This window comes from Oreochromis niloticus, linkage group LG22 (assembly GCF_001858045.2).
Source record: "Oreochromis niloticus isolate F11D_XX linkage group LG22, O_niloticus_UMD_NMBU, whole genome shotgun sequence".
In the NCBI taxonomy this organism is placed as follows: domain Eukaryota; kingdom Metazoa; phylum Chordata; class Actinopteri; order Cichliformes; family Cichlidae; genus Oreochromis; species Oreochromis niloticus.
The window spans coordinates 2,609,014-2,821,819 of record NC_031985.2 but is presented as its reverse complement, the minus strand read 5'-3'; the positions used below and the strand labels follow the sequence as shown (position 1 = coordinate 2,821,819).

The window sequence follows — 212,806 nt, the reverse complement described above, 5'->3', positions numbered from 1 at the left end:
ATTTTCTTCTTTGCTTTTGTATTGAGTGAATTATGTACAATATGTACAAATGTGTTTATGCTGTCTGGTCAGGCATCATATGATCATATTTGAACTTCACATGTGGTTGGAAGCTGTTTGCAGCTACCACTTAAATATAAATAACTGAGATCTCACACTCATGACGTGGAGCTAAAACTGCACTTCCTGAATATTCTCTGTTTAAAGCTGCCTGACTCTGAGAGACTCAGACAAACAGCTCTGTGTAATATGTTAGCTCAAGATGTGGACAGAAATAAAAATAGTGCACCACATTTCATGATGAAATACAGCAGAGGCGTCCAAGAGGAGGGAAGAGAAAGAGACCAGAGAACAGTCATCTGTTACTTGTGTTTTTGACCTGCTGTCAGTCTGTGACCTGCTTCCTGTCTCCACTCTGATGATTTTTTTTGTCAGTGTATTAATTTATTGTACCATATGAAATTTGCATTAGAATAATTCTAAAGAATTAATAGCACTATAAAAAATAAAATAAAATAATGGTTATGTAAATTTGAAATGCATATATAGTTTCTGGTTGAGCTACAGGAGCTGATATTTATTGAATCTTGGGTACCGTATTTTTACAACCATAAGGTGCACCGGATTATAAGATACATTAAGCGAAACAAAACAGTCCAACACGTTCTCACTCCCAACTCGTCAAATGTGTGACGCATGGTCAGGCTCCCTCTGCTTCACTTATGGACGCGCAGGGTACCCCCCTCGCGTCGAGAATTGACGTGCAGGGTCCTCCTATTGAATACTATGCTGCTCCCTAAACGTTGTTTATTGACGACAAGAGATTGCCGCGGAAGAGCCTGTTGTCCGTATATTTATATATTTCCGAAATCACATTGTAGTGACGTGTACTGAACACAATATATTATATAATGTAAACAACTACCTGAGAAACAGCAGATACAGCAGATAAATTAATTATAGGCCATTACTTTTGTATCGTTTATTGCATTTATGGAGGGAGAGGTGTATGCTGGGTAATGGCACAGCTAGCGACCAGCTGACCCGCTTCGGATGTTCAGTCCATCAGGCGTTATTAGCAGAAATCAGTCCCATAGATATGGGCCATCTCCACCTGCTAGATTGTTCAGAAGGTTGTTATCATCCATCCAGATGGAGGATCACTAACAGGAGCGTGGAAGACTCCAGAATCCACTCTGGCTGGAATCCGGTGGATACAGCAGTGTTACAGGTAAGACCATTTAACTGGCGTTTAGATCAACTGGCGTTGGTCGAACAGATGTGTGGCAGTCTTGCGTTTCAGGAGCTGCTACCGACAAACCAGTAAAAAACAACGCCAAATGTGTCATCTGTGACACTTGTGAGGTTATCTCAAACACACTCCGTCAGTCTTGATGCCGTTAAACAACAAAATGTTTAAAAATGACGCGAGTTTACCTGGTGATATCCTCATGCGCGACGCGATCGCGAAAACAGCAAACAATTAACACCACGCCGATGTTGTTCACAGGACAGGAAGAGTAAACGATCGGGAGACTCTTGTCGTCGTTATCGTTCCCCTCGCACGTTTTATTTCTCCGGTTTCAGCGTTTTTGCTTCACAACTAAAGCGTGCAGTTTACTTTGTGTGCACTAACATGGACTCGAGTCAACCAGCGCCACCTCTGGCCAAGTGCCACAGCCTACAGCCAGATCAACTTGTGACACACATCTGCACCATGTTTGAATTCGTTTCATGCACATTTGTACCTTTCAATTGTGTCTGTTTGTGCGTCATGCAAATAAACCTTTGAAAAGAATGAAATGATATCATATATTTATTATTGGCCTACATTTGTACAAAATGCCAAATTATATACACAAAGTCATAGGAATCACCACTCCAATTGGTCATCATGATTTTAATATTCTCTTTTTCCATAACAATGAAATACGCCTTGGACAAATATGACACATCAATAGTTCATTAGTGTTGTCACATCACATCCTGTAAGCATCTTCTGTCTGTGTCTTTTCTCTGGAAATGAATATTTCCAGCCAATATAGGCAATCCATCAACATGGCTGGAGAGTTGGTAGTTATATACAGTCTGTATAAGTGTGGTTAATCTAATGAACATTTGTAAGGAGATGGCAGTTACTGTGAATTTACAGCAGGTGATTAGTAATAAACAGAGCCAGTGAGACTGAGTGGATTGAAGAAAGTCAGTGACTCAGGTGTGTCGATTGGTTTGTCATCTGTTTTTGAGACTGGAGGAGACGTAGAAATCTTTTGTTTTAAATCTAAGTTAGGAAGATCCCTGTTTAAAAACAAGCACCTTTTGTGAGAAATGCAAGAAGTACATCTGCAGAAAGCACACAGTTACATTCTGTCCATCATGTGGACAAAATTGAAAATGTTGAACATTGAAAAACTGAGAACGTTGGGCAAGTTCAAAAGAAATATGTTTGTAAGAATGAAAAACCTTTACCAAATTGTTCCTAAAATACTTATGGAAAGTCTAACTGTTGTATGTCTGTGTTCTACATGTTTATCTAATGGAAAATAAAGTTGCTATTGTTTTATTGCAGTTTCTTGACAATTCTGAGTGGATTTACACAGTACGGGTCAAAATGACCCACAACAAAATCAATGTCATTTTTTTGTTTTTCAACATAATACAAGGGTTAATTTCCAAAACGTGCATATGATCTTCAATTTGTAGCAGATCCACTATCACATAGCGGCTGGAGCAGTCTCCAATGGAGCTCAGTCCACTGCTGCCACCTGTGGCCAAATACCATAGCCTACTACTAGATTAACTTGTGACACATCTGCACCTGCTGCTATGATCACATTGAGTAGAGGCTGAGTGGCTGCACTTACCCCTGGTACATCCAAATCTACCCACAAACATGTTGAAAGATGCAATCCCAGCAATGTGGATTGTTAACACTAAAAACAATCAGTAAGCAAAGACAACAGAGATCAATTTTTTCTGTTTATTTAGCTCCCACAACATTTGTAGTCGCCTTCTGCACAGGGGAAGTCCACACACACTGTGTGGTACCACTTTCCGCAGAAGGTGCATTAAATCTGCAAGATCGAATGAGATTGTCAGAGTCATTGTCTGACTGTTTATTACTAATCACCTGCTGTACATTCACAGTAACTGCCATCTCCTTACAAATGTTCATTAGATTAACCACACTTATACAGACTGTATATAACTACCAACTCTCCAGCCATGTTGATGGATTGCCTATATTGGCTGGAAATATTCATTTCCAGAGAAAAGACACAGACAGAAGATGCTTACAGGATGTGATGTGACAACACTAATGAACTATTGATGTGTCATATTTGTCCCAGGTGTATTTCATTGTTATGGAAAAAGAGAATATTAAAATCATGATGACCAATTGGAGTGGTGATTTCTATGACTTTGTGTATATAATTTGGAATTTTGTACAAATGTAGGCCACAATAAATATATGATATCATTTCATTCTTTTCAAAGGTTTATTTGCATGACGCACAAACAGACACAATTGAAAGGTACAAATGTGTTGTGCATGAAACGAATTCAAACGTGGTGCAGATGTGTCAGGAGTTTTCCTGTATTGCAACTCAGGTCAGAATAAAAACGCTCAGACAGGTTTAACGTGTACACGGGTGAGACTCAGGGAGACTCGCACCCTGCAGTAAAAAAAAAACCAGTCTTTATTCACAGAGTTACAGGAAGAGATAAAATAGACCCGTGCAGGCTTCCTGTGGAGCACAGAGTAACTTCCCCATTTAGGAGTCTGCACAGAGTGTGACTTCCCCATTTAAGCTGAATACTGAAAGAGCAAACACATCTAGATAATGAAATGTACTTTTAAGCATAACATAATAAAAATCCCAAAATCCTGAAAAATCTCTTAACATTCCCTCCTGCTGTACATATGTATATGTACATAGCAACCACTAACAGTGCATCAGTCTACGGCCACTTGTAAACATTATTAGCCAAGACATCATAAAATAGTGGGTTTTGTGAGTATGTTATATCCAAGTGTCTATCTCATTATCATCTTCATCATTCTGTGATAGGGTGATGTAAGCATGAATTGAAGCAGTTACCATTTTTGATACCATGTTCTTCAAACAAGGTATGACACATGAAGTGAAAAGACACAATAACAGTATTATAACACCAACAAAAACAAGTCCTTTAATCAGCAGGGACTTCCAAGAGCCACTTAAAAGCCATGTAAGCCAGTCTTCTGTGTTTGTGGCATAGTCTCGTTGTTGTGCGTCCCGGAGTTGTCTGAGTGTTTTCAGAGCATCAGTCATGTTCGGTGAGTGCACATTATCTGGAATGTATGTGCAACATGTGTTGTTAAAGAGGACACATAATCCTCCTTTCTCGGCGAGAATCATGTCCAATGCTACCCTGTGTTGCATTACTGCAATGCGCAGAGCGTCAATTTCCTGTTCGTCGTCGATTTTACATGAAGCATTCAGAAAAAGTCCAAAACTGTAGTTCAGAGTCTCTATCCTTAAAGCGTGTTTTCCTACCCCCACCCATGGGAAGAGTGCGTGAGTAACTTTCTGTCTGTCAGTCCAAAGTTTAAATTCCTCTGGGACATCGGAACCCCACACAGAATCATGCTGCTTGAGGTCCGGGGTGCTTCGTCTTTTCCTTGTTGTTGACGTTGATGTTGACGTGGCGTCCATGGTTATCTTGAAAGTGTGGTCAGGTATGAAAATGGGAGCGCACTGACCTGTCCAATTCCCAGGAAGGATATCCCAGGCCATCCCTTGCACCCAGAAGGTGCCATTTGAGATGTTGTTGCTCTTCACGGGCCCTCCAGGAGCGTGTGTCTGTACTGCTTTGCAGTTGGTGGTGGTGTTTCCCATTGGCGTGGATCCGTTCTCTTGGCGGTAGCATAGGCTGTGGCTCAAATTCCCATTGTTTCCAAGAAAGACTGGGAATGATTTAGCCTTACTTCTGTGCTTCACTTTCAGGTCAACCCAGAACCATTCGTCACATGTGCCATTTCGCAGTCCTATCTGGAGAGGTTCCTCATGGTTGACCACGATTCCCTGGAATTGATACCCAAGGCTGGCGTAGCTCGCGGCACACTTAGCTTGAATTATGTCCATTGCCTTCGCGTACAAGGTGGCGTACTGTGTCGTTGGGGGCATATAGGAGCACACATAGCAGTCTTTTCTGGGTGTGCTGTCATGTATATATCGATACCATGCGTTGTTCATCCATGGATGAATGTGGTCTTGTGTCATGTCACGAAGATGTAAGTTGTCATGTGTCCATCTTGTCTGCAGGTGGTGTTGTTCATCTTCTTTCTTTCGGGTGAGTGTTAAGAAACTCACCAGGAGTGCAACATTAGCCACTAGGAGGACGAGTGTCTTCATGATGACCAGACACACCTGTGACCTCTGATGAGTAGACTACTGGCAAGAAGAAGAAGGCGGGGTATACCCGATCAGCCCTCCCTCCACCAATAGATCACCATACAGGAGTTAGGGGTGTCGGCGTCTAAACATTTAGGTTGTCACTCACTTTTTTGCAGTGGCTTTGATGAATCCAGGACGGTCTTTCTGCTATTTTGCAGGCAGTAGGTGTGGTGAGTAGCACTTGATAAGGACCTTCCCACCTTGGTGAACTCCAGTTTTTCCTTTGGAGTACTTTGATCAGGATCCAATCACCTGGTTTCAACCTGCAAGACACTGGAGAGTTGTTTAGAACAATCTCTTTATTTTCAAGTAATTTAGTCATCCATTCAGCTAGTGTAGTTTCTCTTATTGACTTATCTATAGGTTCACTTGTGATTGGTAGTGGAAATGGTCTACCGTGAATGATTTCAAAAGGTGTGAGTTTCTGAGAACTTTGTGTCAGTCTCATCCACATTTTTACCAGGCCTATACACTCAGGCCATGGTCTCCCTGTTTCTTCCATGCATTTTCTCAGTCTCTGTTTTATTGCCGTTAGTTCTTTCCACTAGTACGGCACTTTGTGGTCCACGGGTGTTTGATGCTAAATCCTAGTGCTTCAGAGACCTTACTGATTACTTCATTAATAAAATGTGTCCCATTGTCTGATCAATCTTATCAATCCATCCACCCATGTGGATTGTATGAAAAGGATGAGGTGGTGTGCATTATGCGCATTATGTGCATTATGTTTTTGGCAAATCATGCATGTTCCGACAAATTTCCGAAATTTTATCTACCACTCCTACCCCCCCTCCTGTTGATAATAATGCTGCTGATTTGTGTAGGGACTTTGGTAGTATTGGTTTGCTATTACAAGTCATCAAACCACTTTCTGGCTGTGCTCCACCTTTTAACCACCTCTTTTGTTCTCTAGTTGGTGCGGCTTTCTGTTCATTCATAAGCACATCAAGTGCTATTTGCATTGAGGAGTCAGACATTAATGTGTCTATAGTTTGTTGTGCTGCTGCTTTTGCTGCTTGATCTGCAAAGTTATTGCCTTTAGTGACCTCTGAGTAGCCTTTCTGGTGTGCAGCACATTTACAAAATGCTAACTGTTTTGGCAATATTATCACTTCCAACAGCGCCTTCAAAAGATTTCCATGTTGCACTGGGTTAGGGGAACAGGCACGTATGACAGCTGTGAGTTCTGCACTCTGTGCAGAGTGTGAGGAAGTTAGTGCTTTTGCTTCTAAAAACGTGTCTACTGTGGTTACCGCATAACCTACACAGTTCCGCCCAAGGCTACTTTTGGATGCTGAACCGTCTACAAAGATGTTAACGAAACCAGCCTGTGGGGTGCTGTGAAGGTCAGCGCGTGATACAGCATACAGCAATTCTGATGTGTGACAGTGTGAGCAAAGTGCCTACATAGGAAAGCTGTCTGGCATGTGTCAAACTTCTGAGTTAGGAAAAACCTTGCATTGCTTACAATTCATAGCTCACAGCTCTAAAACTAGGCATCAGCAAATCATATGCCCAAATCATTATGTGTCACTGTGATCCACAAGTATGATCACAAATTTGTTTTCCAAACTTACTAAGCAAACAAACAAAAACAAACAAATTGCCTATGGCATCAAGGCTTTGCGTTCATAGTAATTGAGTGTAAGCTGCTTTCTTCATTGCAAGTGTTTGTTACAATAAGGTTTAATTCATGCATCATATCACTGAGTTCTAAATTCAAATTATCTCCTCTGACCCTTTCCAAAAATAATTTCACATATAACAATTTGAGTATGTGTTGTCTATTAATTAATATAGTTGTCAATTATTTCTGTCATTATTTTGCCTTCTTTTGTTTATGACATGGCGGACATCTCTAAACAATCATGAGTTCAGCCTTCAATTTCAACCCAATTATACCCTGTATTCTCGCACTCGCACTTTCCCAATTAATCTATGCTTTTGTCGCTGTACTCAAGGTTCCAGGTTGAGAGAAATCCACCTGTATTGACACACTAAAGCATACAATTAATATCCTTTTTACTTCTTCTTTTCTTTTTTAAAAGCCTCCATTTGCTACATATGCCTAGAGTTAACTCGTCTCTCTCTGTGTTCTTTCTTTACACACTCAGCCCCTTTTATGGGCATGCATTTCCTGTCACAGACACACACACGGTTTCCTGTTTCTGCAGACTCTGTCTTTCATTGTATTTATAGTCTAAAAACCCTCTTTAATTCTACTAAAAACAATCTAAATCCCTTGATCTAAAAACGATACACCTTTATTTCACACACACTTTTAAATTGAGCTCTTTCAGACATCAGGAATCATCACACACACTGCCTTTTCTCTCAAACTTCCACTTGTTCCCTCACTCTACTATGAACCTTTGTAGTATTATACTTACTAATTCTTTATTAACACTAATAAAAATAACACTCTAAACCGAAAGCAACAATCTCCATGCGCGTCACCGCTCCTCATTAGCTTGGTAGTGTCCACATATTTAATTCAGCTTCTCATTAGTTGTTAGTATAGGTTTGCTCTTCATCCTAACAAAGTCTCATCTAAAATGACAGGTTTACAAGCAGGTCAAGTGTCTCTATGCACCTGATTAGTGTAGTTATTTCCTTATTTTCTTTATCTCCTATATCATTGTACTGAGTTGGAGCAAACCTTAAGCTTGAATCAGACTACTTTTAACAATCTTCCACCTCGCATCATAACTGACTGAGGTGGCTCTTCTTATTAATAGTATGTCATTATTAATGTTATCATTGTATTGTTTTTCCTTTTTTATAACAGCAATAGTATATTACAATACACTACTTTACTACTAATATACAATAGTATATTAGTTTATATTTTATTATGTATCCATCACGGGTCTGTGTGAATCTGCAGCTTTACACCTTCCCAAGCTGGAGACATTTTCCTTGGCTGAACAATGACACAGCCTTAATATACCTTATGCATCTCTCTTTTTATTTGATATATTTTGTGTGAATTATCTGGTTTCATGCATTCTATTCATTCTAGGCACGGTCATCATGCCAACTATGTTTCATTGTTAATACCAGTTTACAGGTTGTTAACCTTCCTATTATCTCCTATTATCATGCTTATCACTAGATAAGCTCTGCTTTAACTTAAGTTAACCTTAATTTAACCTTTTGTTTATTCCACTTCATTCCTCTTTTCATGCTTTAAAATATTACAACTCTTGTGTACTCTTTGTTTTCTTTTTAGCTTCCTTTTCAGTATTTATTTCTGCTTGGAGGGTTTAGTCAATGCGGAGGGGCTACATTTTCCCTCCCATGTGGGGGGTTTAGTTTGTTTAGGATTCCTCCATCTACATGCACTAATTTGTCCGGCACCTGGACATTTCTTTTCTAACCACTGCTCGTCAGCAGTGACTTTTGAAGCTTCATTACCCATTTTAATCCTTCTAATTTTAATACTTTACAACTACACCACTGCGGCACCTTCTCTGGCACGAGAATCGAGAGAGGTAGTTGACACGGCCTTCTACTTTCAAGCTATTCTTGAAAGCGGTGTCAACACGACCTGTTTCTCTCTTTTCACCAGTACTTGGGTGACCAACAGTAAACAAATTAGCGGAATAGTTCAGCCTCCTTATTGTGCTGTAAATTCAACTTATTCCACCAACAAAAATAAAACACAAAAACAAAACAATACCTTTATGTGCGCGCTACCTTTACCCACTACGGGGGAGCTACCAGTCCCAGACGAGCTCTATTTTATTTTAAGATGCTACCAGCCCCTCTGGGCGAGCCGAGCCTAGACGTTTTACGCGAGGTGTCAGAGTGTTAATATTCACCTGGTTGCTGATTCACTGCCGGTCTCTCAGGTCTGCCTCATCGACCCCCACCGCCGTGGACCACTTATAAGAACGCCGGCCAGAACCCGAATTCACGTCTCTGGACTTTATCCTGTACCTGGACAGGAGCTGTCGACAGACTTCAGCGTGGGCTTCTCACGACGTCAGGACTCGATGAGGTTTTCCTGTGGGGTCACACAAAAGTGCTGTGTCCCATCCGGCTCGAAGGACCAAGAAATGTCAGGAGTTTTCCTGTATTGCAACTCAGGTCAGAATAAAAACGCTCAGACAGGTTTAACGTGTACACGGGTGAGACTCAGGGAGACTCGCACCCTGCAGTAAAAAAAAAACAGTCTTTATTCACAGAGATACAGGAAGAGATAAAATAGACCCGTGCAGGCTTCCTGTGGAGCACAGAGTAACTTCCCCATTTAGGAGTCTGCACAGAGTGTGACTTCCCCATTTAAGCTGAATACTGAAAGAGCAAACACATTTAGATAAAGAAACGTACTTTTAAACATAACATAATAAAAATCCCAAAATCCTGAAAAATCTCTTAACAAGATGTGTGTCACAAGTTGATCTGGCTGTAGGCTGTGGCACTTGGCCAGAGGTGGCGCTGGTTGACTCGAGTCCATGTTAGTGCACACAAAGTAAACGGCACGCTTTAGTTGTGAAGCAAAAACGCTGAAACTGGAGAAATAAAACGTGCGAGGGGAACGATAACGAGGACAAGAGTCTCCCGATCGTTTACTCTTGCTGTCCTGTGAACAACACCGGCGTGGTGTTAATTGTTTGCTGTTTTCGCGATCGCGTCGCGCATGAGGATATCACCAGGTAAACTCGCCACATTTTTAAACATTTTGTTGTTCAACAGCATCAAGACTGACGGAGTGTGTTTGAGATAACCTCACAAGTGTCACAGATGACACATTTGGCGTTTTTTTTTTTTGCTGGTTTGTCGGTAGCAGCTCCTGAAATGCAAGACTGCCACACATCTGTTCGACCAACGCCAGTTGATCTAAACGCCAGTTGATCTGGAACACCGGCTGCAGGCTGTGTGTGAGAGAGGCTTTGAAGTCTCTTTTTCCTTTCTCTTCTTTCTGGCCAAAGTGCGCAGTTAAAAAACTTGGGTGCGGTTACTTCTCCTTTTAGGTTCAATGTAACAAGCACGTTGATTAAACGAGGTGTAGTAATTAAAGTTTAATTTTGAGTAAAAGGCATGCTCTTTTCGGGATGGTGCCAAATTGAAATTTCACGTACGGGGGATCTTCTTTATCTTCTGCATATGTCGTGGTGAAACGCCAGAGACCCATTATGGTTTTACAGTGACTGCAGAAATAAGATGGTCAGATCTATATAGCTTTTTGTTTCGTTGTTTCCTCATATTTAGGTGCTTGGTAATGTACAGTGAGAGGCCACGAGAGGACCCCCGGGAGGCTGCTCGTGCATTTTCCGGCTTCTGTGAGCGCGCATTTGATGATTTTGAAATACAGTATCACTGGACAGGGTGACTCTAACACAAGAGTTATTTTAATCAAACCAGAAACAGAGTAATAAATAAAGCTGTGAGCCTCCTTCTGAGTGCAGAGAATTTGTAGAATTTTTTGAGTGAGTTTCTTGTCAAAAAAAAAAAGAAAAAGAGATCCGGCTCTCTTGTTACAGTTGATCCGAGTCAGTTAACTGGCTTTACTTTCACTATTCTGCTGACGCCAGTAATTCATGGAGAGCCAGGAGAGGTGCTAGTGGAGGTGTTGGTTTGTTATGAAACACTGGACAGAGAGTTTAATTTTTCAAGAGCAGAGCTTTTAACTGAGCTAGAGTTTCCCAGTTTTCTGGCTGCTTGTGTAGAACTGTAGGAAGGTTTGGCTCAAGTTTTGGCACAGCACGGTTATTTAGAGGAGTGAGAATTTTTACAGTAAATGATACTGTGTCATATTGTTTTTCTCTCGGCAGACACCGAGAGAATTCACGGGGTAATTCACGTGGTTATTCCTTGGCTTTTTAGGAGCAGATCAGATGATCGGATGAGGCCTAGTTCTCCTGTTGATGAAGAAGTATGGTATATTGTTCGTCTGTAAGATTAGAGTTGATTAATCTCCACAAAGGAATTCATGTGATAGGTCTAGTTCAGGGAGAAACACAGAATAATTATTATATGCTCGTACTCTCGGCAGATATGATTGAGGAGCACCTCCCCGAGTTTCTTGGATATTGTTTAAGGCAGTTTAGAGAGTTGACTGAAATTGCTGAGAGAAGATCTGTTTCTGAAGGAGAGATTTGACTCTGTTGGATGTGATTCTTGTCAGCATTGGCTGGGCTGTGTAGTTAAAATTATTTGGGTTTTTATTAAAGTCGTACCACCAGAGATTGATTCAGCCAAGAGTGAGAGGGTGCGGTCAACTTCCTCTTCTTACTTCCTCTTTTACAAGAAAAGAAATACGCACTGTAGGCCTCTTTAAGAGTAAGAAATAACGTTGTTTGTCTCTCATTTGATTTAAAATAGCACGCCTTGTTGAACGGTGTGATTTTGACTTTAGCAGAAAGAAAAGAGAATTGTTTTTGACATTGTGCATGTCTAAAATATTCAATATTATAGTATTCAGTAGGAGGACCCTTCGCGTCAATTCTCGACACGAGGGGGGTACCCTGCGCGTCGATAAGTGAAGCAGAGGGAGCCTGACCATGCGTCACACATTTGACGAGTTGGGAGTGAGAACGTGTTGAATAGTCTGATAAGTCAAACTTTACTCAACTCATACTTCTTGCTTCCTCCACTTCAGTACCATTGATTCATTAATGTTGAATTCTCTGGCAGCTGCTCTATTCTATGCTAACATAGCTGTGTTGTTGCGATCACGCAGCACATCATTATATACCAGCTAGCCCAACTTCAGTAACCCTACAAATGTCACTGCTGTTTAGTTTTCTGTCTTCATTTATGTTGGAAGTGATAACAGAGCTGTGCGTTTGAATTTTTTAAGACATCTCTCAGTCAGAACATGCTATATCATGCTTAGGTGGAAGCAAGCTAACTTCCTGCTAACTTCTAAGTCCGTTAAATTTAATAACTTCTGTTTTCATGGATCCCTGCATGTTAAACCTGTCATGCGAAGTCTGTCTGCAGGCAGGAAAAGGACCCAAAGTGCAGACTCCGGTGACAAAACGTGAACTTAAAAAACAGCTTTAATGCTGAACTCAAAAAGTAACAAACTTCCAAATAAACTTACACACACAGACAGAACACACAGCAAGATGAGGGTAGATCACGACATGGACACAGAGAAACACAGGGCTTAAATACACAGAGGGAGCATTCAGGGAATGGGAAACAGGAGGGAAATGAGGCCTAACGAGACAAAGGAAGCAAAACCAGATACATTAACATGAGACACAGACTTTCAAAGTAAAACAGGAAACAGACTGAACTTACAGACACGTGCTGTGTACGAATTCAGGGGAAGGATGCTCATAAGGGCTGTAACCCAATTCATGGTCTGCAGCCTTAACGGCCGCATTTTAAGGCCGATTACGTCACCGCGACGCGCCGAAGGCTGTCCCAATTGAAAGGCTGCTCGAAATGCAGCCCTCAAATGTGTCCTTCATTTCCCTGAATTTTAAGGATGTTGTGGTGTAGACTTCATGGCCCAACATATCCCAGACTTCATAGCACGGCGGTGGGTGTGGATAATTATGCCGAAAAAAAAAAGGTGGAAGCGGAGCGGCCAAGGAGTAAACTTTCAAAAGTAAGTACTGAATATTATGTCACTTATTTATGCGCAAATGTTTAATAATGAAGAACATTAAAACATTAATGTTGGCCACATGTCGGCAAAGTTATGTGACATTAGTGACGTTTGTACTTTCAGCGTTTACTTGGTTTTAAAGCCTCTACTTCTAAATATATATATAGTTGAATTTAATCTTACAGAGAATGTGATGATTTTATGGATAATTAAAGTCAGTCATATATCCACAAACACAACAAGCTGAAAGTCAGTGATGCTGCTCGGTTTGCAGTCCTGAATATGAATATGTTATTTCTTTATTTTGTTGGTGTTGAACTTTTTTCAGCGCCACCTTAAGTGCCAGTTTAAAGTGAATCACTTTAAAACTTTTAAAAACTTAAAAAAAAATCATCAACAGAATATGAATAAAACAGCTCTGACGTCATGTTCAACACATTTATATATGAACTGAAGTTAGCGTCCTCTAAGCAGCTAATACCAGCCTGTACTCTCATGTAATACCACTTTGTACCACAAGATGGTACAGTGAGTCAGCATCTAGTCTGCACAGAATTCACATTTGTATAGTTGTTTTTGTGTTAAAGCATTAAGTCATCCGACAACTGTGTTGTTCTTTTACAATAAACAGCAAAAATCAGAAAGTGTGTTTGGATTGACAACAACTGTGATGACACATTATAACCTGTTATTAAAGTTCTGCCCCCGCTTTGATCAAATGTGGGTTACTGCTGGTTAGTTAGTGTGACTTCATACAAACCTGTGTTACACCAGTGGAAGAAGCTTTTTTCCTTCATCAGTCTTCTTGTTTCTTACTATAGGGGTGAACAACTACACTAACACTCTCTGGCTCTATGCTGCCCCCCTGTGGTGACAGTTGTAGTCAGTGTTGGTATGAAATGTTTGAAAGCTTCAGCACAACAGACAGCTACAGGCAGCTCCACTCTCTCTGTACCATGTCTTTCTTAGATGGGAATAACAAAATAGAAACAGTAGAAGAAAATATAAAAGGCCAATTCAAATATAAAATAAACACAGCGGTCTGCAGCATCAGAAGAAGTGACACAAACAGGTGCTGAGATACAGTGAACATAGAGCAGCATCATTATTTTTCAGATTAGTGGATGTGAAATAATAGATACAAATATATATTTAGATATTTATTTTACTGCATGTTGACTGTTTATATGAAGTATATTTATATAAATCACAAAATAAATAACTGGTGTCTAATATGTCTTTTCAGTGCCTAAAGTGGAAACTGGTGAGGAAATACTTCCATGTTAGAACGTTGAATCTTTAGATATTTCAGGGTATTTGAATTGTTTCCCACATTTCTGAACACATTTAGAAAAACAACCACAGGACATCTGACATCATCAGTGACCAATCTGAAGTCTGCAAACACTTTCATGCTCCAGCACATCACAGAGCACTGATCAGATCATCACATCTGTCAGGACAGAAAAACTAGCAGCAGTAAAAGGTACTGCAGAGTCTCAGGTTTGTTTTCACCCCAGGCTCTGTGCTGCAGGTCAGCACCAGCTCATAAGGGGGCCAGTTGGATGGGAAGCTTAAGTGCTTCATGAACCTTCATGGCTGTGTCCCAATTCAGCGACCGCACGGTTTGTAGTGCGCATTTGCAGACCGATTACGTCACAGCGACGCGACGACAGCTGTCCCAATTCGAAGTGTACTCCAAATGCGGTTGACAAATGCGCAGTTCATGTCCCCAATTTGAAGTCTGGGGGCCTGTCTCACTGGCTGCATCCCAATCCAGCGACCGCACACTTCATAGTACGCACTACGAACTACGACAAGTGCGGAAGTGAGAGGCTTGTGAAATGGGACGGTCTGGCCTTCGTCGCGCTGCTCAGGTTGCCTAGCAACCACGATACTAACCGCGAGATACGTTTCATATAGCATTGTTTGACAGAAATGAAGGAGAAAAAATGTTTTTTTGTTCATTCATTTTTTTTATGACATGACTTTGATTAGTTGAGTATCTGAGGCTGAGACCACAGGACTCATGATTGTTGGGCTGCATTTCTGTACTGAACAGTCATTTTAAGATTAGTTAGTAAATAACAATTAGCTCATGTTATTCATGAGACTAAAGTCATCTCACTGTGGTAATGTAAATATAATATGGCCAATATTATATTTCTTATTCTATTAGTATGATATATTACAGCAGTGAACTCTGTGTCAAATGAGCTTCAGTAAAGATTCAAGTTGCAGTTATTTATGGTCGTGTCCAAATTCATGGGCTGCATCCTCCTGAGGACCCGGCCGTCGCGGTCTACGTGGGCCGGGTCCTCAGGAGGTCGGGTAGGCCGGAAGTAAACAGCTGTGAAATTGGACGGTCTAGCCTTCTGATTGACGTCACCGCTGTCTCGGTGGAGTTTAATAAACTCGGCCGTCTGCTCCTTGCTATCTAAAATATAACAGGACACTGGAGTAAACTCTCGACCATCTCACACTTTTGTTTAATTGGTTTTCGGTTTGACGTTTATTCAGCTGTGTGAAAACCAAGGAGGAACCCACCCGGGGGATTAATAAAGTTTTATTTTATCTAATCTAATCTAATAACTTTAATCTCAGCCAAACCGATTTACTCACGAACAAATAAAACACTGAAAAAAGCCAAACAATATCATTTTTAGGTTGTCTAAGTGACTTATATATTACGTTTAACCTGAGTAGCGAAAGTCGGCGGTGATCTGAAAATGACGTGCCGGGAGTTGTGCCGTTCTCGGCGGCTTCAGTGACCCTCGAGCTCTCGGTTACCTATCGGTCAGCTATCGAGCGGGTGGGTAAGAGACGTCTCCGAAAACGTCGAAGCACTTTTGCAAATATGCGATGTCTTGATAAACCAAGCAGATATTTGAAGTTTACACAGCTACATTCTCGCCTGAAAATATGTTAAAAGTTTATTTTGTGACCCAGAAAGATTAATAAGAGTAATTTTAAAACTTTGTAGCGGCCGCCATTGCCGGAAACTGGAGTTTGGCTGGACCGCGCTATGAATTCTGGGATATGGTGGGCCACGAAGGACACACCCGACCCATCCTTCAAATTCGGGGAAAAGGAGGACGCATTTGTCGGCTGCATTCGGAGGAGTCTACGAATTTGGACAGCCTTCGGCGCGTTGCTGTGACGTAATCGGTCTACAAATGCGTCCTCAGGAGGATGCAGCCCATGAATTTGGACACGACCTATATTTCCTATCACCTTAAATCTTCACTCAAAGACAAGTATCTGTGACAGTGTATATACAGATGTATTATACACAAGAGACAAATATTGTTCCTTTAAAATGTTGGCATTATTACATTTGGCTCAATGCTTACATATATGTGTGTAAAAAAGAAAATGTACGAGCTGTGATAACTGTGTCTGATAGAATGAAGATCAGACTGATATATGAAATATTCCTTTATTGGGTGAGAAAATCAGACCATGTCATAACTGCTTTAAGTCATACAGAATAGATATCAGAGCCTTAAACAGGCTGACTTCTGCTAAATGGGTCAAACTGGGCAGAAAGTCTACAAACACATAACATCCTTATAGAATATGATGTAAGACTATAGATCAACTTAGCTCAGAATATATAAAGCATATAAACAATTACATCAATATGATGCAACAAACACAGCAGTGCTACTAATCCAAAATACTCAAAGCTTCATAGAACTGAAACAAACATTTATTTTTAGCTCCATTCTGCTGCTGATACATACTTTAGGTTTCTGAATATTAAACTTGTTTCTGCCTGTTCGGTGGTGTCGAGCTAAACGGACTTTAACGTGTGTTTGAACGAGCTGACGGTTCACTCGTTAAGCTGAAAGAAAGATGCTTTAATCACAGGAGTCACACATGTGTCCACTGTACCATCTGGGAACTCTTCTTGTTTAGCACTCGTAATAACACAAACACTAAATCCTCCTTCTCTTGTGCTGTTTTGTAGCAGTGTGTACACCTGAGACTGTCACCTGTCTGTCTGTCCTGCACTCTCTCTCTTGTCCATGTTTGTTTCAGTTACATAAAGCTTTGAGTATTTTCGATTAGTAGTACTGCTGTGTTTGCTGTATCATATTGCTGTAATTGGTTATATGTTTTATAAGCGTAGTGCGCCTACTACAAAGCGTGCGGTCGCTGGATTGAGACACAGCCAATATACACTCTGGAGGAGATTAGTGCAGAGTGGACACACCTGGGTAACACTGCTGAACAGAATCTGACTGATGACACATGACCATGAAAATAACACTCACAAGATGGGAGACTATCAAAATAAAACAGGAAGTAACAAAAACACACTGAGACTCAGATGACAATACGTGAAATTGACACTTGGACTGTGGCTAAACAGACATGGAGACATGAAAGACTGAGGAGAAAAAAAAGAAAAGAAAATCAGGAATAAGAAAATAATTATCTTTTACTTTCAAGAAATAAATAACAAGTCCAAAAGAAAAACTGAAAAAAATTGGACTGTGACAGCATCAGTCCAAGCACAGTGAACACAGAGCAGTAACTGTTAGTAAAGCACAGCTCTGACTCAGCCATCTGAGCAGAAAGGTGAAGGAAGAGTCATCAGAGTGTAAGAGGTGGACATGCACATCTACGAGAGTGCAGATGATATCAGAAATAATCAAAGAGATTTTCAGTCACAGGAAGAAAATGATGAAAATGTTTCACCCTCGTCTGGTGTTCATATTTTTGTTACTCAGCCAGTGTTGATAGGTCTGGTGGCCCCTCCCCCATTATTGTGATATTAAAATAATACATTCATAAATAATCAAAACGCTCCTTTTACATCCTCACATCATTTGTATAAAAGCAGTTTGATCAAATGTGGGTTACTGCTGGTTAGTTAGTGTGACTTCATATAAAACCTGTGTGTTACCAGTGTTGGTCAAGTTAATTGAAAAGAGTAATCTAATTACAGTAACGCGTTTCTGCCCATCACTGTGTTACACCAGTGGAAGAAGCTTTTTTTTTTCTTTCATCAGTCTTCTTGTTTCTTACTATAGGCGTGCACAGCTACACTAACACTTCCTGACTATGCTGCCCCCCTGTGGTGACATTTCATGATGATATGAAATGCTAATATTAAACGAAAATATTGCACATCCACATATTTAAAAACCTTGTACTACGGAATTTATATTTAAATGCTGAAAGAGGCCTCAACATCTAAAAATGGTTTCATATTATTCTTAGTCACAAAATGTTTCGTCTTCGCTTCTATTTGACATCCAGTCAACACAACTGTCACAAGGAGGTGTGAAAGAGAGGGGAGGGGTCGAATGCAGGACTCAGGGTATTCCAGAAGAAAAAGTCTTTAAAATCCAAACACAAGATATATAAGGAACAAGAGAGAGCTGGAGATCACAGAGGGACACACAGGGGACATAACGGATGTCTCAAAGAGAGAGCACTTTATACACAGATGGCTGATGAGACAACAGGAAACAGTTCTGGGGGGACGCTCCCAATTCCTACTAAAGAGTTTAGTGCATTAGTGATGGATCTATTAAGGTGGGATAAAGTTTTTACTGTTCATTCAAGTGTTTATTCCACAAGAATAATCACTGTGTCATGAACCACAGATCAAGCACACAAGCGGGACCCAACAGCAAACTTAATACGCCAAATGCCAGATAGTAACCTGGGCACACGGAGGCAGAATTAATAACATTAATGATATTGTAATATTAATAATAATGTGCACTTTATTGATCCCCATGGGGGGGAGCAGTGTGTAGGGACGGTACTTTGCTCAGGGGTACCTCAGGGTAGCCGTTCAGTGGATTTGAACCCCCAACCTCCCGATCACAGGGCGACCACGCTACCCTACTGAGCTATCCCTGCCCCTTAACACAGGTCATGCAACACTTGATATACACAAAGCTTTGCGGGGAGCCTAGTTACCACTGAGGGGTGACTAACGGACTGGCGTGGAGCATCCGTCAGCACAGGGTTAAATAGTCCTCCTGGCAATCTCTTGGAATGGGACGCAGGTGTGATGGTGATGGCCCAGCCTGGGGGTGTGGCCACCAGGGCATTAGACACTCCTCAGACACAGAGCCACGGACTATGACACACTGATCCAAGTCAGGGTTGTGTGGGGGGTGGAGTCTGTACCAGCCGTTTACACCCTGAACACAGCAGCTCTCACAAATCTTTCCATCATGGATTCAAATCCAGCGTACATCTATCAGGTCAGTCAAGAGCAGCTTTGTGACTTCCCACAAAATCACAAACAACAAAAACAAAGCCATTCTCTGATGGAGAGGTAATCAAAGAGTGTCATGCTGAAATGCCCTGGGCAAAAAGAAGCCTTTGAGAATGTGCCCTTCACCAGGTGAACTGTAACAAGATGAATCAGGATAATTGAGGGAAATCTGGAACTTATGTGTGTAGTGAGTAAAAGCCACCGAGTAACCGCTAAGGGCCTCTATACTACTCGTGCAAACTTTCAGGCCCAAAGCTCTTGCAGGAACGAGCCCAGAATAAACGGGACAAGAGGGTCAATATCAGCCAGATACATTAAAGTTTATTTTAAAAGAAAACACAAAGGGTTTGCAATAGGCCTAAAACATCACAATAAAAAGGTCGCTAAGGACCACAATATACTCTTACTGGTGCAACCTCCCAGCAATGCAACTATCACCTGATGGCTTGCTCTCCCCTGGCAGCTCCAGATGCTCGTTGCTTTAAAAGAACCAAGTCCACCACAAATAAATGCGAGCCCAACAGAACACTTATCACATCCACTAAGTGTTTTAGTTCAGGCAATAATTGGCAAAGCAATAATCCACATGGAGCACCTCTACGAGGCCTAATCTCCCCTAAGGTAAGAGCCCATCTCAGGGATTGCACATTGCCCGACTAATCTTGCACAGGCCAGTAAAGATAAAAACAAACCCAGAATAAAAACAATCAGTTTTAAAAGGTTGTAACAGCAGTCTGGCGAGGCAGGAGCGGCTAGCAGGTCCAGCGGGCATGTGCTGTGGAGGTTAGTTGAAATACCCGTAGCCAGTCGGTTAAATCCAATAACAGACCTTTATTCGCCGTCAGCAACATTACACTTTATAAGCCGGGTCCCCTCGGCAGTACTCGTCCGAGCATACATGCGCGGGGATTGATATCGCCAACGCCAGCTTGTTACAACAGAAAAGTGTTTTCTTGGAGATCTCCAAAAGTTGAATCTGTTCATCTGGACGTAGCGTTTTGTGGGAGAAACGTTTCGTCACTCATCCAAGTGACTTCTTCAGTCTCAGCTGACTGCAGGTTTCCCCAAACCTTATAAACAGTACATTTGCATAATGACTGAAACCAGCCCACTGAAGGAACAATGGGCTGTGAGGTCAGTTCCTTAATCATAATTATGCAAATTCCCATGACCATTGATCAACAACCACTGACCAAAACCCACTGATCAAAGAACACTGATCAATGGCCATGAGTACCATTCACAGAGAGTTGGGGAATGGTACTCATGGCCATTGATCAGTGTTCTTTGATCAGTGGGTTTTGGTCAGTGGTTGTTGATCAATGGTCATGGGAATTTGCATAATTATGATTAAGGAACTGACCTCACAGCCCATTGTTCCTTCAGTGGGCTGGTTTCAGTTATTACTAGAGATGGCACGATACCACTTTTTTATGACCGATACCGATATCATAAATTTGGATATCTGCCGATACCGATATGAATCCGATATAGTGTGTTTTTTAATCAATAAAACTTTTTAATATCTTGCTGCATTTTGTATAAGTTCATACTCAAGTTTAAATAAACAACAACACTAAAGCTATTCTGTTATACCTGTATGTAAAAAATACACTGCACCCAAAATATTTCATAGTTCAGCAATACTGATCAATCTAATAAACTTAAACCTGCTCCATCCTCCCTATTCTGGTATTCTAAAGAGTACTTAGCAGAAATATTAAGCAACCTAACTAATAGGGTTGCAAACTCCCAGCAAAAAAAAAGGGAACCCCCCCCCACCCTCCACCTCATGATGCTTAATCGACGTAATCAACTTTAATCTGATGCAGGGTGAAAAAAAATGCACAGAAACAAATTATTTTTCAAGAATAATTAAATAGATTCAACATCTTTCTTCAACAGAATTGCAAACTGCACAGATGGTACTTTCCCAAAGGAAAAAGTACTATAGCTTACTAGGGTATATTAGACTTAACAGTTACTATATACAGTAATGGACTTCTATACATTTTACATCAGATTAAAACTTTGGGTGTAAGATTCAGATAATTATTTATTAAAAGCTAGACAAATGAGAATAAGAAAGAAAAGTATGTCTTTGTTCCCCCCTTTTCCCTGTTCATGCCCTATCGGCCCCCCTGGCTAAACTTTGCTAGATCCGCCCCTGCACAGTTACCAGCCGTCAGCTACGTAGAAAAGGATCCTGGTGTAGAAAGTAATATTAAATACATTCTAACAACAGCTTATTAAGGTGAAAGGTGCTGCTGTTGTTCCGCCGCTGGTTTCCTCTTTCTGGTGCCAGTGGGCCAAAAACAAAGAAGAGAGACGGACTCGCGACAGAAAAGCCGATCAGCTGATCATTAAGCAGTTTTACGATTGAAGTAGCAGCAGGAGAGGGAGAGAGAGAGGCCGTCGCTCCATATATCGGTTGTTAAGCTTAACGTGGGAATGCTTTACAAACATTCAGAGATGAACTTACACACTTGCTTTACTTCTCTCTGGGATAACTTCCTCGGAGATGAAATGCTGGATTGCTAGGGAGGCTACAAATACACACAGCCGCTCTATCACATGACGCACACTGCTCCGAGGTGCTACGGTTATGAGGCGAGTTACGCCGTGTCGCAAGTTTTGTGAGGTGTTTTTTTTTTATATTTAATGGATCGGATTACATTTTTTATTTCTCGCCGATATCCGATCCAGTAATTTAGGTCAGTATCGGACCGATACCGATACGTAATATCGGATCGGTCCATCTCTAGTTATTACACAAATGTACTGTTTATAAGGTCTGGGGGAACCTGCAGTCAGCTGAGACTGAAGAAGTCACTTGGATGAGTGACGAAACGTTTCTCCAACAAAACGCTACGTCCAGATGAACAGATTCAACTTTTGGAGATTTACTTTCCTGGATGATTGAGAATGCATCAAGACGTTTTCTTGGAGAATAGAACATGAGCAGCATGGAATGGCTGCCGCCAACAACAGCACACCCACTAGGAGACTCCCACAACTACTACAATAGTAGGGCAACCCCCCCTAGTGGTGCTATAACCCAAAAGGGTTGTTACAAGGTGACCCTACTCTAAAACCAACTTGGGAGAAAAACGCAACTAAAAGGAGGAGGAAAAAACAGTGACCAATTCACATGTGCAGCCTGTCCTGCAGGAGGCAATACATTATAAATTACATTGCAGTGCATAAATATCCTTTTTTTTAATGTCAAATACATTAAATTAACATACCTCCAGCTGACTTCTATGTTTGCTGCACAACTTGCTTGTGGTCTTCTAAAATCACTACTAAAAACATAAAATACAATAAACATCAAATATATTTCAATGAATTAAAAAAAAACCACTATAAGAATAACAGCCTGTACCTTAAATCTCTGCTGTCACAACAGAACCCCAGTATGTGTGAATGGCTACACAATCATCTCAGACTCTTCACCTTCACAGCCGCTCATCAGTGCAAATGAGTGGAGGACCTTCTTCTTCTTCTTTTTATTTAACGGCAGTTGGCAACCAACATAAAGGAGCATTACCGCCTCCTGCTGTTCCAGAGTACGGGTCAGACTGAGCTTAAAGAAGAGCACCTGCTGCTACTTCATCTTTTATACTGTCGGTTGGGTCCCCTGGGTCCTAAAGCCTTCCCCATTACATTAGTGTTGAAAATTTTAATTATTTTATTTATACACGATGCAAATGTACTCATATGAATTGGCACTCTGTCTTTTGAAAGTCGAGAGCTTCGTTCGGCGTCACTGTCCAGATTGATATATTGTAGGAATGACGTAGCGTGCAGAGGGATTTTGCAGCAACGCTTACATAGACATGAAAATGGTTTTCTGTAAGTCTCTGGGTAGGAGAGTCCGAAAAAGATATCCCAAACCAGACCTTAGAAACAGTAGAAGAACAATAAATAACAACATTAGATAACCAAGGCTACGCAGGGTGTGTTTTTTTGTCCATGTCTCTTTGATTCCAGGAAAAGAAGCAGATAGGAGGTCGAGGGAGCAGCAGACGTGGAGTGAATGAGGAGTTGTAGCAGACTGCCACGCCGCTTCTGGAAGAAGATAGTCATAATAATACATGTTCTTCTTGTAGTATAAAACTGTACGGCCCGCTCTGAGGGTCATCCTTGGTGTGAGGCTGACTATGGTATCACATCACGATCCAGTGTTGTAACCTTGTAATTTTAACTGCAAAAGCAAATGAAATCTTTTTAATAGACAGATATTTTCTCCTGAAATTCCTTCTAAAATTGTGAACACGACAAGCTTCAGTTGAAAAACAGAGTGACTGCATCTCTATTTTGGTAGTGTACTAAGACCTGAAGACAGATGCAGTAAGTGGACAAGCTCACTGTGGAGCGGTTGGGAGAAGCTGGAACTAAACCCTATAAAACACATTTCCCTCAGTCGGGCTCAACAGCAGAGCAGCTCAGTCAGAAACATTTCATGTGTGTGCTGGAAAATAAAGTGTGTGACCTGAAGAGGCTGTGGTGGCCAGTCTGTGCTGAGGGAAACACACCAGTGACACAGTGCCCAACCTCATATTTCCTGTGACACTCATGTGCTTCTATGTACTTATGATGTGCACAGAGTCATGAAACCAGGAAGACTCATGAAAAAGGCATTATGTGCAGATTATTGCTGCTGACTTAGATTCTATTTCTGTGTTATAACAGAGATTTTACAACAGTTATATTCATAAATAACTTTTTAGATTCTTTTTTCTATTTTAATGAACTGTCAGTAAAAAAGTTTTCTAACCACACTGCAAAGCAGAAATGAAGTTGGCCCCTCTGTTTGTGGTTTGGTCTGCTGCTACTTCCTGTTTGATGTCTATTAAAAGCTGCCCGACTCAGAAACAAACCAGACAGACACTGAAGCCTCATCAAATACTTTCACCCACCAAGATGTCTGCAGAAGTTCAAGCTGCAGCAGATTTTAGAGTGAAATATAGCAGAAGGACCCACAGTGATGGACGAGAGAGAGAGTACAGCGAGGTGCAGATGATAGATGATGGAGAACAGCATCCTGATGTTGGGTTACAAGAAGCTGGTAAGTAGGAAGCAACAAACATTTCAAATGTTTACAATGAAGGAGGGAAGTGCTGCATGACTCTGATACAAGGGCGCAGATTTGGCATGGATGGAAGGGACATGTCCCCACCAATATCCAGCCATTATTGAATTGTCCCCACCAATAATCTGATCTCTCCGAGTAAAGAAAAACAAACCCGATAGAAAGAGAAAAAAAAAAAACCGATCTGTCAACGTCTCATTCACCCAGCGGTGCAGAAAGAGTTAAATTACGTTCTCTACTGGAGTCCTATGTCATGTGACAAATATGGCCAATGTGATTGGCTGTGCCTTTCAGGGAGCTCTGTTTAGTTTTAGCAGCGGCAAGCCTGCGCTGTGAGGACCTGCAGGGAGGAGGATGGAAGCAAAAAGGAAGAACCTGGATATAAAAAAGTATTTTTCAAAGAAACCTGTAAGTCACTTAAAGCCAAGTTCACTCATAAAATGTGTCATAATAACGTTACAGGCTGTGCTAGGCTTTGGCCCACATCAGTCTAAAATTGTATGTAACCATGAATAACGTGTTTTGGAAACTAACTGCACAACAGGCAGCACTGTTAGTTATCTCAGTCTCAGAGTAGCATTTCTAATTTTAAGTGAAACTGTCAGAGAAAATGGCAGCCTCAAGCAAGCCAGGATATTAGTTTACAGAGGCTGTTAGAATTATGTCTAATGTTAAAATGTTGGTGACACAATAATTTTATCCTAATGGCACTGACATGTTCATAGGGTTAGTTTTTGAGACAAAATATCATGAGGTAGTCATGATTTTGCAAATATTCCACCTTGTAGTGCAGTTTGCACAAATTGTTTTAAAAATGCACTCACCCTACAAACATTACTGACGAGTGACTCATCAGTAATGTTAATATAGTGCGCCTAAAATGTTGCATAATTTTGCTGAGAGATCTTTTACTTTGTGGTAATCTTAGATGAGTAGTTTTATAGACAAAAACCAGCAGGTCATTCAGTGTTCCCTTAGTGCTAATGTATCAGAGATGTTGGTGTACTATAACTGAAGGAATGTTGTTAAGTCCTTAAAGTCATATTTTTTATTGTCATGACTGTGTTTGAAGCTACTTTTATTTTTGTATGATACCTGATGTATATGGAATATGGCTGAAGTAAACTAAAGCCTAAAATACTTAGTCAGTCATTTGTTTAATAGTAATTTAATATTATATCATTCACATATAAAACTATGAATTGTAATTTTAAATGGTTTAAAAGCATGTAGAATAACATATGTAGAAAAGTATATTTCTCCTTTTTTATCAAGAAGCAAAGACAAAAAGGAAAAAGAAAAGAAACAGGGCAGGGTTCGGTGGTTGAATCATCCGTCCCCACCGATGCCAAAACCAAATCTACGCCCTTGCTCTAATGGCTTATCCAGCAGGAGCTCTTCGGTGCTGCAACAGAAATTTAAAAACAAACTCTTGCTAGAAACTGTGTGGAGCACAAATAACCTCAGAAAACAAGTTGAAGTATTGCTTTCAGAGTCAATTATAATATTATGTTTTTTCGAGGCTTCAGTGACCCAGGCCTGGAGACGAGTTAGTCACCCATTGGTGGCCTTCGTACACTATTGCTGGTAGATTGGTCTTGCAATGTTTGTGTGGAAATGATCGAGTGTGTTGCATCGAGTGTGATGCAAACTGGAAACAGAGAACATTTAACATTTACCTTCAGGGTTAAAGTTGCTAAAGCCAGTTTGTTTCAAAAGGTTCAACTTTTATTTTGAAGTTGAATGTTAAAGAAGAATCTTCATACACAAAAGTGAATTATGGAGTTCCACAGGGTTCAGTGTTAGGACCAGTTTTGTTTACATTATACATGCTTTTGTTAGGCAGTATCATCAGAAGGCATAGCAGACATTACCACTGCTGTGCAGATGATACCCACCTTTATCAAGCCACACACCAATGAGTTAAACTGATTCTTCCCTTTGCACAGTATGTCTAAGATTAAAAATCTTCCTGTGTCACAAGGATGGCAAAAACTAGTTAATGCATGTATTAAATCTAGGCCGGACTACTGTGATTATTATTATCAGTATTATTGTATCTACATTATTATCTGGACATCCTAAAAACTAATCAAATTTAAATTCCTGCTCATCACATACAAATTCTTAATCAGGCTCCAGCTCATCTTAAAAACCTCTTAGTGCCATCACCCATTAGAGCAGTTAGGGGTGGATGTAGCTCAGGAGGTAGAGCAGGTCATCTACTAATTGACAGGTTGGTGGTAAAATCCCGGCTGCCCCAGTCTGCATGCTAAATTTCCTTGGACAAGATACTAACTGTGAATGGGTCAATGAAATATGTTGTATAAAGTTGTTTGAGTGCTCAGAGTAGAAAAATGCTAAATTAGAATCAGTCTATTTACCATCTGTCTTCCTCCCATCACCTGACTGCCCCTCCCTGATTCTGCCTGTGATTTCCTGTCAAAAGGGAGTTTTTCCTTCCTGTTGTTGTCAAAGTGATTGCTCACAGAGCGCCGTCTGATTGTTGCAGTTTCTCTGTATTATTGTAGGGTGTGTACCTTACAATGTAAAGTGCCTTGAGGTGACTGTTGTAATGATGTGGCTTTATATAAATAAAACTGAATTCAAATTGAATTGCATTTAATGTTTGCTTTGCACCTTTTTTCAGCTTTGTGAATAGTTGAATAGTTGGTTTCTATTTCTGCCAGGGTCTTCATGCAACTGTTGCAGTACTAGGAAATTTGTGCTGCAGCATAATGTCTTTGCGACATACTCCTTTTTGTGACTGCCAGCAACCGCCCAGAAACTGGCTGAGAAACGCACAGTTTTGCTAGCAAACAGTGGAGATCATTAAGTGGTCTCTATGCCTGCTTGGCTGGGACCTAACATCTCAAAATAAGTCTTCCTGTGAGCAAATTATGAAGATAATAATAATAAGATTATTCATAATTATCATTATTATTTTGTCCTTTTCTTTATAAGAGGTTTGTCAGACACTGATGAAGAATCAATACAAGTGGGAATAAACTAAAGATAGAATTTTGCACCATATTATATCAACCTTGATTTCCTCCAAAGAACATTTTACCTGATTTCCTGTAATTCTCAAATATACAACATGAACTTGTTGGAAATGTCATTATTATTATAAGGCAGATCCATTTAATTAAGGCATGAACCAGAGTTAAAACTCTCAATTAAAAAGAAATCAGTAATATTATTATATAAAAAAAAGTTGATTTTTTTCCCTTTAGGTGATGATACTCAGAAGAAGCTTCCAGCTGGGAAAAGAAGCAGTTTCAGGGGTTTTGAAGTGAACCTGGGAGTGCTGTATCTGCTGATTCTGGCTGCAATCACGACACGCTGTGAGAAATTTTATTACCATGTTGTGTTATCTCCCTAAAACCCCGTGTACTTGGTGGTTAGCCTTGGCTAGCTGCTGTTAGCCATGGTTAGCCTCTGTTTGCTGTTCTTAGACATGGTTAGCCTCTGTTAGCTGCTGTTAGCCATGGTTAGCCTTTGTTAGCTGCTGTTCACTGTTGTTAATCAAGCTTTCTTTGAAGTGGCTGTAACTTTGTTGGGCTTTGACGCTGAGTGAATAAAGCCTCATATTATGTGAGAATGTAATCAAACTATTTACCAAAGTGAAAGTGTGATTTTTAGAACACTTCAGCCTAACATCTGCTGCTATAATAATAGCTCATACCATGCTGCTGTTGTGTTTGCTGTCCATCTCTTGTTCCTTTGCAATGAGAGGGTTGCATGTCTAATCTACTGACAATAAGTAATTGTGACAATATCAAGAAAAAATAATTATGTTTATGCACGTTTCATGTGTTAGACTCCTGACTTCAGCTCAGGAGACGAGGCATGAAGTGAGGATGAAGAGGAGCATTTTATTAAGATTCTGTTCAGGTTTTCACTTCTTCTTCTTTTTCTTTCAGACTTCTTGTTGTCTGTACTCTAGCCAAATACAAAAAGAAAATAAAACAAAACAACTGAACTGCATCAATCAATAGTGCAAAATATGAAAGTAGGCTAAACTACTGGAGGAAAAGATGGCTATAGCCACTGTGACTTCACCTGATGGATGAAATGTGTTTGAAACAGGATGTGGAATGTATCTGAGTAAGCAGCTGAGGAAAGAACAGGCTAACCTAACAATCAGTCACAAGTCATTAGCCACTGAGCAGACCCTTAATAACCTTACTCATAGAACGACCGTATGTTACAAATTGACTTAATATTCTGTTCAATAAGACATGAAGCTGATATGTAGTTTGGGTGTCATTCTCAATATTTTGTTCACAACACTGTGACGTACCGTAGGGAAAACTTTTTGATGTTTAATTATGGACTGAGAAAAACTGAAAAACAATTTAGTAACTTTAGTCACATGAAATCTTAAACAACTTAACGTGTTTTTCTATCAGGCAACAGAAAAAGGTGTTACTGACAAAGAGACATTTCCTGCTTTGTGCACACTGTGAGCATGAGGTATGAATGTGGTTGTGGTTTGTTTCACCACGAGCTCAGCTTATGTTAAACAAAGAAAAATGAAATTATTCTTGTTTCATGCAAAATGTTTTCACAGTTTTTCTGAGTGGCTTTGCAAATATAAATACAATGAAATGTTCTATTTGTGGGTTCCACCACACTGGAGGTTTTTATGCACATTAATTAAATGAAAGTTTGGGTCTGTGTTTCCTTACATGCTGCCACTTCCTCAAAACGTCTTCCTGTCTGAAAGCAGAGAGCAGGCTGGACAAGAACAGAACAGAACAGCTCGATATCTACCAGGGTCAGTACTGCAGGACTGTTAGAGGACAGTTTAAACTCCTGCTCAGCGTCTCAGTCCTCTCAAGATGTCCTCAGATATTTATGCAGAACCAGATCTATCAAAGAAGGTGAGATACAGCAGAAAGGAGCAGGAGGACAGAGCAGAGTGGGAGCAGAGGGAGGTGGATATCTACGAGAATACAGATGAGATCAGAGATAGTTATGATCATTTTAAATCAGAGGAAGGAGGTAAGTCAATTATAAAAGTAAATGTACTGTAGAGTTTGTAGAGCTCTGTGAACGGGAAATTCATTTACGCACTTTAGTCACAGTGTAGATGTAAGATTTCCTTTTTATTGGCTACTGACCCTTTTATGAAGCTAAGCTGATACAACCACAACCACAGGTCTATTAAATACAGAGTGACAGGAAATAAGCACAAACCAACATCCACACTGCTTTCTAACAGGACCACAGACTCAGAGTCCTCCTTCAGTCCAGAAGGGCTCTTTCAGATGTGCTACACTGGCTCTAAGAGTGCTGTGCCTCCTGATGTTAGCTGGGATCATCATCCTGTCCATATGCTGTAAGATAAGATACAACCTCTGAACTTCTCCTGCAAATGAATGTATGACTGATACTGAATCCCAGCAGCCAACAAACATGCAGCTTCACAACCAGGACGTGTCCTTCTGCCACAGCAAATACAGGAAGTACATGAAGCCAAGACAGAAGCACCAAAAACTGCAGTTCCTTTAATGACCACTGGAGGCTGATGCTGAAAGCGAGTCAGTCCCCACAGACTCCCATGTTAAAATGAGCAGCTTTCCAGCATTAAAAACATGTTTGCATTCAGGACTAAATGAGTTTTGGTCTCTAAGGATAGTTTCCCTCTTCATAAAAACTGTACGGTGGCATTTTAAATTCTCTGATCAATAATATGAGCTGCTGTGTGGTACAGCCTGACCAACAAGTTGGTTTTGCTGACTGAGCTTCTAGTATTTCATGAGTCTGTTACTTAGCACTGATTAGCAGGTGTGTGTATGTGTGCATGATTCCTGGCTCATATCTTGTGTGTGTTGTGGAGGTGGAGTGAATGTTCTTGTTGTTCCTTCTAACTCTTCACTCAACACGGTGATTCTGGGATTATATCAACAAAGCAGACAGGCAGCAGCATCTGCTGCAGACTGATGCAGGTGCAGTCACACTATGTTAGACAGTGGCCGTCTATCATTGTGCGACTAGTTAGTTCATTTGGTGTATTAGCAAAGGTAGCTAACAAGTTAATGTTAGTTCCATTTATATGATGGGATATGTCGATAAATCTTTTTTTTTTAATTACATCAAATCACAACAACAGCTGCCTCGAGGTTCTTTATTTTATCAGGTAAAAACTCCACAGTAATAAAAACAACAACACAGAAAACTCCCAGCAGCTGCTGATGGTTGGATTTAAAATATACTTATTTTGCGTTTTAAATCAGTTGATGACCTTCAGCTGACCTTTAGGCCCTTGTGGAGGTGTGACAGGCTTAATGCTGAATCAGGAGAAACATCACACCTGTACACGAACCTGAGCACTCTAAGAAAACAGAGACGCCTGCAAAAGGACATCTGAAAGCAGGAAACACTGTAACAGCAGTGGGCAGGGAGTCACCTTAACCAACAGCTACCTGGAAGCTGCAGGAAGAAACATTTATTAATTATAAATAAGCAGAAAGAGGAAGTGTTGAAGCCTCAGAGCAGCTTTTGACTGAATGTAAAAAGACATATTTTCAGTGAGAACAGGCACATGTCACATGAGTCAGAATCTATTCTTTCACAGCATATAGAGAACATCTCTGACTACAGGTGTAAAAATGCTGTTTGATTCTTCAGCTTCTTCCTCCACACTGAAGCACAATTATTTTGAATCTTGTCAGTGGTTTTTGTTCACAGTTGATACGTATTTAGCTCATAAGATTTCCTGTAGTTCTAACAGCTCCACCCACAGGACATGTTAAAGAACAATGGCTGCACAAGTTTCTGACTCTTATTGATATATTTGACAAAGCAGAGGAAGAAGATTATTTCTGTTCAATGTTTCACTCATTTTATTTTATTTTATTTTATTTTGGTTTCACTAAAATATTTCAGATGCTTTGAACAAGAGTCAACTCCAGGATGAACTTCAAGGTAATTGAATCCTTGATTCTAACATCACACCTAATGTTCAGAATATTTTAACTGAATTTTAATCTGTTTTTCTCTAAAGACACAAAAACCAACCTGACTCAGTTACAGAGCAGTTATGATAAACTGAGTAAAAACCACAGTCAGCTACAGGAAGAAGTGAAGAAGCTGAAGGAGAAGATAGAAGGTAATAAAGTTTGAATAACTAATAGAAAACATCAGTGTTACACAGTGATAACCTGATTGTGTCTTTATTTTGAATCCTAAATGTTTGATGCTGTGTAACAGTTTTTCTGTATAAATGTAAGTTTCAGTTAATTATGAATAAGAGAGAAAACCTGAGTTTAAATGAAGGATTTACAGGGAAAATGACAGGAACCAAAGATTTTTGACTACAGACTGAAATCAGAGATCTTATTAATGTGATACAACATGACACAAAGTCTGTCTTTAAAACATGTGTTTGACTTTAAGGAAAGTGGTGTCCTGAAGAATGGACGAGATTTGGAAGCAAGTTTTATTTTAAATCCACTGAGAGGAAAACTTGGTCTAACAGCCAAAAACACTGTAAGACCAGAGGAGCTGATCTGGTGATGATAAACAGCAAAGAGGAACAGGTGGGTGTGTTTGTTCATGTCTGTGTGATCTTTGATGGAACTGACAGTGAGTTACAAAGTGCTTCATAGGTTGAATAAAGCCACACATTGATGATAAGTATACATGTGCAAACATACAGACACATAAACAAAGCAGCAGACATTCATTCCATCAGAAACACAATAGTTAGAAACTCTGGAGGAAAATAAAGGAAAAAGAAAGCTAACCTGTAAAAATGAGTTTCAGCCGTTAACAGTCAGCTGAGCTGATAGTCTGAGGAAGGCTGTTCCACAGTTTGGCTGCAACAAGCTCAAAAGCACGATGGCCTCTGGTTTAAAATCAGAGCGAGGGACAGTTGGGAGACGCTGATTAGATGATCAGAGAGGCCGGCTGCAGTGAGAAGGTCCAAGAAGCTCTGCTATATAAGCAGGGGCCTGTTCATGCACAGCTTTATATGGTAATAACAGGATTTAAAAGAGGATTCTGAATTTGACTGTAAGCCAGTGAAGAGAAGCAAGAATAGGTGAGATATGAGACTGCAGGCCAGGGTTTGTTTGCAGCCTTGCTGCTGAGTTCTGCACTAACTGCAGACCAACTATGGAGGACTGAGAAATGCAGGTGAAAAGTGAATTCCAATAATCAGGCAGGAGAAAATGAAAGTATGAACTCAGAGTTCCAGATGATTGAATCACAGTAAAGATTTGATTTTTGCAACATTTCTGAGGTAAAGGAAACAAGACTGGGTGACCTTTGACATGTGAGGCTCAAATTCAGCTGTTGGTTCAAAATGATCCCAAAGTCTTTAACAGGTGATTTGATGTTACTGGTGAGGGGGACGATGTACTGACTGACCTCCTCAGAGAAACTGAGCCAAACAGCAGAACTTCAGTTTGAGATGAAGGAAGTTTAAATCCATGAAATGATGACAGAGAAGCATTCACTGAGGCCGGAGAGGCTCGACAGAAAAGTATTAGTGTGGGTGTCATCTGCATAGCAGTGCTAGGAGATCCCATTAAAACCATTAAGCAGATGTCACTGGGGCAGCATTTATAAAGAGAACAGAATTGGTCCAAGGATTGAGGCATGTGGGACTCAGATGAGGACACACATTGATTAATATGAATTGTGAAGCATCTGTTTGATAATATGAAGAAAACCATGTGAGAGCAGCACCAGTGATGCCAGTTTGTAGTGTGTTAATAAGAGGAGCACCATCAACAGCATGAAGGCTGCAGAGAAGTCAAGCAGGACTCAGATGGAGTGTTCATCTTTATCCCAGCAGAAGAATCTGGTTAGTAATGTTCATGAAAGCTGTTTCAGTGCTGTGGTTTGTCTGTAAGCAGGTTGGAACTGATCAAAGATCTGAAGCAGCTGACGAGCAACTGGATTTAAAACAGTGGGATGTAAGGAGGGTTGATTCCACTCAGAAAGACTCTGGCTGTTTGAAAGTCAGCTGAAATGACAGGGACTGATTTCTAATAGAGAGAAGTCAGGGGGAGATGGCAGCAGGAAGGAGTCTGAACTCCAACAACAGAACTGGATGAGAGACTTGGGGCGGTTGAAGAGGTACAGACTTGAACTCTGACCTGATACTGTTGATGTTGCCAGTGAAGAAATCTAAAAATGTCCACAGTCATTAGAAGACATGGGAGTGACAGCAGTTTGTCTCTGGGAAGACAACACTGACTGTAAGACTGTCAAAGATGATACATCTGTGATTGGATAGTAGGTCAGACATGTGGAAGCTCAGCGTTATGTGTGGGGCCGCTAACATGATGCACTCGATGAAATGATGCTGCAGTGCTCATCAGTTGTGTGGCAGTGTTGTTAGAGGGATCATCAATAAGTAAATTAGAGTCATCGACTAAAATGACTTTATCAATATGAACAAGAACAGATGAGAGAAGATTAGAGAATTCATTCAGGAAATGATTGCAGGATTTGGGAGGTGGATAGATTACAATACAGCAAACTGGATGTTCACATTGAATTATGAAGGAGAGAAATTCAAAGCAGTTAAAGAACCAGGATTAAACTGGAACCAGGATTAAACTGGAACCAGTTTAGATGATCCTTAGAAACTAAGTCAACACAAAACCTTGAAATAACAGAAATGTTATAAAATGAGAGTAATCCTCATAATCCAGATTGTTTTTCTGATTCAATCCAACTGAATCAAATGATTTGTTAACACTGATTCCACTGCAACACTGACTGAGCTACAGGAGGAGCTGATATTCATTGATTCTTTGGCTCTTTCTGATTTCTGCACAATGGAAGAAAAGTTTCATCACATTTATTCTTCCTTCAGACAGATTCACAAGATGATGTTACGACAACAGAAGTGCTGAATTATGACTGGAGACAATATTTGTGTCTCTTCTCAAACAGGAATTTATCAGGAACATGAGAGGAGGGTCCTGGATTGGTCTGACAGGATGGAATTATGAATGGGAATGGGTGGACGGATCAGCGCTGACACAAACGTGAGACATTAGTTTGTTTCTATTCCAGAGTTATTATTTAGAAGTGAAACATTGATGTTTTGGAAGATAGATCAGCAATACATGAGCTGAGCTATTTTCCAACAGGAAAGGATTTCTGCTTTTCTTTACATTCAGTTTGTGGGGCACAAACTGAATGTAAAGAAAAGCAGAAATCCTTCTTTGAATGAACAGCTGTGCTTGAACTCTCTTCATCTGCAGTCTGTGATGACGTTCAGTTACAACAAGTCAGTTTGAAGAAATCAGGATTGAAAAATGTTCAAAGCAGCGACCGACACATTTCACTTTGTTCAATTTGTCTTCATGTTTTTTGTGCTGTAATGTTTCTTTTCTCACAGAACAAAAACTGTTTCAGAGAATTCCTGTCTCTTCTTCTTTGGTGTTTGTAAAACTTCAGAACATATGAAGGAAGAAGCTTCAGTAAATATGACCTGATAGACACACATTTCAAAGTGATGTCTGTAAACAGCTGACAAAACCGTTTCAAACAGCAGAAAGTCGGCTCTGACTTCTTTTTATTCTCCATTTTTACAGCAGGAAGATTTCATATTCATCAAAGCTTGAAAGCTGTTTTAGTGTGCATGATGATTCTCAGAGAAAAGTCTAAAGGAGGGAAAGTGGGCGAGAAACCTGGGAAAGAAATACAGCAAATATTTATACTCATATTTATATGAATGTGACAATAGTTATGAGTTTAGTCCAGTTTCATATCAGATTTGATCTCTCTGACAGGTTCTGGGCAGAAGGACATGGGAATCCCAGTTCTGGTTCCCGTGGAGTCTGCTGTGATGATTCTGGGAGATGGACAGGGTCACATTATTCTGAATCAAAGACCTTCATCTGTGAGAAATGAGTTTGGTGCTTTGATGTAAATGTTTGAATAATCCAACCAAAGACACCTCACTATGAAATGTCCTGCATGAGCCTCAGACTCAGCTCACAGTTGTTACTTGTTCATTCTGCATCATATATTGATTACATATATTGTCCCTCTGTGCTCTGTGCTGTACAGTAAGGTTGGAAGTCATCCACACAAAAACTTGAAGTACTTCATTACTCTGTAGTTCCAGCAAATTGTTCTAATAAAAGTCAAAGTGCAGCTTGTCTTTACTTTGGTTTACTTGGTTTATTCATCAGTCTGTTGGTCCTAAAACTACAGTTCTGGTTTTTAACCCTTTACATTTAAATTCCAGTTTAATGCTTTTTTATTATTTTTACAAAGAAAATAACAATAACTATTTTTTCTCCCAGTGTAATGAATATTTGAAGATAAGACTCTAATCACCACCAGTGACCTCTGTCAAAGTTCAGCAACAAATTTGATTTGTTTGCATTAATATTTTAATGTAGTGTCAGATTTAAAATGTTTCAGTCTTCAGACAAAATGAACAAAATCTGTAATTGTCTGCAGCGTCCCAAACGTGTCAGCTCTAAACTGAAGATGTTTTGTGCATTTTAACATCGTTGTGTAACGTGTTGCTACATCTCTGGTCACAGGCTGCCATGTAGGTCACAGCACGGGGTACAGCTCAGTGTAGATTTAACATAAACATATAAAGGAAGGATGAGTGTGAACAAGTGTGACCTCCATGAAGAGGAAAACAAGACTCACCTCAACCATGAATGTGACGTCAGGATCCCACCTTGAGCTTTGTGTTAACAGGACTGTGGGCCCTCTGCCAGTAGGAGGCGCTACAAACTGACTGGTGCATTGTTGAAGAGGGAGGAGTCAGAGGTGGGGAAGGGTGGAGTCTGATCATTGGATCCCAGAATTGGTGTTATGGACATTTATGGGTCCTAAATGAACATTTGTCAGATCACATCTGCATATGTTCATGATCACCACAAGTTTTTCTTTCATTTAATGTAAATTGTCCCTTAAATATATTAAATATCATCTGGTGGGTAACAAATATAATGTGTGTGTAATTTTAAACTTCGACTCACCTGAAAGTTTCGAGTCAGCCTCCTGCTGCTGCAGCTCCAACAGGCTTCCTGCTCACTTCAAGTTTAATTAGACTTCACAGTTCAGTCACAAGACCAGCAACACATTTACAACCAACACACACACACAGGCAGCACTGATGGTTGGACTTCAGTTTTATTGTTCTCAGAAATCAATACCAGTGAAAAATAAATTAATTCCTTGATTTTATTTTTTTAAACATTCTGGTCAGAGGTGTAGAGGGAACTGCTCTCCTCACAGACCTGAAGGCTTCAAAACACTAAAGTCAGAAGGAAAGTTCAAAGTTCAAATTCTGGCCAAACTCACATCAAACACAAGGTTGAATAAAAGCACAGTCCTCCACATAACTGGGATTTTTTTCAGACAATGAGACTAAAGGGATTAAAGTCTGAATATAAAGACAAGAAAAGAAATGAAGTGATAACTAAATAAAAACACCAAGTAAGAAACAGAGAGCGTTGTGAAAAATAACAGTTTTGTTAAATTTGCTTCTCTGAGTAAAACTGTGGGTTGACAGACTGAACCAAAATACATTTACACAGAAATAATCTCGGTTTTTACAACTTATATTTTCATCAGCCTCCCCAAACACAGAGACCAGTTTGAGCTTAATACTGTGACAGTACCTGCACTCAAACACTACAAAATAATATGAATATGTAACAATAAAATGTTTGTATGGCTCTATGATTAGAAACTGATACACTGCATGGTGACTGACATAAACAAAAACATGCAAAACTTTACATAAATATTAGTTCTGAAGTTGGAAACTGGCGGCAAAGTTTGAGAGGCTTTAAAACAAAGACACTGGAGGTAATAATCAGACTGATGCAGGACAGGACCAACACACTAACAGATTACATCATTTTCATCAAATACTTTGCAATTTAAATCAAAACCTTTTAGATATTTTTATTTTATTTTTCTGTCAGAGAAGCAATAGTCTTAAAAGATTTTATTTTACTCTAACAGGCTTTAAAGAAATAATAATGAAGGAGACAGTTTGAAAATAAGTTGTGGCTGGACCGTTTGGAGGCACTTAACCAAGCAGGTTAAAAATATAAATGACAGACGAGTCTCTGATTAACGACCACAGGGACAGTTACAGACTGTATATAAAAGAAGGATGTAGCTTCTACGTCTGATTAGCCTTGAACCCTAAATTCTCTCTGATGACCAGAAGGTGGCAGCGTTTGACAAACAGACGTCTGTGGGGAAACTGCCTCAGTCTATCTGTGACCTCAGTAAACAGTTAAAGTTGAAACTTTTAGGGTCAAAATCAGTCGTTTCAAGTCTTATTTAAAACCACTGGATTTTTTATTTAATCAACTGACCAACAAAGAATAAAAATGATAAAGTGGGACGTGATTTAAGGCTCCATTTGTTTAGATCATCTGTTGTGTAGATGCAGAGTTCAGAGCAGTTCAGCTGCTGTTGTGAGGACTGAGGGAGCGAGCAGTGTATGATTTAGCAAACTGTAATCAGTAAAGCTGAGCGACCGTTTATCATCAGAGGGACTGAAGGTAAGCAGTGGTACATTTAGATATTTGTCAGGTTTTTATTTATTTTGTTCAACAGTCTGTTTCAAGCTGTGTTTACTTTGTAAATAACAGAGTTTAATGTTGCAGATATTAAGGTAGATGGAGTATCTGGAGTCGTAGATTTCTTGATGTGTTTAATTCAAAGCAGTGAAGTTAAGCCTGGGATAATCCAGCAGCTGTGTGCTGATGACTGCAGAGATTCTCTATCAAACTCTGCTTCAAAGAGATTTACATTCTGAGGCTCATTTAGATCGTTTACATCTTGGTCAGTACATGTTAAACCATAACTGTTAATGACTGAATAATGAGAAGTTCATCAGTGTTCCTAGTGTTCATTTTCCAATTTAATCTTTTTTGTCATATCTACATGTGGATCTATACAAGTGCTTATGACTCTTGTTGTATTGGTTTCCCTTCTTGTGGATATGATTAAATATTCCTCTGGTTGAAGCAAACAGCCGACAGCCCTGTGATAAACCACTCACTGTGTGTTAACTAGCAGAGACTCTGTTCCTCCCCATGATCCTTATTGAAGCAGTTAAAAATAATGGACGGCTGTATTTTTGCCCAGTTTTGACTCAGCACTGTACTTTAATGTGTTGCTGTCTATGAACTGAGAGGTCACGACCCCTTTGACCATTTCCATTGGTTTCTCAGACTGAACCATTGCTTCTTTAAACAGTATCAGGAAACCAAACAGGATTCCAAATGAAACGTTAGAAACCAGCGGGGAACATCATTGGTGGCTACATGAACCTTTGTTATACCGTCTGTGAGAACAGTTCACCTGTGAAACATGAACCCTCTTTGAGATCCGACGATTTCCAAACAATATTGTTGACAAATGAAAAACAAACAAAATGTAAATTGTTTTGAAACAGTTTTCTTAACGTAGCATAGATGAGTTACAATAGTCCCGACTGGTATCCCTTCCCGTCCCTCTACAATGTCCATAAGAAATCCTTTACATCAGGCACTTGTTGATTAGTCCATAGCAGCTCCGAGCCGCCCAATCAGAATCAACTCCTCTCAGTTAGTCCACGCGGCGCCTCTCTTTAGTCGTCTCTTCGACCCGACTTTCTCTTCCTCCTCCTTCACACTCCGAGAGGTGCGGTAGACACCAGGAGACCTCAGCTCAATGTCACCCAGGGCCAGTGCGGGATCATCGGGCGCCACTGGTCGAGGGGCCGGGTAGTTGGGCTGGTAGTAGCGGTACGGATCGTCTTCCTCGACCTCGCCGTAGTTCTGGAAGACGCTGGGTGGTAGTTGGACTGCGGGGACAGCGCCGCCGTCAGTGACATCCTCGCCTTCTGTGATGCCGACCAACCAGGCAATGAACCAACCAGCAGCCCGGCAGATAGGCAGTGAAAAGCCCAAAACAAAGATGGCCGACCCCGCCACCACAGGAAGCAGTGTTTTGGAGCAATTTGTAGGGTTTTGATTGGGTTAGCAAGAAAAAAGGGGGTGGGTAAGAAGGAAGGAGCAAGAGACACAGAGACAAGGGTTACCAAAGGTTACCAGGTCAAAGGTTATGTTGTCAAGGTTACCAAGTCAGGATTATGAGTCAATTAACAAAGTGAGGATTTTGAAGTTAGAGTTACCCAGTCAGGATTTGTGAGTCAGGGTTAGAAAGTCATTTGACAATGTTGAGGGTCGTTAGGATAAAAAGCTTTAAATAAGTCAGATTGAGCTTTGATGTTTGCGTTTTGTGAGACAGTTTGGACAAATGTCTAAGTATTACCAGCAAGTATCAGATCAGTTTTGTATTAGCTGACATTCAAACTGTCATATTTTAAGTAACTGAATGTGTTCAAATATTTTCTTTAAAATGATAAGCATCTGGATACTTAGCGTGCAAAAATATTCAAAGTTGTCGTGCAGATGAGTGTTTAGGACGAGTTACAGGAGTTTGTATTAAGTCAGTGGAGTCTGGGAATTAAAAAAGAGGAATTGGATGATCATAATCTAGAAGAAAAGGTAAGGAGAGGACGACCGTGTCAATGTAAGTTCACAGTATGTCGTTTTCATCCTGCTGATAATTCAATGTTTTTTCTTGCTCCTAAAAAATGCAACAAAAACTTAAAACAAGCAACAAATGCATCACATAAAGTAGTGCTGTTTGTATACGGCACCTCAGTGAGCCACTCTGGATTTATGTGGACCAAATCTACGTATGACTTTTAGGGATCTACAACTATAGGAAGTAATAATAATAATAATAATAATAATAATGAGATTAAGATTACATCTGCTGATAATCAGATCAGATGATGGTATATAATTGCATGTTGTTCTCCAAGTAATTCATATCTGTGTAATACTGGGAGCAATATATCTCTTACAAAATGTTATGATTATGGTCAACGGCCTCTGAGTCGATCACCACAGACAGATCAGGAATGTCTGCCTGGAAACCAACAAATTTAAATGATCTCTCCCAATTCTTCCTGGATGATTGGTCCATCATCAGGTCAGAAATATGCCAGAAACTTGTTGATGGGTAACAAAAGCATCTGGTCGAGGTGCAGCTTGCCTGAAGGTATATTTAACCAAATATTAGTTTGGGTGTTTGAATACTTTTGACCCAAATTCAAAAGTCATTAAAGATTTAAGCTTTACAATCATTCCAGCCTGGAAAAAGAACAGTTCACAGAAATCCTAAAAAGCTCCAAATTACTACGACATTCCCGCCCATCATGAGTCTATGCAAACTTAACTGAAGCCACATCACGGTTGAAGCTCCCGTCACATGTGGTCTAACATGTGGGGTTGTTTGGATCATAGCAATAATTCTGATCGTGCTACATTAAACCTGCCATGACTGTCAGGGATGAAAGTTTAAGGTTTTAGAGAGGGGTGAAAGTGGACACTGGGAAGGAAAAAGGGTGCGTTGGATTTATAGCACGAGACAAAACACATGAATTGCACAGCCCTGTTTGATTATAAGTGAACGTCTCAGTAATATTCTGTTGTGGGTTATTATGGGGGATAAAAGAAGGTGAAGACAGAGATGTGGAGACACAAACACAGAGACAGAAGAGTGATTACAACATGCAGACATTACTCACATGACCACCCTGCAGACTGCAAGCTGCACAGCTCCGTTTAGGCCACTGTGTGACCTTTAACCTCAAACACATCAGTGATGTAGCACCAACATGCACAGAACATGCTGAAGACGACTCCTGCAGGGTTTTCTTTAGCCTCTCAAAAACATGTTTGCTGACTGAGTGTGGATGCTGGAAGGTAACATCTGCCTGCAGTGCTGCTTCATCACCTGCAACTTTCATGTGGATTTTGTCATTTGTTGAATGTTTGTATGGTGACATATTTAGTAACTAATGCATGCATAAGAAAACCCTGCATGGAGCATCTTTCCAGTGACAGATTAAACCCACACTCACTGCACAGAGTGATTCAGCACCAACTGAGACGTTAAGATGCAGAGTTTATGACCACGTGTGGAATAAAACATGTTGTTTTTGAAAACATGTAATTGAGGTTTGTTTCCTTCTACTTTAACACAATAGAAGTCGTTCCAGAGCTGATGTTCAAAGATCTGTCAGATTTAAATGAGTTTTAATCCCAATAAAATATTCGTTTCTTTTATTTTTCACTTTGAAGTTAAATAATCAGCATCTTTACTCAACATCTGGTCTCAGTTCAAGAAACTGCTGCAAAATCAAAGTTGTGTTTTTTGGTTGACTGAAGAAATTTTGAGAAGTAAAGTTTGAACTTTTTCATCCTCATAAGAAAAAAAGTCTAAAATCTCAGGTCACAGTTATTTACTCAGTGACTGCTTTTACATACATGAACCTCATTTTGATCATCTTTAGCATCAACTGAAAAATCTACCACTGTAAAAGTCTATGAATGATTTTAAAAAATAAGAAGCAGCAGAATAAATAAACTTTAACAACTCAGCTGTTTTGTCTCAAAACAAACTGTCTCACCAAATTCTGCTTAGAGTTGATTATTTTGGGTGAAATGAGCCTTTAAAGGCCACTTTGAGGCTAAATTGTTAAAGACATCATCTCTGTCTCTGTCGTTCCATCGAGTCTTTGGATGTTTAAAATCACGTCCAAAAGAAATCCCAGTGCGCTGCATGATATTTGAAATTGTACAGAATGTAAAAATCTCACACTGAAGATGAATTTCTGTGTTTTTTAACTTCAACACACCGACTGCTGTTTGTGAAACTGAATCCTGCATCTTAGCTGTGAGTGTATCTGAACGTGTTTCACCTTCAGACACACTGAGTGTGGGTGGATGACTTTATGTGAACATGAAGCACTAAATGTATAAAGGCTCATTTACACCATGAAGGCTGCTCTCAAAGACTGGCACAGACTTAATGCTGTTTGTTAAGGTGGAATTAAGGAATAAGTGTCTGAAGTTGTTAGAACATGTTTAGCGCCACCTTGTGGCCGGACGTCACTTTTTTCTTAAATTCAGCTTCACGAGGTTTTAAATTTCTGTCAGTTTTTGAAAGCAGGGCTCCAGAGTGTAAATGAACCTTTATACATGTAGTGTTTCATGCCCACTTCTGTGACATGCACTCTGTGTAACTCAGTGGCAGCTTTTCAGTGTGAAAATGAACCACAAGAACTGAACATCTCTCTTCATGACTTCAGTCCAAATACAATCAGCTGTGAAATGTTTTCATGCTCAGTTAAAAAGTTTCTTCTGTTCACATATTTGAACAAACATGCAGGTTTTCTGTAAGTCTCATTACAGCCTCTTCAGTCTGTGGCTGTAATTACACAACAGTCACGGTGGAGGCTGCTGCTTGAATCATGTGGCTGACAATAATAATAATTAATAATAATAACAATTAAAAACCTCAACAATTAGAGTCTTGATAACACTGGTGGATCATAGTTTCCTCATATTTCTGAGACTACGTACCTCCAACATTGTAGCCCACACAGGAGTTCTGATCACAGTAACCCGGAGGCCCCTGGGGGCCGATGGGACCGGGGGCTCCGGGCCGACCGGGTACTCCGGGATTTCCAGGTCGTCCTGAGGGTCCAGAGCTACCTGGTCTGCCCTGTCCCTGGGGACCTGGGAGGAAGAGGATGAAGAGTTACAGATTCACTCTGTGAGGTCAAACTCATCATCAGCCATAAGAACCCCGACTGTGAGCCCAAAGTTATCACAACATGTGTTTGTGTTTACTTTTCTCCTGCGTTTTGTCAGTCAGACAGAAAAATACTTTGCCAACTATCAAAGTGATGTTTTTAATGGTTTTATGGTCAGAGTCATGTAGCCAAAGTACTTCTAGACCTTTCCAGGTAATAAATGTTTAAGACATTTTTAAATGAGACTCAGAATTAACTTAATAACACCTCAACAACTAAAACTATAGAAAAAAATTATATCAACTATTCAAAGTTAGAGACACAATTTGTTTACTTTTTTGGTTCAGTTCAGAAAAACAACAACAACAACAAAACTACTACTAATAATAAAAATAATAATCTAGCTCACCATGTCACTTATCTTAAGACGTTTAATAAAAATTTCATATTTTCTGTTGAATTCTGTGGATTTTACAACATCTTAATGATCCATGTGAAACATGTGAAACATGTTTTCTTTTACTAATCAGGTGATCATGTTCAGGACTTTCTTCACCGCATCACTGGGATGGTTCAGAAAGGCTTGTGGTGGATGTTTGTATGATATGTATAACTATGTAACTATATACACTATATATCTATGTGCACCGAACATATATATTTTAACTTTCATGTAGAGTCTTAAGCACAAGACATTTTGCTTCATCGAGGTTAATTAAGGTGGTACAGTAGCAGTTAATACTGTTGAGAGTTCTCCTGTATAACTTACTCTCCGGTAACTAACCTTCCCTAATACACACTCAACGTCTTTCATGCAGCACAACCAAAACAGTAACATCGTAACAGAGATACGATATAGTCACACACACACAAACACACACACACAAACACACACGCACACACATACTTTGAACTACACTGAAGTATTTTAAGAACCTATGTAGTTATAAGATATATAGTGAAGATTTAATAATTAGGATTAATGTCTGACCTTTGACCGTGTCATGACCTATTGTGATAAGCCAGAGCAAGGGGTAGTCAGAGTCCTGACTGGCCTTTGGCCAAGACCTTGGCCGCTACCTGACCCCTGCAGCTGTGTTTGGGCGCGTGGGAAAGTTACCCAGCAGCAGGGGGCGGGGATACTGGTCCCTATATTAGGGGACCAGAGGACACCCCCAGCTCTTTTTCCCCTCTGCTGTTACTCTCTGTCCGTCTCTGTGTTGCTCTGCTGTCTGTGCTTAAGGCTGTACACCCCGGGGTTTTGCTCTTGCTAAATGTCTGTATGTAGTTTTCTTGCTGTTCATATGATTCAGTGTATTAAACTCTGTTCTAAGAATTCTGCTCTTTTACAGAGCATCTTTTTGAGTGTCTTGATTTAAATTGGATCTAAAAGGGTTGGATCTCCACATCGTTGGTGGGAGAAGGTTTGAAGGATTGTGACCACAGGCTTAGTCGGAAAATAAATTACCAGGTGGTCCTGGAGGTCCTCTGGGTCCTTGAACACCAACACCTGGAGATCCCTTATCACCCTTCTCTCCTGGTTGCCCTGGAAACACAACAGAAAGAAAAACTGTTTTCATTCTTTATTTAGTGTCATTTCTGACAGATACACTGTAACATGGAGAAAGTCTGTAAGGTCGACCTTTCCTGCACATTTCTGACTTTTTATTTATGTATTTGCTGTTAGACTGAACCACTGCAGCTTTGCATCGTTTGCAGTTCAAAATCATTTTGTATTTATTTTACACTGGGCCGTGTGGCAGCCCCTCAGTTCACACTCTGTTTTAAACAGTAACAGAGTTTTACTATTTGGTTAAACTTACCTCTTTCTCCTGGTTGCCCATTCTGTCCATTCTGTCCTGGGAAGCCTGGTCTGCCTGGGGGTCCCTGTTCTCCCTGTGGTCCTGGGGGTCCTTCTCGACCAGGCTCTCCTGGTGGTCCGGGAACTGTGCGGATTGACACCGGAGGACTCGGCACGTGGTTCAGGATGCTGTTGTAGCGCGCCATGTGGCCTGAAACCAGTTCAGTTCAAACATTATTATTATTATCATTATTATTATTATTATTATTATTAACAAATAACAAAGTTTCTTTTAAACTCACTTTGGATCAGCTGCTCACAGACCTGTCTGGCAATGGCCTGAACTGATGCTGTCGACTGGAGATCTCCCTGAAAAACCGCACGATGTTCATATAAAATACATTCAGTTATGTGGGAGTGTTTTTAAATGATTCATATTCTGTGTTTTATGAAGGCGCTGCAGACTCAAATATAATTATTAGCACTGAAATTTACACATAAATCTGCAGACTTGTTTCATTTCTTTTCAGCAGTTTTGCAGCAGCTGCTTGTGTCAAATATTAAGTTACAGCAAATTTAAAGTAAATTTATTTTATGAAACTCAAATATATGAAGCCTGTGATGAGCTTTCAGCATGAAGAATGAAAATGATGAGATTTTGGGCTTTTTTTTTAGATTAATTCACAGTCAATATGCAAAATTTACATTTCTATGCTTTACACAGATTATATTTACTTATTGGATGATGCTGATATTTCATTAATACTTTGATGGATGTCTGCTGTTTATGAACTTCTTTTTTCCTTAAAGCGTATCCTTGAGTTTCACATTGCTGAAGCAACACAACAATATATCTCAATATGCAGGTTAGCAGACAGGACGTTTGTGACTGAGTGAAAGTAACAACATGAAGACAGAGAGCTCACCCGTTCACCTTTCTCTCCCTTAGTTCCAGGAGGTCCCTGCAAGAGAAATGAATTCATGAAAAACGAGGAAAAAACACAAACTTGTGAAGCATTGAACACAAGATGAAGCAGGTGATTCTCTCGTCAGGACAGCAGGTTGATCATCTTACTGTCCTGATTAAACTCCAGCCTGCTTGTTTGTGTCAATAATTTAAAATATTGGAAATTATTATCTATATGCAGGGCTCTAGAGTGCGACCAAATTTTTTAATGGTGCAACTAAAAAAAATAATTTGGTCGCACCGGTGCGACCAACTGTTCGGGTAACAAAAAAAATAAAAAATCTCTGAAACTCTCCGTGTGGTCAACAACAGACACACATTATGTCCCTATCGTGGACTAAACCAATCAGAGATAGTCAGGGGCGGGACCTCTCTGATCAGCCGTGGTCCAGTTGAAAGTGCAGTTGGAAGCGCAGTTTCCCCCTCCAGGGGCAAGGGTACCTAGACCCGGGGCTTAGAGTACGCTTGGGGAGAGTGATTGTGTGTACAGTGTCTCTCTATGTCTGTCTCCACGTTGGGTGAGTGTTGAGTAATTGTATATGAGAGCATGAGGGTGGGAATAGATGTTTGTATCTGTGTGTGCCTGTATGTCTGTGTCTATATGTCAGGTTGGGTATCAGACGCCACCTCTCTGGGGACATCTCAGGCCCTCCAAGGTTTGGAGGCCTATCTCCCCCACCACTTCCCCTGCCGGTGGCGGACGCCCTCAGACATCGGTGCGTTGGTGGTTCTTTGTGTCCGGGGATGGGCGCCCGGGTACCCACCGGCTCACTCCTTGGTGGCTGCTTATCGGGGCCTGGAGCCTGGGGCTCGCTCGGGCCACTTCGGGGATGGGGTGCCCTTGGCCTCTCGGCCCGGGGCTCGGTCACTCAGGCACAGCTGGCTGCCGGCGGAGCTCACGGGCACGTCACTGCAACCCCCCTGGCTTCTGCTCCGCGGCTGCTGAGTGACCCCTCATCTGGGACTCTCCTCAGCTCTTTCTGGGATAGTGGCGCGGCTGCCCCTCTGTTGGTCTTCCTTGGTCTCTTGTGTTCTGAGGGCCTCTGGATGTCTGGAGTTTTGATCTCCTCCATACCTGCTTCATGCCCTGGAGGACGGGGCAGTGGCCCCCCACACCCTCTAGCCGATCATTACATGAAGGAACCTTTTAAAAACAAGCGCGTTCATGCTCACAGGTGCACACACGGGTGATCACACACACAAACTACACCCTTTTTGGCTCCTACCTCAAAGCACACTGTGCGCTGTCGATCTCACGTGCTGCACCATAATGTTTGATATTTAGTATTTACTGTCATATTCCCATATATCATTGTGATCTTGTTTATTACTCTCGTTTTCTTCTGCTTGCTTTCTTTTTTCTTTCTCAACAGGTGATCCAGGTGATCGATATATGTATTTCTTGTCTGCTTATTCTGTTGGTTTTTGGTTTTTGCCCTTTTCCCCCGTCCCTCTTCTCAGGTTTTTTTTTTTTCTTTCCCTCTTTCTTTCTCCCCTTTCTTTCCACCAGTCAAGTCTGTCCCGTATTCAGCAAGTGAAAATAAAATAAACAATAAAAGGTGAATCAAATGGACCATTACGGCAAGGCTGGGATGGTCCATTTGGTAAAGTAAATCCGTTGGGCATCTTTCTTCGCCTTTAGACAATAATTCTGATGGCAAAAGAGCCAAACGGGACAGGTTAAAAAAAGAAAAAAGAAAGTGCAGTTGGAAGAGGGAGGTGAGTAGCTTGAACAGGGCTGGACTGGGACAAAAAAATCGGCCCGGGCATTTTGACTAGAGACCGGCCCACCAGCATAGAGATCGAAAATGTGACGTCATTCAGGGGTAAAACCGCAAAGGATTCTGGGAACTTGTGGCAAGAGGTACTAGCACACGCAGGCTTTCAATTGAACTCAGTTACACACCAATAAAAAGAAACCCAAAAAATGGCAAGAAGCTGTTGTATTATTAACTGCAATAGCCGGTCGCATGACAGCCACGGGAAGCCGACGGGTAAAGAGATCGTTTTTTTTTATCGGATGTCGTTGAAGAGAAATTTTTTAAGCCATGTTTCCGAAGTAAGAGCTAAGTAAGATATACCAAATATAACGTCTCAGAACACTCCAGCTCACATGTTAGTCTGCTCCAAGCATTCCCACAAAGGTCAGTGTTTTGTAGTAGTTAATACGTCATTTTTCTTAACATAATTGGTGATATAGGTTACAAGCAAGTCTGGCACTGAACAGAAATGGTCGCGCTATGCTCCTTTATTTATTGTGCATAAATAGTGAATTGTCCTGACACAATATTGCGTTTCGCTTCTGTTATTACCACGGTACACTGACAAAAACATATACTTTTATTCACAGGATAAAACAGTTGTTTTGTATCACTAATTGCCCAGTGCGATTACAACATACAATATTATTGTCACTGCTACATTTCTGTAATGCGTACCAGAAATTATTTCCACTACTAATTAATTACCGTTGAGCTCAAAGGTTATATTAATAAACGGTTTATGAGTGTGTATTTATTAAGATGATTTGTGAGACTGGTAAACTTACCTTTGTTTGTACAATGGTCTTTCGTTCTACACGGTGCATTTCAAGGTCCTGTACCCATCCGTCGGTAAACTGTACCCGGGCTTGTTGCAGTGACCTGAAGTTACTAAAAACTTCATGAGTGTATGCACTCACTCCAAGAACCGTATAATTATAAATCTGAGCGTGGTGAAAGTTGGGCAGCACGCTAACATCTTTTGTCCACTCTGTGTGCTCGTAAGGGTCTGACCCTTTCACTCCTTTGATTTTTTCCTCGTATCTTTTCTTTGCCTTTTCGTCGAGTCTGTCATACGGTCCGGCATTATTCACCTTAGTTTTGTACATTCCTTTTTTGTGCGGCAAAGAAAAACCAAGAAGGCATTGGAACCGGAGAATGAACGTTTTGCGGTGCTGCAAATGCTTGCATTTGATGCGGTACTTGGATTGTTTTGCCTCGAGTTCCTGGCATGCAATGCGCGAAAGTCACGTGATCTGTCAATCGCTATAGGAAAAACCATAAAGCCTTTGCATGAAAACAACTGCTTTGATGTACACTGCCTTGTTGGTATATATGTATCAATCTAATAAACTTAAACCTACACCATCCTCCCTATTCTGGATTTTAAACAGTACATAGCAGAAACAAAAAGACTGCTTGGTCGAGTTAACCTCCTGAACTATGTACAACACATGGTAGAAACCTTAAATTAAGACCAAGAACACTAGAGGTGAGACATGATCATTAATTAATAATAAAATTAATAAATGACAGATTTAGTGATATTTTCATAAACACCTCCTTTCCTTTTTTTGTTCTCCATTTTCTTTAGTTCGTCTATAAGATTGCTAAACAAGGGGGAGGGTGCATCCGGCCTCCTCGGCTGTAATTGGTCCAGCCCAGAGTTGATCATGACCAATTGGCCAATCCAACATCTTTCATTATATATACCCTTCCTAAAAAAAAAAAAAAAAAAAAAAAAAAAAAAAAATCCATCGGCCCATAACAACAAAAAATCGCCAGCGGCCAGTCCAGCTATGAGCTTGAATAAAGCGATATCAATTCATTAAATCCTGAATTGACTTTTAAATATAACTGTGTTTTGCCAGAAACGCCTGATTCTCAGATTAAAGCTCACAAAACTATTTCAACAACCAACAAACAGCAAATGAGAGCAGCTACATGAATTCCACACAAAGACGTAAACACAGAGCGGACCCGACACATCAGGATCAGCTTTGTCTTTCTCGGCTTTCTCGTCCGACGGCCCGAACACGGACACGCTGTCGGAGCTCACCGAGCCCACCATCCGCTCTGTGTTTGCGTCTTTTTGCGCTGATTCTGAGCTGCAGGTTTTGTCTCTCCAACCAAAATTCACCGAGCCAGCAGCAAAAGAAGCAGCAAACTGCGCTTCACATTTGATCAATGTCGTCATGAATTCCCTCTGAGTTTTGCTGTTTTACTTCCACGACTATTAAAATCACACTTCCTACACAGCTCCCTGTGTGTACTTCAAGAACAGTTTCCTGTCTCAAATCTCTGTTTTCTGCATTATTCATTCGCTTATTACCCACCAGTCTACCGTTGTTTACAGCGCTGTCGGCCGCTGTCTTTTTCTTTTTTCACTTAAATGACCTCCGACAAGAAAGCCTATTTTTTTCTGTTGTTCAATACTGAAGAAATTTAAACTTTTTAAAATTATGCAGAACATTTCAGAATATTTTTAAGGTTATCTGCTATAAAACGCCAGACCAGGAAAATCTCCTTCATGTTTTTCTGTGTTTTATTCTCAGTTACTTTGACACAAAGGCATCTGCTGTGATGTTCACAATTCTGATGAAGTCTCATGTGTATCAGTACTGATAAATGATCAGAATTATAATATTTCTGACTGTCTGAGGCTAAACTGAATCGAATCAGGACTTTGAGAACCGGAATCGAATGGATTATAGAAATCAGTGATGATACCCAGCCCTAGTGAGCAGCCTAGGCCTGACAGAAGTGGATGTAGCTGTGGGTAATAAGAAAAGATGAAAAGAACTGTTGATAACTTTTGTGTTAAGGTAAGGCCTGATCCGTCTGAAATTCATAGCCAGCTCTGACACGGTGCCATCAATCTTTGAATGCTGAAAAAACAGCAGTGCATCCAGAAAATACATTATATGCTGCAATAAATGCACTGCCCAAGTGTCCCCTCTCCCCACTGCCTTTCAGCAGCAGGCAGCAGCAAACAGGTCGTCAGAGGAGCCAAGATGATGATTAAGTTTAACATTTTCTACAATATTGACAAAGCAATTTAAGCACAAGATTGTCAGCCGCATGTTAAGCGATGCGGTTGAAAAATTTGAGTGCGCCTAACTTTTTAAAGTTAGGCGCACCGGTGCACCCATGGCAAAAAGTTAGTCTAGAGCCCTGATATGTATAATAAGTAAAAACATAATTTCAAATGTTTATACTTTTCAGTGTTGACATTTCTCAGAGGGAAACACACACATCTTAAATCGAGGGGATTTGATTTCAGGAACGTGTCGAGACCAGCGAGAGGTCTCTGGCCTTCAGGACTGTGATGGTGATACGTTTGTCGTGATGGGACTTTAACATTCCCTCTCAGAGTCAGGGGCAAATCTACATGAAACATCGTTAAAAGCTTCAAATGTGTCGACACAAAACAGAGAATATGAATATTTGTGCAGCGCTGTCAATTAAAGTCGTGTTTATAATAATACTGATACAGACAAACATCCAGTAAGAATGTAGAACAGAGGAATAAACACATAATAAACCAACATCGATGGAGCGTAGGCTGCTGTGACCTCGGTGCTTCTTTCTATTTATCGAGATTAGAAAGTATGAAAAGTGTTAAGAAATACAACCCAGAATGTAGTATTTATGGAAATAGTGTTAATACACAAAACTTGAACTACTTTATATTTTACTTCCCTAAATTCTCATTACGACCTGTAATTTCCCAGCATGAGGTAATGAGCTGATGAGGCCTTTCTGCAGTCCACCCATGCATCTGTAACTACATGCTTAAAAAGATTTTATTACAGTGATGAATAATCATTTGTCAGCAGATTGTATCACCGCCCACAGAGTCCAGTGTCTTCTTTGGTGCTGCACTTCAAATGTGATTTACTCTCCAAGAAGTTTTCACATAAGCAGGACTAAATATGAAAGCAGCGAGCGCCCACACACCTCTGTTTTCAGTGGCTGAAGTAGAAACCAGTACAGCAAATGGACACCAGACAAAGGTTTACATGCACAGCTACATACTGATCACTGACTCTGCAAAGAGAAAAAGCTGACATGCAAACAGGTGGAGATCAAACTGAGACACTATGCTGTGTTCTGCATGAAGCTGCTGTCCCACCTGTTTCTCCTTTAGTCTGATTTAAATGCTTGAAACTCTTTGAATTTTCAGTTTATTTCCACTGCTGACAAAATATTTTAACACATTTGCAATAACGACAAATTAAGGCTATGCATAAGTGCAGTTCCTCTTATGAACACTAGAGGCAGGCTCCAAAAACTTCCACATTCACAGCAGAAATAAACACATTTAAGTGAGAACAAAAAGACTTTGAGTGACTGTGACTGTGACTGTCACTGAGTCATCACAGCAACATAACAAAAGTCCTGATGTACAAACAGAATGAAAGAAAGAGGAGCCGTCAGCATCAGTGATGGATCTGTTCTGGCTGAATGCCGTGTTCACTGTTCATTCATGTGTTCACCCAGAAGCATAACGACACTGCCAGCTTCTGATAGAAAGAAATAAGGATTTGTGTTGGCCATTTGAAAGGCTGTCAAAGGTGGAGGCTCAAACAGCAGTTTTCTGTTGACATAAACACAAAACACTGAGCTGCACATATCAGTGAATGTGTCAAACAGCTTCTAGAGCTTCAGATTGGACAGGAAGCTGTTAACCTCTTTGACAGACGCTCACCTCGCTGCACTCTCAGTGTTCAGCTGACAGACTCGACAGAGTCACTGACAACACATCCCGCTGCCTCCTGCGTCTTTGCAGAGACTGTTCACATGCAGCAGCTCATGCCAGAAACATGAAACACATAAAACTCCCAAATAATGGCGTTCCTTCTAGGAGCTAAAAACCCTGCCCACCCAGGCCGGTTTGGTTAATGGGGACAGGCAGCTCCACTCACTGACAGACTCACCGGTGGGCCAAGCTCTCCCTGCTTTCCTGGAGGTCCTGTACTTCCTGGGGATCCTGGAGCTCCTGGAGTTCCCTGAAGACATAAAGAAATGAAAAGCAATTCTTAATTACATTATTTTAATCATTATAAAGTTGTTCCTGTTGTACATGCCCGACTGAGCTTATTAGCCCTGCTTGACCCGGTTCCATTATTATCACCTAAAGTCACAGCTTTAATTAAACTTTACATGTCAGTGACTAACAGAGAAGCTGCATGCATTGCCATGCATATATATCCTCCTCTGAATCCTCCAAAACATTCTCAAAAACAGCAACAGTGACTTACGATGGTTCCTGGGGGGCCCTGTGTGCCTGGGGGGCCATCTTTGCCTGGCAGTCCCTGAGAAGGTGAAAGTAGATGTTATAATAAAATAAGACTAAAGAGTTCCTCCGATGACTTTGACCCAGCAGTTGTGTCTCTTTCCACCCCTGGCTGCCACCCTTCTGTGCTGCTGACTCTACTCTGTAATTAGGCCAGAGGGGGGCGCTCCAGAGCCACCGATGCTGCTTACTCCGCTCTGTGGAGACGGGGGTCTTTTTGTTCATTTGATAGCAGCTCGACTGTCTCCTTTTTCAACCTCTGGACTTTTTAGGAAACTTTTATCTTTTTTCTGTTTTTTTTTTTCCACTCGTCTCTCCATGGAGCCATGCTGTGCATTAACGGAGTGTTTTTTAAAGCGTCACAGCTCTTTTGTACTTCATTGTTGCTCCTGTCCCAAATTAGCCTATATTTAAAATCAATCCAATGCCTCAAGTTCAACATCTGATATATTATTTTTCTTTGATTTGCAATCAGTTTATTGAATTGTACAGGATTTCATTCTATTCAGTCTAAGCAGGTATTATATAATTTAATATAATCTAGAAAAAAACAAGAGTAGTACAATGACAGTAGAGACAGTTTACAGATATAATAGTATCACTAAAGTAGTACTTATATGCACAGTATCAGTGCTGAAGATGATAAAATATCTACATTACAGGTTTTATTATTCATATTAGTGTTTGACCACATCCCAGTAGTTATTGTAATGACAGTATTAATATCTGTTTTATCAACAAACTTATCAAACAGCTGCATTATTAGTGTGTCTGTTATGACTCACTCTGGGTCCTGGAGGTCCTTCCCTCCCTGGACCTCCGGGTCTTCCAGGAACCCCCTGAAACAGCATGAGGAGAGCAGAGGTCACTGCAGGTCACGTTCACACCAGCCCTAAACCTCAACATGCATCAAGATCAGTGTCTATAACTCATTATATGTGAGTAAGCCTGTGATGGAGCTCTGGATGTACACTTCCTAAATACCTCCTAAGAGAAGAGTACTCACAGGTGCTCCCATGACATGGAGTTTTACTCATAGGTACACTTTTAGGCTACGTTCACACTGCAGGTCTTAATGTTCAATTCCGATTTTTTGATCAAATCCGACTTTTTTGTCTGCTTGTTCACACTACAAATAAAATGTGACAGCAAACACGCTCTAGTGTGAACCCTCAAAGCGGCCCGCATGCGCAAAAGAAGACGTAACACAACGCGCTCTGTTTAGACCCAGAGCAAACAGTATTGTTTGACTGACGGCCCTTAATATAAAGACTTGTTTCGGGCTTTATGTTTCCCACTTTTGCTTTAAGTTATAAAGTTATTTTTTTATTTACATATGGCCTGATAATGATCCTTATTGCTGTTTTAGAGGAGCGGTGCTTCAAAGGATAGTTGCAGATTTCTGTCAGAATCTGCAGATTATACAGTACAAATAAAATGTTCACGTTTCTCCAACGTTGTCTTCCCAACAGTTTCACTGACATCTACACTGGATGGCCAGGAAGCGTTCGCGATGTCTTCTCCGGCGCTGATAGTTGGCGTCTGTCTTGTGTCAGTGACGTAAAAGATGGATTTAATGCGACATGACCGTTCAAACAGCAGTCGCTTTCTAAAACATCGGATTTGTGCCGTTCACACTGTCATACCATGATCGGATATGGGTCACATAGGGTCAAAAAATTCACACTGCAGGCGATAGCCTGCAGTGTGAACGTAGCCTTACTCTGAGGATATGAAGCCTTGTACCTGTGTTTTATCATCTGAGGAGTCTCCTCCACCAAAGGAGGAAAGATGCAACGTGACAGACATCGGGATGAAAGGAGGTTAAACACTTCACAGTATTTTTCCCCAGGTTAAAGACTTGCAGAGAGAGAAGGATTTTAAACGTGATGTCGAAGTCTCCTTCTTTCCTAAGTAACAGGTAACCTAACAGTCTAAATTTGATTTTTTTTTTTTATCTCTCTAAATAATTTATATTCAATTATGAAAGCACAGTAATGTGTTTAAGCATCACTTGATGTAAAGAAATGAGAAGCTGAGTGTTGGTATCTTACTAAGAGTGCAATGAGAGCGATCATCTGTAAGTATATAAAAGCTGATCACATCTTATTACCTGAGTTCCTTGTTGTCCCACATCACCTTTCTGACCTCTCTCTCCAGGACTGCCCTGCAGGCACAACGACACAGTTTAAATCAAAGATTAAAGAAAAAAAGTAACAAAAAAAGAGTGAAAGATTGTTGAAAACTGTATAACCCACCGGGGGTCCGATAATGGAGCGTCCACTGGGTCCTTGTCGTCCTGGGGGTCCCTGAGGTCCTGGAAGACCCGTATCTCCAACAGGACCAGTTGGTCCCTAAAGAGAGCAGGACAGAGAAAGTTGAAGCTAATGTGCTAAAAACACAGATGTGATGTAGGCAAACATGCAGGTTTGGATATTCTGAGGTGGTGATGGTGGCTTTAACTGGTAATGTGGGACACTTCCCCAGAGATTTACTGGTTATCAGGTGACCCATCAACCAACTGACCAACCACAGGGTGGCTGGAGCCGATCCAAGATCCAAAAATGTGAGACACTGGATAAACTCCACACACAGCGGCTCTCGAGAATCTTTTCCAATATGAACTCTATCATTTTCAAATAAGTACATGTATCAGTGTACAGTAACATTAATGACTGATGGATTTTACACTAAACATATTAGATATTAGGCTAAACCTGGAAAGCAGAGCATTGATTAAACAGGAAGTGTTGTATTTATCAGGTTAGATAAAAAGGCTTTACATTATTTAATTACTTAATTCTGCCTTTATAATGATTTGATTAAGGTCCCTAGTTCAGTATATTTTGTGCATTATTTCATTTTAATACGATACTATTCTGTGTTATCTGAACCACAAAACACACCACATAACTGATTAACGTTATAATATCTGTGTGGGAAATGAGTCAGGCTGGGTCAATGGTAGAGTCACACACAGTGGAAGCAGTGAGGTGAATCAGTTTTAGTGCTTTCACTGAAATAACCCGTCTGACTCCACCAACAACTGCACGAGTCCTGCTGTCTGTGAAGACGGCTTCAAATATTAGGGAGGAAATCAGTTTGTGAGTACGTGTTCATAAAGAAGGAAGTAGGTTTATGATCATCTACATGATACGTTACAAAGTCACTACAAATCTGTGATCAAAGTTCAAACTAGACATTAATCCAGTCTGAGCTTATTTAAAGACTCGTTATTAAAAGATGAAGCGTAGTTTGGTGTATGACCATTTAGCTCATAATGATCAGAACATGATCTGTGTATATAGTTACAAATCAAAGGTCAGAGACGCTGGTCGCCTCGTTTGTGAACAGTCTGTTTTTTCCCTTTGGTTTTATAATTTAGGTTAAATATTTCTTAGATTTGTGTTTTCTTAGTAAAATTTAGGGCTGATTAGTGAATTTTGTTTGTTGTTTTCAGCATTAATGTTTGCTCAGCTCGGAAGCAAATAATAAAAATGCTGTAACTGTAACTGGCTTTTTTGTCACAGGAAATGTTACAGTAGATTTCTCCCACAGATCAAGAACTTAAAGGAACCGAAAAACAAAGAAAATTCGGACACTGTCCCTGCAGAGGGCGGAGCCTAATGTTTTGTGGGTTTTTTGGGTTAAATTGTTGTTTCCAAATGTTTGCTGATGAACGTGACTATGGTCTGTCATAATGAGGTTACTAAAAAGATGAGACACTTGTGACTGGTACAAAACTGATGACACTGAATATTAATAACATTAATCCACCAATCACTGAAATTATTAAAGGACTCCCTAAATAATCTTGCTTTCACAGTTATTACATTTATTATCAGTTCATTAAATATTATTAATTGTCCATGTGTTGTACTCCATGTCTTTAGATTTTAGTTAAATGCAGTATTACAGTGTAAGTAAGTCCGGCTGTATCGTCCACTTCAGCTATTTCCTCCATATGTGACACATGACCTTCAAACTGTTTCTTATTGGTCCCTGAAACTTCTTCAGCTCCATTTTTTATCTTTTATCTCGTGGTGTCAAATGAGGAAATGACAGAGTGAGGCACATTCATATCATCACATCTGTCAGTGGAGAAACAGCAAGTAAAGAATCGAACACATTGGCCTTTTTACTGCGCACATCACTCTCTTTCTCTCTCTTTTTTTCCTTTTAGCTGTTGCTGTTTAATAAACTCAGAAACAAATGTTTTTAAAAAAAACAATTTTATAATCCCAAATTATTAAAAAGCAAATATCTTTATTAGGTAAGTTGACGAAATCACTCAGTAAACACAGAAAAAAGAAAGCTGTGTGTAGGTAGGGTTTCCTGCCAGAGCTTCCTCTCGACATCCTGTTCAAATCTATTCAGCTCAACACAGACAGACGGACAAACTGACAGCAGCATCAGAATACAGAGGACAAACTTTTATTTATGATTTAGGGCGACAAACCAGAGGAACAGAAATCATCACAATAGCAAACTTTACTTTTTTTTTTAAAGAGAAACATAACCTGATGGAAGCTCTGCTTACTGATAACTGAGTCTGCTGGATGCTGCACACCTTAAAATGTCTTCCCACATTTATGAGGATCCAGATTTGACTATTAAATTTAAATATGGAAACCGAGACGACAGAGAGGAGCGAGAAGTCGACATCTACGAGACTTCGGACGTCTACACTGACCAGAAGGCTCGTTCAACACGACACAGAGGTAAGTATCACATTCTGTGGACTTCGTATAAGACGTCGATGCTAGATATAAAAGTGCAGTATTAAAGTAGTAGTATGCTTTTTTTAATATATATTTTTGTATAACGATATCACTACAGGGAGGACCTGGGCCTAACGAAACACACTAATGACGTCTGAAGTGAAATGAGCAAAAATCCTCGGTTACACAGAGACTCTGTTCATGTGGAGGCTGATCATTATATTTCATATGAAACACTAGCATTTCTTTTAAAACCAACCAGTTTGCAACATTGAGCACACTGCTGTCTGAAAACAGACATATGGCAGTGACACTTTGAAAACTATCAGTAAAATCCCTGAAATAATTTTAGTAAATTTTAATAGATGTTATTGGTTTATTTATTCGATCAGGAGAGGCCCCTGTGTTACATGTTAGCTTGCTTTGAGCCGTGATGTCATTGTTGGCCTGAGACATTTTGTGGTGGAGTAACAGCAGATTGTTAGATAAGGTTAGCCTTCTCTTCTCTTCAGTCAGTTAGTAATGAACTATTAGCAGCTAGCTAACACCTGTTAGCATCTCTCCTCATGTTAAACTGTGTTTGGTGGCTGTTTGCAGCAGTAGGTGTCGTGGTGTTTTCACTAATATCACGTCTTCATCTCATCTGTTCAGATAAACTGAAGGAGGAACTTCAAACGTGTTTAATCCAACTCTTCTGCTTCACTTTGCAGAAGTGCACACTCAGTATCACCTCCCAGCAGCCCAAAGAGACCGGTTCAGAGTTCTTGCCCTGATACTGGGTCTACTGTGTCTCCTGTTGGTAGCGGGGCTTACAGTCTTCTATAAATTCTGTGAGGACTCACATTTATTTAAATAACATGTTACGAGTCGGTCGAAGCCTTCAGCAGCTGATTTGTATTTACATCCTGAACCGTCTCTTTTTATGGTTTTCATGAGATGTGGAGCTCATGTCTGAGAATCAGAAGCTGACATCAGATCTGGAAAGGATAAACTGCCAGTTTGGAAAGGAAAACCAAACACAGGCGAACACCACAGGTGAGAAACATCTCAAACTGACTCTTATTAAACGGTGATTAGATGATTTGAAACAGGACCTCATGTTGATGAGTTATTTCTTAAAGAATGGAAACGATTTGAGTGCAGCTGTTACTACATTTCTACTGAGAGGAAAAACTGGACAGAGAGCAGGAAAGACTGTAAGAGGAGAGGAGCAGATCTGCTGGTGATAAAGACCAAGAGCAAACATGTAAGTGTGTCATAACTGTTAACGTAAGACATTATTCATCATTTGATAATATTTCAATGAGAATGATTTAAAAAGTCAAATCCCTAATTTGTGTGTTTAGATGTGTCAGGTCACACTTTGACATTCACTTCTCAACGTCTGTGAATCTAACATGTATCATATATGTGATGTTGCTGTCAGAGCTCAATCGTCCGTGAATGATTTAACATGTGATATGTTTTTCTGCCATGTGTCTCTCTTTGCTCATTATTGTGTTCAGTGTCATCTGTTTAAAATTATCCAATAATCTCCAAATTAATAATTATGAGTAAGATCTTCATGCTTGTTGTTTTTTGGGTTAGTAAAAATTAACAAAATGAAAACAACCTGAAACATGAATCTACTCCTATAGAAACTGGAATGAAACGAAAAACTAATCCATTCCTGTTTCTGACAAATTATCAGGAATTTTTCAGAAAGCTGAATAAACGTGGAGAATTCTGGATCGGTCTGGAGAGAAAGACAAAGGACTGGTCAACATGGGAGTGGAAGTGGGTGGACGGATCACCACTAACATATACGTGAGAAATTTAATTTAGAGTTTATAACATTGTGATATATCTCCTGGATAAAAGCTATGGGCCTTCCTCGTGTGTTTTCACATATGAACTCTGAACAATGTCGCAGAATCAGGACGGGACGCTGAATAAATTGTCCTTTTTTTCCATGTAGCACAGAACAGGAGAGAGTTTCTCCCAGCTGGAGACTTTTTGATGGAGGAGCTGCTGCTGTCTGTAGAGAGTGTGCAGGAGGCAGGATACATGACACCCACTCGCTCACAATTACCAGACAGTTACTGTTGGTTAAAGATCATTTCAGGTCTGATCGGACTACACTGAACATTTATGTTCTCACCAAGATAACGTAGAAATCCCTTAAATCTGCATTATTTCTAACAGCCAGCAGGGGGCGTCTCCTGTGTTTGCATAAACAGGTCAGCTTGTGTGGAAGTCTGTGGGAAAATGTCCTTCAGCTGCACTGATCCATGTCCTCATGAATACTTTTCTATGAGTCCATGGTCTCAGTTTAAGATTTACTGGATACAGTGATATTCATTTAATAATTTATTCTCCTGTTAATGTTCAAAGAAGGCGATGAAGTAGGTACGCTTTAGTGTGAGGGGACTGTGTGGTTACCAAGGTGACTGATGAGTATGTGATGTTCCTGGATTTAAAGGTCAGATCCCTCGCTCAGAGAGTAACAGCTGAGTTCAGCCTGAGTAAACTAACGGGTGATGTCACAGTGGCAATGTCCATCTTTTATTTACAGTATATGCTTCTCATGTGTCCTGCATCATTTTGTATAGAAAGGTTCAGAGCTGCAGTTCATGTGTGAAAACTGCACAACTGGTAATAATGGGAATACTGGGAAGACAAATGGAAGTTTAATAGTTCAGTAGGAGAATATGTTGATGTGTGTTTCTAAGCACAGCTAAGAGCTCTCTGCAAAATATTCTGTTGTGTTTTCACGATTTTACCTGTAACAACATTGTACTTGTTCAACAGAGGCTGGAATACAGGTGCAAGTTTAAATCCTGAGGATCATGTCAAAGTATTTATGGATCTACAAGGAACATGGATGCACACCAACACTGGATCGAAACACTGGGTCTGTGAGAGGGACATCTACTGAGAGTTTGCTGGTGACCTCTCAGTCTAACATCTGTAACATGTAACTGCACTGTATCAGATTTAAACCTTACCAAGGATTTTAATAGAGAAACTGAACTGCATCAGTCTGAAGGTAGAGCTGTGTGAAGGTAAAATTGACATAATGGTGTTCTGACCTTCAGACAAAAGTCTGTTGTTGTGAAACTTTAATAATCAGGGATTGTGTATAAAATGTCAGTGAATCCTAAACAGTTTCATACATTTATTAAACTCCTTGAATTAAAGCTGAAAGTCTGAACTTCAATCACACCTGATTTGTTAGATTTAAAATACACGATGGTGGCGTACAGAGGCCAGAGGACAAACACTGTGTAACTCTTCAAATAAGAACTTGAGTTTCGGCCCACATGTTCGGATCGATCAATATTAGACTCAAAGAAATGTCCTCATTTCATATTTCCTCTGAATATGGACGCAGTGGCATTTTTTTCATTTTCAACTTAAAAAGGATTGAAATACATAAAGCAACCTGTGTGCGTGCAAAATGTGTTAAAGTCTGATCAACCAGAAAAAAACATGCTTCTCCTCTTGTGGTCAATTTTCAGTCAACATTGTCAGTTTATGTCTATTTCTATTCTTTTATTGTGATTCGTATTGTTCTTTCTTTTTTGTTGCATTCTAAGTCATTAACTATTACTGTATATGTTAACTGTTGAGTGTGTTTTGCACTGTCCCCGAACTTTGCAAAGCTGAGTTTTATGTATTTTAGTCACCGGCAGTGAAAATGAGTTTATGCTGTGTACACTGTGTTGGTTCAGGTTACATGCTAGCCCATATACATTACACTGTCTTAATAGTTGGCCTCTGAAGGCACGAACTGTAAATTAAAATAGTTTTTAGATCACGCTGTCAACCTCAATAATGACATCATTACTCTAGTCCAATCATCTTTCTTGGAGCCAATCAGCCTCATGTGGTATAAATCTGTGCTCTCCATTATTTTCCTCTCAGACCCTCTTTCATGCACCCCGCCTCCTCCCATCTCCACCTCAGACAGAGAGGTCCTTTCCTAAATCCTCTGACCGCTGGGATGCTGTTCTGCCATGATGAGGTCATCGGAGTCTAATCTCCGTCATATCTCAATAAATCATGTTCAAGTCTTCTAAGTCAGCGGTCCCGGTTTATGTCCAACAATATTTTCATGGATAAATACAACAAAATAAAACCAGTACAGGTACCAAAAGAAAAAAGAAGATTTATTCATAACACACGGGAAAAGATCCAGGGAAACCAAGTTAACGATAAAAACAATTTTAAACCCTGAAAACGATAAATTTCATATCGAAGCCTCAAGTCTCACGGCCTGGTAGCAAATGACTCACGGACCGGTACCAGTCTGTGGACCGGGGTTTGGGGACCGCTGTCCTAAGTGATCTCCCTTTATTAAAATACTAATAATTACTGACAGTGCCATAAATGTTGATAACGGGTGACCAGAGCAGGCAAATAATGTAGCACTTGACCAGTGAAGCTGTGTCCACTCACTATGACCTCAAAGTGTGGAATAAACACAGTGGAGAGGTGTGGGGAGCTGCTTTCCACCTCTGTGGATTACAGTGGGTTAGAAAGACAGATCACAAACAGATGATGTAATCTACTGACTACAGCTGTTACAGGCTGAGGCAGGTTTCCCCCCACACAGGCTCAGGACCAACCATAGGGCCTGTTTAGCATCACAGCTTAGCGAGCGCGTGTTTGGGCTGTGGAACAACAAACTACACAGAAAGGCCTCAGAATGAAGTCTGAACACAAATCCTTATTGTAGTAAGACATCAGCACTAACCGCCACACTCACAGGGCAGACTGTTTCTCACTGCTGGCACAACTACACTAATATCTTCTGATAAAACACTGCCACCTAGTGTCGGAACCTTTAGTTACATTTTGCAACCACAGCTCCTTTAAGGAAGCCCAGACTCCTGTTCTCTGGTGTTTACTGCCTTATATAACAGACTAACACAAACGCTTAGCAAAGACGAGAAATATGATCACACATTCTACCAATTTCCATACAGTCCAGAAGTTAGACTAAAAAACTCAAGACAGAAAGAAAACTATCAGATGTGATCTTTTAAAGAGTGGATCTATACGGTTGGAGGGAGCACATGTCATGCTCAGTGGGGTGTTTTCTGATGGCCTCGAGGTCTCTGCTTAAGGTCTTCTGGAAGCCTCGAGACCAGGAACTACAGCTTTTATCCATGTGGTTCAGAATCTCTCTAAACTATTAGAAACAGCAAGATGGAGACTGATAAGTTTCTTAGCAGCACCTTTACTCTCTGCACAGCTCAACATAAAAAAACACTTCCTGTGTGCAGCCATCACGATACTTCACTGGCCACTCAGAAGCCAGGAAATCCTATACTCGGATAAAAGCAGGAAAAACTAACCAGGTAGATTCAGCACATACTTATTACTGTTTGAATGTGTAAACATTCAGATATGTAAACATGTAAATATCAAAACACGTAACCACCAAACGGGTACATAACTAGCTCCTTAACCCTCATAAACACCTCTTTGTGTATCAGATGACATAAATTGACTTCTACATTTTCCATAGTTAAAGAGACAGAGAGAGTTAAAGAGAGTGCTCTCTTATCTGGAAGGAAGAGTAACGATAGTGAGCTAAGAGAAACAATGGCTGATCGTACGTGCCGTCAGCAGCGGTTTTCATTCCTCTTCTCCTTGATATCAATAATATTTTTCATAAATGAAACAGTATTTTATATCTTCTCTCCCCTGAAAGATGTTTTGCATGAGTGAAAAGCTGCTCACACAGAATTTTAATAACAAGAGATTTTTACATACAACTGAAATACAAGCACAGTGTGATATTCAGTGTTTTAACAGTGAGCGGGGGAAACATCTGGATCCTTATCTGATAGATGTTCAACAGAGATGTGCTTTAAGACTCATTCCTCTGCAAACAGACCTTTACTCATTTTTATTCACCAAAACACCAAATGTAACCATTTTAACAAAGTCAAAAAGAGTTTCATGACTCACAGCTGCATGTTTCTGCGACAAACATAACCTCTCTATCATTAGTGTCTGAGTGAACACCTGAACCGCCTGAGGTCAGAGGATCATAAGTGATACGTCAATGATTTCATTGATCCTACACTTTAACTCACAGAGAGAGGGAGTGCCTGTAACAGCATTTATTAGAGTTGTGTTTGTGTGTGTGGTTGTGTTTGTGGGTAGCTGTTACTTCCTTCATGCTCGTCTCTTAAAACAGCTGCGTGACAAAGACAGAAGCAGACGGCCGAGACTTTTACTTCGCCCAAAATGTCCACAGGGAACCAACATGTGAGATACAGCAGAGGAGTCCGAGCGGACGGCGGAGAGAAAAACAAAGCGGAGATCCGAGAGCATGAAGCCCACGCCACCAGGACTGGGTCACAGAAAACTGGTAAGCATAAATAAATACATTTATGGCCAAGAAGAAAACGCAAATAAAACATGGATTTTACATACATTTTCTAAAACTTCTAGATGATTTTCCTGGTATGCAGATAATGTCTTATTTCAAACATGACATAAATAAATGTGTCATACAGCAAATATCTGTCCTCATCCTGAGAAGAGCAGCTCATTTAAAAGTACACGTGCTGAATGAAGTACAGTTACTGTGCTTTTCGTCTCTACAGGTCGACGTGCTCGAAAGAAACATTCAGCGGCCAAAAAAAGAGACGTTCGAGTCATCGCAGCAGTTCTGGGAACCTTTTTTCTGTTCATGCTGACTTCAACAGGAATACGCTGTGAGGGCCGACACGTGCTGCGCTGTTTATGATCAATGTTCAGCATCCAACAAACTGTTCTGGAAACCATGAGAACATTACAACAAGGCTGAAGTTTTTTATGATTTTAAACTGTTCAGTTAATTTAAAAAATCAACACACAGACCTTTGTTAAAGTTTCACATGAGCACTTCATGTTCCTCTGCAGATATCTCAGTGACCGTGCAGAGAGACGAGCTCAGAATAAAAGTGGATGAACTAAATGACAAAATCACCCAGATGCAGATACAATGCCCAGGTAAGAGAGGAGTATCAAACTCAAAATCAGAATCACTTCTAAATGTTGACGCACAGCCAGTGACAGCAAATTATTTCATAACAAGCTGTGTTTTCTTTGGTTCTCCGTGTACAGACTTCGAGAACTCAAACACAACTGGTGGTTGGCCTGATATTGGATTTCCAGATGATCGACCCGAGGCGACCAAACGAAACGCAACTGAGAGAGGTTACAAAGCTTTTTTTTCCCTCAGTAATTGAAACAACCGTGTTTATCTGCAGTTTGAAGCAGTTACTGTGTTTCACATTTTATTTCCTTTTTTTAAGGCTCTTTAACCAACATCACTGAAGTGAACAACACCTCAAACGCGACTGAGAAAGGTTTTACAGTTTTCCTAAAATTTGGAACATCCAGAACTCAGAATGCTCTACGTGTCATTTAAAGACATTTTAACTGAGCGATGATTCGTTACAGGAGATTGGAGTAAGAGGGTGTCGGTATGTTTCAGGGAACGGCTGTCCTCCAGGATGGGTGAAGGTCGGCTGCAGCTGTTATTATGAATACACCATAGTGTCCGCTTTGCAGAAGAGCAAAGAAGACTGTGAGAAGAAGGGAGGAAATCTGATGGTTGTGAATAGCATCCAAAAACAGGTGAGTGCGTTTGTCTCAACCAGCGTGACTTTAAAACGTGAAAATAAAAACTAATCAAGAAGTTTAAATCTGCAATAAAAAAAAAGTGCAGAAAACTGTCCTCTAACGTCTCTGCACCCAGATAAAATCATATTTAGCCAGAAAGGAAGTGAGCTTAGTACAAGCAGCAACCAACGGAAGAAAACTCAGATACGTAGGTCTCTATAAATATGAATGATGATGCCTCTGACTTTGTAACAGAATGAAAGAAACCTGAACACCTCTGCTTTTGAAATAGAAGCTAAAAGTCTGCAAGACATTACTGCAAGAGATGAATCTGACAATGCATCAAATTAGAGCAGGTCACTGTGACTAAGCAGCGCTGTGATAGTGGAACACATGGCATGAAACACTGGAACTAACAGTGCAGAGGTGGGCGTGCCTGGAGCTCTAAGACTGTTCGAGGAAACTGAATCGTCGTATCTAAACCACAATCAGGCACATCAACAGTGAGCACGCCATCAAGCTTGGCTCAAAAACAGCTCCATGGGCCACAAGAGCCCAACCAGGAAATGACCTTTAACACGTAGGCTGTGCAGCAGAGCGCTGAGGGAGGAGTTACATGAATATAATAATTATGCTCTGAAACTAACTCACTAATACATTTGTTGTCTTAACTGCATAAAACCTGTATCGACACTTAGAAGCTTTCATATTTTTCTACACATAGAGAATACTGAAGGGCGAAACACCTACAGATGTCCTGCAGTGTGGCTCAGCGACGCCTCCGCCGTGACGGGAGGAGATCATGAGAGCGGTCACATCCTGTCTGAACAGGATACAAGAACTCGTGTGTGTGTAAACCCGACAATTATTGCAAATATGGAAAGAAGTTATTTTTATTTTCCAATTTAATTGACTGATTGATCTTCCTGATGTTTATTTATCTGTGCATTTGTTTTGTTTCATTTATTATTATTATTATTATCATTGTTACTATTGTATTTAGTTATTGTTTCTGCAGACAGCTCTTTCTGGAAAAATGATTTGATTGAACTCTGTTTAAATTAGGGATTTAATAATAATAATAATAATAATAATAATGATAATAAAAATAATAATAATAATGATAATAAAAATAATAATACTACCTTTTGAAAAAATATCTATAAAAGTGTTTTTGTAAATTTGCTATGTATCATGAAATATGTATACAGCTTTCTGCATCCTAATTATTTTTGATCTATAAAATACTCCTGAAGTTATTAAACTGATCAGAAATGATTTTGTGTGTTTCTGAGTGTAAACAGTTGGGATGTGGGTGCTTCCAGCTGCAGTCCTGCGTGCTGCCCCTGCACTGCAGACAGTTATATCGGCTCTGTCTCTTTAAGACGAGGATGAACACGAGCATGATGGATGTGTGTTTTTACTCTGAGAAAACTGAATAAAAACAAATGCGATTTCTTGATAACCTCTGTTGATATTATTTAGCAACGTGCTGAAGGCGGGCCCATCAGAGACAGCCGTGGTTTCTGATAGGCTAAACCAACAACTCACCACAGGGCCTGGCTCTCCACGTTCTCCTCTGGCTCCTCTGATTCCTGGACCTCCCTGTTAGATACACAAACAGCAGGAGGTGCTTAGAAACACACGATTACCAGGTTTGCTGCTGTGGCATGCTGCTGGGGTTTGAAGGTGATGACAGATGACTTTATAACCCACAAAGCTGACAGATGAGTCATGGTGCAAGAAAAAAAGGTTTAATCTGCCAGTGAAGTGAAAGTAAAAAAAGTAATTCTACTAAAGAAATGTAAACGGAACATAAAACAGGATGTTGGTGTTTTGTCCTGTTATTGGACTTTTGTGACTGCATGAATGAATGTGCAGCACTGGCTTTTATGGAGGGCCAGGAGTGGCAAAATGAATGAATTAAATGTTTCATTAATTAATTACAATTGCAATTAATTAATTAAATAAATATTTCAATAATTAATTAAATGTCCAGTCATTTAATTTAAAACCTGTAATACATTATTTATTTATTTATTTAAATTTTTTTTAATTATTGACATATGTATTTCATTGTTTAATGGCGTATTTAATTCATTCATTTTGTCACTCCTGGCCCTCCATATTTTGTGTGTGTGGATACTGATAGGTCGGCAAAAAAGTCCCACTGTTGCTCTCTGCTGGTGAGAAATGAAATTGCATACTCTCTAAATACCAGCTGGTATATTGGAGTCATGGTGTTTTTGGCAGTGGTATCAAAAAGTGGTATAAAAAGTTATTTGGTCGATGATTGTTCTTCACTATATCAAAGAAACGTAAAAAATAATGTGAGGAAAAACTGAGGTGACAAAGTGCAGGAAAAACGATTTTTGTGTCACTGATTGTTGTGATGCAGATGTGCGATCACGTTTGGTCTTTGTCCATGTTTCATTCAAGTAAGCAAGCAGACGATGAAATGCAATGCAGCAGAGGTGAGACTTGCCCAGTAACCAAAGTGTGTGTGTGTGTGTGTGTGTGTGTGTGTGTGTGTGTCTCACTGGTGGTCCAGCAGGGCCTGGGGGGCCTTTGCTGTCCTGGGTGCAGGTGCAGGCTTTAGGCAAGGCCGGGCAGTCTACCTCCTTCCTCTGGATGACCACAGCATGATGAGGATGACACAAAGAAAAAAAAGCAAAAGCAAATAAATAAATAAATAAATATAATAACAGAATAGAAAACAAATAAAGAAAATGAAATGGCATGAAGTGTGATTAAAAAACAAACCAAATAAGGTGGAAATATGACAAAGCTCTCCATCTCAGATGTGAATTTCAGATATTTTCAGATTAAAGTCACTGTACTACACAGCAGTCAGTGACTGCCAGGTTCATTCATGCTGCTACTGCGCTACGTTCTGCTTGGAAACCTTTGGTCCCAGCTGTAAAGATCTCAGCCTGCACGACTGTCCAGAACACGTTAGCCACAGACGCCTGAAAGCACCTGGTTCCCGACACACTCTGAGGTTGTTTTTGTGTCATGAAAAGATCCAAATAAAACCAGGGAGGCAGTTTAAATTTAAACGAGTGCTTTAAATGGTTTTACAGTGAAAAATGGAAGCAAACTTGACTCATTCTAACCTCGAATGTTATCAAGAAAATTACTGTAATGGAAAAATCTGTCTCTCGGTATGATCAAATAAATTTAAACTGTCACCTTCATGCATGCACTGTTAATAAACTGGTTTCGTGTAAATGAGCACTTAAGAGCTTCCAGGTCATCTCCTCCTGCTTTAAACAAGCAAACACATCGAGACTGCTTCAGACTTTGACCTCACCAGACTGGGAAGTTCACAGCACTTGTCTCTGTTGGCCCACGAGGTGCTGCAGACGATATCAAAGTTCTGGAGCTGAAACTGCAAAGAAGGGGAGAGAGAAATAAAATCTCTATAAAATCCACATCAGGTATGAACAACAGCCAATCAGCTGTCAGGTGTCTATAACAGAGAGAACACACAGAGAGCGATTACACACCCACTAACAGGGTGGAATGACCCTGGCCTGCCACAGAACCCACACAGGTCCACATAAAGCTGATTGAAACCCACAGACTTATTAATGTGAGGCGACAGTGGTAACCACTGCACCACAAACAGCTGACACGTGTCTGCAAGCAGCCAAACCTCCACAGGGACATAAATAATAAATACATGACTGAACATTGACACATTGAGAACTTGCTGCACTAGGCCACAGCACGCCTGGATCACGACGTCAGTAGGGACCAGTAAAAGCTAATTATGATCAGCTGATGGGACTCAGCAGGCAGCGGCGTTTGTTATTTTTATTTCACCTGGCACATAAAAAGCTGCTGATGACTCACTGCAACTAATCACTAATAAATCACACATTTTGGTGCTGTGCAAATGTGGCTTTTCACCATAATCCTGTATTATACCCATAATGAAAGGGAAGATTACCCCAGCTTTACACCTTTCCTCTGAATCTTTTCAAATGTCTGTTCTCTGCTTGTCTAATTAAGTGTGGAGAATTTGCAGGTGTAAAGTTAGAGCATTAGTCACCCTATGATTCATGGGCTTTAAAGCACAGCGGGAGTTTCTACACCTCGTCTTGGATTGTGGGAAACAGTTAAACTACCAGAGTCGAACACATTTAAACGCTCGTGTTTGAACTTTGAGGGCAGAATCTGTTCTTCTTTTCTAATCTTCTAAGAACAGAAGTAATGTAGTGATGGTTGTTTTCTGCTACCCTGCAAAAACCTGCTGATGCTTCATTCTGCAAACTTCATTTTCAAAACTGTAAACACGTATGATCCAAAACAGCGGCTGCGGTGATGCCATGTAGCTCAGTTTAATACGAGTTTAAAACTGAACCTGTCAATCAAAGTTTTTGGGCTCCGCCCTCCAAACTGCCAAAAGTCAGACTGACGTGAGCGAGCAGAGCTGCCTGCGACAGCGGGAGTGTGTCGCAGCGCCTGGTGTCGTGTGTGTGAGGGCTTCTCTGTGTGTTTGGCTGCTGAATCATTGCGGCAGACTGAATGCACGCACAACGAATTTTGCGTGAGTGAAAATGAAAAGCTGCGCCTTATCTCGCTGCCACTTTGACACCAATATAATTCCGTACTTGATTGCTTAGTTTTGGGTGCTGACACGGCCGTGCCTGGTGGGGAAAATAAAATAAATAAGTAAATAATTACGCTGCTTATTTGACACAAATGGTTGAATTTTGCAGCTTCAGAGCAAAGTCTGCTTTGCACGTTTTCCCTTCAAAGGGAGATCAAACCAATCCGACACGGGGGCTGCCTCTGTGCCGCCGCTATTTCTGGAGGAGAGTGGCCAGAAATGGATTTGTTTGCATTTATACAACTGCTCGAGGAAAGAGCTAAACTTTGATTGAGGAAAAAAACAGTGAACAAAGTGCAGCGTGCATGTGGTGAAACACTGAATGTTATCAATGTATCACATGTGCATTAAACCACAGGAAGGCTGACAGTGGCAGATTTGGATCTGAGGAGAACATGACATGTACCCATACTCTGTCCCTGGGTGTAGGCCTGTTCTCATTCCTACAGACTCTGACTCTGATGACAACTGTCTGAAGTCAGTCTAAACTCATACATGGGTAGAATACAGTTTTTTCCAGCAGCCTAATGGTTCAGTTCAGCTGCATTTAATCATTAGTAATGAATTTTATTCTCTGGTTCACTCCCACAGTGCGTCTTTGTCCCGTCTTCCTCCCCTCACTCCCAAGATGGCCGCCCCACTGTGAGCCGGGTTCAGCTGGAGGTTCCTTCCTGTTTAAAGGGAGTTTGTCCTTCCAGCTGTCACCAAGCTGCTCATAGAGGGTCATCGGATTGTTTGGGTTTTCTCTGACTTACTGCAGGGTCCTTAAATGTAACTGAATGAGATTTACTCCTAAACACACAGAAAAATTGGTTCTGATATTTAGTTTTCATAGCAGAATAATGTCCATGATGTGTGAACTGGTCCTTATATTTGAGCACTCAAAGTGTTTCTTCCAACTCTCACTCTTTCATGGACTCATCAGGGGTTCGGTATTTTGCCCAAGGACACTTCAACATGCAGACTAGAGGGAGCAGGGACTCAAACCAGCAACTTTCTTTGTGTGCGTGCTGCTCTCACCGGTGCAGAGTTGTCCTTGTTCCCTCTGGAGCGGACCATCTTACCAAGAACCTCCAGCCCATCAGTGCTGATGTTTCCTGCTGCGTTGACGGTCTTCTCAGACACCATCTTGCAGTCAACGAACACTTTGGCGCTCGTCTTACTGATGGCGAGGTGAAGCTGCAGAGAAGGAAAACAAAAGACTACATTACAGTCACTCGTTTAAAGTTTGTTTTAGAGGTCCAACAAGTGTTAAGACAAGTGCTGGTAATAAAGAAGCAATCATTATTAATATCTCTGATGATTATGACTCCTCACAAACATCAGCAGCATTTGGAAGCTGTGCAGACGTCTCGGCCTGTAGAAAGGAGGAGAACAGCTCCCTCTTCCTGTGAAGCTGCAACATGACCGAGCTGTTCTTCATGTTTGTCAGTACGGTGCATCACACAGAGCGCACACGGACACAGTGTCAGGTAACTGTGTGTTGAATAACACAGAACACCAACAGTACACAAACACTGAAGCACATAAATAGTTCATGTTTCATTTTAAGACTGGATTTAAAATTATAGCTCAGACTGCTGGGAGACCTCGCACGACTTCTCTTTTACTTCACACATGTTGACATGTGAAGTTATTCAGTTATGAGTCTGCCCTCTCTGAGCCGTTTTCTTTCTGTTAAAGGGGATTTTTGATCTGCCCACCTTCACCAGGTGAGGCTAAAAACCTCCACAGAGCAGAAACGGTCTCCTGATACAGAATATCACAGAGTTCTACTAAAACTATATTTTAATTTGAACTGTATCAGTTTCCAGCACTTATATAATTAAATTATTATTATTATTAAATTACATTTAAATGTGCATTAAAACACACATTTCACTCCATCTGCTTCCTGCTTCATTAGCACCACAGCAGCTAATAAACTGTTTTAATATGGTTAAAAAAAGAACTGAAGGATATATGGCTGAAATAAAACAATGCAAGGAGTTATTTTAAAAAAAAGCCACATTCAATTAATTTAATGTTTGAGGAAAAACACCCCACAGGGAGCTCATTACATTGTTCCCACAGAACAGTGTTTACTGTAACTTTGTGATTTCAAGGCTGTTTTAAGCGAATGCTTCAGTGTTACAGCAGCTGCACAGCCTGAGCTGGAACTGGGACACAAACCAGCAGAGTAGATGGCACTGAGACTAAAATTATCTCACTGAGTGACATCACTATTTATAATCACACACACACACACACACACACACACACACAGGTATTACTGTCACCATCACGGACAGTCGAGAGCTGAACTGCGAGGCGGATAAAGCGCCGCCTGTCTACTCTGAGTGGCTCCTCAACACCATTAACCCTCCTCTCCCAAAAACGCAGCACACCACCAGGCTGCTGTCAGCGCTTTACTGGTTTCACAGCAGCAGTACACACAAATGCACACACACCAACACACACCTGGAAACCCCACTGACCTCCGTCTGTAAGTGCATCGTTGTGCGTTGGTAAAAGTGATGCGGTTTACAGAGAAGCTGAACAGCGTGAGCCGTGTTTGGACCATCTCGGGTTGTTTGTTCGTGTTTCGCTACTTTTGAAAAGTGCAAATTAAACTGTTAAAACGGTCTATGTTTATCCTGGCAGAGCGAACATTCAAAATGCAAAACATACGCATGCCGTTATAAAGAAAACAGGCTGTAAACCAAAAAAGTCTGCTCTGTAATTTGAGTTCTATATGCCTGCATCAAACTGTGACACGTACGCCCGGCTGAAGTTGGGAGAGAAATGTTTCTATTTTCTCTGACAGCTGGAGATGAAAGTTTCCATCTCCCAGTCTGTGAAGCCTCCAAAGCTCCTGTAATAACCTGGATCAGAGGAGATAAACACACTTTTTTACTTTTAGGTGTGATTTTAATGTTGGATGAAATACTTTTTCTCGTTGCTTTGCATCCTCAGATAATTATAGTCTGCAAAATTATGGGTTGAAAAAAAGTGATTATAATAATTCAGATTACTAATTTCTGCAAAAGTCAGATTCATTTCCACTGCAGAAATCAATCTGTGGTTCTTTGACAGTTTGATGTCTACTCTGGTTAATGTTGTGTTGCATTTGGAATTGAACACTAAATTTAATGTTAATACAGCGAGAAAGTGAGAACGAAGTCACCGGAGCTGAAGAGCAACCAACTGAAAGAGCTGCACTGACGCGAACATGAGTTTTATATTTGGAAGGACGGGACTAGAATTTCTACACATCCTTAACTTCATAATAATAACAATAATAATAATAATGATAATAATAATAATGATGATAATAAAACAAGAGCAACTGTAGTAAAGGAACAATTCATTTATTGTCTCATATTCTGCTTTACATTACAACTAGCTGTGTGTTGGTGTTGAAGCTGAGAGGATAAACTGCTTTAAGCTACATGATGTGTATGTGAGGTGTCTGTCGTGGTACGCTGTGTGAAGGACTGAAGGACCCAAACGCAGGACTTGTACATGCAGCTTTATTGGCTGGGAAATCCTCCATAAAATAAACTCACAAAAAAAACCCCAAAACCCTGAACATGGAAACTAATAACTAAAACACCGGGAAGCTAAAAACTCAAACCAGACAACAAGAAAACAAACCTGGAACTGAGAATTAGGAATTAGACAGGAGCTCGAGGTAAACACACAGCAGTGAGGATGTACGACACAACGGCGGACAGAGGAAAACACAGGGCTTAAATACTCACGGGAACAACGAGGGGATGGAAACAGGAGGGAAACACAGCTGCGACTAATCAGACATAACAAGACGGGGAGGAAACAAAACTGAATACACTGGCTGTGTCCCAATTCAGGGTCTGCACGCTTGAAGTACGCATTTCAAGTGCAATTACGTCACCGCCACGCGACGACGGCTGTCCCAATTCAAAGTGTACTTCAAATGCATACTCCAAATGCGCCGTCGATTTCCCCAAATATCAAGCGTGGTCCGGTGCACGCTTCGTGGCCCCATATATCCCACAATCCATAGCGCGGCGGTGGGTGTGGATAATTTTGCCACAAAATACGGCAGAAGTGAGCGGCCGAAGAGTGAACTGTCAAAAGTAAGTACTGAATATGATGTCACTTATTTATGTGCGAATGTTTAAGAACATTAAAACATTACTGTTGGCCACATGTCGGCAAAGTTATGTGACATTAGTGATGTTTGTACTTTCAGCGTTAACTTGGTTTTAAAGCCTCTACTTCTAAATATATATATAGTCGACCTTAATCTTACAGAGAATGTGATGATTTTATGGATAATTAAAGTCAGTCATATATCCACAAACACAACAAGCTGAAAGTCAGTGATGCTGCTCGGTTTGCAGTCCTGAATATGACGGCACAAGCAGGATTCACTGCACTGTTAATGTTAGCTATGTTATATTGCTGCCTCTGTTCGGTGGTGTCGAGCCAAACGGACTTTAACGTGTGTTTGAACGAGCTGACGGTTCACTCGTTAAGCTGAAAGAAAGATGCTTTAATCACAGGAGTCACACATGTGTCCACTGGACCATCTGGAACTCTTCTTGTTCAGCACTCGCAATAACACAAACACTAAATCCTCCTTCTCTTGTGCTGTTTTGTAGCAGTGTGTACACCTGAGACTGTCACCTGTCTGTCTGTCCTGCACTCTCTCTCTGTTTCTTTCTCTCTGATTGTGGAATAAAAGTATGAACATGTATTTATAAATTACACTTGTGTTTGAATCCTGCAGCTTATCACACATTTGATTTCCATGTGTGACGACTGCAAGTGTCCAGAGTGAGGACAGACTGAGGGACCCACTGCTGCACATCATCTGTGAGGCTTTGCACCCCTGATGATCCACCAGGACAAACTCAGCAGTGTGTGAGGAAGAGGAGGAGGAAGAGCCAGCAGCAGCTGACAGATGGAGAGAATAGACAGACTGTTCCCTGTTTGTGAAGGACTGCTAGGAAAGTTTAACATAACTAATTGTCTGTCCTGAATCAGTCTTATTAGGTAATGTTCAAATAATGTTATCATCCCAGTGTTTTCAGTGTGGGAGGAAGTACTCAGGGCCTTCAAGTTACACACTATGAAAGGCAGCAACAAGTTTAATATTCAGAAACCTAAAGTATGTATCAGCAGCAGGATGGAGCTAAAAATAAATGTTTGTTTCAGTTCTATGAAGCTTTGAGTATTTTGGATTAGTAGCACTGCTGTGTTTGTTGCATCATATTGCTGTAATTGTTTATATGCTTTATATATTCTGAGGTAAGTTGATCTATAGTGTTACATCATATTCTATAAGGATGTTATGTGTTTGTAGACTTTCTGCCCAGTTTGACCCATTTAGCAGAAGTCAGCCTGTTTAAGGCTCTGATATCTATTCTGTATGACTTAAAGCAGTTATGACATGGTCTGATTTTCTCACCCAATAAAGGAATATTTAATATATCAGTCTGATCTTCATTCTATCAGAAACAGTTATCACAGCTCGTACATTTTCTTTTTACACATATATGTAAGCATTTAGCCAAATTTAGTAATGCCAACATATTAAACGAACAATATTTGTCTCTTATATATAATACATCTGTATATACACTGTCAGAGATACTTGTCTTTGAGTGAGGATTTAAGGTGATAGGAAATATAAATAACTGCTACTTGCATCTTTGACCCAGAGTTCAAGCTCATATATATATAATCTGACAATACATATAATATTGTCCATATTATATTAACATTACCAAAGTAAGATGACTTTAGTCTCATGAACAACATTAGCTAATTGTTATTTACTAGCTAATCTTAAAATGACTGTTCAGTACAGAAATGAAGCCCAACTATCATGTTTTACAGTCCTGTGGTCTCAGCTGATCAAAGTGATGTCATGACAAAAATGAATGAACAACAAAACATTTTTTCTCCTTCATTTCTGTCACACAAAGCTGTATGAAACATTTCTCGCGGTTAGTATCATGGTTGCTAGGCAACCTGAACATTGCGACGAAGGCTAGACCGTCCCATTTCACAAGCCTCTCACTTCCACACTTCCCGTACTTGTAGTACGCACCGTACGTAGTACGCGTAGTGTGCGTACTTCAAGCGTGCAGACCCTGAATTGGGACACAGCCACTGAACACAGGACAAGGAACCATGAGACCTTCACAGAGATGCAGACTTGACCCTGAGACATGGAGACATGACTAAGAAGAGCAATCAGAGGGAACATGAAACATGGAGACAAGAGTAACTAAACGTGGGACACAGGGAAGGCACAGTGACAGAAAACTAGAGACTAGAAGACCGATGATTAAACATGGAGACAGAACAAAACCTACACTAGAGAACTGACGCAGGAAACACGGACGGCAAAGGAACGAAACCTAAGAACTGGGAACCAGAGAACTAAAGAACTTAGGAAGCGACTAAACCCTGGAAACACTCAAAGCATGTTAAACAATTAAAACATAAATACTGGGTCATCAGACTCAGGACCATCACACATGTGACTGTGATTTTCTACACTGTGTTCAAACAATGAACACAACACAGAGCGCTCAGTGTAAACCTGGAGAAACGCTGCTGTTACTTTCATGCGTTGCATTTCTTTCATATTGTTATCTTTGTTCTGGCTCAGCTCACAGCAGCAGAGTTTACACGCAGCTTCACAGCTGCTAAAAGAAGCTGGAGGCACTTCTGATAGGTCACTGAAAAATGTGCTGACAACAAAAATCTCATTCCCCAAGTGTATTCTGACTAACAAAATATAATTATTATCACTGAATAAGAGAAGTATAAAGCAGAGCTGGGTTCAGTTTGTGATCAGACATCATACTTTATCAAAGTAGATGTCTTTCTGAAAGTGCTGTAACTAAGTTTAAGAATATAATCCACCCACTGTTATCATCTTCAATGCCCTGTACCAACATAGAGCAGAGCAGCTATCTGAACGCTACTCCAACAGAGGTCGATTATCTTGTTAATAATTTTACCTCCTCACTACGTACGACTCTGGATACTGTAGCTCCTGTGAAAACTAAAGCCTCAAATCCGAAGTACCTGACTCCGTGGTATAATTCTCAAACACGTAGCCTAAAGCAGATAACTCGTAAGCTGGAGAGGAAATGGCGTGTCACAAATTTAGAGGATCATCATTTAGCTTGGAGAAATAGTTTGCTGCTTTATAAGAAAGCCCTCCGCAAAGCCAGAACATCTTACTATTCATCACTGATTGAAGAAAATAAGAACAACCCCAGGTTTCTCTTCAGCACTGTAGCCAGGCTGACAAACAGTCAGAGCTCTACTGAGCCAACAATCCCTTTAACGTTAACTAGTAATGACTTCATGAACTTCTTCACAAATAAAATTTTTATCATTAGAGAAAAAATTACCAATAATCATCCCACAGATGTAATATTATCTACAGCTACTTTTAGTACCATCGGTGTTAAGTTAGACTCTTTTTCTCCAATTGATCTTTCTGAGTTAACTTCAATAATTAATTCCTCCAAACCATCAACGTGTCTTTTAGACCCCATTCCTACAAAACTGCTCAAAGAAGTCCTGCCATTAATTAATTCTTCGATCTTAAATATGATCAACCTCTCTCTAATAATCGGCTATGTACCACAGGCCTTCAAGGTGGCTGTAGTTAAACCTTTACTTAAAAAGCCATCTCTAGACCCAGCTGTCTTAGCTAATTATAGGCCAATCTCCAACCTTCCTTTCATATCAAAAATCCTTGAAAGAGTAGTTGTCAAACAGCTAACAGATCATCTGCAGAGGAATGGCTTATTTGAAGCGTTTCAGTCAGGTTTCAGAGCTCATCACAGCACAGAAACAGCTTTAGTGAAGGTTACAAATGATCTTCTTATGGCCTCTGACAGTGGACTCATCTCTGTGCTTGTCCTGCTAGACCTCAGTGCTGCGTTTGATACTGTTGACCATAATATCCTATTAGAGCGATTAGAACATGCTGTAGGTATTACAGGTACTGCACTGCAGTGGTTTGTATCATATCTATCTAATAGACTCCAATTTGTTCAAGTAAATGGAGAGTCCTCTTCACACACTAAGGTTAAATATGGTGTTCCACAGGGTTCAGTGCTAGGACCAATTCTATTTACATTATACATGCTTCCCCTAGGCAACATCATTAGAAGACATAGCATAAATTTTCACTGCTATGCAGATGACACGCAGCTCTATCTATCCATGAAGCCAGGTAACACACACCAATTAGTGAAACTGCAGGAATGTCTTAAAGACATAAAGACCTGGATGGCCGCTAACTTTCTGCTTCTTAATTCAGATAAAACTGAGGTTATTGTACTCGGCCCTGAAAATCTTAGAACTATGGTATCTAAGCAGATTCTTACTCTGGATGGCATTACCTTGGCCTCCAGTAACACTGTGAGGAACCTTGGAGTCATTTTTGACCAGGACATGTCCTTCAATGCACATATTAAACAAATATGTAAGACTGCTTTCTTCCATTTGCGCAACATCTCTAAAATTAGAAATATCCTGTCTCAGAGTGATGCTGAAAAACTAGTTCATGCATTTATTACTTCCAGGCTGGACTACTGTAATTCTTTATTATCAGGATGTCCTAAAAACTCACTGAAAAGCCTTCAGCTGATCCAAAATGCTGCAGCAAGGGTACTGGCAGGGACTAGAAAGAGAGAGCAGATTTCTCCTGTTTTGGCTTCCCTTCATTGGCTTCCTGTTAAATCCAGAATTGAATTCAAAATCCTGCTCCTCACATACAAAGTCTTAAATAATCAGGCCCCATCTTATCTTAATGACCTTGTAGTACCATATCACCCCATTAGAGCACTTCGCTCTCGCTCTGCAGGCCTACTTGTTGTTCCTAGAGTATTTAAAAGTAGAATGGGAGGCAGAGCCTTCAGTTTTCAGGACCCTCTTCTGTGGAACCAGCTTCCAGTTTGGATTCGGGAGACAGACACTATCTCTACTTTCAAGATTAGGCTTAAAACTTTCCTTTTTGCTAAAGCATATAGTTAGGGCTGGACCAGGTGACCCTGAATCCTCCCTTAGTTATGCTGCAATAGACGTAGGCTGCCGGGGATTCCCATGATGCATTGAGTTTTTCCCTTCCAGTCACCTTTCTCACTCACTATGTGTTAATAGACCTCTCTGCATCGAATCATATCTGTTATTAATCTCTGTCTCTCTTCCACAGCATGTCTTTATCCTGTTTTCCTTCTCTCACCCCAACCGGTCGCAGCAGATGGCCCCGCCCCTCCCTGAGCCTGGTTCTGCCGGAGGTTTCTTCCTGTTAAAAGGGAGTTTTTCCTTCCCACTGTCGCCAAAGTGCTTGCTCATAGGGGGTCATATGATTGTTGGGCTTTTCTCTGTATTTATTATTGTGCTATCTACTGTACAATATAAAGCGCCTTGAGGCGACTTTTGTTGTGATTTGGTGCTATATAAATAAATAAAATTGAAATTGAATCGGCTGCAGGAGAGGATTTTAAGTTTGGTCATTTCAGGTCATTGCTGTTATGAAAGCTGTTGTTGATGTCAGGGGCATTTGTCCCGGCATGTGAGATGAACATTATTCAGCTGTGGTGCAAACTCCACGTTGGTGCAAACTCCACGTTGGTGCAAACTCCATGTTGGTGCACTGCACATTTCAGAGTCACTAGTTTCAATCAATGAACACTGTCTTCCAATCAGAAGACAGGGATCCTTAAGTGGGCGGCCTTAAAGAAACAGAACCTAAACAAAGACCTTTTTTGTAAACTGTAAACCAGGTTTAAAGCTGTGGATGCCCACTTGTGTGTGTTGTCAGTAAGTGTGTGCAGTGTACATTTTCACAGTCATATTTCCAAATGTCAGTTTTTTAGCAACTAAAACAAATCACATCCTGTGTTTGTCAAATAACTGTGAAAAAGTTACAGAAGTTTAAGAAAAACTGAACTAGTAGAAGTTACAGGAGACTTTTTTAATCTTCAAAGTACGTAAAAGCAGGATAATTGCCAAACTGAGCTGACTATCAAATTATTCATGTCCTCTGATCCATAATCACAGAGCCCTATACAAATGTCACACAGACTTGTCAGGTAGGCGCTGCAGATGCTGGTCTAGGATTTAAAATGTATGCAGAGGCAGACGCACACACACATGCAGAGCAAGCAGAACAAAAGGTGAAAAGGTAAGGAGGAAAAGCTCTGCTGACAGCGCGCAGACAGCAGATCAGTCAGCGTCCCTCGGCTCTGACACGCCGACAAAAACACAACACGACTGCAAGCAGGTTCAGGCTCGGGGCATGACTCAACTACAGTACGCCTGTCAGGACTTCCACTACTGTCACACTGCTCGACAACAAGGCCTCGTGTGGCAGAAGAATGAGAGCAAGGAGGGAAGGAGGGAAGGAGGGAAGGGACCAGAGCTTGTCAATAGAAACCTGTGAAACTGTCAGTTAACAAACCAGAGAAGGAAATAAATATATCTCATAAAATATTTTCTATCAATATGCTGCATAAGAACACCAACAAGACTTAAAGAAAGGAAAGTTTCTCACCAAGTTTGATCACCTGCTCTGAGTTGATTTTCTGAAGTCATTACTTAAAATCTCACTAAAATATTACCAAACCTGTATTACTTTAATATCAGCTAACAAACTAGCAAAAAACACTTTCACTTACAATTTTTCCTTCTTGGACTTTAACGCATCAAAAACTATTTTTTGCATTAGCTGCTCTCGATTTGTTTTTACATTTTCTTTTGTCAGCTGGTTCAGATCACCCAACCCAAAAAACTAAAAGCACCTTCAACGTGTGATTACAGCCTGCAGCACAATGACCCTGCAGGACCTCCCCCACCTGTATATAGTTAGGATTTCCTCACTGATCCTTGCTATCAAAGGTGCTTCTATCAGGCCACAGACGCTGTATGTTACCATGCAGGACAGACAGACTCCAACATCAGTGTCCCAGCTCCCACTGGTCTTTACTGTGTTTTTAATATTGTTTATAAAGTATTTTGCTTGATGCTATTATTTCTGCTGATTGTACAACAACTATGTTACAAATTATCTTGGTAAATATTTAAGGGCTAAAGTTCAAACTAATCTCTAGTCTGTCAGCCAATCAGACGATCAATCATCCACAGGTCAGGCAGCGTTCAAACACGCAGCGGAGGTCAGGTGTGATTCTGACCTTATGGAAGTTTCCAAAGAAGAGCTTCTTTATTTCCGGCCCTTCAAAGGTGACTGTCTGAAACTCTCCTTTATAGTCGTTGTTGAAAAACGTCACAGTTTTTCCACCATCTGCAGGAAGAAACAAGCTAATTAAAAAAAAAAAATCAACAAATAAAATACAACATTTATAAAAAGCAACATTCTTCTTTAGTTCAAATTTCACTAAAACAAATGCATTTTTTCCAATGTTCAGAATTTTAACTCGAGTTTTTACAGAAGTAGAACACAGCAGCTTGTACTGCACCCGACTTTCCCTTTCATTAACATCAGGTGAATATTTTGTATTCACTGATTTATTTTGATAGGTTTGAGTCTGGAAATAAAGTGGAAACGAATAAACATGTTTCTCAGCTCACTGTCCAGGATGACTCCCACTAGAGGTTCGTTGTTCTTGTTGAGGATCTCCCAGAGCGCAAAAGGCTCCTCGGGAGTGTCGGCCAGCAGCCTGAACAGCAGGGTGATGGTGTAGTCAGAAGGCAGCCCCTCAGGATGGATGTACCTGTGAGCCAGGGTGAAAACATCAGAGCCGGGTAAACGTCCTCTTTTAGGTCAAACATGAGGGTTATGGGCTCTGGATGCAGTCAATACTCAGCTGGTGAAATCAAAGCTTGCTTCTCTTTCCAGAAGCTATTTGCTGCACTTTCATCTGTCTTTGAAAAACATGCTATGATGTCTTTTCCATCAAGGTGCAGCAGTGAAGCTTCCAATAAATAAGGTGCTATTTTTAAGAGCGTGGAGACTGTGTCGTGTGTACCTGGTTGGCTGTGCCAGCAGCGCGTCGCTGTGCAGGTGGAAACAGGGGAACGTGTTAAAGGTGCCGGGTACCATGGAAACGCCAGACATGCTGCTGTACCGATTCTCCACGAGCCCGAACAGCTCCATCATGCGAAAGCCTGATGACACAAGGAGGAATTATAACCTGTTGTAACCGATTCAGTCAAAGCTGCTTTGATCAGTTTAGCAAATTCTACAAGTTAAAAAAAGCTTAGATGAAGTATTTAAATATTTAATATTATATTTAATATTATTTAAATATAGCAGCTACAGAGAAAGCGGTCCAGACATACAAGATGTGATACCAGGATACACAGATGTGGCCAATCATTTTAAACAGAGTCCATAAACACTAATAACTACAGGCTGTGTAATTTCACCTGTATAGAGGGCCAAAACTGCCAAAAATAAGTTATTAAAAAGAAATGATAAAGTGACTCAGTAATATATACACAATATATATATAATATTATATATACATGGACCAATTGTGAAGCTTGAGGCTGATGATGATGTTTGAATAACAAATAGTCTAATATGTTTTCCTTCAGCTGTTGTTGCTGTTTGTCAGAACTCGTCATTATAAAACATATCTGCCCTGTTCTGTCTTTCAGAGCTTCAACACAATATTTTGGAAAATTTGCCCAGTAAGAAACTGATGTGATACCACAGATGTGTCAGTCAACAGTAAACACCGTGTGTTAAATACTGGCCCTTACTGATATTCAGCCAATGCATTGTTGCATCTTTAATTAATATAAATGCAGCAAAAACCAATAGAAATCTATTTATTCATGAAATGTCACATAAACAGATACTTCTCTTTTAATTTGGTTTCGTATTTATTCATAACACACAAAAAAGAGGATATGAAAATTATGCTATTAAAATAAAACAAATAACTAAAAAAACTTTTTTAAGTGAATTAAAATGAAAAGAAAAAATACAGAAGAAATAAAATAGAGAATCAGCTTATTCTGAAAATTAAAAAATATAATTATAATAAAGAATGATATGTTGATGATTAATGACTTATTGATGAACAACATATTCAGCTGTTTAAGTTATTTGTTTTTAAATGTGTTGGCAGTGTTGGCTCTCCGTACTGTTTGAAATGAAGGGTTACAGCTTTAACATTATTGTGTTCGTCCAAACACATTAAAACCACAGCTCAAACTTCATTTATATTCTGCTTCCTATTTGAAGTTATTCTGTAAACACTCATAATTGAGACACGGACACACGGACACACGGACATAGCGGACACAGGGACACAGGGACACAGGGACATAGCGGACACAGGGACACAGCGGACACACGGACACAGGGACATAGCGGACACACGGACATAGCGGACACAGGGACACATGGACACAGGGACATAGCGGACACAGGGACACACGGACACAGGGACACACGGACACAGGGACATAGCGGACACACGGACACACGGACATAGCGGACACAGGGACACACACATGGACACACGGACACAGCGGACACAGGGACACACACATGGACACACGGACACACACATGGACACACGGACACAGCGGACACAGGGACACACGGACACAGCGGACACAGGGACACACACATGGACACACGGACACAGGGACACACACACGGACACACGGACACAGCAGACACAGGGACACAGCGGACACACGGACACAGGGACACAGCGGACACAGGGACACACGGACACACACATGGACACACACACGGACACACGGACACAGCAGACACAGGGACACAGCGGACACACGGACACACGGACACAGGGACACAGCGGACACAGGGACACAGGGACACACACATGGACACACGGACACAGGGACACAGCGGACACACGGACATACGGACACACACATGGACACACGGACACACGGACACAGCGGACACAGGGACACAGCGGACACAGCAGACACAGGGACACAGCGGACACAGGGACACACGGACACACACATGGACACACGGACACAGGGACACAGCGGACACACGGACACAGCGGACACAGGGACACAGCGGACACAGGGACACACGGACACACACATGGACACACGGACACAGGGACACAGCGGACACACGGACACAGCGGACACAGGGACACAGCGGACACAGCGGACACAGGGCCACAGCGGACACAGGAACACACGGACACACACATGGACACACGGACACAGGGACACAGCGGACACAGGGACACAGCGGACACAGCAGACACAGGGACACAGCGGACACAGCAGACACAGGGACACACGGACACAGCGGACACACGGACACAGCGGACACAGGGACACAGTGGACACAGCGGACACAGCGGACACAGGGACACACGGACACACACATGGACACACGGACACACACATGGACACACGGACACACACATGGACACACGGACACAGGGACACAGCGGACACACGGACATACGGACACACACATGGACACACGGACACACGGACACAGGGACACACGGACACACACATGGACACACGGACACACACATGGACACAAGGACACAGGGACACAGCGGACAAACGGACACACACATGGACACACGGACACACGGACACACACATGGACACACGGACACAGCGGACACAGGGACACAGCGGACACAGGGACACATGGACACAGGGACACAGCGGACACAGGGACACAGCGGACACAGGGACACAGCGGACACACGGACACACGGACACACGGACACAGCAGGCTGGCTGCAGTAACGCTCCAGCTCTTACCTGGCATCGTGCTGCCGCTCATCGGTACAGCCGGACACGCTGGGAAAGGCAAAAAGAGAGTTTGATGACAAATATTTAAAAACCAACACATTCAACCATTTCTATTAACGTATTGAAAAAGCACCACGTGTTGTATAATTTATTCTATAATGTCCAGTGTAGGTAATGTAATGGGATCTCTACATTTAGCTCTAAAGTCAGGTCAGGGACTCACTGGCTGTAGCAGCTTCACACACAAAGGTCACCAGCTTCTCTTCGATCTTCTTGAAGGCGTCCAGGTCATCCACAAAGAAGACGTGCCTGTCACTGGGTTTACTGGCGATGCTCACCAGCTCCCCGTAGTCAGCATCAGCGAAGCCAATGGCAAACACGATGTAACCTTTGATGGAAATTCAGAGAGAGAAAGATCCATGTGTCCAACTACAGGAAAACTGTGAACACGGACTCTTGCACATTTTAAAGGCAGAGGGAGATAAAGTTTGGCCTTTCAGTAACACAGACCACAGCTGTACAGGGAGTGCAGAATTATTAGGCAAATGAGTATTTTGTCCACATCATCCTCTTCATGCATGTTGTCTTACTCCAAGCTGTATAGGCTCGAAAGCCTACTACCAATTAAGCATATTAGGTGATGTGCATCTCTGTAATGAGAAGGGGTGTGGTCTAATGACATCAACACCCTATATCAGGTGTGCATAATTATTAGGCAACTTCCTTTCCTTTGGCAAAATGGGTCAAAAGAAGGACTTGACAGGCTCAGAAAAGTCAAAAATAGTGAGATATCTTGCAGAGGGATGCAGCAGTCTTAAAATTGCAAAGCTTCTGAAGCGTGATCATCGAACAATCAAGCGTTTCATTCAAAATAGTCAACAGGGTCGCAAGAAGCGTGTGGAAAAACCAAGGCGCAAAATAACTGCCCATGAACTGAGAAAAGTCAAGCGTGCAGCTGCCAAGATGCCACTTGCCACCAGTTTGGCCATATTTCAGAGCTGCAACATCACTGGAGTGCCCAAAAGCACAAGGTGTGCAATACTCAGAGACATGGCCAAGGTAAGAAAGGCTGAAAGACGACCACCACTGAACAAGACACACAAGCTGAAACGTCAAGACTGGGCCAAGAAATATCTCAAGACTGATTTTTCTAAGGTTTTATGGACTGATGAAATGAGAGTGAGTCTTGATGGGCCAGATGGATGGGCCCGTGGCTGGATTGGTAAAGGGCAGAGAGCTCCAGTCCCACTCAGACGCCAGCAAGGTGGAGGTGGAGTACTGGTTTGGGCTGGTATCATCAAAGATGAGCTTGTGGGGCCTTTTCGGGTTGAGGATGGAGTCAAGCTCAACTCCCAGTCCTACTGCCAGTTTCTGGAAGACACCTTCTTCAAGCAGTGGTACAGGAAGAAGTCTGCATCCTTCAAGAAAAACATGATTTTCATGCAGGACAATGCTCCATCACACGCGTCCAAGTACTCCACAGCGTGGCTGGCAAGAAAGGGTATAAAAGAAGAAAAACTAATGACATGGCCTCCTTGTTCACCTGATCTGAACCCCATTGAGAACCTGTGGTCCATCATCAAATGTGAGATTTACAAGGAGGGAAAACAGTACACCTCTCTGAACAGTGTCTGGGAGGCTGTGGTTGCTGCTGCACGCAATGTTGATGGTGAACAGATCAAAACACTGACAGGATCCATGGATGGCAGGCTTTTGAGCGTCCTTGCAAAGAAAGGTGGCTATATTGGTCGCTGATTTGTTTTTGTTTTGTTTTTGAATGTCAGAAATGTATATTTGTGAATGTGAAGATGTTATATTGGTTTCACTGGTAAAAATAAATAATTGAAATGGGTATATATTTGTTTTTTGTTAAGTTGCCTAATAATTATGCACAGTAATAGTCACCTGCACACACAGATATCCCCCTAAAATAGCTAAAACTAAAAACAAACTAAAAACTACTTCCAAAAACATTCAGCTTTGATATTAATGAGTTTTTTGGGTTCATTGAGAACATGGTTGTTGTTCAATAATAAAATTATTCCTCAAAAATACAACTTGCCTAATAATTCTGCACTCCCTGTAGGCCTGCTTCAGAGCTTCACATAGAAACAGTTCTGACCTTCCATCTGCATCTCTTTGGAGACTTTGTTGACGTCATCCTGAGATCGACCGTCGGTGAGCACCACGAGGACTTTGGGGATTCCTCTCCTCGCTCCCGCCTCTTCCGTGAAGATGTTTTTCTTCACGTGTTGGATGGCTCGACCTGATTGGGCAGACAGAACAACCATCTCCAACAACTCTCCAAATATTCTACTTTTACAGCAATTTTTTAGCTTCGTATTCTCAGCGATTGAGAAGCAACAGACGAGTTATTTGAAACAACATGTCTATTACCAGAGGATTTTTTTATTATGCTGATTTGACTTCACACCATCTGTTGTGGTTAAAAAAGTCATTAGCGGAGCTGCTAGTCTGTCACAGCGGACTTGGCAGTGATGGGAAATCGAAAGTAATCAATTTTCAGCTGCAGTCTCAGGTGTGGCAGACATTATTCTGAGAGGAACTCAGAAAATCCTGCAACACTATCAACAATACATATTAAGTTTTTACCTGCCTGCATCAGAGATCAGACATTCGACACTGAACTGAAACACCGACTTGCATCGAAGGTGTTTTTCCTCTTTACTTTTCGCCGGTAGTTGAAGCGTCCTTGCGTGCCGACACTTCACTGAGGTGGTACAGTTTTAATCTGGCGCCATGTTAAACTGCTGTGTGTGAAATCTTTGTGGCAGCCTTTGCAGTCAGCTTGAGAACATCAAGTTACAGCTGCTGTTGGCTTTTCCTTCCAAAGAAGATCTGCTACTCGTCCTTTGACGCCGACTGTTTGCTTATGAAATAAAATGAAAACTTCAGAGGATCCCCGTTTACAGCGTTAAGTATTAAAAACATGACAGAAAGGAAGCTTAAGGGTTTGTAAAAAGTAAACTTAACATGATCAATTAATTTCAAATTTCATGCTAGTTATTCATCAGTGCAGGATGAAGACCTGACTCCAAACTGTAGCATTAATGGTGATGAAAGGACATGATTATTGATGCATGACATGCTGATGTACATGAACATCACAGAGAGTTACATCAGAGCGTCCCACCGGGGAACTCACATCACAAGCTTCACTGAATGTGTGAAGAGAATTCGTGTTTCTGCAGCAGCTGGAGGACCAGCTCAACATCTAAGGCTGGGCCTCCCCCCCACGCTGCAGAGCCACCACGCTGCAGGCTCAGACACCCACCAGACACCCGGGACCCCCGACTTACTCACACTCTTGAACTATGATCACATTTTACACATTACTACCTACAGTTACCATCACTTATTACTATTTAGATGTTTGTTTTATTTTTCTGTTCTTTTCATGCCTTATAAATATGCTCAACTCATACAGACTCATGTGGTTTTTTCCATTACGTAATATTTGTTTCATAGGCTTTAATATACATTTTAAAATAAAGCAAATGTCAACATGATGAGAAATGATGATGATGACATCAATGACAGTGGTGATGAAGATGAACATTTTTTTTGTAGTTTTATTATTGGTGTTTATGTTACATATTGCCATTATATCCTGTTTCTTCATTTGTGTCTTCTTCATGATGTTTCCTGGTATGGAACTCCAAAGTGTTCAAAATTAAATAAATAAATTGGGAAAAACGGGATTTTGAAATAAAGACTGACTTTGAAAAACGGACATTTTGGATTAAAAAGGGCTGGAAATAAATAAAATGCCTCAGGAATAATCTCTGTTATTGTGAAAAATAATGACCATGAAATAAGATTTCACAATAATAAGTAAATTTATATAGCAGAATGCAATATATTTCACAATAATGAGCTTTTTTTTCAAAATGTGTTCCATTATTTCACAATATCATTCTCACATTACATATCTGTGTCTTATTTATTCACATAGTTATTTATTTCATCATGTCCTATTTATTTATTTAATTTTGAACACTTTGGAGTTCCATATCCCGGCACCACGTCTTCATGTTGCTTAAGAATCAGGAAAGAGGTTTTGGGACTGCAATGCACTTTATGTCTTTAGTGCATAAATGGAAAAAAACCCCCATAAAGTCAAATAATGATTATGACATTTCTTCGATCTATTGAGCTACTTTTATGTTTTTCTTTATATTTGTTCAGAACCACACCTTAAACCACAGGTTGACTGAGTCATTAACATATCCATGTGAACCTGTCTGGATGTGAGGCTGCTGCACGGTCGTTAATAGATCCAGAGATCAGATATTTTCTAGGCCTCTGGGAACAACAGAAAGCACTAATTGCAATGTGGGGATCCCAGAAACTGCTGCTTCCTGTGAGGAACGGAGGATTAGTGTTTTACAGCGCGACATCAGCAGTGGGAGAATTCCTCCCCACCAGTGACACTGTTACAAATCTATTCTCCCCAGTCTCATCCCTGTAGGAGAAACCGCCCGCGCTGCTTTGTAAACACCGATTAATGACTACACCTCTCACTGCTTCCCTACAGACTTCCTCTCATTACACACACACACACACACACACACACACACACACACACACACACACACACACACTCTCAGCACTTATCCATGAATAAGACTATGCATGAAGATGTTTGACTTGCACACACGTATGTTGACACAGAGCCGACAGGACAACACACTTTTCCACATTGATTTAATTTTCTGTTTGCGGTCGCCTCCTGCTCAGTAGTATTGATAACGCCACGAGGGAGTTGTGTTTGAGCGTGTGCACATTACACTGTGGATTTGTCTCGACCAGGTGTCTTTCTCAGATTTAGAGATTATTTCTGCCGCGGGAAAGACGGATTTTATCTGTTACAGTCGCACAGCTTGTATACATTTGTGCACTGTATAGCTTCATGCACACACGCCAACATCTGTCAACCTGAAACTCTACCAGACTCCAGCAGCACACTCGTCCAGCGTCAGTGACTCATGCGCAGCGCTTTCACAGAAAAGCAGCAGCCTGCATGCTGTGCGCGTCCTCACCTGTCTTAGTGTTTCCTCCCTTGTAGGAGATCTTGTTGATGGCGTCCAGCAGACCCTCCTTGTCACTGTAGGAGTTCAGCTTAAACTCTGTCCGGGCATCGTCACTGAACTGGGCAATAGCCACCTGTCACAAAACACATGAACGCAGCTAATAAACCAAAAGAGAAAGTCCAGTATTAGGCCACTGTTAGGTGTAGGGGACGAGACTACGAGAAGAAGCACCGTCACAGAATACAGAAAAGCACATCTCGCTTAATCCTCCTTTTTGACTCATGGAGATCATCATTTAGAAAGTGAACATCATGTTTGTATTTAAGAAGACTTGAAAGCCGAGCCTGAGACCATAAAGCATCAGGTTTAGTGACGTCGCAGCTTCGCTGAGCTGAAGGGTCATTTTCATGCACACTTCTATAAACGATGATTCTGTCTGAAATCACTTCGTTTTAAAACGAACACTGGCCAAAACTCTGTGAGACAATTTGTGTGAAATGACACGTGATGCTGGATGTTGGCATCATAGCCTGGGCTGGTACAGAGCGACTGTAACGACCACAAAGAGCAGAGAGGGATAACGATGCCGAGGATGGAGACGAGAGAAGAGGGTCACCGCTGCAACGAGAGCCTCGGTTATCCTGTCAAAATGATTCCTAATGAATCAGTTTATTATTGGACGGGTCTTTAATAATTATTATATTTAAAAACTATGAAAAATGGAGGATAGATTGTTGTTTTCAATAATAAAGTATAACATAATGAGGGTGGATGATAAGCCTGCAGCAGACACTATATATTTTTAAGCAATTATTTTTTGTTTGTTTGAACTTCAGATCAAAACATTTTATTCCTTCTCCATCTGTTCCTGGTTTGTACGCAGCACTTGTGCAGCTCCGGCGGGCCTGCTGTGGGTGGCTGTGTGCTGGTGCTCGCTGCCTCAGGTGCTTTCCTTCTTGCTGTGGAATCAATGAGTTGGGTGGAGCACTCAGCAAGCACTTGGCCAGTACCAGTGGATCAGTCTGGCAGTGTTTTGAGCTGCTGGTGAGAGCCTGTTTAACCCTCTTTAGGGCAGATTTTATTTTTTCAGTTACACTTTTGCTTTGATCGATCTCCAGGTTCTTGCTGAGAAAGAGCCACAGCTCTCTCTTAGTTCAGACTGCTTCATAAAATCATGCTGACGTTCATATTCTACCTTCTCTTTTGTTGTTTTCTTCCACCTGGAACGCTTTGTTCACTTTGTCACATATACGCTTGTTCTGTAGTATATCATGGCATTTAAAGACTATATGTACAATGTTCTGTAAAGCTGAGACAAACTGAGCTTTTACTTGATGCCATTGTGACTGAATGGAGCTTCATCGCTGGGGAGGAAAGAGGAACACTGACAGAGGCACAAATAAGCTAAGGACACGCGAGCAGCTGTAATACAGAGCGTGGAAATGAGCTGTTTCATGAGTGAAGTGGGCTGTGGCCACCTGGGAGTCCACTCAGGAACATTCTTTATTTGTAAATAACAAAAAAATCAAAATGAGAGCAGCTTAGAGGAAACTTGGCGCAGCGTTTTAAGAATGCTGATTCGCTACACCGAGAATCTGAACAACTGGGAAAACTGGGAGAAAACTGCTGTATGTAAATTACTGACAAGAAAAAATTCAGATGTTATTAGCATAACATAGTTTGTTCTCTTTCTCCAGTTTGTCCCCAAAAGTTTCCCTTTTCTTTGCATCCACAGTGTATCAGATGCTCCTATAGATGATGGAAGCTCATTTAAATGAAGAGGTCCGAGTGAGGCCAAAGAAACAACCATGTGAAATCAAATCTTTACGCCTAAAGATATTTACAATGTAATTACCCAGTAGATTGCTCTATGCACATGGTAGTCTTACTCACTTCTATCATGTCCCACAATACTGAAGATATGACTCAAGATAAATCAAATCTGATCTGGTAAGAAGAAAATTCAGAGTGCTGGAAGCAGCCAGTGATGCTCTTTAAGTCTTTCCACACACATGATTTTGCAGTGGTGGCATTCATCGCCGTTTTAATGGATTTCATATAATCAGCTGTGATGTATCAGTGGTAGTGTTGGCAAACATAAACAGGCCAATTTAAATATGCAGCTACATCATGAGTGAAATGGTCTTCGATTTCCTTCACCTGTTCAGAGTTTCCAGACTTAGAGCTGATCAGCGAAGAGAAAAGCAGCAGGTTAGAACAAATGTGTCCAGAGAACTGCTGAGAATCATGACCATAAAGATGGGACATTAAACTAGAATCTTTGGTTTGCTGAGTGCATGTGTGGTTCCCACTGTGGAGGGTGGAGGAGCAGCAGTGATGGAGAGGGGAGCAGCTTTGCTGGTGTCACTGCTGTTTATTCAAAATTCAAGGAAACAAACAACACAAGCACCCATCTCCACACGGTTTGAGCTTAATTAGATAATTATTGGTTTATAAAGAGGACGAATAAGTTTATGTAAAAGCTCTCTGACGTATGAGCAGTCACCTGACCTCGAGCCTGCTAAGATGCTATCAGATTAATCAGCCGTCACACAGTTGGAACATCATTCCAGGCGACAACACAGAGAAACACTTTGGTTAATTAATATTTGAATAATAAAACTCCATTTATCCACGTAAAACAGCAACACGCAGGGTTTTGTATGATCGTGTGAGGCTGGTCTTCACAACTTGAGATACAGGTGTGGTATGTGCAGTGGGCTGTAGACGGCCCCACCCACAGTCAGTGCTGACACCATCACTGCAGCACTCAGTTGATTGGCACTGATGATCTGTTTCATTGTGCTGCCGAAGCAGCGCGCAGCAAACCTCCATCATCCACAATAAGGACGAGGAGCCTACTGTGCCTCAGGCAAAGTGCACATTTTTCCATCAAGTCAAGTCAAAACCTTCCATTGTTCTTCTGGTATTTCTGTGGCATGTCTGTCAATAACCTGCCAGTCAAAGCGTGGAGCTGGAGAGCTACCAGAAACAACACACGCCAAAGCTCTCAGGGAACTGCTTATACTTGCTAAAGGCTAACATGTCGCCCTCTGTGGTACCTGTGTGCCTTCCGGCCCGATCCGGTCCAGAGCTCCACTGGTGCTATACAGGAAACGGATGATCTTCAGGAAGTTTTCATCTCCGATACTCCAGGAACCGTCAACCAGGAACACCAAGTCTGCTTTGGCAGCTTTACAGACTGAACGAGGAGACAGAGAAGACGTCAAAACGTGAAGTAAACACAACAACTGCAACTGGCTGACTCACAAAGGCAACACTTCAAATGGGAATAATAAGTAAAAAAGGAAAGTTGTCAGTCTGCTGTTTGGAAGCTGTATTTAAAGTTGCTTATTAAAGGGTTTGTTGGACCGATCATTGTTATCGTGATCATTTTTGATTGGCTTTCTTTTACTTACTTTGAAGAATAATTTATCATTAAAAACATATATTTATCCCGTTGCTTTCATTTGTTCGCTTTATTGCTGCGCAAATAAACAAACTGACTTCATTTTGAAAACCGATGAATAAAAAGAGCTCGTGAGTGAAGCAATGCTTTGATTAATTGCACTCAAAGAGCTTTCGACTTGTAAACGACTGAAACACATTAAATGCAAAACACAAAGCTGCTTCTGCTGCTCTTCGAAAGTCATTCCAACCACTTCCTTCTCTCCTCTAATGAAACCCTGTTTAAGGGTCAGCTGGTGCCACATGCATCTGCAGACGGCTTCAATCCTGCATTCGACTCTTTGCAAACATTTAATAAACACATCACAGGAGGAATTAAACTTTGTTCTGAGCAGACGTCTGAATACAGATTGTGTGAAACTGAAATTGTTATTTTGCTCCAATATAATATTTTCTAACCTGACTGTTAGAATTATTCACCGTTCTTTGTAAGGACACTTTGGTTCACTGCTGTCAAAACTGCAGGTGATTGCAGAACGTTGACGCAGCTGAAAGCAGTTGAGACATTTAAAGTTTTATGTTGAACTTTTACAGTTTTATGCTGGTATTACAGGTAACGTTAATATCATCGTATCAAGCCTGAGCAAGCTTTCAAGATGGAACTGACTAACTTTTAGTGCGACAGTAGCGATTCAGATTTTTCTGTTTTCTTGTCTTTTGTTAGTATAGCACCCTCTTGTGGCATAAGACTGTACAGAACTACAGCAATTTGACTCCACCCACAAATGTGTGGAGTTTTTAGTCAGTTGCTGAACAAATTAAACATATTTCAAATCAAATGCAAGTGAAATATTAGCAGTCATTCAAAGACAATTTATCAAATGTGGAGAAACTGAATGAAAGATGTAAAAAAAAAGATGAAGTCATCCATTCATCTTCTTCACCTTTTATCCAATTCAGGGTTGTGCAGGGACCAGATGATGATACTCTTTATAAAACTAGTGCAGATTTAGTGATGACGAATTTGAGACGATATGAAGATTAGATAACAAATACTTCAAGAATCCCATATTTGGGACATGTGGAAGTCTTTCCTGAGGCAGAAGTTTAACTCCCCAAACTGGAGCCACAACACCGGATGTGTTTTGCACTGAATTATCCAAACAGATGACAGAAGCCGGCGGCGTACCTGCCGCGGCGTACCTGCCGCAGCGTACCTGCTGCACTGGGCTGCAGAGGAAGCTGTAATCAAACCTCCAAACATGCGAGGAGGAAACACCCACTGTTCTCCCCGTCAGCCAGAATTATTTGAATGTGCTGCTCTCTCTGATCATTTCTCTGAATTTTCAGGTTCATCATGAATAAAACACATTTCCACATCATGTGCAGCACAGGGCACGGCCGACAGGTTTACTGCTTTTATTTAGTTTATTTTAGCTGTCAGTGATTCTTTCTGGCTCGTCGTTCTGTTTCTCTCTAAATCACCACAAGTCTTGATTTGTGTGTAAATGTCTCCTTATTTGTTCCTCACTGATGCCGGCAGCACGTAAACAGCGTCCTTCTTTGTTTCTGTTCAATAAATGCGTCTTGAAAGCAGAGTGACTTTATGCTGGTGCATTCTTATCACTACATTTCTGCTCTGTCCCATGGAGAGCGCTTGTTAATGGTAAGATAAAGCAGCGAGCTCGTGCTGCTGGCGATGTTTGTGTTTGGGTCTCTCTGGATTGATTTTTCAGATCAGCTCTGATTAATCTGGTTTATTCAGGAATGACGGGACTTCCGTGGATCTTTTGTGGATGCAGAGGTCCATGACTGGTTTCCACATGGGCTATGATTTACAAACTGTCCTCCATCCATCCTCTTCTCTCTCTCACTCAGTTTCGATGCTCTTCAGCTCCTCAAAGTACTCCTTCCATCTTCTCAACACTCTCTTCACTTGTTCCCACGTCTGTCCTTAATCACACTAACCCGCTGCACATGCTACATAACAGATAACAGATAAGACTCACTCATTTCACCTGTTAAATGGCCTGCATTTGTATAGCGCTTTTCTAGTCCATAGGACCCCAAAGCGCTTTACACTACATTCAGTCATTCACCCATTCACACACTGGCGATAGCAAGCTACATTGTAGCCACAGCTGCCCTGGGGCGCACTGACAGAGGCGAGGCTGCCGGACACAGGCGCGGCTGCCGGACACAGGCGCCACCGGGCCCTCTGACCACCACCAGTAGGCAAACATGGGGTTAGTATCTTGCCCAAGGATATTTGGCATGCAGCCAGGATGCAGCCTGGGATCGAACCACCGACCTTCTGATTAGTGGCTGACCTGCTCTGCCACCTGAGCTACAGCCACCCCACTGTTAGTGTTTTTTATTCTCTCTGAGGTGATGAAACATTTTGTGGCAGTTTGAAAGTGAAACTGGTGATTCTGTGGTGACGAATGAGACCCGCTGTAACACAGCCAAGACTCACTCGGTTTATAATTACACTGAAGTCAGATACACTGTGTCACATGTTACTGTGTGTGTCGTTATTGGAGCTGAGAAGCAGACTTTGCTGCAGATTTGCTTTGTGTTCATTCTTCTCTTTAACAAGTGACATTTGATAAGTGGGCAAATAGAACAAACTACTTCACAGGACGTCTATCAAAACATTATTTATGTATTTATTGTTTTATTGGTTTCAGCTTGTTGCAGCAGGAGACGTGGTTTGTATTTCCTGTAACAGTATCATTGATATACATGTTTTCTGTCACAGCAAAGATGATGTGAGGATAAAACCTGACCTGAGACATTTTGGGAATGAGGGCGATCTGCAGTCCTCTCTGATATTAAGACATTTCCATGGTAAAATGAAGCTTCCCTTACTAATGTTCAAAGCTATACCGCACACTGGATTCCTCTGGCTGATTATGTCGTACTTTATAATTCTTTCGCTGTAATGGCTCTAGTGTCTGTGGCTGTGTTGAAGCTGCAGTTCTGCGTTAATTGCAGTCATCATTTAGACTCGTAGAGAATATTCTCCATTACATCTTTGACACACATTCACACTCACGCGGCGCTATTATTCTGACGGCGCTCCAGTGGAGTGTACAACTATTCAATGTCGTCCACACGAGGAAACAAATAAAGCACAGAGTGAAAAAGGCAACAGTTGGCCTTAAATTAAAGATTAAGTGCATCATTTAACGCTCGCTGTGAATGCATCTGGCAGTCTATTTAAAGCTCGTGCCAAGTGCAGATATTATATTTAACTTAAATGAGAAATGTGCAGCAAATGAAAATTCTGCCTTATAAAGATCCATTCTACACATTGTAAGATCATCATAAGATTAAATGAGTAATAAATAAAGGTAACTAGTAACTATGGCTGTCAGATGAGGAAAGGGCTCAAGAACTTATCATCTCAAACTCCTGTTACCAGGTTACAAAACCATCGTCTTTGCTGTCTGATAAGATGTAACGGGCTTGTCCAGCACTTTGTGGATGTGACAGGTGGAGAGAAGTGACACTGACAATTACAGCAGCTAAAAGCTGAATTATTGGGAACTGAGAGGATTGTGAGCGTAGCAGGAGTCTGAACTCCAAACAGCTGTCTGTGGGCACACAGCTGAAACAGCACCAGGTCCCCCTAAAAGGCTCTTAGAGCCTCCGGCTTCACTTTCCAGACTCATCCAGGCTTCGTCCAATTGTGATACACAGTCTACGCATAAATACTACAGAACAGTTTCAATCCATCCATTTTCCTCCACTTACTTAAATGAATTGTACAAAACTTAAGTACATGGACTTCAGTAATCTCAGACAGTGTCACATATCACAGCAGTCCCCGACCTTTTTTGCATCACGGACCAGTTTAATGTCAGACAATATTTTCACGGACCGGCCTTTAAGGTGTCGTAGATACATACAACAAAATAAAATGACACGACCGAGACAAAAACGGTGGTATCTTGTAAATATAATAATAAAGCCAATTTATTGTGTAATGTGTAACTATTTCTTTCAAAATAAGACAGACAACGACAAAGACCCAGGGAAACCGAGTTAATGATAAAAACCCTTAAAACCATAAACACACCTGAGCCTCAACTCTCGCGGCCCGGTATCGGTACCCGGCCCGGGGTTTGGTGACCGCTGACATATCTGATAGACTGCACATCTATAAAAAGTCTCCTGCTACAAAGCAAAAGACTGAATACTGAACTCACAATATCAAAGTCGGTTATGCAAAACGTTTCATCAACACAAACAACTAAAACTAAAGCACATAAATATTTATACATATTTATTGAAAACTGAGCAAAATAAATAAATATAAGAAGCTGTTTGGATACGCCCCGCCTGATGTCACCCAAACACATCAACAACAATACATCAACATAAAGAAATTGAAAGGTGGGAGACGATCAATAACAATATTATAAACTGCACTCCTACCTTCCTTGGCAGCAGGGATTGTGGGTGGAGGCGTGGTGGTCGGGGGCTTGGTGGGCGGTGGGGTCGGGACGGGTACTGCAGAACAAACAAACACATGAGGATGTGACAGCCTGTAATTATAGCAAAACACCCCTCGTGAATTAAACACGCAGTGAAACCTGCACAGAGCCGGCGAGCGCTCACGTATGGACCATACACGATGGGTATCTACATTCAGCTCATGTATAATTTGCTGCACTGATCACAGTGTTAGCTGCGGTCCAAAGCGCACTCCCACTGTCTCAGCCTTCGACTTCCTGCCTGTATTCTACGCGTGTCTCTGTGTGTCTTTGTGCGTTTATGCACTCAGTGCTGTTTAGGCAGTAAATCAGCTACCTGAGGCTGAGAATTACTTGTGATGGCAGGTAGGGAGCATTCAGTAGAGGCTGCCTGCAGCGATGGGGATAGTCATTTGGAGGAAAGGCTCTGGCTTTCATTTGCATCAAAACAAAGCAATAAATCATTGTGGAGGCTCACTGCAGAGCTGCGGTACAGAGGGGAGCAGCTTCAAGCAAACAAATATCTGCTTAGCTTTGAGGAGGGAACATTCTTTCTTGTATCTCTGTGGATATTTCTTTGTCTTGTTTTCAGTTCTGCAGGTTCTCGTCTGCGTGTCGCCTCTAAACTATGTCTTTCTCCCGGCTCGTCTTTCTGTATCTTTTGGCGCTCCGGCTCGTCATGCTCACTTCACTAATTTTAGTTTGCCACAGAAATTAGCTTTCAGATCAGCAGCGTGATTTAGGAAACACTATTCTCCCATTATAATTATGTAGCACTGCTAACAGATGAATGGAAACATTCAAGCACAGAGAAAACGTAACACTAAGTTCAGTGCACTGCAGACAGTATTCACCCTGAGACACCCCAGAAACACTCAAAGCACTTAAATTAAAAGTTGTTCTCTGGGTCTGAGCTGAAACTGCAAATGTGCACATAGATGAGAGCAGAGCTGGACCTCCAGTGATCATCGCCTGCACTGTGCAACTCAAAGCAGCACAGAGCAGAGGAAACAACCAGGAATGGAAGATTAGCCAAATAACTTCTTTTTGGTTTATTCTCATGAGCAGGGCGTCGGCATATTTATTTATCAGACACTGAGTTTGCCTGCAGTTCCAAAAACTCCGACATTTTCTTTTATTTTATCCATTTTATTGTATTTTATACGTCCTCTGCTGATTGTACTAATCAAGTGTTATTACTAAATCAATGCTGCTATTGCTGCAATAACAATGGAAAAATTGATAAAACAGCAAGCACATATCTGCATCCATCTGAAACGCTCCAAGTCTCACAGCACGCTGCTGGTAGCTGTGTTGACTGAAAACAAACTTGTATCCAGTTATTTGGTCGACTCGTTATTAAAGCTGCACCGTCGTGCAGCTCTGGCTGTGACCTCGTGTGCTTCTTAAACACACGGTGGATCTTATAAAGTGACATGTGAGACACGCTGACGTGTATCCGCTCTCAAAGCAGTTGATTAAAACTTCTTTATCTCTGCAGTGAAGCTGGTGATTAAAGTGTTGAATATAGCTGAAAATAACTAAAGCGAGTACTGAATTTACTGCGCATGGGCCTCATTGAAAATAAAACAACGAAACAGCCCACCCACCCCGCCACCCTCCCCTCCCCTGTCTCCAGACAGTGGGTCTTGATTAGTGTTTGGGGCTGCTGCTGCAGAACAAAAGGCTCATCCTGAAAAGAAGGAAGAGGATTCAGCACTCGGCGCTCCAGCGAGGATAAAAGATGTTTTATGTTGAAAATGACGTGATCGTCCTCCCAGCCCGGACCGGGCTTCTTCTTACACCGATGACAGCTGACAGCAGTTTGTGTATAATTGTGTGCGTTTCTCCGCCGTGTGCTTCTGCTATATTGTTATTATGACACATGTAAGGGCGCTTTTAAACCGGGAGTTTGGCAGATCGAATGGAGGAGGTACTTCTGGATGTGTCGGCGGTGAGTGCACGAGTGGGTTTGTGCGAAACGCTGCACATCAAAAAGCAGTTTACAGGATTTCCCAGTTTTTCAGCTTCAAATTGGCTGCAGATCTGACAACCTTAGAGGCAGGCCAAAGTTTTCAGTGCTCTGTTTGTGGACAGAATAAAGGAGCCTGAGAATGACTGAGAGAAGGCATTACAGTCTTACATATTAGTTCTCTCACAGAGCACACGAATAAGAAAAAGGAATAGAGCGGCTGCTCTGAAACATTCATCTCTCTCACACTAAATGGGATACTAAACACATGCATCCCTATCAAAAATAAAAGTGGCCGATCTCCACATGAAGGTCATCTCCCTGTCATGTAGGGACGCACTGATCGTGAAATGTTAGGCTGATATTGATGATTACTATAAATATTTGAAGCACAGCTGTTGTCAGAGCCATGATGAATGAACCAATCAGAGCTCAATAAAACTACATGAATTCCCACGTGCTCTCTCTACACGAGGTGTTTGCTTTGTGTTTTTGTTCCACTCTCACATTAATGCATGCGATTCTTTGTCTGTATCTGCAACTGCTGAATAAATGTAGGGGACTGCTGCAGTCTGCCTTGTTGGAGCTGCCTGACTCAGTCATGTGTTGGCGATCACTGCTTTGAGTCCCACAAAGCCAAGTTGGAAAAACCTTCTGCCCAAAATACACACTGCAGCAGCTCTCAGCAACCTGGTCACCACATTTACATTTTAAACTTTGGCATCAGACAACACGATTCATTATATTCTGGTGAAAAGTATCAACGTTTTAAGATTTAAAAAAATAATCTTTAAGCTTATTTGAGGCATTGATTGTGTGCCTTGTTGAGGTGTGGAGTAACCCTCACCAAATGCATGTTTACTGTAAAATAACTGCACTTTTAAAAACCTTTTAGCTCCTCATTACACTGTTGTTGAATATTTAGCCAGGGATAAATGGACGTGTTGGTAACAGATAAACGTTGGCCACTGGCGTCAGAAATCTTGTGCAATGGCATGCAATATATAAGTGTGTCCAATTTGAAAGACTGGAAGCAACCCAACACACACAGAGACACACAAATGTAAATGTCTGAACGAGGCTTCTGTGGAGTGATCTCAAAATAGCAGCAGCAGGAGAAAATCCACCAAACTGAGATCAAATACGATTTTTGATTTTTGAGTCATGGAGCTGCTGTGCACCTCAAATCTAAACTATGAAATCCTTAAAAAAATCCTCTAGAGAAAAGGAAATGAAGCATGTGTGTTCAAAGCTGATTTAGGTCCTTACGTGTCTTCTCAGTAGTGGTGACCGCGGGCCCTTCGCTCCCGTCCTGCAGCTGAGCGTAGATGCTGATCTTATACTGCATGTTGGGCTTCAGGTTGGTGAAACAGTGCCTGCTCGCGCCTCCACTCACTCTCGTCTCCTGCTTCTGACTGCCTGCAATACAAGTACAAAGAGAATTTTTATCTTTCTCAAAAATGATTTTGTGTTTGTCACATACAGAAATGACACATTTGATTATAAAAGCAAGTGCATGCACATGAGAGTGTGTCAAACACTCTGCACACACATCCTGAACCCAGCACGCTATCAAAGATTGAAAATGAAAGCATTTATTTATCTTTGTTGTCATTAGGATGCTACTGTTTGTTTGGTTTGTTAATAACTGATGAACCAAATCCAATTACTGAACTAATCAAACACCTTCCTGTTGTATTTGTTCACTGCATCCTAACAGTCAGGGTCCATTGGTAACATGTCAAATAGTTTTCTAAGAAAAACTTGTTATCCATGAAACACCAATCATTCACATCTGCAGCTTCATTACAGGAAACAGGTGGAACATTTTAATGACTTAAAGAGAGACATCCAGTGCAAAGATAATGAGAACAAGTAGCTCATCACGAAACTGCCAATCCAAATAAATACATATTCTACACAGGTGGGAGTGTATGGGTGGAAAAATATCACTTTAATAGGAATAAACCAGTTCATTGTCATAGGAGCCAAAATGTATATAACTTATCTTTACTGAAAAGTGAATCAAACCAATGTGAGCAGCAGCAGGACCACCGCACAGAACAGAGCAGGCACCAGTGACAGCAGGGTGGGGACGGGTTGCAAAGTGGCTTGCAGATGTGCAGTCGTTTCGACCGCCTCTAGATAAGATTTGTCAATTGGATGCAAAGAAAAACATCCACTGAGTCATAAGCTGATGTGGGCTGGGTGTGAAATACGCTCACATGCCGAGGCGATCTCACACTCATGGGGCTCATGGGGCCTGAATTCATGCAGAAATAACTGTTGAGGAGAAGCCGAGGAATGGTGGGAAAATGTACTTCATTTGAAAAACAGTGGTCATCCATTTCTGTAGTTTGAATCTTACACACAGCTTCATAAACTTGTTACAATATCGGTTCTCCATAGAAGGCAGCGAGCGCCTGCATTATAAACATTCATACTGACTGTCCTTTAAGACCGTCATAGAGCCAAAACACAGGGGTGGGCAACTCCAGGCCTCGAGGGCCGGTGTCCTGCAGGTTTTAGATGTGTCCTTGATCCAGCACACCTGATTTAAATGTCTAAATGACCTCCTCAACATGTCGTGAAGTCCTCCAGAGGCCTGGTAATGAACTAATCATCTTATTCAGGTGTGCTGGCGCAGGGTGAGATCTAAAACCTGCAGGACACCGGCCCTGGAGGCCTGGAGTTCGACACCCCTGAGCTGGAAACTAAGGTCACTGAACCTATAAATGCTCCTTTTTTCTCAGGCATCATCAAATAGAGTTTAATCCTCCAAAAATCCATGCCAGAAGTGCCGCTATGAGTAATATTGCATATAATCTGTCATATAATTTAATCACATTGATGATGGTTGGAAGCTCGAGCTGGGAGGGAGGCAGAGGGACCTATAAGATGCCTAAATGCACTACAACATTCCTGTGTAGCTAAACTGGGATAAGACGATAATAAGGGTGAAGAAATTATCCTGTGCAGGAAAAGATCAAAGAGTTATTTTTGTAAATTCTAGCTGAACATCGTAAATCCTTCTGTCCTGCAGGATGTATGAAAACACACTTTACACTCTGTCTTTCCTTTCTATACCTATTCCCTAAATTTACCTCCCTCCATTCCCTTTAAATTCCAGCCTGTTCAATAATAAAACAGGATAACCACACATTTCCCCCATTCTCAGCAGCAGGTGTAATTATTTACCAGCTGTTCTAACATAAGTCATTATTTAGCTTCATTGTGTGTTGAGCGAACCAATACAGTGGATCTCCCTGAGGAGACACGGGGGAATTTGTGCCTTTTATGTGACGTTAATGATGCCAGTGTTATTGCTGGACGCCTAAAGGTGATGAATAACAGCTATTTCTTTCCTATTAGGTGGATGACGGCTGTATTAAAAGTTAGTCTTACCTTTGAGGTGCTGACTGAGTGCTGGATGTTTAAAATCGATTCAGGGCCAGACCATCTGTTGTTTGATGTTATTTGGGTGTGTTATCAGTGTCAGACAAAGAACTATTGTTTTTGTTGGCGGCTGCATAGAATCATAACTGAGGAAATGACTTTTATAAGCATAAGGCTGCTTCACAGAGGTGACTTTGGTGCAGTGGCCTGTTTGGCAGCTGATGTACGAACACATTAAAGTTCATCAGTTCATAAATAAATTGCAGAGAGTTTCAGGAGAGTTTAGCAGAGACTGGAGGTAATGTGAAAGTGTATCTGGTGTCACCATGGGGCCCTTTTTCTTCCTAGAACATCATGTTAATGTTGGTTGGGGTCCATCATTGATAACAGCCAATCAAAATGCTGTAATAAAGTGTTGCAGCCAATTTGTTCTGTAGTGGAGGAAGTGCAGAGCTAAAGAGGAACTCTAAACAAAGATACGTTTGTGAGGGATGTAAGGAACAAACGCAGGATTGTGGGGGATTAGTGGACGTATTATATCTAATTAGAAAAACGAGCTGTGAGTGAGAGTTTGGTTAGGTTTAGTCACACGATCCACTTGGTTGTATTTAGAAAAAGATCATAGGTGAGCCATGTATTACAAAACCTTTTCTTCACATATGCATTTGGAGAACTTCTACACTGTTATCAAGAATGCCCACTCTCTGGACTTCCTGTTTCATAGTGGGAATCTTGTAATGTAGTCCACAGTGAAATTGTAGCTGTGGGCTAAATATTTCTCATCTGGCAATATTGATCATGTTTTTAGAACCAATAGATATAGTTAGATTTTTATTTTTAGGGATCATCACAGCACCACAGTCAGTTCCCCTCATTCTGATTTGGGTCATGAAGCAAGTAGCAACAGAGAACCACCACTAGCTGCACAACCAGCTGCTACTTATGAGCTTTACATCTGACGTCCACTGAGAGACGATGTCCTCCTGTAAATAGAAGTTTATACTGTATATTGTTAATAAAAAGTGGAATGATCCTGGTTTGACTCCAGTTGCAGGTGTGTTGTTCCAGTGATCGTCTTAATCAACTGCGATTATAAAAATTCTGCATCAGTAAATTTTATTTAATTCAATTTTGTTTTATTTTCTTTAGCACCAACTTAAAACAACAGTCATCTCAAGGCACTTTCTATAGTAATGTAAACCTTACAATAATACAACAATCATATGACCCCTGTGAGCAAACACTTGGCGACAGTGGGAAGGAAAAACTCCCTTTTAACAGGAAGAAACCTCCAGCAGAACCAGGATGTGTGGATATGCCGGGCTATACAACGCATTTTACTGCCAAAGTGCAAATAACATGAAAATCGTATTAAAAATTCCACATTTTAATCTGTGACATGTGAACTCTCCATCACACTATAGGTGCTTTTCCTTCTGTTGCTCGTGTAAAAGTACAGTCTCAGTGTAAAAACAAGGGGATTTATTATTATTATTCACACGTTGCTGCTTCCTTATTCACAAGGGCTCGCCACAGCAGGTACCGTCGCATGTTTGATGTTTGGCAGATTTATACTCTGGGTTCCCTTCGAGACCCCCTCGAGGGGTTTGCGTCTCCTCCTGGGATCAAACACGGGGGCTTTTGCTTGCTATACATACATAAACCACATACTACTGAGCCACTACAGCCACCGAGCTTATATTATTATGTTTAACGATGCAGGCATAATTTAGCATGACACTAAAGTTAATTACCTGACGGTGTGCTATAAACAAAAACATGTTTCTACAAGCAGGACGTATTTGTTGAATTTGCCAGAGCACTGCAGAGTCTCGGCACAAAACGCTTCAAACTAACGTTGGGATGCACGGTTTGATTGTCGTTTACACGCGCACTGACTCATGCAGATGGCAGGCTTCACTTCCCTTCTTCTTCACACTCCCACACATAATGAACTCTAAATAGAAGCTGTTCAGTTTTTATTGTTTTAAAAAAATATATTCTCACAATCAGAGGAAAAAAGTTGCAGGTGCAACCAAAACTTCAACAGAGAAAACTTCAGAAGAAGAAAAAAACTGTACTTTTTTTCTTCCCCCTCCTTAAAGTTTACCTCTGAGAATAGACACAACAGGGCATAATTACTGTCACTCCTGTAACAAGCACATCTCCTCACTCGGCAGCCGTAATCGCGACCTTTTGTCTTTTTTGTTCGCTGTATTTTACCTCGTGCAGCAAATGTAAATGTCACCCGTGCTGTGATCCGTAAGCCTTCCTTTTCTACAGAGCGGCACAGAGTCTGATTGTACAGCTAAACCTTTAAAGCGTCAGCACGTCTCAGATGGGATACAACAATATCTTTGTCATCTCTGGCTGCTTAGGGATTCAGAAAATTGGACCCTCTGCTTCTGCTACATACTGAAACTCCTACTGATGAAAGCATGCGAGTATGAATGAGGCTGCTCTCCTACTGCACTGGATATGCGGCGTAGGAGTTTGATGGGAAGAATTACAGTTACGCATGCAGGATTTTGTAAATGCTAAAGCAACAGTGATGCACTGTAACATTTAACTCCTCACCTTAATCCAGAGCCAGCAGCATGCTGCATGTTTGCATTAATATTGCATTTTGCAAACACGTTCCAACCTATAGCAGCAAAATGTGAATTCACACTGAAAATTTATCATATTGTGTATTTAAAATATGTGTAAGCGTGTAGGTTTTTCTTGATTGGGTGAGTCTCACTGTAAAGTTTGTGTTTGTGCCAAGCTTGGCAGGCACACAAAGATAATCTAATATTGATCTGGTACAAAAGCTTATTTGCCAAGATTTCTCCAGATTACTGGACATGTTTTGTTTTTCAGCATTATTTTATTAACAGTGTTTTTAGGAACTTTATATAAATATGGAAGAAAACGGTGAGATCTTCATCTGAGTCATTTTCATGTCTTAACTGGACAGACTGAGTAATCACGCACAGGGTGGGAGAAGGTAGCAAACCTTTGAATTTAGTAACTTGTTGAGGCTCCAACAGCAGCAACCATCAGACACTTCTTTTCATGGCTCATGAAGCTTGCACAACAATGAGGAGAACTCCTATATAACAGTTCCAGTTCATCAGCACTTCTGGGACGGTTTGTTTGAAAAAGCACACTTGAGGTCTGCATCATCTCAGCTGGGTTAATGTTGTGAATTTTCTTCTTTTTTAATCATTATGGTTTTGATTTATGTGTTTCAGGTCATGGACTGATTCCCTGACACTCTCCTCTGAAATTTCTTGACACATTTTTGAAATTTATTGCTCTCCAAGTCATTGGAAGGCATCCATGCCCCAAGGTGCCAAATAAGCCCCGATTCGGGACGCTCCCTCCACGGTGCGTCACAGTTCGAACGAGTAGGCCTTGTTCCTCCAACAAAGCACAGAGGTTCACTTCTTCTTCTTCCAAGCGTGCGCCGTGACACTGTGTGCTTATTAAAGACAAAGAAAGCAAAACCATTTTGGTCCCTGTGTTGTATCCATAAGTGTGACCTGGATGACGAGTTTGGGGTTCACATTTTCACACAGCTATAAAAAGTGTTCTCAATAATATTAAAACATTAATAAAATGATTGGATCCTAGAGTATGCACAGTGTCTTTCCCTAATTCAGAATGAAAGATCAGAAATGTGTTTCCTTGGTGTGCCTACAAAGCTTGGCACAAACACTGGAACCATCCAACGTGCTGACAGATCTTCCACCACCTACAAACGAGTCTTTTTTTAGCAGCTTGAGATTCTGCATGTAGTCGAGCAGATACTGGGATAACAGGAATTCCACTTGCAAACATAATAACTACAAACCTTCATGATGAGAACAGGTTAAGAATTTTAAAATGTTAATACTGAGAAACTTTTACTTATATGGTCCAACAAATGCCCCAGGCTGACCTTTATTAACTTACATACACAGTATAGATGGGAGTAAGATCACACTGCCGTTGCTGTACTCACCAACCATCGACTCCAGGGCCGCTCTGTAGGCGCTGGCGTGTCGGTGAGGCTGCCACTGGGCACACAGCCCATTCATTCTCACCTGATAGGTACTCAGGTTAGTCACGCCCAGGTACACTGCAGGAAAACAGAAAAATATCAGTGTTTTTACTTGAAGAGCAGCTATTTTCTAGTCCAGACATTATTTCCAAATTCCATTCTTGAATCTGTCACTTAACTCGGAGCACTGTGTTTGAGTGTTACCAAAATAACTAAATGCTCACCGACTGCTGCTTTGGTTCAGTGGGAGCTCCTGAATGAAGGGCTGCAGCTCAGGAGTGTCGGGTTTCTGAAGTAAACATGTTTCTCTACTAACTTTAAACATCTTTTATTAATACTGTAAAAATGATATCACAGCAGCGTGAGCCTCTTCATGGCATGCACCAAGTAAATTTCACCTATCAGACAAGCAGCAGCCTCCTCACACCAGGAGCCCACGACTAGCTGTGGAGGTTTCAGTTTTTTATGTACATATCTAACATTTGCTGTCGTTATTTAGAAACTTAATTATTTAGAAAGTTATTTAGATTTAAATTGAACTGAATATGATAAGATATTCAAAACACTACAGCTAAAATCTAGAAACAAGTATATATTCTTGCTTTAGCCATTTAGCTCCATTCACTCAGATCTCACAGTCTTAGAACAGATGTGATGTGGGTCACTGAAAGCTGTATTATTGGACATTTAATGTAATTTGATGTGTCTCCTATTCTTTTATGTCATGTCTCCTACAGTCAGCGGAGGCTACGAGTTTTGATGTCACGAGTCTGGACACGAACAAAAGCAGCATTGAGACATAAAAGAAAACTTTTCTGGAACTCTAAAAATGTGCATTATAAACTTGTAAGCATTCTTCTCTATACGGCCATAACAGCAAAGCTATATATATGTTTAACAGCACTCAGCTCACATCTGAGGAACCACACGGCATCCTGTTTCCACACGGCAGATGCAAAAGTCTCTGGCCAGTTGGTTTCAAGGACACCGAAGTGCATTTTCATGAAGTTATTTACAGACACACACAGAAATATAGCTGCACTGTGTTTGCTTCAGAGGTCTGGCTTATGCACACACGCACACACAAACCCACACACACTCTGTTTATGCAAATGGTATGTATGCGCTTTTATCGTCCGACGTTTGAAAGCAGCTCTTGTTCCCAGTTGAAAAACATTAGCATGCGTGTCTCTGTGAGCTGGTAATGGCCTGTACAGCTCAGTGTCTTTTACATTCCTCTGACAAAACAGAACATTTCCAGTTGAGCCAAATATCTAATCTGCATTATTTTGAACTTCATACAAATGCATAATGTATCCCTGCATAATATTTCTGTAAACCTCTCAGCAGGTGATTTAATGAGGAGACGCAAAGGGATTCTTAATCCAGCCTCTCTACATATATGTCGACACAGTAAAGACAGCGGGAGACAAAACACCAGCTGTCTGAATATGCTACTATTGATAATCTGCCAATATTCCAAAGGGAATTATTGGTGCTCTAGAAATTTCACACAGAGGAAAATGTTGAGAATCATCAGCAGTAACTTTGATTCAGTGGTCCCACTTCACCACGACAATCCAGCACAGCGTTTCGGTTTCTGCTGATGCGGCACCTTCAGACTCGCACTCCATCTCACCCGCACTCGTTAACAAAAACCCATGATGGTTATTCATTTGGGCAGTTACTCGCGCCCACCCTCAAAAGAGCAATGCAGCGTTTACAAGCAGAGTGACCTCAGACTTTCATGCTGCTTCACACTGTCCCATTGGGCAAAGATGCTCACACTCCCTGTGAGTTAAAGTAAGGAGCTCAGATGGATGTAAAGCAGCTGTTTCTTTGTCTTGTAAAAACTACGATGAGGCTCTTCTGGAAACTTATATTCTGCAGATACCTGCTGGTCACAGATATGTTCAAGCAAACAGAGTACTGGAGACATTTCGAGTCCCATATCCTAACCAAAGGATGTTGCAGGATCACCTACAAAGAGCTAGATACGGCTATGTTAGCCTGCCCAACGTGCTCCCACTGCAATGGAAAAAGCATGCAGCAATCCACCACATTCATGAGACATGGAAACATTAACGATTAGCTCATTAGCTTTATATTTACTGATTAGTATCTGTTAGGGTGCAAAATATGTCAGTTTCGCAGGCTCTGTTTTACAGAGAGAACCCGTCTCCAAACAGCTGTACTTTTCTAAATGCCACACAATCTGCATGTGCAGGAAGCTTCGGTCATATAATGACTAAACTTAGCTCCAACCAGGCCGATCACTCTATGTTTCTGGTTGTTCCCTTCATACCAAGTCGCTCAGAATGTTAGATTGATTAGATCAGATTGATATTTGATGTACATTCATTAAAGTAAGATTTGATTTCACTGTGAAAAGCTGTGCCATGAGTCCCCCAGTTTCACCCATTGTGGCCAACTTCTACATTGAAAAAGTGGAAAAGAGGGCCTTGCTATCCTAACCTGGAACCCCACTGAGTCACTGGTTCAGGTACGTGGATGACACCTGGGTGAAAATCAAATCTCAGGACGTACCACAATTCACGGATCACATTAACTCGGTGGACCGACACATCAAATTCATCAAGGAAGGAAATGAAAAGTAGCAGGTGAGCCTTCTTAGACTGTGAGATTTCCATCAGTAATGGGAGACATTTAAAAGCTGATGTGTACCATAAACCTACATCCACTGGAGCACAAACTGGGCGCCATCAGGACGCTACATTACAGATCGAACACCATCCCCACTGACACAGAGGCCAGAAAAGCAGAAGAGCAAGAAGGTCCTGAGTAAATGTGGTTATCCCAGCTGGACATTTGTCAAACCTGGGAAGGCTCCTAAAGAAAGCTCCAGCCGATCCAGGAGAGAAGGACAACTTCAGTGATCCATTTTATCTGAACATTTCCTCTAAACACTGCGTCTCTGGGACCTCATCGCTTTGATTAGGTCCCCCGGCACAACTTTCCTTACTTTTAAATTCTTAAACTTAAATTTAGAGTATTTCACAAGAGGTATCCTTTTGCTGTATCCTTGCAGTAAGCATTAAATGTCATATACAACATTTTTTGTTTTGTTTTCTGGGGCATTTCTTTCATAAACCTACAGGTATATGGGTGTAAGCAGATAACCTGGAGTGTCATTCTCCTTTTTGCCACAACAACCAAGATACTCATCCTCTGCGTGACATTGATACATCAGCCCACTAAGCTCTGCTGGTCCACTGGCTTCATTAACATGCTGGTGAGCAATATGACAGATGCTCCATTCACCTCCTGGGATCCCACTGGCCTCATCATCTTGCTCTCTTTTCGACTCAACCCATCTCTCCATCTTTGTCAGAGTTCATCCCCTTCTTCTTTCCTCGTTTTCCTTCCAAACTTGTCCTTCAATTCAACCAAGAAGTGCTTAATTGTCATGCAGGCAGCGGAAACTGTGGCTCCAATGCAAAGTGACATGCTCCATTTAAAGCTACATGTTCCAGCATTTAGCTGACACTCGTATCGAGAGCTCTCGCGCAGAGAGCAATGAGAGCGGATGAAAGGGTAGAGGTTCGGAGTCCTGCTCAAGGACACTTCAGAAGGACACATAGTTTTCATTGGATGCTTTGGCTTTCATGGAGATCAAACCAGAGACCTTTCATTTTCAAAAAGGGCTATTTCACCGATAGGCCAGTCTGCACTGAAGTGATTAATTATCATGCAGGAGAGGAAAGTCCAGGCTCCTACTCTAATGATTCTACTTGAGAAGCAAGTGATTGATTGAACCAGGCCAAACACTCACAGAGCCTCAGGAAGTGTCCACATCACAAGTGAGATAACTTAAATCCATAGAATCTACATCCCAGCACTGGGATGTAATTAGGTGGAGTCGCCATTAAAGGTGTCAGATGGATATCAAGATATTGAGCCTGCAGGAGTCTGACTGCTCTCTGATTAGATTAGATGATATTGTTTATTCACTTGTACTCAAAGAGGTAGAATGGGCCGAGAAAACCAATAACAAGGTGTATAAATGATCCTGGGCAGAAAATGCCAACAGAACAATTAAGAGCAAGCAGACCAAAGATGTACTGGTCTATTGGGAAATCATTACGGTGCAGGAAGGCTATACTTTGTAGTTTAAGTTTATAGTTGCTTTTATGTTTCTTTTCTTAAATAGATTTTGGGCTCATTTTTGATTAAAAAAAATATTTATATAAAATTGAGCAAATGGTTGGACTTTCAAATGACTTTTTTCAAAAAGTGCCACAGGTAATGTGAAAGTGGTTTGTTATTTGTGTCAATTTCATTTACTTCAAACCTAAAACAAACCAGTTATTGTGTTTCTTTAGTAGTTGTTTAGGTTTAAATAATAATGATCATCTCACATATCCAATCAGTGCCAATCATAGCTTTGGTTCAATTCAATTCAGTTTTATTTATACAGTCGCCTCAAGGGGCTTTATATTGTATGGTAGACCCGACAATAATACATACAGAGGAAACCCCAACAGTCACATGACCCCCTATGAGCAAGCACTTTGGTGACAGTGGGAAGGAAAAACTCCCTTTTAACAGGAAGAAACCTCCGGCAGAACCAGGCTCAGGGAGGGGTGGGGCCATCTGCTGCCACCGGTTGTCTTTTCAGCTCAATTATAAAATTAAATGATCGGGTCATGAAATCCCCTTAAAAATCAACACTGCCAAAAATGGCATTTACATGTGCATTTATTCCTATAATAATTCTGATCTCCTTATAATACCATCTTTTAAACTGGGAACTAGTCACCGCAGTGGTGGTATACACTCTATATCAGGTACGCCTTGCTGCCATGTTAGTTCCCCTTTAGACTTTGGAACTGTCTTAACTCTCCGTGGAATAGATTTAACCAGGGCGGGAAACATTTCTCAGGGATTTTGGTCCATGCTGACATCATAGGATTGTTGCTGCACATCCATGATGAGAATCTTCCATTACACTACATCCCAAAAGTACTCTGTTGAATTGAAATCTGGTGACTGTAGAGGCCATTTGAGTACAGTGAAGATGGTACACTGTGGTCATAAAGGAATGGACATGGTCAGCAACAATACTCAGGTATTTAAACGATTCCCCACACCCTTAGACCACCACGAGGAGCTTAAACAACTTACAGAAGGCAGGATGGATCCATGCTTTCATGTTGTTTGTGTCAGATTCTGATGGTACTATTTGAATGTTGCAATAGAAATGTATGTGTGGCACGCAATGTGGTTGTTTGCTGCTGCCCTTCTGCTTCAAGGTTCAATGTGTTGTGTATTTGGAGATGCTCTTCTGCATACGTTGCAACACTGGTTTAAGTTACTGTCGCCTTCATTTCAGCTCAAGTACTCACTCCTCTGACCTCTGGAAACCCTGGAGATGGTTACGTGAAGGACAATCCCAGCCAATCAGCAGTCTCTGAAACACTCATGAGGCACCAACTATAATGAAATGTTCAGAGTCACTTAAATCTCATTCCTTCCCCATTCTGACGCTCAGTTTGAACAGCAGGTCATCTCTCCATCATGTCATCCCTAACTGCACCATCAATGTGATTGGCTGCTGGGACGTTTGCATTAACAAGCAGCTGAGTGGCGTGTTAATGTTCATGGCTTTTATGTGTCGCAATTACACTACCAGCTAAAAATGCATGTGCTGCAGTGCATGCACTTCTTAGCACATTCAAGTCATTTAAAATGACATCACTATTGATGCTAATGAAGATTACGGATAAAATAATAATAATAAAGCAAGTCACACGTGAATATCCTTCCTTCTCCAGGTCCACAGAGAATATCACACTTTATACATGTAAAGCAGAATTAGGTAAGAGGAGCATGCAGTGCTCTTCCTCATTAAACCATATAGGATATAACATTCAAACAGTTAACATGTTTTCGAAAGGACTGATGAAATCAGTGCATTAAAACTAACAAAAAACTACATTTGCACTCAAAACAGGTGCAGGTATAAATATTTTAATGAAAACACAAACCCCCTGTGTTAATACGAGGCTTCTCTTACTTTACATCTAAAGACTAAAACACTATAAATTCTTAACAGAGTAAAAAGAGACGGATTTTAGAGCCTACGAGGCAACAACTGAAGACTCCTTCATCCTACTCTTTTAATCATGGTTATAGTTACAGTGAAGACAGACATAAAATTTTAAAGACAATATCCTGTAATTAGATTGCTGCTAAGAGCATCGCATGGGTATCTAGGAATTAACATCTGAAGTGTCTGACTGTCTGTTGTAATGGGTGAAATGAAATAAACTAAGAGACTGCAGCTGCAAAATTTATTCTTAATTAAAGCTGGTGCAGTTTTGGAAGGCCAGCAAAAAATACATCTTTAAAAAGGTTGAAAGCAACATTCAAGACGATATAAGACAAGCAGCGGAGGAGACAGAGATTTGTTTGGGGCAATGTAATAAAGCTGCAGGTAAAAAAATTATATATACAAGTCTGCAGGTGTAGTTTGATTAGATATAGATGAAATCAGATTTGAAGTAAATAAAAAGTGTCTCTTTGTTTTTCAGAACATTTGGCAAAATATCATGATATTAAAAATGGAGGCATACTCCATTACAAAAAAGAGATTACACTGTAAACTGTTGCAAGGATTCATGAACACAGTTAGTTTCCAGTGACTGAAATATTGGTTTTAAAAATTAAATTAGAAAAGTTCCACGACTGCTGAAGTGCTGAGCATCGGTTTGAACAGATGAAACACTTAATGAGCTTAACTGGAGGCTACACGAGGCCACAATGCTCTCTAACGTTATTTGATGCTTTGAACAGCGCTTTAGTTATGTTGTTACATTAATAACTTACAGAGACGCTCTTAAACAGCACATTTGTATTTAATTCAGTGTAACTGGGAGTACAGAATTAAAGACATGAATGATGAGCTTACAGGTCTTGGCCCTTCCTGTCAGGGCTTCGCTGGATCCAGTCGAGTAGGAGGCGATGACCTTGACGCTGTACTCGGTACCACTCAGCAGGTTAACGATCAGCATGGTGTTCACATCCTCCCCCACAAAGGTTTCCAGAGCTTGTCCAGGGGCTGCAGGGTGCGGTGGGATAATTGAGGAGACACGTCAAGGATGAGAAGACGGTCAGTGAAGCAGAAGGAGAACAGAGGAGCAACTTCAGAGGTGATCATTAGCTTCAGCTGCAGCATAAAATATCTGTTTTCCTCTCACATTTCTCTAAACTGTTAAATCTGACAGCTCCTGTAAGAAATGCAGCAGGATCAGGATATTTTCTTTTGTTCCTATCATAATCCTATTTTGACAAAACCCAACAAAAAAAGAAATGAGAACCAGGTAACAGCTGAACTAAGCTCAGGTATTTTTACTCCACCTGAGATGGTGAGTCAGTGCTGTGTTTAAATGCTCAGCTTTACAACAGAAAAACATGCTAACAGCCTTCTATAAAAAAACGGTTCGGGTCTCTTCTCTGAATGCAAAGACGATACGTGAGGGCGAAGTTTCAAAGTTTAACTTGGACTAAGCCTTACACCGGGTTAGTGGTGTGGCTGCTCGCAGTGACAGCTAGATGCTAGCAGCTGCAGTTAGCTGTCTGGCTTCACTTTCACTCATCTGTCACTGAACTCCACCTCTCGACCACATTGTGGTTTTGGAGCTATTTAAAGGATTTTAATGCAAACATATTTGGTACACTGTGTGGGTAATTGTACTAAAAACCAGTCCAAGTCCTCCAGCGTTGGTGAGTAAGACCAAAATCTTTTTTGATCCTTCCTCTGAGGTAAAGCTTGACATTTTAAGTGTCTATGGAGACTGACAGTTTCAAGTGAGCACTGAGGAAACTGCAGAATTTGGCACTTCAGCACTGGATTACATTTTTATTCCTGGTGGCTGGTTACAATAAGAAACTCCTTCAGTATGACAGCGCCCCACGCATCAGCATTTCTGTCCTTTAGTTTTTATCCACATTTATGAAATTGAAGAAATTATAGAATTATGGTTTGCACAGATTTCTTAAAACTGTCTGGACTCGATGGGACTTTAAAACTGTAATATTTGAAATAAGCTAAATAAGAGATTAGGGAGAAATAATTGGTATGTGTTTAAATTACCAGTTAGAGGCTGGTAGATGACCCTGTACCCCATTGTGGGCGACGGTGGAACATCCCAGCTGATCTTGAAGCGATTGTACCATTCCTCTGAGACGCGCAGGTTCCTGGGAGCTAAGAGAGGAACTGAGAAGCAGAGGGGACGAGAAAAGACAGATTATATGTATGCATCCAAAGTGTTAACAAATATTAAGGAACAAATATCGATATAGGCGAATATTTGGGCATTTTATCCGTGAGTGTCTGGAGTCAAAAGAGGGAAAAAAAGATAAAAGCAGAGCGAGAGAGAAAGACGGTGAAGCAGACAGAACAGCTGACAGAAAAATCATTAACAAAAAGAGAACAGAGAAAAAACATGAAAGGGAAAGAAGAGAAATGAGCTGTGTACCAACAACCTGAAGCCAGAGTTTCAATCCAAATAACGTAAATCCAGCAGAAGCAAAAGGATTAAATATATTCCTGAGTACAGGATGATTAGACCGAGCTTTAATAATGAGACAGAAAGTAGAGAGAGGAACTGCAAGGGCAGACGCCGAGTCGGCAAAAGGAAGATAATGACGAGTCAAAAAAGGCCTAAAAGTTTGATAACGCGTAATAAAATTTCAACTGTCGGCACAAAAGTAAAGTCTCCCCACTGTTACAGACTGTACAGTCGAATTAATCTGCCAGAATGATATTAAAACCAGAGGACTTATCACTGGCACGACAGCTGGGACACATCTTTTGAAATGGCCGAATGCTATAATACGATATCTTAAAATAAAGTGATTTCTTAGAGGAACGTGTGCTTTTCGAGCCATCTGTACATTCACATACATTTATAACCTCCGTGCAGTCTCCTCTGCTCCCCCACGGCGGTGATAGATTCGAGATCGCCGTGGTTAATGGGAAACCGGGAGACTTTTCGGGTGGAAATCCCGGAGTGAATCTGCTGGCTGTTGAGTTGCACATTTGAAATGCTAAAAACCTCCCATCGCTCTCCCTGAGCTGCAGCTGTCTCACCATTACTGCAACTGAACCCTCCAAATTATGCCGGCTCTTCTGCCTCATTTTCCCTCTTCACCTTCCCGGCCGTTCACCATTAAAAAGCTAATCATGCTCTCTGCAAAAAGCAGTACTCCCCCCACACCCCCAGTATCTGCTGCACCCTCATATGTTCAAATCCCTCTGTTATACCCGCCTCTTCGGTCGTATTATCTATTTTCCCTGTGCCCTTCCTGGTCCTGAGAAAATTACCATCATCCTCTGAACTCCGTCTGCATTTCCTCCCACTATGTCTTCGCCCTTCAGGCCTAAGGGTAATGAGAATCTGGAGATTTAATGAAACTTTCAGAGTAAAAAAATGCTTTTTTGGGTGCTGAGGAACTTTTTTTTCTTTTTTAGGAACTAGGGTACTAATTCTGCATGCAGACGTCGTACTGGTTCCTCGATTGTACTCTGTGCATCTATCATGTAACAGTTGTTGAGATGACACCAAGTCCCCAAGCTGCTGCCCACTTTTTTAGTTCCTATGGGAAATTAAAGCATTTTTACACAGCAGAGGCTTTAAGTCTTCCAACACAACAGCCAACAATTTAATTGAGCAGCAAAATATTATCATGAGTCTCGGTTAGAAAACGAGGAAAATGATCTAATTACAAACCCAATTCTGAAAAAATTGGAAAAAAGTAAAAGCAGAATGCAATCATCCGAAAATCTCATAAATCAATATTTGATTCACACTCCAAGATAGAACTCACAGAATTCCACATTATTTTTAAATATTTGATCATTCTTAATTAGATAGCAGCAAAACAAAAACATCAAAAACAGCTGAGAGACTGAGAGAGTAAAGAAACAGAGTTTAGGAATCTGAAGGAATCTCTGTGTGCAAGAAACAGGCCAAGAATCAATCTATGTGACTTTGGGGCTCTCCTTTAAAAACAGGCATGATTCTATCATGGAAATCGCGGCCTCACTTCCAGAAATCCACAACTGCAGGTTAAAACTCGGTCACATAAAGAAGCCATATGGAAACATGACCCAGAAACACTACCTTCTTCTTTTTGGACTGAGACAAAGTGGAAAGCTCTTTATTTCTGTGCTGAAGTTTGCATCTTTGATGGCAAAGGAACGCATCGACGTCTATGGAAGTGGCAGCTCAAAAATCTGCAAAGGCACCATCAGTGCTGAAAGGCGTGCTCGGGTTTAGAGCAACATCCAGGTGACGTGTTTTTCAGGGGAGACTTTACATATTTCAGCAGGACAATAGCTAACAGGATAGAGTACTTTTTCTATTACAACAGCATGGCTTTGTGGTAGAAGAGTCCAGCTGCTAAACTGGCCTGCCTGTAATCCAGACCAACGGAAACATTTGGAGCATCAAACAAAAACTTTTATAAAGACAACCCAGACAAGAATGGGACAAGATTCTTCTCTCCTCGGTTCCCAGACGTCTCCAGGCTGTTACACAGGGATAAACATGACTCTGTCCCATTTTTCAAAGTAAATCGAAATATTAAAGCCCTAAAAAACATCTATTTTTGCTTGAGTGTTGTTATTAATATCTAATTTAAATGCATGTTTACTTTAACTACCCAGATGTTTACAGATGGCTCCTAACAGCGTCACGAGCCACTGAGATAATGTTTTTGAGGAGAGAAAAACTCTGAATGTGATGCAGACTGTGGGCTGCAGCTTTCTGGAGAAACCACTCGTCCACGACGCTACATGAGAAACTGTCTGCTTCTTTTTCTCCAACAGCCACACGAGCCAACAGGAAGGATAACAAGCATCGAGGGACAAGCACTGGTTTAAAATGAAGCATCTTTTGATGCTTTGAAGGTGTCATCTGTAAAAGCGTGGCTCTATCTGAGTGGTCATCAATTGTTGACTAAATGATGATGTTACAGAAAAGAAGAATCATGCTGGAATTACCAACTTTACTCATCACCTGACAAACACACTGTTGTCTGGCTGTGTTTGAAATCAGCTAAGCTGCTGTGGCAGGCTTAGTCAGTGCAGGGCATCCTGCACCAGTGTTGATGTTTAACAGGCTGGGAACAGGAATGCTTAGACCGGTGCATCGCCGCACCGAGGCCACAGTAAGCATCCGTTTCTCTGTGATGTCAGCAGCTTCTGACAAAACAACACTGTGTGATGTTCTGTTAATGAGAACACCTGAAACCACCTCGTTTGAAAAGAGAAGATGAAACTTAAACATGTGAGAGAACTCTTCTCGCCTGAAAGTATTTTTCCAAATAAAATTAACTGCAGACTGTAATTATGCTGCTTTACAATCTTTCCTTTTTAGTGCTTCTTACAGACTCGAAGCTGCTTCAAAATCAAAATCACCCAAATTAAAACACCCTCCTGTCTCTTAAATTCATTCCTCATTCATTCCTCGTCACAACACATTCCACACCGAGGCTATGGAAGTCAATTATCTTCTAATTCTCGGTCTTAAATCTCTTTGCCATCAAGTTGGTAGTGACTTTTCTATCACATTATATTTGTTTTCCCCGCCGCCCTCTCTGTATTACCCCCCACGTCTCTCTCACTGATCACCCCATCCTTCAGTGGATCAAACACAGCTTAATCTGCCTCTTCTGTCACATTATCTATCTTCGGTTTGGGGCTAAAAACCCAATCATCCTCTCTGCATTCCCTGTCATGCCTCCCTCGGCGTTCGCCCCATCCCTCATAGGTTCAAATCCCAAGATTACACGGGCTCCATTTGTCACATCATCTATCTCCACCTTAAAAAACGCAATCATCCTCCCTCCTCTCTCTGCATTCCCCGTCATTCTTCCCTAGGTGATCATCTCATCCCTCACTACCTAACAGGAGCCATTCATCATCAGCGGGTGTCGCAGGCTCGTCGCTTAAAAAGCAGAGAACGTCGTTAGCGTCTGCTAATGTGTGTAATGCGTTGCACGGGGGAGACATGATGGGACGGAGCGGAAAGATGAATGACTTAAATTTAGAGTTTCCTCCACGCTGAAAGTGGAGTGTTTGTTCTGTAATGCACTTGGCAGCAGAGAAAATCATTAGCCTCTGCTGGTGCACTCACAGCGGCGCTCTGTCATATTTAACAAAAGAGGAAAAGATGCTTCGCGCATATTTCTGTCTTCAGCTCCACAGTAAAGGAAATGGATGCTGAGCACTGAGCGGTTGCCATCTCTTTTCCTTCCTGGGAAATTGTCTCAGGTGTAATGAGCTGCAGAGATCTTCGGGGTCGGGTTAGGTAGAAGGCAAGTACTCCTATTTTTCATCTTCTTTTGAGTTTTGTCTAAATACTTGTTAATGAAGGCAAAGTTGTAACGAAAAGCAAAACTGGAAGTGCACACCTAATTTCTAATAAAGGTTCGGCTCCAGTATTTTGAATATGGCACTGACAGGGACTTTTCTATCTTGTTACATATTTCATCAAGTCAATCAACGTTTTATCTTGTGCAGTGATTTAAACTTTACAATATAACTGAATCCTTTTTTTGCCCATGTTGGCAGAAAGAAAAACGCCCCCTTAATCATTCACCTTCTGGTGAAACAAGATGAATGGCTAACACTTTTCTGCTGGGCTTAAATTGTTGTGTTTGTTTCACACTAATGAGACTTTAAGAAAGTGACAGCCACTGTGGGCGGAAATGCATCTTTCATGCTCAAGTCCCCCACAACAGATTCTCCCTCTTAGGAGGTGAAGAGTTTGTAGACAGGCACAAACACCCGCGACACCAGCACCTCATTATGGGTCCGATTAGCAAACTTTTCCAAATCAGTGAGGTCGTTTCCATCGCGTTTCCACGTTTGATCCTGAAAATACTCACTTTTTTGGACCCTTGTGGTTGTGAACATGACACTGACATTTCCACTATCTTTTAATTGCAAACCACAGCGCTGCTTTGTCCTGGCCCGTCTCCTGGTCCTCGCTAACCCTCAACACCTTCTTTGTCATCAGGGGATTGTCATCACCTGCACAGGAGGATTTTTTAAAGCTGGTTATCTCCCAGAATGCTTTTGGCCTTTCAGATCCAAACTTTGCTTCATGTACTTGGTTTGAATTATGTTGAACTGATTGTTTGTTTAAAAGAGACGTATGATTTATGATTTTATGAATACATATGGTTTTTACCCATTTCGAGTCTTCAGTGAGTTATCCGTTGGCATAATTAAATCATTATATACTGAAACTTAGTATAATATTATAACATGCTGAGACAGACAGCAGATGTAGTGTAGGACAACACATTTTCTGTCCTTCTTTGTTTTCAGTTTGATTTAAAACGGTCACTGAGCCGTTTATTTTTTAAAGCCTGGCCATTGTTGAGATGTGCACCAGCTTTGCTGGCCCACAGTGAAAAGGGTTATAAATGGCTTCCAAAGACGCTGTTATTAAACTGGAGAGTTGGGACCAAACTAAATGGAGACTGAAGCACGAGGTCAACATTCGCCACACTAGGAGATCCAGGAGCCACCAGGAGCAGCAACAACACGACTTCAAGGAAGCAATATAAATACTGAAAGCTGTTCATACATCACCAAAGACGGCATCAAACCCCAGCTATTGACTTTAGGTTCACATATTTAATCATTTAGTATTCGGATCATAACATGCCACTGTCATACTCACAACATAACATCCACAGAATTTGAGGGCATTCCTCTATTTTGTTTTCGCTTGAGATGTTTCCACTTTTCAAAGAGGACAAAAAGGAATAACAATGATAAATAAATAGAGGGTGAAAGAGGAATACTGAAAACTGCTACTGAATGTAGAAAGGAACCCTCAACCAGATCAACAGGGTAAGAGATCATCTTGAAAAAACAAGCATCTTCACCTTTCTTCATTCTGTTCTTGCCTTTGTTCCCTTGTTCACTTTCATCCTTCTTCCTGTCTGCCCTGTCATTTTAGCCTCATGACAAGATTTTCCCGGCACAAATCCAATAATACTTTAGTCTGTCTACAGCAGCAGGACTGTGCCGGAGATCAGAGCACAAAGATGGCAGAGTGTGTCGGAGGGTCACAAGTGTGGCACTCTGATCCACAGCAGCTTCTCAGCTCTACTTTTAAATCCCAGCCGGGGTTATTTGTCCAACTATAACAAACTACTCCTACAGCTGGGAGGAGAACATGATGTTTTTCCTCCATATGTTTCTTCTTTTTCTACACTGTGCCAGTATTTCAGACACAAGAAGCTGAAACAATGTGAGTACGACTGACTTAGAAGATCAGATATGATAATAATAACTTGCTGAATGAATAAATAAGCATTCATTCAGTTCAATTTACAACAACTTTCCCACATGTGGGACTAATAAAGGTTATCTTATAAAAAAGAAACAACAAAATGGTAAATGGACTGGTTCTAATAATAATAATAATAATAATAATGATAATAATGATAATGATATAGATCTTTTTGACTCTGCCTGAACACTCAAAGAATATATTAAGATATATTAAGAATATATTAAACGATATTAAGAGGTTCCACAATGTTCTGTCCCTTCTAGGTTACATATTTGTGAACCTCTGGCTCTTTTCCAGTGTGGCTATTATTCAAGTCTGACCACTCGCTGCTGTCCGTCAAAAGTCTGTGTCTCAAACTGACCCACATTTCAGTGATGATAACAACCAATTCTAGTAGTCTTAAATAAACTCATCTATCAACAAATCACAACAGCAGTCACTGCACAGTGCTTCATATTGTACAGTAAAGACCCCACAACAGTGCAGAGAAAACCCCAACAATCAAACCAGTCCCAATGAGCAAGCACTTGGTGACAGTAGGAAGGAAGAACTCTGTTATAGCAGGAAGAAGCAGACTCAGGAGGGCATGTGCTGGGATTTGTTCTCCAGAGTCAAACTGTCACAAAACTGTCAGAGGTCAGAGCAGGACTTCCTGTAAACAAAGCCTCCATCCTGAAAACAGTGTAGATGCACATTGTTTATTAATTAGTTAATTTTGTGTCATCATCTTGTACATCCATCATTTACAGAATGAAAACAGTCTTTCTCCTTGTATCGCTGTCTGTTTCCTGGTCTAATTTGTATGTTTATGTTTGACAGCAGATAAGTTTGTGTCAAGTGCAGTTCCAGCTCTACTCTGAGGTCCTGATCACACGTTAATGATAAAACTCGATACAGGAGACAACTTAAAAAGAGCAGAGAGTGAAGAAAAGAAAGTGAAAGAAACACAAGTCAAACAAACTCAGCATCAATATGACTCACGCGTTCGTCCCGTCTCGGCGGCTGCCGGTCCGTCCCCCTCGGGGTAAACAGGCGTGATGGAGACTTTGTACTCTGTGTCTGACAGCAGAGGCTGCAGAACCAGGCTATTCTGACCAGTGGGCACTGTTCTCTGTAAGCACAGAAATACCACAGTTAGGACAGTTTTGAAAGACAAGCGAGGCCGTTAATGTTTGACTTTAACATTTAGACATTTCCCCATCCCCAGTCTCTCTGCACTGATGTGACATTTCACCTCCCAAAGTTCAGCTGCCAGTCAAACAGAGAAACTGCACTCTGACGTTTTCTTGTTTCTAATCTCCACAGTTTCCACAGCTCATCATCCACTTTTGCTTTGTAATATTAAACGTGTGGATTTTTGTAGCTGCTTCTCAATCATGTTACAGCACGTAGGCTCCTGTAGAATCACTTCATGTAGATCAGATGTAACAGCAGGATAATGTGACTGCTGAGGTTTCTCAATTTAACAGGACCTCGAGTTTCCTTGAAAAAATAGGAAATAGCAAACCCAAAAAACTCGTGCATGTCTTCGATGATTTGATTATAATTTGTGTCCACGTGCAGAGATACATTTGCCTCTAAATGATTGTTTCTTTGATCATTCTCATTACCCTGCCGTCCGCTTCCTTCACAGCGTGATCGAGGTGACGGATTGCGGCCTGAGAGTGTTCTCCGTCTTCTCCAGCAACACCGGCCTTCAAGCATTCTGCATTTCTCCCTCTGCTGTTGTTTTTGGTAGCATTTCTGTATTTGCATGTCATTCAGTCGTTAAACGCACTCTCAAAACTTTAGAATGAATTCTGATAAAACTTTGTAGGGACGTCGAGGAGCCGTGTTAACAATTCATCAAGGTTTCGTCCACCGAGGTCATCAAGGTCAACTCGAAGATTTATTGGTCGAAAACTGACATAAAGCCTTACTAATCCAAAACTCTGATTCTTACAAAGTGTGGCGCATACTGAGGTGTTTATTGTCAAAAATGATAATAAATAAGTGATAACATGTTATATAGAGATACTTAAAATGATCATAGGTTTTGTGACTGACAAGAACAAGTTTGCATGGGAGACTTTTTAATTGCCTAATTTCATTATAACGTTATTGTGTTTACATTAGCAGGTCATATGTGTTTAAAATTAAATCAAACCAGTTTTTGTTTCACTTTCAGTTTCTTCTTCATTGATCTTCAGTCCAGCAGCTCGCTGGTTGGTTTGTCGGTCGGTCTTTCTGACTCCCGTCTCCCTTTTTTGTGCTTTGTGTTCCAAATACTTGTTTTTTTATTGTTAATATTTTATTATAATCTTTTATATTCCATTCTTTGAACTCCTGTCTCATGTGTTGGGTTCCTCTGAGCCGTGGATTTAGAGAGTCTAACAAGGACGGATTCAAAAATGAGTTAACAAAGAGAATTAAGATTTCTAAAGCACGAGCTAGCAAAAAAATAGTATTAGCCTTTTTAATAGAGGTGAAGTAGGGCGAGTGGCTGCAGTGGACTGTGAGGTTTCAAAGTGCTGCAGAGGTTAATTGTGTCCAGGTGTCCTCTTCACCTGTGGGCGAGCTGAGTCTTTTATTAAAACTGATGATCTCACACTGAAGACAATCTAATCTCCTTCTGTACCCCGCGGGCATCTCTCCTCTCTCTTCATCTCTGCTTCTCTGCCGTTGTTTGTCTCTCCACATCTGTTGTTCATAAATTATACTTATATGGTGACTTATATTATTTATTTTTGTTTTTGTTCTTTGAATCTGAAACCCAGTGGAGCTCTCTTTCTTCGTTTTTATTCTCCGAAACCTCTGGCTCATTTCCCCTCCGCTCATCTTGAAGTATCACCTTCTCTTCCACACTCTTTCCCCTTCTGTTATTAAACTCTATGATACACACACATATATATATTTTATGTATGATGACAGTAATTTCCAACAAAATCCAACTGGAGCAAACTGAAAAGGATGGCGTCGTCTGGTTGTGCCAATATAATAAAAGAAAATCTTGACAAATCAAGTGGCTCCTGACATTCTATTGGTTAGAAAGAAGCCAAATCTTCTCTCAGTAAACTGAACATATTATACCAGCCCAGCCTTATGATACAGTTAAGAAACACTCGTCTGTTATTTGATCTGCATGAAGCATGCTGTGAATGCTCTAAGTGGCGCTGTGAAGGGAAATGTTTGTATTTTACATATGATTGAACACAGAGCTCATTTCGCTCCAGGTAACCAGAGCTATTGTTGTATTTGTGCGTAGGAGAAATCTTTAGAGGTTGAGCTCTCTGCTGTCTGTCTGTCTGCTGGGCCAGTTTGCATTCTGAGCATGTAGAGTCTGGCCCAAACTTCCACTTTCTAAAAAAAAGAAAAAAAATTCTTATACGTGTCAGTCAGAGCAGCACTGTGGGCCTTGACAAATCAATTTCAGCCCAGTCTGATGAAAAAGGCAGCAAGTCTCTAAACTGTCACAGTGTCACACAGTTGGAATAAACCACCTCCAGCTGCACTCCCTTTTTTACTCCAACCTCTTTGTAAATGCAAACGTGGTCTCATAAAGTATTTATGTGATCCAGAAACACAATCTTGTTTTGACAGAGGCTCCACGCAGGTCTGGAATATTAAGTTTGATCCACCTTCGCTGGAACAACGAGGCTTGAAGGTAAACTGCAGGGTAGACAGTCAAACACACAGCTGACAGAGTCAGCTCAAGGAAACTGTCGGAGTGCGATGACACAAGAAGACAAGAAGTGCTAAACTGTACAGACAAAACGCCAAAGCAGAGACACGGGGCGAGACTTCAGACCAGGACAACAGGAACCAACAAAAACTTCCAAGCAGAGCTGCGAAAAAAAATCAGAAAGACTAATACGAAGAATATTTTGGTCAATATTGAGATTACAGAACAATTGTTGATCTAAAACCGAAATATAAATACATAAACACACCACAGCCAGTCAGTGTGACAAAACTAATGAATAATGTCGAACTGTCAGTAGTCTTGTTTAAATCATTTTTATGATAAATCCAAATAATCGCCAAGTCCTAGATCCAAGTGGGGACGCATCCCTTATGTTGTCAACCACGCGGGAACCTCCGAGGGCTGAAAACTGAAGCTGAGAAGAAACTATCCATACCTGCAGTTCCTTTAGTGGCCACTTGGGGAGAAATCCTCATGCCTAGCTGTGCAGTAGTGGTCGACATCACTGATGATGTTAAAGAAGAACCACCGTTAATCTTAGATCAGGACTTTAAGCTCAGGTCAAGTCATAGGAAGCCTTCAGTTTATTACAGGACATCTAACAGCTGGTAGCTGCTGGAGGCACAAATCCTGGAGGTTTGTGAAGCTAAATGTAATGACTTTGGAGAATATATATAAAAAAAAAAGAAACTTAGATCTGTTTCTGATGTTTATCAGTAACAGACCTAACATTAACAAAAACTAAATAAACAGATAACTGGAAGTGAATCAGTCACACTAAATGAGCAGTTGGGGGACAGACATTTCTGCTGAATGATGCCAAAGATCACAGTTAAAAAGAAATGAGTTTGGATGTCTCCCTCATGAAACCACACTTATGGTGTTTAAACCTAAATGGCTTCCATTAGCTAAAACCAGCAATTGAGACATGGCTCAAAGATCAAAAATTAAAGTTTTAGTGCAAAACACTGTATTTATTTATTATTTTCTAATAGCTGTGAGTGTCACACACAGACAGTTACAGTTCTTTAAGAAAAATCCCGTCTGTTTAAGATCCCTTAAACTTTTTAATCCCCAGTTTTTCCCTCCTGGAACAAGAATCTGCTCCTGAGCAGTGAGAGCCAGAACCCTGCACACGCTGGAATTGCTCTTGATGCCCGGCAGCTTTGGTTTATTGGACGCTGAATGAAGCGGCACAGGGAAATAATGGAGCTTCAATGAGTTGAGCATCACAGCTGCCTGTGGACAGATGGCTTCAGAGTTGAGTCACGCCACGGCTACGGTGTAGACACCATCATCTGGTACGGCAGTGACACAGCCATCTGAATGAACCGAACCATTAACTTCTAGATTTATAAGCTTGTAGAGACCTAAGCACTGAGAGATGTTTCATTTCTTCGTGCATTAATTTTCTAGTACAAGTCTAGCAAGAAAGAACCAGACCAGGTTACAACCTTAGAAGTTGTAACCCAAAAAGTACGGATTGGAAATTGTCCTGTCAGCCTGCACAGGTGCACCACAAACACATTCATACCTGCTAATTACAGCTAAGTAACAGACTAATAACACACTAGCATTTCACTCACTAGTGTCTGTATCTGACAGCAGGCCACAGAGTGTTTGTCAGATGAAAAAGGCTTCATAAGGCACCAACAGCACAGACTCAGTGACTTCAGTCAGAGGTGAAGCTCTGATTGCCTACAGTGCCCCGTGTCGGGAAATTGGGCATTTTGATGTGGGAGTCACTGGGGACAGACTGACTTGTGGAGTCCGACTGGAGGGCGGCTGGCTTCTTAATACGTCTGTGTTGGCTTTATGCTTCTGCCCAGAAGGTCAACATTTGATGATAACAATGGAAATCCAGATATTTCTATCAGCCAGAGAAGAACAGCAGTCGGAACAGGATAAAAACTGAGACACAAACACTCGATAATTAAAATGTTGACAAGATTGGATGATTTATTCTTAGTGTGTTCTTCTGTGTGTTACACGTCTTTAAATATGGCATCCACGAATCCAAAATCGAAAAGGCCCAAATGGAGATTAATCACACGCATGATGAGGATATGTGTATTGTAGGATATGTGCTTTTTTTTCTTTGCTGGAAGATTCAAAAGTTGCAAAAAGGCCGAGGAAGTCTGATCTCTGGCTTTTCTTTCCTGCATGTTCCTGTGATGCAGAGCGTTCTGTAATCGTGTTAGAAAACCACTTTGTGACTAATATCCACTATTTAATTCCATGTAATAAGATTTTGTTGCAGCTGCAGATCTAACATGCTAACCACGCGTTAGCTCTTTAGGACAAGAAGATGAAGTGGGATGAGCCACATATCAATAACATGTAAATGAGACGCACTCCTTCGGTGGTGCGTTGCCTGCTTTGGCAGCCGAGAACCACAGAGTGAAACTTTGAACAAAGCAGGTGTTTTTTGCTCCCCCCGCAGCAGATAGACATCTAAATAGTAGCAATTGAGCGCAGCACTTGGTGATTCATAACCTGACCGGATTGCCAAACAGAGGCCACAGCTGTTCGCGCTTTGATAAGAGATCTCATTTAACAAGCCGCCGGTGCGAGCAGCTGGTGGCTCTTTATTGTCAGGATGAAAAGGCTGAAGCGGGACCTGTGTCCAGAGTGGGCCTCTGGTGCGGTGGCAGCACAACCAGCGCACAACAACACACACCAGTGAAGTCAAAAGTCACTGAAAGATGAGACGGTTTTGGAGATATTTGACACGCGTTAACCTGGCAAAGTGAACACCCGACCACTTAGGATTACAAAGATCCTTGGAAGCCATGCTCTACATTTGTTAACATCAAGAGACAATTATTACAGAATAAATGTGATTTGCACAAATTTGAAAGAAAACAATGAGAGCATGAAAAAGAAAAAAGTCTTTGTGATGCGTGTAAAAGCGTGTGTGTGACTGGAGTTTAAAGAAAGGAAATCTGGGAGTTTGTCTTTAATTAGGATTCAAAGCAGCTTTTATCATGAAAACTAATCACATTCTAAACATGACATGTCTGCCTTCTAACGGGGACTTCGAGTCAAAACTCTGCATCGCTGTGAACCAGACAGAGCTTTTGAATTAGACACAAATTAGATTTGATACAAATTTACTTTCAACAGTTGAGCAGGAACCCTGAAGTTTGACCCTGATTACTTTTAAAGTACACCCCCTCCCCACACAGCCAGATTCCAGGCATAGCTAACACTTCTGTCTGGAATATTCCACATTCAGGTTTCCCACACGGCACAGGTTGTTGGTTTTTGCACCATCCAGCTCCTGCTTCCTTCCTGAGTGTCAGGAGTGCAGAAAGCATCAATGCCCCTTTTTCCCCTTTATTTAAATTGTCATTTAAGTGGAAGTGGACAAAAACCACTCTGGGATTTTGTGCCTGTGCTCAGTGTTGGTTCAAAATCCTGACCGGTCTTATGAGTCACACTCTGTAAGCATGAAAGCAAGTTCTGGTAATAAAAGTCAGAGTTTCTGGGGTTAAGGTAGAGACCCGGAGCCAGAAACTGAACTTTCATGTCATATTTTGTTATTAAAAATAATATTTGGCTCCCTTTGGACATTTCTGGCACTCGGGGTCACGATTGTGGCCCCATTATTGATTTATTGTCACGCACGCCTGTCGAGCGCGGCGATGGCATAATTTTGCACGAGTGTTGTTTTCTATAAAGCCCTTCACCCAACCCTTCTCTCTCTGCTCATTACTGCAGAACCTGCCAGCCTCTCTCTACCTCACTGAAAAAAAGAAAAACTCTTTGAAGGTCTGCCACTGTTTTCATCATCATTATCCTCTTCCTGCTCTCGTCTCTTCCCCTTAACTAGACTCTGAAGGCCTGCCATCAACTTCAGTAGCACTGACTTTCTCTCCAAGGAGGACTTCTAATCTGAGGGCCTGCCATCGTCTTCATCAATAATCTCCAATCCTCCTCCTGTTGAAGATCGACGCTCTTGTCTGTTCCATTGCTCCCCAAACGCCTCCCATATCTCTGTCATATCTCCATATCTCTGCAGTGAACAACTGATGTGCAGATAGATTCAAAAACAGTTATTATAACCAGTGCCAAACCCGAATTAAAACCTAAATGATACAAAGAATGTGCTTTTAAACTGCTCTGGCTTCATGTAATAGTGTCTGTGTAGGTTCTCAGTCAGCTAACTGGACGTCTGTCAGTTTGTGGAGATGTTTCAACCACGAGTCCCGGGTATTTTACCCCTGGTGGGAATTTGTCCCCTTTGGATGGGAAGGCAAAGGTCCTTGAACAAATAGTCTTCTATACAACAAAAAGGCCTCTTTTAGCATTAAAAAGCACTTACTGGTATTTAGGCGTGGACACAGGTACGTATTTGTAGGAGTTTGACTTTCAGAGCATAAAATTTGAAGAGTATTTAAAGGAATCACACAAATGTAAACTAAAGTTTACGGCTGCAAATTAAACTTCTGCAAACTGGTGATGTGGTCGTGACGGCTGCCACAAGAGATTTTCATTTACTTTAAATGAGAGGGGAAGGCTTTATCAGGATGAAAAACACATCGCTGTCAGTTTTGAGTTGTTTAGGTGGTGTTTGTGTGCTGGGGCTGATTGTTTGTTGACTTTATTAATGTGCGACTCCTATAGGCTAAGATACTGTTGCTCAGTGCTGATGCTGGGAATGAAAAGCAGGCGTTGCTGAAGACCGTTGGAATGAGCGTCAGACTTCACGTTAATTATTCTGAAATAAAGTGTCTCTCTCGGTCTTACCGTCTCCGCTGCTCGGTCTCCCCTCGCACTGATGTAGCTCAGTCGATAATGTCGAACATTTCTGGGGTCGACGGGCTGCCAGGACACCCGCATGCTGAACGTAGTTTCTTCATCGATCTTCATACTTCTCACCCCATATCGAGGAGCTGAAGGGTCGGACAGAGAAACTCTGGCTGCAGATCAGTGACTCAAAGATTAGCTCAGTGAAGCATGAAGCTGTCACAGCCCATCACAGAAAATGATGGTATCAAAATGTCATCATTTTGGCATTTAATTTGCTCAGATTTTCATATCACATCAGTGTCTTCGGAATATCGAAACGTTCCCTCGGAGAACATATCGGAACAACACACCTTCCCTCTGATAATATAGGAGCAGATTTACAGACACTATCAGTGAAACAGGAGGAGCAAACTTCTTATCTGATTTACAGTTTCAGAATTTTGATCTTATAATATCAGCATTTATAGCGTCACTTATACGCTCTAATTTCTTGAAACTTTTTTCCAATGCTGCCATTTCAACACAAAACCACAAACAGTATTATCACGAGTCCTAATATTATTTACTTTATCTTTTTTCTTTATTTCTCTGATTTCTAAAAGACAATAACTGGTCTCCATTCAGACGAGATTTGTTGTACGTCTGTTCATTACGTCATTAACAGGTTAGTGACGCTTCCCGAAATCCAAACTGAGACGATCCCGGCTGGTTTGCATTTACGTTTCTTTGTCCTGTGCCAGAATAGAAAGAACCAGACATTTACTTCATATTTGCAGCTTTACTCTGTAAATCTGACGAAATAATCGAGACTGAGTAACAAACTGCATCCATAAGTAACAGTTTGGTTTTTCTATTTCGTCTGGAAAATTTCAAATTCATGAAAAATATGTGTTGCACATTTAAAAGCTAATTGGTTACTACAGTAAAAAATTGATCTTCAGGCCCACGTACTGCGTGGAGAAATGAAAACTGCCAGAATTTGAAATTCCGAGTCAGTATTTGACAGTTCCTGGAAGATTTCTGTTGCCTAAAGAATTCCCATGAGCACTCGTTAGTCTGCAGTTCCACGTGCACTTACACGGCTGCTGATTGATGAAAATCCCTCTTTTCATGCAAGTTAGAGACCATAGAAACACACCAACAGTTCAAAGGCATCTATTACCCACGTTCTTCATCAGCACAGAACCACAAACGCTGCCTCCGTGCGTTTGGTCAATCAGCATCAGCAGTTTGAAAGGTTTGAGAACTGAACATCAGGCAGTGTTTCCCATTTTCACCAGTGGCACCAGTACCAGTACCAGTGAACAGTTTCTACATTAAACTTCCGCAACACGTTGGTGGGAAAGAAGTCAAGTGAGAAATGAAAGACAAAGTCTCAGGATGACAGAGTTGATGAAGGATGAAGAAAAACGGAGACGATGGAGAGAAGAGAAAAAAGATCCAAATTCATCCCAGCCTTTAATTACCTGCTACGGTGGTGGTTGTCGTGGCAATGGTGGTTGTTTTTTCAGCTGGAAATCAAATGCAGAAATATGTCACTGATGCGACTGATTCATTAATTCACAAAGTTTAAAGGATCCTTTGATGTCTGATTCCTCTGAGTGGTTTCCAGAATAATAACAGAAAGAAGACAAACAGTCTCAGTAATAAACACAACAAACATGAAAGTGTGAAGAAATCTGTGGTTTTGTAACAATAAATTTACCGGTGGACTCCACGAGGATCACCTCATCACTCTCCAGCTCATTCCCGTAAATGGCGGCCAGGAGGACTTCGTACTCTGTCGAGGGGGTGAGGTCCTTTATCAGGTAGGTGTTGATATTCCCATTCACCAAAACCTGAAACAGAAGGACAACAAATCTGCTTTAGACCGACAGGTGACAGATACAGAGCGAGAGGGAAGAAAAAGATGTTCAAAAATGTTTCATGCTAAGAGTTTCCTGATAAAACCTCTTTCTACAAAGTACATAAAAGCAAAGTCACCGTCAGTAAAGACAAGGATCAAAAGACATACAAAGGCCAGCAAATAAGAACCAACAGGTGACTCCTCCCACAGCACGCCCTGTTTGGGGATCCGTATCTCACAGATTATCTCTCAGAGACTCACTGGTGTGACAAAGTTGACTTTTATCTGCTTTCACCTGCGCTTCTTCTCATATCTTAATGAAATCATTTGATTGGTGTTTATCAGGTTTAAAGACGTTGCCAGTCAACAATGACTACGACAAAGTCAGCACACAGTTATTAAACCTGGCTGTGTTGGCAGGAGCAGCTTCGTTCCTTAGTGCTCGTTAGTGTTTAAAAGGATCCGATCTGCTCATTTCAAGCAACATATTCTTATGGAGATGATGCAAAATAATCCTTATTTATGTGACAGTCAGACTGAGGAGTTTGGTGCAGCCCCTCAGTCTGTCCACTGCCTGGATGAAGCCATTTATCCATCGTCCTTTAAGAAGAACAGAAGGTGGTCCAGTCTTCTGTGTTCACAGTCAGACCCAAGTAGGGATCATTTGGCCATAGGAAACACTGCCAACATGTCATTATTTCAAACTCTGCCTATGTTTAATTTGAGCATTGACCAGTATAAAACTTTGTAAAGAGTTATAATGGTCATTAAGGACCAGTGACTGAATTCCATGAAAAAGCGTTTTCCGTTCTGAGAGATGACGCTTCAGAAAATCACCCAGGAAATTCAAAGATTTCCAGGTGACTTTCTTTCACCTTCTAAGCTTAAAATAAACGTATAACAGCACATAAGAAACGCATGAACACCTCATTGCTCTCGTCTCCGTCGGTGGGTGTCCAGGTGAGTCGATAAAGCACCACATCAGACGCCGGGTGACCCCAGGACACCCTGAAGCTGTCTGTGGAGATGTCACTGCTCCTCAGGTCCACTGGGTCCGGGACAGTTTCTAAACAAACGCCAACAACTCTGCTTAAAACCATTTCAGAAATACTTGTGAATATAACAATCTCTACTACAGCTTCTTACTTGTGGTGAAGCTGTCTGTCACAACCTCAGCTTGTCCTTCATCATAGACGGCAAACACACCAACAGTGTACTCCGTCAGTGATGTCAGGTTTTTTAGCAGCCAGGTTGTCACACGGCCAACATCCACCTGGAGACACAGGACCAAACCCCAATGACATTTCTTCCTCAGCGACTCTGTTTGCACAGACAGTGCACGGAGACTGGACCAATGACTCCACTGGAATTGTTAAACTTCATGGAGGAACGACAGTTTCCCAACACTTAACCACTTCCTCTCTGACGAGTTTGGACAAGCCTGATGACCTCACCTCATTGGTCTGGACTCCATTGGTTTTGACGTACATGATGCGGTACCCTTTAACCTTCCTGGAGGCGGAGTCCCATGTGATCCGGGCAGAGCTGTGATCCACCTCCGAGAAACGAAGGTTCCTCGCTGGGATCAGCGGTACTGAGGGACAGAAAGCAAACTGTAAACACAACATCTGGAAAGAAACGGCTGTGAACGGACTATAAGTTCCTCTGCCTATGGAGGATGGAATCAGCCAAAATATATATTAATCAGTTGATTAATTAAGTATGATTATTGCACATATAATGCAATATTATTATTCTGTATTTGCATTCCAATAAATTAACCTATTTATTTACCTTCACTAGTTTATATATTTTTTAGCTTAGTGTTCCTGCATTGACTTTGGGAGACTGGCAGCTTTGGTCCTCCATACTATTTTATTAAATGTGCCTTTCAGAAAATGTTCCAAAACTTTAAATCATAAAAATTGCCCAGTTGCTCATATTAGCATAGTTATAATCCCACGCTGTAAGAAAGTGTGTGTGGCCTCGGAAATGGAACATCTTTCAAACTGAACTCATACGTCGCAAAAAGACGAAGAAAGAATGAAAGAACAAAACAGCTTTATGTTCTTTATCAACAGCAGAAACATGAACACGCAAACACAGCCGAGCCTTGATGAGAGGCCTGGAATCGCGACCCCTGATAACAGCAGGTCTACCTAATTCACACTCGCACTCGTGGGGGTTTGTACAAGGGTTATTGGACTCCACTACTTTTAATTATAAAGTGGCCTGCAGCTCATTACATCACCGCACTCCCTCAGGCTCTGCCTAAATGTCCACTCTTTCTCATTTCTTCTCGCCGTCTCGGAGGTCTAAAAAATCCCCCCTGCCCTCACTTTAAAAATTCAGCCGCAGAATCTGATTCTCTCTGAGCTTTGAAACTTTTACATTTAGAATCGCTGATCTGTTTTCTTCAAAAAAAGAAAAGAAAAATAACTCTGATTGTACCCACCAGTGCTTCACCTCAATTATACCGAGGGTCAGATTAAAAACAAAGCAGCAGAAAGTGAGGCAAGAGAGAAATACCGAGTGGGCTGAAGGGAGGGAGATGCTGCCACGGCGTTTGCACCGGGGTATCCCAGGGTCACAACAGCAATGAGCAAAAAGCAAATTAAAAAAGTTTAAGGACAGGTAAGTCGCTAAAGTTTCCAAACGTCTACATATAAGAGTATTACGACACCCATATAGATGACGCTACAGCTCAGGGCTGTCTCTGCAGCTGGCAGCTTTGCTCAACACCCATACAACTCTAGTGTTGCTTTCACTGACAGCTCAGCCAATCAGAGCTTTCAACACTATTATAACAGCTCTGATGAAGTCTCATTAAAAGGATCAGCAATACAGAAAGTGTGCTCCTTTATTTAATTTGATTAGGGGTTCCAGACTAGGCAGTGAAAGGTGGAACCCATCTTATTTAAAGCTCTGACATCAAGGTTCTGCTGTTTTGCTCACTTTTGAGTTTGTAGTATCATCGTACCAAGATCAAACCATGTGGCTCTGGACCAGGGGTGGGCAACTCCAGGCCTCATGGGCCGGTGTCCTGCAGGTTTAAGTTCTCACCCTGGGTCAACACACCTCAATCAAATGATTAGTTCATTACCAGCCCTCTGGAGAACTTCAAGACATGCTGAGGACGTCATTTAGCCGATCAAGGACACATCTAAAACCTGCAGGACACCAGCTCTCGAGGCCTGGAGTTCCCCCACCCCTGCTCTAGAGCCCTGATGGCCATGGCCAAAAAACCTCACCTAGAAATTTTCTAGGCGTCCTGGCCAAATGTCTGATTCACCTTAACTGACTCCTTTCGATTTGGAGGAGTAGTGGCTCTACTCCAAGCACCTGACCAAGCCACTTAGCACATTTCTAAGGGACACCCAGGACACCCTGTTTCTGTCTCTTGTATTCATGATTTAATTCTTTCAGTCACTACCTTGAGCTCGTGGCCAAAGCTGAGGGTAGGAACAAAGCTTGACTTTCTTTACCACAGCAGACCAAGAAAACCTCTGCATCCCCACTAACACTGCTGCAATCTTTCTGTCAATCTCTCACCCGACTCTCGCCCCACTCATGAACAAGACCCTGAAATAGTTAAACTCCTCCATTTGGGATGGCGACTCTTCCCCGACCTGCAGTGGGAACTCCCTTTTCAGGGTGAGAACCATGGTATCAGCCTTGGAAGTGCTAATTCTCATCCCAGCTACTTCTCTTTCGACTGTAAGCTGATCCAGTGCAAGGTGGAGGTCACTGCCCGATGAAGCCAGAAGAACCCCAGCATCTGTGAAGAGCACTAATAAGCTCCTGAGGGCACCAAAGCAGAAAACTCCCAGCGCTTGTCTATGTCTACGTCTTCTGTCCATAAAGTTAACACAGTCTCACTTACTTCCAGCAACACACCCTCTGAAGCAACGAGACGCATTCAAGAACCCCAGTGTTTTACAACGGCATCTGCAAGTAACTCTGTTGGCATCAGAGTGTGAGCATATACAATTTGAATGTGTCTGCACATATATGCATTGGAATCAAGCCGGCAACAACAAAAAAAGCTCCTGCTGCCCAAAAAGAAAGTTGACATTTTTCAGTGAACATACAGTTAAACATCAGGCCTTTTGAAATAATGTGTTCTGGAGATAATAAAGACCCACAGATGGAACAGGCAAAAGAAAAAACACAATAAAATCCCATAACAGTCATACACCAGTCGTGGTTTGGGTTGAAGGTAACACCATGCTTAATAACTGAATTCTGCATCATACCACATCATGTCCAAGAATGCGTGAAGACAAAGTGAAGCCATGTTTCTGAGAGCTAAAGGGACCAATCACAGGCGTGAAAAAACATCAGAAATCACAAACAAACAAAAAAAGGAAATGGATGGATACAGACTGGCCAAGTCAAACTGGAGATTTGCATGTCATTAAAAAGTTGTGTGGGAAGCACAAGAAAACCCTCCAACATCTGCCAGCTTCTGTAGAGCAATTCTTGTTTCTGAGTGTGGCCATTTCCACAGAGGAATATTCTGGTTTTTATTGTAGCTAAATTATTGAAAAAAAAACTACTTTTCCTTTTGAAATCCTTTCTTATATAAACGGGATCAAGTGTTTGCAAGTCCCTCATGACATGTATAACCTCTGCAAGCACACACACTTACAGCTACAGTTAAATAACAAACAACCAATGAAAAAAACAATTCAAAATCAAATCTGCATAGTGTGGTCTCACGATCTGCTTCTGGTTGTAAAACCACAAAGTGGGAAGATGTGTAAAACTCTCTGTAGTCTGATTTTGTATGAGTCTTTATCTTTAATCTCCATCATGCTCCTTCAAAGCAAAAGAAATCCAATCCATTTGCATGTGCAATGGCCTCGTTTCACTGCAGTGATCATTAAAGTACATTTTGTCTTAACAATGGAAGAAACGACAGTTAAATGATGAGAGGAAATGAGGGATGAGAGGCCTCTGATGACACAGAGAGGCAGACTGAATGAATACGAACAAGCTCGCTGAGTGAAAAGCACATCACGACCATCATTCGCATCATGTGGTGTGCAGCTAACGAGGAACCTCGTTTTTATAACGCAGAAGGAATATTTCAGGGAACGGGGCTGATACAAAGACGATGACCAAAACATAATGTGTCCCATCTTCATTCAAGGGCATTAACTCCTGCCTGCATGGAACAATAAAAGTTATTTTATTCTGAAAATGTATTTGACAGAAACCCTAATCCCCCCACCCGCCCCCTCTTCTGACCCGCATCCAAAGCCTTACACACACCATAAAGACATAAACATGCCCTGACTTAAAGCCGCAGGCCTCAAACCTTAAAGGAAACTTCATAAAATGTTAATTAGTGAGCACGGTGGGGATTTAGGGTGGGCGGAGCGCCGAGTTACTCTCATCAAAACTCTAAAGAATGACAGTGAGGTGCAGAAAATAGCTGGAATAAGGGAGTCAAAGTCGGCGCCATGTAGAGAGTTTGGCATTGCGGGCTGCTAGTTTTTGTCAGGAGCAGGATACGTGTTGGGACAGGACGTCGGCATGCTGCAGCCGTCTGGGAAGAAACTATGAGCAAACACTCGGCAAATGAAAAGCAAATATGTCTGCGGCAGCTGATCCCTCTGATTAGAAAACACATAAAAAAGATAATGAAAGAAATTAGCTGATAAAGGGTTTGGAGGTTTGTACATGGAGGATGTAGGTTTAAGTACTTGGAGATGTGGTTTCCTCCTGATCAGACAGCTGAGAGTTAATGTCCTGAGGAAAATGAAAAATGTGCTGGCTGCTTTCAGAGATGAGAACAGCAGTGACTCCAGTTCAAGGGTCACAGAACCTGCCAGGGATTTAATGAAATTGAATTTCACCAACAGTTAGTAAAGCATATTGATGTGCGGCCTTATATTTCTATTTCTGCGAGGACCGGTTTGACTTTCTTTCAGATCTCAACTCCAAGGACATTAAAAGAAGATGAGGACACTTTGTGAAAATTTTGTGGCTGCTCCTCATTTTAAAACCGTATCCGGCTGTAATATGTGAAGGATTACAAAGTCCGTGGAATATTTTTGATATCTTGTGTCTTTAAAAAAATATTTGCATGCTTAAATATTTAGTGAAATTGTTTATGCAGCCACGACTCAGCTTCTTTACACTTGAAGCTCCTAAACTGTGATGCTGATATTTGTATGACGTCCACATTGTTGTTACATAACTGTGGTGATCAGAGCAACACTTAGTTTTAATGGATTTATTTTTCAGCCAGAGTTTGAGGTGGATCCATGTCGTTCAGTCTAGAATCAGCCAAAGTTTAATGGCTGCCAACAGGACAAGTCCAACCAGGCAAAAGGCTTCAGCTGCATGGTAACCATGGACTGTATATGAAGCATAAATGTAGCCACTCTGTCATTACTGACTGGTTCGGACGCCTGTTTTGAAGGTTCAACCAAAGCTTTACAGGTGACAATGTTCTGGAGACCTAAAAGTGTTATTAGCAAATCCTAGAAAGCTCGTATATTATGAATGTTAATCACCTCATAAACATAAACAGGAAATACAACAACTTTATCACACCAGTCAGCCACAGCAATCCATGTTGTTTATCAGATAATTCCATTAAAAAAAAGCTACTAATGGGACCAAAAACACAAACAGTGGCCATGAGGAACAACTCCTATTAGCTAAGGTGGCACCAGTGTGATCAAGTGATGCTCATATTTAAGCATTAGTACATTTTACACAGATAACTTATAAAATAAATAAATCACCACATGTACAGTTGCTACTAAGAAACAAACTAGCTACAGAGGGCAGCATGGGTTCCTGCTGCAGGTGGTAAGCATGTGTATCTGCTGTAAAGTTGGACATTTCAACATGAGACTCTTTAGCACACTGAAGATTTTGGCTTTTCCTTTGGCTCCATTTTTCAGCTACTGGCTGCTAACAACAAATCAGAGGAATATTTGAGTCATTTGATGGTGGGAGTGTTTTGCATGTGTCAGACTTACATGTGGTCTGCTGGCTGGTCATGGGGTCACTGGCGTCCTCCCCGTACATGGCGTAAACTGTCACCGTGTACTCAGTAGCTGGAGTCAATCCTTCCAGCTCCACCTCAGTCACCGAGTCATCCACCTTCACCTGCACACACACACAGCAGGTATGTGCGTTTAGCATAGACACAGAGACTTTCTAGTAGAGCCTTTAAATCTCTGTCTTGTCAGTGGATTTCATCCAGTCGTTTATCCGCCCTGTTATTCATCTCTCTGCACGTCTACTCTTCTATCATCAGCAGTCCCGTCCAGGCAAGCAGAGAATTAAAGTGTGATTGCATGAGATGATTTCTGAATATGGAGATCTTCTTTTACATTAAACAGGAGGGTTAATCAGGCTCTTATAGTATGTCCCACATCTACTGAGCTGAAACTCAGAACAAAGGAAGATGATGAAACTCTGTGTTTGGAGGACCGCAGTGGTCGATTTCAAAATGTGAGAAAAACATCAGTTGTTTTTTGCTTTGCAGCTGTAGCTTGTTTACTTAGCCGAAACAGACCTTTCTGTCCCCACAGAGGCCGATTTCCTTCATCTTTATCGCCAACACAGAACTCAACGAGTCTGCAGCTGCTTACACAGCGTGCCCACAAATATTCAACTTCACCATCACTTATTCTGCCAAACATAAACTGGATGCAGACATAATACAACAAATGGCTTTTCTTGTTTCCTTAGAGAACTACAACGTACAGCAGGAACAATCTGCCAGTAGGTTTGGTATACAACATGATCAATAATTACTGTTAATACTTTAACAGGTTTTTGTTTTTTTTTTACTTCATTTAAGAATGTTTCCACCTTATGTTTTGGCCTAAGATGTAACAGAGTTAAATAACTAAAGGCTTGATCTCCGTTTTTGTATCCTGAGACAATTTTCTGAATAGACTCTAACCGCCGAGCTTTGGGACGCCCCTGCCTTTCTCACACTGAAGTAGGAATTTCAATCAGAATCAGAGCTGCTGCAATCAGATAGGATGGCTTAAAGAGGACCTGCTCTGCTTGTTTCTCACTTCATATTTTTATTCTTGGATTCTATCAAAGCGACTCTGCATCCTTAAAAAATCCTTATTCCTTTACAGGGCCTCGGTGCAGCCATACTTTGGCGATTTTAGATGCTCTTCTTTGAAGACCAACTAATGTAGACTGAAGCCGGAGCTGCTACATGTCCACATCTTACTACTTTAAATTCTGGCTCGGTTTGATATGAGCATCCACCATCATTACAGGACATGTATTACAAAATAAAGCATGTTTTATTTTGTGTTTTTAGCAGAATGTGACCTATTTAATCAGCTGACTTTTTTTCATTTTTCTCTGTTTTCTGTGATAAACACGGTAAAAGACTTCAGGTCATAAATTTTCTAAGTAGCGTGGCACACAGGAGGAATTTCTTAACCCTGTTTCTTGTCTTTGATGCAGAGGAAGGAAATACAGTTTCCTTTTCTGTGCACATGACCTACATAACCATCAACAATCAAAATGGGTCTACATTGAATTTTACTTAAATAAAGGTCACTGCCCCTTTGCTCCTGTTGAAACTAGAGATGTAATATCGTAATATCGGATCGGTCTGATACTGACCTAAATTACTGGATCGGATATCGGCGAGAAATAAAAAATGTAATCCGATCCATTAAATATCAAAAAAGCAGCTCACAAAACTTGCGACACGGCGTAACTCGGCTCATAACCGTAGCACGTCGGAGCAGTGAGCTCACGTGATAGAGCGGCTGTGTGTATTTGTAGCCTCGCTACCAAACCAGCATTTCATCTCTGAGGAAGTTATCCCAGAGAGAAGTAAAGCAAGTGTGTAAGTTCATCTCTGAATGTTTGTAAAGCGTTCCCATGTTAAGCTTAACAACCGATATATGGAGCGACTGCCTCTCTCTCTCCCTCTCCTGCTGCTACTTCATGAAACTGATCAATGATCAGCTGATCGGCTTTTCTGTCGCGAGTCCGTCTCTCTTCTTTGTTTTTGGCCCACTTTGCACCAGAAAGAGGAAACCAGCGGCTGAACAACAGCAGCACGTTTAAGCTTGATAAGCTGTTGTTAGAATGTATTTAATATTACTTTCTACACCAGGATCCTTTTCTACGTAGCTGACGGCTGGTAACTGTGCAGGGGCGGATCTAGCAAAGTGTAGCCAGGGGGGCCGATAGGGCATGAACAGGGAAAAGGGGGCACAAAGACATACTTTTCTTTCTTATTCTCATTTAAAATGTCTAGCTTTTAATAAATAATTATCTGAATCTTACACCCAAAGTTTTAATCTGATGTAAAATATATAGAAGTCCATTACTGTATATAGTAACTGTTAAGTCTAATATACCCTAGTAAGCTATAGTACTTTTTCCTTTGGGAAGGTACCATCTGTGCAGTCTGCAATTCTGTTGAAGAAAGATGTTGAATCTATTTAATTATTCTTGAAAAATAATTTATTTCTGTGCATTTTTTTTTTCACACTGCATCAAATTAAAGTTGATTACGTCGATTAAGCATCATGAGGTGTAGGGTGGGGGGTGGTTGATATCGGTATCGGTATCAGACATAAAATGTCCGATACCGATACCATAAATCTGAATATCTGCCAATACCGATATGAATCCGATATAGTGTGTTTTTTAATCAATAAAACTGTTTTTTTTAATATCTTGCTGCATTTTGTATAAGTTCATACTCAAATTTAAATAAACAACAACACTAAAGCTATTCTGTTATACCTGTATGTAAAAAATACACTGCACCCAAAATATTTCATAGTTCAGCAACACTGATCAATCTAATAAACTTAAACCTGCTCCATCCTCCCTATTCTGGTATTTTAAAGAGTACTTAGCAGAAATATTAAGCAACCTAACTAATAGGGTTGCAAACTCCCAGCAAAAGAAAATAGGGAACCACCCCCCACCCTCCACCTCATGATGCTTAATCGATGTAATCAACTTTAATTTGATGCAGGGTGAAAAAAAAATGCACAGAAATAAATTATTTTTCAAGAATAATTAAATAGATTCAACATCTTTCTTCTACAGAATTGCAGACTGCACAGATGGTACCTTCCCAAAGGAAAAAGTACTATAGCTTACTCGGGTATATTAGACTTAACAGTTACTATATACAGTAATGGACTTCTATACATTTTACATCAGATTAAAACTTTGGGTGTAAGATTCAGATAATTATTTATTAAAAGCTAGACATTTTAAATGAGAATAAGAAAGAAAAGTATGTCTTTGTGCCCCCTTTTCCCTGTTCATGCCCTATCGGCCCTCCTGGCTACACTTTGCTAGATCCGCCCCTGCACAGTTACCAGCCGTCAGCTGCGTAGAAAAGGATCCTGGTGTAGAAAGTAATATTAAATACATTCTAACAACAGCTTATCAAGCTTAAACGTGCTGCTGTTGTTCAGCCGCTGGTTTCATCTTTCTGGTGCAAAGTGGGCCAAAAACAAAGAAGAGAGACGGACTCGCGACAGAAAAGCCGATCAGCTGATCATTAAGCAGTTTCATGATTTAAGTAGCAGCAGGAGAGGGAGGGAGAGAGGCAGTCGCTCCATATATCGGTTGTTAAGCTTAACGTGGGAACGCTTTACAAACATTCAGAGATGAACTTACACACTTGCTTTACTTCTCTCTGGGATAACTTCCTCGGAGATGAAATGCTGGTTTGGTAGCGAGGCTACAAATACACACAGCCGCTCTATCAGGTGAGCGCACTGCTGCGATGTGCTACGGTTATGAGCCGAGTTACGCCGTGTCGGAAGTTTTGTGAGGTGTTTTTTTGATATTTAATGGATCGGATTACATTTTTTATTTCCCTCCGATATCTGATCCAGTAATTTACGTCAGTATCGGACCGATACGTAATATCGGATCGGTCCATCTCTAGTTGAAACACGACATTATTCTCTATCACCGCCTTTAAACATCATCTCATCCTTTTGTTTTCATTTACCCAGCAGAGTCCAACCCTTCTTAGATAAGCACACAGTCATATTTGTGCTGTGTGGTTATGTGTGGAGTTTCCTCCGTTCCTGACTCAGAGCAGGTGGAGTGTGCATCGGTGTAGACTCTGAGTTGGCAGGCTTCATCACTCACTTCCACTTGTACTTGATGTGGGTGTAGGGGCCGGATTGGACCCGGGCGGATGCACTGGCATGAGCTGAAGCATTTCTTGCTCGACAAGAAAGCCATTTTGTTACGTGCACCAAATTCATGTAACTGTTGTTTTTGTTTGGCGTGGACACATTTAGCAGCTTCGGGGACCATTGGAGTCACATCCTGCTGTAAGATCTACCTCTTGTTCATATTTGTGCTCGTCCTTTCTCTCCCTCGGGTTCAATCTGTGCAGACCTACACTGGGTCCCTGTTTGAATGAAAGCACTTTTCTAGTCAAACTGGGCTGGATTTGAGGCTGGCTTTGGCCCAGACAAGTCCCCACACGGCCCATAAGTGGAAGCCACACGAGGACGAGCCAGCCAAGCCTGGGCTCTGACAGGAGTGCCTTAGAGCCAGGCTTATCCTCACCACTGGAAAGCATCCATCCTGATTCTAAATTCCTTCCTAAATTGTTTTTATTGCTTTCTGCCTGGAGGGGAATGTGACGGTAGGCATAATGAGGTCTAACGGGAGAAGGAGGGATAAGGACGGCTGCCTGTGCCCTTCATACCTCTCCTCCTCTCCTTTGAATGTCTCGTCTTCCTTAACTACTGAATTTACCTGCAAAAGATCTCCATGTTCCAGTCTGTCCTGCTGTTTGCTTTTAATGTGTCCTTTCCGATCAGTGCTGGTCTTTGTATGCGTGCGTGTTTCGCTTTGAAGTGTTATTCAGTCTTTCAAGGTGTAATTGATGCTTTGGTTGTGTTTTGTCCTCTAATTGGTCACAGTTTTTAAAGATATATTACTGTGACTCAGAGGGTGGCTGCACTTGTTTGACTCATGCATGGTGGGGACACTGAAGGGGGGCTCAGGATCAGCCATGCTGTTTATTAGAGTGACTTAAAAACTCTCTACTGCCACCGCTTTCTCTAATATTATCTGATATTTCTGGTACATTTTTTTAGCCGTTTGCTTCTATCCCGCTTCCTCTGTTTCCTTCCTGAGAATCACAGTATAATAAACTATAAAGCACGCTGTGTCAAACATACAGAATATGAAGAAAAATAACAGAAACGGCACATGAAAGCAGACGTTTACTTTGAAGCAACTCAATTATAATTACAAAGACATCTAAGAAGGTCAACTTTATTCAGCTGAATGCTAATTAGCAGTCTGTCAGCTCCGACAGTCACCGTCTTTAATAGACTATTTCAAAGCAAATTCAGGTGGATTTCCTACGACCACCGAAGACAAAAATGCCAAACAACAAGCAAAACCACAGACAAAAAGTCAGCAGGCGCAGAAAGCCTCTGTTATGCAAATGTCCAACAATATCCTGTGATTTTTCTCCGAAGTCAAATTGTGAGATGTAACTGAATGATCCTGAGCTGCTGATTACATTCAGTCCATTTCTGCTCAAACCTGCAGGTATTTGAAGTTCTAGTTCAAGTTTTTTGATTCATGTTCACTCTAACAAAAGACTATTCATCACACCAGAAACCTGAATGCTGGCTTATTGGTTATAGCGAACCACAATGACATCCATGACACCATCTGATGTTAATGCTAACACTGTTAGACTGATGTGTAGGACAATATGAAAAGTGCTTCCATAAAGTATACGATGTGCAGTCATACACTACGGTTACTCTGTTCAATTAAAAGTGCCTGAATTTAAATTGGTTGATCTCTCCTTCAGGGTCGTCTCCTTCTGCACCACAGGACCACTTCCAGTCCGGGTGCTAGTTTTTTAGCTTGCTCCAGGACTTCTTGTTCTGACCGCTTGCACTTAGACTTCAAACTTCCACAAAGAGCAAATATCAACTCTTCCATCACAGCTGACCTTCATGTTGAGAATACTCTGCTGATGAGAGCTGGGTCTTTATCTATAACTCAGTGACCAACGAGCAGCCTTTATTGGATGATGCCAAAGTGTCCAAGCCTGAGAGCGGCACATCAGGTGAGCACCGTGACCTGGAGCAGGGGAGTCGTTTCTGTAGCTTTTTCTTCAATATTCAAAGTATCAAAATCAAGAATTCAGCTCATGTTTTCAGATAAACAATGTTGAGTTGTAAGATGTAAAATATTCAGACTGGCACAAATTAAAAACCATATTTTTCAGCCAATTTTTGCTTCCCACTCAGATTACAGCCTGATTAAAATCTCTGTCAGCAGTTTGACTCTCGTTTCTTGAAACATGCATTAATTGATGAGGTCACTTGGACTTCATCAATTGATAAACAAGGCAGGAGTTCAGTTACCTTTACAAAGTTTTGAACACTATATTTGTATGGCTTTTAAAATGACATAAAATGAAGTAGGAGATATTTTACTTGGATCAGAGTTTAAAGTAGACCTGTGAGGAATTTCATCTGATGTAAAGAAATTTGATTTGTTTTGGAAAAGGAGCTGAAGCCCAGCAGAGAGCACCCTGCTCTGAATCATACAGCTCATTTAGTGTTGGTGTTTTCATTATTTAGTTTACCTGCTGAAATGCTGCAGGTTTTCTCTGCCTCACATTTACTCTCATTGCACACGAGCACACTCCTCACCTCCTTCTCATCTGAAGCGTCCTCCTCAGTCAGCGGGGCGTACAGGATCATGTACCCAGAAGCCCCAGCGGCGGCCTTCCAGCGGACCCGCATAGTGCTGTGAGTAATATCAAACAACTCCAGGTTGTTCACCGTGGGCAGGGCCACTGTCGGACACAAGCACAGGGTTTGGATGAGGGCCTTTCTTCCTTTGACACATTTACTTTTAACCAATAAGGAAGTGTAGCTGATTAAATCTTACCTAAAATGGTAATCTGGCACTTTTACACTAACCTGACACTAACCTACTGTTTTGGACAGTCCAGACAAGTCCTGAAAATTCACATTTCATAGAAAACTCGCCCTTTCCAAAGATTAAGGAATTTGCAATCCTACAGCTCTCCTGCAGCAAAAGAAGTAAATTAGGTCTTGTAAGTTCATGCATGATTAAACAGAAATCCAAATCTTCTTTGATGTATTTTAAACAGTAATGCACAACGTCAGGGTTGTTAAAAACAGCAGTACCAAGAACATGCAGACTGGTTATTCAGGGGTCACTGTCCAGCACGGCAATGAGCCAAAACAGATTTAACTAGAAAAGAGATTTATGAGATTTACAATCAGGTCCTTAAGTTTTGGGCCGATGGCAGATTTGATGTAATTTTGCCTCGGCAAACCACCACAGTGTACTTTAAGTCAAGCAATTGATATGTGATTGAAATGGAGGCCTTCAAGGGGGATAACAAAACCACTGGGATTACCTGTTAAGGAATTCCAGTTATTTTTATACACGGTCCATGGATATCACTACATGCAATTTCCTCTGCTCAGCTCTGCCGGCTGCCTTCAGTTGCTGCTCGTTTGTGGGTCTTTGTTTTGTCTTCAGATCACTGACTTGGCCATTGAAGGATGTCCCATTTCTTTGCATTGGGAAACTCTTGGGTTACCTTTGCAGTTTGCTTTAGGTCATTATCCACGTTCACTGTAATGTGGTGTCTGATCAGTTTTATGTATTTGGCTGAATAGAAGCAGAGTTTGTAGATCTGTATACTTCTGAATTCATCCTGATACTTCTATCATCAATAATCACTAGTGGCCTGTTGCAGCCATGCTTTCTCATATCATAACACTGTCTCCACTATGTCTGTGAGATGATGTGATATGGCTCAGATCATGAGGTTTTTTTCTCTTCGTATCATTCTAGTACAAGTTAGTCTTGTTTTCATCTGTCCAGTGGTTTTCTCCAGAACTCTGCACACTCTTTAGATCTTTTCTGACAAATTCTTCTTGAGTATAATTAGTGGTTTGCCTCTTGTTGTAAACTCTCTATAGTTTCTTTCGTGGGGGTGTTTTTGGATTGCAGACCTTTAAAATCATTTAGCTACCTCCCCAAAGTCTTCTTGACTTGGTTAGATGGGACAAATAATTCTGCAATCATCCAGCTGGTTATCTTGGTTTTTCAGTTTAATGATGACCCTTATAATAATTTTGTTTTCATGTTTATCTTGCCTTTATGTTTTCATGCTTTGGATTTTTTATGTTCTTTTATCTTTAGAAAGTTGATAGTTACAAGTTTTTAACAGTCCCAGATTTATATGCATATATGTGTATAGATATGTATTTTGTGTTATACAGGCTATTGTGTAGGCCATTTGCACAAGTAGGTGTTGTGAGCATCACCAGTGGTGTAAAGTTAAGCCTCCTCTACTGCTGGTGTTAGAGGTCGGCACCCCAGCAGTGTAGAATAACCAAAACCTATTAGTGAGGGTGAGTAGCACTATAAAGTTTAACTTCAAAACTTCTCCAGACATGACTCGATATATTAGTACCTCAACCCACTCGTCTGCCTAACTGTACATTATTCAAAATAGAAACCCTTCTATATGCCATTTGAGAAACGAGTTATTTCAGGTGGTGGGAACAAACAGCTGATAGGACTGCTTTGTGGGAGGACTTGATTTTACATTTTATATTTCAGTGACAACTGAAAAACACGATCTTGCTCAAATAAAGTCTACAGATAGTTTTAGAGCTCATGCATTTTTTTCCTTTTAGCTTCAGCAAATTCAAAAAATAATGAAACGTCAACAAAGCAAAGGTGTGGTTTCATGAAATCTGATATATTTCAGACTCAGACAGCATGAGCAAAGTCCTCACTTATTGCTTTGATAAATGTTTCACTTTTGTACCTCAAACCCCCAAATCAATTAGTACCTAGCATCATGTTTAATTTGCTGCCTTAAGCAGACAGTGCAGCAGGGCAGAAGTGGCAGCTTCTAGCAAACAGCCACACCACATTAACTTTGCTGCAAGGTCAGCTTGTGACTTTGCATTCATCCTCGACCAACAGGGAGGAATCCCCTGTCATTCGTCAGCCAACGCCAGGTCGAAAGAGGTCAGAGAATCCAGCCAGGCTCTGGCTCGGAGTACACATGTCAGCGCGAGGCCTCAGGCAATACCACCAGAATTAGAGCTCACCACAGGCATCCTGTCAGAGGAGGATCAGGCCACCAATAAATAATGAAACACCTGTGTAGCTTTTATGGCCCAAATTCACTGTTTTCCTTTGTAGTACAACACATATCTGCTGCTCTATCAGTGCTATTACGGATGCTGTAACTCAACAGTCATAAATTGGCTTCATTGGAATTGAGTGAAAAGACCAAAGGTGTGTTGTTCATCTGGGTCCTGTCAGTTTCTTCAAAGCAAAGTTAAAGCAATAAATAAATGATTAAAATCTCTGCAGGTTAACACTGAGTTTTTATCTTCAGTTTAGATGCTTTTGGTAATTATCCTGCTGTTGATCTCCAGCAAGACACGGACTGTGTGATAACACACTGTGTGTTACAGTGTTAGCAAGAGCACATTTCTACTGAACAGAAGCAGAAATGGGATGAGTTTGATGCAGAGAATTAACAGCACAATGAAAGATCCCAGGGGAAGACGGTCCTGGAGGTGACCTCAACTTCAAGGTTTGCCATTTAAGCCTGAGACCGATAGCACATAATAGAAGAGGTGCATGCAGGGAAAACAGAAGAGTTCAGATCCCTCATTTGGGACTTAATTCTTAAATCAGGCTCAAATGGACATTGTTCATTTGCCTCTGCGACCTTTAGAGATAAATCTTCATCATGTGGTTGAAACGAACCCAAAGGTGTTGTCACAGTTCTTAAAACGGCCGCTTGAGACTCAATCCAAAAGTGAATCAATCGCTACCAAGTTACAAAAGAAATATGAAAAATTCATTGACTCATACAAAATTAATCAATTATTTCATCTCCAATAATACTATTCTCCCTGACCTGTGTTTGTGTTGCCGGTGTTCCTTCTTTGGCAAAACGTCCTGCAGTTCGTAGTTTATGCACATTTCTGCTGTCATAATTCCAGCATAAATTTCAGTAGGTAGGATGGTTCGCCACTTAATTTTGTGTTGTGCGCATGCACAGAAACAACCGGTAGGATGGTTTGTCAGGTAGGATGGTTCCCAGAACACCGGCACCTTTTGGAGCACTTTGAACAATTTATAGTAGTCGCGATGACCAACCAGTCATCTGAATGTGAAACACCTCAACCACTGGTGATGACTCAGGTCCCTTAGTGGGAGGGAACCCGTCTCCAAACACCTGCAGTCTGACTCAAAGGAACTGCAGTTGCTCTCAGACAGATTCACAGGTTTTTTCATGTAATCACATCTCGATCATAGATGCAAATAAAGTGCTAACACATCGCAGTCGCAGTCTCAGTCTGTACCGATGAGCGCAACTTCTCCACAAGATGTCACTTTGCAACTCAAGACTCGACTCAGCTGATTGCCAACTGGTTGCATTCTCCTTATATCTCTTCATAAAAGCGTGCTTGCCTAGTCCCTGCATCATTTTACAATTAAACTGCTGTCCTGCACCAACCGTGTAACTATTTGTAGACAAATTTCTGAATATTTGTTTAAAATCTGTGAGGTTCAGACAAAACTTTGTATAAAGAGTTAGTGTGGCTTTCTGTGTATGTAGGCAGTTTCACAAACATACTGCACTCATTTCCACTCAATACTAAAGTAATGCATCAAAAAAACTGACTATGACTGGTTGCAGACCTGGTCCCCGGACTGTAAGGTGACTGCACGAGGTTTGTTAGCATTAGCAGAGAAGTGCACCGCCCTCATGTCCAAATACAGTCACTGTTAGCTTCAAAGTGTCTCAATGAAGATGCCAATATTGTTGAAATTGAGGCTTCAAAATGGGTCTTACAGACCAACAGATGCTGCATGGGGCTTACTGCCATGTTTGCTGCCTGCTTCCATCTGTTTGACTGTGTAGACATATAAACTTACATGTAGTAGCACTTCCTCTCAGGGCTTCACTTGCGGAGCTGCGATAGACGGCAAAAACAGCCACCTGGTACTCTGTCAGAGAGTTCAGATAGCTCAGCTCCACGCTGTTCTGGGTCCCCTGGACCACCTAAAAACAGATCCCAGTGGGTCACAGCCTGGATATCACAGCAGTGTTATCAAGTGCAGTAAGTTTACAATACTGGAATGAGATAAGCCAGTCAGTCAGATACACTTAACAAGTACGTTTGCTTGTGATGTTCATTCATTTCAGCTTTGCTCTCAGGGACATAACTGCCTGATACAGATGGGATTAAAAATAATCTTAATTTGCTCTAAATTAGAGCTCTTCATCTCTTTGTAATAGACAGCAGAACTTTGTTTGTCAAAAAGCATTAAAATACAGAAAGAAATCCTCTGTTTATTAAGCGACTGCATATCACGAGGTTGAAAAAGGCACCACATGTTGCTGTAGGCATTCAGCTCTCTCCAAAGAGATTTAAATTGAGTGTAACTAGATCAGATTAGCTTTGATGAAACCTCAGTTTTCCTTGTGGGGAAACGGGGCCGTTCCAGCTGCAAGTTGTAATAAACATCAAAGAGAAATGGGATAAAAATAAGAAGGAACTGCAGGAGCATAAATATAAACTTGGAAAATTACAGCGCTGCATGTCTGCGTGGTAATATAGGTAGGGAAACAAAGTTTGAGTGCATTATCCGGAGGTTTCAGCACATGGGAAAACACCTACGTCACAGAATAAGTCAGTGCATATCTGTAGTTAAGGACACTGATTAAAAAGACACATCAATGCTCCAGTTTTTCACCTCTTCCACAGCTAATGGCTAATAATGAAAGTAACAGAATATAGTTTACCACAGCATACGAGAGTGCGCTTTTATTATTCCCTTACTGCAAATTCTGCATAATTGTTGGCATTTATCATGCAGATCACTCTGAGAAATTACTTAACTTCTGGAAGTGACCCTTAAAAGGATTAGCCGAGCAGCTTTAATTAAAATGCTGCCATTACATCACAGACAGTTTCTCTGTATTTTATTTGCTCTGTGGAGGCGAATCAGGACCAAAGTTCCACTAATTAAGGGGACAAAAGAAAAGTGCTCCCTTTAGTCAGTTATAAGAAGGCAGAAAGCAGATGAGCCGCCTAATAATCAGACAGTTCAGTAGTTTACACTTTATTGAACAATTACAATAAAAGCAGGACTGTTCACTGTGGTGGAAAAACTATGATGGAAGCTGAAAAGTGAAAGTGAAAAATGAAGAGAACTATTTGTAGTTTCCTGAAAATTGTATGATTTGCAAGTAAAAGTGTTTCTTTCAGACATGATATGAAAGTATGAAAATAATAAAAATAATTATGGACTAACAATAACACAAATAAAATACCTTTTCTTCTGGCTGCCCCCCACTGGCGGGGTAGTACACCACTCGGTACTTCTCCACCTGACCCGACGCGTGTGTCCATGTCACCCGGAAACTGCGAGCAGTTATCTCTGAGGTCACGAGGTCACGAGGTGCAGCCACGATGGCTGGTGGCGGCGCAGGCTCCGCCCCCCCTGCAGATAATAAAGAAAGCAGGGATTTTTCTTCTATTACGTGTGAAACTCGGGTCAGAAAAGCCTCCGAGAGCTGAAATAATCCTGCTGTGTGTGCAAAGTGACTCTGAAAGTAATAAACTGTAGCAGCTCTGCCTGCTATCTGAAGCCACATCTGTGTTTATGTGGCACAAAGTTGTGGGCATTTCATTACAAAGATAACAAGGCTGCAACATATTTGGTGGGGAAGTGTACTTGTTATATATGGAACCAACAGCATCAACAAAGCAACCCCGATGCAACGATCAGCAGCATCTTTGCCGTATCATCTCTGACTCTGCTGATTCACGCCGCTCTTCACACCTTTGATCTTCTTGTCGAGCTGCTCCACGCGGTCACAAACGGTCTTGGTGAGACCTTCCACGATGTCGCTCATCACGCTGAAGTCTGCCACGTTGTAGACGTGAGTTTCCTCTGGCGGTGAGGCAATCGCCTTCAGCTCATTCTCATCAGCATTTTTCACACCTGGAGAGAGAGGAGAGAGAAAACCGAGTGATGCTACTGACAGCAAGGGTGACATGAAAGGTGTTGGAAATAGGTTTTCTATGACGCAACCAGAACATGAATACATACACAGGACTTCATTTACAACAGCAAAACTATTCGCCAGACTCTGACATGCGCTCGCTGCAACAGGATTTCTTATTCCATCTCTAAACTTTCCCCCTGCTGACTGGGTACACTGCTCAAACTACAAGCTAAAGCTAAAGGCTGACAGGCTAACAAGTGTTAAAGAGCCACAGACTGAGTCCAAAGGTATTCCAAAATCACATATTTGGATAGTTTAAAATCAGCAGTGGTCAAAAATAAAATGCATTAAAAAATATTTATAAGACAAAAAGCATCAGCGTGAATCTAAGATGCTGCCTGCTGTTCTTGCCTGGTGAAATCTGCAAATATCATTAAAGGTGTTGTATTCAATGTTCTGTCAGTTAATTAATAACCTGCTACTTCAGCACACAACACAGAACAGCGGAAATGTTGAAATTAACCTGTGACTGTGCTGAAACTGAAAACAAACAGAGTTTTGTTCAACCGAGAAACTCAAAAGGAAAAACTGTGAATCTTTAAAGATTTCTGCTTCTGTTTGTGACTCAGAGCGTCAGCTGGGTTTCATATAAAGGAGAGCTCAGTGAATCAAAGCAGCTGCACCATTTCAACACATACAGACAGATGTGCAAGTATCATTGATCCTATCAGAGGAGCTCCAGCTCTACTACACACACCACTCTCAACCAGCTGAACGTGTAGCAGAGCAGTATTACAGCCGAGTCCATGGTATGTGGAGCATTTAGTGCTGGGAGGTCATACCAATGGCAAACAGTTCAATCCCAGCATCCTTCAGGCTCTGCGCTGGGGGTATGACATCATCCTGGGACTTCCCATCGGTGATGAGGATTCCTATCTTGGGAACACCGGGTCTGGAGCCTGACTCTGGTTTGAAGCTGTTCTCCAGGATGAAGGTCAGAGCCAGACCTGCTCGGATTGAAAGAAAACACCAAGATAAGAAGAAGAAGAGCCATTTCATCTCGAATCATCGCAGCCTCGGCCAACTCCGATTTGTTTAAATACTTCAAAGTCTGGACTTAGAGATTGAGTGCTGTGGAAATTTTGCTTCATTTATCAAATACGTCTTTGAAAACCAGACATTTTTTTCACACATTGAAATCTGAGACAATATTTGAACATAAATATCTGAAGAAGTATTAAACCAGGATCTGAAATTTGGGAAAGAATTTTGGGAACAAAAGCATTGGCTAGTTGAAATGTGGAAAAAAAAAAGTCCCAAAATTTGGGCACAAACCAGTAAAAAAACTTTACATTACAAATGTGTGACAATCACTTGTGGAGCAAAGATGACGAGTTGAAAAACATTAAATGTCACTGGGTTGTTCTACATATGTATGAAAACCATAAAAATATGTAATATACTTTTGTCCATGTATTACACATAATATTTATCATGTGTTGGATAAAAGTGCGGGGAATTCGAGCCGTTTATCGTCTGCATTTTTAAAGGAATAGTTAAGTCCTGGCTGACAGTTTGATCGTACTTAAAGTTTCCCACTGAGGTGTAGCGAGGACAGATAAATGCCTCTGAGCCGAGATGTAGCCTCAAGAGTTGCAATCAAAGACTTGAAAATGATTGTTATAGAGCGCCTTATTAGCTCAACAAGGTTTTTGTCTAATGAGCTTGATAACATAATGAGCAGCTGAGTTCAGCTGTGTCCATTAACGACATTACAGACGTCTTCTTCAACTTCTAACAGACTGCTTAAAGTCCTGCTGCTCCCTCGAGCGATAGATCAGTTTCATTAGCAACACAAGAAGTTCAATTACATTTTATTTAAAGAGGGTCAAATTGCAACAGCCTGTCTCAAGGTGATCCATACTTCCAGGTAAAGACCCTGCAATGATTCCCTATCAACAAGCACTTGGTGACAAGTGGAAGGAAAAACAAAAATCTCGGGGAGGCTGGACGTCTGTGATAAATAGTTGGGGTGAAACCGTTTTTCTTTTTCGACCCTGTTTGTACTACAATCAGAATAACAGATAAAGTGAAGGCTTTACAGTGAGCTATCAGGACTATATTACAGTTTCAGTCTACAAGTACCAGATGAGTGGGGTGGAGTTTTTTAGAGCCACTCTGAGACTGAATGCTCCTAACTGTGAATATTTTGTCAGGAAAAACAAAGCTGTCCTAATTTTTAGTTTTTTTAAATTTAAGAGCAAAACAATGTTATTTACAACGTGACCGCAGGCTAGCCACACATGAAACCTTCCAGAGATTTCTAGGGTCAAACTTGTAACATGATTGGCATAATTTAGAAATGTAACTGGACATCATTTGGATGGTGATGGAAACAAATGAAGTGTATCAGTCTTTGCTCAGAACTCCATAACTGTGAGGAAGACGCCCATTCAAGTCCAGTCAGTTTGCATTTAATGACATTGACTGTTTTGTCATGTTCACTAAACCCGAGCGGGTCATCTGAATCCATTCCTGGCTGCTCCTGTCAGTGTGGCGAGATACTGAACCCTGAGTCAGCCTGTGAATGTGTGTGGATGTAAATGTGCTTCGGTATCGATAACAAAGTACCGTATAGATGTGTTTGTAGTAGAAAGTACGTGAGTGCTCAAATGGAGTAGAAAGGTACTACACAAGAACTGCATCACTCCAGTTAGCATTAGAGCGACTGCTGGTAACCAGTTCTACAAAGAAGAGGAGCGGAAAGCTGCAATCCAATAAAAATACTGTATTTTACCTCATCTCTGATTAATGTTTTAATATGCCAAATGTTCAGGAATCTTGATCCATCATTAATATAACCAATAAAATCTGCTCCAGGACTGAAAGTTTACCTCAGGCAGCGTTTGGACAGCTACTAGAAACTCAGCTTAATGCTGATTATTCTTTCGTCTCTAATCTTGTGGACAGCCAGGACCCTCTGCTTCATTTGTGATGGTTTCCACGTGGAGTCATTTTAGTATAATTCATTTTTTGGATTCTTTAATTTTCTCTTTTCCCTCTTCACAGCACAACATGCAAACAAATGAAAGTGCCTGTTGGTATATAGTTGATGGTTGTTTAGTCCAAGAACATCCTGATGAATTCCAGGATGAAGTCATACTTCTATGAAATGTTGTCTCCTGCTGGTCTAAGTTAACAAACACAAAAAGACAAATCAAGTAAATTCAAATAACAGCATGTGCTGCATTCCTGCTTTACCGATCTTGTCCTGAATATTGGTGAAGGTCTTTATTCATTTCCTTCTACTGTCCGTTAAAAGTGATGCTGAAACTTTAGAAAGCTAGCCGACCTTCTGATTCACACTCAGCTCTTATCAGCCGAAGGCGGCAAGGTCACCAACACTTGAAGACTAATCCAAAATGAGCTCCCCTCAGTTTAATAAGCTCAGGCAAAAGGACGGGCTTTGGTCCAAGTGCACCTCTGAGCATTATCTGTTCACTCTGATGGGGAGAGCAGACCATAATAACCAGTGGGAGGCTGGGGTTTCGCTTGGCATCGCACCTGTCAGTGTGTTTCCTCCTTTATATGGCAGATTCTTCACAGCATCGATTACAGACTCTTTAGTGGTGTGAGCGTTCAGATGCCACTCGATCCTGGGGTCTCCACTGTACTGAGCCAGACCTGCGTGCAAAAATAAGAGTGGAATTTAAACTACAATTAAGTTACTGATATATATTACTACCTAATAACACATTCCAGTCTGGCTCAGACTCCATCCTTCATCCTCCAAAGGGACAGAAATCTTCTCACCAATCCTAGTCTTGTCAATCTCCACAGAGAACGCCTTGACCAGGTTCTCCAGGAAGGTCCTGACCAGCCTGAAGTTGATCCGCCCGATACTCCAGGAACCGTCTACCAGGATCACGATGTCGGCTATGGCTGGAGTCTTACACATAAATCCCGCTTCAGCTTAAAATCAGACAAGAAGAAAACAGAAATTTAGAAAAGATTTTGAAAACAGGAAAACTCCAAACTTTGAAAAGCTAAAACAGCAGAGGAAGGTTTCCCTCCACAAAAACATTTAGCTTTCTGCCTAAGACGTGACTGAGACGCTGAACAGGATCCCAAACTTCCACGGCAGCCTACAGCACATACATGATAAATCTGCACAGGCAAAAGTAGGACAGTTTGATGTGCAGCTTCTGTCCCAAAGTATTACAAAGTGTTTCATTAATTCTAATTCAGTTCAACACAGTATAATTAAACCCTAGAGGAGCGAGGCGCTTCGTTTTAGCAGATGAAAAATAGCAGCCCCCTCTGTTGTTTGTCTCAACAGTTTACTGGGTGATAAAACAGACCCGACTCTAATGAGGAAACAGCAGTTCATTTACAAAAGCCAGTCCAGCACACAGTGAGCCAAAGGCCAAGCACATTAGGAAACAGACATATTTCTGTCCACCAATTATCTTTCACACGGAGCTGAGGAAACCCGAGTTTGGGTCTCGATGGGAAATACTGCAATCGTTAAGGGTGCTAGGTTTTAATTCAAGAAGCCTCCAAACTCCATCAAACTGGAGTTGAATATGGCAACTAAAACTCCCAGCAGATCCACTGGAAGAGGGTCGCTATACTGGGTAGTTTCCCAGTGGGAATGTGTGTAGCTTCATCACCTCTCTGCAGCCCCTCATCTCATCCTCTGTTTGCTTTCAGCAGCCCCTCCTTTAAAGTTAACTTTCTACTGATTGGCTGTCGGTCACAAAACATTTGAACAGCAGGTGGGTGGGGCTTCTCTGCCTGAGATGATGTAATAAGGACATCCCCTTTCACTGACAGAATAAAGATCCAAGAGTAAGAAAAACTATGATAGTGTTTATAGCAGTTTGAAGCCTGAGAGTTTGTTTCACACTTATTCTTTCAAACCTTGAGCATCAAACACTGGATGGAAAACAAAGAAAATCAGAGTATATAACTTTTGAAATTTAAGTGCGTCTTTTATTGCTATTGCTACAGTGATAGCATTGCACTTCACAAAAATCAAATGCTAAATCTGAATGAAAACATCCCATCATGTTACAGTTCATGAGTAGTGTTACTGTGGGTTAGCAGTTGCTGTAAGATCAACCACGGCTACTATTTACATGATGGATTCATACATTTACAGCAGGTTTCTGTTTGACTGGACAGTCAACAATATGTTATAGAAGATGATAATTGTGCAGCGTAAGAAAAAAATAAATAAAATGAACAAAGCTGCAAAAAGCTAAACGTGATGCACAGAAGAAAGATTGTGAAGGACTTCAGAGACTGTTAGCTCCTCTTCCATATCCCTGCACTGCAGGTTTAATAGGATCTAACACATGTGCTGATGTACAGATAGAAACTTTTAAACAAACACACAAACTGCTCAACTCAAAGCCAACTGAACTCTGTCGTCTCGAGTTCAGCCTGGCCCACACTGATCAATACCAGGTAAACTGAACAGGTGACTGCACCTGCATCTTAGTGCCAACACTAAACCAACTGTCAATGCAGCGTGAACAAAGCAAGCAGATGAATCCAAATGTCTGCCCCATGGCGATGAATACCACGACCACCACACCAGCTTGCTATTAGCAGCCGTTAACATCTCTGCAGGCACGTTTAACAGTCTGGAAAAAAGCTCGGTTACATGTTAGGTTTAAACCCAAAACTCATTTCTCTTTTACGATTGTGTGATCCAGGTTACTGTCGTGCACTGACCTGCAGCATTTTCACATCCTTTCAATTATCCTATCATGCTTCGATTATTCATGTGTTTAAAGCTCCAGGAGCAGGTAAAATACCAGGAGGTGGGGTGATTACACAACATGAAGAATGAATACTGTAAATATTTGTATTTGTATGTGTTATGAATTTGGTCCGTTTCAGAATTGTACCTCTAAAAAAATGAGGTGCGAGATCCACATGGTATGCAACCAGTCGGGCGCCAAGCCATGCAGGCTGCCTTTACGAACGGGTCATTCTAAAGAGATCACCGAACTCGAGTGTGCTGCTATAACAGGATGATAAGGCTGCAACAGGTTATTTCGATCTTAGATATTCCACCATCAACTGTACGTGGAATTATTACAAATTGGAAGAATTCAGGAAAAACTGCAGCTACAAACAAGCAGATCATTTAAAGTAAGAGAGGAAGAAAAGTCTCCAAACACCATCTGGCATTAATATCAGCTCAATAACTGTGCACCAGGAGCTTCATGGCATGGGTCTCCTGTAGGTGTATTATAGTGTATCTCCCGTGATTTGATGTTTTGAGGATATTGCTGGAGATCACTGTCTAAAGCATCAGTGAAAAGACTCTTAAAAGGTTTTCAGCTGGGTTGAGATGAGGTGAATATGTTGCTCTAAGCATGATTCACATTTGTCTCATCCTCATCAGGCTGTTCACTGAGCTTGGTGTCCTCTGGATAGAGGAGGCCACTGTCATCAGGACACAAGTGCCTCTGCTCAGAGAAGCTTTTTATTAATTAGCAGTAAGCCTTTCATCAAAGTGGAGAAAGCACCATGCCCTCACATCATAAGAGGCCACCAGGTGACATCAGTGTAAGGGTCAGAGGTTCAGGTTTTCCCCTTAATTGAAACCAGGCTGCAGATGGCTGTATGGTGCTGTGTTAAACTTTGGTTTTGTGTTTCCATGTTTTAGCATTAGGAGAAACACAGAATATCATCCAAAAAGATTAAATGCAAAAGGATCCTTTGCCTCTGGGACACCGAGGCTCTCCCTTCTACTTTTAAAAGCTTAATTAAAAGTACTGACATGCCCCTTGTGTCATCCTGAATGTGTACTGTGACGGGGGTCGCTCACGGTGGCTTCATCACATGTAATTACCACCATCTGTGCAGCTCTGTGGAATCTCTTGGCCTCTTTATATTTGCTCGGTTTTGTGGTGCATTTATTAAATGTTTTAGACTCAAAACTCGTGTTAACAGCAGGTTCAAGCACCATAAATCCACCGTGCGCTACCTGCCCAGCACCAACTGGCAGAAAAAGTTACAGATGGCTCAAGGATATTCACTGACGAGTGGCTTTTAATTTCTTCCTACTAGCAACAGGATTCAAGCAGATGTAAAACCCATCAGGAACCCTGGAGGGTCATTCGGGGAGGATCTCGAAGGTTTAAAATGTGGAAACAAATGAAGCAAGCAGGGACCAGAGACAGGGTCATACTTGCCCAGCATGATTTCCTTGAACAAATAAAGCTCATAAGTACACACTGACATACAAAAGCACAGCCATGATGCAGTACCTATTATGAAAACAGAGCCTCGATGGTTTGCCTTAACAGTGGATTAAGTAGAATAACCATTTTACTCCCAGGAAGAAACACGAGCATTGATTTCACACATAAGCACAAATCTGACACATAGTTGGCTCAGTGCTGCTGCGTCTCTATACGTGAGATCTAACGTGTGGAGCTGATGCCAGTGGCACCCAATTATTTATCCTGCAGATGTAAAGGAGAATATTTCTTTCAGGTTATAACATGTTTCAAGAGGTGTATCGTTAAGTGTGTGTTTGGAGGAGGGCAAGGGCATTCTTCAGCAGTCATTTCATTCATCATTGACAGGAACTAACTAAGGTATCACTTCTTACAAGTCTCTACAGTGTCGGAATTTAAGCCTCCTCCTCGGTCTTCCAGCCGAGTCTCGGAGCCGCTGTTCAGCGTGACTTCAGATGAAAGCAGTGACACACAAAACACACAATTACTCCGCTGCTGTGGAAAGACGAGCTGCGAGCATCAGGTTTGTGTGGTGAGCGATACAGAAACTGAAAGTCATTTTTGGGTCGCTGTCTGCACCACAAAAACATCTGACAGTTTTGGCTGTATCAGGGTATGTGTGCTGTAGTCTTCTGGTCCAAACTATCATTTTGGAGGCTTAAAGACTTTTGACTCGTTTGTTTTTGCTTATGATTTAGACAAATAAAAGCAGCTGGAGGAGAGACTTACTTCAGAATGGACGAAGCGGAAACTGAAAACCCAGCGACTCAATCACCTCTTTGGTCCAGTTAAACTGCACCGAACGCTTTGGTACAAGCTGCTGTGATGTCACAGGGTCTCACTTCATGTTGGTGTTGTGGCCACAAGTTTTACAGTGATACAGAGGGATTCATCAGTCATGCCTAAGGACCGGTTCACGTCACATTTTAATGCACTGGGTAAGAAAGATCAGTGTGCAGGGTTCCTGTGGTGAAGCAGCCAAACCACCATCTCTTCCTGAATAAACAAAGCTTCCTGACATGAACCGCAGCCTCTGACAAACCTCAGGGTTACACGACAGCATCCAACCTCTTCATTTTTCAAAAGTCATCAGCTGTTGCTGTCCAATAAGCACACGGTGCATGTGTGAGCACCGACAGTGACATCTAAAACATTAACACCACTTGAGACAGAGGCTCACGTTGCATCGTCAGCTTCCTGTTTGTAGGTTATCTTTGAGTCTCCCATTGTTTCTCCTTTCATGTTGAACTGAAGTGAAATTGTTTCTGAGTCTAGATCAGTTCAAGTCACTAATAAAAGGACAAAAACTTAATAATATCAACCAAAATTCAAATAAGAGTTTATTTCTCCAAAGCTCTGAAGCTCCTGGCTTTTTTTCAATATTCAGCCAACAACAGTTTCACAAATGAAGAACCTTCAGCAGTCTTGGGCTGACCTGAGAAGACTACAGTTTTTATAAAGTGCTGTTCTAACTCTATAACACAACGTAAATAAACAGATATTTTCTAGTTTTGGCCTTTTGGAATGAACTATTTTGGTGTTATTTTTAGTTTGCCAGATTTGGTATTAAATGAAATGATACAGCTTGAAAAGACAGATGTAAACACAGGATCGTGTAAAGATGGAAAAGGTGGATTCTTCTTAGTCAGCACAGGAAATGAAACAGAAGGGCAAAGCGGTGCTTCGGGGCAGCAGGTGAAAGAACTACCTTTCTTTTAATAGCACGTCTGGGAAAATACTAGCGCCTGGACAGATGGCAGAAAAAGGACAAAAGACAAAGAAGAGGAAGAACTGGGAAAAAAGTGGCAGATGCGTATTAAAGGATGAAAGTACACAAGTGAGTCTGCCGCGAATACCAATGCTGTGTTTTTCTCTGCTTGATTTCCTAATGCCCCCCTTGGCATTTGTTTTCTTTTATTTCTTATTCTCTGTGAGTGCGCTGCACTGATTCTCCTCCAGCACTAATCATCAGCACTGCTCTGTTTTATTATGCTGTAATTGCAATGCACATCTATATTTTCACTTAATAACTACTGTGCACACACTAATCATACGAGAAGCAGCAAACAAGATAAAAGCAAACTGGATAATGTGAGAAAACGAACAGAAAAATGGAGGTAAAGAGACACGCAGAGAGAGAAAAGAGGGCGGGGCCGACAGTCTGAGCAATGAGTGTAACAACACAAGCGACTCACATTTGTTATCACACGAAGGAAAAGCTTTACAGCACAAACTGCAAAGGAAGCACGGCTTACAGAACGTTATCATCAGGGCTCCATTAACGCTGACTGACACCTCTGTTTTTACTACAGCAGCAAAAATGAACAATATCATTGTTTTTGGTTTTTTCCCAAAACTGTAACATTAATGACTTTATTACAGGCTGTCCCGGTCCTGAGTCTGTGACAGTGTTTGTCTCTGTTTTGTTTACTTCTATGATCTATGATCTGTATTTCTGTCTTTATGTGTTTCGCTTCCACGTCTGCGTTTCTGGTTCTTAGTTGTTTATTTGGTCTGTTCCCTTTCGTGTCCTGGTCATCGTGGTCTCCGTCGCTCACTGTCTCCGTTTTGTGTTTCCTGTTTTATTTTGGTAGTCTGTGTCTCACGTGCATTGTGTTCAGTGTTGCTTCCCCTTTCTCCTTGTGTGTTGATTTGTTCCTCCTGTTCCCACCTGCTGCCCATCCCCTCGTTCAAGTCCTCACTCTCTGCTCGTCGTCGTGTCGTCCCTGTTCACTGTGTGTCTACTTTTGTGACATGTTTCCCTCGTAATGTTCTGGTTCTTAATTATTAGTTGTTTGTAGCTTATCGCTCCCAGTTTGTAGTTTTAGAGTTTTGATTTTCATGTTTCAGCAAATAAAACTGCGTTTTTTAGTTAATCCCTTTGTGTTTGAGTCCTACCTCTGCCTGCCACACAGTAGTACCTGATACCTGATAAGGAAGTATCCTTAAAGGAACAGTTTAAGTCTGTGTAGAGCATCAGGTTTCTATATTTTTATTCATTCTGAGATACAGCTTTGATTCTTTCTACACAGAAAGTTGCAGTTTTATATGTTTTGTATTGTAACTGTTACAGACTGAAATGTTGTCTGCTATTCACTCTTAGCCTCAGAACAGAACTGAGCCGACAGCAGGAACAACAGTTATTCATCTGATTATGTCAGCCTGAAGACGAGCGTAGCTGAGTGAAAGTCGAGAAGAGGATGAGCTGATGTGATCCGGTACTGAGACGGGCTCATCTGCTGGGATTTTACTCATATAATCAAGTTTTGTATGTTACCAGGAGACTGTCTGCATCATGGGATTAGTTCATCCCTGATGATGATGGTGATGATGATGATTCATTATAAGTGTCATTTAAAAAAAAAGGAATTGGGTTGCTAGTCCACTGCAAAACAAACTACAAAACCGTCTCTAAATATATGTAACGAGTCAGACTTTCACGCCTGTGTGAGCAAAGATTCAGTTATAAACTGATCCAGCTGTGTGCCAGCTGTGTCTCTGTAGCTGTTTACTCCCTGATATAATCTGATGTGTCCTGATGTGAGCCAGCATGGATCACTGAACAAAGTTGTCATAAATGAGGAGAGAAGAGTGAGTTTCAGTCATTAACAAAAACTGTTGGGTTTTCTTGGCATTTAAATAAAAATAAATAGACAGCATGCTTCACCTGTCCTCCAGCTCACCGTGCTGAGTTGTACAGAGCGCCGTTTGGGAAGGGCGACAAAAAGAGCGGCAAACAGACACTAACAAAAAAAGCTTTGTTGATGGTTTCTCCAACCAGATCATAAAAAGACCTCTAAGTGTTTCTCTTCAGGTCGAAAAGTCAAAGTGTCGCAGGTCTGAGGCACACCTGAGACAGTAAGTGTCGAGACCGGCGAACAGAGGACATGACCCGAGTCAGCTAAGTGTAAACAACATTATAATGAGTCTGTTTCTCTTTACTGATATTAGAATACATATTCATGAGTGAAAGCAGGGCCCGCAGGGAGGTCCAAGCTCAGCCTGATACCATGTCCACAACAAGGCAGCGTAACTGTCAGGTTACAGGTTCAGTTACATTCACTGTGTAATGAATGAGTCAAGGTTCATGTGTGATGCACACTCGGCGGTTTCTTGCGTGGCTACTGCTAGCATGGATTTAGACAAGACAGCGATCAGCAGAGCTGCAGCAGAGAGACTGCACGAAGATTTGAAAGAATAAAGTCTGACAGAAAATTTCTCATGTTTCAGTCAGAGCGACACACTGACACCAGAGCAGGATGCTGCAACAAAGCCCAGACATCCAGCCTGTCTCAGGAAGCACCTACAAGTGATACCAAAAACTCCTTATCACACCGAGTCCATGAGCCCACAGCCACCGACTGTTTGATAAAGCTTATCTGAAGCGTATGTGCAACATTTTTGGCTTTAAAATGCAGCATGTCTGTGATTCTTTAGCAGTGTGAAGCCTATTTAGGTGGAGAAGCAGCAAAGCAAGTCCAGCACTTAGCAAAACGCTCGAGGCAACAGCAGAAGAGCTGCGATGCCGATATCTACCGTGTCAAAGGTCAGCTAGCCCACCTGAAGGCTTTCTCTGATGGGTTTATCTACAGTAGAGCTCATTTACATGCCAGGAAGTCAAAGGTCAGCTTCCTGTGATTTCACCACTCCACACTGAGGAAAAGCTCGTGAGAGAAACTCAGCGTTCAGCTCCTGCAGATTCCAAACGGTCATCCGCCTGGAAAGTTCAGCAGGTACAACAGCAAACGTGGTTTTCACAAAACGTCTGTGCCATCCTGTTTCCCATTGTAGTCATCTGGAAACAATAATGCAGTATCTACCTACTTATGTAACTTCAGCCTTGTAGAAAAAACTGTTTACTTAGAAAACACAAGGTGCTCGGCAGATTGTTAAAGAGTCCTGAGACATAATGAGACTGTGGAAAACCGCCTCGTCAAGTTTCTGCCGGGGACATTAAAGCGGAGCAGGTTGTTAGCATGCAGCCCACAACGACATTATTGATGTCACAAAAATCACACCGTGATTGTTAACTACTTCATTTAATTTATTCATTAATATTCACACTTTAAATGTCCAGAACTTTTTCACTTTACATAATTATCTTTGAATTATGGAATATTACAGATAAGTTATCTCTTAAAAGAAAAGCCAAAGCGGATATTCAACCTGCATTACTCCTAATGACCAGCAGGTGGACCTCCACTAGTTACAAACACGACTTCACGTAACGCATTTGTTTTCATTAGAGAGACCTTGAGCAAGGCACTAAGCTCCAAATTGCACAAATGAAGCTTCTCAGCTCCTGTTTTTGCTGCACTGGTCACAGATGTAAAAATGAATGCTGGAGTGGTGAACACGCAAGCTCAGCATAAAGAGAGCAGCTGGAAAATAAAGGTTACAAATAAGTAGAGAAACACGGTCATGTGCACAGTGTGCATTAAAAAAGCTGCAGTGCTGTAAATCTAAAACAGGTTCGGATACATTCAGCAGTATTAGGCCAGATAGTTATTTGTGATGTAGAAATCTCATTAAGTGTCAGATGAATGATGTGTTTTTTATTGTTGCCGAGCCTCTGGAAGGAAAGTCTCCAGCTACGGGGCGCAGAAATTAACTGGCTGGATGAACCTCAGTCACAAGCTTGCAGTAGATTAATGCGCCTCATCAGTGTCAACATAAATCTAAACAAGGACAGGCGAGCTCATGAGTCGTTGCTCATTTCAGCCGTGAGAAGCTGAGTGAGAAACAAACAGCTCAGAGGTGATTCTCCGGTCAGCATCAAATATTCTCCAAAGACTCCAAAGAATTTTGTAATTTAATTCATTATAACATCGAGACCAAGCTACTACAATCAATTTGTCTTCATTATGGCGTAAAGATTTCTTGGAGGTTCTTTATGGCTCTGAGCCCTAAAGAGCATTCTGCTACAGTGACTTCCTCACTGCCACTCACATTTCAGTGACATTGTTGCCACTATGAGTCTCAGCTCGTGGGTGGTGAGTGAAAAGTTTTCAGGTGTCGGGCTGTGACAGGAAACATTTCTTATGCAAATGCTGGAAAAGTAAGGAAAGGTCCAGTGTTTGGGGTAATGACACCCCAATTTGAAGCAATTCTGATCAAAGACTTCTTTTTTCACCTTGTACATCTGTGTGTAACATTAAATTACTCTAATTAACTGTAACAAGTTTTCAAGAAGGTGTAATATTTGTGTCGGAGAGTACGGAGCTGAGCAGCTCAATAAGCCAAACTTCTTTAAAAGTTCTGCAGAGCGGCAGAAAAAAGGAATAAATCCAGTCTGAATGTGTTCATCCTGTAGCTGTATGAACACATCAGCCACGCACAGCTGGCCAACAGATGTGCATCACACCACGGTGTGATTACGTCATGTAAAGTCAGGTGCAATTAAATAACTGTTCAGAAAATACAGTGCTGTGCAAAAGTCTTGAGCCTTTCCTACTCTGGCAGTATGACTGGGATCATCGTCACGCTGATAATGAAACGATTGACAGTCTGATGCTTAAAGGTGGTGGATCAATAACTGATGGTACTTTTCAGTGCTTTCTGCAACAAGGCCTCCTCTAACAACAACAGAGCCTCCACTGTGTTTTACAGATCACCTCCTCCACACATACTCATCATCACTCGTTACCACCTGTTGCTACTCATTGAACCTGGTTCTTGTATAACTGGGCGTCTCTCAGCCTTTTCCTCCTACCACTGAGGCCTCTCAACATACATGCAGCTGTCAAGAAGCTTTAAACTGAAGAACTCAGGTCCTGCGTCAGATCTTTGCTGCATTTGTTTTCTTATTTTTTTAAAGATATGACTTTCAGCTACCATCCATCTGCTGACGGTTGTTTATTTTTTGCCCTTCACGTGTCCAGTTTACTTAACTTTTTTAAGAATACACCACACAGCATAGTCAGATTTACTAATACTGAAGCTCTTTGAGAATCACCTCATTGGTGCAAAAATACTATTAAATACCAGTCAGACTTATCTGTGGCAGGTTTTACAGAGTCAAATACACAAACCCCCCTTTTTTAATAGACGTTAATAACAAAGTGCTTAAAGATCAAATTTTAAATTGATTATTTGTCAAGTTTTCTGTTATGTGCAGACACAGAGCAGAGTCATTGTGTAAGTTCGGTGCTTTTGTATTCTTGAGTGATTCATAGGTCAACGTTAGCAAACATAAAAATCCCTCTGAAACTGGTCAGGAACAGGAACAGAACAGGAGTGAGTGAAAGCACTGAAAGACGTTCAGAAAGCCCAGAGAACTATTTAACCCAAAATAAAAGAAATGATGGCTCCTTCCAGACAAATGTAAAGAATCGGTGGTCTGCTCCAGTAGCAGAATGAATCCTTGCACTACAATAAAAACGAGACGTCTCAGTATGACAGTAAACCAACAGCTCTCATGCATGAAGATGTGAGACTGGTGCCCCAACAACAGGTTTACCACTGAGGAGAGGAGCTGTGATTGGGAATCATCCAAACATGAACTTTTCCTTCGTCTCATCAGAACCACACAAAGCTGGAAAAACATCGTTTTGCTTCTGATACTGAGGAAAATACTCTATACTGCTTTCAGTACCACAGGGAAGAAAAGGGATTTTATATATAATTAGAGGAGCATATTAAAATTAACCAATTATAACACTTAATGTGTCTGATAAAGTGGAAAATATTGCGCTAACACCACATTAATGCTTGTTGAAACAGAAGATTTACACATTTAAGCTTTTAGTGACGGGAGGGCCCGTGTGCAGGGGAGCGGCATAAGACACAAAAACATTCAAATAATATCAGAGCATAGATGCTGATTTCCTGCAGCCAAAAGTGCCGTTACCTGTGTGAGAGGGTGGAGTGCACAGGTAGGTGTATGTGCTGGCTAGCTTGTTTGGCACGCTGCATCCTTGGAGACGTAGGTAACGTCTGCTTGGTGCTCATCTAACAGATTAATAAAATACTAGAATTTCACTCATTAAAACTGAAGCAAAGGCTTTTCAGTGAGCTGTTAGCAGAATTAACTACTCTGCAAGTCACATAATTGTCAGATAATTGCATCATAAATGCATTAAAAGTCTGTTTCTGTGACTTCTGTTAACCGAGGTGGAAAAAAAATGCGGTGTCACGAAAGAGGAAATGTAATATTGAGATAAAAACGTTCGTTTTCTGCAGTAGAGGTCATTAAAACATGAAAGGGTGAGATGCAATGAGATTCTGGGAGGGCAGACCCCCTGTTTCCTAGGAAGACTAAAGAGTTTCCACAAGTCTTTGAAGAAATCGATCATTATCATCAAAACTTTCAGAAACCCTGAAAACGTGAGTTCCAACATGTGCTGCGTTTAACTCGAGCACCAGATTTTCTAAGACTGCCATAAAGTACTTTCATTTAAACTGCAACTAACAGCATATGTTTTGTTATAAAACATCCAATGCTGTGGAAAAGATGCACAGTGGCATAAATACCACCCACAGATAAAGAAAATGGTTCCAGTTAAATGCACAGGAAATCGAACAGCGCACATCCTGTCCTGCCAGCACAGTTTGACTGACAGTCTTGATCGACTGACTGCAGGAAGGAAGACCCAGAGTGATGAGTGCAACACAGCAAAGATTAAAAAAGGAACTAGCCAGTTTCAATCTAATTAGCAGACTTATTAGTGAGTAAACGTTCACATTCTGGTAGATTTTTCCACCTAGAGTATAAATCCTCACAAACCGGAGGGCAAGAAGACACACTGTGATTTGCACAGGAAATATTATCTCAGGGTTACTCGTACATCTTCATTTTTCTTCCTTTTTCAGAGTCAAGAATCTAACTCCAGCCTCCACCGCCGCAGCATTAAACGCTCCGTGGCAGATGAATCAGCACTTGGCTGCAACCCATTTTCAGAAAAGATAAAACTGACAGCAAGTCAATCAGGACAAATCAATGAACTGTTTCAAATCAAGACCCCCCCACCACCACCACCACCACACACACACACACACACACACACACACACACAGACGAGCACAGAACTGTGGTAATTACACCTGTCAGGGCTGACTGAGCCAAATTGTGCATAACTACTACATAATTACTTTTTTGGGGAATCAGCATAGAAGTTGAAGATCCCACACTGTAGCCTTTGTAAGGTGTGTCAGTCGGCCTTCAGCTCATGACACCACATGGCTTATTTGTTCAGCCATGACTGTATATCCCTGGATTCAACCTGCTCCAGTGTCTCTGGCTTCAAAAACAACCCACAGCTGCCCACTGCCCTCTCCACAGTCTACAGTCCAGACACACAACCTGCAGTCGTTGTACGATATGTTCTCGTTACGATGTCTGAAAATGACATTACAATCTTCTGTTGTAGTTCCGGTGCTAACAGCTGAGCTTAGGTTGCACTGAAGCACAAAGAGACACACAATGAGTCGCACATCTTTAGACTTAAAGACTTTAAGACTAAATTAAGGTTTCTACGGTTTCCAGTTCTCCTTCATTACCTGCGGTTAAAGTACCCGGACTTTCCAGAACAATTAAAGCTGCTAGGCAGGTTCATGGACTCCTGTAGGAGTTCATGTTTTTGTGTGCTGCAGTCGGGCTTGGCCTGAAGTGACAGCACGCAGACGCTTGCTGAGTAATATGAAAATATTAACATCACACGGTCCACTTCCAGCGTTTTTTCCTTCTCATCCCTGTGATGCATTCACAGTGCAGAGGTAAATAAAGTTTCAGTCACAGCAGTTCAGCATCTAACTCTGAGCTGTAGAAACATGACTTTAACCTCTGCTCGTCACCACTCTGACGCAGTACCTGCAGGCTGTGGTCATTTTACTAGAATAACTCAACTTCTCTTCATTTTATCTTCCTGTTATGACATTTTTAAAAGTGGTTCAAATATTAACCATTCAAACAAAGGCACACGAAGAAGGGCTGTTTCGTTTAGACGCACCATTTCCTCTGTCACTGTGGGCATTGTGGCTCTATGGGTTGGGCTATGTTCAACCTCCACTGCAGACACTGACGGAAGTGAGCATTCGCACAAACTGGGGCAAAAAGAGCAAGCTCCAAAAACACGACACATAAATCTACAAACACCTCATTAACACTGAAACGTCAAAAGTCTAGAATGGTTATTATCTGTGTTCAGAAACATTTAAAGTATATGAACAGTAAGACAAAAAGCTGTTTGTCAAACAGTGTTGGCACAGTTTGATTTCCACTTCAGTTCCCTCAGCAGAAAGAGTCAAGCTCAATTTCAGTGTTACCTGAAGATAAAATAGTGTTACAGTTGATCTAATCTCATCATAAGGTGATAGTGAACTTTCCTCACTGTGCACAGGTTGAACAGGTGACAACACACCTGTCACCAAAGTGCTGCTGCGACTTATTGTTGACATTAACTTCACGGGTACGTTGCCACCACCGGGGACTAAATTCACACAAAGCTGTAAAAGGTACTGTGTGTGTGCAGACGTGAGAAGCACAGACAGCATAAGACAGAAGATAAGAGACCAAGAGGAAGAAAACCTGAAGCTCTTTAATGAGCACCGTCACAAGACTGAGAAACTGAAACCATAGGAAGTCCCACGGGCTTACACACATACACACACCGAGCTGCACACACTCGGCAGCAGCAGAAAGAGCAAAACTGAGAAGTACAGTGACAGAGTGTGTGTGTGTGTGTGTGTGTGTGTGTGTGAGAGAGCGTGAGACAGCCGGGCAGAGAGAGAGACAGGCAGCACTGAGTCGCTGTGGCTTCGAGTGCAGCTGTTTTTCCAACAAGCCGGAAGTCTCACTTCCGTTTTCTGAATTTTTTTTCAACTACAAAGTAAAAAAAGAAAAAGAGAGAAAGTAAAAACTGCACAAAAATCCTTCGACTGGTCACAATAATAAACGTTACATCCAATATGTTTCATGTATAAATAACACAGATGGTGAATGTGTGTCAGTGTGGTTGTTCTTTTCTTTCTTCCTCTTTAAGATAAAAAAATACTTTCACACCCTGCAGTGACACCACGTAGAGGAAACGCTTCAGACATTTTATGAATGCTAAAATATATAAAGCATCACTTTTATGAGGAAAAAAGTTCTATTTTTATGGTAGTTTCACTTCAGTGGGGAGAGAACAAAAAATTAATTCAATAAAAGTTGAAATTATTATTTGATCCCAAAACAAAATGTGACTTTGTGCTTGGTAGAGCGCGCAGTGACAGTGTTTCTTGTAGTTGGTCACCAGGTTTGCACAGACCACAGTCGGGGTTTTGACCCGCTCCTCTTTACAGAAACTCTCTAAATAAACCTTTAGCTTCCTTGGCTGCTGCTTGGCAGCTCGAAGCTTCAGCTCCTTCACACGTTTCCTGCAGGGCTGCCGTCTGTAGACTGAGTAGCCACTCCACGACCTTCATGTGCTTCTTTGGCCACTACGTTATTGCCTTGGCGGTATTTTGGATCACTGTCATGCTGGAAGCCTGATCCATGAGCCATCTTCTTAATGAGAGGAGTTTCTCGACCATGATTTTAATGGTGCATGACCCCATCCATCGGATCCTCAATGTGGTGAAATCGTTCTGTACCAGCAGAAAAACAGCCCCAAAGCACAATGACTCCACCTTCATGCTTCACTGTTGGGGAAGACATTCTCTGGGTCATACTCAGCATTTGTCTTCCGCCAGACGAGTTGATGCCAGAGTTCACTGTTGGTTTCCTCTGACCACGGCACTTCCTCCCAGACTTCCTCCAAATCATTTACTCGTTCAGCTGCTCAGTTTCTCTCTCCACTAAAACGAAACTATCATGAAATTAAAGATGATTTATTCCTGTGAAAGTATACACACTCCCGTATCACAACTGTCTTTCTTCCCCCCCTGAAGCAAGCACCTTTAAGCTAAAGGGCACCTCTTATATTTTTCAGTCATTTTCTGGCATTGGTGTACACTTCCATTGATTTCAGACAAAGCTGGAAACACTGAGGGGAGAGGGTGAGTGAGCAGCAGCACCAAGGCCAGTTTATGTTAAACAAGGACTGAACCGGGGAATCGTGGACAGCTTCACCTCTCAGACTCTACAGCTTCATTAGGTCTGAGAGTGAAATGTGGAAGCAGAAATTGGGCCTCGAGCCTTTGTTTCCTTGTTGGAACGGCGGCGTGTGAATCAGTGTTTGTGTGACCAGGACAAACAGATTAGCTTCATTAGTCTTTGCAGTAGGAAGCTGCACTCAGAGCTCAGCCGACAAAAGGAGCATCGTTAACTGCTTTAGTTCCAGTTATCTTCATGGTGTACATGTTTATGGCTGCACTTCTGAAAACAGTGGTTGAGTCAGTGGTTATAATATTAAAATATCCTTAAACTGTCACTTTGACGTCCTCAAAGTTTGAGATAAAGAAAATTAACTGAATGATCACCAGTGTTTGGACTTCCATTCAAATACTGGGCTCTAATTAAGTTTTACCCACTGTGCTAACTTACATATGACAAATAAAACTGAAACACTACTAATACTTGGGAATAATGATGTAATTGTACAAATACTGTAGCAACATCAGCAGCTATAAACAGATCCAAGTGCATCTGACACAGGTGCTCAAAGTCACAGCTGGTTTTATAATCCCTGTAGCAACAGCTCGTTTCTGCAGGTCCAACGTGTTCAAATCTATTTTTATTAAGGAGAAGTTGTGGCCACTGATGTCATTTTCAACACACACAAAAAAGGAAATTAGATGAGCTGTGTGTCAAACAAGTGACGTGGGGAGAAAATAAGAGGAAGCAGAGAAAGGCGGACAGACAGTGGAGAAAATGTGTTATTATTCAAACAAGCACACAAGGTTGAATATGAATCATCTGCCAGTCAAACAGAGAGAAGGTAAAGAGCCTCATCATCGAGGAATATGTGAAGAAAAGTGACGGCAAAAGGGAGAAAACACAGAAGAAAGAAAGCCGGCAAGAGAAAGGTTAAAGGATAAAATGCTGGGTACCAATCCAGTGAGAAAAGGTTCAGGAAATATACAGAAGACGGAGGAAGGAACAGGTGGGCAAAGATAAGAGCAGCAGAGGTTTAAAGGCAGTAATAGTGTGACGTGACGGTGAAAGAAGAGGTGATAATGAGAGAGGGAAGAAAAGGAGGATAAAAGAGAACATTTGAGCCAAAGCATGAAGACAACAAATAATAAAGCAGCACAAACTGAACAGGACTCGACACCTCCGGGGTTTGAACCCTAATGAGACAAAAACAGAGCGAGTCAGAGAGCGAGACGAAAGATGTAGAAAGAAGTGGATGAAGTGTCTTTTGAATCTAGGAAAGAACAAACCGACAGTCAGTGCAAAAAAACCCAGAGGGAGAGACGTGCTGACTGGATATTTACAGCATGGAAACAGAAACTGAAGCAAACAAACAAAAAAGGGAGAAAATCATTAGAGAAATTGACAGATACGCTACTCTGTATTCCCACGGTGGAGACGCCAAGACGGAGAAGAGGCTGTACTGGAGCCATGCATGGGCGTTTTAGACTCAATGAAACGGATACACAAAAGTTAATAGTGATCAATATATATGGATAAGAAATGTAATAAACAAACGAGATCGTGTTCTTGCTCGTTTCTCAGCTTGCAGCCTTTTATTGCAAATCTGTGCAAAGATTTTTGCTCCCTCGTTTTCCTCTTTCAGAGTACCAGATGTCAAAACCCACACCAAGCATTTCCATGCAGCTGGCTCAGTGATGGAGCCGTCCTCTGGTCCTTTCCCTGTTCCTCCATCTGCGTCCCTTCATTTCTCTCTCAGATCTAAATGAGGTTGTCACAGTGTCAAATAGAAGGCGATGGAGCTTCATCTGCACTGAACCCACATCACCACCACCCTCCTCTCCCTCTCTCCCTCACTCTCCCTTTCCAATTTCACTAAATCAACATCTCTTCTCCTCTGGCCTTCCAAGAGCCCTCCACATTTGATGTATTGGGTCATCATTCATCTTTAGTTGTGGCACTGCTGTTGTTGTTAAAGCTGCTGTGTGAGTCCTCTGCATGTAGGGCCTGTTGGAGGACGCTGTGTGCTGAAGTTATCTCAGCCTCCAATTCCAGACTTATTAATGGCTAATGAATCATGTGCACACGCTTTACAACAAGAGGGAAGTAAGAATAATTACACCCATGTGGCATAATTACTTAGCCTTAAGTACAGTGCAGCTTTTAGAATTTATGCAATTATCTCATATGGAACATATTCCCATATGAAACCTATCAGCATAACTGTATATTAGTTTTAAATCAGACTCAAGCAGATAGTAGAAGGACTTTAATGATCACATGCAGAATACCTTGCAGGCTTTAAACCTTTGTCTCAGAGGGCCATTCACAGCTCTGTCCATCTGCAAAGCCTAACCAGAGTGGTGCACACCTGGCTGGTGCACACCTGGCTGGTGCACACCTGGCTGGTTCAAAAATTCAACTTTTAAAAATATAATTTGCTGAACTTACATGAAATGTCCCAACTGTTTTGAGAGGGATTTTTTTAAAATCAGCTGATGTGTGATGTTTGCTGAAGATGTCTCAAAGTCTGACCCAAAATGCAGGGAAATTAAATTATTTTGTAAAATTAAAGGTTTTACTGGGCAGATGCAGGCTAAACTGGGTAGTTAGCAGTATTATGGTGCAGAGCAGACTGGTATCCATCATCACTGCCAGGTTAGGTACTGGGAAGCAGCAGATACATTATAAGACAAAGACACATCATTGAAATAACTCTGAACTGGAATGTATGGACGTTTGTTACCAGTATTACTCTTTCATAAAGGCTAATGGTTTATAATGGCTAAGGGTTAAAAAATATCCATAATTCTCTCGTAACATGAGCCCTTATATTTTAAAATGCATTAATCCACAAACAGCACTGGACTTCAACAGCACAGGTCAGCCAATCACAGCCTCTTCACATTATAAAAACACAGAAATGATTATGTAGCTCAATTCTAAGTGACTCATTTCCTCCCACTGCACTGCTACACAGGATCTTAGGCTTCCCCACCTGCAAACCCCACGTCTCCACCCTGATTACACTCTTACAGATCCAAAGAGGCCAGCTCTTTCTACATGCTGATGTAAAAACTGATCAATCACCGTAAAACTAACGTTTATTTTTCCAACCTTTAAGAGATGAATCATCTTGATTAAAACTCTGCTCACATACACATATTTTGAGTGCACGAGTATATAAATGACAGGAAAAAAAACATCACATATTTCTGACCTGTTTGCTTTTGTTATTCTCATATCTGATACAGCTTTTTATCTAAATCAGGAAGCTGCTCATTTCTGACTGTAAAGCAGTCGTGCGAGTAAAATAACAAGCCCCACCCAGTCCAACTCACTGGACCCTTTACACCAGCTTCATGTAACCCCTCCCCTCGGTAAGAACAAACGCTTCCAGAGATTCATCAACACTGAAAACACACACAAAGCTTTCCCAAATCCGACTGTGACGGGGAACATTACAGGCTGATTTTCTGTTCCTGTGCCCAGAAATAAAATCAAATGAAAACATGAACAAATCCACATCAACATGTCAGAGTATTGACATATGCAACAGTGCAGATCCATATCGAAACAGTCCGTGTGCAGCTGTTTGATGCCACAGACGACTCACTTTTCATGCTGTTTACCCAAGCCTGACTATCCGTCCACACCGACTGTCTCACTTTGGATCATCGATGCAGAGGATTGATCTGCCCAGAAAAATACAAGTTATACCAAGTGTATCATCTGAAAATTTGCAAAGCTTGGTTCACGTAGTTTATGTGGGAAAAAGTGTCTCAAGTTACCTCACTCGACTCAAAAGGGTTTTGACTCAAGATGCCAAACACTGAAACACCGAAGCTTCATGTCTTACCCACTTGTATGAATTTTTGTTTTAACATTTAATGTCTCCTTTGAATTTGGATTTTTCTTCTGACATCCAGATTATACCAAATGAGATAAAACAGTCTGATCAGTTAATTTGTGCATTCATGCAAAAACAATCTCTAACCAAGTGCATCCATCAGTCATTCAATGCTGCAAAGACTGTAAAGATCAAGCAAAAAGATGCAGAGTCATAAAAACGATGCACCAAAAGACAGAGTTTCATAAAAGGTTTGTCTAAAGCTAATTTCTGCAGACTGCAGATTTATTTGTTTTAACTTGTCGATTCAAATTGTGTTAAGGCTTCAATCCATGCATCACACAAACAGCTGCAGGCACTCTTTGTCTCTAACTCTCTATTGTGTTTGTTTTTTTGTAGAATTCTTAATTAAATTATCTGAAAAATACCAAAAGAAGTCATAAAAGTCATGCGCTCAAGTTTTGGTGAGTGAAGTTATTTTTCTCTTGCTAACCACAAATTAGGAGGCATCTGTGTCTTTGTGTTGCATCGTTACTGTTTATGGATGCAACTTGCAGGCTTGCTCACATTTCCCATCCGCCTCACACTCAGCATCACATTCAAATATGTTCTGGCTCCTGAAAAAGCCACACAGAGGCCAAAAAACAAGGCTTCGAAACAGAACCCAGACAAATGGGTCTATGGATTCATTACATCTCCAATCATAATTTAAAAAGCTCGAAAATCAGGCAAAAGAGCAAAAATTAAGGAGGAAATCTTGCCTTCACCTTATTATATATTTGAATATAATAAATCCGAATTATAAGCAGAAAAGCTGCATGTTGAGTTCTGAACAAAGAAGAGAAAATACTGCTCATAAAACGCCTGCTGGATCGATACATGTTAGAAAAGTACATAATTCATTAAGTATGACTGAATTTTCTGTCACACGTTCTTTACTTTGTCCTTCACAGACACACAGACACACGTGTTATGTGATGTCAAAATTCCTGTCCATCTTGTTGTGACATCGTCTAATTATGGCAGCCAAACAAATGTGGCAGGAATTACAGCTCAGTAAATGGGTCAAGCTGGTCCATGCCACACGTTCAAAGTCTCTGAGACTAAAGCAAAATATGAAATGTCCAGTTAGAAAAGAAAAGGAGTAAAGTATTTGGGATAACTGGGTAGAGGTAAATAGATTCAGTGATTCCATTAAATCTACCATTTAGAACTGATCCTATTACAAAAACTGACATGAAGTCAGACAGAAAATTGTAAGTGAACTAACTTTAGACGGGAAATTATCAACAGCATTAAAATGTAATTGCTGCATTGGTGCAGACATACGCACTTATTTCAGGGAGGCTGCAGCACCATGCAAAGCACTGGCCAAACCATAATGAGTCATTAAAGTCGGGTGTCCTGTTCAAGGACACTGTGCGTGTGGAGCCAGGAAAGAAGCACTACACATTTCATAAAACACCCAATCTGCCTCCTGAAGTAAAATATTCTGCTGTCCAAGCATCTTCCACATTCACCATTTATCAGCATGCAGGTTTAACTTGAATTTTTAAAGCAAACACTTAGATTTCTGTAAGTGGTGCAGGTTTGTTAGCATTGCTGATGTATGCAGGAAAGCTTGTGGAAGATGGATGCACTAACAAATCCACAATTGTTTTAACTGTGACATATTTTCCCTTCAAGGATGTCTTCTGCTGTCCTGCTACACTGGGCTTGCTTTAAAGCAGTCCTTTTTCATTCATGGTTTCAGAAAACAGAGTTTTATTTATATCACACCAAATCACAACAACAGTTGCTTCAAGGCTCTTTATATTGTAAGACAAAGACCCTACAACACTATCAAAGATCTCAACAATCACATGACCCCCTATGAGCAAGCGCTTTGGTGACTGTGGGAAGGAAAAACTCCTTTAAACAGGAAGAAACCTCCAGAAGAACCAGGCTCAGGGAGGGGCAGGGCCATCTGCTGCGACTCGTTTTGGGGTGAGGGAAGGAAGACAGGATAAAGACACGCTTAAATGATTAAATGCAGAGAGGTGTATAAATATAGTAAATGAAGAAGAAACACTCAATGCATCATGGGAATCCTCCAGCAGCCTACACCTATTGCAGCATAACTAAGGGAGGATTCAGGGTCACCTGGTCCAGCCCTAACTATATGCTTTAGCAAAAAGGAAAGTTTGAAGCCTAATCTTGAAAGTAGAGATAGTGTCTGTCTCCCGAATCCAAACTGGAAGCTGGTTCCACAGAAGCTGAAGGCTCTGCTTCCCATTCACTCTAGGAGGAAAACAGATGTCAAGCTTGGCCTAACCTGGATACAACCGTTTTCAGATGTGACAATGTTGATGTTTGCACAGTTTCCAAGCCTTAAGGCAGCACATCACATTAGGAATGTGACCAAGAGGTTGTTTCTTTGTCTTTTTCTGCATAACGGGGGATGTGAACCCTGAATCCATCCCCCACTTTGAGACCGTCAACAGATTGGTTCTAATCTGATGGCCTAAGGTAGAAACAACCCTTAAATGAGGTAAAATGCAGTAAATTAAATGTGCCTGTGCTCATTCCTTAAATAAAAACTCAGATTTAGGAGTGTTGCTTTGACACACTGGAGGAGATTCAGTTTGTATCACTTACAAGTCCAAAAATGTGATTTCAGATGAGCTACTGGAAGGCAGAACTGTGGGAGAGGTGTAGCTATAGCTGAACCTTTGGATCATATCTCACATATACACAAATAAATCATGTTTTACATTACAGAGAACAGTTAACTTGCATACAATAACTGCTAGCTGCTACACTGCTATGATACCTAGTGAGGACTCCTAGCTTAAGATGCAAGCACTTAAATGTCCTTCTTAACAATGGAGCAGATTATTCATCTGCAGAAACTTTCAAGTCTCTGCAAGTTCATTTTGATTGTCAGTGTAGCTGTAGTGAAACAAACTGAACTAATGGCTACACGCATGAACGAAAACCAAGTTAAAAGGTGCCATTTTTCTTATACAAAGGTAAGCAGTACTGTGTGTGTGATTTATGGTTTATTGAATCTGGTTTATTGGTATTTGCCCTTCTGCTAATCTCCCATCCTTTCAGGAGATTAGCTTCACAAACTGTAGATAAGGAATGCAGGAACACACACACACACACACACACACACACACACACACCTTCCTGTCACTATTCTGTGGACAGGTGAGTAGACTCAGGTGAGTAGACTAAAGCAACAAGACAGTGATGTAAGTCAGACTGACAGTGTTTGCTCATTCAGCTGGATCACTGAACCATGGATGTGAATAATTTGGATTCCAACTGAGTGAGATAGTGTATCAGGATATAAGGCTGATATAATAAAGACAGAGTATATTTTCATGCAGCTACTTTGTTGCCAAAATCTAAAAGCACAGTTAAAACACAGAAGTCAGTGCACAGACACGTTTGAAAGTTTTAACCACTTTAGTTTTCTTTAAAGAATTTAGAGTGTAAATTGTCTGAAATTCACTAAAGTAGAAGCACAAACGCTTCTTTCCATCCCAGAATGATGCAAAGAACTAACAACCAGCAGCCAACATAAGGGCCTTCAGACAATAAACTGTGCCATGGCAACTGGCATGAGTCATACTGTTTATCCACTCTTCAAAAGAAATCTCTGGGTGTGTGTCAAGACTGTACCTGTGTTTGTGAAGCCTGTTTGTTCTGCGAGCGAATAGAAAAGGCCTCGGCAGCTTGGACAGCAAAAAGAGAGCGTGCACATGGCTCAGAACAGAATGTTATTATCAGCATGTGACATGTGTTCGTTTTCACATGTTCAGGCAAAGCAAAGTCCGACTGGCAGCTGCTGAAGTGGCAGCGTGAACTATGTTACCTGTCAGATGTCACAGTTTGGTTGTTTTCAGTTTTGGTCACTTTAGTAAAAGAGTGCTGTTCTGTCAGATTGGTGATAAAACACCAGTGCGCAGCTCACAGCTCCGGGGTGTTTCGGGGCCGGTGTTTAGGCTCCTGCGTTGCTCCCTCAGTCAGTGCCTTAAAGCTTCATTGTCTGTGTGTCCTCAGAAGACAGAAGTACTTTTACTGTCACACGTGTAACTGCCTCCTGGTACTTTCAACAGGAGACGAGCCTCAACATAAAAACTTGGCCTGGCTGCTGCAGGTGAGATAAAGGTGAGACATGTGCACACAGTTTTCAGGAGGGAGCCACCTATCACAGATGTTTCACAGCTAAGGCACACCCGTAATTACCAACAGAGTTTCTAAAAAATGTGCCCAAGTCTGGTCGTCAGAGGAAAAGCAAGCGTCCGTATGGCTGCGTTAGACTTTAACTTCACAGAAGACTGGAAAAGACGGCAAAGCTGAAAACATAAGAACACGGTCACTCTCATTTTTATATTAAAAGGAAAAAGCGAGACATTTTAGTTATAATGTAACCGACAATAACAACAACAGGTTCTTACAAATATACGGTGCTGTGGCTTATACAATAAAACATGTAGAGTATAGCTGAGTGTTCTCCACTCCATGAACACATTATTACTAGAACATAAACGGCCGTCCTCACACACGGACCCTGAATTCAGTTTCTCATATTGTTTGAACTATGACATCGGTTTTGTCACAATCCCCACCCTCTGTGCGCCTCGGGGGTTACTGGGACATTGCTGTAATAAATCTTTTAACAACCACCCTAAAGGTGGCAGCAGGCCAAGCGTGGAAATCACTACAAGAGCCGGTCACAGTGACACACAGCACCAACTAAAGTTTAACACTCTTCTTGGCCGCAAAGAGACTGAAACCACGCAACCAAACCACAATCACACCTTTCACAAAATAACACCTCTGAATTAATAACTTAACAACTTGTAAATAAAATAATAATAAAAATGTGTGTTTGCAGATAGTTTTTCTCCTCAAAGAAAGAAAGAAAGAAAGTATACTTCATTGATCCCTGTGGGGAAACTCCTCTCTGCATTTAACCCATCCACTCAGTGAAGCAGTGGGCAGCAGTGTAGGGACGGTACCTTGCTCAGGGGTACCTCAGGGTAGCCGTTCAGTGGATTCGAACCACCACCCTTCTCGATCATGGGGCCACCACTCTACCTACTGAGCTATCCCTGCAAAGCCATCAGAACTGACAGTATTTGACTGTATTCACTGCAAATACTGACCCGTCTGTATTATCTTTGTTTTTTTCAGCATTTAAAGTGAAGAAAAGACAAAAAAGAAAAGCAAGTGAATCAATAAATTCAACTGTCAGGAATATAAAGTAGAGCTGAGTTCATTAAAGCATCTGGATTATTGTGGGAGGCAGTGCTTCACCAAACTCTTCATTCCTCTTCAGATTTACACCGACCGAACAGAAAGTGGACGCAGCCGTCACAAAGTAGATACGTCTTCAAACTGAGACGCAGGCTACGTGTAATATATGCACAGCAGCAGTAACTTCATTATTTATTTAAACCGTCTGATGGTTTTATGTAATGTTATTAACCTAAATGCTGCTTCTACACGGCGGACGGCTGAGCTGCATCCGAACAACCATCGGGGAACAACATGGAACCGGCAAGGAAGAGCAGACGTTAGAGGGATCATTACAAAATGTTTTAAACACAGTTTTATTTTCAGTAGTAGAATACTACTCATACTGCAAAGCATTATAAGAGCAACAAAGAGGAAAGGGGAAATGTATGTGCTGACCTGCAGGGACACCTGTGGGTGCCACCTGGGCGCTCTGACACCGAAGCAGCAGATTAGATGAGTTATAGCGCGGTCGTGTCAGATTACACTCCACATCCATCACACGACGGAGGACAGATGAGATGAGAGTTAAATGCACACAAAACATTTATCTGATGAGCTGGAATTACCTGGAAGCTCAGACACGCAGAAACTCGGCAAGCCGACAAACTGTTGCAGGTCAAGTTGATAAAAACAGACTCAAAGTCAACGTAACGCTTTCTCATCGTGCTGTATTCTCAGAGGCTTCCCTAACACACTGCACACAGAGGAGAGACTATTTCAAAAAGAAAAAGATTTTTTTCTTTTAATTCTCAGTGTCTTTAAAAAGGTGCATAGCTGGAGGCTTTCTCTAAAGTCAGCATTTGGTGAGAGCGCTTTTACTCACAACCATGAAAGAAGAGCTGGATATCACTTTTATACAAACCTGCGATGGCTGCAAGATACAGAGGAAAAAACCCATCAATATTAAACAACCCACCATCTCCGAGGAAGGCTTGAAATGAGGACCATACTATAATAACTCCCTCTTAAAGGATATTTCTATAATTATCCTTCTTCAGAGTAATTAAGCCCAAACCTTCAGGAAAGAAGCTGCAGTTCCTCAAACGGCCACCTGAGGGTCACTCAGAGAAGGATATTTACAGCCTGGTTTAAAAACTAACATGAAATAAGAACTATAGCTCTTATTTCTGCATTCATAACAACTGTACAGCAGCTGTGTATTTTTAATGCATCAGATATCTGCTGAGGTTTTGATTGCAAACAGAAACCTCAGTGTTATTATTATTATCTGAATTAGATGGGTGAACATTGGAGAAGTATGCCGTGCTTCAGGAAGTGTTTTCTTAGTAACCGCTGTTATAATTGTTTCTGCTGTGAAGTTAATTAAAACCACCTTCTGTCAAAGACCAACTGCAAACTCTTTAAGGCAATCGCTGAGGCGTACAGGGCCGAGTACGAAATACTGAAGGTTTCGATTTTCCTCCAAGACATGTAGAGCTGCCAGTCTTAGAAGGAAGTAAGACCTGTTCTGTGACCACCTAGGGGACCCGTGCAGAGCCAAGCGTGAAGACGAGAAGACCTACAAAACAACACCAGCAGATGAACAAGCAGCCAAAGCTTCAGACTGACAGCCTTGCAAGCAGACAGCTGTTAAAGGTCTCATCAGCAACAAGGCAGGAGCCCAAGAACAGGCCTGTGAGGCTATAGCTGAGGTATTCAGCAAGTGTGGGCAAGGAGGAGAGCGTCAGCTGTGAGCATGAAAAAGCAGAACGAGAGAGAGAGAGGTGAAGCTGCGGGAAAAGAGGGAGAAAAGGGTGGAGGGAAACAAAAATGGTGCCGAGATGGGTGAAAAGAGAGGAAGGAAAACATTTCAGTCCAAGAAACTGAAGTCACCATATACGTACACCGAGTAGTACTGAGAATGTGATCTGCAGGTTTTATTATAATTACCAGAGGGAGCATACATATCTATGCAGTATTGATTACAGCAGTCAGAAAGAAGAAGAAAACAAATGCTCCATGTTTTCAGCTTCTGAATGCTTGTTTGCGCCTGGTGGCCATGTTTTTACAAAGGTGACTACAGGTGTGGGTTTCATGTCTGTAAAGGAGGCACTCTTACTAGATACAGTGATGATTAAGGGTCATAGTTCAGATATAAAGAGAAGAACAGGGTGGTTAAGGAGAACAGGGAGGGGACAAAGAGAAAGAAAAAAATAAGCCAAAAAGTGGCAAAGGACCAGAAATCGAACAGAGTAATGAGAAAAAGAGATGAGAGAGAAATAACTGCTCCACCAGAGATAGCACTCGGCAAAGAAAAAGTGGAGGGCTGATGAAAAGGAGAGGTGGAGGTGATGATTGTGGAGTTTTCAAGGATTGTGTGAGAGTTTGGAGGGAGGGGGTGAAGAAGTTGTTTGTGATTTGGAGTCGTATAAAAAGCTCAGTGTTTTTAATCAGCGCTTGGCTCTTCTCTACCCCCACAACCCCCACCCTCACCCACACCCACAGCGAGTTAGAGCAGATGACACACAAACCTGACACACACCTGAGAGACACACAAACACACACGACTGATTCTACAAAATTCAAGTAAATCCAGGTACAGATGCGTTAATGGGCAACATGTTCTTGTGGAGGGGGGCATCACACGTGACACAATAGTGAAACTCCTCCCACTCATCACACAGCTCATAGATGCACGTTCAGTTGCACTGGGTAAGCATGATTTTTCATCATGCAGGCTGGTGTTCTCATGAATTACTCCACCACCACCTGTCCTACACCAAAATGTGGAATCGGTCCCTCTTTAAACAAAGTGACTGTTGTCTCTCAGCATCAGATATTGCTGAGCAACAAGATGCAAATGATACGGGCCACGTTGTGCATAAAAAAACAAAAATCCTGTCCATGTACACAAACAAACTACTCCACAAAACGCCACACGCACAGGCTAATTATGAATATTTACTTTGAATGTTCAGCATTTCAGATTTATGGTTTCTTATTTGTTTTGCAGCAGCAGAAGGCAGCATCTAACCGGTACAAATTTATTCTGCAGCAGGAAAACAAACTTACAGTGACAAAAACAACAAGAAGCCCTGCAACAGATGGTCTGGCCCCCACAGAGCCCTGATCTCAACATCATGGAGTCTGGAACTACATGAAGAGACGGAGGACATGGAGACAGACTAAACCCACAGAAGCACTGAAGTACGCTCTCCAAGATGATGAACAGCTTACCTGCCAAGCACCTTGAGAAATACAACAAATATTGATTTATGTTTTAGTGCATGTTGAATGAATTCAATTGATAAATACCTACTAATTCTGAAAGCAGCCCCACTATCCTACCATTTCTATGAACTAAAGATGCTGAAAAAAGTCCTTTGACATTAAATAATGAATAAAATCAAAGATAAATCAGGAGAATTACATGAAGACATGGAAAACATTCAAACAACCAGTATTTAAATATGGGTCAAGTAGGTCTGTTACACAAGCACTGAACCAAAGGATGACTGAGTCTTACATTTTATGCAGGATTAAAACTACAAACTCCATCTGACCACCCCCGACCCCGACCTCCACCACCTCATCCTTCCATGTCCATACATGCAAAGGCTGAGTTAGACCAGCAACAAGACACCCACAGAGAACGAGTGAGAGCAGACATGGCGTTAAGTTGTTAACAGCACAGAAAGAAGGAGCTGGAGTGGAAGTGGGTTGCCAGTTGGCTGCAGATGTTTAGTGACTGCGACTGGGGTAAAGCAACTTAAATACTGAAATTTGCCGGGTGGATGTGGAGCTGATGACACTGTGAACTGTTGATCTGCCTGGAATAAACCTGAGTTTGATCATATAACAAAGAAAATGTAAAGGAACTGAATTAAAAAGGTCAAAACCAGAGTGCAGTATGATGCTGAGAAGCTGCTGATTCTACCCAGCTCACGATACAGTTTGATAAAAAGTAGACTAGATAGGATCAGCACTGAGGGCACTTCACCATGACGACACACAAATGTCAGTTATATTAGGCGTATTAGCAGCATCTACTGACTATAAAAGTCGCCTCGCAGTCAGCAGATGTGCCATTTCACTGAGACGATCAACCATAAAAATCCTGAGAAATTTAAATCGACACAGAAGACAAAAACAAACATTTCCACCAGCTCAGACATTTTGGTTTTAAGAGAAAAAGCTGAGCTCTTATCAAAAAACTGGAAAATATATTCAGAAGTAATAAATTCACAGCTCCCAGCAACCTTAAACTGCACTAAAACATGAAACTGTGACAGCGACTGTACTAGAAGAGAAAGAATGATCAGTTTAATTTGCTCATTTCTGCTGGGACTTAAATCAGATAAGTGATTATAAGAGGTGAGAGTGGAGGAGGACTACATGAAGGAAGTTTTGGGGAAAGTGCGTTCACTGCAGCTGTACTGCAGGTTTATGTAAACTCTCACTCATTACCAGAAAAAACAAACCCAACTATTACAAATGATCAAATGAGCATAAAGACTGATGGCATATAAATGTAGAGTTGGTTTGTCAGTGTCTGTATTCATGAGTCTGGCTTGCAGCTCTTAGTAAGCATACATAAACAGACAAAACAGCCAGGCTGCACTTAATGCTTAAAAGACGTTTTTATGCTGACAGAAGCTTAATTGATTTAATTGTGATAAGTGACTCATTAAGTCAAATTTAAAAGGTCAGAATGATTGTTAGCATTTCATTTGCACATAAACCAGACGCATTTGGACTTTTCTGCCTGTTTTCTGCTACTTTGAGCTTTAATTTCTTCTGCGTATCTGAAGCTGTGTTGAATTGCGAGGTTAAGCAGGATACTCCAGACAGCTTCTTTCCCAGCAATGTTTTTCAGTGTTTTATAGGGAATTCTGTGGTGTTCCCAGGTTGGCAGGACAGCTTCTCCTAACCCTGGGTCTCCATTGGGAAGCACCCGGGACATCAGATGCCCGAACCACCACAGCTGGTTCGCTCCTTCAGCATCTTTGTTGTCAGCCTCTATCCTACCGCCCTGCAGACTCATATTTGGTGCTGGTACCTGTGACCTCCTTTTCTCACTGACCACAGGTGAGGATTAGAACACGGATCACCTCGATCAGCTCAGTTTGCTCCTCGCTACAATCGCTTGGTAAATTTTGTAGTTGCATAAATTAACAAAACTGTAACTGTAACTTCCTTTAATGACCCAAACAGTAACTACTCTTGCCGGACCCGAGGACATGCTGCACCATGGCATCTTTGGCAAACACCATCGACTCTTACTCTACTTACTCCCACCTCACTCTCACTCCTATACTAATGACCTGCCTCCTCCACTGAGAGCTCCTACTGATGGTAAACTGCAGGAGAAGCTGACAAAGAGGTCGTAGGTGAGATACAGAAAGAAAAAGAGTAAAGCCAAAAACACACAAACGAGAACCTGCATCAACCCGACTGCTCGTGGAATAATGTGACACACTTTCCAAAACACCGTATGAATTACAGTAACTCTTCTCTCCCATCTTATTTTAACATAAGGATGAGGTGAGAATTCAAACTGGCAACATGACGGATGCAGAAAGAAGAAAATGAAGAATCACAATTTCGCAGCACTAAGTAATCTGAGAAAAGCAATTTGTTGGCTGTACTTAACATCTTTGTTCCTCACCATCTCCACGTATCACTAACTTCACAGAACAGTCACAGTCTACAAAGTCACCTGCCAAACAACAAGGGTTCTCACGCTTTACATCAGTCACATTTGCATCACACGATCACTTTAACCAGCATACTGTCCAAGTGTTGAAGCAGCTGTCCTCACTGATTTCCCATCTTTCAGAGCCTAAATGTCCCAATAACCTCAGTGGTTTAATTTACAGCATAAATATTACACTTTCCTTTTTTTGTGCAGCTCTTCTGACTCACAATCCATCACAGTTCACAACAAAACAACAAATTTGACCTTGAGCACAGTTTGAGTGAAGACTCACTGAGTGGTCATTACACAGACAGCAGCTACAGCCCGGGGTGTAAGAACAGCGGCCTCAGGTACAGGATGAACTGGGAGGGCTCGTATGAGATAAACCAGTATTGTGTGAATCATGCTGAACAGAAATTGGCACAACAGCACCGCTGTAAGCTACGGGAGTTTTAACACCTTTTCCTCTTTTCATGGTCTGTAACAAACAAACCAACAATAGTGGCTGTAAACCCTTAATAACACCGAGCTTTTAATTCTGTGGTACTAAACGCGGGTGTATGACAATCAGCATCAGATGTTAAACCTTTGCATGTGCTGCTGCATCAGTTTAAATTCTCCATGAGAACGATTAAGATCTTCTCAAGTCTTAATCTATGATTCTCAAACAACACGAGTTACAAGATGAGAAAACCAAGAACTGAATTAAACCTTAGACAAAACCCCAAAAAACAACAAACAGTTCAGCAAAGCTTTCCTGACAGTGCTGAGGGAAGAATAAAAAGTCCAGCAGATGAATTCATGGAAAAGGATGAAGTAATAAAGTTAGAGCTCGTTGCAAATTATTTTTCCTTCTTCTGTACAGATTCAGTTTTACCTGCTCCAAAAAATGTGACAGAGATAAAATGCACAAAGTGGTTAAGCATAGATTTAACTGTCCAAAAAAAAAAAAGAAAAGAAAGATAAAGAAAGAAACGTCAAGTGTTTTTCTCCATTGTTACAACTCTGAAAGCAAAAGCTGTAATTTGGGTTTTAAACTGGTGTCTAACCGGCTGCCACAAGTCTCACCCCACCATCATTAACACCATTCCTTCAGTTCAGGTCTTCAAAACACAAAACCAATCGCACAAATGTTCAAATCACGTTTTGAAAAGCTGCAAAGGAACACAGCAAAATATCAGGTTTCACAGCAAAGGAGAGATTCTGCAGGATTTAAAGAACAATGCTCACCGAGTTCCACTGAAAATAGGTTTATTGCATCTGTTGTTTAGCAGCGTTCACACATCCAGACATTTTGTTTCTATTTTTTGTGTCAGACCACAAAAAAATAAATAAAAAAATTATATAGATAGATATATATATATATATATATATATATATATATATATATATATATAGATATATATATATATATATATAGATATATATAGATATATATATATATAGATATATATATATATATATATATATATATATATATATATATATATATATATATATATATAGATATATATATCTATATATATATATACATATATATATATATAGATATATATATCTATATATATATATACATATATATATATATATATATATATATATATATATAGGCTTTCTGTTACATTTGATCCAACTAGTGTGCAGACTTTTTCCATTTTTGCAGTCCTATTATATTTTGTCGACTTCATTGTGCTAAACACATTCACAGCATAGCACTCACAGGAAAAAGAAAAGAAAAGATACTCATTATTTCATCACAATACAGCAGGAATACAAACACATTTTCAAAATGAGAAAAAGATTTGAAGAACAGTTCTGATATATTCTGAGGTAGAAATTTAAATTACAGCTCTAACAAAACTGAGTTTCCTGCATTTTGCTGTACATAAAGAAATTAAAGATTTTTTCCTTTTTGTGGCATCTGATTGTTTGCCTCAGCATGCGCCACTTACCAAAAATTACAATTGGCTTGTTTACCGCACTCCTCTCTCCATTCATTTCCTGTTTGTTGGAGGCTCTTGCTTAAATTCCCATTTTTGTGCCATTTCATTTCCTTTCCCTCCATTTCCTTGGGTATGTCTCACTGACAATCACTGTGCAATTTGCAGAAGTATTACATTCACAGAACAGTAATCTTGACACATCGTGAAACGGCGGTGTCGTTGAAACGGACGGATCAGGATTTATCCGGTGACTCAGCCACAGCACCACTGTGGCAAAAATCAGAGCCCTCTGCAGCTTCACACTTACCTGCTGTTGTGTCAGTCGGTCTTTGTTCTCAGTCAAAATCTTCAGCTACTAAAAACGAAGCTTCCTGCATGAAATCAGTTTAAAACTGCCAGAAGAGGAGCAGCTGCAAGGTCGGAGACGACATCTTCCATTGATATGAAATCTTGATCCTGAATCTGTTACAAGATACTTTGAAAACTGCTCTTCTTCAAACTTGTTCTTGAGGAACGGCAGGTTGTCTTCCTGTAACGGTATTTCAGCGAATCATCTTCTGTCACTGCACCTTACTCGAGACTTTCAGCAGACGGCTGTATCTTTATCATTTCACTGTGTCTGTTCACCTGGGTCATCTCCCGTCTCCCTGCTGAAGACCTTACCTTCTGAGATCTCATTGTTCTCCTGTGTGACGCTGCTGTTTTTTCTCCCGTGGGATGGAGCCATTTCAACAGCCGATTGCTGAGCTGGAAGAAATAACACATGATGCAAAAAACAACATTAACGAATGGTAGGACTCGATGCGTGCGTCGACATATGACAACATGTGTTAAATAATACACACAACCTTCGCAGCAGCCAGTCATTCAAATGCAAGTGTTTATCTGATAATCAGCAGGTGTGAGCTCCTCTATAAAAGCAGAGGTTTGCTTGTCTGGAGCATCCAGCTGTGTGCTTCCTCAGGCGTGGACATTTTATTACATTCAACCCAAGGTCAGGCTGCAAAATGCTCAGAGAAACTGAGAGCTACATGTCAGACTCTAAGGTTCTCAGCTAGCATGTTAAATGTTCATGACAGCACAATTAGAAAAAGACTGAACAGGTCATGGCCTGTCGGGAAGGGTTCCCAAGAGAAAGCCGGTTCTCTCTAAAAGAACACGCCACATTTGCAAAGCTGCATCTGAACAACCCACAAGACCGAGCAATGCTCTCTGGACAGACGAGTCCGACGTGGGGTAGAGTTTGGTTATAATGAGCAACATCAGCACCGGTGAAAACCAAACACAGCACATCAGAGTTTCAGTGCAACAACAGAACATTAGTCAGAGCTGTGAATCGAAGACGTCAGGACACAGTTATATAACGCCATTTCGTCCGCTCTGGAGAGCAGAGCGGTATTCTAAATGCTGAGTCAAAAGGGCTTTTGTAGCCTGACATGAATCCTGGAAACACTCAGCACCTGTGGATATGTACATTCAGCATCAGGTTTAAAAGCGTTGTTTTCCTAAAGCACAGCATGAAAGCAAGTAAATACCAGCAGGTCGCTGAATGTCAATGACTGAAACTAAGTAAACACTCAGCTCTGTATTCAAAACCGAAACACTGAGATGAGGCGGCTATTTGAATTCTTCGCTGCTTTGCTCTCGTCTTCCAACAATAACGCTACGTCCGGATGAACAGAACCTTTCGGGATCCAACGATGCAGCTTAAATAACATATAAGACGTTCTTACAGAACAAAGGAGGTCGGGTTCGGGGCACACGTGTTTTCATCATGTTCACAACACAAGATTACACGAGAGCTGCTGCACTGGTCTGTAGTGTTTTGAACTGTAAAGTGTGCTCTTGTGGCCACACCCCAATCAGTGATGTCACAGCAGGTATTCTGCCAATCACAGCTGATGGAAAGCACCTGCTGTGACATCACTGATTGGAGCCAAAAGTGCAATTTGGTGTCACAGTGTAATCAACTCCGAGGCAGTTGTGTGTCTGATTCGGTGCGACTGCGACGTTCAACGTTTCGGAACGTTTCAGTTCTCTTAATTTTACAACTCCAATTACATCAATCAAACTGTCCAATCAGAAATCAGCTGGAGGATTCCTGAAGCAACAGATTTACTGATGAGTGGAGTCAGTCTCTTACCTTCATGTTTGCCCTGAAGAGGTTTGCTCTCCTGCCCCTCGTGGACTGCAATGATCTTAAAGTTGTAAGTTTTAGAAGGATCAAAGTCCTCGATGACCAGTTTTGGTTCCTGCTTTGAAGCCTGAACCACCTTCTGCTCTCCGCCTGTTAAAGAAAAACCACAAACACTCAAGACTGATAATTACAAGCAAGACACACACACCCCACACTGCGGGTGTGCGGTCCTTTCTCATTGTTTCAGTTTGCATATTAAACCTCACCCCCACATGCATTCAAGTCAACGGATAGACTCTGTATGATAAAAACCGACCCAGCCTCTGGATCGGAGAAGTGAAGCCAAAGTTTCAGTTAAGTTTCTTTAAGCTGCAGCTGTTATAAACGGCCTCCATGAGGCGACTCTTCTGTTGACGAAACAATACAGAGGTCTATGAGAAAATGACTCAAGTCTCATCTCAGTAAACATTTTCCTGACGAGTTAACGAGCTCAGTTGCAAGTCTTCTTTTATACATGACTTTCATTGTCTAAAACCTACTGTAGGGTAACATAGACCATTTACTTTAGAATAGGCAGGGTGTTAGCCAGTCGTTTTAATAGAGAGAGCATTGTTGACATGAGGGTTAAGCCAAAGATATGCCAAGATTTATAAAATCAGTTGTAAACAGGTCCAAACAGCTGCCACAGAAATGGGGTTAATTCAACAGTGATAGCATCCACAAACACTGTGAGGACAGGATGTCTGTGCAGCTCTCAGTCGGCGAGGGTACGAGCTCATCCTGCAGGACTCTGCTTATTTCACAACACGACACAACCTGAATTTTAAGGCTGTGTTTAAACCAGTGAAGATAAAACATACCTAAATCAATAAATCACCTCACACAGGTGGACGGTCGGACTGCATGGCAATAGAAATCTGGCTTTGTTTGACCTTTTTAGTGTCAAGAAAAAAATTCAGTGTCATTTCGGACAACAAGACCGTCGGTCACACAGCGAAAGTATATTATCGGGAATTTCAGGAGGATTCTGTGTTGTGTCGAGTGTCTTTAGTAAGACTGCTGAACAAAGACCTCACTCTGCTGCACAAAAACTAATTGAAATACAAAAAACGCTTCATTACCTTTCATTTTCTTTCTATTGTAACTCTCACCTTACAATTAAAGTAGATTTGGCAGAATAATTTTCAGTGCCTGCCTCCCTCGTAGTGTGACAATCACTTTGCAGAGATTGTACAACTTCAGTAATTTCCATGTAATTATGTAGTAAATTCAACACAACGCCTGTTCAGGAGCATAAAGATCTATGCAGAGCTTCAAAACTTGGACATCAAAACTTTTATTTTTAATGTCTGAAATTAAACTTTCAGGCTAAATATCCATCCACAGTATGTGTGTTTCAGATGTGCATTATAAATAATGGTTTGTTTGGGGTTTCTTTACATTTCTTTTTACATTTAACATGTTCATGGACACAGCTGGTAATACAACACACAGCCCACATAAATACAGATGTATGCAGAAAGAGCCTGACAGGGCAAAGACTACGGCTAAGCTTAAAAGTAAATTTCATTTGTGTAACAGCTGTAATTTGTTCTATGATGAGGTCATCACAGATGATTAAGTAAAAAGAAAAAATAGATGTGAATTTCTGGACTGACCAAAAAACAACCTCATGTTGTTCAGTTTTCTCTACTTCCAAATTTACAAACCACTGAGTTGACTTGGCACCAGCACTGTTGCACCGCTACAATATTCTGGGCTCCTTTTGGCCATGAAGGCAGTTTAACCTGTGACTCACGCACAGGGCAGACAAATATCTGCAGCTGCATGAATAATCGTCTGTTCAGCTGTGCTGAAACTAACCGGTGAAAAAGCCTTGAGCAAATGCTTTCAGATCTGTGAACTGCATCTGTGGGGTCAAAGCTACTTTTTCCTATTTTTGGCTCATCCTTGTACAGCAATGCTTGTGTAATATTAGCTTTACAATGCACAAAAATGTGTGCTGGTCCGCGTTAACAAGAATGCATAAAGGTTATTGCTTTATGAAGGATTATATATTTTATATTACATTATATATTTTTTAATTTTTTACAAAAATGAATTGCAGTTCAAAATGTTACCTGTAAGGACTCCCATGCTGAAGCTTTGCATTTACCCTCTGACTTTCACTTTTTATTATCAGATTAACAATGAATTTTGTCAAAAAGGTCAATCATTTAGTAAATCTGCAGAGCAGAACATATAATTCATGCAGGCTTTTAGTCGAGGCTTCACAGACTTGCTTCTGTTCACATACACATGAGTGTCTTACTCGAGGGCAGATGATCAAGCAGCCGCACCAAGTGGGACTCTTTTTAACTTTGAGTGATATCAGTTTTAAGAGCGTAACGTCTGTTGGTCCTTTACTGAATCTCGAGTATTTAATGTGCTTGAACAAATTGGGGCTGTTCAAGGACACTTTACACAAGCAGATGACTTCTGATGAAGATGCTGGTGTGATGAGATTGCCATTGACCCCGTGTTGAACTCTTTGAGTTCAGTGTCTCTCGGCCGTCATTACATGTGTGAAGCGTACACACCTGCCACACACCGCTGTGCATTCTCAAAATATGCTAAAACGATCTCTTAAATTGCCCAAGAAATATTGAGAAGCCGCTGGCTTCAAAAGCTGAGGGGAGAAGTGTAAACCGAGGATGTGAGCAAAAATGTAACAGACTGTAAATAAAAATCAAATAAAGAGTATGTGTTTAGCATCCGATTCTGCCAAACGCGCTTTGCTGTAGCAGCAGGAGAAAGTTTTGGCAGAAGTCAGCAGTTTGCAAATTGACTGTGCAGTGTAGGTTTTTGCTTCCTGGCTTGAGAGAGACTATCGGATATTTACTGAGCAGTCCAAGATCATCAGAGTAGCACATGCTAATTAGTTTAAGAATTTGTGATGTAAGAAAAGTGCTTATTCTTTCTTTGCCTTTTTTTAATGAGGCTTAATTAAAATTAGCCACTTTTCCTTCTGTTCATTTCTCGTACTTTTCCTGCTGCTGGAGAACAAATGTTCCCGTCGGGATTCATAAATCTTAAACTGTCAGTTACCAAATCTAATTTCTTCTGCAGCAGCTGCTCCTTCAAATTGACTGACAGCAAAAACCAACACGATACGGCGCTTTTTCAATAGCAACTGCTTCCTTGAACCTTTGACTGACAAAAACAGCATCTTCAACCTTGAAGACATTTGAATTCAATTAAATAATAACTGGTTTGTTTCACATTTTGGAAGTAAAAAGGTAAATGACTCGAGTCTTGGGCTCAACCAGGAATAGACGAGCCTGATGAAAACCATTCGGCAGAGCTCTACAAAAACATCCCTGCTGATTAAGAAAATTAACTGCTGCTCAGTCGCTGCTTTTCCACCTTCATTACCCTCGCACCGACACCGGCGGCCTGCGGCGTGAAGATGATCGTTCCCGTCATTTGCTTCCTGCACTGAGCCCAGAAGGCACTCAGTCATCCCTGCACTTTCAGTTACTTTTTAGAAATAATTTTTATCCTTTTCTTCAAAACTAAGCACTTCCTTAGGCAACATGTTGCAAAGCGAGCCTGTGTGAGCACATTTCAGAAATAAGGGCATCATGCTCTGGTAAAATGTCAAGGCTATTTGGAAACCCGTAAGACTGTATAAAAAGCCATGAAGCTTGTGAGGCTGCAGTGTTCACGACTGAGAAGCTGAAAGCATCCTCGGCCTACAGCACAATGTGTGAGAAATGAGAAAGGCCTGTCTGTGCTTAAAGGGAACTTGTGTCTCTATGTTATCATATATAAGAGTGGGGCGGGAGGTCTGTGGCTGCCCATCGCCGTTTGGCTGTTTTGTCTAATTTAGTCGTCTGCCTCTTTGATAATTGAGCTCAGTGAATAAGTAACCAGGAACACACACCTACTAACTCGCAGGACTTTTAGAATCATTTCTTTCTCATGGTTGCTATAGGGGCCGCCGACATCTCATCCTCCTCGGTCAGACCAAAGCTCTTCGTGTTCTCCTTCACTCCATCCTCGAATCTTCTCTCTGCTTCCTTCTTCTCCTCCTCCTGCCTGGCAGCTCCATCACTGGAGCATCCTTTGTCCAACATACCCACTATCCCTCCTCTGCACATGTCCAAACCATCTCACCCATGCCTCTTTGGCTTCATCTCCAAACCGCTCGAACTGAGCTGTTCCTCTGACGCACTGCTTTCTGATCTCGTCCATTCTGGTCACTTCCAGTGAAAATCTTATGAAAAATCTTCATCTCTTCCAGCTTGGTCTCCTGTCTTTTTTTGCAGTGCCACAGTCACCAAACAATGCATCACTGCAGGTCCCACTACCATCTTGTAAGTCTTCCCTTCCACTCTTGCTGCTATCCTATTGTCACAGATCACCCCTGATGCTCATCAGCCTAAACTCTCTTCCTCACCTTCCTGTGGTGACCTGAAGTCGAGCAACAGAATATTTCACTCCACCTCCACCTCCACCTCTCCTGGCTTTCTTCTTCCTCTGTTCAGCCTCCCATACAGTCTTTACTTTGCCACCTCTATCATGCTGTGCACCTAGCCTTCCAGTACCTTTATTATTTCACTTTTATGCCGATCACAGGGCTTGTTACATGCTTATACTCTGTTGTTTAACATTAATTTTAAAAACGTGTCTACACTTTGTCTACATTCCTGTTTACAACTAATTTCTGCATTACCAAGCACCTGCTCTGGGATTGCTTCCTGCTAGTCATCTACCAGCAAGTTTCCATTTTTCCCATCCACACACCACGGGCTGTGCACCCTGATCGTGTAACAGGATGCATTATTCCCGTCTCTGTTTGGTTCATTAAGAGTCTGCCAGGTGTCTTTCATCGGACTTCTTCATTTTGGCCCTTTGGCTTGCAAGTTTTTTGCAGCTTAAAACAAATTCCAATTAGGTGATTTTGAATTGCTTTCCAGAACAGGATTGTGTGCGTACTGCCCAACCCTTCATGCAGCGCCACAAGAACGATGTACAACAGTAAGTAAGCCTTCGGTTTAATCACCAAATGGAAACAGAGCCATTGTCTGAAAATACAAACAAAAAGAGAAACACGTTATGAACATGTTTTTCTTTCTTTGACAGGAGCTACAGAGATTTTTTCTGGATCTGCTTCTTTTCAGTTTTATATCCAACATCCTTCTTTCCATTTGCTCTCTCTTCCTGCCTCTCCAGCTCTACCCTCCATCCTGGCTTCTAGTATCTCGCTCCATTTGTATTCCTGTGTCATTCCCTCCATCCGCCCGATTCTACCTTAGAGTGTCAGGGGAAAGCTGCCCGTGCGTACTGCACCTTATCTGACTTTTTCTCTATTACTATGATCAAATAGACATTCAAGCCACACCAAAAGCTACAGGTTTACTTAGCCATTGGCTGACAGCAACACGAGCAGGTTGACTTCACCTTCAAAATCAAGGCTACAGTCGACTTGTGCATCAGGCAGTGAGATAACTCGAGAAACAAAGGTTCAAACCCATGGAAGCTTTTCCTCTCATAAAGTGTCAAAACACTACTTAAACATTCTCAATAGGTAAAAAAGGCCAAAATATTCAATATTCTGAACATTAAACATATGATTAAAGACCCGAGATCAGCATGATACAAAACACTGTTTGGGTTTCTTGCTACTTCACTTTTCAGGGATGGCTCTAGCTCAGGAGATGGAGGAGGTCATCTACTAATGGGAAGGTTGGTGGTTTGATGCTAAAGTGTCCTTGGCTACTGAAATCCGAGATCTCCGATGCGTCCATTGGAGTGCGACTGAGACATGTTGTATAAGTACTTCGAGTGCTCAAGGAGAGCAGATCTATATAAGAACCATTTACCATACATGCATTTCATGTTTGTTGACCGTAATCTCTCCACGCCTTTGTTTTCTCCCCACCTCCACCCGATCAGATGTCTGCCCCTCCCAGAATCTGTTTTTCTTTTAAACACGGTTTCTCCTCCCCACCATCACCAAGTACTTATTCAACATTCGTCACCTGACGGCTCGAGTTCTGTTCAATATTTGCAGAGTTGTTCCTCATAGAAGAAAATGGTTTCTTATTTATGTTGTGTTGAACTGAACTGTGAAAAGCATTGAATCTATTTGAACTGCATATTGGAAATTAAGTCAATGGCATCTTTGGCCTTATAGATATGCTCCATCCGTCTCAGTGAGAACACATTCAACATTCTTTTGGAAATAAGACCAAGTTTGTAGGAAGTTTCTGTAGCTTTGACAGGTAGCCCCAACTACCACCAACTCTTTGCCATTTATATTTGGTTATGCATGCACTATGATTTTAGTACATTTAGGTGCTACTTCACTGAGACGAAGAGTAGGAGCTATTTTTCTCCTCTGCTGAGAACCCGTCCAAACAGCTTTTCTGATAATGTCTTCACAAATGCTCTGAAGGACGCCTCATGCTGCCCACACGTGCTTTGGGAACATTTTAACTGTGCTGTTACTGAACGAATCCTTGTAACTCTCCATCATAACGGAAACAGGACTTGGGGACGGGCTGACAGTTTTAAAAGCAGCACCTTTTCCCACTGCAATAAAATATCCCTTTTTACCCTGATGTCTCCCTCAGAGGAAAGAATATCCATCGAGACGACAGATGAGAAACGGCAAAAGTAAAGAAATTCTAAGAAAAATGTTGCCTCTCAGCTCTGGACACCCACTCAATATCCCTGAAGCTGACTGGTTTGGTGGCAGCTGATTCCAAACTGGGTGTTTCAGCTGACTTTCATCATAACAATGAAACAACAGAAGAGTTCACAAATCTGTTCCAGTTTTTACAGCATTTTTTGCAGTTCACCTGGGAAAACACTGGGAGAACACACAGTTGTTCTCCAAGTTCAGCATGCTCAAGCACACACACACACACACACACACACACACACACACACACACACACTCTAATTAGGGCTTCGTGTTCTCCATTTCTTAATCCATTTTTATCCTCCCCACCAAATGAGACACACCTAAAATTAACCTGAATCAGAGGAAGTGTTGGCATTTATTTGGCAGCACTCTGAAGAGAGCTGAGCAGTGTTAAATTAGACGTACAAGCTTTGAATCAAAGTGATTTTTGTAATGATGAAAATAAAACAACTTCTCTCATTTAGACAGATGAATGCCCACGAAGCAGTTTTATATTTAACACTTGTTGGTAGAAAAACCTGGAACAACTCTAAAAATAAACCCAGCATTCATCTTCTCTCACACTGGGATCCAAACTGTTATGTCTTTTAAAGAATTTCCAGAATTTATTGTTTATGGAGAAATTGAATCATATATTTTAAATAAAATGCATTCCCAAGATGCTGACACGGCTCATATATCATCCAAATAAAAGTCTCTTTATGACATGTTACGTAGTTTATAAACTAATAACACTTGCAAACAACAGTATGACTCAAATTCAAGGCTTTCAAGCTTTGCATGGATATAAACCGACAGTAAAGATGTCTGCAGTGCACCTGCTTCCACTAACAGTGATTGAAAAGCCTTGGCCACAAGTTTGAAACTGAGTAATACCACTCATGCATATAATCACAATGTAGCTTAGGAACTATATACAACAACTATATACACCTCATCATTTTACAGCTGTAATTACAGTCAGCGTGCGACAAAGAATTCCTTCCTTTAAAGTGTAAAAGCAATAAAAAGAGCATACGCTCCATGATTCAAGGAATTCAGATAAAAAAAGAAGTGCAGAGCTTTTGATTTTAAAAGCTGCATCAGGATGACAGAGTCTGTGAGAGCCAAGTAAGTATAGTGCCAGTTTACAGTCAGCTACCAGTTAATTAGGTGCACCTGGATAAAACGTATGCAGGCTTGCCCTTTAAACAAATCCTCATCGAGTCAACTTCAGAGTCGTCCTGGAAACTCTCATTTATCAACTCCATTTGTGCATACTGACTATAAATAAATAAATATATTAATTTCAGTGCGTCTCTATTCAAATACTTCCAAGGACACTTACATGTAGTGTCCCACATCACCATGTACTCCCCTGAAAACTATGAGTTCAGCAGTGTTGGTCACTTGTCTTCAACAGAAATCAGCATGCTACAGTCTGATACAACATAAAGCAATGAGTTGCTGAGCTGTAGCTCCTGACTGACCGAACAGACCGTCCGAGACGTCTGCGCTCCAGTTTTGTGAGTGAAATTCTACAAATTTATTCGAAACGAAGTAATTTTTAAAAAGAACAGAATAAATAAATAAATAAATAAATCTTCCTCCTTTTACCGACTACTGAGGATGTGAGGTGCACAGTGCTGCTGTGGGGAAGTCTTCACTTACGTACACACACATACAGCTGAACTGGATACAAAATAAATTCCACTGTCATCAATAAAACTTCAGATTCAGCCAAAGCTTTGCCGTACCAGCGTTCTGCACGTCGTTTTACAGAGCCGTAAAAGCCAAACTCGTCAAAGCCTTAATCAATAAATCAATAAAATGTCAGCCGCAATCAACCACAGGCTACCACACTGGGCACACGAACAGCTCCAGTATCAGTTGTATCAGATCCTGTGTGTGGTTACGTGTCTCTCTGCGCAGTGAGTTATGAACCAGCATGCAAGCGAAAACCGCATAAAAAGGTCGATTTGTTTCCCCTCAGGGGAAGAAGTTCAACTGCTGTGCTCCGTCGTGCATAACTAGAATTTTTTGTCCCACAAGCAAAAGACAAATACTGCATTGTTAAAACATGATTTATGAAAAGACATTATCCATATTAATTTGCAGATGCATTAATCTGCATCTGTTTTTCATTTCAGAGCACTTTTTTGTCATATTAGAACAAAACTGGTGCAGCTTTTTACTGCTTCTGCTCACAGTGATTGGTCTTTAATGACACGCCTTCCTGCAGCAATCACTGCTGAGGGACCCTTGAGCAAAGCACGAGACAACCAATCCATCACAGAGGTGGGACTGCTCAGCTTTCAGGTGTGACTGAGGGCAGCTGTGTGAACACCAGGCAGGAGCGTGCAGAGAAGATTGCGAATTCCTCGTCAAATTTCCCGGACAAATCAAGTCTAAACTGGAAGGTTTCTGCAGCAGCTCTGAGCGAAGGTGAAGCCTGAAAGCGCTCCATCTGTGGCGTGTGGTGTGGGATTGTCATGTTCAAATGATTTGCTAGTTTATTACTGTTGTTTTATTATTACAAATGATGAAGCACGTGGTAGACAAAGCTGCAGAAACATCTTCAGTCTGGGAGTCTGATGTCCCGCTCTCACAGCAGTCGTCATGTCACACTTCAGATCACTTCATCTCTCCCAACTTAGCAAATTTCTCACTAGGTATAGCAACTTTCCCGTCAGGAGAAGTGTAGAGAAAAGTTTACGGGCCACGCTGCGCCACACCGGAGGTCAGCACAGGGAGAGATTTCTCTCTGCGCCGGCTGCTCAGCCAGCGCGAGAGCAGCGAGCAGCTCACGGTGGGGGCCGAGAGACAAAAGACGCATTCTGTGGCTCCGCAAGCGATTGTTAACAAAATCACAGCACAGCCATTATCTTAAACTAACATGGTGAATCTGTCAAACCCCACTGTGGCAGGAAAATAAAATGTGTGTGACTTTGTAAGCAGCCTCCGGCGGTGGCCAAAGCTTTAAATCTCTGCTGATTGCTAAACACAACTAAATGTGAGAGTCACCGTCAGACCCAAACCAATTTCCCTTTTTTCTAATGATGAAGCTATTAATAACAGGTGGAGACAGTCTAGGCAAAGACGATCAGTTCTGGATCTTACCTGGCCGTGTGGTGTAAACGACTTTGTAGCTTTCAAACTGTCCTTTGGGTTCTTTCCAAGACACGTGCAGCTTGGTGGGGCTCAGGACTTTGGTGCGAAGCCTTCTTGGTGATGAAACTAGACATAAAAAAAACAATACACAGCTTTACACAATAACTGTCAGTTTGATATTTAGTGTATATATGTGCAGAATGAGTGCTTATAAAAATCCATATCATGCACCATCATCCAATATTTTGCTGTAATATTGGAAATGAAACTGACGTCATTATTAATTTATTAGTGGATTGTGTCCATAACAATGGATGGAGTTCAATTCAGCCGACTGCGCGACATGATGTCAAGCTAACGCTTTCATACAGCTGCAGGAAAAAGTTCAGATCTCCACACTCCTAATTAAAGATGACCTAAAGCATCATGTGATTTGCATCACTTCCTCCATATAAAATGCTCAAAAAGTACAAAAGTGTTTATATATCATCCAGCCACAAAAAAATGTTGTCTTCTGGCTTTTTGACCTGATCCTTAGCAAAAGAAATAAGAACTACAGAGCTCGACTTTGTCCTGGTAGCTTTGACTTGCACACCACTACTGCTCTGTAACTACCAGACCTATACATTTACACTCTTTTGCCCTTGTAAATATGTCACATCAGCTCACCGTAACCATAATATAAGTTTACATGTTATTAGTCTCACACTTTTAGGACTGTTGGTGATTCACACAGATATAGATTCTGTCAGTTGTAATATTCACCTATGTGCAGGCATAATTTTATAAATTCAATATTCAAGACAGACTCACTGAGGAAGCAGCGGAAGGATAGCCAGCTGACATGAAACAAGAAACAGGAAGAGCTGGGGCTAGCTGACATTTCAAAATAAGAGCAAGGACACTGTCCACTTCTAAACTGAGCAAGGTTGGCTGATGTCTACGTATATCTGGTAAACACTGAATTCTGTGAAAATGTGATTTTTTTAGTTCTTCTTTATGCAAAAAAATCTCAACAGAAACTTTCCCCTGCAACTGTACGCAACAAAACGTTTCCCCTTAATTAGTCACATGGAGCATCGGCGCTCAGGAACTTTTACAATCTGCACGTTTCACAGAATCTGCTCTCCGTCTGTTTTACTTCAACACACTCGTTCATCCGCTGAGCGCAAAACACAACTGTGACTGACTCGAGTTGGATTGAACTCCCTCCAGAGTTATGATGGCGTCGAGGCGGGCGCTCCATCTGTGTTTTTAAACCGTAAGGAAAGGGGAGAAAAAAATAAGGAAGGATAAATTGTATCTCATCCAAGTAGAGGATACACATCAGAGAGATTAGCTTGCACAGATGTCACATTAAAAAAGCCCCAAAAGTCCCATTTTCCTCCTTTTCCTCATCCTCATCTTCCCCCTATATAGACGAGCCTGCACTGAGCTTGTCTCCCGTCTGCATCAAAGCGACACCCCTGCCTCTCATCCTGATTAGTTGTTGTCCCCGTCCGCCGCCTAGAGGTCTATATATCCCCCTTTCCCCCTTCCTTTCTTCACCTATATTCATTTTCTCCAGCTTACGCGCTCACTGTCACCTCATCTGTCCCCGAGTTGTATTCCATATATCCTTACTTGTCCTGATCTCATTTTCTTTCCCTTTTTATTATTTTTTTCTGCATCTGTGCTTTGAAATATGTCGGGGTGAGAAGAGGATAACAAAAAGGAGGGAATGCAACTTCTTTTTAACTGTTAAGAGAAAAAATAACAAAGGAACCAAAAGGAAAGACGCTGGAATAGCATCTCCATACTATTCCTCTCCTGTCCTCAACAGGAGCACCTGATCCACTGAGCTGCATAATGTCCACACACACTTTACAATGGCCTCAACCTGTGCACAAAACCTCTCAAAGGTCAGCAACACTGCATTAGTGGAACTTTGTTTTCACAGTTCACCAAGCGTGTACACAGTGTTGTTGTGTTTTTGCATAGACGCTGGTTTAAAACACAGGGATGAGGTTATTGTAAAGCACTGCAACGGCAGAAACCACATTTCCAGAGTCAACGACCAAAACACCCTATCATTTCCACACCAGCAGAGCCAAATCCCAGATAATAAATATGTATTATTCCCAGTTTACTTTGGTTAACTGTGAAAAAAAAGAAAAGCCAGGGGGTGGAAAATAAGATATGAAACCCACAAACTCGTCTCTGTGTTTGTGTACTCATTATGAGGTGAGCCATCTGCTGCTGCCGACTTCTTTAAATACCTACACGGAGATTGACGCCTGCTGTAGCTCAAAAGCGGAGTAAACAAGAGCCTTGTAAGAATGGTTCACCCAAAAAAACAAACTGTGGGTAAATTCACCTCTTAGACAGAATTCTTTTACTGCTTTATATCTGCATGTGTGTATGCCGCTTTCTCCAGGTGTAACATGATAACGTATATCAATGTTAAACATGAAACTGACACGTTTGAAGAGAAAGTAACAGTTTTAGGTCGTCAGATGATTTAGTCGAGCCGATAAGGCTCATCACCCAATCCTGTGCAGCATTTTGAGTGAACCATCTCTTTATGCACGAGATTATCTGCAGAAAACTACTCATGTAGGTATACAAAGAAACTTGAGCTCAGCACAGGAAGGATAATCCTGATTTTAGTGGAGAAAATATGAAGCTGGTGCATTCCACAGCAGACAAATATACAGAAACACACATAAGGAATACAGTTGCAGTGATTGCACCAACCTGGGGATGAGAATGAGGGCTGCATGGGATTTCGGCTCAGGGTTTACAGATCTCTGTCTTGGAAACAAAGGACGCTCTCTCGTCTGAAGAGAGCTGCTCAAATCCCAAATGATTCGAGAAGCAGATTTCGCACGGCTGTTTGTAGTGTGGTTGAACTCTGTCGCGTGTTCCCGTGTGCCCACATCTGCATATGTGTGCATTAATTATGTATATGTGTCCGCAGCTGGAAGCAAGTGTTTTCTGATGTTTCCACGTTTAAAAAAAAATTCTTCATGCACTTTGTTCCGGGGAACTCAGGTGGTTGTTTTGAAACCTGCCGATTCCTTTGCAGCTCCATGCACACATGCCTTTTATACACTCACTCGCAGAAAGCCGTGGATCTTCTCTGCAAGATTGTATTATCACGCAGAGTATTGGACGGCGAGCGAAGAGCCTGGTGAAGACAAAGGGCCTCACCAGGAGAGATGGGAACTTAATTCTCATCTATTTTTCATGGAGAATCTTGCGCAAACAGCCGAGGATGGAGACTCTCCGGGAGCGGTGTGGCAAGTCGGAAGTGCAAAGTTTTAAGTGCATTTGAAGTCAGCGAGAGCAGACTTAAAGGGCAACATTAGGCAAAAGGACAATAGTGAGCAGAGGGGAAGGAATAAGGAATGAGAAGGTTTAAGAGGAACTATTAAAAAAAAAGTTGGAGAGTTTTCAGCAAATCTGAAAACTACTCTGACACTGATGTTCTTATTACCAAACACAGACTCTTATCTTAAAGATGCAACACAGGACATTTTAACACCAGTAAATCATTTTTACACATCGGGATAATTACTGCACAGCACTCCTCATTTTTCCTTGCCATACCTAACACCACGGCATGAGGTGGAAAATGTCTTTAATTGTTTTACACCACAAAACAAGAAAGCAGTGCTGAGGGCAAACTGTGCTGTGAGTAAAGGAAATAAATACTGGAGTACCGTACTGTGCAACAGGCTTGAGTTGCTGCTCATTTCTTTTGCTAGGAAAATGGGATAAACTAGGGGTGGGGAACTCCAGGCCTCGAGGGCCGGTGTCCTGCAGGGTTTAGAGCTCACCCTGGGTCAGCACACCTGAATCACATGATTAGTTCATCACCAGGCCTCTGGAGAACTTCATAACGGCCGTTTATCAATGCCCAAGTACGCGAGTACGTACTCGCGTTCTCGGTGAGTACGTACTCGCCGAGAACACGAGCACGGACTCGCGATATGTACAATTGGAACACCTGCGTACGTGATGATGTCACAGGTCAGGAGTTTTTACTGCCGTCCCCTCCTAATTTAACTCTGAGTAACATGTTATGAAGCTTAACTGTAATCACAGCCAAACCGGTTTACTCAGGAACAAATAACACACTGAAATAAACCAAACATTAACATTTAGAAGTGATCTAAGTGACTTATATATCATTTTTAACCTCAGTAGTGAAACCTCTATTAATAAAAATAGTGTACATGTACATACGTGTACATACCTTAATAAAAACAAGCAGGTGAGATGTTAGAACGCTTTTATTTCTATTCTAGTGGACACTCAATACTATAGACAGCTGCTGGGGTTTCTTTAACCTCAGTAGTGAGAAGACCGCGAGCGGGGGGGGGGTTGAAAACGATGTGCCGGGAGTCCGCTGTTGAGTTTTGGACGAAATGCATTCTGGGATATTTAGCTGTACCAAGTCCACACCGATGCATGCTCGATAAAACGGGCGGAGCGAGAACACATCCGGGACTTTTTCGCGTTCTCGGCTTGATGTGTACTTCGAATTGGAACAGTACTTGGTCTCCGACTGATGACGTATCACGAGTGCACGAGAACACAAGTACGCACAAGTACGCATATTGATAAACGCCCAACATGTTGAGGAGGTGATTTAGCCATTTAAATCAGCTGTGTTGGATCAAGGACACATCTAAAACCTGCAGGACCCCGGCCCTCGAGGCCTGGAGTTCCCCACCCCTGGCTCAGACTCTCTTAGGAAAGTTGTCTGACTATTTGTTTAACTAGTCTTCAGGAACATTTCTCCAGGCTTCTTCAAGGACATTCAAAGTTCTCATTTGGATTTTTGCTGCCTTACGTTTCATTCTATGTTAAGATCACTCCACACAGCTTCCATCATGTTGTGGAGCCCACTCGGTGACTGGTAGTGTTCCACTGTGTCTTTTTTCTATCCAGGTATCCTTTGCTGCACTGGCAGTGTGTTTTGTGATACTGACTTTGCAATCAGACACTACAGAGTTACTGTCTGCGTTACTTTCCTGACCTGCTCGATACATATTGATGATAATTTAAACCAAAACTTCCAAACTGCGATTCCTCACTATGAGACCTGTTTCCCCTGATTTTCAGTCCAGTTCTTGTGTAATTTGCCAGACCTCAGCCTTTTCTCCCTGTTCCTCTTCCTAAAGGATGTCCTCCTGACAGCCACCCTTCCACTGAGACCATTCCCAATGATGCTTCAGTGAACAATGAATGGATCAACTGAAGAGCCAGGCGTATCTCTCAGGTCGTGTGTCCTGTCTTTCAGATACTTTTCTTTTGAATCTGCCTTCTGTGGCTCCTTTTGTTCTCCACACTTGTTCAATTTCCTCAATGTTTTTTAACGACACACTGCTGAGATACGCCAAGATTTCAGCAAACATTTTGGGAATCACCTTGTTGGTGCACAAATGCTATTTTATACCTGTCAAGCTGTTATCTTTGGCATTTTTTGTGGTTTCAACTAAAGAAATGGGAACAAATCATATGGTGACAGGCTGTAACAAAGTGGCTAAAAATACAACGTAAAACTGTCTCTTTACAAATCTCTGATAATGGTAAGTTACAAAAACTGGTCTGAAAATGACTGAAAAATTAACCAGTGTCTAAAAAAACTGAAAGACAGTCAAGACTTTTGCACATTGTTGTAAGTAACATCTCAAAATATAATAATTATTATTATGATAATCTTATAATTATTTATTTGATAACGTTGGCAGTCCTACCATCATTCCACATATTTCACTCCCTTTAATCCCAGTAGTTCTCTTAACTAAACCCTTAAAATGACAAAATAACGTTGGCATTTGACCACATTCCTCACGCCTGTTTCCCCTCCGGGTTTAGATACCTGCTCCTTTATGTCTGCAGGCAACAAAAAAATGAAAAGCTCCTCCAAAGCTGGCACTGAGCCTTTGAAATCATTCTTTGACCTTTTACCTTTTTTAGAGCAATTTTATGACAGGTGCTGAGCTCGAGGGTAATTTAAGACGAGCGCAGAGTAATTGCTTAAAACAGCCTAAACTTTATGGCACAAAGAAAAAAGAAAAAAAGAAAAAATGTAAATGGTTCCTTTGTTTCATATCTATGGATAATTTAAATATTTATGAATTTGTTCACGATATTTTATAGCCATTCCTCAGCTTTTCATGTTAAAGTTTCTTCCCACCTCGTGTGTCTTCTCTGCATTAAATCAGAGCCATGGGAGTGGGAGCTGTCCAAGCTGCTCGTAAACCTTCAGCTCTTCCCAGGTCACTGCTGTAGCCGAGGCTAGCGCACTATAGCCTCTTCACTGAGGAATGCTGCGGTTTCTCTCAGTTTACTCGCACTTTAGCCAAAACCTAGCAACTGTCCTTATTGTGAAAGAGTTATTCTGTTGTTTACTAGACTTACTCTCTCTGCAGACCGACGGGTGAACATGGACATTATCCCTCCAGCCTTATCAATTCCTTTAATGACAATGTTATCCTGATATGTTCAGGTGAAAAACATTTTGAAAACCTTAAAAAAAAAAAAAAGCATGCTTGGTGAATCTTGCCTATTTGTGGTCCAGAACACTGACTCACAAAAGACAGCGTTTCACTTCCTATTCACTTTCTCAAGTTTCTCTTCCTCAAATGTTTCACATCAAGAGTTTTACTTCCCAGTTATTATTAGAATTAGAATAAAATAATCCTGTTGATGGTAATAAAAAGAACCCTTGGTGTCACATTTAAATACACAGCGGTTACACAGAATTTCTCAACAAACATAATGTTGTAAATATGAAGGAAAACCAAACCCTGTGACTCCACCACTGCAGACTCTAACGCTGGACTTTGTCACTATTGACAATATCAGACAAGCACCACAAACATAGAAAGTGTCACTTTTTTTCTCTTTTGTGGTTAAATATATTAATCATGTCGAGCTTATTGAAAATATGGCCAAATGAGATTAGAGTTGGATTCATATTAAATACAGTACAGGGTAAAGGGTGGGTGGGCAAGACGACTGGCCATGTACTGTCCTAGCAGCAGTGTTGTGGCTCACACAGCCAATCATGATGAGGTATACCTGAGTGACCTGTCAGCGGGCACACAGGTAAGCCCTTTGGTAGGCCAACTATGGTGGCTCTCTTGGTAAGCTCATTTTCACACAGGATGAACTTTCACACTCTCAACATGCTATTATGGCGTGGCACAGCATCGGCCCAAACACGGAGTGTGTGGCTGTGGAACAGGTTTAGAAACACTTCATGTCAGTGTTGCCAACAACCTTTGAACGTTAGCCAATGCAGAAGGTGTTTGGATGGAGCACAAGTACCTGACTGTGTTCAAAGCAAAACACTTTTTTAGTATGTTAGAGGGTTTTTCCCCACTCGCACCAGACTCGACACATTAAGGCTGATTCCTTCATCAGAGATCCGTGTGGTCAAACTCATTCAGCTCAGCCAATTCAAGACACGTCATGAATATCAATCAGTCATTTGCATTCCTGACAAAAGGTCTAGAAAAATACGCTGTTTAAGGTTGTTCGTAATGGTGTTGAGATTAAGAGTCACCTCTCACTAACGAGGTAATATATTAAATCCTAAATGGGTTAAATAGGGTGAAAGACAACGTCAGCACGCAGAGTGACATCACATAAAAAAAAGAGGGAAAACAACACAAACAGCTGCTGATTTAAGAGTTATGGTAAAGCATGTTGATGTTATGACGTTAACGAGTAGAAACTTCATATAATTTAGATTAGGGACTGCTGAAGGTATCACAGTTTCTAACCAGGGTTCCACACACATCTGTCATTGTAATTTCAACACTCCCCGGCAACTAATAAATAAGATGAACATGTGTGGATTAATTAACAGAGGTGACAAAACGTGCCACAGCAAAGCGATTCGGCTAAGCGAAGGCAAAACTGGTTTTCTCATTACGACTTTGGCATCGAGGCTTTTCCCAGAGAAACACAGACGAAAGGATCAAGAAAATAAAAACAACCTGTTTTCCAGAACAAAGCTGCACATCGAAACAGTCACAGTGAAATTCAGATATGTGACCTGCTGAGTAAAACTGTGGCTGCAAAGTATAATAGCTTCACATTTAGAGAGCGGGACCACACTGAGGTTTATCCAACCAGCAATTAACTTTAGGAGAACGCTAAAAGCACAAAAGGTTCTGAAGGCTTTTTAGCCATTTGATACCATTATGATAACAACCTCGAGTTTTTATGGCTATATTTGGTCCTGGTATGGAGACCCCTCGCTGGACTTCTTTGACACCAAAACAATGAGCCCAAGAAAATTCTGCTGGATGTTAGCATAATGGAAAGCCTGTCTTTGCAGCAGCAAACCTGGCTTGGCCTCTGGCAATGATCCATCCAATGCTGATGTTATCAGCCCATTAAACACATGTTATCAGTCAGTATCAGTCCATACATGTCAATGATATGCAATCAGCAGCAGCACTTTTCTAGCTTTGGCATTTTTTTTAACATTCAATAATACTGTCCTTTATTCTATACACTTTGACCTTTCATCACTCTCTCATTTACGGCCAATTCAGACTTAGCAGTGAACCTGTGATGCATGTCTTTGGAGTACCAGTCCAAAGACATGCATGATACTCGGCTGTTATCCATGATCAGCAGAGAGAAAGACAGATTGGAGATGCAGGAGACCTCCAGTGGTTACAAAAAGGAGTGCATGGAAAATCTCCATTCATGCTATAAACTAGCTTTGTAGGATAGCTTGAAATATGTGAAATATGTGCACATGACTATTATTTATTTATTTTAAATGGATCTATTTTAGTCACTCCATGCTAGTTTTCCCATCTCAATGCTGTATACACTTTTTCAATCATTTTACTCATTTTATCTTCTTTGTCAGGTCCACATTCTCCTTTGAAGAAATGTGTAACTTTGGATGGATGCTACACAAATGAAATCCCTACAACATCCAAATGTTACATTTTGTTGCAGTTTTCACTTGGAAACACTTTGATCATTACTCCCATTTAACGGGGTGAAAGGAACAAGTAATGTCATATCTAGGAGGCCTAAGGAGGCCACCTACAGGCGACGTGTAAGGGGCTGATAACGTCCAATCAGTGGAATGATGAGATTTAAAAGAAAGTGGAAGACCTTGTATGGCCTGTATTCAACACTCACTAAATCCTGGCTTCTATAAGTAACAGTCTGGGGAAGTCAGTGGATGGATGTAGCTTTGCAGAACCTTGGACTGAAAATCCAGACTAGTCCTTACTAGTCCTACATCGTCAGGTAGCCCAGTTCCTCGCTCTTCTACACAGAAGAAAATCTATACATGTGCAAATCCTGACAGTTTAGCGCACGGTTTGAAAGCTCTGGCTTTCCCTGTGGGGTATCATTAGGGAACTCCATGGTTAGGCCTGCCAGGCTGTGTATAAAAAGCTCAGCTTGGGCCCAGTGTGGTGAACCCCCCTACTGGGATTGTTGACTCTTGAGTGGACAGCAGGATAGCAGTGATACTTACCTTGGCCTTGTGCTGCGTGAGGGAACACAGAGATGAGAAAGAAGCCCAGCAGGCAGAGACTCAGTCTGACTGTGAACCACATCCTGATACCAGCAGACCGAAGGACACGATACACCTGATTGGTAAAGGAGTCCAAGAGGAGAAAGAGGACAACAGGGTGGAAGAAAGAGAGGAAAAAAGAAATGAAGGAGCAGGAAAGGACGGGTAAGGGCAAGAGATTAGGAGGCAACAGAACAGGAGTCAGACAACCCAGAGAGGATGACAAAGGAGGTAAAAGAATGGAGTAGAGAGTGGTGAAAGAAAGAAGAGCAGAAAGGAAAGAATGAGGAAGAAGACAAAGCAGGATGTGAGGGAGGTAGAGTAGTGCAATGATAAGAAAAAGGAGCAAACAGGAGGGAGGAGGAGAAGAAGGGGGAGTGAGAAAGGGAGCCGTGGCAGAAAAAGATGAAGAAGATGAAGACATGGTGGGATGAAGAAAAACAGCTTTAAACAGACTTAAAACTGCACATGTCATCCTGTTATCATAAGTTAAATTCAGTCATTTCTGTCCATGTTTATTAATCCAGTCACAGGTCAAACACATTGCTTTATATTCTGAATGTGCAGAAACATAAAGGCATTCACTTTGATTTACTAGGCAGACGTGTTTGTGGAGATTTGCACTGAGATTTTAATGGAAATGTCATGATCTGATCTCTGGCCCATGTTAGGACTACAATGCTCCTCCCGTCAGATATATTTGGGTTATGACTGTGTTACGTGTCTTTCTATGCTTACTTTCACGATTTTCACGCCATAGCAGGACATTGGGAACTATTTTTTTTTATCAATGTAAAAGAAATAATGTCCTAAATTTGTAAACATTTATAAAACGGAGTTTTATTATAATCAAATATAATACTTCTGTATGAATTTCAAGGTAAATAAAGTAAAGCAAGTTTACTCCTGCAAATGGCTGAGGGAAACATTCACCAAAGAAAAACATTAACTAATAAAAATAAAAATAATTGCAGTTACTTGTTCGTTACAGCACCTACACGTTAGTCTCAGAAATGGTTGTGACTGTTTCTAATATTCGGTTCTTTACCCAATTTTCTGATATTTTTTGATATTACTCACAATCACAAGTTGGTATTTTCATCGCCCCAGTATTAAGACCAACCGTTTCTGCTGCCATAAAACAGATTTTGATTTATAGAGCTACTGAGAGCAACATTGCTTTAATATGTCTGAAGAAATTAAACTTCAAAGATGGGAAAAACGAATATTTAATATCCAGTTTATGTAATAATGCAGGAAGGACTTGAGCAGTTAGAGCGCTGATCAGCTTCTAACACGTGTTAAGGCACCGCTAAAGATCTGCTGGGGTCTTGAATGCACTGACAGCTAAACCAGCTCCTCAGTGAGGATAAGCCCAGACCCTGCGCGTTCAGTGGAAGCGGCTTTTGCGCACTCCTGCACAGCCACCCGGTGCTAACAAACACCGTAACGCATGCTACGCCATCTCTCTCCGCACCTCTTAATTACAGTAAATAAAAGCAGCGGAAGTTTCTTAATTGAAAAGAGCACAGGTGAGCTCAGCACGCTGCGCAACCCGCAGCACCGCAGCGCGTGGAAGTGGGGAGAAAAGCATCGCAGATTTTCAAAGCTGATTTCGGAAAAACTGTGCGGTGTGTGAATAAAGAGCAGCTTTACCTTCTCAGTTCATAAGTTTGCAGGTTCCGCGGCTCTCCTCCTGACAGCTGTGTGGCGAGCTCACCAGTCCCCACAGCGACTCTGATTCACACTGTTCACCAACTCCGCTCTCGACCCCGAGACAAGTTACACGGAGTGCTGCGCGGGACTGCCGATTCGTTTTTCAAAATAAAGTTACAAACTTGCTACAACATGCTTTATCCTCCTTGGCCAGTTTGGTATTATGCAGAAGGAGCCAGTGCGCACCAGAACAATAAAACATGACATGAAGACACTGCTGTGACTGATTCTGATGTCGTCTGAACTCGCTTTGTTTCGTCCAGTTTTGCAATATTGAATATTAAAATAGTAGCACATACAAAACACACGTATACGTGTTGTATATGTTGTAGGATGATGAATCCAGTTCAAGAGAATCTGAAGGATCCACAAACCATTACCAGCCTCCCAGTAAGCCGCTGCTGAGCAAACACGTGAACATGTTTCAGCTCAGAGCTTCAGCTGGTGCACGTGCTACAGTCCAGAAACTATGAAAGAAAAAAGTCCCAAAAATAAAACATACGAACATACTTTCAAAATTCTTGTTTAGTTAGTTTGTTTTAAGTGTTTTACAGGAAGTTGAGTTTAACGTGTATCATAATCTGAAGAGGTTAAAGGTAGAAATAAATCTACTGGAAAAAAGAGGCAGATTGTTTATTATGTATTTATTTTATGATTAGACTCTGCTTTCTTTTTAGAGATCGGTTTTTCATCCTGTATTCACTGCCCTTTATTTTATAGATGATCACATTCGGATTTTAAACAGGTTTTTGTGTCCTCTCATTTTCTCACGGTTACACAGATGGGCTACATGTAACCATATATTACACTTGGAGCAGGGCTCGATGAGCATTACAGTTTCTCTTTTAATCTGAAGGTATAAGTGTCTCACTTCCCGTCTCGCTGTGGTACTTTGTATCTAATTTAACTCCTTTCGTAAGTCCCTTCAGTTGAGACTTGCAGTGGATTGATGGGTGTTTCCCGCTTCATTCACCATCCACGCCTGCAGCTATTCATTCCTTTTACCTCATTTAAAGCGAGACGAGGCAGCAGAAAAATGCATTTGAGCGGCGGGCAGATTGAGCACCGACAGGAGCGAAATGTGTGTTTCTGTGACCCCTGGGTAAATGCTCCGAGACGCCCAATATGCTCCAGTTAATATGCTTCCTTCAGTTTGGGGCAGGTGGCTCGTTGTAAATCTAAAACTTCATGACAAAGGAAGATGAATGGGGCATTCTTTGCGAAACATTATTGGCTGAATAGCAACTGTCACTAAGATCCATTGGAGGGTGGTGAAGGCACGGTGAAGTAGAAGCACAAATGAGCTGTATCTATAGCTAATTAAAAATTAAACATCTGCATTTATTCCCCCCTCATCTGAGAAAGAGGAACACAGAAGGCAATAATTTATAATTCAATTCAATTCAATTCAGTTTTATTTATATAGCGCCAAATCACAACAAAAGTCGCCTCAAGGCGCTTTATATTGTACAGTAGATCGCACAATAATACATACAGAGAAAAACCCAACAATCATATGACCCCCTATGAACAAGCACTTTGGCGACAGTGGGAAGGAAAAACTCCCTTTTAACAGGAAGAAACCTCCGACAGAACCAGGCTCAGGGAGGGGCGGGGCCATCTGCTGTGATTGGTTGGGGTGAGAGAAGGAAGACGGGATAAAGACATGCTGTGGAAGAGAGACAGAGATTAATAACAGATATGATTCGATGCAGAGAGGTCTATTAACACATAGTGAGTGAGAAAGGTGACTGGAAGGGAAAAACTCAATGCATCATGGGAATCCCCGGCAGCCTACGTCTATTGCAGCATAACTAAGGGAGGATTCAGGGTCACCTGGTCCAGCCCTAACTATATGCTTTAGCAAAAAGGAAAGTTTGAAGCCTAATCTTGAAAGTAGAGATAGTGTCTGTCTCCTGAATCCAAACTGGAAGCTGGTTCCACAGAAGAGGGGCCTTACCACTTTAAACTGTATTTATTATAACATTATTTAGTATAGTTCCAACAGCACCCCACCCCCCACCCCCACTCAATGTGCAATATCACTGATCACACTGCACCTCTCAATG

General features: G+C 41.3%; 4 protein-coding genes and 1 long non-coding RNA gene across 13 annotated transcripts; 3 read left to right on the top strand and 2 right to left on the bottom strand.

Moving 5' to 3' along the window:
* Window positions 1-12,697: 12,697 nt before the first annotated feature.
* Window positions 12,698-22,726, bottom strand: LOC112843533 (uncharacterized). The gene is made up of 3 exons (XR_003215948.1): window positions 22,644-22,726; window positions 22,507-22,563; window positions 12,698-12,769 (listed from the first exon to the last, which is right to left on the bottom strand). It is a non-coding gene; the product is annotated as an uncharacterized LOC112843533 (long non-coding RNA).
* A 1,386-nt stretch (window positions 22,727-24,112) lies between these two features.
* On the top strand, window positions 24,113-35,952 carry LOC109196620 (CD209 antigen-like protein A). 2 transcript variants are annotated; one of them, XM_025902368.1, is made up of 9 exons: window positions 24,116-24,329; window positions 27,590-27,700; window positions 28,280-29,363; window positions 29,584-29,700; window positions 31,251-31,289; window positions 31,369-31,473; window positions 31,761-31,903; window positions 34,275-34,369; window positions 35,120-35,952. In XM_025902368.1, the coding sequence occupies exons 3-9, from the start codon at window positions 29,201-29,203 to the stop codon at window positions 35,238-35,240; spliced, it is 783 nt and encodes a 260-aa protein (XP_025758153.1). In that variant the 5' UTR covers window positions 24,116-24,329; window positions 27,590-27,700; window positions 28,280-29,200; the 3' UTR covers window positions 35,241-35,952. The 2 variants fall into 2 exon arrangements, with proteins under 2 accessions (XP_019206406.2, XP_025758153.1); XM_019350861.2 differs by lacking the exons at window positions 28,280-29,363; window positions 29,584-29,700 and having other exon boundaries at window positions 24,113-24,329.
* Window positions 35,953-36,469: 517 nt separating this feature from the next.
* Window positions 36,470-210,839, bottom strand: col14a1b (collagen, type XIV, alpha 1b). Of its 6 annotated transcripts, none has more exons than XM_019350851.2 (48): window positions 210,678-210,839; window positions 208,983-209,097; window positions 199,478-199,594; window positions 189,691-189,834; window positions 188,211-188,294; window positions 155,360-155,518; window positions 155,111-155,230; window positions 152,389-152,553; window positions 151,381-151,542; window positions 150,869-151,038; window positions 149,467-149,593; window positions 145,161-145,306; window positions 138,468-138,597; window positions 132,921-133,060; window positions 132,613-132,739; window positions 132,393-132,532; window positions 131,326-131,458; window positions 131,087-131,131; window positions 129,618-129,763; window positions 122,165-122,294; window positions 114,958-115,080; window positions 113,773-113,922; window positions 106,803-106,919; window positions 100,688-100,837; window positions 97,409-97,483; window positions 92,620-92,759; window positions 89,567-89,690; window positions 86,626-86,769; window positions 84,727-84,891; window positions 84,513-84,551; window positions 81,746-81,884; window positions 81,348-81,490; window positions 80,951-81,060; window positions 70,773-70,931; window positions 68,448-68,525; window positions 67,675-67,761; window positions 66,686-66,739; window positions 55,064-55,159; window positions 54,919-54,972; window positions 53,591-53,644; window positions 52,771-52,824; window positions 52,447-52,518; window positions 45,706-45,741; window positions 45,082-45,148; window positions 44,802-44,990; window positions 44,447-44,524; window positions 42,806-42,961; window positions 36,470-39,168 (listed from the first exon to the last, which is right to left on the bottom strand). In XM_019350851.2, exons 2-48 carry the CDS (start codon window positions 209,062-209,064, stop codon window positions 38,927-38,929), a joined length of 5,562 nt encoding a protein of 1,853 aa, XP_019206396.1. In that variant the 5' UTR covers window positions 209,065-209,097; window positions 210,678-210,839; the 3' UTR covers window positions 36,470-38,926. The 6 variants fall into 6 exon arrangements, with proteins under 6 accessions (XP_019206396.1, XP_019206395.1, XP_025758149.1 ...); XM_019350850.2 differs by having other exon boundaries at window positions 36,470-39,207; window positions 210,678-210,838; XM_019350853.2 differs by having other exon boundaries at window positions 39,065-40,863.
* Window positions 57,159-61,393, top strand: LOC102076686 (CD209 antigen-like protein A). The gene is made up of 6 exons (XM_005463681.4): window positions 57,159-57,526; window positions 58,237-58,356; window positions 58,463-58,561; window positions 58,648-58,772; window positions 59,217-59,332; window positions 60,317-61,393. Exons 1-6 carry the CDS (start codon window positions 57,382-57,384, stop codon window positions 60,441-60,443), a joined length of 732 nt encoding a protein of 243 aa, XP_005463738.1. The 5' UTR covers window positions 57,159-57,381; the 3' UTR covers window positions 60,444-61,393.
* On the top strand, window positions 63,664-66,402 carry LOC102076600 (uncharacterized). Of its 3 annotated transcripts, XM_019350866.2 has the most exons (8): window positions 63,674-63,893; window positions 64,132-64,242; window positions 64,430-64,519; window positions 64,554-64,559; window positions 64,631-64,726; window positions 64,825-64,878; window positions 65,007-65,149; window positions 65,859-66,402. In XM_019350866.2, exons 1-8 carry the CDS (start codon window positions 63,770-63,772, stop codon window positions 65,922-65,924), a joined length of 690 nt encoding a protein of 229 aa, XP_019206411.1. In that variant the 5' UTR covers window positions 63,674-63,769; the 3' UTR covers window positions 65,925-66,402. The 3 variants fall into 3 exon arrangements, with proteins under 3 accessions (XP_019206412.1, XP_019206411.1, XP_005463737.1); XM_019350867.2 differs by lacking the exon at window positions 65,859-66,402 and having other exon boundaries at window positions 63,664-63,893; window positions 64,973-65,093; XM_005463680.4 differs by lacking the exon at window positions 64,554-64,559 and having other exon boundaries at window positions 63,677-63,893; window positions 64,634-64,726.
* Window positions 210,840-212,806: the final 1,967 nt, after the last annotated feature.

Excerpts from the sequence above, each read along its gene's own strand:
- LOC102076600 (XM_019350866.2), top strand. The coding sequence starts at position 63,770 with ATGTCCACAGGGAACCAACATGTGAGATACAGCAGAGGAGTCCGAGCG. Across the intron at positions 64,727-64,824 it reads ACGAAACGCAACTGAGAGAG|GCTCTTTAACCAACATCACT; the intron begins GTTACAAAGCTT and ends CCTTTTTTTAAG. Across the intron at positions 65,150-65,858 it reads TGAATAGCATCCAAAAACAG|AGAATACTGAAGGGCGAAAC; the intron begins GTGAGTGCGTTT and ends TTCTACACATAG.
- col14a1b (XM_019350850.2), bottom strand. The coding sequence starts at position 209,064 with ATGTGGTTCACAGTCAGACTGAGTCTCTGCCTGCTGGGCTTCTTTCTC. Across the intron at positions 145,307-149,466 it reads GAGAGGAAGTGCTACTACAT|TGGCCCTGCCCACGGTGAAC; the intron begins GTAAGTTTATAT and ends TGTGTCCGACAG. Across the intron at positions 122,295-129,617 it reads GAGACCGAGCAGCGGAGACG|AGAACAGTGCCCACTGGTCA; the intron begins GTAAGACCGAGA and ends CTGTGCTTACAG.
- LOC102076686 (XM_005463681.4), top strand. The coding sequence starts at position 57,382 with ATGTCTTCCCACATTTATGAGGATCCAGATTTGACTATTAAATTTAAA. Across the intron at positions 58,357-58,462 it reads TACAGTCTTCTATAAATTCT|ATGTGGAGCTCATGTCTGAG; the intron begins GTGAGGACTCAC and ends GGTTTTCATGAG. Across the intron at positions 58,773-59,216 it reads TAAAGACCAAGAGCAAACAT|GAATTTTTCAGAAAGCTGAA; the intron begins GTAAGTGTGTCA and ends ACAAATTATCAG.
- LOC109196620 (XM_025902368.1), top strand. The coding sequence starts at position 29,201 with ATGTCCTCAGATATTTATGCAGAACCAGATCTATCAAAGAAGGTGAGA. Across the intron at positions 31,474-31,760 it reads GCTGAAGGAGAAGATAGAAG|GAAAGTGGTGTCCTGAAGAA; the intron begins GTAATAAAGTTT and ends TTTGACTTTAAG. Across the intron at positions 31,904-34,274 it reads TAAACAGCAAAGAGGAACAG|GAATTTATCAGGAACATGAG; the intron begins GTGGGTGTGTTT and ends CTTCTCAAACAG.